This window comes from Pelophylax lessonae (assembly GCF_965119305.1).
Source record: "Pelophylax lessonae genome assembly, chromosome: 7".
Classification (NCBI taxonomy): domain Eukaryota; kingdom Metazoa; phylum Chordata; class Amphibia; order Anura; family Ranidae; genus Pelophylax; species Pelophylax lessonae.
The window spans coordinates 208,196,180-208,484,537 of NC_138774.1; the positions used below are offsets into that span (position 1 = coordinate 208,196,180).

The 288,358-nt window shown below is 43.3% G+C and overlaps 2 protein-coding genes and 1 long non-coding RNA gene across 6 annotated transcripts in view; 1 reads left to right on the forward strand and 2 right to left on the reverse strand.

Annotated features, from left to right (window-relative positions):
- Positions 1 to 793: 793 nt before the first annotated feature.
- On the forward strand, positions 794 to 148,139 carry LOC309559298 (caM kinase-like vesicle-associated protein). 3 transcript variants are annotated; one of them, XM_082262525.1, is made up of 11 exons: positions 794 to 1,022; positions 86,829 to 86,933; positions 87,036 to 87,167; positions 109,293 to 109,367; positions 113,401 to 113,539; positions 118,418 to 118,538; positions 120,943 to 121,018; positions 133,675 to 133,811; positions 135,340 to 135,418; positions 146,930 to 147,017; positions 147,242 to 148,139. In XM_082262525.1, the coding sequence occupies exons 2-11, from the start codon at positions 86,839 to 86,841 to the stop codon at positions 147,491 to 147,493; spliced, it is 1,194 nt and encodes a 397-aa protein (XP_082118651.1). In that variant the 5' UTR covers positions 794 to 1,022; positions 86,829 to 86,838; the 3' UTR covers positions 147,494 to 148,139. The 3 variants fall into 3 exon arrangements, with proteins under 3 accessions (XP_082118651.1, XP_082118652.1, XP_082118653.1); XM_082262526.1 differs by having other exon boundaries at positions 86,834 to 86,933; XM_082262527.1 differs by lacking the exon at positions 794 to 1,022 and having other exon boundaries at positions 86,829 to 86,929.
- Positions 148,140 to 194,220: 46,081 nt separating this feature from the next.
- Positions 194,221 to 194,517, reverse strand: LOC309560249. Its single transcript, XR_014225501.1, has 2 exons — positions 194,384 to 194,517; positions 194,221 to 194,353 (listed from the first exon to the last, which is right to left on the reverse strand). It is a non-coding gene; the product is annotated as an uncharacterized lncRNA (long non-coding RNA).
- Positions 194,518 to 207,172: 12,655 nt separating this feature from the next.
- Positions 207,173 to 288,358, reverse strand: part of LOC309559939 (metabotropic glutamate receptor 6-like) — a 104,012-nt gene continuing 22,826 nt past the window's right edge. For both annotated transcript variants that reach the window (XM_082263414.1, XM_082263415.1), the window contains exons 3-10: positions 214,468 to 214,684; positions 214,192 to 214,327; positions 212,293 to 212,447; positions 212,074 to 212,211; positions 209,959 to 210,159; positions 209,016 to 209,155; positions 207,725 to 208,660; positions 207,173 to 207,428 (exon numbers count right to left, since the gene is read on the reverse strand). In XM_082263414.1, the coding sequence (XP_082119540.1) occupies positions 207,180 to 207,428; positions 207,725 to 208,660; positions 209,016 to 209,155; positions 209,959 to 210,159; positions 212,074 to 212,211; positions 212,293 to 212,447; positions 214,192 to 214,327; positions 214,468 to 214,684 (2,172 nt within the window). In that variant the 3' untranslated portion in view covers positions 207,173 to 207,179. The remainder of the gene's footprint in view (positions 207,429 to 207,724; positions 208,661 to 209,015; positions 209,156 to 209,958; positions 210,160 to 212,073; positions 212,212 to 212,292; positions 212,448 to 214,191; positions 214,328 to 214,467; positions 214,685 to 288,358) is intronic.

The window sequence follows — 288,358 nt, forward strand, 5'->3', positions numbered from 1 at the left end:
CCCCTCACTAGCCAGGATCCACTACAACATGATTTAACCCCTCACCTGCAGGATCCACTACAGTATGATTAAACCCCTTACCTGCCAGAATCCAGTATAGCCTGATTTAACTCCTCACCTGCTAGAATCCACTATAGCTTAATTTATCTCCTCACCTGCCATGATTCTGTACAGTATGAATAACCCCTCACCTGCCAGAATGGAGTACATCATGATTTAACCCTGCCAGATCCAACACAGCACCGCTAAACTCCTCATCTGCCAGAATCCAGCAGTACTTTAACCCCTCAGCACAGCCCAGTACCAACCAATACCAGCCAGTCTTCAGACATCAACACCTAACCCTCTTCTACAAGAATCCAAAACAGTGATACTTAACCCATCACCTTCCAAAATCCAGCATCAGCACGTTTCCCTGCACCATCCTACCCTTTTCTCCCCAGTGCCCAGCACACCTTAACTCTTTCCAGTCCAGCAATATATATTAGAAACTCCTCTCCTGGCAGAGCAGTGCAGAACATTTTTTATCCCCTATCCTATATAACAGCCCAGGGTGGGATCCCTATAATTCTGGTCTTCCAACAGCCACTGAACAGCTGATTAACCCCCCAACTTCTAAAGCCCATCACATAACTATTATCACCCCATTCAGACAGCAGGCATACTCTGCACATTCACAGCCCAGCTTAGACATGTGGCAGCGCTCTGCTGGCATCTGAGCTCAGTGCTGCCGCTCTGTGGGGAGAGAAGGGTGTGTCGGGTGGGGGGGCAGCCGAGTATACGCATTCTCTCACTCTCCTCCCTCCTGCCTGCTCTCACCTCTCCCTCTCTCCTCCATTCAGTAGCACTCTGTGTCTCTTGCACTTTTCAGCACCTCCTGGATTCTCCTCTTCCTTCCTAAGATGTACCTGTGCCCTCATCCTCTGCTCTGACACCTGTGCCCTTCCCTGCCCACCCTGACATTTGCATCACCCTCTACCACCACCAGGCTGGCATCTACAGCTGCCAGGACCCGGGCTCAGGTAGGTCACACTGTCACTCCAAACTCTCTCCTACCTGGAGGGCTGGCTCTGGGCTCCTCCGACTTTTCTTCTCTGATCCACTCACAAGTGATGATGATGAGCTGAGGCTGGGTCCAAGTAGCAGCAGGGAGAGGTTCTGCATGCACATACTTTGTGCCCTGTACAGTCCAGAGCAGGTAGATACAAGCTATGTAGGTCAGTCTCAACGTGGTCACATCGTGCTCTACAGGTTGTGGACCCATCATTGGAGATAGAGGATGGAAATTAAGGGGTCCAGGTTCTGCAGCCTCTGGATCTGTATGAATGTTCTTCATGTTCTCTGCTCAGCCTGGAAGGAGGAAGGCTTTTCTAATGTTCTGGATCACCCACAGGAGAATTGTCTTCTCCAAGTTTTGCATACGAAGTAGGTGGATGGTGTTAGCTGCTAACATGCAGGAGATGATGTGCAGCTGCATATCCACAATGAACAGATCATTCTCTGCAAGGTCTGTATGCACATCCTGGGTGAAAACTGTTTTCAGGTTCTGGATCTTAAAGCTCTGGACCCTCTGAGTGAGTAGCAGGTTCTGATCTTTGTTAGAAGCTAGACAACTGTTCTGTCCTTACTAGGGGGGAATGATCTGCAAGTGCTAAACAGATGATGCTCTGCAGGTTCTATTCCAGTCCAGGTAGATGATGCTTTGCATGTTCTGTTCCAGTCCAGTTAGATGATATTCTTCAGGTTCTGTTTCAGTCCAGTTAGATTATATTCTTCAGGTTCTGTTCCAGTCCAGTTAGATTATATTCTTCAGGTTCTGTTCCAGTCTAGGTAGATAATATTCTGCAGGTTCTGTTCCAGTCCAGTTAGATTATATTCTTCAGGTTCTGTTCCAGTACAGTTAGATTATATTCTTCAGGTTCTGTTCCAGTACAGTTAGATTATATTCTTCAGGTTCTGTTCCAGTCCAGTTAGATTATATTCTTCAAGTTCTGTTCCAGTCCAGTTAGATTATATTCTTCAAGTTCTGTTCCAGTCCAGTTAGATTATATTCTTCAGGTTCTATTCCAGTCCAGTTAGATTATATTCTTCAGGTTCTATTCCAGTCCAGGTAGATGATGCTTTGCATGTTCTGTTCCAGTCCAGTTCGATTATATTCTTCAGGTTCTGTTCCAGTCCAGTTAGATTATATTCTTCTGGTTCTGTTCCAGTCCAGTTAAATGATATTCTTCAGGTTCTGTTCCAGTCCAGTTAGATTATATTCTTCAGGTTCTGTTCCAGTCTAGGTAGATAATATTCTGCAGGTTCTGTTCCAGTCCAGTTAGATTATTTTCTTCAGGTTCTGTTCCAGTCCAGTTAGATTATATTCTTCAAGTTCTGTTCCAGTCCAGTTAGATTATATTCTTCAAGTTCTGTTCCAGTCCAGTTAGATTATATTCTTCAGGTTCTGTTCCAGTCCAGTTAGATTATATTCTTCAGGTTCTGTTCCAGTCCAGTTAGATTATATTCTTCAAGTTCTGTTCCAGTCCAGTTAGATTATATTCTTCAGGTTCTGTTCCAGTCCAGTTAGATTATACTCTTCAGGTTCTGTTCCAGTCCAGTTAGATTATATTCTTCAGGTTCTGTTCCAGTCCAGTTAGATTATATTCTTCAGGTTCTGTTCCAGTCCAGTTAGATTATATTCTTCAGGTTCTGTTCCAGTCCAGTTAGATTATATTCTTCAGGTTCTGTTCCAATCCAGTTAGATGATATTATTCAGGTTCTGTTCCAGTCCAGTTAGATTATATCCTTCGGGTTCTGTTCCAGTTCAGGTAGATAATATTCTGCAGGTTCTGCTTCAGTGCAGAAGGATGCTGCTCTGCAGGTACTGGTTCCAAGCCAGGTAGATGATGCTCTGCCATTTCTGTTCCAGACTAAGTAAATAATGCTCTGCAGGTTCTGTTCTAGTCTAGGTAGATGATTCTTTTCCAGTTCTGTTCCACTCTAGGCAGCTCATTCTTGAAAGGTTTTGCTTCAGTCTGGATGCGGCTATACAGGTACTGGTTCCAAGCTAGGTAGATGATGCTCTGCCATTTCTGTTCCAGACTAAGTATATAATGCTCTGCGGGTTCTGTTCCAGTCTAGGTAGATGATTCAATTTAGAATCTGTTCCACTCAAGGCAGCTAATTCTTGAAAGGTTTTGCTTCAGTCTGGATGCTGCTTTGCAGGTACTGGTTCAAAGGTAGGTAGAAGATGCTCTGCCGGTTCTGTTCCAGACTAAGTAGATAATGCTCTGCAGGTTCTGATTCCAGCCTGGGTAAGATGGTCCTCTGCATGTTCTGTTCCAGTTTACATAGATGTTGCTCAGCAGGTTCTGCTCCAGTTTAGGTAGATAATTCTCTGCATGTTCTGTTTCAGTCTAGTTAGATGATGCTCTGCAGATTCTGTTTCAGTCTACTTAGATAATGCTCTGCAGGTTGTGTCCTTCTAGGTAGATTAATGCTCTACAGGTCCTGTTCCAGTCTAGGTAGATAATGTTCTGCTGTATTCTGGGTAGATGATGCTCTATGGTTCTATTTTTTGTGTGGATAGACGCTCCACAGGTTTTGGTTCCATTCTGGAAAGATGATACTCTACCGTTTCTGCTTCCAGTCTAGGTAGATAAAGCTCTGCTGGTTCTGCTCAGGACTACATAGATCATGCTGCACAGGTTCTGGTTCCAGTTCTAGACAGATAATTCTTTGCAGGTTTTATCTCCAGTCTAGGCAGATTCTTTAAATGTTCTGGTTCCAGACTATGTGGATAAAGCTCTGCAGGTTTTGTTCCAGACTACTAAAATGATGCTCTACAGGATCTGGTTATAGTCTAGATAGATGGAGCTCTGTAGGTTCTGGGTCCAGTCTAGAAAGATGATGCTCTGCAGATTCTAATCCCAGGTAGAGAATGCTTTAAATGTTCTGGTTCCAGACTAGGTAGAGGATGCTCTGCAGGCGAATGTTCCAGTTAGAACAGATGATATTCTGGTTCAAATCTAGGTATACAGTATAACACTTTGTATGCCAGGGATCTATTCACTGAATAATGCTTTTTAGACTTTCAGCCCCATCGGTTAGCTGCATGCACATTAGTGAGAAGATGCTAATGTTAAATCTAGACCAGCTGTGAAAGACTCTGGGGTCCCTGAGTCCAGGACTGAATCCAGACTCCATGGTTAATGCTCTGCAGCACCTGGGTGTGTATTAGACCGCAGTATGAATTCACAATAGTGGCAAAATATGTGACAGGTCTATGAGTCCCCAGATGTTGGATAATGTTCTGCATCTGTTAGGTAATGCTCTACAAACCCTGTACCTACTCATAAGATAATCGATTGTGCATTCCCAATAGATGAATAATGCTGTGCCGCCCTCCAGCACAGATTACATTGTTCTGTGGGTTCTGGTTCTGCAATAATTGCCTGTTCCGAAGCCAAACCATGATAGAAATGCAATGTTCTGCAGTTTGTAGATAATGCTCTGCAGCTTGTCTATCCAGCCTTGGTGGACACTGTACAGCCGATTCTGGATTAACGTATATTCTGGCCACACAAATCACAAGCAGATCGTACAATCTAAATTCAGAAATCTCCATTTGTGTGGAGCCACATCACATCCAATCCTAAGAACTGAATGACTTTACGGGATTAAGACAGGGAAATATGAGAATGTTTCTATCAGTTCTAAGCAGATTTTATAGTGTGTGGTGTTATTGCACACTTCAACAAAATTCATTTGGGTTGTGCAGTCAGAATCTTATTGCACTTGTGACAATCTTACATACGTTTATGTATAGTCTCCACTGAATTGTATAATTATTTTTAGGGCCATGCATGGAAATTGCGCATCAAAATACTTTACGATAAAAAATAATGGTGAGAAAAGATACCGTGTGATCAGTTTTCTGCTCGGGTTACAGAAAACCTCTTCTTGTTTGTGTTTCCATTCCTGTGATTCTGTAAAATGGGTCAAATTCTTGCTCACTTCTATATTTTTTCCCATAATCTTCCCTGGCAGAAAGAGCTCAGTGACACCATTCATATTTTTATTACAGGTATTCATATAGTGCCAACTTTTTTTTACAGCACTTTACATATTGTACATTGACATCAGTGTCCTTACCTCAAGAAGCTTACAATCTAAGGACCCTAAATCACATGCATTCATACATATACTAGGGTCACGTTAGACAGCAGCTAGATAACCTACCAGCATGTCGGTGGAGTGTTGGAGGAAACTGGAGAACCCAACCTGTGCAAGAACAGGAAGAACATGCAAACTCCATGCAGATCATGTCCTGGAAGGGATCTGAACCAGGTACCCGAGTGCTGCAAGGCAAAAGTGCTGTATAGACACTGATCTGCTGACTGTGGGTCACTGATGTATAAGCCCAGTTCATTCCAGATCCATGAGTATTAAATAATTCTGAACAGTATTCTTTCTGAATGAAATAAAAAATGGTATGGAAGACCCATACAAAAGGAGGTACCTCAATCATCCAAATAGTTTGATCAGGAATAATTTTATTTGATTAATGTTAGTATATAAAAAAGGAAAAATATCATCACATAGAAAAATCACTACCTCCACCAATCACCATAAAAGTGAGAACTGAACTGCAATCTGGCTAAATTTTGTATAAAAAAAAATTATATAAAAAAACAAAATTTTTTTGTATATAAAAAAAAAAAAAAAAAAACATTTTTTTTAAACCCTATAGTTTAAAAATAAAAAAAAAGCAGCTCAGGCTACAGTATTCACCTTCCCGCCTGCTGCTATGTCCTGCAGTGATTCTATTTTGCCACAAGATGTCCTCAGTCTTCTGGGGTTGAATAAAGTCCAGTGTCACTCTCAACAGAAGACTGAGGAAATCCGGTGAGTGCAGGGTGTCATGGTTCCGAAGACTGAGGAAATACGGTGAGTGCAGGGTGTCATGGCTCCTACCCTGGAAGGCATGTCACCATGGCATCCTGCACTCACAGTGTAAAGATCCAAAGAGTGGCTCTGACGTCATCACAATGACTGCTCACCCACTGTAGAAGATCTGAAGAAACAGACTACCCCACTCATCACATGACTAACTTGAACATATATGGAGTAGGTAATTTTTGAAAAAATCATTACTTACATGGGTGGGGCATCCATGGTCAAGTGGGGGGGGGGGGTCAAAGCCCAAAATTTAGTTTTAAGTATTCCACTGCAGTAGCAAAGCAGATCATACCAGATTAAGTTTAGCCCATAAGCAAAAGGGCACATGATAGGGTGGGTCACCAAAAATGGAGAGAGGGGAGGACTGTAGGGCCTGGTAACGAATGGAAGTGGTGTCACTGAAGGGGAGGATCATAATAAGATAAAAAGGGACCAAAGGATAATGATCATTGTAGGAAGTTTGCTCCAACACTATATTTCATGGGTTAGAATTTGTTGGGTTTGCTGTCATGGTGGTCAGTGAGTAGGAACTAGATGTTCATCACTGCAACCACAGATCCTCAATGGTTTCAACAAGGAATGAAACCCATTTGTAACATAATATTTGGGTGACAGGTTGTTTTATACAACCATTACATAAACTATGCTTGAGTTTCATTGAAGGTAAGACTTCCGTAGTATGGAAGGTTTCTTTTCAGCGTGCTGTGTACCCACTGAGCTGGTGTACAATGGCTGGTGGCTGTTATGGGGGTATGGGTGACCAATGGATCGTAGTTTTGGGGGTGCTGTCAAGGACCAGCTTTATGATGTGTGGAATTCAATAAAACTGCTGTGCTGCTTTTCTGGTGTTGAAAGAGAAGTATGGAGTTTTTTTCCCCCAATCATTCTTACCTAGGTGGTTGCAGCATCGGTCCGATACACTAAAGCCCCGTACACACGTACCGATTGTCGGCCGTAAATATTCGGCCGACGACCGATCGGCCGTTTGTAGGCTTGTTAGTATGATGCTTCCGACAGCGCATTTTCGGCCGAACAGAATCTGTCATGCAGGCATTAAAATTTTTGTTGGCCAACACCAGAACGGCTGATTGTTCGCCAGTCAGTACAGATTTCGGCCGACAGACATTTGCAAGACTGGGCATGCTCCGAAAAGAAAAAAGACAAGGAAAGTTAACCATCACATGACATCACTTTTGCAGTCGGCTGTTGTTGGCCGACAAAATTCGTGTGCAGTCTTTTGCAGTTTTCAACAGACATGACAGCCCTGGACAAAAGATGGCCGATCGTTCGGCCCAACGATCGGTACGTGTATACAAGGCTTAACACTTAGAACCGAGCAATCAAACACTGCCGATCACTTGGTTCTCAGGGCTCCCTGAGCAGAGGAGCTGGTGACTGTCAGTCAATGCTCTCTGCTCTGCCCCCCTCCACACCCTCCCCCCCCCTCATTCACTGGCATGCTGGGCTGTGGAGGGGTGGGGAGCGGGCGGCGTGCTGAGAGGTTGAGCTGGGTGCCAATCCAGGCTTGAAGGCAGATCCTGACTTCATTGTTGCAATCTTGCCTGAGCCTGGACCGGCTCTGTGACATCAGCTGAAAGCGGGCTTCAGGCCGCTGTCTGATGAAAACGGGGTCAAAGTAATGCAGAACAAACTTCACTCCTGTGATCCACAGGAGAAGTACAGCCAAACGAGCTTTGGCTGTACTTCTCCTTTAATCCCTCTTGTTAATGTATTGCGCCAAATTCATGAAGCTTTTACATCACTTTTGGTTCTGACAGCGATTCAGGTAGTTCTAAAACTTTTACATTGTGTTGCATTGAATGCACCAAAATCAAAATAAAATATTGACAGTTCACCTCTAACGGAAGTGGAGCCAATTAAGACCAACTCTCTTTTGGCGAACGGAGAAAGAAATAAGCACAGAAAGATTTTTGCAAAAGTGTCTTTCGTGTGTTCTAAAAGTAGCACAGCAAGTTTAGGTACAGGTACGTGAATTTGGGGCCAAAGCATGAGAGACACTTGTAAAATCTGTTTGTGCCTGTCTTTGTTAATTCCAGGGAATGTTTTTACTTTGATGTTCTTTGTTCCTTGTTCTTTGTTCCTTTTGTGATGTTTCCATTTTAATATTGGGACATGTGAACCTTATTTCTTGTATTAAAGCTGTGACCAAGAAATATTGCGAATAATAAAATCTGTGTTTGTGTTCATTTATAGAATATTGTGGGGGTGGTTCCAGCGGGGTGGAGTTGATATTTTTGATACCCAACTCTTCTTTTGGTATTCAGCCCTACCCAAGTCCTGTGAATATTGTGGCTTCTCACGGGCTAAGGCCGGGTTCACACTGATGCGGGCGCGGGTCCCAGCAGGCGGTTCGGTGCGTCCCTGTACACCGATTTAGGTGCAAATCAGGTCTGAGTTTTAGCCTGAATTTGCACCTGAAACTGAACCAAAGACGCACAGGACCCTGTTCCAATGTGGACCGCGGCTGCCCCGGAGCGGTGTGAAGCAGCTCCATTAAGAGCGGGTCACACTCTCCTGTCATGCGAACTGGATATGTGGAAACCCTCATCTATTCGCATAAGTATGAACCCCGCCTAAAGGATACAAATTCAATTAAAGCCCATCTCCAGGCAATTTTTTTTTCTCATGCAGTGGAGCTGTGCCAGCACTGCATGGGTCAACTGCTCCTTTTAGGGGTGAGCCCAAAGTTTATACTCACCTGATCTGCTGATCCTCCTGAAAACCCCCATGCTCCAGCGGTGGACTGTTCCTGTCTATGGAGCGTGCTGACATCAGGAACAGTCCATTTTCAAGACCGCTGAAAAGCGGGGGTGCTGGACCAGTCTTCGGAGGATTAGCGGGTCACGTAAGTATATCTCCCCTGGAATGAAACAAGCAGTTAACTCGTTCAGGAGGATTGGCGGATCACGTAAGTATATCTCCCCTGGAATGAAACGAGCAGTTAACTCGTTCAGGAGGATTGGCGGATCACGTAAGTATTTCTCCCCTGGAATGAAACGAGCAGTTAACTCGTTCAGGAGGATTGGCGGATCACGTAAGTATATCTCCCCTGGAATGAAACGAGCAGTTAACTCGTTCAGTGCAGGCACAGTCCCACTGCAAGGGAAAAAATACATTTTGCTTGGAGTATATATAGCTTTAAAGCTGAAAAGCTGGCTACACACATCACAGTCTGCAGCACAGTACAATCTCCAGAAGTCTTACTAAATTTGATGAGATATCATTTGAATGGATCGTGTAGGTAGGTCCAGGCACTATTGTACAGAGACTGCACAATCAGATTGTAAAGTGTGTGCCCAATTTTACACACACACACAGATGTTTGAAAAAATTGGAACACATTATGGTTAATGGAGAGATTGCACATATTGTATATTATGGAGACGTTCTCTCTGTTATTTGAGTTCAGTACGCCTGTCATAAGGGAAATATGGAGGCTGGTCTTCTTATAAAGATGTTAGTTGTCTAACTGTGTCTATTATGTGATAGCAAGTATTAAGACCAAAAGTATGACTTAAGTATGATATACCACTCAGGAACACTTTAAAGAGACCCTGTCACCAATTTAAAAAGATGCAGGTAAAAGTACAGAGAAATAAAGTATATTATATGCTCACTTGTAGTGATTTTTCTTTCTATAAACCATATTTTACATACTTTCAGTGTGCTTTTGACCTTGCTAGAGAATTTGACCAGTCTAGGAGGAGTCAATTTCCTAGCACAACCCACTCATTCCTCTGCACTTTCAGGAGTGTACTTATTACTGTCAGTGCTGGCCCAGCTAACTCTGCCCCTCCCTACTGCAACAAAGGGGAGGATTATAGAAAGCTCAGAGTCAGCTCACATGCTAGATGTCGATGTCCAGCAACAGTCTCAGGCATTTTCGATGTTTACACAAGGGTGGCTTTTCCAGGTGTAATTATATAAATAAAATATGGTAAATACACATATAATCTTATGGGAAGATTATTTGTCTGTGGATGGTCTGTCTCTTTAACCACTTAAGCCCCAGAGGATTTGGCTGCTCAAAGACCAGGGCCTATTTTGCGATTTGGCACTGCGTGATTTTAACGGACAATTGCGCGGTCGTGCGACGCTGAATGCAAATGAAATTGATGGCCTATTTTTCCCACAAACAGCTTTCTTTTGGTGGTATTTGATCACCTGTGCGATTTTTATTTTTTTGCGCTATAAACAAAAAAAGAGCGACAATTTTGAAAAATGCCCCCGGGACGAAGTCGGAAATTACGAAACGCGTTGGGGAGTGGCTATACGGCGTCCACTGTGATTGATTTTAAGACGGGAGAGGAGCTTCTGGAGTCGTGTGCCGCAGATCGTGTTCTCAGGCTGTCAGAACCCTCACCCAGTTCGTTTTTGAGCAATGTTTATACCAAGTTTGTGAACAAAGTGAGTGTGATATTTTTGTTTAATAAATGTGGTTTTAAAAAAACGGTATCACGCTATGGAGGTGCTTTTTGTTTTTGTCTTCCACACACTGTGATTGAGAGGAGGAGGTGTGCAACAGCAGCAGACACTTGGAGGAAGTTTTGATGTTCTCATGCTGTACTTGCCTATTCCATGAGAGTGCTTAGGCATGGTTTTCTGGTGAGTCTGCACTCCCAGCACTGGTGGTGGTGACAATATATGGTGGTTCCTGTAAACTTACACCAACGATTCTTCATCAAATGCACTTCATATTGCTCTGTCATTATATAACAAAAGACTTTTGAGTCCCCATTCACACTAGCGCGACTTGTCAGGCGACTTGGTCGCCTGACAAGTCGCGATGGGTCGCCTGCCATTGATTAGCACAGGACCCATTCTAATAGGAGCGACACAAGTCGTTCCGACTTAGAAAAAGGGTCCTGTACTACTTTGGAGCGACCTGGAGGCGACTTGCATTGACTTCAATGATATGAAGTCCGTGCATGTCGCGCCAAGGTCGCGGTGCACTTCACAGGTCGCCCCGGCAAGTCGTGTCGCCCCTGTGTGAATGGGCTCTGAAGGACTGTTTTTGTTTTTTGTTTTGTTTTTAGTTTTAAGTATTCATTGATGCAATTTATGCACTTTGGTTTATCTATAGTTTATTTTTACTATATATATGATAGGAGGTTATCACCATCCCTGCGCTACTAAAATTCTAAGAAGAAATACCTGTTTTCTCTGTGATGAATTTTAATTTATTAATTTTGAAAAAATAACAATATTTTTCACATTTTTTTATATGAAATTCTCAAAAAAAATTTAAAAATCTAAATTTTTTAACATTTTTAGGCCAATTTGTTTTCTGCTACATATTTTTGGTAAAAAAAAACCCCAATAAGCGTATTTTGATTGGTTTGCTCAAAAGTTATTGCGTTTAATAATTACGGGAAAGATTTATGTCATTTTTATTGTTTTTTTTTTTAACTAGTAATGGCTATCTGGGATTTTTTTTGCAGGACTGCGACATTGCGGCGGACAGTTCTGACCCCTGACTGACATTTTTGACACTTTTGGGAGTACCGGTGACATTACTACAGTAATTAGTGCTATAAATACGCACTGTTACTGTAAAAATGACACTGGCAGGGAAGGGGTTAACTTTATTGGTGATCAGTGGGTTAAATGTATCCCTAGGGGCGTGATTCTAACTGTGGAGGGGCATGGCTTGTGATGTAACCACAGAGACATACGATCCTATATAGCAGGATCCTATATAGCAGGATTGTAAAAGCCCCGGAAGAAGTCAACCTATGACGAAACTAGTCGGGTGGTTCCAGACGTGACGCAGCCACGCCCCCAACATTCGGTCCGAGCTTCCATTGTATCTGCGGCGGGACGCCGCAGCCTTGTCTCTGCTTATGCTATATGCGGTTACACGCTGACATGTCCTTTTATCTAGTAAGTGCAATTTTTAAATAAACAGTGTCATATTTTAAACGGTATCACGCTATGTGCCCCTTTCTTTTCTCCCTGGCCCATATATGGGCTATATTCTCATGATAACTCCCCATCTTACCATCATTGGAGCCTGGTCCCTACATATGAGAAGTGTGTTCCTGATTAATCCTTTACCTATGATATCTGCCTGTCTGACTGTGATTGTCCATATGCCTGAAGACCTTAAGGGTCTGGTAAGCAGCTCATTGTATTAATTACTCATGGGTGATACAAGGATCGTCCTATTGGATTCTATTGGGACTATTTTGCTATCTTCTTCAATTCTTTTTGAGCACATTTTTTTCCACTTTTTCTTTGGAATGGTTTAAAATAGAACTTTTTTCAAATGTTATCTATGGAAATTTTTCACTGCTTTTCATGAGTAGTATTTACAACATTTTTGAGTGTTATTATTTCATTTTTTTGGTTTCACATGCCAATTGTATATGCATTAGCGCTACACAATTTGTATATATACATTATAATATTATCTGTTGATCCTGCCATGAGAGTCCGTATTTAATAACTTCCTGTTATAGAGTAACAACACTCTGCTCTGGTCTCTCAACTATTTTCCTGCATTGTCATCTGTAACACATCGACTGGATGGAGAAAATAAGTGAATATGCCAATGCAAACTGCACAGGCATGTTCTGCCATTGTCGCCAACAGTCCTCCCTGAGCAGTGGCCTATCATGGTTTTGGGGGGGGGGGGGGGTGTATGCTTCTCTACCCTCCTTTCCTGGAAAATCCTGCAAATAACACATTTGATGTCTCTGGGTGACTACGCTCACTCCTCCATTGTATCCATGGAGGGAGCCATGGCTGTTAACGCAAGCACTCCATTTGCTTTAGTAATGGACCCCTGATGTCTGATTGAGGAGAACCTATGGCCAAAAACACTATCATGTCCCCTACAAAATAAAAAAATAAAGTTTAGTGATGAAAAAGTAATAAATAAATAAATAAATAAAGCTACATCCAAATCACTTTGTTTTCTTTCACAATTTTATCCCATCTTATTTCCGATACTACTGTATTTTTAATGTCACATTTTGCGCACCTAGCACTTTAATTATTTTTATTATAATAATTTTTATATATTTATCATAATATTACGATCACTATCACCTCACTGCACTTTATGCACTTATTATATTATTGATTGCTATTATTGTATTACCATCATTATTTAATGCCAACTGTGTTTACTATATTAATATTTATTATACATTTTCTCAGTGGTGCAACACACCCAATCATCACCACTACAAATATACCATAATACTATTAGGCAGCGCCACCCACCTCACCATTCCTACATACATTTGTATATAGACGTTCAGACTATATTTTGAGGTAGGCTGCAGCCATTAACTACAGTATATCCAACAGCGCGGAATTTCCAATTTCTAACCTATTTCCCCCCCCCCCCCCCCACCCCCAAAACTTTTTGAGCCCCACCCTCACACACACATACAAACATAAGTACGAGTGCCAGGGACGCCACATACGGAAACACCAATTGCGCTACACGTTACATATCGCCATGCACATCGGTGTGAGAGCAAAAATTCTAGGGCCACTATTTACAGTTAACTCTAAACTGATGACCTGTAGGGGGTTTTAAATCGCCTCCTATGAAAAAATGTAGAGTACTGAAGTTTGTCACCTTTTCATTGGCACACGCAATTTAAAGCTTGACATTTATTAAATCTACTGTACGTTCCTAGCACAACCTTATCATTTATATTTTACAAAAAAAATGGGTAATGTATTGTGTTTTTGTGCCCTAAGATTAACTTTTTACTGAAATGTTTGTGCTTGATAAACCTTTGCACTAATACTGCGTGAAATAAAAAATGGAAGCTATCACCATTTTTCTCACCCGGGTGTCTGCTTTTAGAAAATGTATAAGGTTTGGTTATAGGTCATCTAAATAATTTTTTAAAGCATGTGTCTAAAAAAATTTCAAAAACAGCTCTGGTGGCGAAGGGGTTACTGGCACAATTACACGTCTACATTGTGATAACGCATGGCAATGCACAGTATATGCCTTACTGCTTGTTGACATTCATTTTGAATGGCTTCTTCATGCACAAAGGTGATGCACCTGCATTATAGCATGGAGCAACACACAGTAAGTAGTGCCTTGTTGTGTGCTGTGCTAGAAAGAAATGGTCACGTTTGATCCTCAGAACATTAGATTGTGTTGGCAGCTCATTCATTTTAGGGGCCTGCCTTAACGCATTGCTCCTAAATAAGCTCTGATTTTAGTAGCACTGCCTTAACCCCTTCTCCACCGCCCCACGTAGATATACTGCGGCAGAATGGACCTCCTGCGCAAAATCACCTGTATGTGATTTCGTGCACTGGGTTTGGAGCACACGCCGCTGGCGACCCGCTTTCGATGCAATTAGACACAGCGAGAGCAAATCAACGGGTTCAGCGGACCCGATGTTCACCGGCACCATGCGATCACTCTCAAGAGACGCAGACCGGCGTTCTGTGAGAGGGAAAGATGGAGATCTTGGGATCTCTGTCTTCCCCCCCATCAAAGCACCCCACACACAGTTAGAAAGCACAAAAAGTGTCACTTAGTGTCATATATGTCTTCCGTAGTTAAAAATCGCTGATCGTCGCCATTACTAGTGAAAACGATGAAAAAATAAAAATTCCATAAATATATCCCATAATTTGTAGATGCTATAACTTTTGCATAAACCAATCAATAGACACTTATTGGGATTTTTTTTTTACCAATAACATGTAGCAGAATACATATTGGCCTAAACTGATGAATAAATTAGATTTTTTTACATTTTTTTATTGGCTGTGTTTTATAGCATAAAGTAAAGAATATTGTTTTTTTTTTTTTTTTTAAATTGTGGTTCTTTTTTTGTTTATAACGCAAAAAAAAAAAAAACTGCAGAGCTGATCAAATACCACCAAAAGAAAGCTCCAATTGTTGGAAAAAACGGACATCAATCCCCACGCAGATATACTGCGGCAGGACAGCCCTCCTGCGCAAAATCACCTGTACGTGATTTCGTGTACTGGGTTTGGGGCACACGCGCACGCCGCCGGCAACCCGCTCCCGATGTGATTAAACACAGTGGGAGCCAACCAGCTGGTTCGGCAGACCTGATGTTCACCAGCACCCCGCGATTGTTGTCAGGAGATGTAAACCACAGTTCTGTGAGAGGGAAAGATGGAGATCTTGTGTTTCTCCTAAGCAGGAACACAGATCTCTGTCTTCCCCCAGTCAAAGCACTCCACATACAGTTAGAAAGCTCAAAAAGTGTCACTTAGGGGGTTATTTACTAAAACTGGAGCGTGCACAATCTGGTGCAGCTCCGCATAGAAACCAATCCGCTTCCAGGTTTTATTGCCGAAGCTTAATTGGGCAAGCTGAAGTTAGAATCAGGTGCAGCTGTGCATAGTAGCCAATCAGCTTCTGAGTGCTCCAGTTTTAGTAAATTTACCCCTTAAGCCCCGTACACACGTACCGATTGTCGGCCGTAAATATTCGGCCGCCGAACGATCGGCCGATTGTCGGCTTGTTAGTATGATGCTTCCGACAACCGACAGCGACTTTTCGGCCGAACAGAATCTGGTGTGCAGACATTAACATTTTTGTTGGCCAACACCAGAAAGGCCGATTGTTTGCCAGTCAGTACAGAATTCGGCCGACAAACAGCAGATGAGCAAGACTGGGCATGCTCAGAGAAGAAAAAACACACGGAAAGTTAACCATCACATGACATCATTTCTGCAGTCGGCTGTTGTTGGCCGACAAAATTCGTGTGCAGTCTTTAGCACTTTTCAACCGACAGGAGAGCACCGGACAAAAGACAGCCGATCGTTCGGCCGACATTCGGTACGTGTGTACGGGGCTTTAGTGTCAGATTTGTCTGCCGTAATGTCGCAGTCCCATTAAAAATCGCTGATCGCCGCCATTACTAGTGAAAACAATTAACAAAAGAAAAAATTCCATAAATATATCCCATAGTTTGTAGACAATATAGCTTTTGCATAAACCAATCAATAGAAACTTATTGGTATTTTTTTTTTTTTTACCAAAAATATGTAGCAGAATACATATTGGCCTAAATTGATGAATAAATTTGATTTTGTACATTTTTTTATTGGGTATGTTTTATAGCAGAAAGTAAAAAATATTGTTTTTTTTTTCAAAATTGTTATTATTTTGTTTATTGCGCAAAAAAAAAAATAAAAACTGCGGAGTTGATCAAATACCACCAAAAGAAAGCTCTATTTATGGGAAAGAAAGGACATAAATTTTATTTGGGTACAGTGTTGCACAACCGTGCAACCGTGTAAATTAACGCAGTGCTATATTGCAAAAAATGGCCTGGTCAGGAAGGGGGGGGGGGTAAACCTTCCAGGGCTGAAGAGGTTAATTTTAACCAGTATCCTGCTTTAGATCTCATAAATAGTGTGTTGAAATTTTGAATTATTAATTTACTGAATGCTCTGTGGCTGCATTTTCTGCTGCAGCTTTGCCTCTTCAGCAGTTGCTGCAACTTGTAGTTCTCCAACAGCTAGAAAAGCAGAGATTGTCTGGGAGTGCTAATTTTGAATAGCATGTAATTCCTCTCCCTGCATGTAGGAGGCACTTTATCCCCCGGCAGAGACTGAACCATCTCCCTTGCAGAGTGGTCGGCTTGAGCTTTTCTTCTGATCGATACAATTTGCCTCTAAAAGGTTTCTTTAGCAACTTATGATTGATTGTGAGACTAATAAAAGAGACTGGATGAGTAAGATTATACTCAGCGCATAATTTATCTTAACCGATATCAAACAGAGCTTTAATAATCACTTTCCTGGAGGGCATCTCAGGCAAGAATTTATCAGTGTCATATGATGAGGATAGAATGTCTGCATTCCGCGAACAGCAGACAGGTCTTATTCCTGAAAACCATCTGATTGTATTGTTAAGGGGTCACTCTATCTAGAAGTGATATTTCTATTAGGTTGAGTACACCTGGACATTGAAATCAAAGCTTGTTAACACTAGTCTAAAGAGCTTCACTTATGGGGAGATACTTGCATAGGTGTGCATAACCATAGCCCATTGCATTAGGGTGAGCACCCGAAAGTAAAACACACACGTCTTTCTCTTCAGCCTCAGCTGCATTGGACAGGGAATGAATGGGAAGTGCTCTGTGCTGAGCGGCTTCCTGTTCATTCACAAACTAAGGCATAGTAAACACAGTTTACTATGCTTCAGTTATGAATGGACACAGTAAGTGTGTGTTCATTGTGTTCATTCAGAAAATTAAGGGGCCAGTAAATTGCATATTTACTAGCCCTTTCCCCCACTCTCCATTCTGAAACATCCCCCGCAGCAACCAGGGGGGAGAGGAGGGAAGCCAGCAGCAACGTAGGGGAGGAGCCCAACACTGGGGGAAGCCTAGGCAATAGGGAGAATTGGCACCGCACACACCTGGCACACCCCCTGCGCACACCTATGAATACTGGTTGTAGGTAAGAGTCTACCCATGACTTATGTGTACTTCTCACCCATTCCATCACTAACTCAATAAGTTAAAGCTCAACCGAACATTCAGCAGAAAAGTATGGCAGGATTCAGGAGGTAACTTTACTGGCTGTAAGTCTGATTCTTTAGCTTAAGAGTCAAGGGTCAGAAGCCACCTTAAATTGAACCCATGTTCAGATTATACACACAAAATAATTTACATATTCTAAACAAGTAGTGAAAGCACTTAACATTAACCCTTATTCACCTCTGTAGCCATAGGCATTGTGGAGAAATTTGTTTTCAAATTTCACAACAAAGGCACTGAAATCTTAGCACTTTTTTATTGCAGCAAAATCTTGGTTGCCTGCCAAATGTAAACACGCGGCAGGTGTTTCTATGTTGAAACCAGTTTTAGAGTTAGGCTCGGTTCACACTAAGCCGACTCCGAAGTTGTGTGATTTTTCAAACTTTGCACTTCGACTTTGAAGTGACTTTTAGAAGGCTTTTACACTCTCTAGTGTTGGGGCCGTGTCAAAGTCGGATCAAAGTAGTGCAGGAACCTTTTCTGAAGTCGCAGTGACTTTATTAGTGTCAATTGGAACGGCTCTCAGAGATATATGGCATTTCACATATCCTGCGACTTTGGGTCTCACAAGTCGGAACCTAAGTCACAGGACTGTGACTCATTGATATGATCTTTAAAGCCCAATGCTAGTTAAAAATTAAATGTAAATAGTGTGTTGTGTATCCATTATCCTTACTCCTCAGTATTGATTTCAAACCCCTCTTCCTAAGCAATGCGGCACAGTAATGGATCATAGTCACAGTTTCCTCTATGAGCCAAGCTTAATATCCTGCCCTAAAAACTGGACATTTTTCTCTGCATGTTATCTTCTTGGGCACTGGTCCCCTCACCATCCCTGTGTGTTCTCCTGCCTTTGGAACCTAAGGAAGAAGACTTGGCCACTGGAAGTGTCTCCTCCACCAACAGGAGATGTCCACTTCATGCAGGCACCTGACGAAGGACCCCAGGAAGTAAATAGAAGAAGAGAGAACTGTCATGTGACTGTAAAACTAGCATTTTTTTCATGCCAGTGGTTAGAGGGTGCTCACTAAGAAGATGGAAATAGTTTAACCGGTTCCCGACCGCACGCCGCACATATACTGCGGCAGGCTGGCCCTCCTGCATGAATCAGCATAGCTCTACGTCGGTCGCGTGCTGGGGGGCAAGCGTGCGCTGCTGGCGGCACATTCCCGCACCCACTAGGCAGCGGGGTTGCTAAACCACGGGGCCGGTGCCCACGATTGCTGCCAGGCACCTGCGAACGCTCTCTGCTGAGAGAGGACGGTTAGCTGTTGTAAACACAGCTGACCATTCTTCTCTCTGAAATGATCACAGAGCGCCTGTGATCCTTCTATATAGGTCCATAGGTATCTGTGGTCATTTCGCAAGCCCATCCCCCATACAGTTGGAAAACACTACCCTAGGCTCACACTTAACCCTTTGATCACCACTGTTAACCCCTTCCCTGCCAGTGTCATTATTACAGTAACAGTTTTATTTTTTTAGCACTGATTACTGTAGTAATGTCACTGGCCCCTCCCCCCAAAAGTGTCAAAAATGTCAGTTAGGGGTCCAATCTGTCCGCCGCAATGTCACAGTCCTGCTAAAAATCGCTGATCGCAGCCATTACTAGTAAAAAAAAAAAAATTACATAAATCTTTCCCCTAGTTTGTAGACACGATAATTTTGATGCAAACCAATCAAAATGCGATTTTTTTTTTTAAATCAAAAATATGTAGCAGAATACAGATTGGCCCAAAAGGATGAAAAATTTTGATTTTTAATTTTTTTTTTTTGGGGGGGGGGGGGGGGAATGTAATATAGCCGAATGTGAAAAATATTGTTTATATTTTGTTTTTCAGAATTGTCGCTCTTTTTTTGTTTATAGTGCAAAAAATAAAAAATTAAAATCGAAAATCAAATACCACCAAAAAGAAAGCTTTATTTGTGGGAAAAAAGAGGACATTAATTTTATTTTGGTACAGCAACGCACAACCGCGCAATTTTCCGTTAAAGTAACACAGTGCCGGATCGCAAAAAATGGCCTGGTCATTAAGGGGGAAAATCCTTCCGGTCCAGAAGTGGTTAATGTTCATATTCTGGGTGCAGGTGCACTACAAGTCTACCAGGTTCTGCTCTATCAAGTATATGAAAAGGGTGCCGCTACCTCCCAGTGTTATAATGCGGCTTTATCCCCGGTGCTCTGGCAGAGGCAGATGACTCCTCATTGACACAATCCATATAAGCAAAGAAAAGCCAGCACTCTGTGTATACTCTGCAATCTTGTGTTTATTGGCGGATAACAAATGACAGCCACAGATGTCAATGCATTTCAGCCAAACTGGCTCTCATCCATGCCTCATGAATAAGGCCAGTTTGGCTGAAATGCGTTATTTGTGGCGGTCATTTGCTACCTGCCAATAAACACAAGATTTCCGAGTATACACCGGAGTGCCGGCTTTTCTTTGCTTATTCTGCTCTATCAAATGCCTGCCTTACACTCTGTCACCTGCTCCTGAATGTGCAATACACCGTCCAATGGTTGTTAACATTCTTCTTCTAGGCTGTCATTTATTATTGTTAAAGAGAAGATAGGTCACAGTCTGAGCATCTCTGACCCCCAAGCTGACAAGTCATACTTAGGATAAGTCAAGCTGCATAAAACGCCACCAGCTCTGAAAAAATACATAAGCAGGGGATACCTTTACTGAAAACATGTCCATATGATCCATAGATTCTGAGATCTAAGTGGTTAAAATCATATGCACACCCTTAACTTTTAATGCAAAAATGGAGTTTGGAGATACCCACTTACTGGTCTTGTATAAAAATGGCATCAGGCGTCTCCTTATTGGACATACAGTCTAACTATCGTATTAGGTGTTCCCCCTCCTTAGTGGTCATGTAGCCCAATCATCGTATTTTGTCACTCATTCTTATTGGTCATGTAGCCTAAGCATCATATTAGGTTTTCCCCCTCCTTACTGATCATGTAGTCTATCCTCACATTAGGCGTTAGCTCACTTTTTTGGTCATGTGGTCTATTCATGGTATTAGATGTTCCCCCTCCTCACTGATCATGTAGTCTAATCCTCACATTAGGTGTTAGCTCACTTTATTGGTCATGTAGTCTAACCATCGTATTCGGTGTTCCCACTCCTAATTAGTCTAATCCTCACATTAGGTGTTACCCCACTTTGTTCATGTAGTCTAATCCTCGTATTATGTGTTACTCCTTGTGAGTGATCATGTACAGTAGTCTAAACATCATATTATGTGTTACCCTTCCTTATTGATCATGTAGCCTAACCATTGTATTAGGTATTACCCTTTTTTATTGGTTATGTAGCCTAACCATCATATTAGGTATTACCCTTCCTTATTGGTCATGTAGCTTAATCATTGTATTAGGTATTACCCTTTTTTATTGGTTATTTAGCCTAACCATCTTTTTCGGTATTGTCCCCACTTATTGATCATGTAGCCTAATCAATGTATTAGGTATTACCCTTCTTTATTGGTTATGTAGCCTAACCATCATATTTAGGTATTACCCCTCTTTATTGGTTATGTAGCCTAACCATCATATTAGGTATTACCCTTCCTTATTGGTCATGTAGCTTAATCATTGTATTAGGTATTACCCTTTTTTATTGGTTATGTAGCCATGTAGCCTAACCATCTTTTGTTTTTAGGTATTATCCCTACTTATTGATCATGTAGCCTAATCATTGTATTAGGTATTACCCTTCTTTATTGGTTATGTAGTCTAACCATCATATTGGGTATTACCCCTCCTTATTGGTTATGTAGTCTAACCATCGTATTAGGTATTACCCCTCCTTGTTGATCATGTAGCTTAACCATTGTATTAGGTATTACCAGGGCAGCCATCAGAAATTTTGAGGCCCCTTACACAGCTTTAGGGCTGGGCCCATCCGTGCCTGACCACCAACATTTCGCAGGGCCTGCCCTCTAGCCATTCCACCGAATCCACCCACTGGCCATTCCACCGAGTCCTTCAGTGCACCCACTTCTATTTTGACACTCTTACAACTTAAGATATGAAAATGAATCCAAGCCAGCAAAGAGACATCCCCATATATTCAGCAAAGAGACATCCCAATCCAGCAAAGAGATGGTCTCATATATTCAGCAAAGAGACATCCCAATCCAGTAAAGAGAAAGCTTCATATATTCAGCAAAGAGACATCCCAATCCAGTAAAGAGACGGCCTCATTTTCAGCAAAGAGACATCCTAATCCAATAAAGAAATGGCCTCATATATTCAGCAAAGAGACATCTCAATCCAGTAAAGAGACGGCCTCATATATTCAGCAAAGAGACATCCTAATCCAATAAAGAAATGGCCTCATATATTCAACAAAGAGACATCTCAATCCAGTAAAGAGACAGCCTCATATACTCAGCAAAGAGATATCCCAATCCAGCAAAGAGACAGCCTCATATTTTCAGCAAAGAGACAGCACAATCCAGCAAAGAGACATCCCTTCAGCTGCATCGGCTTACCCTGCAGCAGCCCTGCTTTAGCAATTTCTAGTTACTGCCACAGCAACAACTCAATCTGGTTGGTTGGGGCCTGGGCGACCTTGCCCCTCAGAATGCCCGGGCCCCCTACATTTGTACGAGCTGTCCCCCCCTGATGGTTGCCCTGATTATTACCCTTCCTTATTGGTTTTGTAGTCTAACCATCGTATTAGGTATTACCCCTCCTTATTGGTCATGTAGCCTAATAATCATATTAGGTTTTCCCCCTGCTTACTGATCATGTAGTCTAATCACCGTATTTGGTGTTCCACCTCCTTATAGACCTAGTAGAGTGATCCTCACGTTAGGTGTTACCCCACTTTATTCGTCATGTAGTCTAATCATCGTATTAGGTGTTACCTTTCCTTATTGGTCATGTAGTCTAACCATTGTATTAGGTATTACCCCTCCTTATTGGTCATGTAGTCTAACCATCATACTGGGTATTACCCTTCCTTATTGGCCATGTATTCTAACAATCATACTTGGCATTACCCTTCCTTATTGGTCATGTAGTCTAACCATCATACTGGGTATTACCCTTCCTTATTGGTCATGTAGAATAACTATCATCTTAGGTGTCCCCCTCCCTATTAATCATGTAGTCTAACAATCACATTAGGTGTTACCACTCTTTATTGGTCATGTAGTCTAACAATCACATTGAAGGGCCAAAAGGTTGACTCAGAGAAGAGGAGTCAGGGCCAGGTTCAACTTTTCCAGGAATATTCAGGATAAGCATCTGACTTTAGCTGTTTATATCTCTGAATCTGCTAATCGTTCTGAAAAGCGGTTTTCACTGAAGGTCACCTCTGCTTATGTATTTTTTTCATCATATGCTCACTTTGAATTGCCCATGTTTAAGACAGATTTACCTTCAAGCTAGACATTCAAAATCCTACAAAGATCATTTGTGACTGGCTCTCTTTAAGGGCCATGCATTTTCTTCTTGTTCTCAAGCAGCAAACTCAAACGATGCCAGTCAGTATCATCAGGGAGCTGAAATGCAAAGGTATTCCTCCATAACATTAAGATACAAAATAGCTTAGGGAACTGTCACATGTTACATACAAAAGTGGAGTTTTCCTTTAACAGTTCACCAAATGACTAATTGTCACCTGGAGTTACTCCTTAATTAGCATCAGTCCGTCTACGTTAGCGATCTGAAATCACCGCATGCTCAGGTGTCATTGTGCCTCTTTACGAGTCTTGCACAGCAGTCAGGTCTCGCTCGGTGACATCTCTTGCTCTATTCACTCAATTAACCTGACTCAAGCAACCCGCGTTATAGACGACACTATCAGCTAATTAGTGACACTACAGCTACCTGATATTTGTAGCGCACTGGAAAGTGACAGGCCATTAAGACACTGGGAGACGAGCTTCGTGGTAACTGCTTTAGCTGAAAGACTAAAACAGCAATAATTGACTCGCTATGTGCCTTCGTTATAGTGGCATTTAGAAAAAAAAATTTAATAAAACACGATTCTGACAATAACAGTCCTTTTGAATTTTTAACTATCTGTGCCTTAGTTATCAGAGAAATTTCAGCAATATGGTTACAGTGTAACATCTACCACAGATTGTCTTCATGAAGATAGTTTTCCAAATTAGGAAAAGATGTCAAATGTAATACATATACAGTGGGGAAAATAATTATTTGATCCCCTGCAGATTTTGTAAGTTTACTCACTTACAAAGAAATGGAGGGTCTATCATTTTTATCATAGGTGTATTTTAAATACTAGAGACAGAATATCAACCAAAAATCACATAAGGGCCCTTTCACAAGGGCTTTCCGATCAGGTACGCCTGTCAGTTTTTCAGGCGGACTTGATCAGATGCTCCATGCAGCCCTATGGAGCAGCGGATGTCAGCGGTGACATGTCCGCTGACACCCGCTGCTCTCCGATCCGATCCTGTTTGTGAAATCCAGCCGGATGGAAACCCTATTTTCCCTCCGTCTGGAGGATCGGATAGGATAGGATAGGATCGGATGAAAATGGACAGGCGGTCCATTATCATCCGATTCCCCATAGAGGAGAGCGGGGAACTGACAGGTCTGTCTCTGCACAAAGAGCGGAGACAGACCTGTCATCTGCCTGCTCGGCGGGGATCAGCGGATCGATCCTTGCTGAGCAAAAGTGAGTCAGCTGGGCGCAAAGCCCACGTGAAAGGACCCTAAAACAAATGTTATAAATTAAGTTGCAGTTCATTGAGTAAAATAAGTATTTGATCCCCAAGCAAAACATGACTTGGTACTTGGTGGAGAAACCCTTGTTGGCAAGCACAGAGGTAAAACATTTCTTGTAATTGGTGACCAGATTTTTACGCATCTCAGGAGGAATTTTGGTCCACTCTTCTTTACAGGTTTTTTCCCTTAATGACCAGGCTATATTTTGCGATACGGCACTGCATTACTTTAACTGACAATGGCGCATTTGTGCGATGATAAACCCAAATAAAATTGATGCTTTTTTCCCACAAATAGAGCTTTCTTTTGGTGGTATTTATCACCCCTGCAATTTTTTTTTTTTTTGCGCTACAAACAAAAAAAGAGCAACAATTCTGAAAAAACCCTCAATATTTTTTACTTTCTCCTATATAACATTCCCAATAAAAAAAAATGAAAAATAAAATGTTTTCATCATTTCAGGCCAATTTGTATTCTGCTACATATGCTAGTAAAACTACGCTCTGCTAGTAAAACTACAGCGGCTGGTCGGCAAGTGGTAAATCCTTAAAGCGATTGCTGGAAAATAAGAAGGGCCGATAGTTGGAATCTGCTGTTGGGATCAGGGTGGCCAGTACAGTCAATGGCGACTCAGAGACCACGCTCCTGAAGACTCAGATGTCCAAGTTAAGAGAGATGATGACCGGGTCATCAAGCCAAGTCGTCAAAGTAGACACAGTGCTATCTCCAGGCTGTGCAAAGAAGCAGAGCACGTGTATATCAAGTCTGAGATAGCTGCAATGAATGTCTCAGATGATGGACATGGTAAATATGTTGGCAGTAATGTTCACCGAGTCGTCCAATGAGGGTGTTACGGCTCGAAATGTACCCCCGGACTTGCCTGTTGCGCCTATCAAGACCCCAAAGAATTCCAACATCTGTCTAAATTTAGGAGGTGTGGGTCATCACCAGAGAGTATGCCAAAGTCCGTTGAAAAGGATAGAAGGCTGGCGTGGACCACAAAGAAGTGACCCAAGGATGGAGAAAAGGACTGGGGCCTTCAAGAAGAACCCTTAATGAGATTGCAAGGGAACAACGAAGACCACCTGTAGTTGTATCCACTTATACTGTCTCAATGAAGAATGCCTACCGACCTCCAAAAAGTCCCTGAAAACAGCATCTGCACCATAAGAGAAAAGAATCCAGTCAGATAGGCCTGACATTTCAAATGCTTCCACCAAACCTTCTGCCAAGCTAGTAGTCCCTTTGTCTGTAGTGCCTGTCTTGGTGGAAGGAATTCAGATGCTCAGGTGACTTTGCTGACTAGAGACTTTTACGAGAGGTATTTGTTGTATATACCCCGGAGGAAGTTGGAAGATATCGAGATCCAGGGTATTCAAACGGAAGATTACCCTTGTGATGGCTACCTGCGGATCAAGTTATCCTGTAAACCATTGAAGGTTAGTTAGCCTCAGGACTTCGACACACTGGCCATTGTGTGTCCTCGGTTGCCAGGGTCCACAGAAAGTTTGTCAATCGTAGGGACCAACACAGACCTGGTGAAGGAAGGGGGACCCGTAGAAGTAAAGAGAGAAGCTGATCTGCAGCAGGCAGAAACAGTCAAGCGCGAAGATGGGGTTAGTAAGCCCACTATGTCTAGTTTAAGAGCATGGAGAGAGTGAAGAGTTATTCCCAATTTCAAGAGACCGATCTGTGATGTGTTGGGTGAGAGCTCCGAAGAAGTTATCCTCACCCCTCAAGGGACTCTTGAAATGCCTGACTCATTCATTGCAGATTTGGTGAAGGGCGACTCTAACTCTCCCCCTGGCACATCTAGCTGGGCCATCTCAATCCAGGTGGCCTGTAGGCCGAGCAACCTTCCTTTCTATGCAAATTGGCGGGAGGTGCCTCTGCCAGATTCTTATGCAAATGTGAACTGTTTGCTGTCTTGTGTATGTTAACCTGTTTTTCTCTTCATGTATGACAAAAGCATCTAACAGGTTTAAGACTTTACTGCCTTTGGAGGACCAAATGTTCTTTGGTGGGGGGAGTGTGTAGCAGGTGCTTCGCATCTCCCGCGGCTATGCCAAGCTGACCAAGGCTCTCACTGAAGGGTGAGAGTGCCTGTCAGCAGCTGCGGGGAATCCCCCCCCCCCCTCCTTCTCCTCCTCTCACTGTGCAGTGAGTGAGAGGAATTCACAGACACTCAGTACCCTCCCCTGATTCTCATTTGCAGAAGGAGCTAGCCAATCCAGGGAGGACTGAAGAACTGCAAAGAACTCTGGGACATGTAGTTTCCAACACAGGAGGCTCCATTTTAACCACTGGGGACATGACTACACACCCCAGCATTGTCTGGCAAGGAAGGAATGAAGGACACCATCTTGTCTGCTGAGGAGAATTCAGTCACCATGAGGCAAGAGAAGAGACTGGACCCAGGGGAGAGGTGTTGCCTCCCGGGTCAGTCCACCGCGTTGTTTCAGGCAGCCACAGCCAGTTGGGGACATCCAGCCTGAGAGAGGGGGAACCCAGGTGCATATCCAGGCGCACCTGTACTGATGGCCGTGAAGCGCTCCACTGTGAGTTGACCAGTCGGGTTATGAGAAAAGCCTGTCTGTTCTTGAAAATTCATATGGGCCTTGACCGCTGGATTGGTGAGAGGGTACTTGCCCATCTACAGGAAACAAGGACACTGCACACAGACAGAGTTACTTCACTTCGCCCTCACTTGCCAGAGCCTGGGTCTTATTGAAGACCTATTAGGCAGTCACAGTATCCGGATACTGTCAGCATACCACAGTTACACTTTGCCAAGCAGGAGTTCTAAGTGCAACAACTAAAGTGGCTAGCTGAAAATACAAGGCCTCATCCTTCTTCCAAGGGACTGAAGTTACTAGTGCCATAAGGGCACGCACACACATACTCAGGGCTCTGTATATGTAGTGTATGTGCAGTGTAGTCCGAGTTGGGAGTTAAGCCACTAAGCACTGAGTTAGGTAAAGTTGTTATATTGCGATCCATTATTGCTTAAGTGCTTGCCTCTGCTTATTGGGTAATTTACAGTTGTGGAATCCCCTAGAAACAGCCTGATATCATATTTCGAATTATATTGCTCTTAATCCCAGTTATTGTTCTTCAGCTATTAATTCAAGAATACACTATTACTGTCTGTTACTTTTACAAAGACACCTTATAGTAAAGACATTTTTGTGTTTCTTTAAAACATGTTTGTTTTCATTGGTCTTTGCACTTACACTGTTGCCTGGTGTGCCAGATGGGTGGAGATTGTTCTTGGGGTTGAGAGGCAGAGTGTGGAACACATTTTACTTTAAGGGCTCCTGCCGGGGGGGGCGCTACACCTATAAAAATAACAAGCATGCCCGGATTCTTCTCTTCTCGGGTCCCTCTTCTGTGATTCTGGCCCCTTCCTTCTGTTGAGTAACCCCCAAACAGCTTGTTATGGGGGCACCCGAGCTGAGTCACAGTTACCTGTGTCCATTCAAACACGAAGCCCTGCCTCGTCTCTCTCCTGATTGGCTAGCTGACTTTGATTGAGAGCAGTCAATGGCGCTGCTGCTGTGTCTCAGCCAATCAGGAGGGAGCATCTCGGATGGCTGAGACACTCGTGGACATTGCTGGACAGAGAGGGACCTCAGATATTTATTTGGGGGGCCAAAGGGGGGCTGCTGCACATAGAAGGTTTTTTATCTTAATGCAAATGATTCATTGAGATAAAAAAAAACCTGACTTTACAACTCCTTTAAGGTTTCTTGGCTGTGTGCTTAAGGTCTGGAGATTGACTAGGCCACTCCATGACCTTAATGTGCATCTTCTTGAGCCACTCCTTTGATTCCTTGGGGGTATGTTTTGGATCATTGTCATGCTGGAAGACCCATCCACAAAACCAAAATGAAACAAATCACCGCTCTGAAAACAATCAGCTGAGCCAGATGGATCCCGAGCAGCTGTGGCAGTCCTGTAGGAATGGGTGCTCACCAAGGTCCGTGACCTGAGGAATCCATGTAAATGAAGAAGCAATGAATAAGCACAAGGTGTGAAACGCATCTGCTGTCCAGTCTGTCTTGTGGTCTTGTCTGATGTTGTACCTATGATTTGAAGAAATAAACTCAAGTTTCCAAGTTCCTGGGTCTGGAAGTGCCACTTTCTTCTTCATTTACATAGACCCATCCACAACCCATCTTCAGTGTTCTGGCTGAGGTAAGAAGGTTCTCATCAAAGATCTTACAATACACGGCCCCATCCATTGGGCCCTCAATGCGGCAAAGTTGGCCTGAACCTTTAGCAGAGAAACAGCCCCAAAGCATCATGTTTCCACCTCCAAGCTTGACTGTAGGAATGGTGTTCTTAGGGTCATAGTCAGCATTTTTTTTTCCTCCAAACACGGCGAGTCGAGTTTACCCTCCTCTTGTGTTAGGGTCAAAACTGACCGTTTTCAGGTTTTAAATGTCTATAAGTATCACATAAATTTGTTTATTGCATCAAGATTTTTTTACGTTGTCAGGAACCTCTATTTAAACAATGTAATAGAAAAATAATCCTTTTCACTAAATTATAAAATACTGTGGTGAAAATTAAGACGTTCATGGTGTTAGGGTCAATTCTGACCCAGTTATAATATAGGATTTTAGGACACTAATAAGTGCCAAAACTGAAATCATAAACACTCTCTCTGCTTAGTAACACTGACAGCCAATCATCTCTCAACCCTGTGAGCTGTAGTTAGGGAGGGGCCTATCTCTTTTCCTGCTTGTCTGCTTCTCTAAATAAAGTGAAGAAACATAGGACAAATTCATTTCAGAGTTGCTGACTTTATTTTACCATTTTTTAAATTTGAAAATGAGAGGTATGCTATCAAAAGAAAGGTCTAGGGGTCACACCAAAAATATTAAAACCAATCTTTTCAAGGATAAAGAAGCCTAACAAGGTAACCAAGAGGTAAGAAACAAATTTGATGATAAATAATTATTCAGAGGGTATTTTATGGCTGATTTAAAACACGGGTCAAAACTGACCCTAACATCATGGATAGTAACGGAATTCTAACATAAGAGGAGGGTTAAAGCCAAAGAGCTCAATTTTGGTCTCATTGGACAACAGCACTTTTTCCCCATCCTTCTCTGAATCATTTAGATGTTCTTTTACCATATTTTTATTAAAGATTTAAAAGAAAAAAAAACAAACAAACATCAAGATAGGACACCATCCATTTTCTGTCAATATAGAAACAAGGACATTGGTGTATAATCCAACATATTCAGTACAAACAGTACAGGAAAAGGAAAACAGAATGCTAAGAAACAATGAGTATGAGGAACTCTGTAATTTACTAGTAGTGGCAGTCGCGCCCTTCGGACATCCGGACACCCCTTATTGGGAACTAACTGTGTCCGGATGGGGGCAAGACCACGCATTTGCGTAATCGAGAAGACTGTATACAAAATGAACAAATGCAGAAAAAATTTCTCTTCGTCATAATGCATCATTAAACGATGGTTTAGAGATGAAGGACCACTGGCCCCAAATAATCATGTCATTGGTTGAGCAGTTATCAAGGCCCTGCTTGAGAAAGGACTTTTCGGCTAGGGCTTTTGAACTAGCAAGAGAAGTGCAACCTTCTCCAAAACAAAAGAACAGGATGCTGCTTCCGCCTAAGGGCACACAAAGCAACAACAATCAAACAAAAGCAAAACAAAAAACAAAAACAAAAAAAGGAGGGAGGGAGGAGGAATTAAAGAGAAAAAGAGAGAAGAAAAAAGGGAAGAGAAAGAAGAGAAGAAAAGGAAGACATCTCTGTCTCGGGGGGGTTCACTATGGTAATGGTTTACAGAAATAGAAATCGCGTGTGTGGTTGCGCTTATGGGAAGTAGTCTAGCCAGGGCTGCCAGGTGCATAAAAATGTATCATGTGTATCCATTAATATTGCCGTCAGTTTCTCATTTACCAGACTTTTTACCTCGTCGAAATTGAGAGTCGGCATCTTCGACGCTTTTGCGATTGTCTGCTTTGTGCCTGAAAATATATGGGTCACTAGTGTGCACTCACGTTCAGTGGAACCATTTGTTGGTTTGTGTAAGAGCGCCTCCCAGGGATCTTTTTGAAGATTTATATGTAGCACCGAATTGACCATGTTATAGATCCTTATCCAAAGGCGCTTAACCCTAGGGCATGTCCACCATATATGCTTTATATCACCTAGGTCTGGACAACCCCTGAAGCATGTAGAGCAGTGGTTCTTAACCTGGGTTCGATCGAACCCCAGGGGTTCGGTGAGTCAGTCTCGAGGGTTCGGCACACCCTCCGCTACTACCACTTCGCTGTCAGGGACTATTTCTCCAGTTTCGGGCGTGTCCTTCCACTCCCGCTCCGTGCCATCATCATGGAAATACATAACATCCCCACAGTACAGAGCCCGGTCCTGGCAGAGTGATTCACATGCAGGGCCGGATTAAGATAGGGGCTATTGGAGCTGCAGCTCCAGGCCCCTACCACTATTTAGGCCCAATGTAAAGTCAGCAGGGAGGCTACATTTTACATCAGCGGCCGCCGGGCGGCTACCTAAGTCCAGACACAACAGACAATCATAATCCCTGTCAGCATCATCCCATCCCCCCCCCCCCCGAGGCCTACCCACTAGGCACCTAGCAGTGCCCACCATGCAGCTCATCAATGCCACTCTTCAGTCCTGCCTATCAGTGCCCCTCATCAGTGCCACCTATCAGTGCAGCTCATCAGTGCCGCCTATCAGTGCCCCCATTCGGTGCCGCCTATCAGTGTAGCTCACCAAGATAAAGCCGCACATTTCTGAACTGGTCTCTGAAAGACAACAGCAGAAGTCACACTGATTTGCATTAAATATTCAGTATTATGTTTTTGTGTGAAAATCATGTTTTAATGATTTTGTTCTTAATGGTTTTGTTTATGTTGTGCACCTATGTATAAATATATACCTAAAATAATATATACCTATGTTTTGAATTTGAAAAAATCATATTTTATTTTTTCAATTAAGAAGGGTTCGGTGCGCATATGAAACTGGTGGGGTTCAGTACCTCCAACAAGGTTAAGAACCACTGATGTAGAGGGATAGAAAGGGAGGCATTTCGCATTTCTGGCTGGGATGAAATACCACCGAGAAAGAACTTTAGAGGAATTTTCCAAAGCTATGATATTGCGAAGGGAACAGAATAGTGCCTCCTAAACTTTTTTCCATGTCTCTGGCGTTTGCGTAGCGCCAAGGTCCCTTTCCCAATTGGAGCAATACGATGGGGCAAACAAATTAGCATTACTTAGTATGGTAGAATATAATAAGGAGATAAGGCCTTGAGTGGTGGGTGACATCTGGCATCTGGTTTTAAATGCCGTCGTGGTCATAGACCAATCATGTTTTTTTTGTCAAAGTTTCTAGCAAGTGATGGATTTTGAGATAATGAAATTTCTAAAAGAGTCTTGAATGTCAAATGTATGTTTGAGATATTTAGAGGAGACTATAACTCTGGAGGATAAGAGACAAAACTGTTGTTAGGCCTTTGCTACACCACCACTGATAACTCTGGGGACTCTCTAGACCGGGGGGAAATAAGTGACAGTTAAATATCTCTAGAAGAGGGAGGTGCGGTGATATCATTTGAGCTGAATATCTTTTAGAGTCCCATACCGCAAGGATGTGGGATAAGACGGGGTTTAAAGGTTTAGGGTGAAGTTGCGGCGGAAGCCAGGATGTAGAGGGGAGCAGATGTGCCGTGTGGATGAGGAAGAGCGTGCAACGAACATTGTCCGCAGCTTGTCTAAGGGGCACAAAGCCTACCTGATCTTTATGGCTCAAACGGTGTAATACACGATTTGGCTAAGATTTTTATATTGACGTTGAGGAGTGAGATTGGGCGGAAGTTGGCCCAGGTTTGAGTGTCTTTGGCTTGGAGAGTATTACAATAGTCTCCTGTAACATGGTTTTGGGTAAAGTTTCACCTTGCTTAATGCTATTGAAGAGAGAAGTTAGATACAGAACTTCTACATTGAATAGTTTTTTTAAAGAAAAGGGCCATAAATCCGTCCAGCCCTGGACGTTTGTGGGGTTTAAAATCTTTAATAACCTGTCGCACTTCTCTTTCCGTAATGTCAGCGCCTAGAGCATCCCGTTTAGCAGACTTTAAGGATGGCAAGGCCGTATCATTAAGAAAAGATATGAGGTCTATGTGCGATGTAGCTTTTGGAGGAGAGTAAAGTTTCGACAGGTGGTGCTGAAATTTGTCCAATATTTTGACCGGATTAGACGTTCAGGCATGGAATTTGGTTCTGAGAGAAAGGGCGGGTTGTCTAGGAGCAAAAGATTTAAGTTTTTTTTGCCAACATGGTCCCGGATTATTACCGTTAGCATAAAATATTTGTTTGGTCCACCTCAAGTGACATTCCCCTCTCTCAGTCAGACATAGATCAAGGTCCCTCCTAAGCCTATCCACCTCAACTCTTTGTTGCTTACTGGGATTTTGTTTCAGTAGGTTTGTGGCAGTAATTAATTCAGATTCTAATCTAGAGATCTGTGCCTGCCTCTCTTTCTTCTGGCGGGAAACATATTGGAATTTATGGCCCCCGGATCACTGCCTTGAAGGCAGTGACTAGGGACTGAACTGAGCCAACATTAAGTTGAAAATATTCTGCTGAGCGAAGTCACAGGCCTTCTATCAAAGAAGATTGGGACACTTATGCCTCGTTTCCACTGAGTGGTACGGTACGGCTTGGTTCAGTACGGTACGGTTCGTAACGGTACACCTTGCGTTTCCACTGCCAATAGTACCCTTTCATGATAGGCGTGGTGTAGCCGGAAAGCTGTGATGGACGATTCTCTGTCAACCAAAGTTCTACAGAGTGTAGCTCCACCCTGTTGGAACGGTACTAATGTGCTTGGTACGCCAACGAAAGGGTCCCAAAAAAGTGGTATGTAACGGTTCGGAATTAGGGTACCATCCACAATGGAAACCACAATAATTGCGTACCGTACCGAACCAAACCGTACCATAACGCTCAGTGGAAACGAGCCATAAGGAATCATTTAGACACAATGTAGATGAGGGAGGTTTGAGCACCAATGAGCTGCAAGTAACAAGGATAGGATCATGATCAGACTAAGGAACAGTCAATATAGAGGCGGATAATACCCGAGGGACAAGCTGCCTAGAGAAGAACACATGGTCAATTTGAGAGAAACTGGCGTGCAAATGGGAGTTGTGCAGGGGAGGACTGGGCCAGGGTGCAGGGGGGAAATTGCCCCCTGGGCTGCTCTGATGCTCTGTAAAAGGGCTGCACCGCTTCTGCTACAGACATGCCTAAAGAATTCCTGGTGAAGAGAAAGCCCCTGCTGCTGACCTACCGAGTGCAGGTTGAAGACAAGGACAGAGCGCAGGCCTCCCCCCACACCTCCAGCTTGGATGGTGTAAATTGTGTCTGAGTAGAGGCTGGTTTAATGCCCCACTGGACACTCTCCTCCCCCGGCCAGCCCCAATCAAGCTGTCCCAGCTCCCCCCAACCTATGGGCCAGGTTGGGAACCAGGATTCAGCCGGTGAGTAGAGACTTTTGGGAGAGGAGCTTCAGCCTGGAATGAGGGTCAGGAGGACGACAGGAAGAGGGGGAGTGGGATGGGGCCCGAGACGCTGCACCATGGGCCTCTAGTTTGTACTTGCCCCCTGGGCTGAAAGTTGCCAGTCTGCCCCTGGAGTAGTGTGTATAATCTCTGGCAATGGGGTGGAGTTCTCTCCAAATATCTACCAGGCCCGAGCTATCCAAACGGTCTCTGTAAGATCTAGAGGAAAACTCAGTGCCCCTCTGATCGGGTTTAGAGCGATCCAGTTTTTGGTTCAAAACCAGGTTTGAGTCTCGGCATAGCAGGAGAGTTTCTTTGGCATGAGTACGCAGTAGCTCAAAGAGGTGAGATAAGAAGGGTACTTTCGCTCATTTGCGGCATAATACGAACAAAGAGTTAACTATAGATCCATCAGAGTTTTTATTTTATTATGGTACGCAATAAGGATTCAATGTGTTTTGGAAGGGGTGGTAGCATGAGTTTTTGTATTGAGCATCAAAATAGCGAGGGGTAGAAGAGGAGGCAAAGTGCGTTTCCTGTAGGCAGGCTATATCCACTTTTTGGGAGCAAAGATACCTGAAAAGTTTGGTACATCTGAGGCGAATTAGGGCCTTAGACGTTTAGGGACACCCAATATATACGAAGTTGTGATAATGAGTGGCCTCCGAGGTAGAGAGGGAAAGAAATAGTAAAGAAAATACAGAAAGGTTAAGTCAACTATAAGAAGGGGACAACACAAAAGGATAAAAATAAAAATACAGATAAAGCACTGGTATGAAACCTACTTGGTTTCATGTTTGCATAACGCTGGGTAGCGTTAGTGCTAGACATTGGTATCCAGGAACACCGTCTACTGCTACAGTGTATCCTAGTCCAATGAGAAGAGGGGAAGACATGGATCACCCCGGGTGGGAAGAGTCGCTGACAAAAATGTTGAATAACTGTAATGGATAAACATTAGGAAAGTAATTAACAATACTGATGAAAAGGTAACATCCTAGTCTCCAGCAGGGCGTTAGAGGAAAAATAGAGCATACATTGGTTGGAAAAAGAGAGGGAAGAGCAGTCAGATGAGGCTAGGATGCATAGGCATAGTAGGAATAAAAGAGAAAACAGCTATGTTGCTGTGCATGGCATAATGATGACATAAACACAAAATATTTTTGAGCAGAATGAGTACAGTTCTAAAGAGCACAAGGCTCTAGGACAGTGGTTCTTAACCTTGTTGGAGGTACTGAGCCCCACCAGTTTCATATGCGCATTCACCGAACCCTTCTTAATTGGAAAAATAAAATATGATTTTTCAAATTCAAAACATAGGTATATATTATTTTAGGTATATATTTATACATAGGTGCACAAAATAAACAAAACCATTAAGAACAAAGAACAAAACCATTAAAACATGATTTTCACACAAAAACATAATACTGAATATTTACTGCAAATCAGTGTGACTTCTGCTGTTGTCTTTCAGAGACCAGTTCAGAAATGTGCGGCTTTATCTTGGTGAGCTACACTGATGGGCACCGATAGGCGGCACTGATGAGCTGCACTGATAGGTGGCACTGATGAGGGGCACTGATAGGCAGGACTGAGTGGCATTGATGAGCTGTATGGTGGGCACTGCTAGGTGCCTAGTGGGTAGGCCTCATCACTAGACCACCACCACTCCCCCCCACTAGACCACCATCTTCCACCACCCCTCCCAAACTATTTACATTTCAGATTAGCCAATTCTGCAGTTCACATATTAATTTCATATAGCTTACCTTGAAGCTTTACAATTAAGCGCCAGAGCCCAGACAGTGCCAGTATCTGCTTCCAGTCTCAGGACCCAGACCTTCCTTCCTTCCCCCTGCCGCGGCGATGGCCACTGCACTTTACCAACGCCCGGGCTGGTCTCTGGATGACTCTGCCCAAGTGTAGGGGAGGAGCGCGCAGCCTCGGCACACCGCGCTGCATAGTAGCCTAGTGCAGTGCACGTAAGCATCTGAGTCACGGAGGCAGTGTCCTTTCGGGGGGGGGGATGGGATGATGCTGACAGGGATTATGATTGTCTGTTGTGTCTGGACTTAGGTAGCCGGCCAGCGGCCGCTGATGTAAAATGTAGCCTCCCTGCTGACTTTACATTGGGCCTAAATAGTGGTAGGGGCCTGGAGCTGCAGCTCCAATAGCCCCTATCTTAATCCGGCCCTGCATGTGAATCACTCTGCCAGGACCGGGCTCTGTACTGTGGGGATGTTATGTATTTCCATGATGATGGCGCGGAGTGGGAGCGGAAGGACACGCCCGAAACTGGAGAAATAGTCCCTGACAGCGAAGTGGTAGTAGCGGAGGGTGTGCCAAACCCTCGAGACTGACCCACCGAACCCCTGGGGTTCGATCGAACCCAGGTTAAGAACCACTGCTCTAGGAGTATATTATAATTTATATATTGGAGAATCTAGCTTCCAGAAACCTGCAGAGCCAACCTCGAATACGGTAGGGGATTCTGAGACAGCCTGGAGGTCAGGAAGAGTGGGTCCCAGGCTGGGAGCCGGCCTTTAGAAAGAGTGTAGAGCTATACCATTTTGGTCAATTGACAGAAAAATAACATTTAGGCCTAAGAAAAAGGCAATTTTCCCCTTTTTCATTTTTCCCTTATAGAGGGAAAAAAAAAAAAAAAACATATGGATCCTAAAAGTTCAACATGGTATCCATTAAAAACTTTGTAGAGGGTCCGTGGCCGGGATGTGAGACTGAGCGGACGTGCGGCGCTGGAGCTCCGATCCTGATCTCATCCTTTTGCCTCATTGAGCTACCTGTTTATCCTCTGCACCCCCTTTCACCACCCTGGGTCCCCCCAAGAAAACGAGCGGTAAGCAGCGGGCACCTCCGCTATCGCCTGGGCGGCTTAGATCCTCGGTTACGCCCGCTTCTTCTCCCTGTCCCCCGGGACGCTCGGCGGCCATCTTGGTCACGAGGCCTTCTCCCTCCAACATGTCGGCCAGTACTCAGACGGAGGCAGGCCCTAGCCAGCAGCGGGATCCCTCTCCATCGGATATCCTGGAGGCGATACAGGCCTGCAAGGACACCCTTACAGTCAAAATAGACTACCTGGCCACGGATATTAGCCTGATCAGGCACGATCTGGACAAATTCCGCTCGCGGGTGTCTGAAGCGGAGGACCGCATCTCCCGCCTGGAGGACAACACCAGGGAGGACTCCAGGGACCTCCATGCCCTACAAATACAGGTTAAGGCTCTCCAGAACAGGGCGATTGACACCGAAAACCGCCTGCGAAGAAACAACATCCGCATCTTGGGGCTGCCGGAGCGTGCGGAGGGCCCCAGGCCTGCGGAATTTGCTGAGACCTTTCTGCCGCAGCTGCTGGACCTCCCCGCTATGCCACCGACCTTTGTGGTGGAAAGGGCCCACAGGGTCCCCGCGGTTCCTCAGATGCCCGGAGCACCCCCCAGGCCTTTCCTGCTGCGCCTTCTCAACTACCGGGACCGAGACCGTCTCTTGGCAGCAGCACGAACCAAGAAGGAACTCCGCTATGAGGACGCCCGCATTATGCTGTTCCCGGATTATTCCCCTGAGGTGCAACAGAAACGCCGCCAGTTCACTGACATCCGCAAGCGTCTCCGCGATCTGGGTATCAAGTACAGTCTCCTCTACCCCAGCAGACTCCGAGTGATCGACGGGGATCGCACAAGATTTTTTGATACTCCTGACCTGGCGGCCTCCTGGCTGGACGTTCGCTGATCTGGATCCCCCCCGCACCTGAGCTGCGCAAGTATACCCCCTTTCTATTATTGACCCCCCCCCCCCCTACTTCATATGACTTTTCTGATTTGGATTGCCCTCTTTTGGTCCTGCTCCCTACCATCCTGCCATTATTCTCCCCCCCCCTTCTTATTTTTCTCTCCTGGACCCCCCTCCTCCCTGTATGTGCCATATGAACTGCCGCTGCTCATCTCTGACTGTTCACTGTAGCTCACTGTATGGAGCTAAACCAGCTGCCGAGATGCACACTGCAATATAAAATCCCCGCTGGTCTATTTGTTTTACTGTGGTGGGATTTTCCTTTTTCGCCTTTGCTGGACTTTTTTTCTATGCTGCCCACCCCGGCTCCCCCCTGTTTGGTGGAGCCGGTGTGACCCCCCTACTGCTGAGGCTGATGCTTTGAGCCTAACAGCGGTTCTGGATTCTGTGTTGGTTTTTTTTTGGGTACAAGCTTTCCCTGGCTCCCCCCGGGGGGACTTGTTGGTCCGCCCTGTTTTTTGGGGGGGAATGCTGGGGCTTAGCAGGATAGGCACTCCATGCCTGGGTGTTTTTGTTCTGTTTACATGTGTAACTGTGTTCCCTGTTCTGCAGTTGTGTTTACGGTGCTTGGGTTCGCCTGCTCTTGCTGCTCCTCAGATGCTGATAATGGTTCCCACGGGGTCCTCTCCCATTTCCTTCCAGTACAGTTGTCATGACCACACGTGACCTGCAAACCTTCTCCGTCCTCTCCTGGAATGTTCGGGGCCTAAATTCAAAATTTAAACGTGCTCTCATGTTTCAATACTTAAATTCCCACAAACCGTCGATTGTAATTTTACAGGAAATGCATCTGATGGGCAGCAAACTGTTGTCCCTCAAGAAACCTTGGGTGCACAAGTCGTTCCGTGCTTCCTACTCCAGTTACGCAAGGGGGGTCTCGATTTTAATTCGAAAGTCCCTTCCCTGTGAGGTGGAGGCGGTCCATACGGACCCTCTGGGCCGTTATGTTGTGCTAGTTCTCACTATGTGGCACCGTAGGTATGTGATAGTGGGCCTGTATGTACCCCCGCCCTTTAAGCCTGATGTGTTGTATTCTATCTTGGACAGGGTTTCCCCGTACTGCCCTGCCAGGTTGCTTTGGATGGGGGATTTCGACGCCATTCTCTCCCCGTCCCTGGACAGGCCGTCCGCCCCTCAATCCTTTTCGGAGGATCTATTACGCTGGTCGGAGGCCGCAGGGTTGACGGAGGTCTGGCGTTGGAAACACCCTCTTCAGAGGGGTTACTCCTGTTTTTCGGCTTCTTACAAGACTTCCTCCAGAATTGACCTAGCTTTCGCCAATACGGCGGTGCTATCTGATGTGGTGTCGGCACGGTATTTGCCGGCAGGGCTGTCTGATCACTGCCCCTTGGAGCTTACCTTGCGTTCTACTGCGGCCCGGTGTGGCTCTATGTGGCGCTTGGGCTCTCAATGGGTGGACCACCCGGACGTCTCCTCTCAGATCCCACCACTTCTGCAGGAGTATTGGAAGAATAACGCAGAGACGTCCACGCCCGGAGTGGTTTGGGACGCCTTCAAGGCTTACACCAGGGGCCACTATATGTCTACCATTAAGGCGGTCAAGGTCCAGCATTCAGCTACGCTGACCCATCTGGAGGAGGAGGTGGAGGGCGCCAATGCCACGTATAGCCTGGACCCTTCGACCGCCAACTTCGAGACGTTGCAGGCGAAGAAAAGGGACTTGCATCTACATATGTCGGAGATTACGAGGTTGGCGATGTACCACTCCCGACAGTCCTTTTTCGAACAGGGGGACAGGAATGGTAGGTTTCTGCCGTTGATTTCTCAACATGACTCACCCCAGACGGTGGTTCCGGAGCTCACCTCTCCCACAGGGGAGGCCCTTACCTCTCCCGAGGACATACTGGAAGCCTTTAGATCTTACTATAGCACACTCTACACTACCACCCTTCCCCCAGACTTTAGCCCGACTGACTTACACTCCCTCCTGGACCCAGTGGCCCTAGGCTGGCTCTCGGACCGGGAGAGAGATTGGCTGGTGCGCCCAGTTACGGCTGACGAGGTTTTGGCCATAATTTCGTCCATACCAGGTGGCAAGGGCCCGGACGGTCTGCCCATAGAATTTTATAAGACACACTCGGGACTTCTGGCCCTGCTGCTGGCCGCGACCTTTACCAGGTGCCTCGAGGAGGGGTCCTTGCCCCCCTCGATGGCCGAAGCACATATCATCCTCATTTACAAGCCCCCTAAGGACCCCAAGCTCTGCGCCTCTTACAGGCCTATCGCGCTACTCAACAATGACCTGAAAATTCTGACCAAGTTGCTAGCTACTAGACTCCAGCCCTTACTTCCCTCGATAGTGGATCAAGACCAAACAGGCTTTATGGCTCATAGGTCCACGGATGTTAACCTTCGCAGACTGTATACCAACCTACAAGCACAACATCTTAACGCAGGGACTAGAGTAGTGGCCTCACTTGACATAGAAAAGGCATTTGACTCGGTGGAGTGGCCTTTCCTGTGGGAGACTCTCCGGAGAATGGGGTTCCCCCTAATCTTCATCCGTTGGTTGCAAACCATTTACAGTGCACTGGTGGCGGCTATTCGCTTGGGTGGACAGTTGTCCTCTAGGTTCAACCTATCTAGGGGCACGCGACAGGGCTGCCCCCTCTCTCCGGTCTTGTTTGCCATTGCCATGGAGCCGGTGGCGGAGGCCCTCCGCATCTCCCCGCAAGTCAGGGGCCTGCGGATTGCCGGGTTGGAGGAGAGGGTAGCCCTGTATGCAGACGACCTCCTACTGTTCTTGAATGATGCTGACTCTTCCCTCCGAGGGGCGCTGCACGTTCTGGACACCTTCTCCAGAGTGACCGGGTTGAGGGTCAACTGGTCTAAGTCGCAACTGTTGGCAGTTGACCAGGGGGCCAGGCACTAGGCACCGCCGGATTTTCAGTTGCAATGGGTGGAGGACATGGTGTACCTGGGAGTACGGGTGTCTCGGGATGTTGACGCCTTTATTTCACTTAATCTGGACCCGGTGGTCAACGCAGTTAGGGCAAGATTGAAGGCATGGGAGAACCTACCCCTTTCCCTTTTAGGTCGCATTAATCTAGTGAAGATGAAGGTATTGCCTAAATTTACGTACCTCTTTCGCCACTCCCCGCAGTGGATACCCAAATCCTTTTTCACGGCACTAAATAGACTATTTTCCTCTTTCTTGTGGGGATCGCGCCCGCCTAGGTACAAATTTTCCACACTTATGCGCCCCCTTTCCCAGGGGGGACTGGCATTTCCGGATTGCCACAAATACTTCCTAGCATCTCAAATGGTCACGGCCGTTTGGTGGCTAAATCCTGATCTATACAACTCGGCGGTTGCGGTGGAGGCAGCGGTGCTCGGATCTGTGGAGGCACTCACTCACTTGCTGTTTAGGGGCCCCAAGGCCCCGCACGGGCTCACTACCTCCATGTCCACGGTGCTGTGAGCCTGGAAACTCGGGCTGCAGCTCGAGGGTTATCCGGGCACGGCGGTCTCCCCCAACGCGCCTTTGTGGCATAATCCTGATTTGCCGCATCTCTATTCCCTTCCTGACCCGGTGGTGTGGACTAAATTCAACATCAAGAAACTCTCGGATGTGTCGCATGATCTCACCTTCCCTCTATTGTCCCATTTTGTCGATACGTTTAATGTCCCGCCATCCCTAGTGTTCAGATACCTGCAGTTCTCTCATGCCTTCAAAGCCCAGTTTCCGCCCGGTGGTGCTCAGCTGGTGCAATCGGACCTGGTACGGGTTCTGCGACATGACTGCTCGGAGCAAGCGGTGTCGGCTCTGTATGCCCACCTTCTCCGAGTCCGCTCTCCGGAGCTCTCTGGCCTCCATGATCGCTGGGCCCGGGATGTTCCGGACTTGGACTCGGAGGATTGGATTAATGTATGGGAGGTCCCCTTTAAGATGCTGGTCTCTCTCAGGGACAGACTCATCCAATTTAAGATAGTCCATAGAGCCTATCTCACCCCATATCGTCTCCACAAGATGCATGCATCTCACTCCCCGGAGTGCTGGCGGTGTGGCCAGTCTCCGGGAGATTTCTTCCACATATTCTGGACCTGCCCCCATCTCTCTGACTTTTGGTCCGGGGTGCTTCAATTGATTGAAAAAGTTTCTCAGGTTAAACTTGATCCCAGCCCCAGAATCTGCATCCTGGGTTTGCTTGATGACCTAGTGCCCCGGGTGGCTGATCGGACGTTGCTGGGTCTTTTGCTTTATTATGCCAGGAAATCTATTGTTTTGCATTGGCGACAACGGTCGCCACCCACGGTACTGCAATGGAAGATACTGGTGAACTCGATACTTCCTCTTTACAAGGACACGTATACACATAGAGGCTGCCCGAAGAAGCATGACAGGGTGTGGAAGAAGTGGCTCGCCGATCCCTCTACAGCTGCGAGCGGCTGATGCGGGCCTCGTCCCGGCGCCCTAGGGCGGCCGGGATGCCCGCGTGGGTCTTATTTGAGGTATTGCCCTCTTGTGCCTATGCCACATGTCTTGTCACGAGATAGCCCCCTGAGCAGAAGTCGGGTTTCATGGGAGGGAAGTGTTTGCCTTTTATGATGTCTTTGCTGCTAATGTTTTCCATTTGGACCCCTGCATGGGTACCGTGCCTTAATGCCTGTACTGCCTAGTAGTTCGGGTCAGTGTGGACCCTATCACCATAGTTTGTTTTTTTTGTTTTGTTTTATTTTCTTTTTATTTGTTGAAAACGCAATAAAAAAGATTTTTTAAAAAAAAAAAAACTTTGTAGAGGGATCCCATATTCCAGGCAGGGCACCTACAGATCCGAAAGGAAAAAAAACATTTAGGAAAATGGTTTCCAGGTAGTGGTATAGTGTGGTGGGTGAAGCCAGCAGGCACGGAGATAAACCAGTCTAGTACTCACGGTCCACAGTTCATCAGGACAGGAACCCAGATCCAACATGGACTGGATCTGCTCCAAACCCAGGGGGCAGGTGGTAAACAGCCCAATTATGGAGCTAGACCCTTCCATGACGTAGTGAAACGAGTGCCGTGAGCTTGTCCGCAGGAAAAAGAATGGTTTAGCTGGTAAGATGGCATTGGTCAGCCCTCCGCAGGGAAAGGAAACACCTAGGAATGGAGAAGTTGCAGGGCTTGGTACCCCTGGGAGCTGGCACTTTTGGAGTGGTGGGCAGCGCCAATCTGTGACGGCTGCACAGTGCACTGAGCTGATGGGTTAGGAGCTGTTTGTTTGAGAGTGTGGGTCAGCAGGAACTTCAATGCCAATGCTTTGGAGATGGTGTCGGAGCTCTGAGAAGGAAGTAGCTTCATAGTGATCTTCGTGGTAGTCAAACTGAAATTTAAAGGGGAACTTCCACCTGTACTTAATATTCTGGGCTTGCAGGATTTTCAGAAGGAGTTTCAGTGCTCTGTGTTTCACGATGGTGGACTGTGCCAGGTCCGAGTAGATCTGGTATGGGTGTCCCTGGAATGATAGAGTGGGAATCCCTTAAAGGCTCGCATCACTGCTTCCTTCGTATGATAGAAGTGAAATTTCATAATGATGTCCCCGGGGGACCATCCAGAAGTTTGCATGTTAGGGCTCTGTGGATGCGGTCCATCTCTAGCCGTTCTGGAGAAATAGCATCGACAAGCTCCTGCAACAGGGAAAGAACTCACATTTGAAGATCTGTAATTGACTCCGGGAGCCCCTGGATCCTAATATTGCTGCGTCTAGCCCAATTTTCTGCATCCTCTAGCTGGGAGCGGAGCATGGTTATTTCATTCTGCAGGCCCTCCAAGCCTGTTTCATGGGCGTCCAGCACAGTGGTAACAGCATTCTTCAGAAAGTGCAGCATACTGGCCCAGATGTTTGATGTCCTTCCTGAAATCTGCCGACAGCTTCTTTCCCACAGTAGTGAGTTCTTCTCTCACAATACCCCTAATCTTATCTAGCCTTGAAGTGTCAGCTTCCTCAGAAGGGTGCAGAGCTGAGGCAAACTGCTGGAGGCTGTCACGAGAGCCCTCAGAGCCAGACAGGGAGAGTCTCGTGGTAGGGACAGCCAAGAAACCCTAAGAATTTAGAGAAGATCTGAAAAGAAGAGTGGACCAAAATTCCTCCTGAGATGTGTGCAAACCTAGTCACTAACAAGAAAAGTCTTTCCTCTATGCTTGCAAACAAGGGATTCTACACCAAGTACTAAGTCATGTTTTGCTTGGGGATCAAATACTTATTTTACTCACTGAACTGCAACTCAATTTATAACATTTGTATCATGTGTTTTTTTCTGGATGTTTGGTCGATATTCTGTCTTTTTCATTTAAAATACACCTATGATAAAAATTATAGACCCTTTATATATGGGCAAACATACAAAATCTGCAGGGGATCAAATCATTATTTTCCCCCCTGTAGCACAACTGTCACTTTTCTGTATGTATGTTTAGGTATTCTTAGATCATGGGCAGGGGTCCTAGCACCCCAAAAAGTCTGAAAGGGCTGAAGTCCACTCTTCATTGACCTCACAGATGTCAGTCCAGGCACCACGTCATAACGACAATGAAAGTCAGGATCCGCCAGGTGCCTGCACCGACACCCAGCTCAGCCTTTCAGCGAGCCGCTGAGAGCCTGATCCAGCCGCTCCCCGCCCCTCCACAGCTCAGCTCTCCAATGAGCAAGGAGGGGGCAGAACAGAGAGCAGTGACTGACAGTCAGCAGCTCTCTGCTGGGGAAGCTGTTCTTAAGAAAGGCCATGATCTACTGGTAGGTCGCAATCTACTGGTTGCTGACCCCCACTCTATGCTTTTCTCCCAACTGTCCCTCATTTGGAGGGACTGTCCATCTATTTGAACCAAATCACTCTGTCCCTATTTCCTCAATAATTGTGCTTCCTTTTGGTCTGATGTATAGTCTAGAAAACATTTACTATTTGACTACCAAAACACCTTTACTGCATTGAATCTTCAAAGATTAACTTCAGGCAAACAGCTAAATACAATGTACACTGATGAAATATGTATACCTGCCAATAGGATTTGTATGCCTGTCCAACTATTCCTGAGAGTTACCCAGCTCTGGCCCATAGCACAGTCCTGTCTGGCAAGGGAGGGGACCTGATCGTTCTCTGTGGCAGTTTCACTTTCACTTGCAGGTTTTCCCCGCACTCCCACCCATTGACTAAACAGGTAAAAGCGATGCAGCACACTGATGACCTCATCTCCCTGTCACTCTGCTCTCTCCTCCTATCAACATGTTCCTTATACTGCAACAGACCCGATTGGGTCATGCTGCTCTCCCTTCCCCTCACTGACCTCTACTGCAAAGGGACTGCAGGAGGCTTATACCAGCTCAAATTCAGGTTCTTACACTGCTTTCTCTTTAAATACCACTTGCAGACCACCAGCAATACATATGCTGCAGCAAGTTGGCTTTATTGTGCAAAACAACCTACCTGTATGTTGTTTTGTGGAATAGACAGTGGGGGCATACACACGCGCAGATTGGCCAGAGGGGGAGCCAATCAGTGGGTCCGCCAGCCACCCATGATCGCTCCCCAGAGAGAAAGAACGGTGGCCTGCTGATGTAAACAAGGCAGACCCCCGTTCTGTCAGAGATGAACAAATGGACCTTGTGTTCTTGCTATTTAGGAACACGGATCTCTGTGTTCATCTAGTGACCCCCCCACCACACAGTTAGAAAGCACTCCCTAGGAGCACACTTAACCCTTTGATTGCCCCTGGTGTTAACCCCTTCCCTGCCAGTCTCATTAGTACAGTAATAGTGCATATTTTTAGCACTGATTACTGTAGTAATGTCACTGGTCCCCTCAAACGTGTCAGTTAGGTGTCCGATCTGTCCGTCGCAATGTCACAGTCCTGCTAAAAATCGCTAGTAAAAAAAATAAATAAAAATGCCATAAAATCTATCCCTTAGTTTGTAGATGTGATAACTTTTGCGCAAACTAATCAACATACACTCATTGGGATTTTTTTTTTACCAAAAATATGTAGCAGAATATATATTAGCCTAAAATGATGAAAAAATTAGATTTTTTTATATTTTTTATTGACTGTTTCATATCAGAAAGTAAAAAAAATAGTTTTTCTTTTTTCAGAATTGTCGCTCTTTTTTTGTTTATAGTGCAAAAAATAAAAAAACTGCAGAGGTGATCAAATACCACCAAAATAAATCTCTATTTGTGGGGAAAAAAGGACATCAATTTTATTTGGGTACAGCGTCGCAATTGTGCAATTGTCAGTTAAACTAATGCAGTGCCGTATCCCAAAAAACGGCCTGGTCATTAAGTGGGTAAAACATTCTGGTTCAGAAGTGGTTAAAAGCGAATTTTGGCAATCAAAAATAACAAACAGTCATACATACCTAGATGGCTGCAGCACCAATCACAGCTGCAGCTGTCCCCTGCCGCCTCTATGCCGAGAACTGAGTGATCAAAGACCTCTGATTGCTCAGTGCTTGGTGTTCAGTCTACAGAAAGTGCTCTGCTCTGCCCCTCCAGCGCTCATTGGAGCGCCGGGGCGGGAGCAGCTGGCTCAGTCTCCAAGCAATTTCCTGAAAGGCTGAGCCAGCTGCCAGAATCGATCCAGAACCTGGACCGGTTGAGTGACGTCAACCAACAATGGACCTCATCTCTCTGTCTTCTGAAAACGGGTCACAGGAGTGCACAACAAAGTGCAGTCCTGTGACCCATGGCACAAGTATAGCCAAAAGAGCTTTGGTCCTACTTCCCCTTTAAGGATGTATTAATGATCACGGTATGGAAGAGCCTTGGGGCCATCCTAACATTTTTTAAACACAATTTTGAGTTTCAAAGTCAGATTTCTGAGATTGAAACTCAGCATTGTGTTTAAAATTTTTAAGCTGGCCCCAGGGCTCTTCCAAAAGTTTTCACCTACTCAGCTAATCATAATTTGTATTGCTATCTTTGTTGCTATTGCAGATTTTCCCTAATTGGTGTCCCCAGGACAGACAATGAGGGGAAATCTCTCTGCTATCCTGAGCCCCAGATAGCAGAAAAAAACCTTCACTCTATCCAAAACTAAAAAAAGAAAATTGCTAGGTATACAATTTACCATGAAGAAACATAATAAAAACAAGGCCGGGTTTACATATGTTCAATAAAGAACCTGTCTGTTCACAATTTAGATTTTTTTGCCTTCAGTTCCTCTTTAAATTCACCTTCCCATGGTTCCCCCATAGCTCAGTTTGCTGCCGGGTGTGAAGGGGAAAACCTGGTAATTTCGGGTATGTAGTGGCATGTTACTCTCTACCCTTCCTCCCACATCACTGTGCTGATGCTTGGCAGTTGTCTGCTCAAGTACCAGCATTGTGACAGGTTGGGAGTCCTTAACCACTTGCCGATTGCCGCACGACTATTTACTGCGGAAGTCTGTCTCTCCTGGGCAAACCGACGTAGGGCTATGTCGCTCGCCCAGGAGCCTCTAGGGGGCGAGTGCGCGCTGCCAGAGGCGCGCTCCCGCCCCCGCTCATTCCCGTGCGAGTGACCGGCGGCTCCGATGTCCGCCGGTCATTCGCGATCTCCCGCTGGAGAGGGAGAAAGGCAGGCGGCTAATGTAAACAAAGCCGCCTGTCATTCTCCCTGATGTAACAGAGATCATACGATCCTGCTATGTAGGATCGTACAGTTAGAAGCACGCCCCTAGGGACACACTTAACCCCTTGATCACTAATAAAGTTAACCCCTTCCCTGCCAGTGTCATTTTTACAGTAACAGTGCATATGTATAGCACTGATTACTGTAGTAATGTCACTGGTACCCCCAAAAGTGTCAAAAATGTTAGTCAGGGGTCCGATCAGTCCGCCGCAATGTCGCAGTCCCACAAAAAAAAAAAAAACGCAGATCGCCGCCATTACTATTTAAAAAAAACAATAAAAATTACATAAATCTTTCCCTTAGTTAGTAAACGCAATAACTTTTGCGCAAACCAATCAAAATACGCTTATTGCAATTTTTTTTACCAAAAATATGTAGCAGAAAACAAATTGGCCTAAATTGTTAAAAAATTTTGATTTTTACATTTTGTTTGGGGGAATTTCATATAAAGAAAAATGTGAAAAATATTATTTTTTCAAAATTACGCTCTTTTTTTTTTGTTTATAGCGCAAAAAAATAAAAATTGCACAGGTGATCAAATACCACCAAAAGAAAGCTCTGTTTGTGGGAAAAAAAGGACGTTAATTTCATTTGGGTACAGTGTCGCACGACCGCGCAATTGTCCGTTAAAATTATGCAGTGCCGAATCGCAAAATAGGCCCTGGTCTTTGAGCAGGAAAATCCTCCGGGGCTTAAGTTTGTGTAAACTCTGACAAGGCTTGAGTTGTAGATTATACAGGGCCTGTTATGATGGAGCTGGTAGGTATAAAATTGCCATTTTTAAAGTGAACGAGTTGCTTTAAAAAAAAGCTCCAAGGCATGCAGAGGAAAGTCTTGCTACTATTTATTCCCCTTTACAGAAATAGGAAGTTGTACAACAATGTGTAGATTATACAGCTGGCCTGACGTGTTCTGATCTCCCGCTCTGTGTTGGTTCCCGTCCCTTGGCATTTGGGCTCTGATTTCCAGATTATTGTTTCAGATTGTGCTAGATTATTTTCCACCTGTTGCCGTCCCCCAAAGGTCTTGGTGTCTCTTATCTGCAATGATCTAATTATAGAATGTGATATGTTAGAAAAGAGACAAGGAATTTTTGTTCATTTTGTGGCGGGAGAAGAGACAGTCCTGCACATACTAATTGCTCCCCGGTGGCCGTAGGTAAATCATGAGAGTGAGATCGAAGCTTCTTTCAACTGGAGCTGAAAACATTTCTCTAATTAGAGCAAGTGGGAATTGGAAGTCACTGTAGTTTATATGTTACTATATGCGGCAGAAGGACACAGCGTTCTGCCCATCCAGTCTAATGACATTTGCCTTTTTTACATTCTGCGATGTGCTTTTCATTTCAAATTATGATCCCACATCTAACCATCTTCTCTGTTCCAGGGGGTAATTATAGCTGTAGAGGAGGGAACTGGAACTCATGTTTTAAATCCCTATCTGGGTCTTAAAGGTATTTGATACCCAGATCACAGTATTTTCTGTAAAGCCCAACTTTGGGCAGAAAACATACACCCTCTCACCTGTCCCTCCTACACTCTAGCTCAGGTTTTCTCAACCAGGGTTCCAAGGAACCTTAGGGTTTCTCTTGAGGTTGTTAGGGTTTCCTTGAGCAATGAGCAATTTCTGCCTCTCAGATACGTTCCCAATGACCCAATTGATCTTTTTAAATATCTATTAGGGGGTAATTCTTCCCAATGGCCACAAGTGTAAGAAGCATTCTTCCCACTGGCCATCACACTAATGCAGTGGTTCTTAACCTGGGTTCGATCGAACCCCAGGGGTTCGGTGAGTCAGTCTCGTGGGTTCGGCGGAGGTCAAGACACACACCCGACTCATATGATTCGTGATGACACGCCCCGCTCATTGGCTGCAGGTGATCACGCAACATTGCTTGGCCTATCTGTGCTGCAGGGAATTTGGCGCGCCCAGTAGTCGAATTGTAACTGTCGTGATGGTACGTCGTGTGATTCTTTCTTACTATTAATCCCTTCATACTAACTATGTCGAGCAAAAAAAGAAAGTGGTCGGACGAATATGTAAAATATGGATTCAAATGAATAACGGAATGTGATGGGAGTCAGCGTCCTAACTGCATGATTTGCAATGCCAAGTTGAGCAATTCTAGTCTAGCACTGGCAAAACTAAGAGAACACTTCCTAAAGCTGCATGGAGATGGAAAATACAAGAACACAAAGCTTGCTGAATTCAAGGTGAGGAGAGCCAGATTCGATGAAAAGGCTAGTCTGCCTGTTCTCGGCTTTGTACCCATCGCCAAACTGATCCTCATAGCATCATACGAAGCAACAGCAGAAGTCACACCGATTTGCAGTAAATATTCATTATTATGTTTTTGTTTTTGTATGAAAATCATGTTTTAATGGTTTTGTTCATTGTTCTTAATGGTTTTGTTCTTTAATGGTTTTGTTCATTTTGTGCACCTATGTATAAATGTATACCTAAATATATACCTATGTTTTGAATTTGAAAAAATAATATTTTAATTTTTCCAATTAAAAAGAGTTCGGTGAATGCACATATGAAACTGGTGGGGTTCAGTACCTCCAACAAGGTTAAGAACCACTGCACTAATGTATCATGAGTTGTAGATAAAAAGTACCCAGTAATTTTTAGCAGGGGTTCCCTAAGACTGGAAAGTTACTTCAGGGGTTCTTCTGTGTGGAAAAGATTAAGAAAGGCTGCACTAGCTCAAGCCCTTCCTATCTACCGAAACCTTTCATCAAGTGACTTTTGGGTCTTAACCACTTTAGGACCGCTCACATTGCTGCTACTGCGGCAATGTGGCACGATCCCGTCCAGCGACGTAGACCTACGTCGCTGGACTCCTCCCCCTGTAGGCGGCGCTCGTGCGCCGCCGGAGGCGCGCTCCCGCTGTTTTCAGTCACAGCGGGAGTCGGGCCAGGGGAGGAGATCCGTCCGCTTGTGTAAACAGAGCGGGCCGATCTCCTAAGTGACAGGGAGTGACAGATCGGAGTGTTCAGCATAGCTGAACATCCGATCTGTCCTTGTGTCACACAGTCACCTCCCCCCACACACGTCAGTAAGCACTAGGCATACATTAACCCCTCCCTCTCCAATAAAATTAACCCCTTCCCTGCCAGTGTCATTTTTACAGTAACAGTGCATATATATATAGCACTGATTACTGTAGTAATGTCACTGGTACCCCCAAAAGTGTCAAAAATGTCAGTCAGGGGTCCGATCTGTCCGCCGCAATGTCGCAGTCCCGCAAAAAAAAAAAACGCAGATCGCCACCATTACGCGTTAAAAAAAAAAAACACCAAAAATGACAGAAATCTTTCCCTTAGTTAGTAAACGCAATAACTTTTGCGCAAACCAATCAAAATACGCTTATAGGTAGCAGAAAACAAATTGGCCAAAAATTTAAAAAAAAAAATTTCGGGGGGGGGGGGGGGGGGGATTTCATATAAAAAAATTTTAAAAATATTGTTGTTTCTTCAAAATAAACGCTCTTTTTTTGTTTATAGCGGAAAAAGTAAAAATCGCACAGGTGATCAATTACCACCAAAGAAAGCTCTGTTTGTGGGAAAAAAAGGACGTAAATTTCATTTGGGTACGGTGTCGCACGACCGCCCAATTGTCAGTTAAATTCGCACAGCGCCGAATGGCAAAAAGTGGCCTGGACGTAAGACAGCAAAATCCTCCGGTGGTAAAGTGGTTAAAGGAAGGACAGTACACAAGCAGGGAGCCCCTCCCGCCACCCCCTCCCAACATAAATTAAATCAATAGCATATCCAGGATCAAGAAACAAAAACATTGGAGGACTCAGATGAAAATGCAATAAAATGTAATTTCCCCCCCCCCCCCCTCCAAGATACCTCAGCCACCGTCGGGGAGCAAGAGCTAGATGTCACCCACGCCCAGAGTGGGCCACCAGTCTCAATTCGGCCAGGGCTGACTCCAGCGACCGAGATCGCCCGGGTGGGCGACAGCCGCCGAGACCACCAACAACATGCAGCCACAACAATAATAGAGCAGAATCTCTGAAGCGGCTACGGAGCAAATTGCACAGGAGTCCTGTGTGTCTTCTGGTCCGTTTCAGGTCCGAATTCAGCAAGAAATTAGGACCTGAAATCAGACCTAAATGGTGAACACCGGACCCTGCTGTGAGATGTGTGTTGTGTACCCTGGATCAGTGGGAGATTTACGGTACTCTGGATTGGTGGGAGATGTCCCTCAACCAGGGTTCCATGGAACCTTAGGGTTCCTCCAGAAGTTGTTAGGGTTTCCTTGAGCAATGAGCAATTTCTGCCTCTCAGATAAGTTCCCACTGACCCCATTGATCTTTTTAAATATCTATTAGGGGGTAATTCTTCCTAATGACCACAAGTGTAAGAAGCATTCTTCCCACTGACCATCACACTAATGTATCATGAGTTGTAGATAAAAAGTAATTTTTAGCAGGGGTTCCCTGAGACTGGAAAGTTACTTCAGGGGTTCCTTTGTGTGGAAAAGATTAAGAAAGGCTGCTCTAGCTCAAGCCCTTCCTATCTAACCTTCCACCAAGTGACTTTTGGGGCTTAAAGGTATCTGATACCATGATCGCAGTATTTTCAAAGATGGTTTATGTCATTTATTTATTTTTTGTAAAGCCCAACTTTGGGCAGAAAACGAAAAACCTCCAACCTGTCCCTCCTACTACATTTTAGCTCAGTGTTTCTCAACCAGAGTTCCATAAAACCTTAGGGTTCCTTCAGAGGTTGCTAGGGGTTCCTTGAGCAAAAGCTATTTCTGCCTCTCAGATAAGTTCCCACTGACACTATTGATCTTTTTAACTATCTATAAGGGGAAATTCTTCCCACCGACCATAATACTAATGTATCATGAGTTGTAGATAAAGTAATTTTTAGTAGGGTCCCCTGAGACTGGAAAGTTATTTCAAGGGTTCTTCTGTGTTGAAAGGTTTGAGAAAGGCTTCCCTAGCTGAACACTGGAATGCGAAAAAAAAGCCCTTCCTACCTACCCAAACCTTTCATCAAGAGACTTTTTGGGTCTTAAAGGTATCTCATACCCTGATCACAGCATTTTCAAAGATGGTTTATGTAATTTTTTTTTTTTTTTAAAGCCCAACTTTGGGCAGAAAGCAAACCCCCCTACCACCTGTCCCTCCTACTACACTCTAGTTGAATAGAGGAATTCAAATAAAAAAGGCCCTTCCTATCTACCCAAACCTGTGGTCAAGTGACTTTTGGGTCTTAATGGTATCTAATACACTGGCCACAGTATTTTCAAAAATGGTTTCTGAATTTTATTTTTATTTTAAAGCCCAACGTTTGGCAAAAAACAAACCCCCCTCTCACTTGTCCCTCCTACTACACTCTAGCTGATCACTGGAATGCAAAATACCCTTTCTATCCACCCAAACCTGTGGTCAAGTGACTTTTGGGTCTTTATCCTACACTCTTTTTCTATTTTCTTCCAGTGGGGTAATTCTTTGGGTGTACACATCACTTCCTACATGATGTGGACACTTCCTATTGGTTGTCGATTGGTGAGGAGAAGTCATGTCATTGCTAGGGGATGGTAGGGGATCGGACGTCGAGGGATAACCTGCACATCTTGAAGGGCGGTCTCAGCAGCAGGAAATAGAGGTACTTTACATGATGGATTAGAGGGCAGGTGGGAGGGATGGGAAATTTCCGTTATTGGGCCTGCTGATAATTACTATGACTGCTTTAGAACTTCTGAGAAGTAGAAAAGATGCATTACAATTTAGGTGAGAATGCATCACCTAAAGTGGTGTGGGGGCCTTCTCACCCCACGCTACCGACCACAGGGCAGTGGCCGCATGGCATCAGGTCCTCCGAGATGCAACCATCCACAGTGGGAGCTACGCCTCCAATAAGCTCCCACCTTCCCCCGAGGTGATAAAGAGATCCCAGATCCTCACTTGTCTGCATGTTTGTTACCTTTGTGCAGGGATGCCGCAATAAGACTCTCCAATTTATTGATTTCCTCAATTTTCCAAAGCCAATGAGCAATTGTCGGTGGGGAAGTTTGCTTCCACTGAAGGGGTATGCATGCCCTAGCTGCATTTAGCATGGGGCATAAAAGCGATTTCCTAAAAGTACCAATTGGCATGGTGGGCACCTGTAGCAAAAAGAAAGCTGTATCATCCGGGATCACTCGCTCCGTAAACATCGCCATAATTCTCCTGACCTCCCCCCAGAAGTGCGACAGCAAGGGGCAGGTCCAGAAGATATGCAGCAATGTACCCCTGGCGTTCTGGCACCTCCAACAGTTGTCTGAGGCTTCAGGAAAGATACTACGCAATAACGCAGGAGTATAGTACCAATGTGTAAGGATTTTAAAGTTCGTCTCTTGCGTCCTCGTACAAACCTAGGAGCTCAATGCCAAACGGATCATATTTTGTTGAAGGACCGTATGCATAAACCCGCCAGTTGACCCGGTCGAATGCTTTCTCAGCTTCGGTACCGAGGAAAACATTGGGGGTGCCGCCGGAACTGGCCAAATGGATCAGGTTAAGAACTTTAACCGTATTGTCTCTGGCCTCTCTATGTGGGATAAAACCCACTTGGTCTAAGTGTACAAGGGTCGGTAAGTGGCTGACCAATCTCGTTGCCAAGATCTTAGAAAAGAACTTGAGGTCCAAATTTAGTAAAGATATTGGCCTGTAGCTGCTGCAGACGGTGGGGTCCTTGCCATCCTTAGGCAGGACGGTGATATGAGCCCTAAGGGTGTCCTTCCGAAACGAGGAACCTGTGCTCATGGAGTTGTATTGACGGGTCAAGTGGGGTCCCAGGGTGGGAAATAACGACTTGTAATAAAGGAGGGTAAAGCCATCTGGGCCTAGTGCCTTCCCCGGTTTGGCAGAGGAAATTGCGCTCTCCACCTCCAGTTGGGTAATGGGAGCTTCTAAGGCTTCCACCGCTTCTACAGAAAGCCTGGGAAGACGAGAGGACACAATATACTCTGCCATCCTGGACACAGGAGGGGATTGGGATTCTATGTTGTAAAGGGAGGAATAAAAGTCTCCAAAAGCTTGTACAATCTGCTTGGGCAGGGAGAGCTTGTGCCCCCTCGGGGACATGACATGCGGAATATACATTGCCGAGCGCAGGTCCCGCACTGCCTTCACCAACATCCTCCCGCACTTATCGCCTGATTCAAAAAAGACCCGCTTGCATCAATGAAGGGATGCTTTCGCTTTATACATCAACAGGTCTGAGATGTTTTTACGTGTAATACCCAATTCCTCGGATAAGGCTGGAGTTGGGGCATGTTTGTGTCTGGCCTCCAACCTGTGTAGAGTAGAGAGCAACGATGTTAATTGCGCAGTGTGCTCCCTTTTCAATCTAGCCCCGTGTTTGATCAGAACAGGCTTGTGCACCTCCCACAAAGTCCCGGGGTCGCAGTCCGGTAAATCATTCGTCGAGAAGTATAATTGTAATTCATTATTAACATGGTCCACAACTTCTGGATTCTGTAGTAAGCTTTTGTTCAGTCTCCAGAATCAAGTCTTAGAAGAGAGGACCTCGGTGAGCGCATATGACAGCAGGACTGGATCGTGGTCTGACCATGTGATGGAGCCAATGGAGGCAGATCGGACCGTATGCAGTTGGGCATGAGGGACCAGGAAAAAGTCTATCCTGGAATAAGTCCCGTGAGGGGGAGAGTAAAATGTATAGTCCCTGTCGCCCAAGTGCTGTAACCGCCAGATGTCAATCAGTTAGGCCTGGTGCAGGGTCTGGGCAATTCTTTTACTAGACCTAGGGGGAAAAGACGAGGAACCCGTTGAGGAGTCAACCGAGGGGCCAGGGGGACATTAAAGTCACCTCCCAATAACAGCTGGCCCTCCGTAAATCCCGTCAAGGTGTCCAGAGCGCGGGTAAGGAAAGTGTCTTGGCAAGTATTAGGTGCATAAAGTGAGGCAAAGGTAACCACCCCGTCCCCGACCAGGCCTTTAACGAAGGCATAGCGCCCCTCCGGGTCCAAGAGGACCTCTTTCAGCGTCCATGGTACCCTACTGGAAATCAAAATTGAGACCCCCCTCTCGACTTAGAGCCCACAAAGGTGAAGTGGTAGACAAATGGAAAAGATCTATTTTGCAGGACCGGCAATTTATTAGTTCGAAAGTGGGTTTCTTGGATAAAGGCCACATGGGAGTCTAAACGTTTCAGATCGTGTAGTAAGACGCAGCGTTTTTCTGGGGTGTGTGGGGGGGGGGGTGAGGGGGAAGGGGGGGAGTGGGAATAAAGAGGAGGGAAAGAGTGATGTGGGAGATGGAGAAAAGAGAGAAAGTAGATGCAAGAAAAGAAATGAAGGAGGAAAGAGCAAGAGAGAGAAGCACACCAGGCCTATAGCCTAGAATGCGCTACTAGGTTGTGTGAAACAAACAAACGTTCTAAGAACACACAGTGAAAACGTCACTATCGGCATGTGCTGCCCTGAGTGGGGATGTGGAAGGACAGTACACAAGCAGGGAGCCCCTCCCGCCACCCCCTCCCAGCATAAATGAAATCAATATCAGCATATCCAGGATCAAGAAACAAAAACATTGGAGGACTCAGATGACAATGCAATAAAACGTAACCCCCCCCCCAAAGATACCTCAGCCACTGTCGGGGAGCAAGAGCTAGATGTCACCCACGCCCAGAGTGGGTCACTGGTCTCAATTCGGCCAGGGCTGACCCCAGCGACCGAGATCGCCCGGGTGGGCCACAGCCGCCGAGACCACCAACAACATGCAGCCGCAACAATAATAGTGCAGAATCTCTGAAGCGGCTCCGGAGCAAATTGCACAGGAGTCCTGTGTGTCTTCTGGTCCGTTTCAGGTCCGAATGCAGCAAAAAAATTCGGACCTGAAATCAGACCTAAATGGTGAACACCGGACCCTGCTGTGAGATGTGTGTTGTGTACCCTGGATCAGTGGGAGATTTAGGGTACTCTGGATTGGTGGGAGATGTAAGGTACTCTGGATCAGTAGGACGTGTTATGTACTCTGCTACAGTGGGAGATAGAATGTACTCTGGATCAGTGGGACATGTTATGTACACTGGATCAGTGGGATGTGTTGTGTACGTATGATCAGCCGGACATGTTGAGTACTCTGGGTCAGTAGGACGTATTGTGCACTCTGGATCGGTGGGAGATGGAATGTACTCTGGATCAGTGGGGCATGTTATAGACTCTGGATCAGTGGGACATGTTGTGTTCTCTGGGTCAGTGGGACATGTTGTGTTCTCTGGGTCAGTGGGACATGTTATGTACTCTGAGACTAGTTATGTTCTTTGGATCAGTGGCACATGCTATATACTCTTGAACTGTGGGACACGTGTATAATGGACTAGTGGGACACTCTGTGTATTCTGGATCTGCGGGACATGTTGTGCACTCTGGATAAATGAAACGTGTTCTGCACCCTGGATCAGTGGGACATGGTGTGCACTCTGAATCGGTGGGACATGTTGCGTACGTGTTGCATACTCTGGATCAGTGAGAGATGTACAGTACTGTCTGGATCAGTGGGAGATGTAAGGAACTCTGGATCAGTGGGACTTGATGTGCACTCTGGATCAGTTGGAGATGTATGGTACTTAGGGTGGCCACCTCATCCCTTTAAAGCTGAACACATATGAATTACACAGGTTCTGAGGCTAATTTAATGCAGATAAGGCACCAAGTGAATTTAATTACCACCTTAATCAGCCACAGAACCTGTGTAATTAATATGTGTTCAGTTTTAAAGGGCTGAGGCGGCAACCCTAATTGTACTCTAGATCAGTGGGACGTGTTATGTACTCTTGATCAGTGGGGACAAGCTGTAAAACCCAGGAACAGAAAACTTTTATCTATGACTCCTTTATTTTACACCCCCTCCTCTGCTGCCCTTGATTTTATTTATTCTTCAGTAAGAATTTATTTTCTCCGATCTTTTCCCGTATCCTTTATTGTTCCTGTGTGCCTCCCCTCTCTCCTGTCTGACATTGCACAGTCCTCCCGGGAGAGTGGAAATTGCCTGGAGCAAAACACTTCTTCCACTCGGAGAGGCTGCAGCTGCTCCACCCTAACACCGTACAGTGCCTGACACACAGCCAGGGAAGAGGGGGGCTGCCATACTCCATTCACTGGTTGCTTCCTTATAATAGGAATAATGTATCAACACAGCAAACTGCTATATTATATAGTATATATTGTATATATTAGATATACACTGGCTATTAACAGGCCAATGTTGCATGCTGTTATTGAATGTTTAGATTTTTTTATTATTTAGATTTAGATAGAGTGGTGAGGGGGTTAGAACCCCTGACAACATTTTGATGCTGTATGTGTCCTCGTAAGGGGAGATCCACACTCCCTAATTGTCCTGATTAACAATGTTACCAGGAATGAAAGTGAAGGTAAATCCAAAATTTTAGGTTGATACCACAACAGGAATAGGGGGTGATAATCTTCCAATGGGGGACTTGTTGCCATGACAACTGTCTAAGAAAGGACTTCCATCACATTGGAAAGTTATCTTCTCTTTTCCTGTAGCATCTTCATGACAGAAACCGATTTGAAATCTCCCCAGTGAGACACAAATTTAAAAAAAAGAAAATATTGACAGTAGTTTAAACCCTTCCAGACGCCATCCAAAATCAAAAATATTTGAAGGGTAACCCCACTTTCGTTGGGGAAAAAAAAAGCAAATAAAGAAAAAATAATATAACTACTTCTGGACTGGAAGGTTTTCCCCCTTAATGACCAGGGCATTTTTTGTGATACGGCACTGCATTACTTTAACTGACAATTGCACGTCGTGCGACGCTGTACCCAAATAAAATTTGTCCTTTTTTCCCACAAATAGATTTTTCTTTTGGTGGTATTTTATCACCTCTGCGGTTTTTATTTTTTTGCGCTATAAACAAAAAAAGTGAAAATTTTGAAAAAAAAAAAAAAAAAAAACAATACTTTTTTCTTTCTGCTATAAAACATACCCAATAAAAAAAATGAAAAAAATCTAGTTTTTTTTCATCAATCTAGGCCAATATGTATTCTGCTACATATTTTTGCTAAAAAAAATACCAATAAGTGTATATTAATTGGTTTGCGCAAAAGTTATAGCGTCTACAAACTATGGAATAGATTTATGTAATTTTTTTTTTTTTACATCGATTAGCAATTTTTAACAGGACTGCGACATTGCGGTTTACAAATCTGGCACTAAGTGGCACTTTTTTTGAGGACCAGTGACACTAATGCATTGATCAGTGCTAAAAAAAATGCACTGTCACTGTAGTAATGACACTGGCAGGGAAGGGGTTAACATCAGGGGCGATCAAAGGGTTAAATGTGCTCCTAGGGAGTGCTTTCTAACTGTGTAACTGTGTTGGGGGGGGGGGTGGCCTAACTGGAAGACGACAGAGATCCGTGTTCCTGCTTAGCAGAAACACAAGATCTCCATCTTCCTCCCTGACAGACCACTGTTCTGCATCTCGAACGATCGGCAGGTCCCGGTGAACATCACGTCCACCAGACTTAGTGATTGGCTCCTGCTATGGCTTATCACAGCATAAGTGGGTCGCCGGCGGCGCAAATGTGTGCTCCTGACCCAGAGCACAAGCCGACGTACAGGTATGTCAGTTCGCGCAGGAGGGCTGCCCTGTCGCAGTATATCTACGTGATGTGGTCCTCAAGTGGTTAAACCAATCCAAACACCTTCCAAAATAAAAAAAATAAAAAATCTTTAAGGGGTAACTCCACTTTCATGGGGAAAAAAATAGCAAATAGAGAAAAAATAATATAGCGTATACAATTGCGACACAAGTCATATTGTAACTGAATGTTATTAAACACATAATGACCGCCCACCACAGATATACTGAGGCAGGCAGCCGCTGCTAGGCAAAGTGACGTAGGGGTACATCACTCGCTCAGCCGCCTGTAGGGGGCAAGCGCGTGCCGCCGGAGGTGCGCTCCCGCCCCCGCTTGTTCACAGGCATCCCGCGCGAGTGACCGGCGGCTCCGATATCCACCGGTCACTCGCGATCTCCCACTGGAGAGGGAGAAAGGCAGACGGCTGATGTAAACAAAGCCGCCTGTCATTCTCCCTGATGTAAGTGCAGAAACTATACGATCCTGCTATGTAGGATCGTACGTCTCTGTGGTTACATCACAAGCCAAGCCCCCCCACCATCCGTTAGAATCACGCCCCTAGGGACACACTTAACCCCTTGATCACCAATAAAGTTAACCCCTTCCCTGCAAGTGTCATTTTGACAGTAACAGTGCATATTTATAGCACTGATTACTGTAGTAATGCTACTGGTACTCCCAAAAGTGTCAAAAATGTCAGTTAGGGGTCCGATCTGTCTGCCGCAATGTTGCAGTCCCGCAAAAAAAAAAAAAAAAAATCGCAGATCGCTGCCATTACTAGTAAAAAAAAGAAAAACAATAAAATTTACATAAATCTTTCCCGTAGTTAGTAAACGCAATAACTTTTAACCAATCAAAATACGCTTATTGCGATTTTTTTTACCAAACATATGTAACAGAAAACAAATTGGCCTAAAATGTTAAAAAATTTAGATTTTTACATTTTTTTTGAGAATTTCATATAAAAAAAGTTTGAAAAATATTGTTATTTTTTCAAAATTGTCGCTTTTTTTTGTTTATAGCGCAAAAAAAATAAATAAATAAATTGCACAGGTGATCAAATACCACCAAAAGAAAGCTCTATTTGTGGGAAAAAAAGGACGTCAATTTTGTTTGGTTACAGCGTTGCACGACCACGCAATTGTCCGTTACAGTCACGCAGTGCCGAATCGCAAAATAGGGCCTGGTCTTTGAGCAGCCAAATCTTCCGGGGCCTAAGTGGTTAAAAATTACCTTTCCTTTTTTAATCTGCAGACGTTGCAATTTTCTGAAAACGCAATGCAATATGGCTGTCTGGAGATGTTCTGTACACAGAATGTTTACTGACCGCACCCCAGAAACATCATTTCCTACTTGTGTGATTGGGTCAACAATTTTCCCAGAAGTCTGCACTAAGATACAAGTCAGATTTCAGGCATCCTCTGCAACAAAAATGTCATTTTTGGTGAGATACTCGAAATAGGAACACGTTGAAAGGTATGCAAGTTCAGCAGCTTTCCTTATTAGAGCCCTGCAGCTGCACAGCTGATTGCTAATTATGAAACCACTCCCATTAGACCCCCTCGGCACAGAGGAACAAACAGGGATTTCTTCAGAAAAACAAAAGGTAGGAATCTGCAACAAAGGTTAGTTACACTTTACTTAAACAATAGTAGACCTCCCTTTAATAATGTAAATGTATATTTCGAAAATTGTCCATTGCTCAAGGAACCCCTAGCAACTTCAGGAGAACCCCTAGGGTTCCACGGAAACCCTGGTATAGACAATTGAAAGGGTTTTGTTATAGCTGTTTCATAAGCGCAGAAAGATACCAGTTAATCATGTCATAAATTCAGAGTGGCCCTGTGTTATCTCAAGAAGAGTAATAAGGCCTTCCAGGTATTATCTTGAATTACAGAACAATTAGACCTTATGATAAGGAGATGAGGACAGTGGGAAGTATTAGGTAGTTTACCAAAAGACAACCAGGCAGGTCTAACACCACTCAGTCCACAGAAATGCTGTGCGTTGTCAGTCCACAACATGACCTAGGAGCGGATTGAATTTCTTGCAGATCAACAGATATTTTTCTGTACAAACAACAATTGAAATTGTGGCGCTAACAAATGCTAATGCACCATCCACATGAGTTAGCCTTTACTCACCTAGATAAATGGGAAGATACGCTTCTATAGCATAGGCAGTTCAAAAAAAGGTTCCTAGGGATTTCATAAAAATCCCATAGGAAGGGTGTTGTGCTGCAGCAGGCAGCTCCATCTGAAACAGGAGCAAATCTCTGAAATTACAAAAAAGGAACACAAGGGGGCGCCAGCTAAGTGCAGCATCGATTGCTTTTATTTAATTACAAAAGCCAAATGGAAACTCACAGAAATATAAAATCAAAGGGCTCTTCTGCTGTAATGCCACATTGGATGGAAGCTGTCCACTGGAAGAACCGCTTGTAAAAGCAAACAGCGTGTTGTCAGTGGGGAAACAAAGTCCAATGTTCCAGAAAGTGAGGAGAGCCACTGTGGGACACAAGGCAGGATGTGATGTCAAACCATTTATGGTTTGAGAAGGACCAGTAGAAGTTTCGAAATGTGTTACCATAGCAACCAGCCTATCCCAGGTGTGACATCACATCCTTCCTTGTGTCCCACAGTGGCGCTCCTCACTTCCTGGAGCATTGGACTTTGTTTCCCCATTGACAACACGCTGTTTGCTTTTACAAGCAGTTCTTCCAGTGGAAAGCTCCCATCCAATGTGGCATTACAGCAGATGAGCCCTTTGATTTTCTATTTATGTGAGTTAGCGTTTGGCTCTTTAAGTATAATTAAAATTGATGCTGCACTTACCTGTGCCCATTCGTGTTCTTTTTTTAAGATATTTTTTCTGTACTTGCAGACTCTTTAACCACTTGCCGACCGCTAGCAGTACATATACTGTGGCAGGTCGGCTCTGTCCAGTGAAATGACGTAACTGTACGTCGCTTCGCGGGACCGTGAGTGGGGGAGCGTGCGCGCCACCAGAGGCACGCGCTCGCCCATTCGCCACAGGGGAAGCTGATCTGCGGGTCCGGCGGCCGCAATTGCCGCCGGGCACCCGCGATCACTCTCCCGTGGAGACAGAACGGCGGTTTGCCATTGTAAACACGGCAGACCGCTGTTCTGTCGGAAATGAACACAGAGATCCTGTGTTCCTCCTATTTAGGAACACAGGTCTCGGTGTTCATTCCATAAGTCCATCCCTCTCACATTTAGAAAGCACCCCCTAGGGACACATTTAAGTAGTGTTGAAGGTCAGGAAGCTGAGATGGCGGAAACTATCCCCTGACTTGCAAAATCTTCTCATTTGACAGGAGTCTAGAAAAAAAAAAAAAGAAAGGAAAAAACAAATATTACAAAGAATAATAAAAAAACAATTCAGAAACAAATACCTTCTTTCCAAGTCTGTGCTAAATAAAAATCTTGTTAAGCAACAAAAAATCTATTTTGCACACCAGCGGCGTCACTAAACATTTACAAGTCTCACTATCAGTCGTCAGCTTAGCGGCCTTGTAGGTAGATATTTATAGGGATGGTGGGAAGAGACAATTTATTGTGGGCGTCACGGCTAAGCTGTCATATCCTGGGCGCAGAGAGACTTTCATTGCTAATTGGAAACGTTGCACAGCTGGACAGAGTTTTAATAGCGGATTTTAGAAATTGATTGAAATAATCAGGTATCGTGTACAAACAGTTTTCAACTTGCTGGCTGAGCCTGCTGCTAGCACTGCGCCTAACGAGCCAGGATCGCAAATCTGAGTCTGAATAATGACGGAGCTGTGTGAGAGAATGGAGCGGGAACCATCGTGCTGCATAAGATGTGGCTCTGATAAATGAAAGCTGAAATAGATATTGTACCCGTTAGCATGTCTTTAAAAGAGCCGTTATCTCCCTGAGAGTGACAGACAGGAATATATCTGGCCGTCTTCCAAAGAGATGCATGAGCAACGGAACCAAGCAGTGGTGACAATGGCACGTGTCCTACTGCGATTCTTTCCTCTGCTCGCAATCACAAGCACTCGTTATTCTTCAGAGTGCACAGACAGCGCAGTAGTCACAAGGGATGTTCGTAATCAGAGAAATTTTCTATAATCATCAGACCACCTATTTCCACCATTCCTTCAGGAAGACAACTTAAAGTGTAATTACAGGCAAAACTATTTTTTAGGTTTAGTTAGAGTGAAGAGGAATTAAGACCCATCAGGTTTTTAATGCTATTTGTTAGTCTGCGGTGGTGCAAAAACCTAGAACGAAAAAAACCTGTCAGTGGACAAAAAAATGTGCATGTAAACATACACTAAAAAGTGCACTTAAGCGTGTGCTTTTAAGCCAACCCCCCCCCCCCCCCCCCACGAAGGGGTAGGACCTCTACCCTGATCCCTTGGGGCGCAAGGCTCCTGACAGGGACAAAGGGTTTACAATGGTCTGCCTAGCCAGAAGGCCTGGTAGACCCCGTTCTTCTAGGTCAGCCCTGTTCCTGCTGCCTCTCAGGGAAGTCTACTTCCAAGCTTTTCCTGTTGTCCTCCCAGGTCCAGCACCTAAGCCCTGGTGCGAGGAAGTGCACCCCCACCCCATATTAGGGGGTTCGCCTCCATCTCCCACCTGACTCCCCTGCTGGCATGACTCATTCATATTTAACCACTTTACTACCAGTCACGTAACCTCTACGTCAGCAGACTTTGCGGGGTTATACCGGGATGATGCCTCTAGCTAGAGGCATCATCCCGGTACCGTTGTTTGAAGCCGACGGTCGGCTTTCCGTCGGTAACGATCGATGCGGCTCGGGAGCCGCTCGATCGTTACCCGGGGGGGCGGGAGGGGACGTCCCCCCCCTCCCGCCGCCTTCCGCGGCTTTGCTCGGGGCTACCGTCCCACCGGGAGCCCCGAGCACCCAGCCGGCACGTCCGCCGGCTGGATGGAGTCCCGATGAATGCCGGAAACGGCATCGATCGGGTCTCCGATGACATAACCGGAGGCGGCGTCCATGACGTCACTTCCGGGTTACTGTGCTGCAAAAGGCGGCAGATTTGAAAAACGGCTGTATGCAAAAATGCCGTTTTCGGCGTTTTGCATACAGGGAAGTGTAGTGGAGGGGTCTAGGGTCTTTTAGACCCTCGATCCCTCCATAAAGTGTACCTGTCACGACATATTGCTGTCACCAGGGATGTTTACATTGCTTGTGACAGCAATAAAAGTGATCAGATTTTTTTTTTTTTTTTAAAAACCTGTAATAAAGTTTAAAAAAAAAGAAAAAATAAATAGGAAAAAAAAAAAAAAAAATGTAGCCGTCCCCGTCACCGTTAGCTCGCGCACAAAAAAAAACGTATACGCAAGTCGAGCCGCAAATGAAATCGCTGTTCAAACCACACATGTGAGGTATCGCCGCGATCGCCAGAGCGTGGGCAATAATTAAAAAAAAGAGTTACACACTAACTCTAAACTGGTAACCGTTAAATAAATTTAAAGCGTCGCAGATTGAGATCTCTATTGACCGTAGTTTGTCGCCATCCCACGGGGGGGCGCAATTTTAAACCGTAACATGTTTGGTATCTATTTACTCGGCGTGACATCATCTTTCACAATATACAAAAAAAATGGGCTAACTTTACTGTTTAGTATTTTTTAAATGCAGTGAAATGTGATTTTTCAAATTTTTTCCAAAAAAATGGCGTTTTAAAGACCGCTGCGCAAATACCGCGTGACAAAAAATTTTGCAATGACCGACATTTTATTCTCCAGAGTCTTTGCTAAAAAAATATATATAATGTTTGGGGGTTCTAAGTAGTTTTCTAGGAAAAAATACTGGTTTTAACTTGTGAACAAAAAGTGTCCGAAATAGGGCTGGGGCTAAAGTGGTTAAGGGCTCACTTAGTCCCCTTCTAGGCCCACTGCCTTGGTATTGGCTAAGCCCCCCTAAATTTGCAGAACAACCCTCCTAGCCACCGCCCTCCAGCTTCCACAATATTCTCCAGCTTTCAGAACCAGGGGAAGGCTCCAGAGAGCTGCCTGCACGAGTCATCCAGCACTGAACTCTAGTAAACCCTGACCTAGATTTCCTGAATCAGACTTAGCCCAGACTATGGGCTGAGTTAGACTATGGTTTACCGACTCTGACACTAGTAGCACACTAGATGGTGCTACATATACATACTGCCCACTCTCATACCTTTACCACTCCTCTCCTGTACATACTGCCCTCCTACATACCTTCCACATGCCTGTCCTATACATACTGCCCACCCCTATACCTTTCTTACGCTTCTCCTGTACATACTGCCCGCCCACATACCTTCCACATGCCTGTCCTATACATACTGCCCACCCCTATACCTTTCTTACGCCTCTCCTGTACATACTGCCCGCCCACATACCTTCCACACACCTGTCCTATACATACTGCCCACCCCTATACCTTTCTTACGCCTCTCCTGTACATACTGCCGACCCTCATACCTTCCCCACTCCTCTACTATACTGCTCCACACCTATCATCCAGAAACTTCTCAAGTTCTCTAGATGCAGAGGGAGCTATTGGACCAGACTGGCAGCAGCTGAGCACACCTAACTAATTAATCACAACTTCCCTGAGTACAGTGAGCAAACTATGCTTTTACCTAACAAACATTATAGCCACACTGACTACAGTGTGGCACAAATTCTATCTAATTCCTAGAACTTATCTAGGAGGGTGCTACATCTATTTCAGGGGTCTTCAAACTTTCTAAACAAAGGGCCAGTTTACTGTCCTTCAGGCTTTGGGGGGGGGGGGGGGGGGCAGACTATGGCCAGCGGAAGTAGAAAATGACCCGATGTCAGTGGAAGTAAACAATGACTCATCTTGGTTTTAGTGGAAGGAATAGTGCCCCATTGTTGGTATCACTGGGAGGAATAGTACCCCAAGGGCATAGGTGTCAGTGAATGGATTGGTGTCCCAAGGGCATAGGTGTCAGTGGATGGAATTGTGCCCCAAGGGCCAGATAAAGGAAAGCAAAGTGCCACATGTAGCCGAGGGGCCTTCGTTTGGAGGCCACTGTTCTATTTGTATAGAACCCCTGGGCCGCGGACCGGTACCGGTCCGTGGATCAAACGGTACCGGGCCGCCCGAGGAACTTTAAATGATTTCACTGTGGCGGCCCGAGGTGCAGAGCATTGCGCCCCCCGAGCCCGCCCATTGTGTGACCATAGCGAATGAAAATTCGCTTATGTCACACTGATCCTCCTCCTGGCCAATCAGTGAGCGGGTCCTCCCGCTTCCTGATTGGCCGAAAGGCCAACCCCAAGCCATTGGCCGAGGAGGAGGCGCCGCGGGAGGACTGAGGAGACGCGGGAAGCCGGGGACTGAACTGAAGAGAAGTGAGGTAAGTGCACGGACGGGTCTTGCGGGGAGGACGCTGGCACTCTGCATTGAAAGGTAGCACGCTGGCATCTCTACATTGAAAGGGGGCAATGCTGTGGCACTCTGCATTTATTGGGGACAATGCTGTGACACTCTGCATTTATTAGGGACAATGCTTTGACACTCTGCATTGATTGGGGGCATTGATGTGGCACTCTGCATTGATTGGGGGCAATGCTGTGGCACACTGCATTTATTGGGGGCAATCCTGTGGCACTCTGCATTTATTGGGGGCATTGCTGTGGCACTCTGCATTTATTGGGGGCATTGCTGTGGCACTCTGCATTTATTGGGGGCAATGCTGTGACACTTTGCATTTATTGGGGGCATTGCTGTGACACTCTGCATTTATTGGGGGCAAACGTTAAGCTACAGAGGATGACACCATCTCTCTCGGCTGCCTGTTGGAGAGGCTGTGGGCTTAGAGCTACGCACGCACATATATGGTGGTTCTGCCCAGCAATTCGACCCTTTTGGACTAGCGTACTATCTTTAATTGAAGAGATTCAGGGTTTACCTATTGCTAGGGATCCGTTGTCGGTCTTATTCCATGACACTAAACTTCCTCCGGCCCAGTATCGAAAGTCTATTACCCCTCACCTTTTAAATGCAGCCAAAGCATTAATCCCAAAATATTGGAAACAGTCTACAGTCCCCTCGATACCTCAATGGCTGCGGGCAGTCGACCGTACTTACTACCTGGAAGACATGACATTAGATCTTCATGGTCAGGCATCTCTGGCACGTAAGATTTGGTCATGTTGGTTAACATTTACCCACACTAACATATACGCTTCATATATGGCTGAGGCCTCTCTAGGTTAGAACGTCAAGACTGGTGAAACACCAAGGGACCTCCTTTTTTTTTTTTTTTTTTCTCTCTTTTTTCTTTTCTTCCTCTCCTCTCTTTAGTGGAGCGCTCCCGCTTAAACAACTGGTCTAAAATGCTTAATAATCCCAGAAATATTGATTTTTGTAGGTATATTAAACCGTATGTTTTCTGCATTGGTTCTAGTTATGACGAGCAGGGATTGCCTAACTGTATAAAATTTGGGGAGATCCCCCTTTTTCCTTTCTTTCTTTCATGCTTGTATAATCTGTATAAAATTCAATAAAAAACATATTAAATAAAAAAAAAAGTGCACGGACGGGTCTTGCGGGGAGGACGCTGGCACTCTGCATTGAAAGGTAGCACGCTGGCATCTCTACATTGAAAGGGGGCAATGCTGTGGCACTCTGCATTTATTGGGGACAATGCTGTGACACTCTGCATTTATTGGGGACAATGCTTTGACACTCTGCATTGATTGGGGGCATTGATGTGGCACTCTGCATTGATTGGGGGCAATGCTGTGGCACACTGCATTTATTGGGGGCAATGCTGTGACACTCTGCATTTATTGGGGGCAATGCTGTGGCACTCTGCATTTATTGGGGGCATTGCTGTGGCACTCTGCATTTATTGGGGGCAATGCTGTGACACTTTGCATTTATTGGGGGCATTGCTGTGACACTCTGCATTTATTGGGGGCAATGCTGTGGGCACTGTGCATTGATTGGGGGCATGCTGGGCACTCTGCATTGATTCCCGCCCCCCCCCCAGGCGGGCCACAGAAAAATTATCAAACGTTAATCGGTCCGCGGCGATAAGAAGGTTGGGGAGCACTGGTATAGAACACTGAGATCTCCTCTATCTGTTTACAGCACTGAGATCTCCTCCACCTGTATATAACACTGAGCTGTCTTCTACCTGTATATAACACTGAAATGTCCTCTATCTTTATATACCACTGAGCTCTTCTCTACCTGTATACACCACTGGGCTCTCATCTACGTATATTTAACACTTATATTTCTTCTATCTGTATAGAACACTGAGATCTTGTAACATAACAGTGAGCTAAGCATTTATATAACAGAGGAGGAAGGCCCCTGCACTGGCCTGTAGCATGCAGCTGTCCTGCTGATCTGGGCTCACCTGTGGCAGTCATCTACCCCCTCAGGGTCACTTCCAGCATCCTTCATGCAGAGTGAACACATCACATGAGTGCTCAGCACCCTCTTCCCCCCTCTCAGTCAGCTTTCCTATAGCAGTCAGGGCAGATGGCAAGGAAGCGATACCAGCATATGCGAAGCTGAGTGTTTGTAAATGTTTCAATGTGTTTATGTATGCACATGTCTGTCTGTTTATCTACATTAATTGTGCAGTAACTAGCTGCTACTCACTATACTCCAGGGTACGTGAAGTGGAAATGCAATGTACTTCTTGCAGAGCCATGAGCTTTCTGCTGTCTCTCACATACAGAAAGCCTAATGTATCAAAATGTCAGTACAAAAGCCAATGTCTATCAATTTCATCGCTTAATTTAAAACTCATCTGATTCTGGCTGAAACGTTGGTAAATCCTGCTTGCCAGCAAGGTAGGATCTTCAGAGAAACGGGAGAGATGATGTAAAAACAAGTGAGTTGTTCCTTTGTGACTTTCAGAAGACCCATGTAGCAGGGTGTTAGGACCACAATGTAATTGCTTCTAGGCACTTCTAGATTTTCCAAAATGTCCACAATTCATCTGTGTAGGAATGTTTTTATGGGAAGCCCAGCATAAAACTAATGTGTCCTCTGCTGTGAGCTCCAGGTGCCATGTTCAAGAGGTCTGTGTCGCCATAGGACACTGTGCCCCAATGGGATTTCAGTGCCCATTTTGGTACGGATATGGTATATAAATACCTTATACTGTGTAGTGTTACCCCCATAAGGGCCGCTGGATTTTTGGGTCCTCATGCATGCGGCCAGGCAACAGGAATTGTTACATACTTCAAGAACCAGTCCAGGGTGTTTTGTTTTTGTTTTTTTAGGGGATGAACTTGGATAGGTAGGGGAAGGCATGGGATGCCCAGAACTAACCTAAATGCAAACTAAGGACTTGCTATCTTGTTATGGCTGTTAAAAGTCACTATGCTGTCCTCCAGTGGGATAAACAGATCCGCTCAATTAATAGCAAAAACCTTCCAAACACTGAATGCAGGTGCTTTTTCTCTGTAAAAATTGCTGATGCACCTGGCTATTCCTTAGAAAATATGTTTAGGGTAGCTTAACTGGCTTTAAGAGGCTCTAAGCTGTCCCTTGGTAGTAAGCAAGCTGGGTATTGCACCTTGCTGCTTCTCCTCGATCAGGCTCTGGGTTGTAGTGGTTGAAGTTACCCGCTCAGTCCCCTTGGAGATTCCTGAAGCTCAAGCGACTATTAGACCTCCTGCTTATCTGGATTTTCAAGATGGCTTCAGCTAAGCCTAGCTGAGGCTGGAAAGGGAGGTGAGTCTTTAGCTGCTTCTGGCTTCTCTTTTTCTCATTCTCTTGCGCCGGTTCCTGCACAGGGGCAGAGCCTCCAAGCACAGGGATCCCATCCAGGCAACTGGACTCTGCTCCCACAGGGCCAGGCTCCAGAATTTTTACGGTCCATCTCCCCACCTTCTGGGTCGTCCTCACACAGGTAGCGGAGGAGACTCCATAAATATTCAAGCCTATATTTTGTTCCTCCTCCCTCTAAGTTCTAGAACCCTCCAGCAGTTCCAGAAGCCAGGGGGTGGCAACAGAGACTCAACCCTTGAAGCTCTGCCAGGTAACTTAAAACCAATTTGTACCTGGCTCCTCTGCCTAAAGAGGAGCCCAACTAAATGTTCCTACACTGTACACAGAGGGCGCTACAACTGCATCACAAAAGGAGAACCCTGGATGGGAAAGCAGTGGGATTAGCCACCATTATAAAAAGTTAGGTTCATTTGGTGGACCCTTTCAAGGAGCGGGTTTGCTTCCCAACAAAATGAGAGTTTTTTGAAAGAGTGAGACTAGAAGCCACGTGTGAGGTTCCAGTGTATCATACATATGGGCTTCCCATTTAAGGGGATTCAAGTGAACCCCTAAGCACACCAGAAAAGAGCCTGCAAAGTGATGCGAGTACCCATGCTGGGAAAGGCTTTACCCTTCGCTTTGAATATATTTTGGGGACGGACAGGACAGGACAGAAGTTCCATCTTTTAGGAGACTAACTGAGCACTCATGACACTGTAAGCACCTGAGTACTAGCAATCCTAAAAGATATTATAATATATTATACTGGAAATGCTACTTTGTGAACAAAAAATTGTTTATTAACAAGTTATGTTAAAGCAAAGCTGTTGAAAAATGTAATCTGCACCCGACTGGATATTTTGTGTGTATGAAGGACTGGGATGAAGAGTAAGATAGAACAGAAAGTAGAAAAAAGGTACTTGACACCATCATGGGTTCTGGTTTTGAATGGGGTAGTTGGCTCACCAATGTGTCACCAGAGATCCCTCCAATAGGAACTGGCTTAACCCCTTCCCATCACCTCCTGGGTACCCTTTACCATGACAATAACATTGGGAGGCAGAGGCAGCATCCTGATTACATGGTTGGCTCTGAGGAGGTTACTAGATCAGGAGCCTGAAGAACTGGCCCCCAATCACAAATGGAGACAGAGAGCTGAAAGCTTGGTCATTATGCTGGGAGTGTGCACAGCACAAAACCTCAGACCCCCATGAAAGCATTTGTGTGGCAGCTGGATGTTGAGGCCCACCCACCCTGCCGTTTGCCTTATGGCATCAAGGACAGGTTAACAACCTGGTGGAAAGGGAGATAACATGTTGGTATAGTCATAACTTAGCCACTGGGGGAGCTTAACCACTCTCATGACACCCCTCCATCTCACATGTGAACAGCTCTCTGGAAGCTGGCTGCATTGAAGTACCTACAGTGCATTGCGAAAGTATTCGGCCCCCTTGAACTTTTCAACCTTTTGCCACATTTCAGGCTTCAAACATAAAGATATAAAACTGTATTTTTTTTTGAAGAATCAACAACAAGTGGGACACAATCATGAAGTGGAACGAAATTTATTGGATATTTCAAACTTTTTTAACAAATAAAAAACTGAAAAATTGGGCGTGCAAAATGATTCAGCCCCCTTAAGTTAATACTTTGTAGCGCCACCTTTTGCTGCGATTACAGCTGTAAGTGGCTTGGGGTATGTCTCTATCAGTTTTGCACATCAAGAGACTGACATTTTTGCCCATTCCTCCTTGCAAAACAGCTCGAGCTCAGTGAGGTTGGATGGAGAGCGTTTGTGAACAGCAGTTTTCAGTTCTTTCCACAGATTCTCAATTGGATTCAGGTCTGGACTTTGACTTGGCCATTCTAACACCTGGATATGTTTATTTGTGAACCATTCCATTGTAGATTTTGCTTTATGTTTTGGATCATTGTCTTGTTGGAAGACAAATCTCCGTCCCAGTCTCAGGATTTTTGCAGACTCCATCAGGTTTTCTTCCAGAATGGTCCTGTATTTGGCTCCATCCATCTTCCCATCAATTTTAACCATCTTCCCTGTCCCTGCTGAAGAAAAGCAGGCCCAAACCATGATGCTGCCACCACCATGTTTGACAGTGGGGATGGTGTGTTCAGGGTGATGAGCTGTGTTGCTTTTACGTCAAACATAACGTTTTGCATTGTTGCCAAAAAGTTTGATTTTGGTTTCATCTGACCATAGCACCTTCTTCCACATGTTTGGTGTGTCTCCCAGGTGGCTTGTGGCAAACAACACTTTTTATGGATATCTTTAAGAAATAAACAAGCAAAAAATTGGGGGAGCAAACCCTGAACATGTATATCTAAAGCCGGTGCAGCTATGGACCAAGCAACATGTATATTAAAAAAGAATAGCGCAACCATGCAAAAGAAATGACTATCAAATATGGAGACAATCCATAAATAAAAATGGGGATTTAGTCCCACCATATGGCCATATCGTGCTCAAGCCCACCACTGCGTCAAACTACCCCATTGCGCTATTCTTTTTTAATATACATGTATATATCCATAGCTGCACCGGCTTTAGATATACATGTTCTGGGTTTGCTCCCCCAATTTTTTGCTTGTTTATTATGTATTCGGTCTGACCAGACTTCTGAGGTTGAGCATCCCACCCCCCACACACACCTGTACTCTATCAGAGTCCATCATCAAGTAGATATAGGAGGAGTTCTTTGTAGTGCATTAGCACATCTATCCCAGCAAGGAGTGTTGTCTCCAAGGGTTAGAGAGGCTGGATTCACCCCTTTTTTATGGATAGTGTAGGACCCACTGATAATGGGGTACTTTGACGCAGTGGTGGGCTTGAGCACGATATGGCCATATGGTGGGACTAAATCCCCACTTTTATTTATGGATTGTCTCCATATTTGATAGTCATTTCTTTTGCATGGTTGCGCTATTCTTTTTTAATATCTTTAAGAAATGTCTTTCTTCTTGCCACTCTTCCATAAAGGCCAGATTTGTGCCGTATACGACTGATTGTTGTCCTATGGACAGAGTCTCCCACCTCAGCTGTAGATCTCTGCAGTTTATCCAGAGTGATCATGGGCCTCTTGGCTGCATCTCTGATCAGTCTTCTCCTTGTATGAGCTGAAAGTTTAGAGGGACGGTCAGGTCTTCGTAGATTTGCAGTGGTCTGATACTCCTTCCATTTCAATATTATCGCTTGCACAGTGCTCCTTGGGATGTTTAAAGCTTGGGAAATCTTTTTGTATCCAAATACAGCTTTAAACTTCTCCACAACAGTATCTCGGACCTGCCTGGTGTGTTCCTTGTTCTTCATGATGCTCTCTGCGCTTTAAACGGACCTCTGAGACTATCACAGTGCAGGTGCATTTATACGGAGACTTGATTACACACAGGTGGATTCTATTTATCATCATTAGTCATTTAGGTCAACATTGGATCATTCAGAGATCCTCACTGAACTTCTGGAGAGAGCTTGCTGCACTGAAAGTAAAGGGGCTGAATAATTTTGCACGCCCAATTTTTCAGCTTTTTATTTGTTAACAAAGTTTGAAATATCCAATAAATTTTGTTCCACTTCATGGTTGTGTCCCACTTGTTATTGATTCTTCGCAAAAAATTACAGTTTTATATCTTTATGTTTGAAGCCTGAAATGTGGCAAAAGGTCGCAAAGTTCAAGGGGGCGAATACTTTCGCAAGGCACTGTAAAACTCATACTATGATGAACTAAGTGGACTTTATGAATTTTAGCCCAGCTGCAGTATTTCCTGGGTGGCATTAACATCTCGTTGAATTTCAGCAATGTTCCTTAAGATAGCTTTTTAAGTACTGCCTCAGGAGGCCAAAATGCTAATAATGCTTCGGCTAGCAGCATACGCCAAAATCATACGCAAGTAGAATCCATGCAAGGAACAATAAATCTAAGCAAAAAGTACAAGATCTAATAATGCCGAGACCCGATAATGTTGCCTGGGAGGGTCTGGCACAATGTAAAGTCATCAAGGAGATTTGCAGAACCTGGAAATTGACAAAGGAAGGTGTGCAATAAAGAGCAAAAAGATGATCTACAAGGCACAGTAATCCAGAAACCAGACTTCACTTTTTGAGGGTCTACAGAAGCCCATTTCTGATTGGTAATTATTTGTTTTCTTTATATAAATAAATGTGTAGCACCAAAAAATTAATCAGTGCAATCAAACCACATGAAATAAAAAAACAAAGCAGAGTTGGTGTATGAAGTCTTTCATGCCAAAGGTACAAAGACTAGTGTTAACCAATCCAGTGAAAGGAAAGAAGACTAGTGAAAAAGTCCAGTGCAACAATACAGCGGAACCATAAATAACATCTCTTGATATAAAAGTAAATGATCCAATAAAGTGCTCCAAAGTCAGCCACCACATCCCAGTGAAATGCACACTCATCAGAAATGATGGCTACCATTACAGCGCTTGCATGCTCTGTAATCTGTCACCCAGTGAAGAAACCCAATAGGTCCATCCAGCGAAACTTCTCCTCTGGGTATAGATTGAAAGCCTCCATCAACCCAGAATCGAACATCGGTGTGACGTCAGCACCAGTGTCTCTTTCCCAACGCATTTCATCCAATGGGACATTATCAAGGGGTCTAACTAGTCTTCTTTCCTTTCACTGGACTGTTTATCACTAGCCTTTGTACCTTTGGCATGAAAGACTTCATACACCAACTCTGCTTTGGTTTTTTATTTCATGTGGTTTGATTGCACTTATTATTTTTTTTTGGTGCTACACATTTATTTAGATATTGTTTACCCAAGTTGTGTATATTACTTGTTTGTGCCAGTGACCAGTTTACTACAGCACATAGACACACATCTATTTTTCTTATTTGTTTACTTTATTCACCTATATCTGCTGCAGAGGGAGGGAAGCTTGCAGTCTAAAGTTAGAACTGCATCCACATAGATACATATACACGTAGTATAGGGTCGTTTCTCTTAACCTCCCAGTATGTTCTTGGCTTGTAAGTTGCTGCACTCTGGCTATCTGCATTGATCCCTGCCCTTTTATTGAATAAACCGCGAGAGGTAGATTGCTGGTTTGCGGTAAATATCATTATATAACTTGTTTTCCTTCAGCTGAGCATTTCCTGATGTAATTAGCAGTACAGTGGTCACTAAGGCATATTTCATGTTTCCCCGACTGTTACAAGAGCTGTAAGCATTCATATAGAAGACAGGAGCTGCTGTGTTCAGCATGGAATAAAGGAGACTTCATTTATTCTGCTGTACAGTTATTCCACGCCTTCCCTTAATAAGATGTTTTCTATGTGTCTGCCAGGGCCAGATGTGTTTGTAGTGGAGGGGAGCCTGGAATCATATCTGTTAGTCAGAACATTGTCACACTGTAAGCATTTTCTGTTGTATTTCTGCTATGCAGGGAGGATAATAGCATATTAAAGCTCAAATTCAGTCTAAACAATTTTTAGAAAAAATCAGCACAAGGGACTGCACTTACTGTCAATGAGAAGTGTCCCTTGTGCTGATGGCTGCAGATTTGGTTGAAATTTTCTGTCCTCCAATCACCCAGCCCTGCTGTCGTAATCTTCTGCTGCACCAGGAGTTAATACAGCTGAGAGAACTGTCATATGCATTCCTCAAGAGTGCCAACTATGCCCGTTCTTTCAGATCCCTGATTCATAGAAGCTGTGCTATGGCTTCCGTCATTGAAAAGTGATCTATGAATAGAGAAGGTGGGCGGGTGGTCGACCGCCTCCATTCATAGACTGTTTTTCATTCATAGAAGTTTTAGCATGGCTTCTTTGAATGGAGGAGTGAGGTGGAAAGGACAGGCATAGTCGACACTCTTGATGATTGCATATTACAGGTCCCTTGGCTCTATTAACCCCTGGGGCACCACAAGATAGTGGATGCAGATGCAGGTGGGGATCGGAGGATGGAAGATTTCAACAAAATCTGCTGCCATCAGCACAAGAGACACTTTGCAATAATTATAAGTACCATCCCCTGTGCTGATTAAAAAAAAAAAAATGTTTTGACTAAACTTATGGAACGTACACACAATCCGAAAATCGAGACGAGAACAAGACAAAAAATACTGATTTCAAAGCGATCGTGCGATAATCAGATTGTTAGTACAGAGCTTTCAAGAGACGATCACGACAAGCACAAAAATCTTTCTCTTACAATGCCAGATCGTATGATTTTAATTTAATCAGTATAGTTGTTGTCCAAAAATACAATACAAATACACTACAACACATTACTTTACTTACGATTTTTTATTGAGAATGTTTGTAACTTTAGTAACCTCTCCATTTTCCATATGCAAAAAAAAAAAATGGACGATCTGCCATCCGATTTTCGGATCGTGTGTACGAGCCATTAGGGTTTAAAGCTTTAAAGAGAATGTACAGTCAGGATTGTTTTCTTCTTTTGGATAGAAGAGAGAAGAGTTAGAACCTCAATTTTTTAATTGCTGGCTGCATCCAAGCTAGGTAGAATAAAAGAGAAGTGCAGGAATCGAAAACAGCAAACATTTATACTTACTTAGATGGCTCCATCATCTATCTGATGCTGCAGCTTTCCCTTGCTGGCTCAACACTGAGAATTGAGTGATTACAAACTGCTTATCACTCAGTTCTCAGGTCTACTGTGAGCACAGAGCGGTGACTGTCAGTGACCGCTCTGTGCTCTGCCCTCCAGTACTCACTGGAATGTTGGGCTGTCAGAACATTACAAATACTTCCCAAATTACCCCTTTTTGGAAAGTAGTCTGGGGTATTTAATAGGAGGCATGACAAGTTTTTTGAAGTTGTAATTTTTTTGTCACAATTTTTTGTAAAAAGACTGGAAAAGATTAAATAATTTTTTTTTTGTTTCCCACAATTTTCATGATAGAACTGGTGTGGCGGCGATCAGAGACACTAACTGATGATAGCAGGGTAATTTTTTTTTTTTTTTTTTATGTTCTAAATAATTTTTTATTCAATATTTACATTTTTTTTATTTTGGTAACATTGTTATTGTTATACAGGACTTATATAGCGCCAGCGATTTACAACATGAGGGCAGACAGTACAGTTACCATACAATTCAATACAGGAGGAATCAGAGGGTCCTAGCTTACAATCTAGGTATGTTTTCACCCATGCGATCCGTTTCTGCAAATCGCACTGCGTTTTGCAAACCGATTTCTGGGTGCCGTTAACTTCACACACACAACTGCAGCGTTTCCCGTAAACTGGGTGCGATTTAGATGCGGTGCGGAATACACACAGAATTTGCTGCGAATTTGCAGCGCACAAGTGTGAACCGGCACTAATAGCTTTCGCATAGCTCCCAACTGTCCCTGATTTCAAGGGACTGTCCCTGATTTGGAACAAAGTCCCTCTGTCCCTCCTTCCTCCTCATTTGTCCCTCATTTTGGAATGATCTATATAGTTGCATATAAAATGCATTATTTATCCAGTGTTTTAAAGTGCTAATCTTTTCACCTCATTTTTAAAATTGCTGCATTTATAAATTTGAAAAGTCAATATATCACCCTAATGATAAATACAGGCTATGTTCCAACTATAGTTTACCATTCAATTTGAATAGGCTCTGATCTTAACCACTTCTGGACCAGAAGGATTTGCCCCTTAACCGGTTGCCGACCGCCGCACGACTATATACTGCGGCGGTCAGCCCCGGCCAGGCAGAGTGACGTATCGGTACGTCACTCGCCTGTCACTGACTTGCGAGCCTATAGCGAGCGGGCGCGCGCCCGCCGAGGCGCGCGCCCGCCGCGGCTCGTTCACAGGCAAGTCAGTGCGTGTGACCGGCGGACTCGATGTCCGCCGGCCACACTACGATCGCTCCTGTGAAGGGAGAAAGACAGAGCAGCTTGTGTAAACAAGCTGCCTGTCAGTTCTCCCTGTGTAAAAGTAAAGATCTGACCGTTCTACTATGTAGAACGGTTGATCTTTGCTTTTACACCAATAGCAATGTCCCTACACAGTAGAAAGCACGCCCCTAGGACACACTTAACCCCTCCCTTCCCAATAAAGTTAACCCCTTCCCTGCCAGTGTCATTTTTGCAGTAACAGTGCATATGTATAGCACTGATTACTGCAGTAATGTCACTGGTAACCCCAAAAGTGTCAAAAATGTCAGTCAAGGGTCCGATCTGTCCGCCGCAATGTCGCAGTACCGAAAAAAAAATCGCAGATCGCCGCCATTACGCGTTAAAAAAAAAAACACCAAAAATGACAAAAATCTTTCTCTTTGTTAGTAAACGCGATAACTTTTGCGCAAACCAATCAAAATACGCTTTTTGCGATTTTTTTTACCAAACATAGGTAGCATAAAACAAATTGGCCGAAAAATGTTAAAAAATTTTGATTTTTACTTTTTTTTTTGGGGAATTTCATATAAAAAAATGTGAAAAATATTGTTATTTTTGCAAAATTTACGATCTTTTTTTGTTTATAGCGCGTGATCAAAAAATCGCACAGGTGATCAAATACCACCAAAAGAAAGCTCTGTTTGTGGGAAAAAAAGGACGTCAAATTCGTTTAGGTACAGCGTCGCACGACCGCGCAATTGTCCGTTAAAGTCACGCAGTAAAAAATCGCAAAAAAACCCCTGGTCCTTTAGCAGCCAAATCCTCCGGGGCTTAAGTGGTTAATGACCAGGCCATTTTTTGCGATTCGGCACTGCGTTACTTTAACGGACAATTGCGCAGTCGTGCAAGGCTGTACCTAAATAAAATTGATCCCACAAACAGAGCTTTCTTTTGGTGGTATTTGATCACCTCTGCGATTTTCATTTTTTGTGCTATAAACAAAAAAGAGAGACAATTCTGAAAAAAAAAAACATTTTTCACATTCTGCTATAGAACATTCCCAAAAAAAAAAAATTAAAAAAACAAATATTTTTTACATTTTAAGCCAATTTGTTGTCTGCTACAAATTTTTGGTAAAAAAAATCACAATAAGCGTATTTTAATTGGTTTGCACAAAAGTTATTGCGTCTGCTAACTACGGGAAAGATTCATGTCATTTTTATTGGGTTTTTTTTTTTTTTTACTATTAATGGCGGCAATCTTTGATTTTTAGCAGAACTGCAACATTGCAGTGGACAGATCAGTCCCCTGTCATTTTTGACACTTTTGGGGGTACCAGTGACATTACTATAGTAATCAGTGCTAAAAATATGCACTGTTACTGTAATAATGACACTGGCAGGGAAGGGGTTAACACAGTGGTGATCAAAGGGTTAAATGTAAGCCTAGGGGAGTGTTTTTAACTGTATGGGGGTTGGGCTTTTGAAATGATCATAGAGACCTGTGATCCTATATAGAAGGATCACAGGCGCTCTATGATCATTCCAGAGAGAAGAACGGTCAGCTGTGTTTACAATAGCTGACCGTCTTTCTCTCTCTGCAGGGAACGATCGCGGGTGGCAGGCAGCAATCGGAGCCGCCTACCCCGTGTATCGGAGTCCCCGCTGCCGAGTAGGGGTGGGAGTGCGCCGCCAGTAGGGAGAGTACGGCTGTCTATCCTCCTGTCAGCAGGATCAAGTGTCCCAAGCGGCTTGCCTGAAGTGACAGAGGGCTGAGCTGAGCTGCAGAGAGGATCCAGTGTGCCAAAGACCAGTGGAGCTGAGAGGGGTCAAGTTTCAGGAAAGCATTCCCAGTTTGTGAGTACTGCAAACTGTCCCTGGGGGTCTGCCTAGAGAGAGGGGACCACTCCAGTGAAGGTCAGAGGGATCCAGGAGCTAGCTAGCCAGTGCTGGAGCAAGTGTAAAGGGGGTGCCAGTGTGTGGACCCTGAAGCGTAGAGGGGGTGCCTAGTGAGAAGACCCTGAAGTGTAGAGGGGGTGCCTAGTGAGAGGACCCTGAAGCGTAGAGGGGGTGCCTAGTGAGAGGACCCTGAAGTGTAGAGGGGGTGCCTAGTGAGAGGACCCTGAAGTGTAGAGGGGGTACCTAGTGAGAGGACCCTGAAGTGTAGAGGGGGTACCTAGTGAGAGGACCCTGAAGTGTAGAGGGGGTACCTAGTGAGAGGACCCTAAAGTACAGAGGGGGAGCCAGCGGCTGGGCCCTGAAGTGTTAAAGTGTACAACATGCAGTGTGCAGTGTTGAGAGTTGCAGCAGAAGAAGCAGTATACAGAGACTACAGCAAGGACTGGAGGGAGCAGTGTTTGGGACTTTTGAGCTAACTATAGTATCAGAAGTCAAGTTCAAGTACAGTTCAGCAAGTCAGTGTTTTTCAAGAGCCAGCAATCGTTGGTCGGCATCCAGCTGGCGTCAAGACAGCGCTGAAAGGCATTTTTCTGCAAAGTGTCCCAGTTGTACCTAGTTGAGCCAGAGGAGTATCCCACTCATTCCCTTCTCCTATCCCCATTATCAAATACACAAAACAAACCAAAGATGCTGGACTGGTCTTTGACTCCAATCTCAGACTTGGGTATTCAGCTTAAAGGGGCTGCTGGCGTTTCCGGTAACAATGGCAGATCATCATCAGGCCCAATGCCTGGAAATCCTGCTACAATAAAAACATTACAGATGGGTATACAACCACCTTAAGCACTGCATTGGGGTAATGCATGCAAATATGCACCCGCTCGGCGCCAAGGTCCGGCCGCCAAGAGGCCACATATTTGCGTGCGCTCGCTGCCAAGAGGTATAAACACTTAATCTTTTCAAAGCGTATCTGTGGTCAAAATGTAAAATCATTCTAGTCAATTCTCACATTGAATCTCAATTATAACTATCCTACTTCTATTAATCTGAAAAATCTCGACGTTTGTAAACTTATTTTGCAAACACGTTTTACAGAGCCTGTCTTCTGATCTACAAGAGGTGCTGAGAGGAGCAGCTTCAGGAGGCAGAGTCAGTACAGGAATCACTACTTGCAGGCAGCAAGGTACCATGGGACATGTAGTCCTTCCTAGAAATAGAAAGTAAACAGCAGAGGAGAAGCTGCAAAGCATGCTGGGAATCCAGGAAGTTGGAAGTGGAAAGATGGCCAGCAGACAGGCAGATTTTTCAAGTAATCTTTTATTGTATTGTCAATATTAACTACTGTTTGTAATATGATTACAATGCTGATGTTCTTGAACGAGTATGCTGTCATCATGAATATCATCATTTAGACTGGAAATTGTATATTTGTTACTTTCTATAGTCTGGGGTATCTCCATGTGATCATTCAGATACATTTAATTTGTGTCATTCACTATACTCCGGGTCATATGAAGTGGAAACACAATGTGCTGTACTTCTTGCAGAGACAGGAACTGCCTCCTTGCTGTCTCTCACATACCGAAATCCTAACATATCAAAGTATCAGCATCAAAACCAGTGTCACACTAGCAATCTTGTTGGTAATGGCAACTTGACAATCACAGAGATACATTGGGTGTCATCTCTAAGCCACATTTCAGTCCAGGAATTTGATGGTGACTCTGAATGTTGCCTGAACAAAGGTGGCGCTGTACATCCGGAGGGAAAAGCAAATGAAGGCATTGTCAGGGGAAGTGAGATGAGAGAAGTACTAAATACTTGAAGTATTACACTTACACGCGCTACTTAGCATGCGTGTCCTTAAAGTATATGTAAACCATACCAATGAACTTCTCTGATTTGTTCTTTTTTGATCTGTTAAATATGCTATTGAAAGAATTCTGTTTTTCTGTGTTATCCAATTATTACCACTTGCCGACTGCACTATAGCTGCCCCCCACCCCCCGGGCCCTCAGGGCGAGCTCTATGATCTGAAGGATACAGCTGATCACAGATCGAGTTAAAGGGCCAATCACAGGGGCACTTTACCAAGTGATCAGCTGTCAGCCAATCACAGCTCATCACAAGTACCCAAATGCTGGTTATCAGCATTTCCTTTCCCCAGCGCTGTCACTGTGGGAGGAAAGGAAAGCCATAAACTAGTAATTCATCTATGACTTTCTAAATACGGACCCAGAACAAGTATGCAGTTAGTCTGAAGTCCAGATCTACATACCTGTTCCAGCTCAATAATACAGAACATTCGGAAGGTAGTGAGTCAACACAACAGCCAGGCAACTAGCATTTTTAGACAAAAGTCAGGAATCATCTGACAAATTTCTTTTGTTGTTTATTTTTTTTTCAAGGGAAACTCTTAACATGGACGATACGACTGCTGACATTTCCTTCAGAAAATGCCTGAAAATTGCCTGGTTGTCATGCTGATCCACTTTATGAGATATAGACCCAGATGAAGAGTACCGATCAGGAGCTTTTCTTCAAGCCATTCTACTGCATACTTGTTCTGGCCAGTGAGTCAAAGTATGAAAGGGGTCCTGTCACAAAAAATATTAGGTTGACCCCTTCTACTTGTAAAAGAAGACTCCAATGGGTTGATTTACTAAAGGCAAATAGACTGTGCATTTTGCAAAGTGCAGTTGCTCCAAAGCTTAGTAAATTAGGTAAGGCTTCACTTTGCAAAGAATACCCAATCACGTGCAAGGGAAATAAAAAAAAAAAAAAAAAACATTTTTGCTTGCGCATGATTGGATGATGGAAGTCAGCAGAGCTTCTGCTTATTTACTAAGCTCTGGAGCAACTGCAACTTGCAGAGTGCACTTTGCAAAGTTCATAGTCTATTGGCCTTTAGTAAACGAACCCCGATATATACTCAGCTACTCACGTTGCCAAACTTTTTACCTTTCACAAGCTCTTGTCCTGCAAAGTCTGCACAGAAATAGACACTTCCAGGAGACTCTATCTCCTTAGTTCCTCCTCAGCTGGTTCCCCCGGACCTTCTCGTCACTACCGTCCTACTGTGCCCTCTGGAGGTCAGCCGGAGAAACCAGTGAGAGCTGTTGGGGACCCAAGACTTTGACACACCTTGAAGTGTCAGTTTCCACAAAGAATTTTGGGGATGGGAAACTCTGGTAATGCCAAAACTAGGAAAGGTGAGTATTTACAGTCTTCTTTTACAAGTAGAAAGGAGTTGCCTTAATATTTTTTTGGGGGGAGGGTCACTTAAAAGCCAGAGACTGCCAGGAGACTAGCATTTTCAGGAGGACATGACGCTTTAGTGAATGTGTGTATCAGCTGTATAGAAGAGTCTGTGTGTTTGTGCACTGACTGTATAGTACAAGCTGTGTGTGTGTTTGTGCAGTGGCTAGATGAAACAGGCTGTGTGCACTGAGCTGTACATAGTACCATCTGTTCCACACTTGCTCATACTGTGCCACATCAAGCTTTTGGTTTCAGCTCCAGATCTAAAGCTGCAGTAAATATCATGACAACTGCTGCTCACTCTTCCTGCTCAGCAGATACGTATACTCCCAGCACAACATCCATCGCAAACCCCAGGGCAAGAGCAGCATGAGCAATTTGTCATGCCATAATATCTGAGATGACATAACAATATTGCATCAGACATCTGAAAATCTGCTTTGTGTATCCTGGTTGGTATTTACTACTGATGTCAAAAGACAGCACAGGCATGTCCAAAGGGTCATTGAGGAGCATAAAGAAAAGCATCACTTTTTTTTTTTTAAAGCCTACGTACAGTTTTAAAACCATATTCTAGTAAGATTCAGTCAAGTGTTAGAGCAGAACTCCAGGCATAACACTTTCATTTAAATACTCTATATTGTTGAAAGTATTGGGACACCTGCCTTTACACGCACATGAACTTTAATGGCATCCCAGTCTTAGTCCGTAGGGTTCAATATTGAGTTGGCCCACCCTTTGCAGCTATAACAGCTTCAACTCTTCTGGGAAGGCTGTCCACAAGGTTTAGGAATGTGTCTATGGAAATGTTTGACTATTCTTCCAGAAGCGCATTTGTTAGGTCAGGTATTGATGTTGGGACGAGAAGGCCTGGCTTGCAGTCTCTGTGCCAAATCATCCCAAAGGTGTTCTTTTTGGTTAAGGTCAGGACTCTGTGCAGGCCAGTCAAGTTCCTCCACCCCAAACTCGCTCATTCATGTCTTTATGGACCTTGCTTTGTGCACTGGTGCGCAGTCATGTTGGAACAGGCAGGAACCATCCCCAAACTGTTCCCACTAAGTTAGGAGCATGAAATTGTCCAAAATGTCTTGATATGCTGACGCCTTAAGAGTTCCCTTCACTGGAACTAAGAGGCCAAGCCCAAACCCTGAAAAACACCACACCATTATCTCCCCTCCACCAAATAATTTGGACCAGTGCACAAAGCAAGGTCCATAAAGACATGAATGAGCGAGTTTGGGGTGGAGGAACTTGACTGGTCAGCACAGAGTCCTGACCTCAACCTGATAGAATACCTTTGGGAACCAGACCTTCTCATCCAACATCAGTGCCTAACCTCACAAATGCGCTTCTGGAAGAATGGTCAAACATTCCCATAGATACACTCCTAAACCTTGTGGACGGCCTTCCCAGAAGAGTTAAAGCTGTCATAGCTGCAAAGGGTGGGCCAACTTAACATTGAACCCTACGGACTAAGACTGGGATGCCATTAAAGTTCATGTGCGTGTAAAGGCAAGCGTCCCAATACTTTCAACAATATAGAGTATTTAAATGAAAGTTTTTATGCCTGACGTTCTGCTTTAACACTTGACCGAATCTTACTAGAATATGGTTTTAATATTGAACCCTATGGGCTAAGACTGGGATGCCATTAAAGTTCATGTGCGTTGTGACAGGAAGTCAGGTAAATCTGTGGGTGTTGTCACAGACGGGAGATACATTTCTGCCTTGTTTACACAATTCACCAATTACTATCAGGTGTCGGCTGCAGAGATAGCCAGAAAGGTTTAAGGACGTTGGAAAGCTTCAGTTATTCAGAATGAGGCAATTAAGGCCTCTATAAGTTATCCAGAGGATGACTACTGATTGCTGCATCCTGAGGCTTTGTGCGTTAAGGAGAGCAGTGAGCTGAGAGACTTCTGAAGGTGAGGTGGTGTGGACTTTTTCTGTGTGAAAAGAAAACAAATACACTATTGGTTTTCTGCTGTATGACCAGCAGTGTGGGCCCAGCAGTAGGTTGGGACAGACACCATAGGTAGGTTCCTGTGTTGTGAAGGTAGACGCCCAAAGTGGCCAGAGTTTATTTTATGTTTGTTTGATTTATGCTGTTTTGATGCTTGCACTTGTTTCCAGCAAATTGGAAGAATAAACCGTAGACCGTTGTTTTCAACCACTCCTCGGCTGTCTCTCTGTGTAACGAACCCACCCAAGGGGTCACCCACACCCGCTACCGAGCCAACCCCTTACAGCGTGTAAAGGCAGGTGTCCCAATACTTTTGACAATATAGTGTATATTGAATACTGAATAACCACAAAGAATATAAATACAGACTGTGTGCACCACATTTCTTTGGCAAACCTAGTGATTTCCATGTAAAAGTAGCAGTGACATCATTACTGTACTGTACATTGCAGTGTTGTGGGAGGAACCAAGCAGGCCCCACCTACTGCAGCCTTCCTTTAGAAAACTATAGGAGGGGGTGGTGACAAGACCAGTCTCCCTGCACAAGGGGAGAGAGCAACAATCACTGGTCATAATTACAGGAAGCTCCTGCACAGAGCAAAAGTTTCACACTGTATTACTGCACAGAATTGGGGAAAAAAACAAACACATTGCGGTTCATGGAAGAATACACATGACTCTTGCATTTAGACAATATTTGCTTATACTGGAGTTCAGCTTTAGGCCCCTTTGAACGGTCCTTCTACACAGATCACAGCCTTTAATGTTTCTGTCTTTGTATTATGGCATACTCCACAAAGTAGTGGGACAGTAATTGTCAGGTGTGCATACAGTGAGTGTCAGTTCAGAGACAAGCTGTAGAAGGAGGGAAGGGTGGAGGGAGAAGACATGTGGTCTACACACCACAGAGAAAAACAAAAAAATGCCACACCAGACCTCAATATGTTATGGAAAATTCATCAGAAAACGCAGACCACTCATGTGCTTCATAAAAGAGAAAAACCTTCTTGTGGTCAAATGTCCTAGTGCCCCCCCCCCCCCCAACCAATCAAATGCCAACCTGAACTTTGCTTGGAAACAATTCCCCAAGCACTAGTAAGCCTCTTTTTTTATTGAGCATTGCTTCAGAACACGAGGCGGCTTTCTGTCTTTCTGTTGTGCCTAGAGGCGAGATGCTACTGAAATACGTTCTACCTGTTTCACACGTTGCCAAAGTAACAATGTCTTAACAAAAAAACACAGATACAAAATTTATACTGCCCCATTTATATCATACGGCTTACACTGTCCTGTTCAGCCCTTCAGGTACTATATTCTTTTTAATAAAAATCCTGTAAAATGTGACCTTTTTCTAATCTAATAAACTTAGTGGAAGATTAAATGATAGACAACAGAAGAGAAAATGAAAGGAAAATGCTGTTTATTGTGTACAGGGGATGCATAAATAGTTGTAACATCATTGGGCACCTTGAATCATGGGCGCAGTAGCAGTTGCCCCTGTACAAATCATTAGTAAGATCTCATCTGGAATATACAGTTCAGTTTTGGGCACCAGTTCTCAAAAAGGATATCGGGGAACTGGAGAAAGTGCAGAGAAGGGCAACTAAACTAATAAGAGGCATGGAGGACCTCAGAAAAGATTAGAGGAACTGAATTTATTCTCTCTTTAGAAGAGGAGATTAAGGGGGGAAATTATGAACATGTATAAATATATAAGGGGGCCATATAGTGAACTTGTTGTTGAGTTGTTCACTTTAAGGTCATCACAGAGGACAAGGGGGCACTCTTTACGTCTAGAGGAAAACAGATTTCGTCTCCAAATACGGAAAGGCTTCGTCACCGTAAGAGCTGTGAAAATGTGGAATAAACTCCCTCCAGAGATGGTTCTGGCCAGCTCGGTAGCTTGCTTTAAAGGCCTGGATTCTTTCCTGGGTGTACATATTATAACTGAGTACTCACATTTATAGGTAAAGTTGATCCAGGGAATATTCGATTACCTCTGGGGGGGGATCAGGAAGGAATTTTTTTCCCTGCTGTAACAAGTTGGATCATGCTTTGCTGGGATTTTTCGCCTTACTATGGATCAGCTGTGGGTATAGGATTGTGTATATGGGATTGTACAGTAGTGTTTTTTTATTATTTTTTTATTGGTTGAGCTAGATGGACTTGTGTCTTTTTTCAACCTGACTAACTGTCTAACGATATCGCTGTCACCCAGTAGACCTTCTCTCCCCCAGGTTCCCTCTCCTCCTCTCTCAGATTTCTTCATTTCTTTCCAGTGCAGCTGCCATGCCTTTTGGATGCATCAGTGTCCGCAATGAGAAAACCTACAACTGTTTTTCCGACATCACAGACAAATATGAGATTGGTCAGCTTCTCTGTGCGTGAGTATTGTGTTTCCTTCGGTTGTCATTAAGTGTGGTTTGCTGTCTTTACTTTGTAAGGGCCTGTGAAGTGTAGCACGATAATGTTTTTACACTGTGCAGGAAAGAATTCTGTGAAATCTGCCTGGCCCGAGAGATGCAGACAGATCGTCTCTACGTCTGCAAAAAGTTTCTGAAGAAAGATGGCCGAAAAGTGAGGAGGGCGGCGAAGAATGAGATCATGATTCTGAAAATGTAAGTACATAGCAAAATAGCAATCCTATGTAGCAGCCTAGCAGCTGACCCTGAGTCCTGATGAGGTTCAGGGAAGAAACTCACCGCAGAACAGCAAGGAGGATGGCAGCGCTGCAGCCACTAGAGGCCGCTCCTACAGGTATTTTAGTTATAATTGGGAAATGGTGGCAGGGTGTAAAAAAGAAGAAATCCAATTTTTTTTTGCATTTGGATTCATATAAACAAAATTGAAGATTTGTAACCATCACGTTTCAAGAAAGTCACAAAGTGGTAGTTACAAATCTGCACAAACCACATACTGTAACACACAACTGAGATGTCAATTGTGATGTATGGGTCATCATTGATGATTGATGAGGGCTTTGGAGCATTAATATTTATTACTAAACAGACATTTTCATCTAATTGCAGATTGTTTCCCCTTTTGTGGGAAGAAAAGTATAACATTTTAACCAAACACTTCACATATGATAACCCAAGTCTGGAAAATCCTTGTTGCCATGTGGATTTAAAAATGTCCTTCACCTACTAGCCAATCATCCCCTAAGCTACCCTGTCCTATAGTTGTAATAGTGAAACTATAAATATTGAACACTGGAGCCAAGGATTCTATGCAAGACAGCTTTGGGGATGGGGCATTAAGAGCACCATATACATTGTTGTTGGCTCCCAACCAACTTTTTGGAACTGACTCCTAGTTTTCCAGAGGATCTTTCAAGGTCTGTTTTCTCACAGCAGGTGAAGAACAATATCCCAGCAGGTAGCATCGGAGCAAAAAATTGAGGACAGATCATTTACTATACTCAGTGACAGTTCTGTCCAATGATGAGGCAGTGAAACTAAATGCTGATTGGCCACTGTGCTTTTTACATAGGGATGGTAGCATTGCACATACCTGGAAAATCGCATCTGTCACCTTCCAGGGTGTGAAAACCCATATGTCTGCCTTGCTGGTTCAGTATTCTGAAGGATTCGCATTCCAAATTCCTAGAGGTCTAGGGACCTTGGAACAGCTATTTCCTCCTCTCTCTGCCTCTGGCCAGCTATAGAGGTCAGGAGTTCCGAGTGATTTTTCCCCCTGGCTTAGTACAAGCACTACTGACGCACAGATGGTCATTTATAAGAGTTGCCTTTGCCAATCTTGAGTACGTATTACTCCCGTTTCCCTTAGGTCCTTCCCCTTTGGCATTCCCTCGCCTTCCTCCTTTCACTTCTTTTTTCCCACTCTTCCTTTTCTTTTTACATTTTTAGTTTATATATATCTCTGGAGGTATTGTTGCCCCTTTGGAGGACAGCCTCGCAATAATTGGGGTATATAATCTGACTTCTTTGCTGGTCCTCCTTACTTTTGGACTAAGTTCTTGATATTTTGATTATTTCTGATGCCTACGAGTGCCTGTTTTCCCATGTGAATGTTTATCTTAGCCCCTGCATAGGCCTAAATGTGGGCTTGGTATATTTTCTCAGAAACCTTCAATAAACATGTTGAAACAGAAATAGGGATGGTAACTGTTAGTAAAAACCTCTTGATGAGTTTGATGGAAGTATCTGTCTCCAGTTATCCCGAAAGCCATCTCCAGAAAATGATTTTCTTTTGTTTTACAGATTAACCTTTTAAAGTACCCAAGGGAGACCCCTTCTGCTTGGAAAGTTGATAATATTGACTAACACATCATTTTTTATCTGTTTTAGCAGCAATATAAGCTCTAAGCTGAAGCTGAGAAAATAACAGGCTCAGTGTTTCTAAGTCAACCCTTGAGTAGATTGGATTATGGTCAGTTGAAAACCAGACGGCGTTATAATGTGTTGTGCTCTGAAGTCCCGTGAGTTTAGCTGTTATAGATCTAATAAGCCTGGTAGCTTTAATAAAATGCTACCATCTTAGTTTTTTTTTATAAAAAGTAAAAAAATATTACTGCTCAGGTGATAATAACCTAAGTGAAATAAAGCTGCTTGCAATATCACATCAGAACTAATTGTGCAAAAACATACTTGCTAAAAATTGCAGCGCTAAATAAATGAAGTTCAAAGTAAATAATTAAAAAAGAATCCGTATAGTGCTTGAACATTAAAGTGCATAGTGACAGATGAAAAGAAAAGAAAGTTTATTGAAGTAATATCCAAAGAAATGTGATTGTTTAGATGATAATCCACCTGGTGCACCTCCACCGTGATAATAAACAAGATGTGAGCTTGCCAGATCTCTATATTTCACGTTATAGGAGTCTAGCCAAGCATTTAAATCATGATCCAGCACTCAAATCGAATCCCTCAGTGGTTAGACTGGAAAGGAAGGTAACATGTCTGGCCAAACAAACCCCTGGTGTTCCTCAGACGTGACAAATAAGGAAGAAAAAGGGGGTCCACATAGTTTAAAACCGTAAAACAATTTTATTTTGAAAAAAGGTTACTAAACACTTTCAGCAATATAGTGAATAGGCAATGGATAAAATGGTAGTTTCCAGGATAAAAACGACTGGTATAATAGCTCTATTGGCGTGGTTAGTTCAGACATAGACTATGTCCTACATGTTTCGTCATACAATACGTGACATCATCGGGGACATCATTTAGCTTTTATCATGTAGGTTTTTGCCCAATTTTTTTTTATAAACAATGGATGCAAATATTTCTGTATGGTCACTATCGCTCAGTCCAGAGATGGATTAATATGACAGTGCCTATTTATGGGCAGAGAAATGTATGCATCTACATCCTGATTACAGTTCTACTGGAACTTTTTTTAACCTTTTCTTTACTCACAGTGTTCACTTGGAGAACCCTCAGCATCCAATGCCCATTAGACAGGGTATGCATGCAGCAGAGGACGTCAAAGTAAAATAAGCACACTATCTTGTTTTTTTTTTAGGGTGTCCCAAGAGACCTAATATGATAATTCTGACCAGAGCCTGGACTAATAAGGTCTGTCCCATATCTAGCCCTACCTTTGGGCTATTAAGTTGATGACCTCTGGAGTCATTATGGAGGTGAAAGGGGCTAGGACTTAACTTAAAAATGTTAAGCTCTGATAAGAATTTGTATAACCTAAACAACATTATAAAAAGCAGACATCGCCCTACTGACAAAGTGCCGTATAGTCAAAGCTATGGTATTTCCAGTAGTAACCTATGGCTGTAAAAGTTGGACCATAAGTAAGGCTGAACTCAACAAAGAATTGATGCTTTTGAACTATGGTGCTGGAGAAGACCTTTGAAAGTCCCTGGATGGCAAGAAGATCAAACCAGTTAATCCTAAAGGAAATCAACCCTAAATATTCACTGGAAGGACAGATCCTGAAGCTGAAACCCGAATACTTTGGCCACCTAATGCGAAGAGAGGACTCATTGGAAAAGACTCTGATGCTGGGAAACATGGAAGGAAAAAAAAGAAGAGGATGACTGAAAACAAGATAGATAGATAGCATCATCGAAACAATGAACATGAAATTAAGCAAGCTCCGGGAGGCAGTGGAGGACAGAAAACTATGGTGTGCTATGGTTCATGAGGTCACGAAGAGTCGGACACTACAAAACCACTAAACAACAACAAAGAGTTTGTATAATAGAGCACTCTGGAAATAAACTGAGCCAATGTACCTAGCGTGCTGCTATGTAGTATAACATCCTAAAACGAACTACAGGATCTCTACCTCAAGTTGGCTTTGATGCTACAGAAGTGAAATAACAGTTGCCATGTACATCACTTTTTGGCATTGCCAAACATTCAGATGTAAGAACACACTGCAGAAACTGATGTGAGGGAAGCAGATTGTAACTGCATGAATGGCCAATGTTCTCAAGGCTGTGGAAGCTATAAAGCAGATATCACAGCCCTATAGCCTATGTCCTATCAGCTTATTATGCTGATCTCACTATAAACTAAAACCTGTTTGCTGTTGAGTACAGCATGCATTATCTATCATCTCCACTCCATGCCAGGGGTTACTATCCTCAGGAGGTTACTTACATCCTAACCAGAACATTTTAGTGCAGTAATAGAGGATGAAAGAGAATCTGACTGAGCCACAAGAATGCTTCTTTCTCATGTTTCTGATCCTATAGTTGTAATTCCAAAACATCCAAATATAAATGAAATATAACAAAAGACAAAATGTATTGACCACAAAGATGGTGTTTGCACAGCGATGTGTGCATTCTTGTAAGTATATTTTTAGTACATTTCTCAATGTGGTCCAGGTATCCATACCTAATGGTCTTAAAGTGCTAATCAGTCAAAGAGACAGTGGGTAGAAGTGCATGAATATTTCATAATATTCAGTAGTCTGTAGTCTGCTTCCTTTTCGGTAAAAGCGCTTGTGGCCATTTTTTAGCCCACAATGACTGCCTCCTAAAAGCAAATTTCAATCTTCAGTCTTCTCTTAAAAGGCTAATAAGCCGACTAGCTTTCCTGAAAGAACTTTTAACATATTTCTCCAGTATGAAGGATTTCAAGGAGGTAAGCATATCATTTTGGACATTTGCCCAATAGGGTTGCCCAATCATCCTTTTCTAACTAAATGTGTATGAATAGCACAGTAACTGGCTGATTAACCACTTGCCGATCAGCCGCCATAGTTTTCCTGCGGCAGGTCGGCTCTATTGTGTGAAATGACGTACCTGTACGTCACTTCGAGCAATAGACAGAGAGGGAGCCAATCAGCAAGTCCAGCGGATGCGATGTCCACCGGCCACCCACGATCGCTCCCCATAGAGACAGAACGGTTGTCTGCCTATGTAAACATGGCAGGCCACTGTTCTGTCACAGATGAACACAGGGATCCTGTGTTCCTGCTATTCAGAAGCACAGGTTTCTGTGTTCTTCTAGTGCAAGGGTCTTCAAACTACGGCCCTCCAGCTGTTGCGGAACTACACATCCCATGAGGCATTGCAAAACTCTGACATTCACAGACATGACCAGGCATGATGGGAATCATAGTTCCTGAACAACAGGAGGGCCATAGTTTGAAGACTCCTGTTCTAGTGGGTCCATCCCCACACAGTTAGAAAGCACCCCCCAGGGACACAATTAACCCTTTGATCACCCCTGGTGTGAAGCCCTTCCCTGCCAGTGTCATTAGTACAGTATCAGTGTATATTTTTAGCACTGATTACTGTAGTAATGTCACTGGTCCCCTCAAAAGTTTCAGTTAGTTGCCCGATATGTCCGCCACAATGTCGCAGTCCTGCTAAAAAAAAAAATCGCTGATTGTCGCCATTTCTAGTAAAAAAAAAAAGGAAAATAAATAAAAATGCCATAAATTTATCCCCTAGTTTGTAGACGCGAGAACTTTTGCACAAACCAATCAATATACACTTTTTTTTTCTAAAAATATGTGGCAGAATACATATTGACCTAAAATGATGAAAAAATTTGATTTTTTACATTTTTTTCGTAGCCTAAAGTAAAAAATATTGTTTTTTTTTTCCAGAATTGTCAGTCTTTTTTTGTTTATAGCGCAAAAAAAAACCAAAAAACTGCGGAGTTGATCAAATAGTACCAAAAGAAAGAGCTATTTGTGGGAAAAAAAGCACATCAATTTTATTTGGGTACAGCTTCACACGACGTGCTGTATTGCAATAAATGGCCTGGTCATTAAGGGGGTAAAACCTTCAGGTGCAGAAGTGGTTAAATGCAGGTAAGGTGCTGAATAAATCTTATTACCACATTAAAGGGAATGTAATCCCTATCAATGAGCTTCTCTTATTTACTCCCTTTTGGTCTGTTAGATATACAGATAAAAGGGTTTTGTTTTATCTGCCTAATAAGTCTAAAACATTTCTTCTTAGCCTGCCTGAGATCTTGTGAGCTAATAACTTCCTGTCCTTTTTTTGCAGTGTTTTCTTAAGCAGTGTTATCAGCCCTGCCATTTCACATCTCTGAACTACAGAACATCTTCACCTTATGTTTTGGGATGGAAGAGAGGGGGAAGGTGCTATATATATATATATATATATATATATATATATATATATATATATATATATATATATATATATACATACAGTGGGTATGGAAAGTATTCAGACCCCCTTAAATTTTTCACTCTTTGTTATATTGCAGCCATTTGCTAAAATCATTTAAGTTCATTCTTCTTCCTCATGAATGTACACATAGCACCCCATACTGACAGAAAAACACAGAATTGTTCACATTGTTGCAGATTTATTAAAAAAGAAAAACTGAAATATCACATGGTCCTAAGTATTCAGACCCTTTGCTGTGACACTCATATATTTAACTCAGGTGCTTTCCATTTCTTCTGATCATCCTTGAGATGGTTCTACACCTTCATTTGAGTCCAGCTGTGTTTGATTATACTGATTGGACTTGATTAGGAAAGCCACACACCTGTCTATATAAGACCTTCCAGATCACAATGCATGTCAGAGCAAATGAGAATCATGAGGTCAAAGGAACTGCCTGAAGAGCTCAGAGACAGAATTGTGGCAAGGCACAGATCTGGCCAAGGTTACAAAAAGATTTCTGCTGCACTTAAGGTTCCTAAGAGCACAGTGGCCTCCATAATCCTCAAATGGAAGACGTTTGGGACGACCAGAAGCCTTCCTAGAGCTGGCCGTCCGGCCAAACTGAGCTATCGGGGGAGAAGAGCCTTGGTGAGAGAGGTAAAGAAGAACCCAAAGATCACTGTGGCTGAGCTCCAGAGATGCAGTCAGGAGATGAGAGAAGGTTGTAGAAAGTCAACCATCACTGCAGCCCTCCACCAGTCGGGGCTTTATGGCAGAGTGGCCCGAAGGAAGCCTCTCCTCAGTGTAAGACACATGAAAGCCTGCAGTTTTCTAAGTTTGCTAAAAAAACACCTGAAGGACTCCAAGATGGTGAGAAATAAGATTCTCTGGTCTGATGAGACCAAAATAGAACTTTTTGGCCTTAATTCTAAGCGGTATGTGTGGAGAAAACCAGGCACTGCTCATCACCTGTCCAATACAGTCCCGACAGTGAAGCATGGTGGTGGCAGCATCATGCTGTGGGGCTGTTTTTCAGCTGCAGGGACAGGACGACTGGTTGCAATCGAGGGAAAGATGAATGCGGCCAAGTACAGGGATATCCTGGACAAAAACCTTCTCCAGAGTGCTCTGGACCTCAGACTGGGCCGAAGGTTTACCTTCCAACAAGACAATGACCCTAAGCACACACCTAAAATAACGAAGGAATGGCTTTACAACAACTCCGTGACTGTTCTTGAATGGCCCAGCCAGAGCCCTGACTTAAACCCAATTGAGCATCTCTGGAGAGACCTAAAAATGGCTGTCCACCAACGTTTACCATCCAACCTGACAGAACTGGAGAGGATCTGCAAGGAGGAATGGCAGAGGATCCCCAAATCCAGGTGTGAAAGACTTGTTGCATCTTTCCCAAAAAGACTCCTGGCTGTATTCGATCAAAAGGGGGCTTCTACTAAATACTGAGCAAAGGGTCTGAATACTTAGGACCATGTGATATTTCAGTTTTAATTTTTTAATAAATCTGCAACAATGTCAACAATTCTGTGTTTTTCTGTTAGTATGGGGTGCTATGTGTACATTCATGAGGAAGAAGAATGAACTTAAATGATTTTAGCAAATGGCTGCAATATAACAAAGAGTGAAAAATTTAAGGGGGTCTGAATACTTTCCGTATATAGCAGGTGCTAGGTAAATGTATAGTGGGCCTTGTCTGCCTAACAGCAGGGCTGTGATTTATTTGGCTAAGGCGTCAGGGCTTCCAGATGTGCCTACTGAGGGGAGAAGTATCCCCACTGGCTCCTGGGAGAGGCTTCTCATAGGGCAGTGTGGGAAGCCCAATCAGGGGACACGTCACAGCTTGTAACTACCCCAGAAGGCAGATTATGCTGCAAAGGATTCTGGGAGTGGGCATAAGTTTGGGGGAAGTGCGTGACAGGATGTCTTTGGCAAGAGCAGAGTCCCAGGAGGGAGAGTACGGCTGTTTTTCCTCCTGTCTGAGGAAGAGGATATCTCGGGGTGTTGCCTGAGAATCCAGAGAGTGTTGAGCTGAGCTGAGGGGAATCCAGTGTGCCGAGAGCCTGCGGAGAGTCAGAGGGGTCCAGTCCCAGGAAAGCCTACACAGGTCCTGAGTACTGAGGATTGCCCCTGGGGGTCTGCCTAGAGTCAGAGGGGTCCACTCTGGAAGAGGTTCTGGGATCCAGTGCCAGCTAGCTGAAAGGGGGTACCTAGGTTAAGGACCCTGAAGTTACAGAGGGGGTACATAGTCAGTGAACCCCGAAGAGTTCAAGGTTAAAGGGGGCACCTGCATATGGGCCCTGAATTGGACAGAGTGTGACAGTTGAGAGTTGCAGCTTTACAGAAATCTACAGTGTACTACATCAAGCCAGTGCAAGGCAAGAGGGGAGTATTCAGTGTCTTTGCAGTGCAGCAGTGTCAGTAATTCTACAATTCACAGTCTTGGGTCTTCTGGACTTTTTGATCCAGCACTTCTATCAAGCTACAGTGTGTTCTCAGTGTTAGTGAGCGTTGGCTGGCGTCAAGGAAGCACCAACGGGCATTTTTCTAGGATTAAGTCCCAAGTGTAATTTGTTAAGCCTAAAGGAGTATCCCACTCATTCCCTTCTCCCATCCCCTTTTCTACAATAAAAACCACAAAACCAAGATGTTGGAATCGTCACTGTCTCAGTTCTCACACCCAGGGTCGCAGCTCACATGGGCTGGAGAGGTAAACGGTACCAATGGCAGACCCACATCAGGCCACAGGCCTGGAAAACCTGCTACATATATGTGATTGACCGATATCCTTTTTTTTTTAACGCCGATACCAATATTTTGGTCATATATATATTATTGGCCGATATTTTCGGACATTAACATTTATTTTTATTTTTTAATGTCTACAGGTACTGTGGTGGAGGGATCTGGGACCCCAAACCCCTCCTCTGTATTTAAAAGCATTCAAAACGCCAAGTTTGGCAGTTTTGAAAGTTGTAAGTTATTTGAATTCGGCGCCTCCGGTACCCGGAAGTGATGTCATGACATCACTTCCGGGTACTCGGCACCGAATTAAAAAAAATGGAGACATGGTCAGACGGCGGTGCAAGTAGGATGCCCGGGTCTCCCGGTGGGACGGGAGACCCGGGGCGAGCCGTGGAAGGCGGTGGAAGGGGGGGGGGGGAACGTCCCCTCCCGCCCCTTGTAATTAGAGCCGAGCGGCTTCTTAGCCACATCGGTTGTCATTACAAGTCAGCCGACCATCGGCTATGGACGCCCGTACCGGGGTGATGCCTCTAGCTGCAGGCATCACCCCGGTACATGCACTTTCCCTAAATATCGGCAATATCGGTAAATCCAAAGGCCGATTCCGATATATATCGGGGAAAGTGCATATCTGTCCCCGATATATCGGTGTTGTCGATAATCGGTTGATCCCTTATATAAATATATATATATATAAAACACACCTTCTGTCCCAGGATGACAACATTGCTCTTCCATAGGTACAGTACAGTGAGTGTTGTCACCCTAGGACAGGAAGTGTGTTCCTGGCAGAATCAGGTGAAAATGAAGGACTTCAAGATGGTAGATATAGCTTTTTGGATATTTGCCCATTAGAGATGCCAACTCATCTCTTTAAAACTGAATGTGTATGAATAGCACAGTACCTGGCTAATTAAATTCAGGTAAGGCACTGAATAAATCGTATTACCACATTAAAGGATATGTAATCCCTATCAATGAGCTTCTATTATCCCCCCCCCCCCCCTTTTGGTCTGTTTGGTTTCATCTGTCTGATAAGTGTGAAAAAAACCCTGTCCAAAAAAATGTGATCAAACGTGCTCTATACTGCTACAAAGCATAGCCAATAAAAAAAAATGTAAAAACTCAAATTTCTTCATAAATTTAGGCCAATATGTATTCTGCTCCATATTTTTGGTAAAAAAAAATCAGAATAAGTGTATATTGTATTGGACACCTAACTTATACTTTTGACACTTTTTTGGGGACCAGTGACACCAATACAGTGATAAGTGCTAAAAATATACATTGTTACTGTACTAATGACACTGGCAGGGAAAGGCTTAACATCTGGGGCAATCAAAGGGTTAAGTGTGTCCCTAGGGGGGGTGTTTGCTAACTCTGGGGGGGGATGCTCTGACCGGATGAAGACAGAGATCGGTGTTCCTGCCTAGCAGGAACACAAAATCTCCATCTTCCTCCCTGTCAGAACGGCGATCTATATTGTTTATATAGGCAGATCGCCGTTCTGCCACTCTAGGGAATGATTGCGGGTGCCCGGCGGACATCGGGTCTGCTGGACCCGCTAATTGGCATCCCCTGTGTCCAATCAGCGTGCAATCGCACCTCCGGCGGCGCACGCGACACCCAGTATCTAGTGCACAAAATTACGTGGTACGTGATTTCACGCAATAAATATGCGGTAGGCAGTCAGCAAGTGGTTAAAGCGGAGTTCCAGCCTAAAAATAAACTTTGCAGCATCAGTTAGAGTACAAAAACCTGAAAAAGTATTTGATAATTAAAATTTTTTTGTTGTTTCACTTACCTTGTTTTTAATGAAAATAAACGTACCTTCCATACTCTTCCTCCTTGTGTGGACACGGCCGCCGATGTCACTTCCTCCTTTGCATTGCGTCCTGGGAAATGAGCTTTATCAATCCCAGGATGCAATGGGCACGGCCGGTCGCTATCCTGAGTGCCGATCGCAATCTACAGCGCATGCGCGAGATTGCGATCGGCATTCTGGGTAGCCCAGAACCAGGAAGAGGAACACAGAGGAGGACACCACAGCTTCAGATGCCCACACCGGTGATGACCGCGCTCTGCAATTAATTTTAAAGGTATTTATCTTTATTCAGTAAATGTAATGTACTGTAATGTGGGGTTAGTGTTAGGGTAATTGGGGGTAGCTTAATATTAGCTTAATATGAGGGGGGGTATTTTTAGCTCATAAAAGTGTATGTGGCTGGAACTCCACTTTAAAGAGAAGTTTGGGTACAAAGAAAACAAAAACAAACCTTCCTACTCACCTCTATGTTGCAGCATTGGTGTGATGCTTCAGCTGTCCCATATATGCGAATAGAAATGCGTTTTTACCCACATCCGATTCCCATAACATGTGAATGTGACCGGCTTTCAATTGAGCCAGTTTACACATGTCCGGGACGGCCGCAGTGCAGTTTGGAAAAGGGTCCTGTGCGTTTTTGTGTCCATTTCAGGTGCGAATTCAAGGGAAAATGTGGCCCTGAATCAGTCCTGAACTGGTGAACAGAAATGCACTGGACTCCGGACTGCAAGACGCATCCTGACATGTGTAAACCCAGCCTAAGATCGAAAACTGAGACGCCATCCCCATGACCACTTATCGCTCAGTTCTCTGTCAGCTCAGAGTGAAGAGCGGTGACTGTCATTCACCGCTCTCCACTCTGCCCCTCCAGCGCTCATTGGAGCATCAGGCAGGGGAGGGGATGGGCCACACGCTAAGAGTTGGAGCCAGCTGTCAATCAGGTAAATGGGTGAATCTGGACAAGACAGTCGGGATCCTTCCAGAGACTGGAGCTGCTCTGTAATCTGCGCAGTAACCCGCTATCAGATGACTTTGGGTCACAGGGGAGCACAAGTAAGTGCACTCCTGAGACACACAAGAGAAGTATGGCCAAAAAAGGTTTGGCCATACTTCTCTTGATTTAGCTATAGAGCCAAAGAAATTCATTTGTATTTGATATTAAAGGTATTCGGTGGAAGCCCTACTTCTCCTTAAATGCCCCGCTGTCTTAAATGAAGCTTCTGAGCATGAAGGAGTTCCTGCAAGCGATGTTTAAAATTGGGGAAAGCACTTGCCTTTCTTGGGTCATTCATGGGATGTCCAAAATGGGCAGATCTATGTTGGAAATAGAGAGTTTTGTCTAAAAGGAAGCCAAAAGTGTTTAGTTTTGTTCAGTGGAAGATGACTCAATTTGACTGACCCCTGGAAACAGAACTAGAGTACATCTATTGGAAAAAGAATAAATGAAAGGTGTTGCCGCTTCACCGTGTATACTCATAGATGAACATATAAGTCTCTTGAGGGCCATCTGAGACCACATGTACCGTAAAAGTGAAAAAGAGTATTATATAGTATCCTTTTTTGGAGGAGTTCAACCAATCAAATCCTTTCACTCATTACAAATGTAAACCGGAAATGGCGCGTCGTCACTTCCTAAAGACGCTAAGTATGGTGAAACGTACGTCGAAGCAGGGATTCGTCACTTCCGGATTCCCATGTGACTTTCTCCTGAGAACGAGACATGGAGCGCACGCTGGCTATAAACTGACAGGCCACATTCGCACATACTGTAGATCCCCAGTGCCAGGCTCAGGCACTGTTATATGTGAGTGCAATATATACTGTATATTTTATGCCTTTTTAAACACCAATAAACATACTACACTATAAAGTCCTTCTTTGTGTCCCTGGTGGAGTATATCCTTACATTTTAGCTACAACCCAAGGGATCATTGGAGTGGAATGGTGTGAGCTTAGAAACCAATCTGGGTTTTCTAAAAAGCGCATTTTGACCTTTTGTAAAAAAGGGGTCAAACATCTCTGATAAGTTACCATCTACCGCCCGAGCACCCGTGGTGAAACAATTAGAAGATATATACATCAAGAAGCACTTTATTATTGATGTTGGGCACAGTCACATTGGATTGATTTATTTTTTGTTTTCAATTTCTGATACTAATACCTTTGCATTATTTATATATACTCTTTTTCACTTTTACGGTACATGCGGTCTCAGATGGCCCTCTAGAGACTTGCATGGGCATCCACAAGGGGGGGGGGGGGATTTGCTGGCCTGCTCTAAGAGGGGAATCTTTGGGGACCCTGCGCTAAAGGGGATCTATGGGGGACCCTGGCCTGGCCTGCTCTAAAGGGGATCTTTGGGGACCTGATCTACTCTAAAGGGGATCTTGGCCTGCTCTAAAGGGGGTCATATTGGCTAAAAAAAAAAAATATATATATATATATATATATATATATATATATATTTATATTCTTTTTAGGGAGAGCCTGGGGTACCTGGTGGTGCAGGAAAACCTGGTAGCATGGGGAATATAGGTGAAAAGGTAAGACTATAGAGGGATCTATAGGGATCCTGGCCTGCTCTAAAGGGGGATCTATGGGGGGACCCTGGCCTGCTCTAAAGGGGGATCTAAGGGGAGGAGCGAAAAGGGGCAAAGCATGGGTGACCTTAAAATGATGCCCCCTCCCTGAAAAAAGTTCTGTGGACACCCATGGAGACTTGTATGTTCATTTAGGAGTATACATGGTGAAGCGCCAACAGCTTTCATTTATTTTTTTTCCAATTTAATAGCGATCTATCACTTTAAAGGGGCAGCTATTCACCTTGTTCATTTAAGGAGCCACCACGTGCCACATTGTTATTTATAGAGTACATCTATAGAGCATCACACACAGTGACAATTCTGCTCCAAAACTAGCACCACTTGTGGGGAATGGGCCAAGGCAGCTTTCATTGCTGAATGGAAGCACCGGCGATGACAATCATCTAGACAAGTTCCCTTTAAAATTACAGAAAGGCAAATGAAGCCATGAAGGCTTATCATAGCGTTGTGACTAATCATTGTCAGGTCTGACCTGAAAAACGCCGCTTTTATGGCTTGGAAGGAGATTGATTAGACTATATGCCACAAGAGAGTTTTGTATGTTTCATGATTACGTCTTCAACAGTGGAGCTGTGTTTGTCAGTGAGCGATCTGAGGCTATTCTCGGCACTGTGACCATTTTCTGCGTATCGCTGTGACACACCACCGTGATCAGTGGGGAGTTTTCCTGTCATACATATTTATCAGCTACATTGCCCCAGTTTACTTTATGACATGGTGCCCAATTGTCTCTCTACGCGCTGGAAAATCTGCTGACAGAAGCAGTTAAGGAAGGTGGAACAATGGTGTATATGGAGCAGATTAAATAAAGTTTAACTGGAGGAAACTTTTGAAGCAGGTGCTGGATATATTAATGACTGACACTGGTTATAATAATAGGTACCTACATGCATACATGCTTGCCAGCTGAATTTGTATTCCACCAACACTCCATACAAACAGCCTAATACAAAATCTTATATTAGGAGGAGTATTTTGCCTTTAAAATATTTGTAATTCTGTTCAGTCACTTATGTGGTTTACAAACCCTTGCAATGCTATATAGCCAGAGGGTGAAACTAGTTTTCAGAGACCGCGGCTCCTGCAGGTTTGTTGGACTATAAAACCCATTGCCGCATTAGTGAAGTGCTTCCTGTGCTTTTTCTGTCTTATACTCTGCCTAAATACCATCCCATTCCAGAACCTAAAACATGTATGAATGAGAATGCAATATAGAGCTTAACCACTTCAGCCCGGGAAGGTTCACTCCCCTTCCTAACCAAGCCATTTTTTGCAATACGGCACTGCTTTGCTTTAACCGACAATTGCGCAGTTGTGCGACACTGTACCCAAATAAAATTGATGCCTTTTTTTCCCCCACAATTAGAGCTTTCTTTTGGTGGTATTTAATCACCTCTGCCGTTTTTATTTTTTACGCTATAAACAAAAAAATATACAATATTTTTTACTTTTTTTTAATTTTTTAAAAAATCAGATTTCTTCATCAAGTTAAAGCGGAGTTCCACCCAAAAGTGAAACTTCTGCTTTAAGTGCTCCTGACCCCCTGACATGCCACATTTGGCAAGTCACCTTTTTTGGGGGGGAGCAGGTACCTGTCAAATCTAGGGGGCTCGAGTGGAAGTTCTCCTCTCCCTCCCTCCCTGCAATCTTCTGGGACACGTCACTGGTCCCAGAAGATTGCCCAGCCATTCACGACGTGCAGCGCGACTCGCGCATGCACAATGCGCACCCGGCTGTGACGGACGGCCGCATTGCTGGATCGTAGGACAGGTGAGTGTGTGTGTTTATTAAAAGTCAGAAGCTACACCTTTTGTAGCTGCTGACTTTTAATAAAAACAAAAATATCTGGAACTCTGCTTTAAGCCAATATGTATTCTGCTACGTTTTTGGTAAAAATAAAAAAAAATCACAATAAGTGTATATTGATTGGTTTGTGCAAAAGTTATAGCGTCTACAAACTATGGGATAGATTTATTTTTACTTTTTTTTTTTTTTTTACTAGTAATGGCGGCAATCAGCCATTTTTAGCAGGACTGCAACATTGCGGCAGACAAATCTGACTCTAAAGCCCCGTACACACGTACCGATTGTCGGCCGTAAATATTCGGCCGACGACCGATTGGCCGATTGTAGGCTTGTTAGTATGATGCTTCCGACAGCCGACAGCTCATTTTCGGCCGAACAGAATCTGTCGTGCAAGCATTAAAATTTTTGTTGGCCAACACCAGAACGGCCGATTGTTCGCCAGTCAGTACAGAATTCGGCCGACAATCAGCAGATTGCAAGACTGGGCATGCTCAGAAAAGAAAAAACACAGGGAAAGTTAACCATCACTTCTGCAGTCGGCGGACAAAATTCGTGTGCAGTCTTTTGCACTTTTCAGCGGACACGACAGCCCTGGACAAAAGACGGCCAATCGGTCGGCCGACGATCGGCACGTGTGTACGAGGCATAAGTGACACTTTTTGGGGACCAGTGACACCAATACAGTGATTAGTGCTAAAAAAAGGGGGTAACATCAGGATCGAGCAAAGGGTTAAATGTGTTCCCTGGGAGTGCTTTCAAACTGTGGGGGAGGTGCTTTTGAAGTGGTTAAAATAGTGAAGAGGAAAACCCTGCAAATTAAAGGTATTCCTTGGGGGCCCTCAGGTCACCAGAACTGATGTGCCCATTGGAAGATTTCCCCTCTGTTACTTTTCTGGGGACAACCCAAAATTTGGGGATTTTCTTGTACTTTCACTTTCAATGATAATGGTAAACAGGACAAATAGAGAGGGTGAGTCTCCCTAATGGGGACACAGACAGCACAAAAATCTGATGGGTGTTTTAATCTCTCTCCATTCTATCCAAAACTAAAAAGAGGAGGATAGGAGGAAAATGAAAAGCTATATATCCCTGGGAAGCCACAACCCATATCACATGTAAAATCCCAATTCCAAAAAAGTTGAGAAGCTGTGTAAAATCTACATAAAAACAGAATGCAACAATCTTAAAATCTCATAAACCCAAATTCACAATAGAAAACATATCAAATGTTTAAACTGATACAATGTACAATTGAAATGAATTTTGAAATTGATGAAAGCAACACTTCTCCTCTTCTCGGGTCTCCCATCGGCGCTGTTGGCTTCTCTCCCTTGGCCAGTGACCCTAATAGCAAGCCGCTTGCAATGAGGGCACTGGCGCATGCTCGCTCCCGAGCCCTGCTCTATATGTCTATGAGACACAGAGCCGTAGCTCTGTTTCAATCCCACTCCCTTCTCATGGGCTCACTGGCTCTGATTGACATCAGTGGGAGCCAATGGCTCTTGCTGCTGTCTCAGCCAATGAGGAGAGGGAGTTACAGGACAGCCGAGGCTCACGTGCACATCGCTGGATTGAGAGGGGGCTCAGGTAAGTATTGGGGGGCTGTGGGGGGGAGCAGCACACACAACTTTTTTACTGTCATGCAAAGAATACATGAAGGTAAAAAACCTTCAGTTTTTACAACCACTTTAAATGGCAACACCTCACTAACAGGATTGTATATAAAAAGAGCATCTTAGAGAGCCAGAGTAAAGTAAAGAGTGGCAGAAGTTAATCAATTTGTGAAAAGTTGCATCTAAAAATTGTCAAACAATTTCTGAATAATGTTCCTAAACGAAAAACTGCAAAGACATTAAATATATCATCTATTGTATATTATATCATCAAACGATTCTGATAATCTGGAGAAATCTCTGTATGCAAGGGACAAGGCTGAAATTCAATATTGGATGCTCATGATCTTCGGGCCCTCAGACGGCACTGCATTAAAAACAGGTATTATTATGTGTTGGACATCACTGCATGGGCTCAAGAATACTTAAAAAAATCACTGTCTGTGGAAACATATCCCATGCCATCCAAAATTGCAAGTTAAAGCTCTATCAAGCAAAGAAGAACATGAGCCAGAAATGCTGCCACCTTCTGTGGGGCAAAGCTCACCCATTTAAATTAGTCCGTTGCAAAGTTTAGAACTCTTCCATGGTTGGTAGAATCAAAATTTGACATGCTTTTTTGCAACTATGGGCGCCAAGTCCTTCAGACCAAAAAGAAAAGGGACCTTCTGGTTTGTTATCAGCACTTCAAAAGCCTGCAGCCCTGCATCTCTGATGGTATGGGGGTGCATTCGTGCGTATGGAATGTGCAGCTTGCACATCTGGAAAGACACCATCAAAGCAAAAAGCTATATGCAGGTTTTAGAACAGCATATGCTCTCATCCAATAAACATTTGATATGTTTTCCATTGTGAATAAAATGTGGGTTTATGAAATTTGCAAATCATTGCATTCTGTTTTTTTGTAGATTCTACACAATGGCCCAACTTTTTTAGAATTGGGGCTGTACTACATTTTGTCCTTAAAGCGGTGTTCCACCCAAAAGGGGACATTCTGCTTTAAGGCTTCCTTCCCTGCCTCTGTTTGTAAAATTGAGCTTTTGGGGAGGAAGGGGGGAACCCCATTACCTTATTTTGACAGATACCTGTGCCCTCGATTGCCTAGGCAATCCAAAGCAGTTCTCCTCCACCCCTTCCTCCCGAAGTCTTCTGGGACACATGACAGATCCCAGAAGACTGCAGAACCATTCACAGTGCTGCTCGGGCATGCGCAGTGGGCACCTGGCTTTGAAGCCACAAGCTGTCATAGCTGGGTGCCCATAGTAAAGATGCTGGCGAGAGAGGACACAGGGAGAAATTGGCTGGGGTGAGCACACCACTGGATCATGGGACAGGAGAGTGGCTGTTTATCAGTTTTTATAGCTGCAGACTTTTCATTTCTACTTCAGAGCCTGGAGCTCCTCTTTAAATACAGAACTCCAAGCAAACAGCTAATACACAAATGTTAACTGCCATTGTCTGCCAAAGGATTTATATTTCTGTAATGGCACTTTTCTGTTTTCGAGGGACTGTCCCGGATTTGGCACAAATGCCATCTGTCCCTCTTTCCTTCTCATCTGTCCCTCATTTTGGTCTGATCTGTATCGTTGTATATAAGATTCACTATTTAGCTTTCAAAAAGTGTTTTACAGTGCTAAACCTTTCATCCAAATTGCTGCATCTGTAAATGTGAAAAGCCAATATAAAGAAATAATAGTGGTAAAAAAAAAGCCTACTGGTGGATTTAACTAATATTTTTTTGGTAGAATTCTCCATTAAAGGGGCATGGAAAAGGCTGTGTTCTATGCCTACATACTTTTGTTAATAGGTGCCCCTCTTTCCCATCTCAAAAAGTTGGAAGATATGTGGTGAGACACCACTTTGTCTAGAATTAAAGAATACAGTAGTATCGCCTCTAGCCCTCAGCCTGCTGACTGGACCCCGGAAGAAGACCCGAACACTCATAAGTCACTAATGGCGCTTTTCCACTGCATGGAACCGTACCGGTTCGGCAAGCTTTTGTGCTTTTCCACTGCTGGTACCGCATGGTATAGGGTCGGAACGGTTCGGTACGGTATAGGTTTGCTTTTCCACTGCATGGAACCGAACGGTACGGTACGGCTCTGAAAAAACAGTACCTACTCGATTGTGGTTCCAACAGGTACCAAACTGGTACCATATCCCACAATCCTTTGCATGCAGTCACTACTAGCCACTGATTGGTCAGAGAATCCCACCCACCCCATTGTTATCCCACCCACTTAACTTTAGTACTACTTTAGTGGAAAAGCAAACCTATACCGTACTGTACCGAACCGTTCCGACACTATACCATGCGGTACCAGCAGTGGAAAAGCAAACCGGGCCAAGCAGGGCCGAGTAGAGCCGAGCCGGTACTTGCAGTGGAAAAGTGCCATAAGTCTGCCCCTTCCACTCTTATCTGTCAGCACAGTTCAGTCATCAGGTGTACATACAACAGAAAACCCATTGGTTCCTCATGCATGCTACCCTCTCGTCTTCTGGCCTGTAGTGCAAAGGAAGGCATGGGCCTGATATATAGACAGAATAAGTTACTTATGCAATTTGTATGTAAAAATCAAATTATTTCTCATGAATACACATCATGAAATGGTGTCTTTTTCATCTGCCTGGAGCTCAGTGTGAATGAATGTGTCACATGTGAAGCAAAACCACATTGGTGTAGAACACAAAGCAGAAAAAAATGTAATCTTTTCTTCTTTATTCCTTCTGCCTATAAGGTGGTGAAGATATAGCTTGATGCCTGATCACCATCAAGCAGTGCAGTGGGGTAGAGAGTAGCTACAGAATGAAGACATCCTCAGAATCACTTTAGCTATGATTTCCCCAGATCATCCTTGACTGACAATCCTGAACTAGCCAGAGAAGCAGAGATGTCTATTTTGGTAAAACACCGGAGGCACAGAGCTGGGCCTTCAGCAAATGTCTGCAGTCAATTTAGAAGGAATGTACGAGGATAGAAACGGTAACCGTATGTCCCGCCTTTGCCAAATATGCTGTTAGCAACTTCCTGCGTCTGCTTTATCTCCAAAGCTGCACCTCATTTCACATGCAAATTTTGACCTTCCATGCAGGTCAGCAGGTTACCACACCCCTATAACCATAAAAGCCGGCAACACGAATGCCTATTCACCACACCCCTATAGGCTCAGCCCCTTCAGCTGCCTATAGCACAGCACTCCTGTAGGTTCCACAAGCTGTCAAGTACTTTGATCCTTGCAGCAGGATGGTCCATGCAGCACATATGTTGGAAGGGACTAGCTCTGACTGATGGCCCAACTGTAGCACAATAACATAGCAAGAACAAAGATGGCCCACAGCAAAATCTTCTACTTAGGGCAGTAGATCTGCCCGTTTTTATGTTAGGTAAAATTGCTAAATTTCAATATGGTGAAGCCAGGCATAGGTTTGATTTAAAAGAGTTAAAGTGTTTTAATAGAGCTGGTTCTTTAAAGTTTATGTAAACACTTACATACACCCACTGAAGTGACTGGCCTCAGGTGTTACACAGAGCTGAAACAAATCCTCCTACATAAATTGTACCTGTTTATCTGCAGCTCTCTCTTCTCTGTAGCCCTTCAAAGAACACACTTTAGACAGCATTTCTCAGCTTCCAGAGGCAGGAGGGTTCTGATGTCAGACACTGCACAGCAGAGAGCTGAGTGTAATCTGAGACCTGATTGGAGAGAAAGGACACACCTCTCTCTACACAGTCTCATATAGAAACATGCACAGCTGAGGCTGTCAATCAGCTGTTGTGTGCTGAAGAGGGGGCAGGACCATCTCCGGGATTGTCTGGTGTCCTCATAGGGCTCTTTCACACGGCTGCTCCGATTTCTTATTCCGCTGCGGCACTTTTTTTTTTTCTTTTTCACGGACACGGATGACACTTGTGTCATCCGCTCCGTATGTCCGCATATCATTCCATCTGTTTGCGGATGATATACGGACATAATGTATGTCTATGGGGATTGCAGATGTCAGCGGATGACACCGCTGACATCCGATTTTGCATCCGTTCCGTTTTTTTTAACGGAAGAAAAATAGGGTTCTGTTCCGTTCCAAAAAACGGAACAGAACTGAAAGGACACAAATTGGATGTCAGCGGATGGTTATCCACTGACATCCGCAATCCCATTGACATGCATTATGTCCGTATATATCCCGCAAACGGATGGGGTGATATACGAACATACAGAACGCCCGTGTGAAAGAGCCCATAGACTGTCAAAAGTGACTCATGCAGATAGAAGAGGAATAAGAGACCAGACAGAAATCACGCAGGGTGCTTTGGACAGAGGCATATACACACTGTAGAAGGATATGCTTTGTTGATTTTCATTTCAAAAGGTTTACAACGACTTTAAAAGGAAAGTATAGATTTTTTTTGCATATGTGTTAAAGGGTTTAGATTCATGTTAATAATTCTATTAGTGTGCGTAAATGTATTAAAACCTTGTTTCTACTTGTAATTTGTAATTATAAACTATCACAAGGACAAACTTGCTGCTTTTTTACATATCCATGTTTTGTTTCTTGCTAAATAGCACTGCACAAAGATGTTGCCGTTAAAAAAAACCTCCTGTCTTGGTTTAAATCTATCAGATATCTCCCCCCCCCAAAAAAAAACAAAAAAAAAAAAAACGATGTACTCTTTGCAGTTTCTAACAACTGGAATCACCCCCAGTGCTTCTGATAGCCAGAGACCATATGTGATCATTGCCTAGGTATCAGGTCACATGAGGAAGCTCAGGAGCTTAAAGTGATTCTAAAAAAAAGTGTTCTGTACAATAGTTTAGCACAATGCAGCCCCAATCCTCCTCTTCTTTTTGGGTTCCCCATTGGCGGTCCTGGCTCCTCCCTCTGCCTCTTGCTATGGTGGCACTCAAGTAGGCTTACTCTTGAGCCGCGCTCCTGTGAATGGACATTGTTCACTCACACACAGTGTGGCTTGACCCCACCCTCCTCTCCTCATTGGTTCACTGGCTGCTGTTGACAGCAGCGGGAGCCAATGGCTCTTGCTGCTGTGTGAACTAATGAGGAGAGAGAGAGCCGCTGCTCTCATGCACATCGCTGGATCGAGATGGGGCTCAAGTAACTGTAAGGGGCAGCTGCACACAGAAGGTTTTTAGGAAAAAAAAAAAAAACAACTTTCTGCCTATAGAACCATGGTACTTTAAATTACATTTGTCCTGAAGGAAATAGAAAGGTTGCCATTTCTGACTTTCTCAAAATGCAAATTCCCAACCTGTTTTTCTGGTCCCGAGGCTTCACTGCAGATGAGTTTTGACTTTACTCTGAATTTCTGGATCTGCATGCTTATTCTGGGACAGTACTTCAAAATATTAATACCAAAGACAGCCAGGCAACTAGTTTTTTCTAAATAAGGTCAGCCATGGTGCAGTCTGTATTTCTATAAGTACAGGTTTCCTTTAATGTCACTATAAAATGCATTCTCTGTTCTGCTTCCCTGTAACCCTTTGTTTACACAGCCTTTCACACTGTATTTGTTTTTTTGTCTCTCTTTTCTTGTCCAGGGTGAATCATCCCAACATTTTGCAGCTAATCGATACATTTGAAACCAAGAAGGAATTCTATATTATTCAAGAACTGTAAGTTCATGTTGCTAAGAATATACCGGACCTGTGCTGCTGTGCGTAGACAAAGAACAGGAGAATAGAGATTAGGGTCAAACTCCACGGGAGATTTGCAGTTATGCAACTAAAAATATTCTGTGATTGAGTGCAGATTTCCACAGTCATTATCTAAAAACTGAGCACGGTGCTTTCTTCTGCATAATTAATCATAGACAATTGGCTAAACCCTGCAATCACTGCAGAAATCTGAGCAGATCTTAGTTATTGATTATAGGAAACTGCAATCAAAAATGTATTTTGTTCACCTGCTTGTGTGTAAAGAAGACTCGTTAAACTAGCCCTAAAGCTGTCAACTTTCTCACAATTTCAACCACTTTCAATTGAGTTGGAATTGAAATCCTCAGCTAATTAGTGGTTTCGATCAACTGGAAAGGGATGGAGTTGAAATTGCCATGATCCAACCCTATGGCAATATTAGATTATCTTTGACAAAATGACAGCTCTCAATTTAAAGCCCAGTTCAAGGTGATTGATTTAATATATTAGTGGTCGATTGCTTGTTTTCTTGAAAGCTATTTTAAAGAGGAAGTAAACACTTCCTTTTGTTCCTGCAAAGTAAATGCATATGCATAGTATGCATCGTATACTAGCACATTATGTGACACTTACCTGCAACGAAGCCCACGTTGATCCCGCAGCCAGCTGCATCCATCTTCCACGTGACGTCACTCTCGCGTATGCGTGCGGGAGCCGCCAGTTACGGCACAGGGCTCTGAAGAAACGGCATGGGCGGTCCTTTCTTCAGAGCGCATGCGCCGATGATGTCATTGGCTGCATTGCAATGTAAATATCTCCTAAACGGTGCACGTTTAGGAGATATTTACAGCACCTATTAGGTAAGCCTTATCATAGGCTTACCTATAGGTAAAAGTCATCAAAGTGGGTTTACAACCACTTTAAATGTATGTTCGAATCCTGGTCAATCCAAATGTCCTTAAAGTTGCCACATATATGGCTAGCTTAAAAGGAGAAGTATGGCCAAAGCTGTTTTGGCCATACTTCTCCAGGGGCTTACATGAGTACACTTAAATTGATTGTAAACTATCAAATTGTAAAACAACCCATTCATTCTAAAATAGAAACGAAATGCAAAACATTTTTGTATAGATATATATATATATATATATATATATATATATATATATATATATATATATATATATATAACAAAAAAGACATTATCTAAACCTTTTTTCCCTTTTTATAAATGATCACATTCCCTCTGTTCTCAGCTGCATAAGAGCTGGGGGGAGGAGAAGCGGCAGCACATTGAGCTTGCCAGTGATTGGCTGTGCAGCGGGGGCATGTCAGGACAAGTCCGATTATTGGATGAGAGAACACCGAGTTCCCAACATAGCTAGAGAACTAATTTCAAAACAAGCCTATAGTTAATAGAACCGTAGCGGTATCAGCTTCCAGATGCTAGACTATATCAAAAAATGGGAAAGGGGATAAGAGAGACCTCAAACTCCCCTATTAGAGAGGTACTCAATGGGACAAGGGAAAATGGAAAGGGAAATTTTTTCTGGATTTTTGGATACCAGTATCTAATGGTTATAAATCAACATCAAATGTAGATAAAATAGTTTTTATTTCATAAAAATGTTAATCACATAGACATAACAAAATACACAAGACATACAAGCAAAGTCAATATACAAACAGGTTGACTGAAGTGCATTTGACATAATTAGAGCTGTGGAGTGTAGTTGGCATGTTTCCACAGTGGATTCTCTACATGTTTCGCGGACTACGCCGCTTCTTCAGGAGAAGCAATAATGGATTAAAAAACGATTCTATGAAAATAGAACAAACATTGAACGAGTCATAATAAAGTCAAAAGACATAATTATTGAGACAATGGGTGTGTGGGTGCCCATAGTACAGTGGGGAGTATCAACTTTACCTGCAGTCACCATGAGGCGGGTTTGACCAATGGGGGCGGCAGGATCACCACATAGTCTCACCGGCGGATATGGGAGACCTTAACATATTTATGAAAGAATATACAAAAAATTCATGAATGCAATAAAGCTCTGAGTGCGGTCAATGTAAAAGGAGGGAAGAAAAGGGGGGGGGAGGAAGGAGGAAGAGAGGAAAGACCTGGGAAGGAGGGGGAAAAAAAAAGAGAAGAGAAGGAAAGGGGAGGGCAAGACAAAGGCCCCTCCCTTTCTTACTTTGTCTTGCCCTCCCCTTTCCTTCTGTTCTCTTCATATTTTGTTATGTCTATGTGATTAACATTTTTATGAAATAAAAACTATTTTATCTACATTTGATGTTGATTTATAACCATTAGATACTGGTATCCAAAAATCCAGAAAAAATTTCCCTTTCCATTTCCCTTGTCCCATTGAGTACCTCTCTAATTGGGGAGTTTGAGGTCTCTCTTATCCCCTTTCCCATTTTTTGATATAGCTAGAGAACTGACCACGGTGTGCTCTCATGCCTACCGTGTTCAGTTTTTAATAGTAAAGCAGAAGGACTTGCAGGAATACCAGGGATTTCACATAAAGGAAGCAATGCAAGGTGAACAGGATACTTTCTCATAGAAGTACATGGTAGAGCAGGCACATAATAAGAATTAAGAAGTATTGGGGCAAGGAACAGTTTAATTCTGCACTCTTGTGCTAAAGCCTGCTGTTGACTTACGTCACAGAGCCGATGCAGGCTCTGCAGGGATCCCCACAATAATGTGGGGATCCACCCAGATACCTGACCAGCTGGTAGCTCAGCCTCGATGCTGCAGCCATATAGGCGAGTATAAATGTTTATTTTTTTTAATTCCGCACTTCTGCTTTAAGGTGCCCACGCTTCAGTCTAACATATTTAAATGTTAGGATCAAATCTAAGAAAATCAAGACATGAATAGTCATTTTCAGTCATATACAATACATTTTTAAGATCAATTTGAAGAAGCAAATGGGCAGCCAAGACAATTCCAATTTATTTTAATAGGAGTTTTAACAGGTATGTGTAGGTTGCAACTGTGCCTTATTTGGAGAAACTCACCCTGTTTTGGACCCAAATTGAAAAAAATGACACCAGCACACCAAGGATTTTTCGAAAGGGTCAAAAGCTTTATTCCAAGGTCACATGATAAATATACAGCAACGTTTCGGAGCCACGCAGGGTGGTCACTTGCCTGATGAAGGGGCCCTGCGTAGCTACGAAACGTTTCTGTATATTTATCATGTGACCACGGAATAAAGCTTTGGACCCTTTTGAGGAATCCTTGGTGTGCTGATGACATTTATTCACTTTGATTATAAACATTTTCCAGCCTATGGTCATTACAGCACCCAGCCTCACTGAACAGCCGGTTTTCTTGAATGTGTGCGTGCTGCATGGGGAACATTGCGTTCTGTTTTGGAACCAAGTCCCTCCAACTCTCTTTCCACCTAAGTTGTCTGATGTATAGGAACCTATAACAATGTTTACCAGCTAAGAGTATTGTACTGCACTGAAACATTTAAATGTGTGCATTTATTATTTTGAAAAGCTAATATAAAAAGACAAGTAGTGGTTAAAAAGAAGTTCTTGTCAGTGGAACCAGTCATTGTTTTTGCATTAATTCTTCACTTCAGTCATGTAACTGCGAGTGTGTCCATTACCTACATGCTTTGTGCAAAAATATATCCCTTTTTTCACAAAGTTCGGAATATTGGGTATGGTGTGATCAAAAATTTTAACTTTAAGACCATGCACAGGCAAACTAATAAAAATTGTAGTATGTTTTACAGCAGCTATTGCTGTTGTCTTGCAACAGAGAGGTCTTGGGTTAATTTCCTACTGTGGATTGTATCTGCCAAAGGCTTGTATCTGTGCGGGTTTCCTCTAGGTATTTAGGGAGACTTTTTCCATATGCCATTCTGTCTAAATGTCAACCCCTCTGCGAGTGTTGTGACTGGAAGCGTTGCTCAGTGAGTTATGATCTAAACAGACAGACTTGGTGCCTTGGTGACTTCGGGTATCACATTTTATCTTGTAGAGCCACAGGAGGTGATGTCTTTGACTGGATCCTGGAGCAAGGATATTACTCTGAGAAAGATGCCAGTAATGTGATCCGCCAGGTTCTTGAGGCTGTGGCTTATCTGCACAATCTTCACATTATTCATAGGAACTTAAAGGTAAGATGACAGGACATGAAAGGGACATGGGTGACATTAACATGGAGCAGCTCATACATGGGCTAAAGGTACCTGTAGTCATCGCATGGCAACCAAAAGTGATTGACTGAGTGTGCATGGTTATACCTGTAGAAGAGGCAGGGTAAAGGAGGGTATCCCTCTTTGTGGAAGAGGGATGTGGGAAAAAGGATGGCATCCAGGCACCCCATGGAAGATGGGGAGAGAAAGATTAATGAAATCCCAGGCACAATCTGAAAGGAGTAGGGGAGAGGGTATTCCAGGCACATTGTGAAAGAGGGAGTTGGGGGAAGGGGGATGTTATTCCAGGCACCCAGTGGAAGAAGAAAGGAGAAAGAAAGAATGTATCCCAGGTTCCCTTTGGAAACGTATGGGTATTCCACGAAAACTGTAGGAGTAAAAGGGTAAAGTGGGTATCCCCACCACCCTGTGAAAGACAGTGGGTGAAAAAAATGAGGTTTTGCGATGTACTATGTGGAAGAGGCAATGGGGAAGGAGGATATCCCAGGCATCCTATTGAAGAAGGAGGGTAAAAGAAGGAGGTAATGCCAGGTACTCTGTGAAAGAGTCAGGGGGAAAAAGGGTATGCCAGGTACACTGTGAAAGAGGCAGGATGAAAGAAGGATGCAATCCAGGCACACTGTGGAATAAGTCAGAGGGGGAAGAAGTGCTCTACCAAATCCTGTATATCAGTTTTGGGTGGAGTAGGCCTTTAAATGGCTAGTCCACTCATAACTAATATATATTAAATTCAGATGTAGCGTTAAACCTCCCATTACTAATGTGTGACAGCTGATAACCCTAGCCATGGCATATAATGCACGACTATCAACATTTTCACAGGTAACCATATTATGCAAAGGTTCATTATATAACTGGCATCACAGCATGATTAGAATATTACTTGCAACCCAGTGCAAAAATGCAAAGCCTACTGCAAAGGGAGAAGCATTGTAGCTAAAATAAGATAAAATCTTAAAGTCCTTTGAGGGGCACAGGATTTTTAAAACATTTGGATTATACTGCCGCCTACAGGAGGTTGGGACACTGGCAAACAGGAAAGCTGTTAACCAGTCCCAGTATAACTTTTCCTCTACTCAGCATTCCTTGGTTTTGTAAACAAACAGTACAAAGGGCCAAACAACACAGAGAGGTGTCCCTTAATGGACTCAAAGAAAAAGATTTTACAGTAAGTACAAAAATGTAATTTTTTTCCATTATCTATTGAGCAACACAGGAATGCAGCAACAGTTGGGACATCCAAAAGCAGTCCAGCAGCAGCCACAGACAGGCCCCAACAATTTTGAGAACCATCACCTTTTCAGAGGTATCTGAAGGATTAGTGTCCAAATCAAGGCTAGATGAATCTCGTGCATGGCAGGTGAACTGTCACGAATAAAGGGAAGACACAGAGGATTATCCTGGTGCTCCAGGTCAAGACAGTCACCAGCCAGGGGAAACTTCTCCATGAAGAAATAATGAGCCTTCACCAGTAAGAGACTGGAAGACCAAGCAACAATTAGCAAAAAACAGGTGGAGCAAAACACACTACCTGATTTTGAGAAAACTAAATAAACAATGACATGGCAAACCAAAAAATGCACTGGGCCCAATTCCAGAAAAAACTGACCTGCAGAGGGAAGCCTGGGCAACCAAAAACAAGTCCAAAACAAAAAACAAAAAAAGGAGACCATCAGAACTTTGAGGCTCAAGTTTAGCATGCCAAATCCTTTGAATTTTAGGAAAGAAGGATCCATGATGAGGCAGGGAGTTGATAGATCAGGCACCCAATCTTGCAATACAATATCAATGGTTGTGAGAACCCCCAAAGCATAGTATCCCAAAGGATAGGAAAAAAATGACCCCAAAACTGGTAGGAAAAAACCCTGAGTCCATCTGAAGAAAGGGTTACTGGAGGGTTACTGGAATACCTGTAGATTTTTCCTTCTTCCACAGTGTATACTGAAACATACAGTATATACTGAAAGGATAAACAAGACACCTTCCAAATAAACACCTGGGACTTTTCCTGGGTTTGATAGACAACACTTCATGCTGAGGAGCAAGGAGCTGCCTTCCTGGGGACAGGAAAGAGAAAGAAATCTAGGAGGGCTTCCTCAGAAAGCTGCAGTTTAGCCACAGTAGTTCACCTAGGTCCAGGTGCAGCTCACCTAACTCCCCGTGACCAATGCCCACAAAGGCCTCCAGACTTACATCACCATCTGTTGGTGCTCCAGAAGGTAATGTCTGTCTTCCTTGAGACAGTGCGATCAAGAATGACACATTCAGCTTAGGAACCAGGTCACTCAGCCTGTCATAGGGAGAGTTCCCAAACCTTCCCAGAGTTGAAAGCTTCAGGTAATATCCAAAACAGATCAGATCAAACTACCAACTCACAGAAGAAACCCCCAATAAATGGGGAACTGCCTGTTCTGGGGAACCAGACAGAAGACCTTAGTGGGAGGATAAATCCATCAGGGTTTCTTTTAGTGTGGTGAGGGAGAGAATCACCCTATCCCCTGCCAGAGACCTCAAGATTGTACCCAGAAGTCGAGGCTCCCAGACATACAGGAAGAGGCTGAAAAGGATGGAGAGTCCACATAAGCAGGAAAAATCATATCAGAGAGACATCTTCCAACCACCCTACCCAAGGAAGAAGACAGGAATTTTTTGTGACAAATACTTAAAGTAGAACTATAAGCAAAACCTTTTTTATTTTCATTTTGGACAGAGTAAGGGAGGATTATAAACCCTGTCAGTTTTATTTTTGTCATCAGTGTTCCATTGGGGAGGTTTACCTTCACTTCCTGTCTCATAGACAAAACAGGAAGTGAGATGAAATCCCTGGAAAGTAAGGGAATCCATTGGGGCCTCCAAGGTCACCAGAACATTGCCCCCATTGGAAGATTTCCCCTTTATTACTTTTCTGGGGACAACCCAAAATTTTAGATTCTCTTTTACTTTCAATTTCAATGATAACGGTAAACAAGACAAAAGGAGAGGGTGCATCTCCCTAACGGGGGCACTGACTGGTGTTTTAATGCCTCCGTACTCTATCCAAAGTTTAAAAAAAAAAAAATGTTTGCCTTTAGTGACACTTTAAGGGTCAGAAGTCTCACAGGAAGTTGACTTCTTGATTGAGGGCCCGAGCTGATGAGCCCGCTTGTTTTTATCGCAAAGTTATACCTAGACACCTGGGAAGTCATGTGCAGATGAGGCCTGCTGATATTGGGCCCCACAGAAAGGCTTTGAAGGGCCAATGGGCACAGGTTGTCTTAGGGACCCAGAAGGGTCAGAGATAAACATTGCCTGAGTTGGCACCAGAGCATGCCTAGAGCCTTTGTGAGGAGATTAATCTAGTAATTGGGCACAAACATAAAAGGGCCAAAGTGGACATGGAAGGCCTTAACCACAGCTGATGGAGTGAACCAAGCGATCTCCGATGCAAAGGTGAAGAAGCACCCACTGCTTCTGTGTGACCGGCCTTACTCTCTAAGTGAGCCTTACCATACTGGTTTACACCTGAGGCTGTGCCTTAAATCTGGATTCGGAAAGTGCTCTCTGGCTAACCAACCCAGCACACCCAGGTCTGAAAGACCATAATGCATGGCCATGTGCCCAAAGGTCACATTACAGGCAATCCCCGCAATTATCTAGTGCAGTGAAGTCTGGGCAGGACCTCCAAAGCTATTGCTGAGGATGTGCTGATTTGGATAGTTGTTATGTTATGTAGACACTAGCTTCAAGCAGAAACATGGAAATCTTGATTTATGTCACCAAGGAAAAAATATCAGCTGTGTCACAAGAATTTTGATTTAAGTCACCAAGGAAAACATATCACAAAGACAGAAGGTTTGCAAAAAAATATTTACTGTTTTCAGCAGAGATGAAGAAAAAGTCTCTAACCTCCTAAGACAGTAGCAAAAAACATCATGCGTAGCGAAGGGGTTATATAGGGGATGGCTTGAAACTTTTCTGAATGCCAATGTCCCAACCTGTAGGTAGCAGTATAAACCGACTGTTTCTGAATTCCTTTGTCCCTCAATGAATGAAGAAAAAAAAGTAGGAATCTCTTTTCAAGATTTGTCAACTTTATGTTCATATATTCTGACAGTTACCTTTTCACCTAGCCCAGTCAAGTCTCAGTGCTCACTCTGATGGTTATGATTATTCTAGCGATGCTGCTCTCTTTAAGTGGGGAAACTCCAAATCACTACAACGAAAAAAGGAGGGCGCAAACGCCTAGTGCATTACCTTCAACACCAATGAAAATGTATTAAAAATGCCAAAGTCATCCAACTAACTGAGGTCACCATTTAAATACTGTCACAAAGCCTGGACCGTTGTATGAAACACATTTTATCTTCTCATGTTTGTGAGTATGATTTTGGCATTTTTACTACATTTTCATTGGTGTTGAAGGTAATGGGCTAGGCGTTTGCGCCCTTAATTTTTCTTTGTAGACCTTTTCACCTAGGCTTATAATATCCTTAAAAACAATGGGAAAGCAAATGTTTACCCAAGAATGTATTAAAAAAATAGAACCTCAAGGGCTACACAAGAAAACAGAGCTTTGAATGATATATTAACAGGCTATTTGCTATGTTGTTAGAACAGGACAGGGACTATGCAACACAAGGGAACACAAGTATAACTCCCAGACAAACAACCTTCTTTGGTAAAAAATAGGTTGCTAGTCCAGGCCTCAGATTTTTCATATCCACACAGCAGGAGTTAGACTTCACTGGCTGTAGAGATGTAGAATATCGGTCATACAGATATTCTTAGAGAACAGAGAGATCTATGCGGAACCTGCAGATGATCTAATGTACTGCGTTTGTGTGCTTCTCACTCCCCCAGCTGGAAAACCTCATGTATTACAATCAGAATAATCACTCCAAAGTGGTCCTGCGGGATTTCTACTTGTCCTGTTTTGAGAGTGGAGAAATTACAGAGCCATGTGGGACTCCAGAATATCTGGGTAAGTATCTGGAAAAGCACTCTTAAATGCAAGATAAAAATGGACTCAGAAGACAGTCTCTAGTGGCTATAGAATTCATATTGTATGTCTTGCTAGCTTAAAGAGAATCTGCCATGTCTACCAAAGTGTATTAACTACCATTGATGGTAGAGTAGAAATGACTTCTAATGGGCCATACACACTATAAGATTTTCTGAAGACTTTTTCCTTTAAATTTACCAAAACCATATAATATGAGGTCAAACCTAAACACTTTCTATTTGTATGCAATCTGGCAGGCCCTACAACTACATAGAAAAGGTAAATCTGAAGGAAAAAGTCTTCAGAAAATCGTATAGTGTGTATGGCCCTTAAAGCATTCAGGTACCTGCATTTGTCTTAAGGTCTGTGCATTTCTTTTGCCTGGGAAGGTCCCTGAATCTTTGCCCTTGGCAGTATACATGACTATTACCAAGATTAAGTCCTGCCAGTTCCTGGCACTAAGTGCTGCCCCCTCCCTTGTCATTAACTGTCAAATATCAGAGCCTCTGTAGCTTAAAGAGACTGGCATGTGATAAGGGATGGGCATATTCCAGGCTTAGTGAATAGAGGAAGTTAGCCCTCCTTCCCTGGTAAATGAATATATTTTGATGCAATTATGACACTGAAGTTTGGTTTAGTCAGTGCAGGGAGAGGTGCTGAGTATTATCCTTCTAAAATTTTCAAAAGGGTATATCTATTTAAAAAAACAGTTGGATCTTGGTATATTTCCATAGAATGTGCAGGGAATAGGGGGAGAGATGTTAGAGTGGAATCATTCCTGTTGGAGGATCATTTTTTTTTAACCACTTGCCTACTAAGCCTATTTTTGACATTTGGTGTTTATAAGTTAAAATCAGTTGTTTTTGCTAGAAAACTACTTAGAACCCCCAAACATTATATATTTTTTTTAGCAGAGACCCTAGAGAATAAAATGGAGATTATTGTAATATTTTTTATCTCATCGTATTTGCGCAGCGGTCTTCCAAACGCAATTTTTTTGGAAAAAAATCACTTTTTTTAATTAAAAAATAAGAATCCAGTAAAGTTAGCCCAATTTTTTTCCATAATGTGAAAGATAATGTTACGCCGAGTAAATAGATACCCAACATGTCATGCTTCAAAATTGCGCTCACTCACGGAATGGCGACGAACTTTGGTACTTCAAAATCCCCATAGGCGACACTTTAAAAATTTCTACAGGTTGCCATCTTAGAGTTACAGAGGAGGTCTAGGGCTCAAATTATTGCTCTCGCTCTAACGATCGCCGCGATACCTCACATGTGTGGTTTGAATACCGTTTACATATGTGGGCGGGGTTTCCGTGTGCCTTCGCTTCTGCGCGCGAGCTAACGGGGACAGGATGCTTTAATTTTTTTTTTTACTATTTATTTTATTTATTATTTTTTATTTTTACACCGTTTTTAAAAAAAATAAAAAAATTGATCATTTTTATTTCTAATACAAGGAATGTAAACATTCCTTGTAATAGAAATAGGCATGACAGGACCTCTTTTTTGTGAGATCTGGGGTCAAAAAGTCCTCAGATCTCACAAGTACACTAATAAAGATGGAAAGGGAAAAAAAAAAAAAGGACCTTTAAGCCGGTTGCTCGGCAACGATGTTTGCCGTCGCTCCGGTCCCCCAAGACAATAGAGTCGAGTGAGGGCAAGCTTGCCCTCACTCGACATCCTGTCTGTGAGGATCCGGGACCCGATCGTTTTCCCCGCTGCCGGCGGGTCCGGTAAGCGGGGAAAAGGACCGGGACGCGGCGGGAGGGGGGGGGGCGCCTCTTCCGCCATCCTGGAGGGTGATCTCGCGGCGAATCCGCCGCTGGGACCACCCTTATCGGAAAGCCCATCGCCTGCAGTTTAAAAAAATACCAGGGTTATGGCAGCTATCTGCTGCCATAACACCGGTATTTAGCTTTAAACTCAGGACGTCAATTTACTATGGGCCGGTATTGAAGTGGTTAAATAGATCATTTAGTATTAGAAAACAGTGATATATATGACTGGTACTAACGATTGTAACAATCCTTATCATAAATAAGAACCACAATATTAAAGCTTGAATTTCCTATTGAAGAATGGAAGCGCAGACACATGGTGAACATCAGCAAATATCACTTGCTTGTGGCAGGGAATGATTATCAAAACAACCATGTGCAGTTTTATAAAAATTCCACTTAAAAAATGATTTGGAACATCTGCTCCCTTCTTTCTACATTGTTTTTATCAGCGCTTCTTAATAGAGCAGATATATTGGTAAAGTGCAATAACCCTCAGCAATGCCTCTTAAAAAGAAAAATCTAGTTGCTTGCTAGCTTTGTACATCAACATTTTTTCCATTAATGCCAGAATTATCTACATCTTTATGTCACCAGCTCCAGAGGTGGTATCACGACACAGATATGGTCGGCCTGTGGATTGCTGGGCAGTCGGCGTTGTTATGTTCATTCTGTAAGTAGAAGAGTTACTAACAAGAGTTCTGTTTTTTTACTGATACCCACTTTCTCCTTTAAAAGGGAAATATCCCTTCTATTTTAAACCTTCATTATCTGTTAAAATACTACCAATACATGATATGGTAAAATGTATTGAGTCTAGTTGTTTTCAGTGAAGGGAACAATTGATGCTACAACCTACAAAGACATTTTAGACAACTGCACTTCCAACCTTGTGGCAAGTTTGGGCAAAGGCCTTTTTCTGTTGCAACATGGCTGTACCCCTGTTCAAAACGAGGTCCATAAAGACTTGGTTTTATGAGTTTGGTGTGATGGAACTGAAATGGCCTGCACAGAGCCCTGACCTCAAGCCGTACTGAACACCATTTTTAAGAACTTGAATGTCAATTAAAAGCCAGGTTTTTTCATTTAACATCAGTACCTAACCTCACAAATGCAGTTTTGGTTGAAAAGATAAAAATTCCCACAAACACTCTACAAAATCATGCGGAAAGCCTTCTTAGAATAGTGGGAACTATAAAAGCTGCAAGGGATGGGGGGACCCATATTATTGCCCATGATTTTGAATTGGGACATCATATACTGTAGGTGTGATGGTCAGGTATCCACAAACTTTTGGCTACATATTGGATTTAGAGTGCCAGTAAGTCAAATACAAGTGAGGTTGAGAATTCTCTAGAATCCCTTCTGCAAGCTGAGTACCTTTGTCATGTTTGCATAGAAGATACATTGGAAGGGTAGGTGTTTTTTAATAACCCCCTGGTGCACTTAATGAGGACAGATGCAGTGTCTTTATCCCTTTGGCCCCTTTCACACAGGCGGACCGTTCAGATCCGCCTGTCTGTTTTTTTGGCGGATCTGAACGGTCCCCCCATGCATCCCTATGGGGCATCGGATGTCAGCGGAGACACGTCCGCTGACATCCGATCCGTCAAATCTGGACGGATGGAAACCCTATTTTCCATCCGTCCAGCGGATCGGATGGGATTGGATGAGAACGGACCGACTGATACATTAGTGTGATGGTCAGTGGGATGAATGCTCTCTACACTTGTGGACATTGAGAAGAATTACCTTCTTCCAGATAGCTAAAAAGATCAGTGGTGTCAGTGGGAACAGAGAGGCAGAAATTGCTCATTGCTCAAGGAATCCCTATCAACCTCTGGAGAAACCCTAGGGTTCCACGGAACCCTGGTTGAGAACCACTGCTCTAGATTGCCACATTGCACTTAAGTTTTTAAACATTTTTAGAATATTACAGCGACTTCAGAATTAAATGGAAAGGTAATCTTGAAGAGCAATAAAAATGGCCTGCACAGCAATTTTATATGCTACTACAGTTCCTTGAAAAAGTATTTATACCCCTTGAAATTTTCCACATTTTGTCATGTTACAACCAAAAACGTAAATGTATTTTATTGGAATTTTATGTGATAGACCAAAACAAATTGGCAAAATTGGCACATAATTGTGAAATGGAAGGAAAATGATAAATAAATGGTTTTCAAAATGTTTTACAAATAAATATCTGAAAAGTGTGGCATGCATTTGTATTCAGCCCCCCTGAGTCAATACTTTGTAGAACCACCTTTCGCTGCAATTACAGCTGCAATTTTTTTTGGGTATGTCTCTTCCAGCTTTGCACATTTAGAGTAGGGATCCTCAAACTACGGCCCTCCAGCTGTTGCAGAACTACACATCCCATGAGGCATTGTAAAACTCTGACATTCACAGACATGACTAGGCATGATGGGAATTGTAGTTCCTGAACAACTGGAGGGCCATAGTTTGAAGACCCCTGATTTAGAGGGTGAAATTTTTGTTCATACTTCTTTGCAAGATAGCTCGAGCTCTGTCACATTGGATGGAGAACATCTGTGAACAGCAATTTCCAAGTCCTGCCACAGATTCTCAATTGGATTTAGGTCTGGACTTTGACTGGGCCATTCCAACACATGAAAATGCTTTGATCTAAACCATTCCATTGTAGCTCAGGCTGTATGTTTAGGGTCGTTGTCCTGCTAGAAGATGAACCTCCGCCCCAGGTTTACTTCTAATATTATATAACAAAAAATATTAAAAGTGCTGCGCCAGATGAATTAAATAAACAGTAAAATAAAAATATAAGTGCTCCCAGTGTCCAATTCAAAATCAGTGTATGAATAATCCTATATAAAATAGATGTGCTCCCAGTGTCCAATCTTAAATTGGATGAAAAGAGAAAGGTGTCTCGTGATTTCAGAAGTAATCTTCACATCTGTGATACCGTGATGTGCTTCACTCCACCACCACCAAGAACTTCAAGCCTCTCACCTTAATCTCTGACCCAAGAATCAACCCGGGTCAAAAGCAGCTTTCCCCACTCAGGGTTAACAGATCTTCACTGAGAAATTGACACAGAATCCAACAGCAGGTGCAATTCTCACCACAGACAGGTATCAGGCATGAAACGAGAGGTAAAACAACATCTAATGCTCTCCGTATGTGTGAATACAGGTGCTAGGTTAGATGTTGTTTTACCTCTCGTTTCATGCCTGATACCTGTCTGTGGTGAGAGTTGCACCTGCTGTTGGATTCTGTGTCAATTTCTCAGTGAAGATCTGTTAACCCCTGAGTGGGGAAAGCTGCTATTTATACTGATATTTAATTACACACATGTGGACTCAATTTCTAATTTGGTGACTTCTGAAGACTATTGGTTCCACTAGATTTTAGTTAGGGGGTATCAGAGTAAAGGGGGCTGAAAACATATGCACACCACACTTTTGAGATAGTTATTTGTTAAAAATTTGGAAAACCATTTATCATTTTCCTTACGCTTCACAGTTATGGGCCACTTTGTGTTGATCAATCACATAAAATCCCAATAAAAAACATTTTTGTTTTTGATTGTAGCATGATAAAATGTGGAAAATTCAAGGTGTATAAATACTTTTCGAAGCACTGTATATGTTTGTTTGTTTTTTCTCACTAAAGTGAAGTTCTCCTTTAAATGTCTAATTCCTTTATATTTCATGGGAGGCTTTCATGTTATATATATATATATATATATATATATATATATATATATATATATATACACATATATATACAGTGGGTACGGAAAGTATTCAGACCCCCTTAAATTTTTCACTCTTTGTTATATTGCAGCCATTTGCTAAAATCATTTAAGTTCATTCTTCTTCCTCATGAATGTACACATAGCACCCCATACTGACAGAAAAACACAGAATTGTTGACATTGTTGCAGATTTATTAAAAAAGAAAAACTGAAATATCCCATGGTCCTAAGTATTCAGACCCTTTGCTGTGACACTCATATATTTAATAAAATTCCAAAAAACTATCAGCGCAAACCTAATATATGTGATGAAATAAATTCAGCACCAATTCACTGTGCATAAATCAAGTGCATATGAGTGAAGCATAAATAATAATAATAGTGTCCGGCAGCATGCACCAATCGTGTTCACAAATCACAATAAGCTCTAAATCATACCAAAATGTGATGCGCCAGAGATACACAAATTATAAAGTGATGACTAATAAATAATACAATAAAATAACATCCAGTTCATAAGGCACACAGCAATGTATGTGCTTCCATTAAGGTGATGTTTAAAGTGTCCCCGTGTTCAAATGAAGAAAAATAATCCGGTGATGAAACAACTTGTGAACACCAGTATAGTGAATCCCTCCACCAGGTGGATTAGCCTCTCACCTTCCTATAGGACCCAAGCGGGCCAGCAATCACATGTAACATGGATCAGACTTCCAGGAAAGAGCCTCATTGTATTGCACCTCAAGGGATTCCGGGACATATAGGAAAAAGATGGAAAAATCTAGTGCTCTCCGCTTAATGATAAGGGTATGCTTTATTAAAGAAAGACAGATCCACTCACATTTGTAGGGCCTGCTGTGTTAGCGATGTCAGCGGTCTGTTACCAGAGAGAGGATCTGCGTCGGCCACGCACGCTCCGCCCCCCTATACGCGTTACGTCGAGCGTGATGCTCCTCTGACTTCCTCGGGGAGTCAGAGGAGCATCACGTGCCCTACAAATGTGCCTTCATGGCAGAGTGGCCCGACGGAAGCCTCTCCTCAGTGTAAGACACATGAAAGCCCGCATGGAGTTTGCTAAAAAACACCTGAAGGACTCCAAGATGGTGAGAAATAAGATTCTCTGGTCTGATGAGACCAAAATAGAACTTTTTGGCCTTAATTCTAAGCGGTATGTGTGGAGAAAACCAGGCACTGCTCATCACCTGTCCAATACAGTCCCAACAGTGAAGCATGGTGGTGGCAGCATCATGCTGTGGGGGTGTTTTTCAGCTGCAGGGACAGGACGACTGGTTGCAATCGAGGGAAAGATGAATGCGGCCAAGTACAGGGGTATCCTGGACAAAAACCTTCTCCAGAGTGCTCTGGACCTCAGACTGGGCCGAAGGTTTACCTTCCAACAACACAATGACCCTAAGCACACAGCTAAAATAACGAAGGAGTGGCTTCACAACAACTCCGTCACTTTTCTTGAATGGCCCAGCCAGAGCCCTGACTTAAACCCAATTGAACATCTCTGGAGAGACCTAAAAATGGCTGTCCACCAACGTTTACCATCCAACCTGACAGAACTGGAGAGGATCTGCAAGGAGGAATGGCAAAGGATCCCCAAATCCAGGTGTGAAAGACTTGTTGCATCTTTCCCAAAAAGACTCCTGTCTGTATTAGATCAAAAGGGGGCTTCTACTAAATACTGAGCAAAGGGTCTGAATACTTAGGACCATGTGATATTTCAGTTTTTCTTTTTTAATAAATCTGCAACAATGTCAACAATTCTGTGTTTTTCTGTCAGTATGGGGTGCTATGTGTACATTCATGAGGAAGAAGAATGAACTTAAATGATTTTAGCAAATGGCTGCAATATAACAAAGAGTGAAAAATTTAAGGGGGTCTGAATACTTTCCGTACCCACTGTATATATGTATGTGACCTTTTATTACAAATTACTGTATCAAAGTCTCACTTTCTGGCACTCCCCCTCAAAGATATGAATGAGCTACTTGGGGTGTTGAAGCTTTGGTCACTTCACCTGTTAAATTTGTAACCTACAGCCCTGGCCAAAAGTTTTGAGAATTACACAAATAATAATTTTCACAAAGTTTGCAGCTTCAGTGTTTTTAGATCTTTTTGTTAGATGTTACTATGGTATACTGAAGTATAATTACAAGCATTTCTTAGTGTCAAAAGTCTTGGCCTCACTGTGCGTGCTGATGCACTCACACCTGCCTGCTGCCATTCCTGAGCAAGGTCTGCACTGGTGGTGCCCCGAACCCACAGCTGAATCAACTATAGGAGACGGCCCTGGCACTTACTGGACTTTCTTGGGCACCCTGAAGTATTCTTCACAACAATTGAACCTCTCTCCTTGAAGTTCTTGATGATCCGATAAATGCTTGATTTAGGTCCAATCTTAGTAGCAGCAATATCCTTGCCTGAGAATCCCTTTTTGTGCAAAGCAATGATGACTGCTCGACGTGTTTCCTTGCAGGTAACCGTGGTTAACAGAGGAAGAACAATGAGTTCAAGCATCACCTTCCTTTTAAAGCTTCCATTCTGTTGTTCTAACTCAATCAGCATTACAGAGTGATTTCCAACCTTGTCCTCGTCAACACTGACATTTCATTTTCATGGCAAAGAGGGACTTTGCAATTAATTGCAATTCATCAGATCACTCTTCATAACATTCTTAAGTATATGCAAATTGCCATCATAAAAACTGAGGCAGCAGACTTTGTGAAAATTATTATTTGTGTCATTCTCAGTCTTTTGGCCAGGCTGTAAGTGACAGTTCTAATATAATCTAGGTAATGGAGAGCTGTCATTGGAAAAAAGGACAATTATACTGTATATGAGTTGTAGGCAATGTGTGAAATGAGGCATTCTATAGAATTCCTAGACAATGTATGAAATGGCGAATTTTACACTATCTAAATAAATTATATATATATATATATATATACACATATATACAGTGCTTTGCAAAAGTATTAGGCCCCCTTGAACTTTTCAACCTTTTGCCACATTTCAGGCTTCAAAACATAAAGATATAAAACTGTAATTTTTTGTGAAGAATCAACAACAAGTGAGACACAATCATGAAATGGAACGAAATTTATTGGATATTTCAAACTTTAACAAAAAAAAAAAACTGTAAAATTGGGCGTGCAAAATTATTCAGCCCCCTTATGTTAATACTTTGTAGCGCCACCTTTTGCTGCGATTACAGCTGTAAGTCGCTTGGGGTATGTCTCATCAGTTTTGCACATTGAGAGACTGAAGTTTTTGCCCATTCCGCCTTGCAAAACAGCTCGAGCTCAGTGAGGTTGGATGGAGAGCGTCTGTGAACAGCAGTTTTCAGTTCTTTCCACAGATTCTCGATTGTATTCAGGTGTGGACTTTGACTTGGCCATTCTAACACCTGGATATGTTTATTTGTGAACCATTACATTGTAGATTTTGCTTTATGTTTTGGATAATTGTCTTGTTGGAAGACAAATCTCCGTCCCAGTCTCAGGTCTTTTGCAGACTCCATCAGGTTTTCTTCCAGAATGGTCCTGTATTTGGCTCCATCCATCTTCCCATCAATTTTAACCATCTTCCCTGTCCCTGCTGAAGAAAAGCAGGCCCAAACCATGATGCTGCCACCACCATGTTTGACAGTGGGGATGGTGTGTTCAGGGTGATGAGCTGTGTTTCTTTTACGCCAAACATAGTGTTTTGCATTGTTGCCAAAAAGTTCAATTTTGGTTTCATCTGGCCAGAGCACCTTCTTCCACATGTTTGGTGTGTCTCCCAGGTGGCTTGTGGCAAACTTAAACAACACTTTTTATGGATATCTTTAAGAAATGGCTTTCTTCTTGCCACTCTTCCATAAAGGCCAGATTTGTGCAGTATACGACTGATTGTTGTCCTATGGACAGAGTCTCCCACCTCAGCTGTAGATCTCTGCAGTTCATTCAGAGTGATCATGGGCCTCTTAGCTGCATCTCTGATCAGTCTTCTCCTTGTATGAGCTGAAAGTTTAGAGGGACGGCCAGGTCTTCGTAGATTTGCACTGGTCTGATACTCCTTCCATTTCAATATTATCGCTTGCACAGTGCTCCTTGGGATGTTTAAAGCTTGGGAAGTCTTTTTGTATCCCAATCTGGCTTTAAACTTCTCCACAACAGTATCTCGGACCTGCCTGGTGTGTTCCTTGTTCTTCATGATGCTCTCTGCACTTTAAACGGACCTCTGAGACTATCACAGTGCAGGTGCATTTATACGGAGACTTGATTACACACAGGTGGATTCTATTTATCATCATTAGTCATTTAGGTCAACATTGGATCATTCAGAGATCCTCACTGAACTTCTGGAGAGAGTTTGCTGCACTGAAAGTAAAGGGGCTGAATAATTTTGCACGCCCAATTTTTCAGTTTTTTATTTGTTAACAAAGTTTGAAATATCCAATAAATTTCGTTCCACTTCATGATTGTGTCCCACTTGTTGTTGATTCTTCCCAAAAAATTACAGTTTTATATCTTTATGTTTGAAGCCTGAAATGTGGCAAAAGGTCGCAAAGTTCAAGGGGCCCGAATACTTTCGCAAGGCACTGTATGTATATATATATATATATATATATATATAAATAATATACAGTATCTCACAAAAATGAGTACACCCCTCACATTTTTATAAATATTTTATTATATCTTTTCATGTAACAACATTGAAGAAATTACACTTTGCTACAATGTAAAGTAGTGAGTGAACAGCTTGTATAACAGTGTAAATTTGCTGTCCCCTCAAAATAACTCAACACACAGCCTTTCATGTCTAAACCGCTGGCAACAAAAGTGAGTACACCCATAAGAAATGTTAAATTTGGTGTTATCGCTCTCACTCTCTCATACTGGTCACTGGAAGTTCAACATGGCACCTCATGGCAAAGAACTCTCTGAAAATCTGAAAAAAAAAATTGTTGCTCTAAATAAAGATGGGCTAGGCCAGTGATGGTGAACCTTGGCACCCCGGATGTTTTGGAACTATACTTCCCATGATGCTCATGCACTCTACAGTGTAGTTGAGCGTCATGGGAAATGTAGTTCAAAAACATCTGGGGTGCCAAGGTTCGCCATCACTGGCCTAGGCTATAAGAAGATTGCCACAACCCTGAAACCGAGCTTCAGCACGCTGGCCCAGACCATACAGTGGTTTAACAGCACAGGTTCCACTCAGAACAGGCCTCAGCATGGTCAAACAAAGAAGTTGAGTGCACGTGCTCAGCGTCATACCTAGAGGATATCTTTGGGAAATAGACGTATGAGTGCTGCCAGCATTGCTACAGAGGTTGAAGGGGTGGGGGTCCAGCCTGACAGTGCTCAGACCATACGCCGCACACTGCATCAAATTGATCTGCATGACTGTCATCCCAGAAGGAAGCCTCTTCTAAAGATGATGCACAAGAAAGCCCGCAAACAGTTTGCTGGAGACAAGCAGACTAAGGACATGGATTACTGGAACCATGTCCTGTGGTCTGAAGAGACCAAGATAAACTTATTTGGTTCAGATATTTGGTTCAGATGTTGTCAAGTGTGTGTGGCGGCAACCAGGTGAGGAGTACAAAGACAAGTGTGTCTTGCCTATGGTCAAGCATGGTGGTGGGAGTGTCATGGTCTGGGGCTGCATGAGTGCTGCTGGCACTGGGGAGCTAAAGTTCATTGAGGGAACCATGAATGCCAACATGTACTGTGACATACTGAAGCAGAGCATGATCCCCTTCCTTCAGAGACTGGGCTGCAGGGTAGTATTCCAACATGATAATGACTCAAAACACACCTCCAAGATGACCACTGTCTTGCTAAAGAAGCTGAGGGTAAATGTGATGCACTGGCTAAGCAAGTCTCAAGACTTAAACCCTATTGAGCATCTGTGGGGTATCCTCAAACAGAAGGTGGAGGAGCGCAAGGTCTCTAACATCCACCAGCTCCGTAATGTCGTCATGGAGGAGTAGAAGAGGACTCCAGTGGCAACCTGTGAAGCTCTGGTGAACTCCAAGTCCAAGAGGGTTAAGGCAGTGCTGGAAAATAATGGTAGTCACACAAAATATTGACACTTTGGGCCCAATTTGCACATTTCCACTTAAGGGTGTACTCACTTTTGTTGCCAGCAGTTTAGATAATGGCTGTATGTTGAGTTATTTTGAGGGGATAAAACATTTACACTATTATACAAGCTATACACTCACTACTTTACATTGCAGCAAAGTGTAATTTCTTCAGTGTTGTCATATGAAAAGATAGAATAAATGGTCTCGCCAAATGTGGTACGCCAAAGCTAACAAACCGAACGCGATGTTGGCTAATAGGTTGCGGACTTTTGCCCCTAAATTTACCCCCGTCACTTTGCGCACTCGCCATAATGTGCTCACCAGTAACCCTCTTCGGGTCCTGGAAGAATTCCGTAGTCGCCTTGCTGGGCTATATTCGGCCCCGGCACAGGCTGACTCTCACGCTGCGGATACCTTTTTACAACGTGTTTCCTTACCCACACTTTCAGCCTCTCACGCGACTCTTATGGATCGCGATATTCAGGAGTCCGAAGTTTTGCAATGCATTAAGGAACTGAAGATAGGGAAGAAACCTGGCCCAGATGGTTTTACTGCATTGTTTTATCGGAAGTTTGCCACTGTCTTGGCCCCTCCCCTGACTGCAATGTTTAACGCTGTTAAAAATGGACAATCCCTTACTCCGGACCTATTGACAGCTAACATTGTCATGCTGCCTAAACCGGATCGGGATCACTCTTCGTGGGCTAATTTTGGCCCAATTTCGCTTATCAATATTGATATGAAATTGCTAACCAAAATATTGGCTACGCGCCTGAATTCTTTCCTTCCTCGCCTGATCAAGAAGGATCAGGTCGGTTTCGTGCCCCGCCGGCAGGCAGGGGATGCTATTCGGCGGATCATCCAACTGCAGCATTTTGCTCTTCAATGCCGCATACCCGCTATGCTACTGTCCTTGGACGTGACCAAGGCTTTCGACACCCTGTCTTGGCCTTATCTTATGACTGTTCTCCGCCGCTTCGGCTTTGGCCCCTCATTTCTGTCCTGGCTTTCTGCCCTCTATGACTCCCCTCAAGCCCGTATCAAATATTATGGATTTGAGTCACTCCCTTTTTCCATTGGCCGGGGTACACGGCAAGGGTGCCCGTTGTCCCCCCTTCTATTTGATCTGGCTTTGGAGCCCTTAGCAGAAGCAATACGTACCCACCATGACATCTCGGGCATTGAAGTGGCAGGCTCCCCGCATAAAATATCGTTATTTGCGGACGATATCTTGCTGACCCTTACTTCACCTAGGATTTCATTGCCCAACCTTTTGGCCTTGCTGGATTCGTTTGCCGTTTTCTCAGGCCTGCATATCAGCCCTGCCAAATCTAATGCGATGTCAGTTACTTTGCCTCCTGAGGACGTGGTGGCCCTTCAAGCAGCCTTTCCTTTCAAATGGCACCCTGCTTTACCCTACCTGGGTGTTAAACTGTCTCCCACGTATGAAGGTCTTTATGCTGTTAATTATCCGCCTCTCTTTCGCCACTTGACAACCCTGCTTTCTTCTTGGTCTCACCTTTCTTTGTCTTGGTTTGGTAGGATCACAGCCGTTCGTATGACCTATCTTCCTAAATTATTGTACTACTTTCGTGTGTTACCGGTTCAGATCCCCTCTCATATCTTACGTATTCATCAGCGCAAAATTATGAAATTTATTTGGGGTTCTTCTAGACCCCGTATTAACAAACGCGTCCTGTACGCTTGGAGGATTTCTGGGGGATTCTCCGTCCTGAACTTAAGGGCATACTACACTGCGGCGTCGATAGCCCCTCTCTCTCATTTACACGACACGTTTCAATTGCCACTATGGGCCATGATTGACCTGATGGATGCCTGCCCAGTCCCCCTTTCTTCTATTCCTTGGCTCCCTCCTAAATTTCGACCGCCGGACCTGCGTCCTTGACTCTCTTTGCCTCTGGGACTCCGTTAAGTACTCGGCCAATTTGATTTCCCCCCACTTACCTTTACTGCGACTCTTCCCTTGCCCTATGTTTCCACCTGGTCTTGATAATCCACGCGTGTTTTCGTGGTGGACAGACCATGGCTTCGTGTACGTCCATTCGTTATTTACCCCCACAAGGATACTTCCTTTTGGGGCCCTCCGCTCCTCGCATTATATACCCTTGCGGGAACACTTTCGATATATGCAACTCCGTAATTTTCTTCAGCAACTCATTAAGCATAGACCTTTACCCTATACGCTTACGCCATTTGAAAGCTTCTGTAGGGCACGGCCCCACTCACCGGGACTCATATCTCTCCTGTATGCCTCCATTATTGCCTGCGATACACCCCCTTTCACGGTCTATCACTCTTACTGGGAACTAGAATTGGGGGGCGGGTTGGACAGGGAAGACTAGCGGCACATGACGGCGGCTCTCTCTAAGTGTTCCCGAAATGTCTTGATTCTGGAAAATGCTTATAAAGGTATTTTATAGGTGGTACTATACTCCGGTTAGACTGGCTAAATTTATACCCGCATATTCCCCCCTGTGCTTCCGGGGATGCGCTCAGGAGGGGACCATGGCGCATATTTGGTGGACGTGCCCCAAGGTGCGCAGACTGTGGATTAGGATCTATGCCTTGCTCCGTAATATTTTTCAAGTCACCCTGAAGAGGGACCCGTATGAGGCACTCTTGTGTAAACCTATACCTGACTTGACCCGTACACGTCAGTTGGCTCAGCATTTGTTTACAGCTACGAAATTGACCATTGCCCGATCTTGGAAAACCCTGTTGCTTAGTTTTGAGGCGGTCAAGAACCGTATGAATGATATTCTCATTAATGAAAAGTTGACTGCAATAGTATCTGATTCTCACGCTAAGTTTCTTAAGGTGTGGGACCCCTGGATCTCGAATGTTGCCCCTTCCAGATTCCAGACCACCCTTCTCTCTCTTTAATGCCTCCTGGACGCTCGCCCCGCAGGACTCGCTCCCCCCTGTTCCTTCTCCCCACCCTTTCTTTAGTCTTCTTCTATTGTCGTTTCTTTCTTTGTTTGTCCTACTTTCTTACTCCTTCTTTCTCTCTTCTTTTGTCTTTTGGTGTTGTTTTCCTTCCTGGCTCGGTACTCTCAGGCCCAGCCCCTGTTTGCTCATTGGAACGTAATAGAACTTCCTCCTTTGATAGTCTTACTGCATTATAAACCACTAGGGGGGACTTTAGGTCCCTATTTATGCATTTTTGCCTGTTGATACCCATTATTGGGTCCGTGATGTTTTCAGGTTGGCTTACGCCCTATGTCTGTATCATGTTTTGTTGCTACCTGTTTCTCTGCGTTCCATTTTCTTTTATCAAATTGTACACATATACTATGTTTTGATGTATGTTTATGCCTCTTCTTAAAATAAAAACTTTTGTACAAGAAAAGATAGAATAAAACATTTACAAAAATGTGAGGGGGGTACCCACTTTTGTGAGAAACTGTACATGTATATATTTATTTATTTATTGTTTCTATTGGTTTTGAATAACAGCATACCTTTAATCTTGTCCTCCTAGTCTTTCTGGGAACCCTCCGTTCTATGATGAGAATGAGGAAGAGGACAGCGAAAGCCACAACAGGAAAATTTTCCGTAAAATTCTAGCTGCAGAATACGAGTTTGATTCTCCCTACTGGGATGTGATTTCAGCATCAGGTATGTTATCTCTACAAATTGAATTGCAAGATCATTAACCCTATATTACTCCCTGCCATTTCCCTGTCGCCCAGCGATCTGGCTGTATTAATCAGTGGATAATGCTGGAGCTAATCAGTATGGCTTCTGCTGCAAGGAAAGTGGTAGTTTTGGGGGTTTCTTTTTTCCTTTTTTTACTCTTTGAATTGAGCTAGGTAAAGGTTAGTGATGGATATGGTATAAAGGTTTTGAATATGGTTAGGTTCAGAGTAAGCCTGTCACTATATGGAAAAACTGCCTATTATTGGACACATTGAGCTTCCCACACAGGATCCTCTAGATATCAGTTTCTTTACTGCCTAAAGAACACTTCATCTCATCTCATCCCTTAGTTAAGGCGTTTGTTACCCCAACACTTTCTATTCCTGATATGTGCCAGCTATTCCATGTACTTGTATGAGAAGGTATTCTGTTTTTTTTTTTTTATTGCTTCCTTTTTGTGAAATCCCTGGTGTTCCTGCTAGTCCCTCTGCTTTCCTATTCTAAACTGACCACACTAAGCAGGAGAGAACATCATGGTCAGTTCTCTAGCTGTGCTGGGAACTCTGTGTGCTCTCCTCCAATGACCAGACTTGTCCTGACATGCCCCCACTGCACAGCCATTCACTGGGAAGCTCAGTGTGCTGCTGCTTCTCCTCCGCCAGCTCTTATGCATGAGAACAGAGGGAATGTGGTCATTTATAAAAAAGGGGAAAAAAAAAAAAAAGGTATTTATAATGTATTTTTATATCTATACAAAAATGTTTTGCATTTCATTTCAATTTTAAACTGATTGGGTTGTTTTACAAGGTAATCCTTTACAATCACTTTAATGACAAGCTTAATTCCAGGCTAATGTTACTGATTCTAGGGAAGTGATTTAGAGAAAAATTAAAAAAAAAAAAAAAAAAAAGCCTTATTTCTATTTTTTTTTTTTTTTTGTTTACTGACATTTAATAATGAATATACTAACATTTATTTGGATATGACTCGCAGATACAGTTCTGGGCATAAAGCTGTGAATGATGTCCTGTTAACCAGACTATATCTGGAATTAACAGAAAGTCCTGGCATATCAGTGCCAGTGTTAACTTGGCCAACATTTGCAAAGCTAAGAGAATCAGTCCCTGTATAATAAATTAGGTTGCAAATTGCAGAATTGTCAGTCTGGGCCTGCAACATTATTTGCTCTTTGTACTATCGTAATGTCGCGCAGTAATTGTGCAGCAAGAATGCAGATTTCAGTCTGTCCAATAGTGAGCCTCCAGAGGGCAAACATTCAGTCAAGCTGAGCTATAATCAGATTTTAATCTATAATATGAACCTAATCTGTATGAACTATAATCATGAATTCATGGCCCTATTAGTAAATATGTGAAAAAACATCAAACATCACTTTGAAGTTTCATTTCCAAAAAGTGAGAAAAAAAAAACCAGAACATGTTTACCTATAATAGATTACACATTTAATGTTCACATGACAGTTTGCTAATGTGTTTTTTTCTTCTAGCAAAAGATCTTGTGTCCCGTTTGATGGAGATGGACCAGGAACAGAGAATCACAGCTCAGGAAGCATTGGGACATACATGGTAAGTTCTCAGAATTCAGTTCTGCCTCGTATTTTTTAAAGGGAATCTCTCACAACTCGTCTCTCAGCTGCCTCTGATGGAAGCAGACATTCCCTAGCTCATGGGACACATATTAGTTCTGGAGCTGTGAAACAGAATCTTTTTATCTTCACTGCAAGTGAAATCAATGTCTTGGACCAGCACATGCGATGACCAAATCAAGAAATAGCAGCTTCCATCAGAGGCTTTTCCAAAAGGTATTGATTTATGACTGATACATTTTAAGGGGTACTTGAACCTGTCATGACTGGGCTTATGCAAACATTTGAATATTCAGTCTTAGGCTCCATGTACACGGGACGTTGTTAAAAGTCCCTTTGAATGCTGGAATTTTTAGGACGTTTGAAACGTCCGTTTGGTCGCGTTTGTACCCGCGTTTAGCGGGCGTTTAGCAGCGTTTGCGGGCGTTTGCGTTTAGAAGCGTTCCTAGAGGTTAAAAAAAATTATTCCCCTTTAAAATGGAAAAACGCGAACGCTAAACGCGGGTCATCGGACGCGTTTGTGCGTTTGAAACGCCGGGAAACACACGTTCGAACGCAAATAATTGCGTTCTAAAAACAGTCCCTGAACGCAACTGCCTGCAAATGACTGTAAACGACCTGGTATACATGGACAGATAAGATAAAATGTAGATGGGTTCAGGGGCTTCTGAAAAAAACGCCCAACTGCTCCTAAACGGCCATTTCCAGCGTCCCGTGTACATGGAGCCTTAAATGTTAACAGTAAAGGCTAAAGCCCGCCATAGACAGTTTAATTCTCAGGCCAGTTCAGCAGGAACTGGCTGAGATTCGAACCATGTATGGACATGACTAAGGCACTTCAGATGTGCTCTTGGACCCAAACCTCCAGCCCTGATCCAACCCCCCTTATTGCTACCCCCATTATCTATAAAAATTGGCAAACACAATTCTTGCAGTAAAATATTGGCCGTAATGGCCGTTTATTAAAAACCAAAACAAATTATACCAAACATTCCTTAAATCCGGAAACAAATAATACAGTGACAAGAAAAACTGAGGTTGCCGATCTTTGGAGGCACCAATTATCAATCATCTGCGTAACTATTTTCTTGGTCCCCAGCCGCACCCTCCGGCTCGGTGACGACCTCGATATTCAGCAGATACCACCATTTTTACCTTCCAGTTAAAACCACCATTAACTGGCATTCCAGAGGTGACTCCATACCTTAGATGGGTCCCTAAACTGATAAAATAGCATGTTATTTTACCCACCTCAAAAGACCCCACCCGCCACCGGCACAAAGTGGGACCACCTCACACCTTTGTGCCCTGCCAAACCCGTAAGGCCCTCTGTACCCCGTCCTGTAAACCCAGTGCCCATAGGTCGATGCCCACCGCATTCAGATGTACCCCATCGTGGCGAAGGTAGCGCCAGGTATCCACTTCCAGCTCTCTGTGCCTGACCACCACACCCCCGTTGCGCACAATGAACCTGCCCACTTCTTTGTTGACCTTCACTCTGGCTTTGTTGAGTTTTTCCACTGACCGGGCGAGTCGCCATGATGATCGGCCAACAATGTCCGACCAAACCACCACCATGTCCGGAAAATCCGTCCTCAACCGTAGGACATCAAACTTGACATCCCGGATGAGATGGCGACAGGACCGGACCCCCAGATCGTTGCCACCCGCATGGATGACCAGCACGTCAGGGGCCCTGTCCCAGCGAGCGACCCTATGTACCTCGGGTACCACCCTGTGCCATAACATGCCTGAAATGCCTATCCACCGGACCTTGGCCTCGCACCGGGGGAAACCTAACTGACGTCCTTCATGTCTAACGTCCGCCCTCCTGGCCCCCCAGTATACGTAGGAGTGGCCCAAGATCCATACGAGGCACGCAGCATCTGTAAAGAAATGAAGCAAATGGAAGAGCACGAACGTAAGTAACGGTACGCTCTAACACCCATAACTGAAAGCAACATAAAAAGCTCTTTTCCCACCCCCGCCACGTGTACCAAGCATATTTTTTAAACCAAGTGAGGGCGGACGTAAAGCCGATACCGGTCAGATTCCCACCTGCCAATACGCTGCAAAATGGAATCCTCCAACCCCCACCTGGCGGCTTCCGTGGCTGCCCCGATGCGAAAGGAGTGCGAGGCGTAGCTGCGAGCCTCCAATCCTGCTGCCGTCAGACAGCGGCGGAGAACCGTAATGAATTGAAAACGGGACAGAGCCCCACCGTCAGCGTGCTTAAGAAAAGAACCAGGCCCAGGAGGGCGAAAACGCAAGTACTCTAGTACAGCCGAAACAGGGCAAATGGGTGATCCCTGCACCCGAAGCAGCTGCAAGCGAACTCCCTTACCCGTCTGATCCGTTTTTGAGCGGCGGATGAAAAGAGACACAGTGGCATGATTGCAGCGAACGTCTGCTGCCAGCAGGCCCCCCTGGGCCGACTTAGACGGGCTCACCAATTCGCCCACCCTGAGAGCCCCGTAGAAAGCTAGAGCAAAAGCCACACGGAATAAGAGGCCCTCGTAAGCCGAAGAACAAATGGAACCTGTTTGCTTGAATAAAGCCCCCAGAATTTCAAAAGTGATAGGTCGGCGCCCGTCAGGCCGGCGTGAACCCTTTCTATAACCCCGTAGGGCCTGCTTCAACAAAAAATCTTTTGTGAAATCCGGTAAGCCCCACAATTTGAATAGGAAAGCTAAAGCACTCAACTTGCGATTAATGGCCGAAGCCGATACTCCCCCCGAAAAATTCAAGCAGATGAAGTAAATCACTACAGTTCTAATCTCAGAGCTGACCATGTCCAAGCCCGCCCGCTGAAGAAGCTCCCACCACTCTTGCCAGACCCTGCGGTATGCATGCCAAGTCGATTCAGTCAAAGAATCGCGAATCAGTCCTGAGGCAATCCCAACGCAATCTTCCATAGCCGCTGTGGACAAGGGGCTCCGAGCTGCTCCGCCTCCGGCGCCAACTCCCTGAACCTGTCCAACTGAAAGCGGGATAAAGCGTCAGCCATTGAGTTTTTTGCCCCCGGAATATGCACCGCATACAAAAATACATTCAATTGAAGGCAACGCAAGACAAGGTGACGTAAAAGCCTAACCACTGGCGGCGAAGAACCAGAGAGTGAGTTGATGACCTGGACCACCCCCATGTTATCACAGTGGAGTCTAACTTTCTTATTCTTGAACCACTCGCCCCATAATTCCAGGGCAACCAGCACCGGAAAGAGCTCAAGAAGGACCAAGTTCCTTAAGAAGCCCGCCTCACGCCATGCTGTTGGCCAGCGCTCTGCACTCCACTGGCCGCGACAAAAGGCCCCATAACCGGTGGAGCCCACTGCGTCGGTGTAGAGATTCAGGTCGCAGTTGCTAACCGGCCCATTCATCCAGAGCGAGCGACCGTTAAACGCCCCCAAAAAGGCGTGCCACACCTGTAAGTCGTCCGACAGTTCCCTGGTTATGCGAATGAAATGATTAGGCGAGCGTGCCCCTGCAGTGGCAGCCGAGAGCCGACGGCTGAAAACCCTGCCCATTGGCATAATACGACAAGCAAAGTTCAACTTGCCTATCAAAGACTGCAGCTCGCGCAATCGGAGCTTACGCTTACCCGATGCAAGCCGAACTTCTTCCTTTAGAGAAAACAGCTTATCGTCCGGCAAACGACACTCCATTGCCTGAGAATCTATGACAATTCCCAAGAACTTAATCATAGGCGTGGGAGCCTCCGTCTTGTCTGCCGCAAGAGGGATGCCGAAACGCTCTGCAATGTGCTGTACAGTGGCCAGCAGCACCCCACATAATTTGGATGATGGAGGACCAATACATAAGAAATCGTCCAAATAATGGACGACCGAATTGGCTCCCGCCACGTCTCGGACCACCCATTCCACAAAAGAGCTAAAAGCTTCAAATAGGGCGCAGGAAACCGAACACCCCATGGGAAGGCAACGGTCGACATAATAAGAACCCGCCCATTGGCAACCTAACAGGTGAAAGCTGGAGGGGTGGACCGGTAACAGCCGAAAGGCTGATTCGATGTCCGTCTTAGCCATGAGGGAGCCCCGCCCGTAATGCCGTACCCAAGAAACAGCCGCATCGAAAGAGGTGTACGATACTGAGCTGGCCTCTGGATCAATGAAATCATTAACAGACCCGCCCTTGGGGAAGGAGAGATGGTGAATCAAGCGGAACTTGTTAGGTTCCTTCTTAGGAACGACACCCAATGGGGACACCACGAAATCCCGTAAGGGTGGGTGCGAAAATGGATCGGCCATGCGACCCAAGGAAACTTCCTTGGTGATTTTTTCCGCAACCACAGCAGAGTGAATATGAGCAGAACGTAAATTATCGGCCACGGGCGGGGTCTGAGTCAGAGAGCATGGGATCACAAAACCGTCCGTGAAACCTGCCTCCAACAGCCGGGCTGCTTGCCGATCTGGATATCTACTTAGAAAGGGGGCCATCCTGGCCACCCTCACTGGAGTCATGCCTTTTTCCCGCAAGATCGCCGAAACGGGACTTACCGGCCTTAAAACATTTGGACAGGGGGTGAGTTCCCCCGCAGTGCGAGCACTCATGCTTGTATCGGCAACCTGTGCCGAACCGACATGCGCCCTCATTGAATTGCCAGCAAAACCCACGCCGTTTTGTGGCCGACTGTCCGGGGGCGGCCGAACCGCCGGCCCCCCCTGGAAAAAACGAAGAGGGAGCCCGGGCCGAGGTCATCAGGTTCATCCACAGGCTGATGTCCTTGTGGTCCCAACGCAGAGAGGGCCTGATCGATTTACGCTGACGAAACTGCTCGTCATACCTCAGCCACGCCACCCCCCCATATACACGCTGTGCTTCACTGATGGAATTAAGATAACAAAATAAGGGGGAACAATTCTCAGGGGCTTTTTCCCCCACTACGCTTGCAAAAATGGCAAAAGCCTGCAACCAGTTGGTAAAAGTCCTTGGAATCAAGCGGTGCCTTCGCTTTTCCTCCTCTTCCCTCTTATATTCCTCTGGTTTAATCCTGTCCAGATTAAATTTTTCAAGAGGTAACAACGTGAAAATTTCTACATAATCCCCCCGCCAGATTTTTTCCCTAACCTCTGCCTTAAGATGGGCCCCTAAGGGACCTTCAAAGCAAACGTAGACTTCGCACTTCGCCGAGTCCGCCAGGTGCAACGGGTACGTGTTCGCTTCATTAGGCGTAACAGGGGCTGTCTTCTCAGCTGCCCCTTGGGGGCTTCCTACAACCGTAGCAACCTCCGCCGCTGAAACCGGAGGAGGTCCTACCGTAGGAAATGCTGATGGTTGAGCTTTTGTGCCCCCCAAAACCCCCGGAGCTTGCAACCAAGCCGCCACTGGCGAAACATCGGGAGGTGAACCCGTGTCTAAACGCTGCACTAATGAGCGCAGACCATTAAGTAGCTCCTGCAATGTGGCGGGAGACCCGGACGCAGCATGCGCCGTGCCTGCCGCTCTTACAGTGGAAGACCCGCCCCCCGGGCATGTAATGAGGCCTGGCCCAACTCCCAGTACTGGACCTACCCCTTGCTCCACCCCCACATCTAACACATGTTGTATGGAAAAATTAGGATTAGAGGTGCACTTACCAGGCTGACCAGGACGAGGTCCCTCAGCCGCCGATCCGTAAACCACCGTTGTCGCCTGTCTTGTAGTTTCGCCGTCCTCTGAGCTCGACAACTCCCCTTCTGACCTGGAAAAATCTTGCTGTTCGTCGTGGTAAAGGTCTGGCGCTGACGAGCCGACCGCCGCCAACAAAGGTCTCCGTCTGTCCTTCACCTGCCTCTGTGATGCTGCTGTTCTCCTTCTTTTCTTACTGGTACAGATGGTAGTTTGCCTGCAGTTTGTATTCTCCGCCACTAGGGGCGCTGAAGTGCTTACAGACGCTCTAGTTTTCCTGTAGTTTCTTCTTTCCTCCACTGGGGGCGATGAAGTGCATACAGCCGCTCTGTCTACAGTTGCCTTTGTTCTCTCTCTCCCACGCCGAGCCCTCTCCTCTACAGCGATGCACCCAGAGGCGGCCGAAAGTTCCGTATTCCTGAAGACTGCAGGCGGGACGGTCACAGAAGACGATCGGTCCCTGCCTGCGGAGCTCCGCCTGCGACGAGGATTCCTCTCAGGGCGAGGGGCGGAAGCAGCCTGGAGATGCTGCTCCGCCGCGCCTGGAGGGTCCCTAGGGGGGCTCCTGGAGTGGCGCTGAGCTCCATGTTCCGATGAGGGGCTAAAGCGAACCGGGGGTCGTGCCCGCCGAGCGCGTCTTGCCAGGGGATTCCCCGAGGTAGAAGCTGCAGCTCCCATAAGGTAAGAGACCTGCTGCTGTAGCCAGTCGGCGCCCATAGATGCAGCCATCTCGTTCAGCTGTAGTCTCAGCGCTTCAGCATCGGCCATTACAGATCAGGCTATTGTTGTTGTGAAGAAGTAAAGGTGATGTTCTTGCTTCCTTGGCCACGCTTGAAATGGCGGCCAGGTAAAGGTGGTCCTTACCTGACCTCCCAGTAGCCCCACCCCCTGTAATGAGACCCCCCTATCTGCTGGGGGATGGGTCTGTTATGAAAAAACCGGACATTGCCCTGCCTAAACCAGCTCCCCCTGACTGCCCAGTCATGCAGCCCTGCGCTTTATGTTATTTTGCTACGGGCTGTTCTGGACAATTGTACCCAAGTTCATAGATCAATAAACTTTGGATACAACCAGCCTGTCAGATTGTACATTCAATTATTGCTAGAGGTTGTTTTAGGACAGGATGGCTCTGTGGGAGGGATTCCCACACCAACATTGACTGTGTTGCAGGAAAGAAAATTGCTCAGTTTATTACTGGCTTTACTCATGCAAGATATTTGTTGCCCCCTATTTAGTTTTACTTGCTTTGAGTCTCATTCTCAGAGGTCAGCTGAAGTCTTCAGCTGGCCATAGCTGAAGCAGTTTGTGTTGATAAGGGGAATTCTTCCCCCAGAGCCATTGTGTTCTCCCAGTTGGGGGGGAGCATTTTCGCCTGGAGAACACAGTGATTATTGCTAGCAGCCATTTGTATCCAAGTTAATTGATCAATCAATCAACTTGCAAAGAATCAGCCTGCCCATACATGGTTTGAATCTTGGTTCCTGATGAGCCAGCCTGAGATTCGAAGCTTCTATGGCTGGCTTTATAGTTGCTGCCCTATTTACCACCTGGCCATAAGGTTTGGTGTACACCCATGCAGTTTGCTTTTGAACAGTGCATTTGGCGTTTTTGCACACATGTTTTTCCCACGTTTTTTTATGTGTTTTGCATTTTTTGTTCTTTTGAGGGATTTTTTTTGGCCAATTTGTTGTTGGGCAGATTAAAAACGCAAATTGCAGTAAAATACATTGAAGTCTATTGAACCAAAAATGCACTGTTTTGCATTTAAAAAAGTCGCTGACCCTTTCCAAAAATGCAGCAGCTGAAAAAAAGCATAGATGTGAACATGTCCCATAGGATGAGGAGAAATTAAAGGATGGCGCTCAGGTGTGTTAATAGCTGATAATTACCCCAAAGGAGACATAGATAAATGATCCAATAAAAGTTTATTCCATGAATCCAAAGATAAAAAGCAATGTGTTAAATGAGTGATTCCTCCTACCAGTCCATGAAGTCTCTGTATATCACTGCTGCCTCAGCACGACTCCCTGATGTGAATCCCAGGGAAAGGAGAAAGCTGGCAGATGGAGATGGCATAGAGAAGCGGGTCCCAGCGGAGATAGGGGCTCACACGGTCCGGTGTGCGGCCGCTTCCTGGACCGGAGCCCACGCTGTGCTACGCTGATGCCCGCTGTGAGCGCCGAGGGATCGCACACTGATGACGTCACCGCTATCAGCGCTGTCAGCCGAGTGTGTGTCCGCGGCCGGCGGGGGAATCACCTGAAGGACGGGGAGCTTGGAGGAAGATGCTCGCTCGCTTCTACAGAGCCTCCCGAATCGGGAGGCTCTGTAGAAGCGAGCGAGCATCTTCCTCCAAGCTCCCCGTCCTTCAGGTGATTCCCCCGCCGGCCGCGGACACACACTCGGCTGACAGCGCTGATAGCGGTGACGTCATCAGTGTGCGATCCCTCGGCGCTCACAGCGGGCATCAGCGTAGCACAGCGTGGGCTCCGGTCCAGGAAGCGGCCGCACACCGGACCGTGTGAGCCCCTATCTCCGCTGGGACCCGCTTCTCTATGCCATCTCCATCTGCCAGCTTTCTCCTTTCCCTGGGATTCACATCAGGGAGTCGTGCTGAGGCAGCAGTGATATACAGAGACTTCATGGACTGGTAGGAGGAATCACTCATTTAACACATTGCTTTTTATCTTTGGATTCATGGAATAAACTTTTATTGGATCATTTATCTATGTCTCCTTTGGGGTAATTATCAGCTATTAACACACCTGAGCGCCATCCTTTAATTTCTCCTCATCACATCTACAAGCTATCCAATACTTAGGATTGGGCGAACAGTGTTTTTATGGATATTTGTGTTTTACATGTTTGCATGATATTTTCAGGAAACTACCTGTTGGAGTAGCGCCAGAACTCTTTCTTTGAGCTAAATGTCCCATAGGAAACCATTTTAAATGGACTGTAGTGCATTTCTGCAAAAAGCACAAACAACGAATAGGTGTGAACCAAGCCTTACACAATTTTTCAGCTTCTGAGGTTTCATCAAGTTGTGTACCTTCCTTATAGCTATAACTCTCTGTAATTTGACACAGTTATGCATAGGAGTTGCCAAAACAAGTGTTGGGCCATTCGCTGTGCAGCAACGTTCAGATTTCAGGTGACCTCTGACCCCTACATCTCAAACTGTAGAGTCAGACTAAAATAAAGTACATTATCAAAAATAGTGGGTGTATAGCAGTGTTTTTTTTATATCTTGGCCTGCACAATTTTAAGACCCAATATAATGCTGCAATGGAGCAGGGTTGGACACCCCATTTGTTTCCTCCAGGTATGGGGATTATGGTGCATTTTTAAAATATTGCATTTAACACTACTTCTTCTTCAAGTAAACCTACTTATTGCTTGACTGCTATTATAAAAACGCAGCAAGGATATGTTTTAGGAGGGTTAGGTGCTGTAAAGCTCAAAGCTATATGGCCCTGTTTTTAGAAATGACAGATGAAAATAACAATCATTATGGCGGATAACATGCATAGTACATCTTAGTGAATTGAGCTCATACAGTCTACTGTCATGCAGCTTCTTCTTTGCAGCTGTCGCATGCAAAAATGTTGGAGCTCAGTGATATAAAGGTGAATTGAGAAAAGATAAATGGCTGAGGCTTGCAGGAGGGAGTTTTATTTCCTTAAAAAAAAAACACCAAAACCTTAAAGTGCCTTGCAAGAGTACCATATTCACCCCCTTGACTTTTTACCTATTTTGTTACATTACAGCTTTAAGTTCAATGTTTTGTTAATCTGAATTTTACGTGATGGATCAGAACACAATAGTCTAAGTTGGTGAAGTGAAATGAGAAAAATATATACATAAAACTATTTTTAACAGAACAGAAAATTGGCATGTGCGAATGTATTCACCCCCTTTGTTATGAAGCCCATAAAAAGCTCGAACCAATTACCTTCAGAAGTCACATAATTAGTGAAATGATGTCCGCCTGTGTGCAATCGAAGTGTCACATGATCTGTCATTACATATACACTCCTTTTATAAAGGCCCCAGATGCTGCAACACCTAAGCAAGAGGAACCACTAACCAAACACTGCCATGGAGACCAAGGAACTCTCCAAACAAGTAAGGGGCAGTGTTGTTGAGAAGTACAAGTCAGGGTTAGGGTATAAAAAGCTATCCAAATCTTTGATGATCTCCAGGAACACCATCAAATCTATCATAACCAAATGGAACATGGCTCAACAGCAAACCTGCCAAGAGACGGCCGCCCACCAAAACTCACAGACCGGACAAGGAGGGCATTAATCAGAGAGACAGCACAGAGACCTAAGGTAACCCTGGAGGAGCTGCAGAGTTCCACAGCAGAGATTGGAGTATCTGTACATAGGAGGACAATAAGCCATACGCTCCATAGAGTTGGGCTTTATGGCAGAGTGGCCAGAAGAAAGCCATTACTTTCACCAAAAAACAAAATGGCACGTTTTGAGTTTGCGAAAAGGCACGTGGGAGACTCCCAAAATGTATGGAGGAAGGTGCACTGGTCTGATGAGACTAAAATTGAACTTTTCGGCCTCAAAGAAAATGCTATGTCTGTCGCAACCCCAACACATTACATCACCAAAAGAATGTTTTTCAGCAGCCAGGACTGGGAAACTGGTCATAGTTGAGGGAAAGATGGATGGTGCTAAATACAGGGATATTTTTGAGCAAAATCTGTACCACTCTGCGTGATTTGAGGCTAGGACGGAGGTTCACCTTCCAGCATGACAATGACCCCAAACACATTGCTAAAGCAACACTTGTGTGGTTTAAGGGGAAACATGTAAATGTGTTGGAATGGCCTAGTTAAAGCCCAAACCTCAATCCATGAGAAAATCTGTGGTCAGGCTTAAAGATTTCTGTTCACAAACGCAAACGATTCCAACTTGAATGAGCTGGAGCAGTTTTGCAAGGAGGAATGGGCAAAAATCCCAGTGGTAAGATGTGGCAAGCTCATAGAGACTTATCCAAAGCGACTTGAAGCTGTGATTGCCGCAAAAGGTGGCTCAACAAAGTATTGACTTTAGGGGGTGAATAGTTATGCACATTGACTTTTTCTGGCGCAGCGTGGAGAGCGGCGTCCCCATGCCCTGGAATTGAGATTTCTGCATACAACGCGTTTTTTCTTATGGATTGTAGTAAGTGTGATTTTATTCAATAAATGTTTTATATCACGAATTACTGCACCATGAGAGCCCTTTTGTTTTTCTCTACTTATGACTTGGTCCTGTATTAACCCTTGGTCTGGCTATACACTCTCGATGGAGGGAGAGTACATGGTTAACATCACGATTCATCACTGGGTGAACGTGTGGAGGTGGAGGCTTTGAGAAATACACTCCTATCAAGTCTGTGATTTTTCCATCAATTGCTGTTACTTGGTTTAACACCTTGATGATTGGAACACTAGAGACTTTTTTTGAATTTCTAATTTGTATTTACCAATTTATTAATTTATTTTGTTGCACAATTCACCACTGTGATTTATTATTATTGTGATTTATCTGTTGAGCACCATAATTTTTCCAATTTGTTTATGTTCTGTAAATTAAATGATGCAAATCGTTCAAACAATCCATGTTAATTCCAGGCTGTGAGGCAACAAAAACACAAAAAATGCCAAGGGGGTGAATACTTTTGCAAGGCACTGTAAAAAAAAAAGGCTAGTGGCTCCAGAACTACATTTGGTTTTTGAACACCTAAGCAAAATGACTTGTAAAAGATATTTTCTTTGTAAAATAATAATTCTATAATCCCTTGGTTGTTGGAAATTTTCAGAGCTTCTTTTCCTACAATTGCCTATATCTTTTCCCCTGAAGGGTTTCAGGAAATGCTGCTTCCGAAAGGAATCTTAAAGAAGGTGTTTGTGCTCAGATTGAGAAGAACTTTGCTAAAGCCAAATGGAGGGTAAGTAACATACACTGAGAGGTGGAATTATGGAAATATAAATAAAAAAGTGATGCAAATATACCACTCAAGGTCAGGTTTCATCATTTAATTGAGCAAGAAATTCCACTGGTTTACCCTAGATAGCCTCTGGTTTTCCTTGCTCCTGTCTTGGGTACATGTTATTTCAAATGAAAATGGTAGGCTGTTGTGTTAATGTGATTTTACTTCTTATCCCACCACAGAAAGCCATACGGGTCACCACATTCATGCAACGACTGAGAGCTCCAGAGGGCACTGCTGGGCGTCTTCCTGTCACGCCGAGATCTTCCATGAGTGTGTCACATGAGGTCACTGTGGAAGCCTGCCCTTCTTCTCCAAAACAATCTCCTTCCCAACACAGTATTCCTACGGCTGACTTGAATCCGACCAGGACCCAGCAAACCTCGGAATGTGAGGACCACTCGTCTGAGAAACCAGAACACAGTGGGCCATAGTGCCTGCTCTGTCTTGCTTCTTCCTTCAACCAAAAGGACGACCACACAGAAGGACAAACGATCTGCTTGCAGAACAGAAACAGACACATCTGGTCACAAAACACTGACCTGGACAGTGATCCCATTGTGGGGGAGACCTAACCTACCAGATAAATGTGTTGAAAGGGGGGGAAAGAAAGGCTTAAGGTCACCATCAATATTTAAGGCCTAGATAAAGGAAGAGGGATGATGGGTTGATGGGATAAACCCTATTCTTGGAGCATGAAAACTGACCCTGGACAAATTATTTATAGTGTACATTTTCCTAAAAAGGTTTTTTTTTTTTTTTAAATAGATCAAAATACCAACCCTCTGACATAAAAAAAAGAAAAAAACAGTGACATTCCTTAATGAAAGAGGGTGATATACATATAATTTAACATTTCTCAGAAGCTAGCAAGCAGGTATAATGGTCTCTGGTAGACCTGTTCTTCAAGCTAGGTTGCATCAATATCTTCCAAACTGTTTCCAGGTGTGTAGCTTTTTGCATGTCATCTGCATGTTTACACGTTTTAGTTTGGAGTGTATGCCCTTACTGTGCCACAGAGGCCGGTACCCCTGGCAGTAAGGAGATTTAAAACTAATAAAGGAGAACTAACAATCTACAGCCATTTGTCCCTTCTTGTTAGCGCTTACACCCCTGTATAATTAAGAAAAGTGAGCAGCAGTTACTCAGCAACTTCATAATATGGTTAAAACTTTCCTCCAAGCAAACTGCTGAGTACATTGATGAAATACATATAACCAAGCTGTTTGACCTGCCAAATGATTTGTATATATCTGTACAGCCAGTTCTGATATTTTTCTCTGCAGCAGTTAGGGCATGCCAACATGTCTCCTCCTCACCCCAACCCTGTGACTGGACAGTGAAATGAGAAGCAGCAGACTGATGAGCTTATCTTTTTATCTTTCTGTCACTCTGCAACACAATTTAGTGGCTCCTTAACCACTTCAAAACAAGGCACTTTCACCCCCTTCCTGCTCAGGCCAATTTTCAGCTTTTAGCGCTGTTGCATTTTGAATGACAATTGTGCGGTCGTGCAACACTGTACCTAAACCAAATTTATGTAATTTTTTCCCACAAATAGGTTTTTTCTTTTTTGCTACACAAATAAAAAAAGACCGAAAAGTTGGAAAAAAAAAAAAAAAGAAAAGTTTATTTTGTTTAGGTTATAACATTTTGTAAATAGATACATTTTTTCCTGCACTGATGAGCACTGGTGAAGCCGCACTGACAGGCACTGATGGGGGTGGCACTGATGGGGTGGCAATAATATGCAGCACTGATGGGCACTGATATGTGTCAATGATAGGTAGCATTGGTGGGCACTGATAGGCGGCACTGATGGGCACTGATAGGTGGCACTGATGGACACTGATAGGCGGCACTGATGGGCAGCACTGATGGGCAGCACTGATGGGCAGCACTGATGGGCAATAATGGGCACTGATAGGTGGCACTGATGGGCACTGATAGGTGGCACTGATGGACACTGATAGGCGGCACTGATGGGCAGCACTGGTGGGCAATAATGGGCACTGATGGGTGGCACTGATAGGTGGCAATGATGGGCACTGGTGGGCAGCACTTATAGATGGAAATGGTGGGCAGAACTGATGGGGAGGGCACTGGAAGGCTCCCTGAGCCCTGGTTGCCATCCCTGGTGGCTATGGTGGGCATCCCTGGTGGTCATGGGTGGGCATCCCTGGTGGCTCTAGTGGCACCCCCCCAAGGGTCTGCGCTGGTAATCAATGCTCTGATTACCAGCACGGACCTCCCCCTGTCAGGAGAGCCGCAGATCGGCTCTTCTCTACTCCTGCCTGTCAGGCACGAACTGAGGAAAGCCGATCAACGGTTCTTCCTATTTACTATGTGACCAGCTGTGATTGTCAAATTCTAGCAATTACATTTCTTGCATTTAAAAAAAAATAAATTTAGGAATGTGTTAATGATTACCAATTTACAATAAATTGTTCTTTATCTGCCTGGAATTTAGGCAAACCAAGACATGAAATATTAACAAGGCATATCCCTCTATACTGTAGTGTGTACTTGTCTCAATCCAGAGCACTAACTTTAATTTCCCTCTGCTACATTATTTTTCTGCAACCTGCATGAGTCACTTCTGATGAGTATTCTTGAAAACAAGAGAAAAAAGGTAACAGGAGGGAGCTCCAGTACACAGCATATGATTGACAGCCTCAGCTCTGTTCCTGTGTAAAAGTGCGTGTGTCCCTCCCCCCAATTAGCTTTTAAGCTGTTCTCACTGAGCTCTGCAGAGTGTAGCTTCAGCTCCCCACCCCCTGCTTCATGACAGTTCAGACAAGCTATATATATATACTAGACTTAGATGTAGAGAAGAGAAGACTGCAGATGGACAGGTACAACTTATGTAGGAGGATTTTCTTCATCTTTATGTACCACCTGCGCCCAGTTACTTCACAGGGTATATATATGTAGGGTTTACAACCACTTTAAATAAAGCGTCTAACACATGAATTCCCACAATATGAGCTGGCCGAACAGCAGTGACAAATGCTTTTCAGAAGAACACTACTTACAAGACTGTGTACAGTACCTAAAAGTAACTAAACAGGCAACCCAGGCTAAATAGCTAAATATACAATACATGAGTTAAACCCATATACAGAAACTGTATTGCCTGACACACAACGTATACAGTAAAGCAAATATTACAGTTTTTATAGTTGCATATAGAAGGCCATAATTTTCTCCAAAACATTCTCTTTCCCAACACAGTGTTTGCGTAAGGATTGGTAATACTCTTAAATAATCTTAACCACTTAAGCCCCGGAGGATTTGGCTGCTAAACGACCAGAGGGCATTTTGCGATTCGGCACTGCGTGACTTTAACGGACAATTGCGCGGTCGTGCGACGCTGTACCGAAACGAATTTGGCGTCCTTTTTTTCCCACAAACAGAGCTTTCTTTTGGTGGTATTTGATCACCTGTGCGATTTTTTGATCACGCGCTATAAACAAAAAAAGAGCGTAAATTTTGCAAAAATAGCAATATTTTTCCCTTTTTTTATATGAAATTCCCCCAAAAAAAAATGTAAAAATCAAAATTTTTTAATATTTTCGGCCAATTTGTTTTATGCTACCTATGTTTGGTAAAAAAAATCGCAAAAAGCGTATTTTGATTGGTTTGCGCAAAAGTTATTGCGTTTACTAACAAAGGGAAAGATTTTTGTCATTTTTGTTGTTTTTTTTTTTAACGCGTAATGGCGGCGATCTGCGATTTTTTTTGCGGTACTGCGACATTGCGGCGGACAGATCGGACCCTTGACTGACATTTTTGACACTTTTGGGGTTACCAGTGACATTTCTACAGTAATCAGTGCTATACATATGCACTGTTACTGTAAAAATGCACTGGTAGTGAAGGGGTTAACTTTATTTGAGAGGGAGGGGCTGTGTGTGTCCCTAGGGGCGTGATTCTAACTGTGATTGGCTGTGGCTTCAACTGTATGCAGAGTGATCAATGGATCTACATAGTAGATCCATGTGATCAGCTCTCATACAGAGAGGAGAATGACAGGCAGCTTGTTTACACAAGCTGCCTGACTATCTCCCTCTCCCCCGCCGATCGCAGAGTGGCCGGCGGCGATCGGGTCCGCCGGTCACGCGCGCGGGGGGGTCCGTGACCACGCGGGAGCGGGAGCGCGCCTCCGGCGGCGCGCGCTCGCTCCCTAAACCCTCACAGGCGAGCGACGTAGACCTACGTCACTTTGCCTGTGAGGGGCTGACCGCCGCCGTAGATAGTCGTGCGGCGGTCGGCAAGTGGTTAAAAATAATGGGGTTTATTTACTAAAGCTGGAGAGTGCAAAATCAAGCTTACATCTGCATTGAAACCAATCAGCTTCCAGTTTTTTTTTTTTTGCCAAAGCTTAATTGAGCAAGCTGGGGTTAGAAGCTGATTGGCTTCCATTCACAGCTGCAGCAGATTTTGAGTAAACCATATATAGTAAATCTATCCCATTGCATATTCCATGTCAGTGTTCCACCACCTGCTTGCTCTTTGGGCTACTCATAAAAATTACCACACTAATTTGGGATTCTTTTTCTTCTGTAATCCCAACCTCTCCTACCTAGTGGCTTCTGCATTCCGAGCATTCAGCTAGTGTCTGCCAGACAGCAACAAGCAAATTAATCACATTACATGAGACCAGCAGACATTTGTGAATGTTACGCCTGTTCACAGATAGTGTGGTGATCAGCGTTTTTATGCATTGGAGGAATGCCAGTCACCACTAGGACACCCAGAAAACAATTGTTTACTATGTGCCCTGTAATGCTGTCCGGAGCTGTGGTGCAGCGATAAAATGCACAGGAAGGCCCCGCATGTCACTGTACACAAGTGCAATGCCCTGTGCTGCTGTATGAACCTACATTAAGTGGTAGTAAAAGTCGCTTTTACAAAACTGGCTGACAGGCAAGGTTTATATAAGAAACCCTACATGTCTCTTTTGTCATAAATCAACCACCTGCCTGTAAGCGAATTATGTGATCGGAGTCCCACATGCACAGCTCAGACCACATTTATGTGCCGCTGTGATGTGACTCCCGTACGCATGTGCAGGAGTGACCTTGCCCCGGCACAGCCAATCAAGCGGCTGAAAATTGCAAACCCGGAAGAAAGACCGAGCAAGATGGAAGTGGTCGGTGACAAGGGAGATCAGAGAAAGCGCTGAGCTAGAGGGCTGCGTTTGTAGGTAAGTCTGTTATAATGTACTAGTATGCAGTGCATACTAGTACATTATGACCTAAAGCTGCCGGGGACCCATTAAAAAAACATTAAAGACTTTACTACTGCTTTAAAGAGGTTGTAAACTTCAGAATTTTTTAAAAAACAAACAAACACCTGAAAGAAAATCACATAATGAGCTAGTATGCATCGCATATTAGCTCATTATGAAATATTTACCTAAGAACGAAGCCCCGAAGTGCCGACCACTCACCTCTCTCATGGATGACATGTTGTGTCGCCCTTCTTCCGGGTTTGCGGCATCCGGCCATCTGATTGTCTGGAGCCGCGATGACGTCACTTCTGCGCATGCACACAGGAGCCGACGGTAACGGCACGGGGCTCTGAAGGAGCGACAGGAGTGGCCATTCCTTCAGAGCGCATGCACCAGTGACGTCACTGGCTGCATGCAAAGTAAATTTCTCCTAAACGGTACATGATTAGGAGATATTTACAGTACCTATAGGTAAGCCTTAATATAGGCTTACCTATAGGTACAAGTTGCAGAGGAGGGTTTACTTCCTCTTTAAATCATAACTTTACTTTTGTTGAGGAAAAAAAACATTCCCCTCTGGGTGATCTCTGTACATTACAATGATTGTAACAATGCAGATTCCTACCTTTTGTTATTCTGAAGAAATCATTGTTTGTTCCTCTGTGCTGAGTGGGTCTAATGGGAGTGGTTTTAAAATTATCTGTCAGCTGTGGAAGCTGAGGGCACTAATGAGGAAATCTGCTGGGCCTGCATCCCTTTAGACCTGGTTCTGTTGGGAGTATAGCCCCGTACACACTAACTGATCGTCGGCCGAACGATCGGCCGTCTTTTGTCCAGGGCTGTCGTGTCTGTTGAAAACTGCAAAAGGCTGCACACGAATTTTGTCGGCCAACAACAGCCCACTGCAGAAGTGATGTCATGTGATGGTTAACTTTCCTTGTCTTTTTTCTTTTCTGAGCATGCCCAGTCTTGCTAATCTGCTGTCTGTCGGCCGAAATCTGTACTGACTGGCGAACAATCGGCCGTTCTGGTGTTGGCCAACAAAAATTTTAATGCCTGCAGGACAGATTCTGTTCGGCCAAAAATGCGCTGTCGGAAGCATCATACTAACAAGCCTACAATCGGCCGATCGTAAACAATACTTTCACTTGTTTCCAATTAGGCAGGCCTTTGTACTATATTGTTGAAGGTAAATTTCAAGAAAATTGTACAGAAAATTCTAAGAAAATTGTATATTGTATGGCCAGCCTTAGGCAGACTTCTGGGAAAATTGGTGAGCCAATCACACAAGCAGGAAATGATGTTTCTGGGGTGTGGTCAGTATACATTCTGTGTACAGAACAGCTCCAGGTAGCCATGTTGCATTGCATTTTCAGAAAATTACAACAGCTGCAGATTGAAAAGGAAAGGCAATTTTTAATAACATTCAATTACAATATTATTTGTGTTGCAATTGTATACGCTATAATGTTTTTTTCTTTTTATTTGCTATTTCCTTTCCCCCACGAAAGTGGAGTTACCTTACATACAAAAAAAGGGAGCTGTGAGAAGCGGTAAATTGTGTATCACACTGACCCTACCACCAGAACGGAGAGCTGCCTGCACACTAAACTGCTGCCATTTAGTGTGTGGGCAGTGTGAACTGGCCCTAACTGACCTTCCTGTAGATTGCCACCAGAACAAATGTTTAAGTTCAGACATAAGACCTACTAGACACAAGGAAATATGATTTTGTAATTTTTCCAAAAACATATACTTTAAGTTTGGTTATTTTTTATACAGTTGGCTGGCATCTTTCTGTATCACTCCAAATTTTTGACAAATTTAAAGCTGAAACTTAAGGCAATGAAGGCATCAACTTCATGTTCAGCAAGAATGTTTTCAAATTCTTAATTTGCTTGTTTAGGCCCCTTGCACACTGCAGCTTAAAAATGCTCAGTACAGCTTTGCTTTTTTTTTTTTCTGAGCTAAAATACAGCCCATTCATTCTAATGTGCCAATGCACACAGGCGTGTAAATGAGCGCCGCGTATTCTTCAGTAAGAACAAAATAGAAAAATCTGCATTTTTGGACAGTAATTTACGCCTAATGCACGCATTTGCGCACAAATGCGATCAAATGAACACAGATGATCATACTGTTGATCTGAAAAAAAATTTCAGATCAACAGTATGATCATCTGTATTCAGAGGCGCAAATGTACGTGAATTTGCGCAAACGCATATGCGCGAAAATGCGCGCTTTTCAATAAGACAGAAATTACGGCTGAAAAAGGAGATGCTCAAACAGGAGTATCGTGTGCAAGAGGCCTAAGGGCTCTTTCACACGGGCGTTCCGTATGTCTGTTTTTCATCCCATCCGTTTGCGGATGAAAAACGGACATAATGTATCTTTATGTAAATACGGATGTCATCGGATGATCATCCTCTGACATCCGTTTTTTGTCAGTTCAGTTCAGTTCAGTTTTTTTGAACGGAGGAGAACCCTATTTTTTCTTCCTTTCAAAAAACGGAACGGAAGCAAAAACGGATGTCAGTGGTGTCATCCGCAGACATCCGTATTTACATAGACATGCATTATGTCAGTTTTTTATCCGCAAACGGATGGGATGAAAAACGGACATACGGACCGGATGACATCCGTGTCCGTTACAAAAAAAAAAAAAAAGGACCTGATCGGGCAAAAAAAAAAAAGGAACGCCCGTGTGAAAGAGCCCTTACAGTGAGCAAAAACATTTTCTTCTAGGAATCAAGGTCAGGGACTGCTGATATACACCAATTTATGAGACACAAGCCTTTTTGGCAAGGCAAAGAAGCATTTTGATAATTCCACCAGAAAGGCCCAAAGTTAGGCAAGTGTTCGGAAACACTAGTGTGCGTTTCTCTATAGGAGTGACTAGGTCTGCCTGCTGTTCAAGAATCATCAGCTGAACCAATCCTGCTAAACCGATCTGGCTGAAAAGCAGCCACTGTGCCATCAACCTAATAAATGTCCGTAAGAAGAAATATGCATTAATATTTTTTTCCATTTCCTTTATCCTAGGCAAGAAATTCACTCAGGAACGCAGATAAATTGACTCATTCATCTAAATCATAGCTAATAAGACTGAACATTAATAAACCATTACCGCTCAAGTGCTTGCACCTGATTTTACCTCTGAGACATTATGAAGGCGTACAAATGAGCTACAAACGTCATTTAAACATACTGGTTTGATGGCTTGCTCTGTGAATATTAAAGCGGTGGGTTCCTGTGACAGAATATTCCCGAGAAGAGCTTTTTGTCAGCCTGCTGCACGGAAATATATCTAGGTTAATTTAATCACTATATTCATCCATACATCCTCATATCAATTACTGTAGAGAGAATCAAACCATACGCTAAAGGGGAAACTCCACTTACAATAAAAAATTGAAAGAACACATATAATTGCAATATAGGCTATTTTATATTTTATAGAGCAATCCCAGGCAATAAGTGAAATAAATCAGTAAATTGCTTTTACTAGACAGGAAATATTTTAGACGTGCTATAACCCACTTTATGAAGCCTAAAGCCCCGTACACACGCAACGATTATCGGCCGAACGATCGGCCTTCTTTCGTCCAGTGTTGTTGTGTTGGTTAAAATGTGCTCTAGACTGCACACAAATTTTGTCGGCCAACAAAAACCAACTGCAGAAGTGATGTCATGTTCTGGTCTACTTTTCGTGTGTTTTTTTCTTCTCTGAGCATGCCCAGTCTTGCTCATCTGATGTTTGTCAGCCGAAATCTGTACTGACTGACGAACAATCGGCCGTTCTGTTGTTGGCCAACAAAAATTTTATAGCCTGCACACCAGATTTTGTTCGGCCGAAAAGTCGCAGTCGGTTGTCGGAAGCATCATACTAACAAGCCGACAATCGGCCAATCGGACGTTGGCCGAACATTTACGGCCGACAATCGGTACGTGTGTACGGGCCTTTAAGCTCTAAATTACACCTATGCAGGTAGTGCGCGCATGGTTTTGTGCGATTTTGCATGTCGCGTTTAGGGCAGCTCATTCATTTTAAAGAGTGTGAAATTCACACAAAAGAAGTGCATTACCGTTTATTTTTTTTTTAATTGTGCCACACCAAAACGAATGGTACTTTGTCACCATGCATTTTGGCGTGTGCAAAAGCAAGACGCATTGGGGTACCATTAAGTATTATTGGCACTGCTGGGTGCCTGCACAAGGAATGAGCATTTTTTTTTGTGCATTGCAGAACCTGTAATGCACAAATGTGAACCCAGCCTAATCTAAGTTCCCCACAATCCAAAGAGCTCTCACTTGTGGAATGGGTGGGTATACAGGTCCCTCTCAAAAAATTAGCATATTGTGATAAAGTTCATTATTTTCTGTAATGTACTGATAAACATTGGGCTTTCATATAGGCTGGGAGTTTTTAAAAGCCTCAGGAATCTTTTGCAGGTGTTTAGAGTTAATTAGTTGATTCAGATGATTAGGTTAATAGCTCGTTTAGAGAACCTTTTCATGATATGCTAATTTTTTGAGATAGGAACTTTGGTTTTTCATGAGCTGTATGCCAAAATCATCAAAATTAAAACAATAAAAGGCTTGCACTACTTCAGTTGTGTGTAATGAATCTAAAATATATGAAAGTCTAATGTTTATTAGTACATTACAGAAAATAATGAACTTTATCACAATATGCTAATTTTTTGAGAGGGACCTGTATTTTCTGAAGTCAGTGCAACACTCCGCCTAATGTATCTCCAAATAGATTAAGACCCCAAAGGCACATTTATTTCTAATTAGAGCTGGTAGAAATGTCTAAGCACTGACACTTTAATACATCAGGATTTTTGTATGTGAGACAGGAAGAATCCTGTACATGAAGAATCCGGAATCATCTCCCCTATTTTGCCAATACATATGCAAGAGGATCGCAAACCAACAAAAGGGAGTGGGATGAACTGCTGCCCCACAGCAACACCTGGATAAAATCCAATACAGTATATTTCATTGGATATTTTCCAGTTTCAACTGAAGTGTAATATTAAAGGGGAGTTCCACCTGCTTTTTACAATTGCAATATGTCTTATGTCCATTGCTTACCAATGGCAATTGTTTTTTTTTTTAAGTAAATACCTTTTTGCATGTATTCTAAGCAGCACTTATGGCTGCGGCTGCCTAGGCAATGTTGTCACTAGATGATTTGCAAGGACTCCTGGTATAGTGGCATCATCTATTCTATCCCAGCAGGCCATGTGAATCGCCTAGTGACGAAATCTTGCGTTTTTTTCCAGAGAGAGCGCCGCGCAGTGGCATTACTGCACAGGCATGAGATGGGAAGGTGCATGCTGGGTAGCCAGCTGCACCAAAATCCTGGAAATGAAGAGAAGAGTGCTTCAGCTGCCCACAGCTAACATGGAACCTGCCTGCCCATCCCGAGATCTGGTTAGCAATCAAATATTTTAACATAAACTACAACGACCACAGATATGACATGTTCTAAATGTTAATGTATATTTTTAGACAAGTACAGAGGAGTCTTTTTTAAAAAAAATGTGTTTGGGGGATTGGAACTCTACTTTAACAATTGAAATCAAAGTATGTTGCACTATTCTTTAAACCAGGGGTGTCCATCCTTTTGAGCTTCCTGGGCCACATTGGAAGAAGAGGAATTGTCTTGGGCCACACATAAAATACAATAACAATAAGAATTGCTTTGTAATAATTTTTATTATAAAAGTAAAAGATGGCAGCATTAAATTAGTGGGTTATTTTACACTGTTTTTGATAAACGAATGGACATGTGTCAAACACAAAGTCCGCGGGTTGAAAACCGGTAAACCAGGTCATTTCATATGGCTCTCGCACACAGTGGGAGAGGTAGAAGTGAGATATGGACAGCCTGTGAAAGAGAACTGAACCATGCACACCCCTAAACCCTGCACTCTGTATGTAGTGCACTCCTCAACCCTGCACTCTGTACACGGTGCACCCCTGAACCCTGTACTCCGTATGTAGTAAACCTTTGAACTCTAAACTTAGCGCAACCCTGAATTCCGCACTCTGTATGTAGCGTATCCCCAAACTCTGCATATTGTACATAGCGCATCTCTGAACTCCACACTTAATGCACTCCTGGTATTTATTGCCCCGTTAAGATTTGGCCACACCCACTGTTTGATGCTGTTCAATGAGGAGGTTGTGGTTGAGTTTCTGCACCTGTGCTGAGAAAAAAAAGCCCTGCATACATTTATATAATGTCTTAAAGATACAACCGGCCCTTTGAGGACAACCATAATGCTGAGGTGACTCCCAATGAAATTGAGTTTGACACCCCTGAACTAATGCATCATAATCTGGTTCGATGGATGTAGTAGCAATTCTCAATTAATTCTCAAGGTGCACATTGCTTTGTGTACTTCATCTTGAAAATAGTTGCTCACAAATATAGGTGCTGCCAAAAATGAATGTCGTAAATAAGGCGTGATTGTGAAGAGTGGGATTTTTTTTCTTTGGGAAGATTGTCTTTGGCCACATGAGTTTGCCAAGTGTAAACACGTTACAAAAATTAAAAAAAAAAAATGAAAATTTTTTTTTTATGTAAGTTTATGATTTTATGTCAGGCTGCATTCATAGCCATCTTGGGCCGCAGGTTGGACACACCTGCTTTAAACCTAGTTCTTCAGTGGGGTCATGAAACAGGATTTACATTTTATCGGTCACAGTTATGCATTTTGAATGGAAATTTATTTATGGACATTTGTACAATTTGTTCTTCGATTTCACATATTTGTTTTTTTGGTTGGATTTCACATTATTAAGACACTGGTGGAATCTCTTTTATACTTACCCTTTCACTGATTTTATACTATAATATTTGATTGTGTTTAAAGGATAGTGCAACAATTATTAATTTCATTTTATTAATACTCCTTATTTGGGTAGTTTTGAGTGCTGTTGTCTGCTTTGTTACATATTATATTGCACCAAGCGCAGATTTCTATTTTTACGTTAATATTACAAATTGCCTTTCCATTCCAATCTGCTGTCAACTACAGTTTTCTAGAGGCTAAAAAAGTTTGTCATTTTATAATAATGTCAACACTGCTCTGTGAAGATTTCCAAGAATTCTCTACCATCTGCTTTTTTCTCACCTCTTTTCCCAGAACTCTGCACAGAGCTTGAGGTCAAATTTCAGGTATCCCCAGACATATCATTAGTTTTACTAAAGTGAGTCTATAACATTTGGCAGGAGTCTGACATACAGTATCTGGCAGTGACAAGAAGACAGCAGGGTTTTCTGTGACAACTCAAGGACTGATCATGTGATATTACTAAAGGCAGAATTCCCACTTTTACTACTTTGTACTCACCTTCATCAAGTACACTGGCACTGAAGAGTAGAAGCATGGAAGAAACTGAAATCAGGTTTGTTAAAACCCTCGAGCTTGGGCATGTAGCAGTTCGCTAATTAGATAAAGTATCATGCCTCTGTGTGTGACATCAATGTTATAATGGTCAACATTATGCCATATTCAGTAACCATCGGAGCTGCCAAGTCTTTTCTGCAATAGAGGAGGAGTAAAACGGGTATTTTTACATTGCTTACTCAGCAATGATAGCATGAATTTTAAAATGATAAATCATATGAGAGCAAAGAGAATGACTTTTTGCTTAGTTAAATAATAAATACATGTTTATGTAATTATCATGCGCACAAGTGTGTAAATAAGTTGCAAGCATAAAGTAAAAAAATCACTCTAAATATATCTAGAAATAAATGCTGTACTGCCCTAAAAAACAGTGAACTGTAAATAATGAAGTCCATATATAGAGTGCACCATATGATATACATCACTCCAAGTAAGTGCCGCAGATATCTGCAATCAGAAAACCTCCACCGCAATGAAACCCTTTTGGGCAAACTCTCACTCTCACCAAAGCAAGCTGATATCATTATGACGAAATGCGTAGAGGCATGGCCAAGGTCTGGCTCCATGGCACTGAGTGAGAGAGTATTTCTATCCATTGCCATCCGTCATGAAGCTCACAGATGGGAGGTTTTTAAAGTGATATATGCCTTTGTATATATCACCTTATTACATGTGAGTGGCTTTCAGTTTCTTGCTTTTTATAATAAAGCAACAGTGAGCACGGTATGGGCTCTCATTGGGTTTTAACATGCAAAATATACTCACTCATCAATTACCTACCTGAGCAGCTGAGATTTTTTCCAGAGATTCTGAACTTGTTCTTTAAACTGGAACTACATCGTATCTGATCACCACAAATCGAAAACGCATTTTAATTAATTTGTATTATTTAACCTCCCTGGCGGTATGATTGTTTCCGATTTTAGGTGCTGAAAGCGGTACCATTATTTTGCTAGTAATTCTTAAGGACGAGCAGCCCTAACCAACTATTTACATATGATTTTTTTTTTTACTGTGCGTTCTTCTTTATAACATCTCGGGTATGATAAAGTTTAAAACATAAAATCATAAATTATAATATAATAAATAACTATAAATAAGTTAAAGTATATATATATATACGTATACATATATTATATATATATATATATATATATATACGTATACATATATTATATATATATATATATATATATATATATATATATACGTATACATATTATATATATGTGTGTGTGTATATATATATATATATAAATATAGATATACGTGTATATCTATATCTATATATATATAGATATATATATACACATACATACATACATATATATATATATATATATATATATATATATAAGTACAGTAAAACTGCAGGAAAGGGCACTGGGGGCAAACTAATGTCAATTTATTTTATTTTGTAATGTAATCCAATAGGATTACAATATATCAGTGTGTTTGTGTGTTTTACTTTTCAAATTTGCCGCCGGTTCCACCCCCCCTGCGAGCGTCACGTCGCAGGAGACGGAAGCCAGGGCTCACAGCATCGGGCGGAAGATCCGGCCGCCGTATGCTGCAGGGACACATCACGGGATCCCGGGGACAAGGTAAGTAACCTCTACCAGGATCCAGCGATGCTCCCTGGCGGTACCCCGAGTGTGGCTCGGGGTTACCGCTAATGGCACTAAAATTCCACCCCGAGCCACACTCGGGAATACTGCTAAGGAGGTTAAAGTGATTGTAAAGTCATATTTTTTTTGTTCTATCAAAATAACAAACATATTTTACTTACCTCCTCTGTGCAGTTGGTTTTGCACAGAGCAGCCCAGATCCTCCTCTTCTCAAGTCCCTGGCTGGAGCTTTTGGCCCCTCCCTCCTGTTGAATGCTCCCACAGCAAGCAGCTTGCTATAGGGGCACCCGAGCCAAGCTGCAGCTCCATGTATCCATTCAGATACAAAGCCGTGGCCGTTCGGCCATACTCCTTCTTCATTTTTCCGAGAATATGAATGATAACACAAGAACTTTTCTTTCACTCATGGTTAGTGTTTGGCTGAAGCCATTTATTATCAATCAACTGTGTTTACTCTTTTTAAATCATAATGACAACAGAAACTACCCAAATGACCCTGATCAAACGTTTACATACCCTGGTGATTTTGGCCTGATAACATGCACACAAGTTGACACAAAGGGGTTTGAATGGCTATTAAAGGTAACCATCCTCACCTGTGATCTGTTTGCTTGTAATTAGTGTGTGTGTATAAAAGGTCAATGAGTTTCTGGACTCCAGGCAGACCCTTGCATCTTTCATCCAGTGCTGCACTGACGTTTCTGGATTCTGAGTCATGAGGAAAGCAAAATAATTGTCAAAGGATCTGCGGGAAAAGGTAGTTGAACTGTATAAAACAGGAAGGGGATATAAAAAAATATCAAAGGAACTGAGAATGTAAAATCAGCAGTGTTCAAACTCTAATCAAGAAATGGAAAAAGAGGGGTTCTGTTGAAACCAAACAATGGTAAGGTAGACCAACTAAAATTTTAGCCACAACTGCCAGGAAAATTGTTCGGGATGCAAAGAAAAACCCACAAATAACTTCAGGTGAAATACAGGACTCTCTGAAATCATGTGTTGTGGCTGTTTCAAGATGCACAATAAGGAGGCACTTGAAGAAAGATGGGCTGCATGGTCAAGTCACCAGAAGAAAGCCATTACTATGCAAATGCCACAAAGTATCCAGCTTACAATACGCCAAACAGCACAGAGACAAGCCTCAAACGGCACAAAGTCATTTGGGGTGATGAGACCAAAATTTAGCTTTTTGGCCACAACCATAAACGCTACATTTGGAGAGGAGTCAACAAGGCCTATGATGAAAGTTACACCATTCCTACTGTGAAACACGGAGGTGGATTGCTGATGTTTTGGGGATGTGTGAGCTACAAAGGCACAGGAAATTTGGTCAGAAATGATGGCAAGATGAATGAAGTATGTTATCAAAAAATACTGGAGGAAAATTTGTATTCATTAGCCTGGAAGCTGCGCATGGGACGTACTTGGACATTCCAACATGACAATGATCCTAAACACAAGGCCAAGTCGACTTGTCATTGGCTACAGCAGAATAAAGTGAAGGTTCTGGGGTGGCCATCTGAGTCTCCTGACCTCAAAATCATTGAGCTACTCTGGGGAGATCTCAAACACGCAGTTCATGCAAGACAGCCCAAGAATTTACAGGAACTGAAAGCTTTTTGCCAGGAAGAATGGGCAGCTTTACCATCTGAGACGATAAAGAGCCTCATTCACAAATACCACAAAAGACCTCAAGCTTTCATTGATGTTAAAGGGGGCAATACACGGTATTAAGAACTGGGGTATGTAAAGTTTTGATCAGGGTCATTTGGGTAGTTTCTGTTGTCATTATTATTTAAAAAGAGTAAACACAGTTTAATGATAATAAATGGCTTCAGCCAAACACTAACCATGAGTGAAAGAAAGGTTTTTTTTTTGTGTTATCATTCATATTCTATGAAAAACGCCAAGAATTCATAAATTCTGCCAGGGTATGTAAACTTATGAGAACAACTGTATATCACATGGTACATGGTATTTTTAGTTCACATCATATATGGACTTTATTATTTACAGTTTTTCTTGAGATTTATGTTTTTGTATTTCTGATTATTTATTTATTGTAAAAGTATTGAATGCCAGTTTGCGGATCGTTACATACACGCACGACCGTTCACTGTTTTTAGGGCAACACAGCATTTATTGTTATATACATGATAAATATATGATGATCTAATCAGACCCTTTCTTTTTGCAGCAGAAAACTGCATACTTTAATGCTTCTATTCCAGATTGAGCAATCCTTTTACAAACACGGATCTTATACATGTCATAAACACACAATAATACACATAGCAATGCCCAGATAGCCTCCTTCTGCCACTAAGGGCTCCAGAACTTCACAGCAAGAAATATCTACTCCTAATTGTTCACAAGAGAACCATAGTATGTAAGAGACAAGATAACACATAAGAGTAAGATATTTTTATTGTCATTCCTCTTTAGAAGACATTTTCCAGTAACTATAAGTAAACGTCCATCTAAAATGTTTTTTTTTTCTTGTGACATAAATATCAAACTCATTCTCATGGATGATCTCTGTCTTCACTGGAACACAGATCAGTCTGATACGGGAAGGTAGGTGTTAAAGGAGTTGTGACATGCGGAATATAGAATTTTATCTTGTGATTTCATCTGGCGGTGGTTGCCTTATTAATTCCATGAGTGAATAGTGAGTATCCAGGGTTCCCAGCCTGAAACAAAAGTTATTTTACTAGATTTTTAGTGAAGTATAATGAAGGTTAGGTAAACTCAGAATGAACAGTTTGTATGCTAGAGAGCAAGCAGTTCCCAGTCTATGTGCAGCCCCCCTGTGGGACTACGGAATTTCTCTAAAACTTCCATCTTCTTTATTTTGTGACTGTGTTACAATGTGTTGTAGCCAGCGGAAAGACTAGAATGGTGCTTACAGTTGAATGTGAATGTGTGGTGTGAAGAGATTAAAATGGGAACTGGTGAAAGAGTACAAACACATTCCTATAGGCAAACCTGATCAAGACTGTTTATAAAGTTTGTCTACAAAATTATTTTAAGAGCTTAGTTGAACAGTGATAAAGAAGTGACAAAGGGTAATAAAGAACATGGAATATTGGCATATTAACATAGAAAGCAGCCAATGGAAGGTGAAAAGAAATGTATTTTATTTATTTTTTTACTGCTGGACTGCAGTACCCTTGGCATCCTGTGGGAGTGCTGTATGCTGTTTTATTATTTAACAGGACAAATTGCATTGCTGGCGCAGAGTGTTCATAAAGTCCTGTCTGCCGGAGGCCATGTGCAATTCAACTAAACAACATTCAGCGTTATCAATAACGTTTGATTTACAGCGGTTATAATATCCATGGAGAAAGCTGTAAAATTAAAGGCAATTTTTTTTTCCTTTATGTGACAGGGCCAATATGTTCATGGCATAGATGAGAGGCTAATAAAAAAGGGGAGTTATTTCTGAGCAAATGTAGAAACCTTAACTAATGCTATGCTGGTTTCTAGCAAGCTGGTTTAAAGGATGCTGTATGTTTGTAGGGCCTTTTTTTTTTAATAAAGGGGCAAAGTACTGGAGGTTTGGTTCTAAGTGGTGCAACCACAATCATATCCCAGCCTCCGGCTCCATAGAAGAAAATAGGGGAGATTTACTAAAACTGGTGCACACAGAACCTGGTGCAGCTGTGCATGGTAGCCAATCAGCTTCTGGATTTTAACCACTAGAATGAAAGGTTTACCCTCCTTCATGACCAGGCCACTTTTTGCAATACTTTAACTGACAAAAGCGCAGGCATGCAACCCTGTACTCAATAACATTTATCATTAAAATTTCCCGCAAATAGAGCTTTTTTTTTTTTTTGGTGCTATTTGATCACCACTATATTTTTTTATTTTTGGGCTACAAACAAAAAAAGACTGACAATTGAAAAAAACAAAAAAATATTTTTTACTTTCTGCTATATAACATATCCAATAAAAAAACATTTAAAAATCGAATTTCTTCATAAATTTAGGCCAATATGTATTCTGCTACATGTTTTTGGAATAAAAAAATATCCCAATAAGCCTATATTAATTCGTTTACGTGAACTTTATAGCGTCTACAAACTATGGGATATATTTTGGGATTTTTTATTGATTTAATTTCTATTCTAGTATTGGCAGCAATCAGCGATTTTTAGTGGGACTGGGATTTTGCAGCAGAAAATCAGACACTAACTGACACTTTGCAGGAACTAGTAACATTAATACAGTTATCAGCTCTAAAAATATGCACTGTCACTGTACTAATGACAATGACTGGGAAGGAGTTGAAGTTTTTTATCTTAATGCATGCTCAGCCAATGAGGAGAGAGAGGGCAGGGGGCTGAACATCAGCTCCAGATCTGAATGGACAAACAGAGCTGCGGCTTGGCTCGGGTGCCCTCATAGCAAGTTGCTTGCTGTGGGGGCACTCAAAAGGAGGGAGGGGCCAGGAGCGCCAGCGAGGGACCCAAGAATTAGAGGATTTGGGCTGCTCTGTGCAAAACCACTGCACAGAGCAGGTAAGTATAACATGTTTGTTATTTTTAAAGAAAAAAAAACAAGACTTTAGTATCACTTTAAACATCTAGGGCGATCAAAGAGTTAGCCAGTGTTTGCGTTTACTATGTGTGCTATGTGTGCTGCTTTTACTAGGGGAAAGAGATGGATTTTAGTTCCTGCTCTGCTTAGTTCTTGCTCAGAAGGGAGCCCTGTTCTGAGTCGGCAGGTGCCGATGGACATCGAGTGCCCGGCAGCCGCAGATCGGCTTCTGCTGTAAATAATCACAGCAGAAGTGGCCCATGTGTGCCCCCTGCAGGAGGTAGTGCAGGATCACGTATATATATGTGATCCGGCGCACAGCTGGTGCCCTATAACAGTAAAACGGCTATAGAGCGGTCAGCGAGTGGTTAAAGCGTAATTGAACAAGCTGAAGTTAGAAGCCGATTGGTACAGCTGAACCTGATTTTGTGTGCACCAGTAAATTTCCCCCTTGTCTGTTTTCAGTTCATTGAAATGACTTGATAGATAATCTATCAAGCCTGAAATATAGAAATATAGGAGCGGCCACTGCTGACTTGTTTTTTTTAAAGTGGACCTAATTAGCCTCAGATATGTTTTTCACATTTTTCGTATGCAGGCACTTACACTTACAGGAAATAAATACCTTTTATAGAGATCACAGTACTACCCCTGACAATGCATTCATCTGCTTTTCTCTTCAGAAGGATAGAACCATCTTTGTTGCTGCATCATCCAAAATCAGAATCTATTTTCTGGATTAAGATGGTGACCTTTCTTTGTTCACAAATGTCTGACAAAATCAGCCCCTTTTGTAGCCTTTCACCTTGTGACTTGCTACAAACTTACAATACTGTACAGTAAGCCCCCGTTCACACTGGGGCGATCCGACTTCCGCTGCTCGCACCGCGACCCCGGAGCGGCCGGCATAGACTTCATAACATTGAAGTCTATGCAGGTCGCTCCGGGTCGCCCCAAAGAAGCTCCGGACTTGTGTCGCTCCTATTAGAGCGGGTCCATAGCTTCTGTATGGGAGGCGACCTGTCGCCCCAGTGTGAACGGGGGCTAAAGTTTGGGTGGGGAAGAGGCAGAGGAAATACTGCCTTCTGCGTGCTGCATATTGATGTAATCACAACCTAGGCAAAAATCACTTGGATTAAAAATAATAAAGTTAATAACACTGTTGCTGTATATTGTCAAATGTCAATAGTTTATAAATGTAGACCAAGGGTCTCCAAACTATGGCCCTCCAGTTGTTCAGGAACTACAATTCCCAGCATGCATACTCATGTCTGTGAATGTCCGAGTTTTACAATGCCTCATGGGACCTGTAGTCCTGCAACAGCTGGAGGGCCGTAGTTTGGAGATCCCTGATGTAGACATAAAACTGGACTTCCTGTCACCTTACAGTGCTTGTTTATTACCTCTCATCCTCTAACACACATAGTGGAAGTCCCTGCAACAGCGCAGAATCCATCTCCACATATAAATTGCAAACTTTTTTGGAAAAGGGATTTCCAGCCCTATCATAAAATATATCTACAGAGATAATAACAACACCTAAAGTAGCTTTGTTGTCCATGCTGTCAAATACACTTTTAGGAAAGAGGGGATAAGCAGGCCAAGGGTATCTTACAACCCAACTTGTCTACCAAAACGCCCTACCTGAAGGATGAGCATAAATCCTTCCACTCAGCATCTAAAATATACCTGAAGATTGACCAATAACACTGCATACTTGCCTAACTGGTTCTGCCATACATGATTCTAGAAATAAACAACCCTGCACAAAATCCATTCCACATCCCTACCCAAATGCAATGTACAGGCATCTCAGACCCCATACAAGAGGCAATCACATGACTAGAAGTAGGAATGAGGAACGAGGAAGGAATTCAAAGCCACGGATGAAAGACCCAAACCCTGGTGATCAGTTCGCACTGAGACCTCTGGACTTAAACCATCCCAAACAGGGTGCACTTACAGCAGGATCCGCCTGCTGACAATCAAGAGGAGTACAAGAAGGAAAAGTGGGGCACACAGGTGCTGAACACTCACAACTTGATGGGTAGGTCACCAGCTGAGTAGATACAGAAGGTAAAACCTTGTCACTAGTAGAACCAGTGTGGTCAAAAGGGATGCGCTCAATGCCATCCATGGGAGAGTTCCCAGGCCTTCCAGGGGAGAGGTTCTGTAGACCTCAGGAGATGTCCAATGGAGGTCCAGCCAACACACTCACAGAATGATCTTTCAACAAAGTGGGAACAATCTATCCTGGAGAACCAGACAAGAGCTTAGGGTGTGGAGACACACCAGGCAGACAAACATTCCCAGGATGACAGGAAGGCACAACTTACAAAGTAGCACCTGGGACTGTCACAACAGGAGTTTGTATCCACTAGAAGCAGGTTGGCCAGAAATTGGTGCTAGTAACTGAAGATGCACGGACGCACAGGCAACTAAGTAGACACTTAAATGTACTGGTCCCCCAAAGGTCACAGAGGAACACTGGTAGCTTTGGCTTCAGAGTGACAAAAGACAGTTGTGACACTGGATACAGCACACTCCCAGGACTCGGCAGGAACAGGACTCAGAGTGCCACCACGTTCAGCAGTGGTGAGAGCCCTCAGAAAGGCTGAGGTGCAGAGTCTAAGGAGCACATTGGTATGCACAAAACCGCATTGTAAGGAGTAAGGGACTTTGTGCTCCTCACCCGAACAGACAGCTACTTGGAAGGAAGCAAGGAACACAGATGTAAGAGTCACTGGGAGCACTGAGGTGCTGGGATCACAAGTGAGAGTCTCTGGGAATCTGGGATCACAGGTTTGAGAGTCTCTGGGAGCACTGAGGTGCTAGGGTCACAAAAACACAGGTGAGATTCTCTGGTAGCACTGAGGGGCTGGGATCATGTGAACACAAAATTGTGATTCTCTGGGAACACTTTGTGCAGGGATCACAGGAACACAGGTGTAACTCTTTGGAAGCACCGGGGTAGCACTGGGGTTTTGGGAACACAGAAACAGAGAGTACAAAGGTCACTGGGTGCTTTAAAATGTGACAGAGGTGCACAGGGGTCACAGAAGATGCTGGAAGCAGAAACACTGGCGGCACAAGAGATCACCAAGGTGCTCAGGGATAACAGGGGATAATTGGAAGCAGGAACACTGGAGACCAAAGAAGCACTAGGAGTTTCAGGAAACACCAAGTATTAAAGCAAGGAAACAGTCAGGGCAGGTGCTTGTTGGCACAAGGGGCCTGTCAGCCTGTGTGTTGATGCATTGCTTGCAATATGCCAGCTAGCCCTTTAAGATATGGGCCCTGTTCTGGGATTAGCAGATTGTCTGAGAAGGCAGGCTGTTCCAGTAACTGGACACAATAAGCCATGACGTCAAGAGGACATGGAGATCCTTGTGAACATGGGGAAGCTTTAGCCTTAACTGACAGAGCTAAAAAGAGACATCAACATGGGCAACCTTACAGCAATAGGGGTCTCAGGTTTGAGATTGCAGGTGCTGGTTCTTTTTGGGGATACCGAGTGAATGCTCTCAAAATCATTTGGGGAGTATGGGATCCGTGGTTGTGAGACTGTTGTCTGTGCATCTTTGTAAAGATATGTTGCACTGCGTAATGATAAGCAACTAGATCCAACATGAGGCAAAGCCTTAATACACACAAAGTTGGGCAGATCATGCTAATGAGGGTTTCAGGTGGCAGGAAGTGACTAATACTATCTATACGTACATAGACTCACATTCAGCCCATGAGCTAAACAAAATAAATCTAAAAGATTCCTCCCTCCATTCTATTTAAGCTGTCAGCTATTGCATTCAGACAGCCATAGCACTAATAGCTTCCTGAATACCCTAACAGTGACTGTATTTTTATAGGATGCAGCTACTGCTCTGCCAACAATTTTCAGAGACAGGATCACACCTGGGGCTGTGCGACATCTCTAAACTTGGGAAGCACATCCCATTTAACCTAGTATACTCAGGTATAAAAAGTGCCACAATGCAGAGTCCACTGCCTGAAGGTCACATTCCAGGCTAGCTTTGCACGTTCAGTTCTGCGGGGTTTGGGTGTTGCTTCCAAAGCTAGTGCTAAGGGGCTGCCAATCTAGACTGTTGCTATGTTGAGACAAGCTCAAGCAGCGATAAAGCATGTAGAGTTTTCCTTTATTGTATGAACAGTTATCCCTTAGGAATATTCTCTTGAGTAGCCGGGCCCTGTTTTGTTGTAAGGTGGGAGGAGGAGCTACTCTGGGTCTGGGGCAGAGAAAACAGCGGAATGCAAGTCTGAAGTGGGAGTAATTTCACCAGTGGAAGAAAGAGGATGCCGATGCAGATGATCACGGATTTTACTAAAGTAGAACTACACTGCATTTTAAGACAACAAACCAAAAATGCTATTTTATTAATTTATAATATTCCAATCAAATTCCCCCATCCATCCATATCTCTATGCTTTATTATGTTAAGAAATTACTTTGAAAACCACCCCCCTAGCAATACTGGATGTAGCCATCTTGAGTAAGGGCAGATGATTCATGTAGCATTTACTTCCTGGAATCCATCTGCCCTTCGGCCAGGCATACAGGTAGGAGAGGGTACTTAGCTGGGAAAACCCTTCCACCCCTCCTGAAGACTCCTGGGATGGATGACATCATTTGTGCAGGCTTGGAAACCAGGAAGTACCTGAAGAAATGTGAAAAAAAAAGTTTAAATATGGTATAATTTCCTACCTGCTAGCAACATATAGATTAAAATAGTGTATTTCGATTGAGACAGTGAAGTTTTGCTATATGTAAGAGAGCACAACAGCAACCCCTCCTAATTAGCATTAGTGGGACATTTGCAATGGATTCTAGCCATAGCTTTTTAAGAGACACCACTCTGGGCTAGAAGAATTTAGAATGTTTACAGCCACATGCGTTGACTGTAATGCCAATCACACGGTTCTCTTGAGTACACTATGCATTGATTATGAACTGTTTCATTATATTCAGTAATGATTATAAAAAGCCACTACTACTGCCTCATTATTGATCATATACAGTGGGTACGGAAAGTATTCAGACCCCCTTAAATTTTTCACTCTTTGTTATATTGCAGCCATTTGCTAAAATCATTTAAGTTCATTCTTCTTCCTCATGAATGTACACATAGCACCCCATACTGACAGAAAAACACAGAATTGTTGACATTGTTGCAGATTTATTAAAAAAGAAAAACTGAAATATCACATGGTCCTAAGTATTCAGACCCTTTGCTGTGACACTCATATATTTAACTCAGGTGCTTTCCATTTCTTCTGATCATCCTTGAGATGGTTCTACACCTTCATTTGAGTCCAGCTGTGTTTGATTATACTGATTGGACTTGATTAGGAAAGCCACACACCTGTCTATATAAGACCTTCCAGATCACAATGCATGTCAGAGCAAATGAGAATCATGAGGTCAAAGGAACTGCCTGAAGAGCTCAGAGACAGAATTGTGGCAAGGCACAGATCTGGCCAAGGTTACAAAAAGATTTCTGCTGCACTTAAGGTTCCTAAGAGCACAGTGGCCTCCATAATCCTCAAATGGAAGATGTTTAGGACGACCACAACCCTTCCTAGAGCTGGCCGTCCGGCCAAACTGAGCTATCGGGGGAGAAGAGCCTTGGTGAAAGAGGTAAAAAGAACCCAAAGATCACTGTGGCTGAGCTCCAGAGATGCAGTCAGGAGATGGGAGAAAGTTGTAGAAAGTCAACCATCACTGCAGCCCTCCACCAGTCGGGGCTTTATGGCAGAGTGGCCCGATGGAAGCCTCTCCTCAGTGTAAGACACATGAAAGCCCGCATGGAGTTTGCTAAAAAACACCTGAAGGACTCCAAGATGGTGAGAAATAAGATTCTCTGGTCTGATGAGACCAAAATAGAACTTTTTGGCCTTAATTCTAAGCGGTATGTGTGGAGAAAACCAGGCACTGCTCATCACCTGTCCAATACAGTCCCAACAGTGAAGCATGGTGGTGGCAGCATCATGCTGTGGGGGTGTTTTTCAGCTGCAGGGACAGGACGACTGGTTGCAATCGAGGGAAAGAATAATGCGGCCAAGTACAGGGATATCCTGGACAAAAACCTTCTCCAGAGTGCTCTGGACCTCAGACTGGGCCGAAGGTTTACCTTCCAACAAGACAATGACCCTAAGCACACAGATAAAATAACGAAGGAGTGGCTTCACAACAACTCCGTGACTGTTCTTGAATGGCCCAGCCAGAGCCCTGACTTAAACCCAATTGAGCATCTCTGGAGAGACCTAAAAATGGCTGTCCACCAACGTTTACCATCCAACCTGACAGAACTGGAGAGGATCTGCAAGAAGGAATGGCAGAGGATCCCCAAATCCAGGTGTGAAAGACTTGTTGCATCTTTCCCAAAAAGACTCCTGGCTGTATTAGATCAAAAGGGGGCTTCTACTAAATACTGAGCAAAGGGTCTGAATACTTAGGACCATGTGATATTTCAGTTTTTCTTTTTTAATAAATCTGCAACAATGTCAACAATTCTGTGTTTTTCTGTCAGTATGGGGTGCTATGTGTACATTCGTGAGGAAGAAGAATGAACCTAAATGATTTTAGCAAATGGCTGCAATATAACAAAGAGTGAAAAATTTAAGGGGGTCTGAATACTTTCCGTACCCACTGTATGCAAGAGAAGCCATGTATAGTGTTTAAAAGGCATTCCATCACACAGCCAAAGGCGAGTAGAGTGCAGAGCTGAAGAAATACTTTAATGTGTAAAGCCTACAAGTTGGTGGTGACTATGGAAAGTGGTCGCCCTAAATATTTCAAGTGACAGGTGGCTTGGGTCCTCATGTCTCATACGCCTCAGGTGTTCGACTAGATCTACAGATCCCTAATGCCCCGTACACACGTGCAGATTATCTGCAGACTTTTGTCTGCAGACTTACCTTTTCTATGTAGTGCAAGGGCCTGCCGGATTGCATACAAATTGTGTTTAGGTTTGACCTCATATTATATGGTTTTGGTAAGTCTGCAGACAAAAGTCTGCAGATAATCTGCACGTGTGTATGGGGCATTATGCGTGCACTATTGTCCTAAAGCAGCCCACGGTAGTGGAAGAGGGGATAAGAGATGGTATGAAAGTTTTTGACAGACTGGCGATTATGCGATACCACATAAAGCTTTGGCATTAAAAAAATAAAAGCATGTGGTGGCGCAAGTATTGATGAATATGGTTCTCCGCAAGAATATAGCACCATAGGAGTTAAGTTCTACTGTGCATAATTCACTCAGTAAAACAGAAAGTGATGTTGGATATGATTTGGGGAAAGTGCAAAATCTTTAGGCTAATGAGGAAAATGAGAATATAGTATCTAAACTTCTAGTGGGCACAATTCACTTCTAATGATGCTACCCCTGACCTTGCTGAAAGGACGCCTCAGGGGCCCCCCACAGTTCTGTAAAGGGAAGGGTTAAGTGGTGTTGTAAGAGCAAGAAGGAAACGGGTAATAAATTCTTTAAAAAATAGTTCTGGATTATATTTTTTTCAGTTGCTGTGCTAAACATTCTGTGTAAGGAGAATGGATGATTCTCTGAATTCTGGAAGTTGAGTTGTTAAAGGATACATTTCTATCAAGGTAAAAGATAATGGCCAGAATTTTTGGATGCACTGCATTCATGCAACTGTCAGAGTAAAAAAAGCCGGGGATTCTGTCAGAAAAGAGGATAGGAAGATGGTTTTCACCTAATAAAATTAGCAGGATTGTACAATAATAGTTTAAGTGAAATGTATTATGGGGTAAGTTATGGAATGAGAGAGGACAAATTATGAATTATGTTGAACAATGGCAGAATAAATGGTGTGTCAATTTCTGACAAGAGCAGGGTTGACTAATCTGCCATGCAGGATTCTGACAGGAGACTTCTTTTGGAGATCAGTTACAATGTTCTTTGAACAATTCTGTTAAGCAATGCGTCAGGTAAGTTACTCTCAGATGAGTTTTTAAGGGTTTTGTGCAGTGTCATGTTGACGATTCCCCCTCTGGACGCCTCCAATATGCTTTGGTGAAGAACAAACATGCCGACGTTGACTTCCAGTGGTGCAGCCCAGGGACATCCTGAAGTATAAAAGTGTTTCCAAAACAACCAGGAGGTGCATGACCCATCGAACCTGTTGGTGGAGATACAGTAGCAATGTCATCACATCTCTACTTATTGCCTTTTTACAGTTTATTTAAATCTGTTTTCATCATTAAATATATGCTCAAATCAGTGGGTTCTGATCCCAAGAACAAAGCAATGATTATTTTTGACACAAGACTGGGTAGTTCCAGTGCTGATACCAGGAAAGGATAGCCCAGTACATTCAATGACAACAAGGTGTGTATGGATTTTGGGATTAAAATAGTATAAAAGCCTGGAAACTGAAAAATCATTTTAGAGTTATAATATGGTAAGATAATACAACAGCAAGCATGTAATGATGTGACAGTTACATCAAAAATAACTTTCCTGTAAACTTTATAATAAGAATCATAATATACTGAATACTCACACTGATAATACCTAGAATTGATCACATTTGAGTCTAGAGGAACATCTTCAATGACAGAGGTCACACAAGCCTTCCCTGTTCTCACAGGTAATCGCTCCTTTTCCCTTGATCTCAGACATGGCTTGCACTTCTACTTCAAATATTTATCAGAGTGTAAATAGGGCTGTGAGTGCTTTCATACTATTTCCCCAGTCACAGGTAGTGAGCGGGAGTGGGACCATCTTGTCGAGGTTTTTTCAGCAAAGAAGCCGTGGTTGCTAGGCAACTGGTTAAAAAGCGCTTATGAAGTTGGAATTTTTCCATACTCTTGAAGACCAGCAAAAGCCTGAATGTGGTCTTTGTAAAAATTTGTATGCCACGTGGGACTAGCTCTAGAATTTCGAATTGGGATTTTGTATTTAATTAGTGAAATTACACAGATTTATGACAAATATCTGCATTAACTTATCACAGTTCAATTTCCATGCACAGGCTGAGAGAACCCAGGCATGTTTGCGTACCTGGATTTGCAGTATTTACTGCACATCTGCTGGAGGGAGAATGCAAATGGAGTAATGTGCAATGGAATTGTTGGTAAATTTGGACTTGGTAGAAGCTGGATGTATCTATAGTATATCACCAAATTTGCCTATTAAGGAAGCAAAGTGTACATTTTGTGAAACCTTTCGCACAACAAACCAAGCACAACGACATTGTGCACAATTTAAGGATAATTTAAATTATAATTATATTAAACGTAAATGTGCACTCTAAAAAGATGATACTCCACAGCAGGTTTTCGACTATCAGAGAACTCAAAAGAGGGATGTTATGCCCTGAAACGTGTGGGCTTGACATCAATAACTAGGTGGAAACTAGCACAGAGAGATCACTAGATGGGAATTTGCAGTGTTTCCACAAGATTGTGGGATCTAAGCCATTCCGTTCATACATGCTTGTCATGAGTTTGGGTTTTCCCTCATATTTAGTGATCACATCTTTATGGTTTACATTCTTAAGTGTATATGTAGCCAATTTTTTTTTTCAGGTATGGATACAGTAAAGAAGGATTATAACACTGGTCAAGTTTTTATTATTGCTACCTGTATCCCTGCAATTTCATTCAGATTCAGAATACTTTAATAATCCCGGTGACAACTGTCAGTGTGACAAAAAGATTGTGACAGAAAGTGATGGGAGATCAATCACGTTACAGTTATCACCAGAACTAGAGACGAGGGGAATCCTCAATATGTACTTTGTAAAGACTTCTTAATTGTTGCTGCGTCCCTGGGACATGAAGTAAAGGGAAACTTTAAATAATGGAACACAGATAAAAAAATAAAATTAACTGGCAGAAGTTAAAAATTCTTTTCTACTCTCATCAAAACTAGAAAAAAAATTTTGGCTATACAAATGCTTTAAAGCAGACTGAAAGACCCACAATATAAAACTACTAGTTAGATATTTTTTTTTTTAGCAGAAGAGACATGTAAGATCTTTAATCTTTCTATAAAAAAACTTGTCTCCTGGATCATAGCAGTTTTTTTATCCTCTATGGCAGTGGTTCTCAACTCCTGTCCTCAGCCCCCACTTACAGGCCAGGTTTGCAAGATAACTGAAATACATCACAGGTGATATAATTTTCTGCTCAGCGATTGCAGTAGTCTGCATCTCCCCAAGGTAATACTTAAAATTAGGGATGCACCGAAATTTCGGCCACCGAAATTATCGGCCGAAAATGAGCCTATCCCATTTCGGCCGATAATGGGTTATCAGTGCCGAAATTAATATGGCCGCCGTGAGGAAGGAGGAGGGCGCAGCGCAGGGCAGGTTTTAACCACTTTACGACCGGCGCACGACGATCTACGTCGGCACTCAGCCCCGGCCAGGCAAACTGACGTAGGCCTACGTCAGCACAATTTGCCGGCCCTGTGCGCGCTCCCGCGCGTCCCTGCCGCCGATGATGACTCGATTGGGTTCAGAACCGATCAGTCATCAGGTCCAGGCCAATCATTTTTGGTCTGGACCTGTTGATCGGTCCTGCCCAATCAGATCATCCTCTAAGCCTGTGAAATGTAAACACAGGCTTAGAGGAGATGTGCCCTCCCCCCACAACGGTCTTTTTGGATCCAGCGTGAGAGGAGAGCACATCTTACTGTGAGTACTGCACCAAGCACACCCACACACAGTTAGATAGGCACATTTCACCCCCGATCGCCCCCCCAATTAACCCCTACAGCACCTGACACAACACACACTATATACAGCATATAGCATATACCTATATACCTGTATAAGTGTGATTTGTGAACAGGTGTAGCCCTTGCGACCCCCCCTTTTCCACTCAAATTACCCCCCACCCCCCCCTAATAAAGATTTAACCCACTGATCCCCCCTGAACCCCCCCTGATCACCGCCGTTAACCCCTACACCCTCTGTCACATCAGCACTAATACAAACGCAATATACGGTGTTATTGTATTTTTGTATTAGTGTCATTGTGATCAGAATTAGCGCAGGCGACTAAGTTTCTGTCCCAAGAAGGTTTAGGGTCCCCGCCACCCGCCCAATAAAGATTTAAGCCCCTGACCCCCCCCTGATCACCCCTACACCCCCTGCCATAACACACACCGTATACAGTATATAGCATTTTGCTATATACCCGTATAAGTGTGATTTGTGGTCAGGTCTAGCGCTTGCGACCCCCCTTTTTCCACTTGAATTACCCGCCACCCCCCCCTAATAAAGATTTAAGCCCCTGATCCCACCTGATCCCCCCCTGATCACCGCTAGTTAACCCCTACACCCTCTGTCACATCAGCACTAATACAAACGTAATATACTGTGTTTTTGTATTTTTGTATTAGTGTCATTGTGATCAGAATTAGCGCAGGCGACTAAGTTTGTGTCCCAAGCAGGTTTAGGGTCCCCCCCACCCGCCCAATAAAGATTTAATCCCCTGATCCCCTCCTGATCACCCCTACACCCCCTGCCACAACGCACACTGTATACAGTATATAGCATTTTCTATATACCCGTATAAGTGTGACTTGTGACCAGGTTTAGCGCTTGCCACCGTTCCTTTTATCCTTAGGATACCCGCCAGTCCCTTCCAATAAAGATTTAAACCCCTGATCTCCCCCTGATCACATCCCGTTAACCCCTACACCCTCTGTCACATTAGCACTAATACACACATAATATACTGTTTTTACTGTATTTTGTATTGGTGTCATTGTGACTTGAGGTTGCGCTAGCTAGCTAGTTTCTTTCCCAAAGGAGGTTTAGGGTCCCCGCCACCCCCCCCCAGATCCCCAGCGCATAGTTTAGAAGTAACCCCTTGATTGCCACACACGCACGCACGCACGCACGCACGCACCTACACTTCCATTTCTAGTATAGTGTTTGAACAGATCAATATCTGATCTGATCAGAACTATACTAGCGCCCCCATAGTTTAGGGTTCCCAAAACGCGGTGTTTGCACGATCAGTACTGATTCCGGCCAGCACCTGCGTTTAACCCTTTCACCCAGGCAAGTGTAGTAATCAATAGATTACTGTCACTTGCAAAAAAACACAAGACACAAAACCGCTGTGTTAGCAGAGTCAGGCCTGATCCCTGCTAGCATTAGCAGTTTTTTTTGTAGCGCTTGAAATAATCTTCGACAACCAGGTGCTTTTATTACCTGTGAGTCGCATCACTGTACGAGTAAATTTAGTTGCCAAAATGACCAAACGTTCGTACAGGGATGAAGAGCTTCTCAGTTATATGCTGACCGAGTCATCTGATAGCGAAGGGGAAGCTACAATGACCGAATTAGTGTCAGTATATGAACCTGATGACGGCAGCGGCTCCCTGACAGATAGCTCCGACGACAGATGGGTCCCTGTTAGACCCAGGCGTACCCGACCCCATTCTGAAGTTGTTGTGATGCAGGAATCGCAGGGTGCTCGTATGGAGCAGAGTGTGGGTACTAGTGCCGCTCATCCTTCTGGCGACCTGGCAAGCGCCAGCGGCCTAGTACAACCTGGACCTAGTACAACCAGCACTGCAGTAAGACCTGGTGACGTGGCGAGTCCCCTAAGTGCAGTTGAAGCTGGTGCGGTGGCTAGCACAAGTAGTGGCCCGCAGCCACCGCGTATTCGAAGACAGGCCCGTAGAGCCCATAGTGCCCTCCCTGATGCGCTGGCATTTCCTAATTGGCAACCCACTGATACTACAGCGCCAGTACTTCCCCCATTCACCGCCCAACCTGGAATCCACGTGGAGACAGCTGGTTTTACGCCCCTGAACTTTTTTGAGCTGTTCTTCACGGAAGATCTTTACAGATCTATTGTGGATCAATCAAATTTATATGCACAACAGTTCATCGCCGCCAACCCAAATTCACACCTTGCCAGACAATTCGGCTGGAAACCTATAACGGTTTCCGAATTTAAGATCTTTCTGGGCCTTTCCCTCCACATGGGCATAACTAAACAGAGTGAATTGCGGCTATATTGGTCCACTAGCCCAGTTCACCATATGCGCATGTACTCTGCCTCTATGTCCAGGACGAGATACGAGCAAATTCTGCGATTTATGCATTTCAGCGACAATGAACTCTGTCGTCCTCGGGGAGACCCTGCATACGATCGGCTCCACAAAATTCGGCCCCTCATAGACCACTTCAATCAGCGGTTTGCAGCCTTGTTTACCCCCGAACAAGTTGTCTGCGTTGACGAGTCCCTGATTAAATTTACTGGCCGCCTTGCTATGAAACAGTACCTCCCCAGCAAGCGTGCCAAGTACGGGGTCAAACTGTATAAATTGTGTGACAGGGCCACAGGCTATACAGTTAGTTTCCGGGTCTATGAGGGAAAAGATAGCTGTGTGGAGCCCCCCAACTGCCCAGACTACATAGGGAGCAGCGGTAAGATCGTTTGGGACTTGGTGTCACCCTTATCCGGAAAGGGGTACCATTTGTACGTGGACAACTTTTATACAAGCGTGCCACTATTTAGTCACCTTCTTGATTTACAAATTGGCGCATGTGGCACCGTGCGACCTAATCGCCGGGGCTTCCCCCAACGGCTTGTAGATTCCCGTCTTAGTCGGGGGGCGAGAGCCTGCTTGAAAACGGACAAATTACTTGCGGTGAAGTGGAAGGATACACGGGATGTTTATGTTCTGTCCTCCCTTCACCCAGACACGACGATCCAAATTCCTACGGCAACTGGCGTTGTGGAGAAACCCCTCTGTGTCCACGAATATAACCTTAACATGGGAGGGGTGGACCTTAACGACCAGCTTTTGGCGCCGTATTTAGTTGCCCGTAAAGCCAGACGCTGGTACAAAAAAGTGTCTGTTTACCTATACCAATTGGCTATGCTGAACGCCTTTGTCCTATACAGGGCGTCAGGACGAACTGGATCTTTCCGGGAATTCCAGGAAGAGATCATCCTTGCCTACCTGTACCCAGGAGGCATGCCTGCCCAACTTCCCCTTCCAGATGCAGTGAGCCGGCTGCATGAGAGGCATTTTTCACATGTCCTCCCGAGTACCCCTACCCAAAGATGGCCCCAAAGAAGATGTCGTGTCTGTAGCAAGCGCGGATTTAGGCGTGACACCCGTTATTATTGTCCCAAATGTCCTGACCAACCTGGTCTCTGCATCGGGGAATGTTTCGAGCGCTACCATACACTAGTGGATTATTAGCGTAGGGTACAGCACGACACAGTGTAGGGCACATAAACACAGGGTCTCGAAGGATGTTGGATGTCCATCGACATTTTGAGAGACCCAAGCTGGAAGAGAAGATCGCAGATGATCGCAGTCCCTCCCAAATCAAGAAGTAAAGGAACAGTTAGAAAGAAAAATAAAAGGATCCAAAAACTGTTGTGGTGTCAGTAATTTTATATGTCCTTCTACTCCTTCCTACTATACTTTTTTTCAATGTCCTTTGTTTGTTTTTTCATTCTTTTGTGACCTGTTTCTCTTGCAGGTCCCTCGTCGGCTACCACGCATTGATTTTATATATTCTGACACAAACAGCGTTTGCGCTCAGCATATATGGATACCTTTGCTGATAGCAGCTGTGGTGATTTTCTGATTTCAGCACTGCAGTTAAAATCCTATTTTGGTATACGTGGATAGCGCCGTGTATACCCATCATTAAATTCAGTGGGTGGTTGTTTGGGCGGTTAATGATGAAGATCCAAAAACTGTTGTTGTCAGTCATTTTATATGTCCTTCTACTCCTTCCTACTATACTTTTTTTCAATGTCCTTTGTTTGTTTTTTCATTCTTTTGTGACCTGTTTCTCTTGCAGGTCCCTCGTCGGCTACCACGCATTGATTTTATATATTCTGACACAAACAGCGTTTGCGCTCAGCATATATGGATACCTTTGCTGATAGCAGCTGTGGTGATTTTCTGATTTCAGCACTGCAGTTAAAATCCTATTTTGGTATACGTGGATAGCGCCGTGTATACCCATCATTAAATTCAGTGGGTGGTTGTTTGGGCGGTTAATGATGAAGATCCAAAAACTGTTGTTGTCAGTCATTTTATATGTCCTTCTACTCCTTCCTACTATACTTTTTTTCAATGTCCTTTGTTTGTTTTTTCATTCTTTTGTGACCTGTTTCTCTTGCAGGTCCCTCGTCGGCTACCACGCATTGATTTTATATATTCTGACACAAACAGCGTTTGCGCTCAGCATATATGGATACCTTTGCTGATAGCAGCTGTGGTGATTTTCTGATTTCAGCACTGCAGTTAAAATCCTATTTTGGTATACGTGGATAGTGTCGTGTATACCCATCATTAAATTCAGTGGGTGGTTGTTTGGGCGGTTAATGATGAGTAATACTACGCATTATTCCTGTGCTGATTTCTGATAGGTTCTCTTTTTTTCCGTTCAGCCCACAGGCTGCATGAAAAAAAAAAAAACCTATATGCCAAACAAGGACCAGCAATGTACTGGTACGTTGCTGGACTTTGAGTGGTTATACCAGGATGATGCCTGCAGATTTAGGCATCATCTTGGTATCGTTTTTTACAGCCAGCGGTCGGCTTACATGTAAAAGCAATTCTAGCAGGTAATTGGCCGCTAGACTGCTTTTACATGCAGTGGGAGGGGCCTCCCCCCCCCCACCGCCGCCTTCCGCAGCCTTCCATGGTTTTTCTCTGGCTCTCCTGTCCCACCGGTTAACCCGAGAGTGCAGCCGGTGGTTCAATTATCTAACCATAGAGCTAATTGGAGATGAGAATGGCTCCAATCATCTCTATGGCCTAAGATGCCGGAGGCTACGAGCATTTTATGACTTCTGTTTCGCCAGAAATAAACAGGGCCATTGGGAAATTGGGAAAGTATTTTATCACACCAATTTTGGTGTGGTCAGATGCGTTAAGGTCAGAGGAGAGATCTAGAGTCTAAAAGACCCCAATTTTTTTTAAAAAGAGTACCTGTCACTACAGATTGCTATCATAGGGGATATTTAAATTCACTATGATAACAATAAAAATGATTTAAAAAAAAAAAATTAAAGGAAAGGTGTCAAAATAACATAAAAAAGCAAAAGAAAAAAGAAAAAAAAAAAAAAAAATTGAGCCCCCCCCCTTACCCCCGGTGCTTGCGCGCAATGGCGCACGCAAGCGGTGGTCTAGTGTCATATGTAAACCACAATTGCAGCATGCATGTGAGGTATCGCCGCGATCGCCAGATCGAGTGCAGTAATTCTTGCAGTAGACCTCCTCTGTAAGTCTAAAGTGGTAACCTGTAGAGACTTTTAAAGGTTTTCAAAAATGTACATACGTTTTTGTCGCTGCGCAGGCATGCGCAATTTTTAAAGCATGTCATGTTAGGTGTCTATGAACTCGGCATAAGATCATCTTTTAAATTTTACCAAAAAAATTGGAATTATATAGTGTATTTGTGCAATAAATTAAAAAAAAATGTATTTTTTTCGCAAAAATTGCGTTTGGAAAATCTGTGCGCAAATACCGTGTGACAAAAAAATTTGCAACATCCACCATTTTATTCTATAGGGCCTCTGCTTTAAAAAAATATATAATGTTTGGGGGTTCAAAGTAATTTTCTAGTAAAAAAAAAATATTTTTTCATGTAAACAAAAAGGCACAGAAAAGGCTTGGTTTTCAAGTGGTTAGAAGAGTGGGTGATGTGTGGATAAGATTGAGTATAAAATGCCGGAACTGTTCAAACACCCCCCTAATGACCCCTTTTTGAAAAGTAGACACCCAAAGCTTTTTTCTGAGAGGCATGGTGAGTCCATGGAGTATTTTATATTTTGCCACAAGTTTCGGGAAAATTATTATTTTTTTTTTTTTTGTTGTTTTTTTACAGAAAGTTGTCACTAAATGATATATTGCTCATGCATGCCATGGGAATATGTGAAATGACACCCCAAAATACATTCTTTTGCTTCTCCTGAGTACAGGGATACCACATGTGTGAGACTTTTTGGGAGCCTAGCTGTGTACGCGCCCCCGAAAACCAATCCACATCTTCAGGTTTTCTAATGGCGTAAATTGCTGATTTTACCCCTGACTACCTGTCACAGTTTCAGAGGCCCTGAAATTTCAAGATGGCACAAAACCCCCCCAAATGACCCCATTTTGCAAAGTAGACACTCCAAGCTACTGGCTGAGAAGTATGGTGAGTCCATGGAATAGTTTATATTTTGCCACAAGTTTCGAGGAAAAAAAATTTTTTTATTTTTTTTTATTTTTTTACACAAAGTTGTCAGTAAATGATATATTGCTCACACAGGCCATGGGTATATGTGAAATGACACCCCAAAATACATTCTGCTGCTTCTCCTGAGTACAATGATACCCCATGTGTGAGACTTTTTGCCAGTCTAGCCGCGTACAGGACCCGGAAAACCAATGCGCACCTTTAGGCTTTCTAAGGGCGTAAATTGTTGATCTCACTCCTTACTACCTATCACAGTTTTGAAGTCCATAAAAAGCCAAGATTGCACAAACCCCCCCCAAATGACCCCATTTTGCAAAGTAGACACTCCAATCTATTTGCTGAGAGGCATGGTGAGTATTTTGCAGCTCTAATTTTTTTTGGAAAATGAAGAAAAAACAGGAAAATGCATTTTTTTTCCTCTTTTTTCAATTTCCAAAACTTTGTGACAAAAAGTGAGATCTGCAAAACACTCAACATGCCTCTCTGCAAATAGCTCAGGGTGTCTACTTTCCGAAAAGGGGTCATTTGGGGGGGGGGTTGTGCTGTCTTGGCATTTCATGGCCTCCAAAACTGTGATAGGTAGTCAGGAGTGAAATCAACAATTTACGCCCTTGGAAAGCCTGAAGGCGATGATTGGTTTTCGGGGTCCTGTACTCGGCTAGACTGCAAAAAAGTCTCACACATGGGGTATCCCTATACTCAGGAGAAGCAGCAGAATGTATTTTGGGGTGTCAGTTCACATATACCCATGGCATGTGTGAGCAATATATCATTTACTGACAACTTTGTGTAAAAAAAAAAAAAAAATATATATATATATATATATTTTCCGGAACTTGTGGCAAAATATAAAATATTCCATGGACTCACCATGCCTCTCAGCAAATAGCTTGGGGTGTCTACTTTCCAAAATGGGGTCATTTGGGGGGGTTTTGTGCTATCTTGGAATTTTAGGGCCTCCGAAACTGTGATAGGTAGTCAGGAGTGAAATCAACAATTTACGCCCTTGGAAAGCCTGAAAGTGGGGACTGGTTTTCGGGGACCTGTACTCGGCTAGACTGCAAAAAAGTCTCACACATGGGGTATCCCTGTACTCAGGAGAAGCAGCAGAATGTATTTTGGGGTGTCATTTCACATATACCCATGGCATGTGTGAGCAATATTTCATTTACTGACAACTTTGTGAAAAAAAAAAAAAAAATATATATATATATATATTTCCCGGAACTTGTGGCAAAATATAAAATATTCCATGGACTCACCATGCCTCTCAGCAAATAGCTTGGGGTGTCTACTTTCCAAAATGGGGTCATTTGGGGGGGTTTTGTGCTATCTTGGAATTTTAGGGCCTCCGAAACTGTGATAGGTAGTCAGGAGTGAAATCAACAATTTACGCCCTTGGAAAGCCTGAAAGCGGGGACTGGTTTTCGGGGACCTGTACTCGGCTAGACTGCAAAAAAGTCTCACACATGGGGTATCCCTGTACTCAGGAGAAGCAGCAGAATGTATTTTGGGGTGTCATTTCACATATACCCATGGCATGTGTGAGCAATATTTCATTTACTGACAACTTTGTGAAAAAAAAAAAATATATATATATGTATTTCCCGGAACTTGTGGCAGAATATAAAATATTCCATGGACTCACCATGCCTCTCAGCAAATAGCTTGGGGTGTCTACTTTCCAAAATGGGGTCATTTGGGGGGGGTTTGTGCTATCTTGGAATTTTAGGGCCTCCGAAACTGTGACAGGTAGTGCAGAGGTGACATGCACAATTTACGCCATTAGAAAACCTGGGAGTGTTGATTGGTTTTCGCGGTCCTGTACACAGCTAGGCTCCCAAAAAGTCTCACACATGGGGCATCCCCATACTCAGGAGAAGTGGCAGAATGTATTTTGGGGTGTAATTCCACATATACCCATGTCATGTGTGAGAATTTTATCTTTTAGTGACAACGTTGTGTAAAAAAAAAAAATAGTAATATTCCCAAAACTTGTGGTAAAATATAAAATATTCCATGGACTCACCATGCCTCTTAGCAAACAGCTTGGGGTGTCTACTTTCCAAAATGGGGTCATTTGGGGGGGTTTTGTGGTATCTTGACATTTCAGGGCCTCCTAAACCGTTAGAGGTAGTGAGAAAATGCAATGAAAAATGTACGCCCTTTGAAATTCTGATGGTGGGGATTTGTTTTTGTGGTCCCGTACACAGCTAGGCTCCCAAAAAGTCCCACATATGTGGTATCCCTGTACTCAGGAGAAGCAGCAGAATATATTTTGGGGTGTAATTACACATATACCCATGGCATGTGTGAGCAATATATCATTTCAATGACAACTTTGTGTAAAAAAAAAAAAAAAAAAATTTTTAGTCATTTTTCAAACACCTGTGACAAAAAAATGAAATATTCAATGAGCTCAACATGCCTCTCAGAACATTCCTTAGGATGTCTACTTTCCAAAAAGTGGTAGTTTGGGGGGGTTTTGTACTGCCCTGCCATTTTAGCACTTCATGAAATGAGATAGGCAGTCAAAAATTAAAGCTGCGTAAATTTCTGTATTTACACCATAGTTTGTAGACGCTATAACTTTTGCGCAAACCAATAAAAATACGCTCATTGAATTTTTTTTTGTCAAAGACATGTAGCTAAATATATTTTGGCCAAAAAAAAATACATAAATTGAGTATATTGGATATTTTTTAAAAGACAAAGTTGAAAATGTCATTTTTTTGCAAAATTTTCGCTCTTTTTTTATTAATATCGCAAAAAATAAAAAGCGCAGAGGTGATCAAATACCACCAAAAGAAAGCTCTGTTTGTGGGAAAAAAAGGACGTAAATTTCGTTTGGGTACCACATTGCATGACCGCACAATTGTCAGTTAAAGTCACGCAGTGCCGAGTCGTAAAATACCCCCTGGTCGGAATGGGGGTAAAATCTTCCGGGGCTTAAGTGGTTAAAAGTCCCGCCTCTGGCCAGCCGCCCGCCTCTCAATGACGTCCCTACTACTCAGAGCCGGTACAAGGGGTGGGCGGAAGGGGCGGGTGCCCTTGGCGGTAACATTTATTGGAGATATGGGGGGCGCCAAAAGTGGCTGGACAACTTCTTTCACACACTGACTGTGTGTGTGTAATTCTGGCCGGCAAAAGCTCTGTGTGTTACTGCCTGGAATGTGTCGAGTGTGCTCCTGCACTCGACACAGCCTGAAGCATTACCTTCTGTTCTTCTGTCAGCGGAGCGGAGGAGAAAACACCCCCCCCCCCCTCCTGACAGGAGCTCCGTAGTCCCGGTGTAACGTTAAAAAACCATACCCCGTGAAGAAACCATACCCCTCGTCACTTCCGGTCTGAAACAGCAGAGCAGCGCAGCAGAGCGCATGCTCAGAGCCCCGGAGACGTAATTGAAGAAGAAAGAAGTTCACAAGTGCGCATGCTCGTAGGGTATGATGTGTTAACGGCACTAATACTTGCGGCGGTAAAATTAAAACAGTTCTGCTGCAACATCAATCATCTCCTCTCCTCTCCCTGTCACTTCCCTGATCTCCCCTAAAAAATATAAAAGCGGCGGCGGGTGTATAAAATGTGAGTGACGGCGATCTGTGCTCCGTGATCCGCTTTTATATTTATTAACCGAGATCAGGGAAGTGACAGGGGAAGGAGCGGACATAAGGCATGATGCAGAGGAGCTGTTATAATGTAACCGCCGCAAGTTAAACTACCGTGAGAAATCCATACCCTCCGGAAGTGACGAGGGTATGGTTTTCTCACGGGTATGGTTTTTTCACGGAACACCGGCCGTGATGTCATTCACTGTCTGAGAAGACAGCCTGGATGGGAGGAGCATACCAACCACGAGGAGCCAAGAAGAACTGAAGTCACAGCACAGCCTGGCTGGTACACACACTGACTCTCTGTCTGCAGCGTGTGAGGAGATAACTAATTACTAATTACTAATTATATTCAGAAGGGGGGGGGGTTTGTCTGGTGAGGAGATCTCTACAAGTTGTTAACTAAGTACAGTATATTCAGATGGGGGAGGGATACAAATTGGTATGACAGAAAAAACAGTTTGCCGGGTCAGACTTGTGCGATGCAGGAACGCTGCGAATATGCAGCGTGATCCCGCATCGCATCCGCACAAGAGGTAGTTCACACTGCAGTATGTGATACGCAGGGGGTGTCAATTAAATGTTAACGACACCCCCAGTTTGATCGCATATCGCAGTGCGATCTGACAGTTCGCACAGGATCGGATCGCACAAGTGTGAACCACTATGCGATCCGATCCTGATGTGGATGACAAAATGCCTCATGTGCGTGTTTGGTGCGGATACAGTGCGAATTTAGCCATACAAAGTGTATGGCTAAACTCGCATCCGTACATCCGATCGCATGTAATGAAGGAGCAGTGCGCTCCGAAATACATGCGATCTCACAAGCTGCACTAGTGTGAATCGGCACTGAGTGCCTAACATAAAAATACATATAATTAAAATGTGTGAGTGAACTATGTTCCTATCGCATTAAGTGCCGGTTCACATATGTGCGACTGCGGAGATCGCATGTAATTCGGAGCGCACTGCTCCTTCATTACATGCGATCTGATGTGCGGATGCGAATACAGCCATACACTTTGTATTGCTGAATTCGCACTGTATCCGCACCAAACACGCACATGACCCTTTTTTTCAGCCGCATCAGGATAGCTGTAACTATGTGAGCCTTTCACTTCCCTGTCAGCGGAGATACATGCCTGACAGGGAAGTGAAGGGCTCACATAGTTACAGCTATTAGCGGCCGCACCCCCCGCCCCCCCCGCCCGGTGTCAGGTCAGTTCTCATTCCCAGAATTTCACACACAGTCCCGCTCACAGGAAGGATCACATAGTTATATCTATTAGCGGCCGCTCGCCCCGCCCTCCCGCCCAGAGTGTCAGGGAATTGAAGAGAAGTGAAGGGCTCACATAATGACAGCTATTAGCGGCCGCTCGCCCGCCCGGTGTGTCAGTTCATTCATGTACTGATCGTAGTAGTAGTGACATCACCGGGAGGCGGGCGGCCGGCCAGAGGCGGGACTTTTGAATAATGGACACCGTGACCGGAGGAGCTGAGTGAGTAGGAGAGGGACGCTGAGGCTGATGCGGGGGGGAGGGGGGGTGATAGCTGAGGCAGCTTACCATTGGTATTTGTATTAATTATGCAGCATGAGGGGGTTAATGTATTGTCACTGCTGCATTAGTGACCGACCAGTGGCAGTTAATTAACCCCTTTGTGCTGCATTAGTGCAACCAGTATCAGTGCAACCAGTGTTAATTAACACTGATACTGGTTGCACTAATGCAGCACAAAGGGGTTAATTAACTGCCACTGGTCGGTCACTAATAGATGAGTGACCAGCAGTGACAATACATTAACCCCCCTCATGCTGCATAATACAAATACCATTGGTAATTAAATTAACCTATTGCCAACCCGTCACAGTACATATACTGTGACAGGGTGGCAGCGACAGGCGTACGTCGCTGCCTGTTTTTGGTGTATGCCCCTCTTCTATCTATTTTAAAATTATTTGGGGGAAAAAGTCATTTTCGGTTTTGGTTTTCGGCCAATGGCATCCTGCATTTTCGGTTTCGGCCCAAAATTTTCATTTCGGTGCATCCCTACTTAAAATCTGGCCTATTAGTGGGTCCTGAGGACAAGAGAACCACTGCTCTAGGTTTACTGCATGGCAAATGTGCAGGAGTAACATCATCAGTGGCTTCCCAATGGCTGAAAAAGTTTGCGAACCCAGAAAGCGACTACCTAGGAGATGGATCAGAGCCTGGACATGTCATTGCTAGAGAAAAGACTGCATGAGGGAAGTATGTAATAATTGCACATTATAACAACAGCCCATCCCCATACAGTGGACTTTCCTGCTGCTTTAATAAAATGCCCATTTTCAGTGCTTCACTGTATCTTCTATCTGATATTAAGACTAGTGAACTACATTTCCTATATAATCTAATGGGCAATTGTTGTTGTAACTGTTTCTTTTGAACTAGCTACACTAATGTGCAAAGGTTTTAGGCAGGTGTTTAAAAAAGCTGCAAATTAAGAATGCTTTCAGAATTAGAATGAATAGTTTAGAACAAAATAGAAAGTAAATGAACAGAAGAGAAATCCTAATCAATATTTGGTGTGACTACCCTTTGCTTTTAAAACAGCATAAATTCTTCAAGGTACATTTGCACATAGTTTTTGAAGAAATTCAGCTGGCAGGTTGTCCCAAACATTTTGGAGAACTAAGCACAGATCTTCTGTGGATGCAGGCTGATTCAAATCCTTCTGTATCTTCATGTAATCCCAGACAGACTCGATGGAGTTGAGATGAGGGCACTGTGGGGGCCAAACCATCACTTCCAGGACTCCTTGTTCTTCTTCGCGTTTAAAATAGTTCTTAATGACATTGGCTGTATGTTTGGGGTAGTTGTCCTGCTGCAGAATAAATTCCGGGCCAGTAACACACCTCCCTGATAGAATGGCATGATGGATAAATATCTGCCTGTATTTCACAGTATTGAAGACACCATTGATCCTGACCAAATCTCCAACTCCATTTGCAGAAATGCAGCTAAAAGCTTGCAAGGAACCTCCACTATGCTTCACTGTTGCCTGCAGACACTCATTATTGTACCGCTCTTTAGCCGTTCGGCAAACAAACCGCCTCCTGCTACAGCCAAATATCTCAAACTCTGACTCATCTGTCCAGAGCACCAGCTGCCATTTTTCTTACCCCAGTTCCTATGTTTTCATGCATAGCTGAGTTGCTTAGCATTGATTCCACGTCGGAGGTATGGCTTTTTGGCAATAATTCTTCCATGAAGACCCCTTCTGGCCAGACATCTCCGGACAGTAGATAGGTGTACCTGCTGGTTTCCACCAGTTCTGTGCTGATGGCGCTGATGGACATCTTCCGATGTCAAAGGGAAGTAAGCATGATGTGTTTTCCATCTGCTACATTAAGTTTCTTTGGCCAACCACTGCGTCTACCGTCTTCAATGCTGCCCCTTTTTTGTTTGCTTCTTCAAAAGAGATTGAACAGCACATCTTGAAATCCCAGTTTGCTTTGAAATATTTGCCTTGGAGAGACCTTGCTAATGCAGTATAAGTACCTTGTGTCTTGTTGCTGTGCTCAGTCTTGCCATGGTATAACACCTGTGACATGAAACTGTCTTCCACAACTTCACCTTAGGAGCAGAGTTTGGCTATTCCTTACCCAATTTTAGGCCTCCTAAGAAGCTGTTTCTATTTAAATTAAGGACTGTGTTTGAACCTACATATGAAATTGATGATTTAGAGCACCTCCCTGGTATAATTGGTTAATCATACACCTGACTCTAATGCCCAGTACACACAGGCCGAATGCCAAACGGCATTGGCTGACATTCGGCTCGTGTGTACTGAAATCGGTCTGACAGAAGCCAGTTTCTGTTGAAGGGGCATGACCGAAAAAGGTTCCAGATCAGCGCTCTCAGCCAATGGCTGGGAGAGCTTACCGGAGTATTCTGGCAGGGGGGGCGTCCCCCTGTCAGAACACAATAGAACAGCAGGGGTGAATGCTGTACTTACGTAAGATAGTTAGTACAGCGGTTCCTCCTCAGCTGTCAATTTTTTTCTGTTCAGTCCTGCTGGATTGAATGAAAAAAAAAAAACTACTAGTGTGTACTAGGCTTAAATCTACAACATCCCTGACATTGTGCAAGTGTACAAAGTATGCAAGTGAAAGAACTAATGCTGGTTTAAATCCAAAGGGTAGTCACACCAAATATTGATTTGATTTAGATATTTCTTCTGTATCACTTTGTATTTTGTAAATGGATAAAAATAAACAATTAAAATATACAGCGCCTTGAAAAAATATTCATACCCCTTGAAAGGTTCCACATTTTGTCATGTTACAACCAAAAACATAAATATATTTTATTGGGATTTTATGTGATAGACCAACACAAAGTGGCATATAATTGTGAAGTACAAAGAAAATGATAAATGGTTTTCAACATTTTTTACAAATTCATATCTGAAAAGTGTGGTGTACATTTGTATTCAGCCCCCTTTACTCTGATAGCCCCTAACTAAAATCTAGTGGAACCAATTGCCTTCAGAATTCACCTAATTAGTAAATAGAGTCCACCTGTGTGTAATTTAATCTCAGTATAAATACACCTGTTTTGTGAATCCTTCAGAGGTTTGTTAGAGAACCTTAGTGAACAAACAGCATCATGAAGCCAAGGAACACACCAGACAGGTCAGGGATAAAGTTGTAGAGAAGTTTAAAGCAGGGTTAGGTTATAAAGAAAATATTCCAAGCTTTGAACATCTCACAGAGCACTGTTCAATCCATCATCCAAAAATTTAAAGAGTATGGCACAACTGCAAACCTACCAAGACACGGCCATCTGCCTAAACTGACAGGCCGGGCAAGGAGAGCATTAATCAGAGAAGCAGAGGCCCAGGGTAAGTTTCGAGGAGCTGCAGAGATTCACAGCTCAGGTGGCAGAATCTCTTCACATGACAACTAATAGTTGTGCACTCCAAAAATCTGGTCTTTATGGAAGAGTGGCAAGAAGAAAGCCATTGTTGAAATAAAGCCATAAGAAGTCCAGTTTGCAGTTTGTGAGAAGCCATGTGGGGGACACGGCAAACATGTGGAAAAAGGTGCACTGGTCAGATGAGACCAAAATTAAACTTTTTGGCCTAAAGCAAAACTCTATGTCTTGCGGAAAACTAACACTGCACATCACCCTGAACACATCATCCCCACCTTGAAACATGGTTGTGGCAGGTTTGTTGTGGGGATGCTTCTCTTTAGCAGGGACAGGGAAGATGATCAGAGCTGATGGGAAGATGGATGGAGCCAAATACAGGGCAATCTTTGAAGAAAACTTGTTAGAGTCTACAAACGACCTGGGACTGGGGCAGAGGTTCACCTTGCAGCAGAACAATGACCCTAAACATACAGCCAGAGCTACAATGGAATGGTTTAGATCAAAGCATATTTATGTGTTAGAATGGCCCAGTCAAAGTCCAAACCTAAATCCAACTGAGAGTCTGTGGCAAGACTTGAAATGTGCTGTTCACAGATGCTCTCCATTCAATCTGACAGAGCATCTGACAGAGCTTGAGCTTTTTTGAAAAGAAGACTAGATGTGCAGAGTTGGTAGACATACCCAAAAAGACTTGCAGCTGTAATTGCAGTGAAAGGTGGTTCTACAAAGTATTGAATCAGGGGGGCTGAATACAAATGCACGCCACACTTTTAAGATATTTATTTGTAAAACATTTTGAAAACCACTGACTGCTGCGAAGCATAGGCTCATTTATGAGCAGCTAATAAACCAATACCTTGCCCCCTAAAAAGACACAGAAGCTGACTAGGTTGTAAATAGGGCAAGTCCACAGCTTTATTGAACTTTGCAAAAGTAACAACTTTCCAAATGTACCAAACAACAGTCACAGTTATACTGTGAGCACCCGACAATGCCAGTCACAGTTCTACCGTGAACACCCATAAAACATAAACTTACATAGTCTAAGAGGCCTGTCCTTACCATCAGTGCCAGACAGACATTAGACTGACCCCAGAATCTAACTTGAGGGCATAGCCCATAAAGCAACATCAATTGCTGGCAAGGTCAAAACCGCCACACGCAAGTCAGTGGCACACTGACGAGAGCCCCACCGCAGCCAGCACCTGCTCGACACCAGATTGTAGGCCGAGATTACCATATTTAGGATAATCGTTTAAATGAACCCCATAAGGTCTCAATAAATATTGGCAAACAACAATGCCACCAATCCTGTGGACAATTTCTAAAAACCTAGGCATTCACCTAGCGGTGAAAAAGCTCCAAACAAGAACTAGAAACAAGAACAAAGTATGTGACAGGCCAAAACCAGAAAAAGGGGACAATGTTGGACCAAAGGATAGATTGGTAAAAGTGTCACAACATTGAGCAAAAAACATGCTTAACTGGGGAGATTGAACCTACAGGCCCATAATGCCCACATTTTTTCCCTATACATGAATGATAAGAATGAAGGGACCTAAAACCAATTGTCTCAGGTAATACCAGCAACCCAGGGTAGGCCATGAAAACTGCAATAAGGAATTCTTCTAACTGCAAAGGAAAATTCTCCCAACAGTGTAAAAATTTGGCGTGGCAAGAGGCCCAATAAACAAAGGAGTCAGCGATGATCTAAAGTAATGCTGGAGAGAATCATTAAATCAGAATAAAAGGTGAGGACGAACATATAGCAAAAATTTTGTAATAATTCCCATCTACCTAGAAGCCATCTCTCTCATCCGAAAAACTCATACTGTGGGCAGCAATAGCTGCGCCAATGAGGAAAGAGTGTGTAGGAAACATCAGTAGGAGGCAAGACCAGCTGGGAAAGAAAAAGTCGGAAGACCCGAAAATATTGGAATTTTCTGAGGTTGGAGGAATCAGCGTGAGATAAAAACGAAGAATTCCATGATTAGCAAATTCTCTTAATTAGTTACTACCAACTGAGCGTTCGTCCTTGGCAATGCATTCACTTATCTTAAAGGTGCCAAAGAATGCTCAAGAAAAGGCACTTAGAAAAAAGAGCCCTAAATGCAAAAACCGACAGAGGACCAAATGGAGAAGATGTCACATAAGCTGTGCACAGAAGACAGGTGTCGCGAATCAGGGAAGCAAATCAGATGTTTCCAACCCTTTAAAACCCTCTGGATAAGAAAATTCTGGAGATGTCCTCCTGGCTGAATAGCCTGAAACAAACAATACAACAGAGAGAGCAGTACCCACCATCAAACCAGCCACAACTATATCCTGCAGGTAGAGAGGTAGGAGGAAAGAGCCAGATGACTGTCACGCAGGGGGAAAGGGAGAACTCCTCACCAGGTGACTGCACCAATTCGTCCCAAATTCACTGGCAGGTTACCCAAGAGCTCTGCGAGGAAAAAACGGGGTCCAATAGGAGTCAGAAACAAGGCTAGAGAGCGTGCAGAGGGGCAGTTAACCACTTGTACCACACTCATCTGTTTATAAAACCACTCGCCTATTCTGCAATATTTCCACCGATAATTCCACTGTCACCAAATCGGGAAAGAGCTCTAACAGCATCATGTTACACAACAAATAGAGTTGTGCCCATGAGGCCAGCCAAGGTTCAGCAGACCGGTCACCCTGGAAGAAATGCCAAAGCTAAAGGAGCTGAATGCAGCCCTGTAAAACTACAGACGTGAGTTCAGCAATTCCTCCATTTATCAAAGAATGACCATTAGAGTGCAAGAAGGACAACTGCGCTTCAAAGTCATCACACATAGGTCTGATCATTTTTATGTAAAGACGTGTATCTGATATACATCTCATAGACTACCCATCAGAAGTACGCAGAATGTGAAAACAAGATGGCCCAAAAGTATTGAAGCTGCTACAGCCAGAGCTTCCTAGAGTCCCTTGGAAATTTAACTAAGGACAGAAACTAATTACCCCAAAAAGTTGGCAGACCATCTCTACAATGTCAATCTCAATGCCCAAAAGGACAGAAGATGGGCAGGATCTTCAAGCCTCCCCACTGAGAGGGTCCTGGTCTAGCCAGTGCAACATTCGTGAAACATTCAGTGGCATCCTCTGTCTTAGAAGAGTAAGACTTGGACTTGGTTTGGCAGGTGGTATATTTTGAGACCAGAACTCCGCTTTAACTTGAACTTTTATGTTCACACCCACAGTGACGCCATGCTTCCAGCAGTCAAGGCTCCCTATCCCTAAAGGAGGTTCAAGTGCCTTCATTATCATTTTCCTTCCATTTCACAATTATGTGCCAATTTGTTTTGGTCTATCACATAAAATTCCAATAAAATACATTTATGTTTTTGGTTGTAACATGGCAAAATGTGGAAAATTTCAAGGGGTATGAATACTTCTCAAGGCACTGTATTTTTAAAAGCATTCTTACATTATTACAGCATTTCTTCACACTTACCTAAAACGTTTGCACACTACTGTATATCGTTTTTTTATTAGAATATTTTCAGCAAATGTAATGGGGAATACCAGCATTTACTGTGAAAAAAAATATGAATTCAGATGCTAGCATGTCCCAGCTCTCTTTTAAAACTAGGAAGATATAGAAAAACAATGATAATGAATGTACTGTATAAAACAGGTGAATGATTCCTTGACATATGTATTGTGAATTCAATGTTCAAGCTTTTAAAAATGGTCTGCTTAGGATTCTGTACACAAAGGAACAAAGAGAAGCAGTGTGCAAAACCTTACTCACTTTCCAGGTATAGAATCAAATGCAGAAAACTGCAAATTCACACAATTGAGACAGATCTAGGACAGCCTCTCCTCTGGCCATAGAAAATTAAGCTCTGCATATTGCCACTGGTACGCTTGTTTCTAGTCTGTCCACATTGATGCTCTTATATCAGTTTATAGGCATTAGGCGTGCAAACTAAAGTATATTAGTTGTATCATTGTACTGTTTAACAGCAATGTGCCATAAAAAGCTTTTTGCATGGAACAAACCTGGTGAATTGTTATTTTATTTTAGATCTTTGATGCCTTTACTCTTGCAGCAACAGAGTCATTTTTGAATACAGTATTGATGTGAAGCTGCAGGGGGTAGGGGCCGAGGGCTGTGTACTGTAAATGGGTCCAGAGGTGTGGGGGGCTGTGTAATGTAAAGGGGTCCAAAGGTGCGGGGGCTTTGTAGTGTAAAGGGGTCAAGAGCTGCGGGGGCTGTTTAATGTAAAGGGGTCAAGAGGTATGGGGGCTGTGTAATTTGAAGGGGTCCAGAGGTATGGGGGCTGTGTAATGTGAAGGGGTCCAGAGGTGTGGGGGCTGTGTAATGCAAAGGGGTCCAGAGGTATGGGTGCTGTGTAATGTGAAGGGGTCCAGAGGTATGGGGGCTGTGTAATGTGAAGGGGTCCAGAGGTGTGGGGGCTGTGTAATGCAAAGGGGTCCAGAGTAATGGGGGCTGTGTAATGTGAAGGGGTCCAAAGGTATGGGGGCTGTGTGATGTGAAGGGGTCCAGCAATATGGGAGCGGTGTAATGTTAATGGGTCCAGAGGTGCAGGGGCTGTGCAATGTGAAGGGGTCCAGAGGTGCAGGGGCTGTGCAATGTAAAGGGGTCCAAAGGTGCGGGGGCTGTGTAATGTAAAGGGGTCAAGAAGTATGGGGGCTGTGTATTTTGAAGGGGTCCAGAGATACCGGGGCTGTGTAATGTGAAGGAATCCAGAGGTGCAGGGGCTGTGTAATGTAAAGGGGTCCAGAGGTATGGGGGCTGTGTAATGTAAAGGGGTCCAGAGGTGCGGGGGCTGTGTAATGTAAGGGGTCCAGGGGTGTGGGGGCTGTGTAGTATAAAGGGGTCCAGAGGTGTGGGGGCTGTGTAGTATAAAGGGGTCCAGAGGTATGGGGGGCTGTGTAATGTGAAGGGGTCCAGAGGTACCGGAGCTGGATAATGTTAAGGGGTCCAGAGGTGCGGGTGCTGTGCAAAGTAAAGTGGTCCATAGGTATGTGGGCTGTGTAATGTGAAGGGGTCCAGGTATGGGGGCTGTCAGTGGTGGAACTATCAGGGTTGCATCAGTCACACTTGCGACTGAGCCCTGGAGTTCCGCTACTGTGGGGGGGCCTGCCGTTCTGGCACTGGGAGGGCTGTCACTGGCTCAGAGCATTTACTGACAGTCCCTCCTACCTCACACAGATAGTAGAAAGCCGGTCTGCTTGTTCTCCTCCAACCCTCTCCTGTGTGCACTGTGGGAAGTGTGAACCTCTGTAGCTAAATGATCAAATTCAACTGCTTAGCTTCACACCTCCTGCGGTACACACAGGAGAGGATCGGCTGTCTACTATCCGTGCGAGGTAGGAGGGACTGTCAGTGCAGGCTCTGAGTCTGAGCTGTATGAGTGAGACACTCTCAGCTCAGAGTACTGCTGATGGGCAATAATAGGCGGCATTGATGAGCACTGATAAGTGGCACTGATAGGCAGCACTGATAGGAACTGATCGGCGGCATTAATGAGCACTAAGAGGCAATAATAGGCAGCACTGATGAGCACTGATAAGTGGCACTGATAGGTACTAATAGGCAGCACTGATAGGCAGCGCCGATGGGCACTGATAGGCGGCATTTAAGAGCACTAAGTGGCACTAATAGGCGGCATTGATGAGCACTGATAAATGGCAATGATAGGCAGCACTGATGAGCACTTATACGTGGCACTGATAGGGAGCACTGATAGGCAATATTGATGAGCACAGATAGGTGGCACTGATAGGTGGCATTGATAAGCACTGATAGGCAGCATTGATGAGCACTGATGGGCAGAGATGTATAGTAACTAAGTAGAACTACTTTACTACTGTACTTAAGTACCGAAAGGCGGTATCTGTACTTTCCTAGAGTATAATTTTTTTCTCCTACTTCCACTTTTACTTCACTATATTTTTTCGATGATTTCAATACTTCTACTCCGATATTTTTTTTTTGTGCTGCATAGTTACTCGTTACAATTATAAAAATTACCACTGCCAGAACAGTAGATGGCAGGTTTCATGAAGCTCAAAATATGTGTATTATCAGCGCATACGAAAATAAATGCTACTCTATGTATAAATAAAAGCTGCATTTGAAATAATAAAAAACAATATGATGTTCAAACTTTTGACTTCTTTCTTTAATAACTACATAACACAGTACTTGTACTTTTACTTTCAGTACTTGAGTAGCAAAATTTTTTAAAAAACTACTTGCAATACTTAAGTACAAAAAATGTTGAATACTTTAGTACTTCTACTCAAGTCACTTTTTAATTGAGCACTTCCACTTTTACTCAAGTCACTTTTTGATCGAGCACTTGTACTTTTACTCAAGTATGGGTTTCGAGTACTTTATACAACTCTGCTGATGGGTGACATTAGTTATCACTGATAGGCAGCATTGATGAGCACTGATAGGCGGCATTGATTAGCACTGATAGGTGGCACTGATAGGCAGCATTTATGAGCACTGATAGGCAGCATTGATGAACACTGATAGGCAGCACTGATGGGCACTAAAAGGCGGCATTGAAAAGCACTGATAGTGGCACTGATAGGCGACATTGATGAGCACTGACAAATGGAACTGATAGGCAGCACTGATGGGCACTGACAAGTGGCACTGATAGGCAGCATTGATGAGCACTAATACATGGCACTGATAGGGAGCACTGATAGGCACTGATAAGCAATATTGATGAGCACAGATAGGTGGCACTGATAGGCGGCATGGATGAGCACTGATAGGCGGCATTGATGAGCACTGATAGGTGACATTGATGAGCACTGATAGGTAGTACTGATAGGCGGCATTGATGAGCACTGATAGGCGTCATCCATGCCATGAGCACTGATAAGTAGCACTGATAGGCAGCACTGATAATCAGGACACTGATGGTCAGAGCCCTGATTATCAGTGTAAACAATGTACTGACAGTCTTACTGGTTAACGGCTCTGGTTTCCTTACGCAGACACAGCGTGGGAAGAAAGGAGTGCCGATAACTGACAAGTCTGTTTACATATGATCAGCTGATCACATGGTAAAGGGCCACTGTGATTGTCCGATGGACACAGCAGTCACAGAGCATGCTGGATGCACGCTCCATGGGGGCACCTGGGAGTCAGGATTCTGGGTGGATGTCCATGGACACCCTCCCGGAACTGGAAGATTGGAGCTCGGATGGAGGGGGGGGGGGAAATCAGGGGGCCCTTCTTGGTTTCTTGCACCCAGGCCCTGAAGGTTCTAGTTATGCATCTGGGGGCTGTATAACATAAAGGGGTCCAGAGGTACGGGGGCTATGTAATGTAAAGGGGTGCAGAGGTATGGGGGCTGTGTAATGTAAAGGGAGTCTACCTACATTTTACCCACAGTTATAGCTGTAGTCCTATGGATTTCTATTAGGTTGCGCGTTTTTTCTGCATTTTCTAAAAGCACATCAAAAGTCCCATATGCTGCATCTTTGGCACACTTTTAGAAAACAGGAAAATAGTTTGTTTTTTTTTTGGGGGGGGGGGGGTGACACCATAACACCAACCCTAGTGTCGCCACTGGCAGTAGCACATAGTAAGTGTGCCACTGCCAGTTACTTGTATTTCTGTCTGGCACTAGCCCCCCAATGAAAATCTTTGGGTCAGCAGGCGCCGTTTTTGCAGAGGGGTAGGGGCCTAGCCGCCCGGTGGAGCAGAGGAAGGTGGATTCTTACGTGTTCCGGCCCGCAGTGCGCAGAGGCGACACACGTCAGCGACAGGTCAAATCGCATGACAAGTCACAGCCTATTGCAGGCAATGGTAACGCTCCGAACCATGCGAAGCCGACTTTGCGGCGCCACACCGATTTGCAAAAGTAGTTCCTGCACTACTTTTTGCGATTTCGGGTGCGACTATAATAGACATCTGTGCATAAAGCCGCACGGATGTCTTTCTAGTCGCACCAGAAGTCACACTGATATGCGGCTTTGATTTCAGATGAAGTCGCACAATTTCAAAGCCGTGTTTAATTTGAAGCTTTATTGTGAGAGCTCAATGTCCAGCCAAAGCTTTTTTTTTCTCTTTTGTTTCAAATAGTATTTGAACGAGTTAGAATCTTTGTCAGGTTTTTACTGCTTGTGCGGTATCTGGGACAGGAAAAGGGCAGAAATCAACTCAATGGGGACAAAGGTAACAATAATAACCACATAGATATTAAAAACCACACCCTTACCTACTTTATCCAAAGTTTAGTGTGTATACCAACACAGAAAGCAATTATCCTTATGGTATGTTGAAATACAGGCTCCAGCGGTTTCCACTGTCTGAATTTGGGTATGTAGAATGTGTACCACATCCTCCTACCTCAAAACTACAGGACCTTGATGATGAATTATGAAATGCTGGGTAACTATCTGTGGATAGTAAACTCCTCTAAACACTTAATTTTGCAGTCACCTTCAATGTATAGACAGATGACTAAATACAAAAACATATATTTATGAGTACTGTAGGCGACTGGTGAGTACCGTAGGCGACTGGTGAGTACCTAAGTGACCGGTGAATACCTAGGGTTAGTACCAGGGGAGATAGAGGTGGGGTAGGTAGCAAATAGCAGGTCGTATACTAGTTATCCCCATAGAGTAGAGGGTAATAATGTCCGACAGGATTGGGGATGCCACTCAGTGCACTTCTTGCTGCATGTATGCGTTCCTTGATGAACCAATCGAGGGCGAATACTGCTGTGCAAGATGTGTGCGACTTGTTTCTCTGGAAGCCCAGATCCTGGATCTAGAAAACAAAGTGGCATCATTGCATAGCATCATCAACCTGGAAAGGAGCTTGGACATTACCCAGCAGGTGCTGGCAGGGGCTGGCATAGAGGAGGGTGGAGAAGTGGAGACGCAGGCACCAGAGGTAGGCAGTTGGGTGACAGTTAGAAGGAGGGGAAGAGGGAAGAGCGCTAGGGAAGCCAGTCCTGAGTTGGTACACCCCAACAAATATGCCAAGTTGCATGACGATGGGGATATCAACTCAGGGGTGGCAATGCTGGAGCATGCGCCCTCCCCCAGCTGCCAGGGGAGCGGTGGCTCCAGGAAGGAGGAGAGCTGAGATTCAGGAAAGGTTAGACAGGTTGTGGTAGTGGGGGACTCAATTATCAAGAGGACAGAAAGGGCAATCTGTCAAAACTATTGTGGTAGCCGAAAAGTAATTTGTTTACCGGGCGCTTGAGTTCGGCACATCACGGATCGGGTAGACAGATTATTTGGCGGGGCTGGGGAGGACCCAGCGGTCATGGTGCATGTAGGCACCAATGACCAAGTGAGAGGAAGGTGGAGGATCCTAAAAAATTATTTCAGGGACTTAGGGAATAGATTGAGGAATAGGACCTCCAAGGTGGTTTTCTCTGAAATACTGCCTGTACCTCGAGACAAACCAGAGAGGCAGTAGGAGATAAGGGAACTGAACAGGTGGCTGAGGAACTGGTGAAGGAAGGAGGTGTTTGGGTTCCTGGAGAACTGGGCTGACTTTTCAGTCGGCTACCGGCTCTTTAGTAGGGACGGGCTGCACCTTAATGGGGACAGTAGAGCTCTATTGGGGAGAAAGATGGCCACAAAGTTGGAGGGGCTTTAAAACTAGGAGTTGGGGGGGGCTTAGAGGTAGACATCAGCCAGGAGGGAGTTAAGGACAGAAGGTATTATTGGGGTCAGCAGTGACATCATGTCCGTAACGTCTACAATTGGGGGGCTGTGCAGACAAACCTCAGACCAAACAGGAATAAACTAAGCACCATTCACTATCAACTTCCACAAAACTAAGAGGGGTACATGCAAATGCCAGGAGCCTAGCTAATAAAATGGATGAGTTGGAACTGTTAGTACATGAGGAGGACATAGACCTTGTGGGAATAACATAAACTTGGTTCGACCCCTCGCACGACTGGTTGGCCAATATCCAAGGGTATTCTGTGTATAGGTGTAAGATTCTGGTGCCTCTAGTACCCTTATTTACTACTTTCTTTTCAATGCGTCCCACCTTTCCCTTTAGGTGGTACGCATATACCTTTAAGAGCGATGAGGTCACTGCTGAGCGCCGCAGAGCGGCTATTTCAACCGCCGGCGGTCTCACTCACATCGTTCGTTCAACCTGCTTGGCTGTCCACATGCTTGCTAGTGTGTCTCGCTGTTGGAATCTCCAGTTGCTTTCCTTTGCCTTGAACAGACCGGAACCTCGCTCCTGATCCCTGTATCTCGCTACCGGATCACTCCTCATTACCGGACCCCGCTACTAACCTACTCTCTAGTGATAAGTACCCCGCAGGGGAACCTCCATAAAACCTACTTACACTATACCTATTGCTCACTAAAGACTGTCACTCTCTATGCAATACTAAACCTATCATCTGCTCTGTTATTTAGATTGCTAGCTCTTGAGCCTACTAACATCTATCCTTGCACTGGGTTAGTCTCTCCTGTATGTCATCTGCTATCCTACCACCTACTACCATACATGATTGCTAACCTATCTGCATCCTACCTGTTACCATCTATACTCTCCTGAACATTTCTCTTGAGTGCTTGCCATCTACTGTCACTGTTCATACCTGTCCCTTCAGCACATCACCACTATACTGCTATATACATCTATCACTCCAGGAACATCTTATTGAGTGTGTATATTTGTATGCTGAATCAGGCAGGCCACAGTGATGAGTCTTGGGAGTTGGAATTGGTATTTCAACACATCTCTACATGACTGCTGAGTGGAGATTTATGCAAATCCATCTTGTTACAAAAACGCAGGAGCGTTACAATAGGAAGGACAGGGAAGGAAAAAGAGGGGGAGGGGTATGTCTCTATGTCAAGAATAATGTAAGGGTGATAGAGAGGAGTGATATTATGGAAGGGATGACTACAGAGTTAGAATCCATGTGGGTAGAACTCCATAGGGAAGAAGTAAAGGGAAAAGTAATTGTGGGGGTTTTTATAGACCACCCAACCAAAGGGAGGCGGTAGAGCTGGAATTTATATCTTTGTTGGGTAAGGCGGCAAAGCTGGGATCAATCATCATATTAGGGGACTTTAATTATCCCAACATTGACTGGGAAGAGGGAACTGCACACTCACTTAAGGCCCGTCTCTTCATGGAAACCTTACAGGACAACTTCATGTCTCAGTTGGTGGATTCTCCTACTAGAAATAATGCAGTGCTGGATCACTTAATTACTAATGACCCAGACCTAATCTCAGATGTAGGAGTCCAGGACAACTTGGGTTCTAGCGATCACAGGATGATCTCATTTAGCGTAAATCCCAATATAGCAAGGCAAGAGGGGAACATAAGAATCCTAAACTTCAGAAGGGCAAACTTTCCCAAACTGTGCTTAATGATAGAGGAAATAAACTGGGGCCAAACCCTAGGAACACTGACAACGGAGGAAAAATGGGAATGCTTTAGGAACATATTAAACAAATGCATCTCACAGTGCATTCCTAAGGGGAATAAATTTAGAAGAGCCAAAGCCAAACCTGGCTGGCTAAACCATAATATAACTAAAGTTATTCAGGAAAAAAAATGGCCTTCAAGAAATACAAATCGGAGGGCACATTATCAGCCTTCCAGCAATACAAGGAATCAAATAAGAAATGTAAATACGAAATCAAAATGGCTAAAATCAACTTTGAGAGACAAATAGCGGAGGATAGTAAAAAGAACCCTAAGAAATTATTTAAATATATCAACAGCAAAAAAACAAGGTCAGAGCATGTTACACACATAATTAACGACGATGGGAGGATGGTTACAGAGGACACTGAAAAGGCAACCATGCTTAATGGTTTCTTCTCCTTTGTCTTTACACAGGAAGAGGAAGGGTACACTGACCATGACTGTATGGTTAGCAGTACCTTATTGGACTTGCAGCTATGGCTAACAGAGGGTGAAATTGGGGAAAGACTGGATAAAATTAACACATCTTTGCTGACAGTATTTTGACAGGAACTGTACCAGGTGATTGGAGAAAGCTAACGTGATACTGATATTCAAAAAAGGGCAGAGATATATCCCGGGAAATTATAGGCCGGTAAGCCTGACATCAGTAGTATGTAAACTTCTGGAAGGGATGATGAGGTCCTATATCCAAGAGTTTGCTAAAGACAACAACATCAAAAGGGCGTTCTTGTCAAACCAATCTGTTAACATTCTATGAGGAGGTGAGCTGTGAACTAGATGGGGGGAGACCAGTGGATGTGGTGTACTTGGATTTTACTAAAACGTTTGATACAGTTCCCCACAAACGCTTAATTTCTAAAATAAGGTCTGCAGGCATTGACCACAAGGTTTGCTCTTGAATACGGAACTGGTTAAAGGGGCGTGTCCAAATGGTGGTAATTAATAACATGTACTCAGACTGGTCTGGGGTGGTGAGTGGGGTCCCCCAAGGCTCAGTCCTGGGACCAATTTTGTTCAATTTATTCATAAATAGCATTGAGGATGGGATCATTAGCTCAATCTCATTTTTTGCAGATGACACAAAATTGGGCAGGGCAACTTCACATCATGAGGCAGAAATCTTACTGAATGACCTGAACAAAATAACAGAGTGGGAAAGTACATGTAAATTAGGTTTAATGTGGAGAAGCGTAAGGTATTGCACTTGGGGACTAAAAACATTAAAGCACAATACACTCTAGGGGGAGAACCTCTGGGGGAATCAAAAAAGGAGAATGATCTGGGAGTCCCAGTAGCAGATCGACTTAGCAGTAGCATGCAATGTCAAGCTGCAGCTGCCAAAGTCAGCAGAATATTAGCATGCATAAGGAAGGGGATGTATTCCAGAGATAAAACTATAATCCTACCACTTTATAAAACTCTGGTCCAACTGCATCTGGAATATTCTGTCCAATTCTGGTCGCCTGTCCTCAGAAGGGATGTGTTGGAGCTGGAGAGAGTCCAGAGAAGGGCAACAAAACGAATTAGGGGATTGGAGGACCTTAATTATGAAGAGTGCCTACAAGCGCTTGATTTATTCTCCCTAGAGAAGAGACGCCTGAGAGGGGACATGATAGCGATTTACAAATACCTAAACGGTGATCTTGACATAGAAAAAAAACTATTCAGTCGCAAGGAATGCATGAGGACACGAGGCCATACAGTGCGATTAGAGGAGAAGCGTTTTAACCTCAGGCTACATAGGGGGTTCTCTACAGTAAGGGCTACAAGACTGTGGAATTCTCTACCACAAATGGTAGTAACTGCGGGGAGTATGGCTAAGTTTAAAAGACTCTTGGACGTACATCTCAAGGATCAAAGCATTCAGGGGTATGGGAAACAATTACAGCCACACACACCTACACAGGTTGAACTGGATGGACTATTGTCTTTATTCAACCTTAACTACTATGTAACTATGAAACTATATAATGTGAATCTGGCATCAGATCATTTTCATGTTAGATTCTATTTACATCCAGCATCTAGATCAGCTTGGGATGATATACTTGGGTGAGCTGGTTCATTTCTTGATAGATACTGATCTCTCTCCTCTTTCCTGTTTGATCAACACTATATACGTATTTGATGGTAGAATAACCTTTAATATGTATAATTTCTTCTTGAATGATATCTAGGAGCTATTACCAGAAACTTAACTTCAGTATAGGCTGGTACAAACTTTGATGCATTTGAATTATTACATCAGGTATTTATGTTTTTTTTTTTGCCACAATTCTTTGCTATCTTTAGATCAGACCATTTATACCAGCTTTTTCTCCGGCTCTTCATTTGTTTTCTGTTTCCTTTTCCTTGCTTCCCCCTCTGACCATCTTTGTGGTCACCTTTCATGTTTAGAGTCTACGTGGCTTTAAAACATAGGTTTACCCACTGCTGCCCTCTCCTGGGTCTGACCCAGTGCACCCAGGGGCTAACATGCATTGTGTTATGCCCCTACACTAGTGACGCGAGTCCATGGTCCTGTGACGGATGTCCATCTCTGATGGCGGGGTCACATTTGTGCGCTGGTGCCTCTGGAATGCATGACGCACATCCACCTTGTTGGGTTGGTGCCGTGCGCTCCAGAGGCGGGGGGTCCTATTGGCCAATTCACGCGCATTCACGGTCGATTCCCGACACGGCGCATGCATCTCATGCCATACATATACAGCTACACCAGATACCAGTTCAGCTTTGTGCTGAAGACACGCACACTGGACAGGATGGACTCTGCTGGAGTTCCTACACAGCAAAGACGTGTAAGTCTCTCTTCTTTAATGGGACATGTAATCTCCTTCTTGCTTCTCATCCAGACAACCTCTCTGAGATTGATTGTGATATCCCTCTGCTCTTTCTAGGTGATCTATGGCATACTGTGGAGATGTATACAGATATATCCACATAGGAATCCATTAACCCCTAGGACCTTTCTGACTATATACTGGTAGTTGATCGCACTGTAGATGGCCCTCCTTACCTAAACATCTATACACTCTCAGATATAGGTATTTAGTCTTGTTATTTTACAATCTCCTAACTAATTGGCCTTGGAAACTGAATAGATACTTTGTTATGCATATGGGTGTTTATCACCTTACATACTTTATGCAATCTGTCAATTTCAATCTTATCCTCCTGCCCTCTGTATATATTTAATATACATCCTTGGTAAATTGGTACGCATAAATACCTCTCCCTATGAAAATGGATATATTGGAAATGTTATTTGATTAAAACATTGTATCTTCTTATCAATATGGTTTAGGAAATCATACCACTCCATCTACATACCCCTGAGGAAAGGTGTTTTCACCTGAAACGCGTTGGGTTTGGAGGATTTCCCCATTGTCATCCTTACACTCTTGATGAGCATCATTTGCAAGCCATTTTAACCATTTTTAATATTTCATGTGTTTCATATATGCATGCACTTTATTGTTGAACGAGTATGTTTTGTAACATGTATCTAGACACGTGACGTGTCAAGTTATATATAACTTTCTTTTAATGATTTGAATAAACATATATTTTTTATGCATCTGGATGTGTGGCGGCCAATATAGTCCCACCTAATTAGGGTTTTTCTTGCCTTTTGTTTATGTCTCGTTGGGACGATGGCAACCCGCATCCTGGATTCCAAATAATTGGGTAACATTCAAATACAAATACAAACTGTACCAGAAGGGTCTGTTCTACTGCATGAACCAATCACATATAAGCTTTCTTCTTCTAAGCAAAGCATTTGAAGTAGATGTGGGAAGCTAGCAAGTGACCGGTTACCTGGCTCTACCAGAAAATAATTTAGATTCCCTTATGATGATAGGTCTGCCTACTAATGTTTATTCTAAGATTTTTTATTCCAATCCTCATAGTGTCTTTCAAAACTATTCCATACAACCTTTATTTCTTGATTGGTCTGTGGGGAGCCATAACCTTTTGCACTGGCAAATGGACACTTGGAGAGTAGTCTCCCACAAATAAAATACTAAGGCTATCTTATTTATATAAATACCTTTGATTTTATCACTTGCTCTCAGGCAGACTCTTCTCAGGTGGTTTGCTTTCCCCGTTTTGCCGCTCACTGTTTTTCTGGGACAGACGGGTGGACATAGTGGCTGCCGTCGCCACAGCCTTAAAGCTTCGCTTCCGCTTCTGCACATTTTGCTCAGGGTGGAAAAGTATGATGTAAACCTTGGGCACGTAAAGCATTCCAAGGGAGACAGAAGCACTCAGACTCATCGATACTGTCAAGGTGGTGGTCTGGATATAGATCTAAGTAGGTGAGGTAAAAGAAGACAGTTTGATTTCTCTGCTGAATGAAGAACAATGAGAACTGTGAAATGACTCCAATCAATGCAAACACACTGGATAATGGCTCATGAAATTGACATGACCTGCAGAATGAAGATGGATTTCATACATAGGGTTTTCCACAGAACACAGGTTAATGAACACAGGCATTAACTGAAGTGGTCATATGACATGATGAAGTTCCAGCTGATAGCACAAAATGAGTTGTTGGCAGGAATGAGTTGAAAAACTGGTGAAGTCCACGTAATTTTCTTCACCTTCTCAGCAGACTGTGCGGTGCCAAAAAAAATGGGTACAAAGGCCAGCCAGACAATACAAGTTGTGTACATAGTGAAACCAATCGGTTTGGCCTCATTGAAGTTCTCAGGCACTCCACGGGCCTTCACGGCATATACAGTACAGGTGACCATGAGAAGGATGGAGTACATTAAGCAGCTGACTAAAGACAAATCAGACAAGTCACATTTCAGCACCCCCCTAGCTAGCTCAGGGTTGGGTGTTCGCTGTTCCTCATAATCAATCACACTGTGTGGAGGAAGCACTGCTAGCCAGATGGCTGTGCCCAACAGCTGTACAGAAATGAGGCTGAAGGTGATGACCAGCTGCGAAGCTGGACTAATGAACCGAGGAGGAGTCACTGAACGCTTTCCCTGCTCAAAGATGCGGTATATCCTGTTGGTTTTGGTTAGGAGGGCAGCATAGGAAATACACATGCCAAGACCAAGGAAAAGCCGCCGAAGAGCACAAACTGCCACTCCGGGTTCTGCCATCATCAGGAAGGTAATGGCATACATTAAAAAGATTCCAGTAAGCAAAACATAACTTAGTTCTCGTCCAGATGCCCGCACAATTGGAGTATCATTAAAACGTATCAAGGTGCCGACCACAAAGAGGGTACTGAGTATGCCCAAGATTGACAAAAAGAGAGGCAGTATGGCCCATGCTGAATGCCACTCCAGTTTTACAATTGGTGTTGGGCGACAAGCAGTTCGGTTGAGATTGGGCCGCATGTCAAAGGGACAAGCCTGACAGTTGAAGTCATCCAGCTGGAACTGGTACCCATCACACAGTTCACAGTGCCAGCAACATGGCACCCCCTTTACCATCTTCTTCCTCTCTCCAGGTTGGCAGGGAAGGCTGCATACAGATGATGGAATGTCATTCTGTCCACCATACCACTGCATCTCCTCAATCTGTAGCAGAAAAAATTTGAAAATACACATTAGTCTTAAGCGCACATGAGTAAAGAACAGCACATTGTGGCTGTATATACATAAATCTGTGGTGTTTGCATTTGAAAACATTAGCTTAGTTATGAGAAAAGGGTGCCTAATACAGGGTCCCAAAGTATAGGTCAAAGGTAAAGACAGAGGCTAAAAAAAAGGGAAGGGGGAAACCTAGAAATATAAAAACAAAAAACAAATTGTACATTTTACTCAACTTCTAGAATATGGACAATTCAGGTAACTGAGCTGAATATACATACATCAGCTATAATAGCTATGCATTTACATTAATTATGATTTCATTTAACAGGGTCATTCTTACATTAAGTCGTAGGTACTCTGTCCACTGTCCAATTGCTTTGTAGGCTGGAGCAGAAGCATTGGTTGTCTGATACTGGAAAATGTCATATCGTCCTGGGGCATCTCCATTTTCATTGAACATGACAGGAGTTCCAGCACTTCCTAAACAATAAGAAAAAGCCTAAGGGATTTACTAAATTTCAGCACAGCACTTCATAGTTTAAAACAAAGAAGGTAAAAGGTGTATAAATAAGCATTCCCGTAAATATTCTTAGGATTTCTGAAATAGACCTATTCCATAAACTGGACATTGAGACTTCTGAATACCTGAAAAAAAATGGATATCTTATATAATTCTGGTGGCTGGAATTGCCATAGCTAGATGTTGGAACCAGTCAGCGAATTCATTCTCTTATGTTGCACAAAAATTGAATTGGATAATGACTAATGAAAAACTCTTGTGTACCCCTAATGAAATTTGACAAAATCTGACAGCCATGGCTTAGATATCTCGAAAGGGTGTAGTGCAATCTGGGGACTCTCTCGCTCTCTTTCTCTGTACACTTACTTCTCTCTTTTTTCTTTTCCCTATTCTGTGAAAGATGTTACATCTCACATTTGCTTTATGGTTTGAGTTTCTGTAGACACTTGGTGTAGGAAAGAAAAAGCCTACAGGTGATAATATCGATTGTGAGATACGACTTTATTGGATTTTGTTTGTTTTCATATCATCCAAGCGCATGTCAAATCACACTTTTTTGTGCTCTCATTACTTAAGTGAACTGTTCCAATAGGACAATCTGTTGTAACACTATTGTTGACTATATCCAAGTGCCTGATTTGCTTTCTACTCCCCGCTAGGGGAGCCCTCTTTGGTATTTACACTCAATAAAAAAAAAAAAAAAAAAATTAATATAAAAAGCACTCCCTGCTTAAGCTGGAATCATTGAAAGAATTAGTCTTACCATTGAAGTTTACTCTACGTATATACTGTAATAGCAGTCGCCCGTCCATAGGATCCATCTTGTCACAGACCCCAAGGCTTCCCTGGCAGAGATCAATATGCATGCTGTGTAAGGCATGAGCCATTGCATACACTGCATCAATGACAAACTGCACTTTTCCCTCTTGTTCATACGGTGAGTCTCTGCTAATCCTTTCCTCCCCTGTAATGCAAAAATGTAAGTTAGCACAGCCTAATACAGACACTGCATAGTAATAAAAACCATTAACTAATACAGGCATTGCTTAGCCAAAAAAAAAACATTAGATCTAAACAAAACCTATTATTATTATTATTATTATTATTATGTAAAACAGTGGCATACAATGACATATTTTTATTCGATCCAGCGGCAAACATTGTCATCACCGTGGCCTAATTATGTTAGTTATACCTGCAAAGTCAGCATTCCAGGTTCCACACTTAAAAATTTTATTTTTAGGCAGAAGCGAACAGGAATGTGGTTTGGTAATAATGTGATCCAATGATGCACAGCAAACTCGGGTACAGTGGGTAATTTAGAAAGATGTGGCACAACAGCAAGGGTTTTCTGGAAAGTGCTTAATGTAAATCCCATACAAAGACTGTACCTTTAGGCAAGAAAGCAAACAATTGGACAAGCTGAAAGGTAAAAAAAAAAATAATAATCTACTACACAACAGCTTATTTCTAAAATGATGTAGCACTGTCCCCGCAGGAACTGCTGAGTATTGTCTTTGAGGCTCCCCTGGTTACCAGCACACATTTACTTGAACAAGTCTCTGAATCCCAATGGCTCGACACATGAATGAACAGTCTAGGGGTGTTGTTGGTTTTGTTGTTTATTGATAATTTGGGATGGGAGAAGGGAATAGTGAGATACTCCAATTGAACTATTCACATTGTTTGAGGACTTCTATCTTCTGTTAATCCACACTGCCAAACGTGTGGATGGGATTAAGTCTCTTGCTCTCTTTGCTCTCTAACAAGATGACTTTATGGATGATAATCTATCTTCAGGACACTTTCAGTAGCATCCTCTTCCCACTGACACCCGTCCACTGACTTTCCTATGAGCAGGGTCCCCCCCCCTCAAGTCAGGCCCCTTGATACGAGTTTCTGTACTCACTGTACTGCCTGTACTGCGGAGACAGATCCTCCAGTGTCTCCCCTCTCAGTCAGCTTCTCTGCACCTCTGGGTTCACCTCCTCACTGCTACACTTCAGGCACTTAGGACGACCCCCTGAGGCCGCATGGCACCTCTATAGGGGAGGAGGCAGCCGCCCTCTCCCTCCAGAACTCTGCTATCCAGCCGAAAGAGCTTGAGCACATGTGCTCCTGGCTTTTATACAGTATCCCAACATGCACTAAGGCGACTTTCCCTCTGCCAATCATCAGGACTGTATCAAAAGCCCATGCACCCATTCGTCAGGTTTCCTCCCACTGTCCAACCTGCATCCCTATTGGACCAGTGTGAAACACTCTCTTGACAGAATGAGTTGCACTCTGAGCACAATGAGCAGACCTCTCTAACAGATCCTGCTCTCTGGTAGGCAGAGAACAATATAGATTTAACTGCAGCCCCTCTGGTAAACAGACAAAGCTTAAAACTATACTTTCTCACTAGCACCTACCTAGGAGGGTGCTACAATTAATTTTTGCGAACAGCTTAACTATTAGGGTTCACTCTACAGTAGATAAGCTTGAAGTTTTACATGAAACATTTAGCACTACAATGCATGCAAGGAGCACTGTCTACCTGTCACAACTAATTTTTTACAATTCAATAACAAAAATACAACCTAAACTTGATCAGGAATGTTGATTACAGGAAGTATTTAAAAGTGGTGGGTTTAAAAATAAATTGTGCTTTCTGTATTTTCAGTTCGGTTTCCAGGAAATGCATCTTCCACATTTGCTACTAAAACACATGAACAATACTTTTAAAATGCATTAACAACCACAACAATTGAGAAAAAAAAAAACAACCAAGTAAATCTATCCTGTGCAGTGGCAGCTAATATATATACTGTACATATATCAGCAGCATTGGAAGCACTAGTCATTTCACTGTCTTCTGTATACATTGTAAGCTTACCGGTACACTTGCGCCTGGAATCTTCTGAGGATGCAGATCTGGTCAATTTGCACTTAAAATCGTCCTCCCAAAACTCTGCAAACCAAATATTTCGCCGGTTGTTTTCCAATGTTCGGCTCATAAAATACTGGTCAAACCCTAAAATGTGGATAGATACAGCTGTAAATTGTTGAGAACTAAAGCATTGTCTAACAAGATGTTTACAACAGACCTACTCACCATCAATTGAGGCTCTTTTTGGCAAGATAGTTACAGCACCTTCTGCAACTTCTTCCAATCCCAAAACAGGAGATGTCTTGGATCCCCAGCTGTCAGATCCCACCCACAAGAAATGTCCTGTTTGGTTGGCTCGGTGGGCTGCTTCTAAAATTCGCCTACGGCATGAAGAATATTTGCAGTCAGGAGACATTATACATATAACAAATAGCATTTAGATACCATAATTTTGATTAAATGATCACAAAGTATTTTGTGCTGAAAAATTATAGAACACATATGACTTCATCAGCCATTTTGAAAGTCATTGTTATTAACAATTACCAATGAACATCTTTATATGTGTAAGAGGTAGAGATATTTGGGGGAGGAATTGTCTAAAGGTATGGCAAATCATATGGTCCCAGTTGGTTAAAAGTCTGATTCACACCCTCTATAAGGAAAACCTATATAAAAAAATTTATTACTTTATCACTGGTGTCTAACACTGGTATCTAACCCCAGAACTCCTTCACTCAACTGACCCAACAGTCAGTGATTGTTGTTGGCGATTTAAAAAAGAGCAAGGCTCTATTTACCCCCTCTTTATTAGCAATGTCTTCATCAAATTTTTTATTCCAGAATTCCTTTTACTCCTAAAACTTTCTTTTGAGCTGCTAAGAAACTACTATTATACATTTTTACTGTAGCTAGATGCCTCGTGGCACTCAACTGGAAAAACAATGTAACCGCCATCCCTTTTAGCACTACATGCTAGAATTAGAGGTGCTGAATTCATGGCAACTTTCACCGCACAATATACTGTATATGAATTAGAGGTGCTGAATTCATGGCGACTTTCACCGCACAATATATATTTACATGACACCCTTGAACAACATAATAATATATGGTAGCTGTGCCATACTAAAGAGAATCCATCTTAGATCACATCCCTAGGTATAATCTTATTTTGCTGGGCTGCACAAGTGGAGCTCCTGGATCTTAGGGTGGAGAGACTGGTATTCTCCCTCATGCTCTTTTTCTTTTCTTTTCCATCTTTACTTTCCTACCTTAGTCTGTACACTTTGAAATGTATTTTGTATAAGGATCTCTGGCATACATACTCATGGTATCCAGAGGACTTGGTTACTTTGTTTTGACTTGAACTGGACTGACTCCCTCTGGTGTATGTTCTGTAATGTTGTACATGTAGATGCCCTATGCACTGGTGTTAGCTTAAGCAAAGTCACTCGTGCAGTCTACACAGTATTGCGTTTGTATACTTTGTAAGATGTCGGAGAATACTTACTAGCTTTGTTGGTACTGTTTCCTCTCACAAAATGACACCTGAACCTTTTCTTGTACTACAAAGGGCTGTACAAGTTATTGTATGTTGAGCAACTAATAAAATTGTTATTTATATAAATAACCTAATGCATCTATTCATGGAAAATTGTCTTAACATGTTAATATGAAGCCAGAATTTTAAAACTGCCACAAAAAAAAAATGAAAAAGACACTTTGTGGAGACTTTCTATGCAACTAGCCCCGTAGCTGGAAAGTTGTTTATCTTTGAGGTCTGCAGAGAGCATTCCTGTACTAGCATTGATGTCTAAATGAATCCTAGGAAATTAGGTGGCTCAATAGGATCATGTAAGTATTGCAAAGAAAGATTTATCTACTTTAGCTCAGCAAGTGTATTGGGATGCCCATAATTATGTTTTATAAAATCCTGGAGTTTCACTGTAACTAAATTAAAATATTTAAAAGGTGGGGTTTCAAGAAAAAAAAGGCAAGGCAATGTTAACCTTGAATGGCTAATAAAAAGTAACCTAGAATATGAAATGTCAGAAGAATAGGGCAAAAAGCTGTATGCAAAAATATGTGAACTGAAAAAAAAGGTTTGCAAAGTTTTCTCACTTGATGTCATCCTCATTGGCAAAGATAATGATGCCACGAGCATTGGGAGTCTCTAGTAATCTTCTTATCACCTTATCGAACTCTCCAGGACGTGGCTCCCGAGGGATCTTAATAGACTGGGCAATACACACTCCTCCTACAAAATGAGAGTAACATAATAGACACCACATATATATTTAAGATGACTGGTCACAACAAGAATGTCATGTGTACCACAGATTATAAATAAAAAAGAAAACACAATTTTTTTGATACGGTTGAAAATACAAAACCCACCAGCTTCCCGAGAAATCTGTACAAAAGCTTCAACTCCACTCTCTCCATAGTTGCCCTCAGATGCCAGTGTGGACACATAATTCCATCCAAGAGCTTTAACAATATCCACCATGGCCTGCGCCTGGTAGGAATCCGGTGGCACCACACGGGAAAAGAAGTCATACCGGTTGTTGTCACTGAGTTCAGGGGCTGTTGAGGCGTAACTTATCTGAGGAATCTGAAATGCATAAAACGTTGACAATTAGTTTCTATAATCAGATATTACCAGATATTGAAACACTTTCATGCTACAATAGACAGTCAACTGCTGACAGTAAATATACTGGCACACAGAAAATATTGGAGGAATGACTGCACATAACAATACTTTATACAGTTCTGTTTATCCCGGGACATGAAGGCAAGAACCAGCAGTGCCACATAAAAATGAAGGTTGCAAGTACCTAAATAGGTTACTTAATAGACATTCAGCTCCAAAACTGAAATTATTTTCAGGCATTAGTGAATCAGCCAACAGCATTTTATCTTTCTTAGAGACTCCAATGGCATAATTTTCCCGCAAATTGGAAAAAATGTCAAATCGCTAAGCAGTGCTCAGTGGAAGAGGTAATGACCTAAGTGCAAAATACAGTACAAATTTTCTTAGAAATCCCTATATTTTGGTAGACTTTTTGTTGTAGATCAAGCCCAGCCCTCTGCTGCCAGGGTACGAAATTCAATGGCAAACTTGGCAACGGTTTGAATACCCTGTTGAATGGACAGGAGCAGCTTAGCAGCAGAAGCAGAGCGAGCAGGCACATCGAATACCCTACGAAAGGAGGCAACAAAACTCAGGTAATTGAAAATCACTGAATTAATGTTCTCCCATAAGGGATTTGCCCAGGCCAAGGCCTTGTCTGAGAGCAATGAGATTAGGAAGCCCACCTTGGACCTGTCAGAAGGAAACGCTTGAGAAACCATCTCAATATAAATGCCCACTTGGTTTAGGAAGCCACGACACTGACTCGGTTCACCCCATAGCGCTGCGGGAGGGGGGCTGAACCAGTCATCCCTATGGGTAACAGCGACTGCAGGAGCAGGAGCGGCAACAGCAGCAGCAGCGGGTGCAACAACAGGAGGAACCACCGGCCTAGCAGCACCAGGAGCAAGGTGTGCTGTGTGTGCAAGCAAAGTCTGCAACGCCTGAGTGAACTGACCGAAAAGGTGATCTTGTTGATTGAGCCTGGTAACCAGCATTGGAAGCGTAGGAGCACCTGCTCATACATAAATAGTCAGGTGTGCAACATCATCACTGAGCGACGCCCAGGCAGCAGACAAGTGATGATGCAAACAGAGTTTATAAGAGACAGCAGTTTGCACATGTCTAAGATGGCTGCCAACAGGAAGGCAAGGTAAGACCTTGACAGCGCCGAGCAATTCAAATTAAAGCTGACAAAGCGGGCGAAGGCGGCCTGACTCCCCCCCCAATGTTTGGTAGCTGAAGCCTACCGCCTCCTGTTGGTATGCCACTGGCTTTGGCACCCCCCTCTGCCTCAGGACCCACCCACAATCGGCCCTGCACCTAGCGCAGTCCCTGCAATCGGGGGACAAATCCGGGGACAGACTGGCTCCGGGGACAGTGTCCTCAATCCGGGGACTGTCCCCGGAATCCAGGGACATCTGGTCACCCTATCCTAAGGAATTTCTGGTCTCATGTTTATTTTCATGTACAGAATCAACTGAAACAGCTTAATTTTAGTGAGGAAAAAAAGTCCTGTTTGATCAGCAAACAGAATAGATTTCAGCCTAAGTAATATACAGTCTGATAGGTATATTTCCCCAGTGCTCTCTCACAGCAAACAGTCTGTCAAAGATCTTGACAGAGAAATTTTACAATCAGCCTCTTAGGGCTCATGTACACTGCAACTGCTAAACTTAAGTTGAGGAGCAGTTGGGCTTTTTTTTTTTTCAGAAATCCCTGAACTCTTCTCTATGTTATCTTAGGTATACATGTACACTTCGTAGTCTAATTTAGTTTATAGGCAGTTGAGGTTACAGGCATTTTTTTGAAACCAGAAAAATCGCGTTCAGAACTGTAGTTTACCAGCATTTCAAACGCCAAATGCTTGTAATCACATGTAAACTCGGTAAACTGCTTTTATGCACGTTTGTGTTTATAAGCGTTTTAAAGGGGAAAACATTTCTGATACTTTTTGAACATATACAAATGTTGAAAAAAACACAAATTTCACCACATGCTGTTGCCTGTATCAATGTATGAGTCCAGGAGCGACAAACTCTGGTCCTCTAACGTAATTTTCTACATCTTCTGAACCTTAGCAACATCAGGAGCATTTCCTCACACATGTTCATGATGGGATACATGGTGAAAACACAAAAATAGGACAGCTATCTATAAGCACACTGCTCTCTCTTCTCTCACAGAGTAGTTAAAAATGTACTTGTTTTTCATGCATTGTTAGCATTTGGGAGGGTCTACTGAGGTTATTTTTAAAAAGCGCTTCTAACCCCAAATGCTCATAATCGCTGCTAAACTTCCATAAACATGGTATGTAAAAGCTGAAAAACTGACGTTTTTCACCGTCGGTTTCCAGCTGTCAAGTTTCCAGCGTTCAGAAAAGTTTTTTAGCTACCCTTGTACATGAGCCCCTATAGGGAAATTTGATCTATTTTCCTCGCAAGGTCTTCCTGAAGCCCAAAACCATCCGGTCTGTATTCTGGGTGACAAATATGTCCTATCCTTGTCTGCCATTTTAGCCTAACCTCTGTCACATACCCTGCTATCTGTCAGGATTATTGGGGAGATTAAATAAAAGAAAAAGGGTATTATATTTAAAGTATATTAAAAAAGAATAGCGCAACCATGCAAAAGAAATGACTATCAAATATGGAGACCATCCATAAATAAAAATGGGGATTTAGTTCCACCATATGGCCATATCGTGCTCATTATATTTAAAGGCCATGTATATTCAGTCCTATATAGAGATTTTGAACAGTACAGCAACCATCTTGTATAGAGGTGATGGAAAGTTCATATATGTTCTTTTAAACAAAATCTCTCTTACAATAGGGTCTTATAATTTCAGCAGATATTTCTGTTTTCCTTTTGGTAATAAATAAGAGGCCTTTTTACATCTTATCAGATAAGGGTCATTTTAGCCAGACACCATACTAGTCACTGATGGCCAGTCTCGCTTGTACTCTTATCTGTATTTTACAATGAACAATAGTTCAGTGTATTCATCAGACATTTAAACTATATAAGTTTTAAAGATACATTATATCGTGTGTAAGAAAATATTAGCAATAATTATGTCATTATATTATGTAAGGCATATACATATTTTGGAATGTTTTATATACCATATTTTGATTTTATATTCTTGCACATAATAATCTTACTTAGGTGAAGCTAATTACCTCATTTTAGAAACATTTGTGTAGGTCTAGTTAAAGTTTTTATGGCCACATAAATACTATATCCTAGACGCAATTTCTGACAGCATATGACATTGTCAAATGATTTGAGGATCTTCAGTGGCCAGCCAGGTCAAGAAGGTTATCAGTATAATAATAGTGTTATTATTCTATATACTGATTATAATAAGCAATACAATACTGCCCCCTTTGGAGATTACTACTAAATGCAGTCTTTGGGTAAAATCAGGTATTTCCAATAAATATATATATATATATATTGTATTAATAATATAATCTTATTAAAATGGCATTGCCAGATCCAATCCCTGCCAAGATACATGATGGAGATATTAGATGGACATGTATATTTTATGAGAGTATGAGCAGGTTTTTATGTTGTTTTTATGATTATTCTTAAATATAAAGAAATTATTATATAATTCTAATATCCAAAATACTGGATAATTAGAGGCGTTGCTAATGACCTCACCAGTTAATGGAAGTAATCCCAACCAATGGGGATAAAGTTTCTCCTTCTGGGTTCGGCTTATGGTAATTTTACTAGTCTTTTGTTCAGTACAATATAAAAAGGAGAACCCAGATGTGAGACACACACATTACTGACAACATTCATTACACCTACAACACACACACTACTCACATCCATCTATATACTCATTTATACATACTCCATCTTGCTCCATCATTTATCTGAAACTTTGAAGGATGCCAAACGAAACTCCTCCCTAACCAGTCACCATTTTGGGAAGGCAGCCATCTTAAGGACTCTGGTAACGACCATTTTAAGCTAGAAGCCATCTTAAGTGTGGTAAATATACCTTGCTGTTTATTTGATTATTATTTAACAATTGTTTATTTCTTTCCTTATATTTTTTATATTGCCTATTCAAGGGTAATAAGATTACAATCCCAGCTGTATGAACCATAGTAGATTTTTCTCTAAAAGCTGATATTTGTTTTTATACATTTTTATTAATATCAGATTTAGCGAATTATTAGCGTATTAGTCTCCCGTTTTGCATAGCCTATTCTCACTTCATCTGCAGCGAAGTGACTGTTAGCTGCGCAATTCGCAGAAAATTGTGGTCTGATTATATAGAATACTTATCTATGGTTTATGCTATTACCTAGGGAAAAGGTAATTTTGCTTTATTTTTAATTTCATCATTGAGCTACATATCACATTACATTTATTGTTTTAAGTTTGTATTTTATGTAGAGTTATCTTTTTGTGTCATTTCAAGTTTAACCATTTATTGTGAATACATGTCTTGTGAATAAATATTTTATATATTCCCTACTGTAGACTGTTTTCACTAAGATTGGTATATGCTGTTAAAAAGAAATTAATCGATTAAAAATAATTCGTTACATATTGATTTGTGGAAATAAGTTCTCCTACCTTACAGATCTTTGCTTATTGACATAAATAGACACTGTTATATTCAGAGCAGTATAAATATTCTGACATAATGGAGGCACTGCTGAGATATCATTCATTTCTTACATATGTCAATCATAATATTGATCATGGTGACATAATTAATAACTTTGCAAAAAAAAAAAAAGTTTTTTTTTTTATTTTTATTGTGAATGTTGATAGAAATGCCCTAAAAATGTCTACAGTAGGAAAGGTTCACGCTGCCAACTCTGGCAAGGTGTCAGTCCCTAGTGGTAATGCCACAACCCCAGTAGATTCGGCACAGATCAAAGATATGTAAAAATGCCTCTCTGAATCTGAAATGGTGGAATACGTAAAAACTGGTTAGAGTCATATATATCAAAATCTTCAGAAGTCGGGCCAATAATGGGCACCTGATATATGGGTAGAGGAAAACCCGATGTATGAATTCACCAATAGCTTATTTAACTCTAAAGACGTCAGGAAGCGTGATCACATACTTTTAGAGTCATGGCCAATTTTACTGTATCTCTGTGAGGAACTTTAGCACCAGAAGGCTCAGCAAAGAGGAGTTTAGTAAAGTTCCAATCTCAACTCCAAATAAAAGAGAGTGAGATAAGGAAACTCCTTGAGCAGGTGAAAGTGACCTCTATTGGGACACATCAGTTAAGAGAATGTAGCGTGAAACCTCAGAATGAAGTAGAACTGTGGCAGAAGTCCTGTCTAGAAAGCTGTAATGAAAGCAACCATTTGTAAGAGAAATGTAAACGATTAATGCAAGAATTAGGAAGTTTTGAGCAAGGAAAAATGTTTTCTAGCAAAAGTTGTCGAGTAACCGGCAGTGGAAAATTAAGTTGCCGAATAACCAGCAGTGGAAAATTAAGTTGCCGAGTAACCAGCAGTGGAAAAAAAAAGTGTAACAGCTCAAGTCAGGACAGGAACTCATCAGTAAACAAATAAGGCTATGGTGTCCATGCAAAAGGGTAATGCTTATTAGTCCTGCATATTAAATATGAAGTAATTATTCATAGACCCAGATATGACTCCCAGTCTGATGGTTATGACCCAGACAAAGGGGGGGAGTCAGGCAGAGAGTCCATGTCCTACCCCAGCCATCTTCCAAATATAGGAGGGCAGAAATTGGGCAGCCATGCATAAATAGGTATGAGTCATATCAAGGTCACTGCAAAAAGACGAGCACCCCTAAAAAGATACCATACGCCTCCAGAATTATAAATTTTTAAAAAGAGTACTGTCCCAATTTTTGTTAAGAAAGGGTCCTTAGACATTATTGATCATCTTGAGGCCTATGAAAACACCCTGTGTTGTGCCTGTAGGATGTAATTTAAAATTCAGCCCATACAAAAACCTTAACGCTGCTAGAGCTGCTATCTACAACTTAAAATGTACACAGCACCAAAGCCCCACTGAATTTTTGGCTGTACTCAAAAGTGCCTACCACTTAACAATAAAGGAGCCTGAGTACAACCACCTGGAATTTAAATCCCTGTTCTTTGAGGCATTGCCTACGTACATAATAATAAGTTTGGCAATGGACAACCAGTTGGGGGTGTTCATTGGAATGGTTGGTGAAAGAGAGCGACAATTTGTACTCCATCCAACAGACCAGTGAATACAAAGAAAAGCGTGAACCTGTCACCAAAATTGTGGCAGAAACACACCTCTCTCCTCAATCCTCACACTGGGAAAAAAGGATCAAGACCTTATACTGAGGTAGTAACAGGAGACATGCCACCTAGGTCCCAAGGGGAACACCGGATACCTCAAGGAGGACACCGGACATCCCAATATCCTCAACAAGGGGGACACCCACAAATAAATAGGGATTTGCCCCATCTTAGAGCTCCCCAAAATCCTCAGGAAAATCAAGAGCCATTAAGGCCCAGACCCCATGCCAGAACCGAGCAAGTGGTTCTGATGGGGATCTGTCCAATCTGTCTGAACCCGAGAGACATAGGCAGCGCAGGAGGCAGAGCCAACAATCCAATTTTGAAAAGGTTTTCAGCTGAGTAGATGCCAAGTTGGATCAGCTGATCACTTGGTTCACTCAGGGCACTGCAGCTCAGAACCAAAATAAGCCCTCTTTAGGAACAAATCCTGTGGCCAGCCAAAAGGTCCCAAAACCCTTAAATGCCCAAGTGGTCAGGAATCAGAGGGATACACTGAATGGAGGCATAGGAGACAGAGGTTCTAACATCATTTTATACCCAGGTCACAGTATTGAGGATCCTGAAATCCCTGCCAGGGGATCTTGGTTGTTAGATACTAACTACCCTCCTATTTTTCAGTGGTAACTTCATCCCTCTGACTCAAACAGGTCGCTCAAAGCGGACACATTTTGAAAAATCGCCAATGACGGTGATACCAAGGAGGATCAAACCCTAATGATGTAATGAAGTCAAGAGATTAAAGGTTGTATACGGTAATCAAGAAGGAATCCTCAATGTCAGGTAGTTTTGTTGCCTACAATAAATTGCATTGATGCCCCAAAGGGGGAGATATTATATTTTACCTCCCAAGTAGTAGGTAAATTCTAACAAAATGTTGTATTACTGTACAATTGTTCAATGCGTGGCATCCATGGTGATAAATACATCCCCGTGTTAATAAGCCCCAGAAGTCAGTCGCCCCTGAGGAAAGGTTGCATATATAGTCTCACCTTCCATGGTGGTCAGATAATAGACTGATCACACAGTGGACTAAAGGAGAACTCTGAGAAAGCTTAGGTTACCAACCTCACATTGAAATGTCAATTGATAAGAATATATATTTATACTGTATGTTTCATCTAATAGGAGGAGATTAACCTTCCATGCCAGGTCGTTGATTGGTACAGACGATGATGTTTACCAAAAACACAGCGATCGGATGGGTCATATTACTCCTTAGAGCCCAGTTCAAGATGGAACCCCTCATTGAATCGGGTCCTTCTTCAGGAATCATGTTGCAAGACGCCCCTGAATTCTTGTTGACGGAGAGGAAGATTTTGTTTCAAAAGATCTTTGTGCATTTGATCCGAGGATATCCATTAAGAGGAATCACACTACCTCCTGTTTTCAGTGGAAGGAGATGTGAGAATGGTGCATTGCATATGTGAGCCAAACTCAGTCTAGGTGTATGACACTCTAGACCATGCTGAGACCATTCATTGTTCAACCAACGTCCAAAGAGATTTCTCGGATTCCTGATTGCCAGCATTGTTTTACTGCGCTTTGAATGGTAGTTGCAATACCATCGCAGTAGATAATTTCTGTCAAGACTTTGCAAACAGGAGATGGAAATTTCAAGGAAAGTTTGAGTTTCTTTATCAGGAGATTGAAATTCAAAAGACTAATAAGGAACAGTTTGTGACATAGCTAACACTAGCAAAGTCGCTACTAACTGACATTTGGAACTGATTTTTTTCTTCATTTCACGGCTTTACTTAAAAGTTATGAACAATTCCCAATATGAACTATTCTCTTATAAAAATAGGACAAGCCATTTTTTTTCTTTTCTTTTTCTCTTGACCTTATTCCCAGATATGTCTAGGTTGTTCACCTGAATACTGGGAAGAAGGGGGGGGGGGATATGTCAGGATTATTTGGGAGATTAAATAAAAGAAAAAAGGTATTATATTTAAAGGTGATGGAAAGTTCATATATGTTCTTTTAAACAAAATCTCTCTTACAATAGGGTTTTTTAATTTCAGCAGATATTTCTGTTTTCCTTTTGGTAATAAATAAGAGGCTTTTTTACTTCTTATCAGATAAGGGTCATTTTAGCAAGACACCATACTAGTCACTGATGGCCAGTCTCGCTTGTACTCTTATCTGTATTTTACAATGAATAATAGTTCAGTGTATTCATCAGACATTTAAACTATATAAATTTTAAAGATACATTATATCGTGTGTAAGAACATATTAGCAATAATTATGTCATTATATTATGTAAGGCATATACATATTTTGGAATTTTTTATATACCATATTTTGATTTTATATTCTTGCACATAATAATCTTACTTAGGTGAAGCTAATTACCTCATTTTAGAAACATTTGTGTAGGTCTAGTTAAAGTTTTTATGGCCACATAAATACTATACCCTAGACGCAATGTCTGACAGCATATGACATGGTCAAATGATTTGAGGATCTTCACTGGCCAGCCAGGTCAAGAAGGTTATCAGTATAATAATAGTGTTATTATTCTATATACTGAATATAATAAGCAATACAATACTGCCCCCTTTGGAGATTACTACTAAATGCAGTCTTTGGGTAAAATCAGGTATTTCCAATAAATATATATATATTGTATTAATAATATAATCTTATTAAAATGGCATTGCCAGATCCAATCCCTGCCAAGATACATGATGGAGATATTAGATGGACATGTATATTTTATGAGAGTATGGGCAGGTTTTTATGTTGTTTTTATGATTATTCTTAAATATAAAGAAATTATTATATAATTCTAATATCCAAAATACTGGATAATTAGAGGCGTTGCTAATGACCTCACCAGTTAATGGATAAGTAATCCCAACCAATGGGGATAACGTTTCTCCTTCTGGGTTCGGCTTATGGTAATTTTACTAGTCTTTTGTTCAATACAATATAAAAAGGAGAACCCAGATGTGAGACACAAACATTACTGACAACATTCATTACTCCTACAACACACACGCTACTCACATCCATCTATATACTCATCTATACATACTCCATCTTGCTCCATCATTTATCTGAAACTTTGAAGGACGCCAAACGAAACTCCTCCCTAACCAGCCACCATTTTGGGAAGGCAGCCATCTTAAGGACTCTGGTAACGACCATTTTAAGCTAGCAGCCATCTTAAGTGTGGTAAATATACCTTGCTGTTTATTTGATTATTATTTAACAATTGTTTATTTCTTTTCTTATATGTTTTATATTGCATATTCAAGGGTAATAATAGTACAATCCCAGCCGTATGAACCATAGTAGATTTTTCTCTAAAAGCTGATATTTGTTTTTATACATTCTTATTAATATCAGATTTAGCGTATTATTAGCGTATTAATCTCCCGTTTTGCATAGCCTATTCTTACTTCATCTGCAGCGAAGTGACTGTTAGCTGCGCAATTCGCAGACAATTGTGGTCTGATTATATAGAATACTTATCTATGGTTTATGCTATTACCTGGGGAAAAGGTAATTTTGCTTTATTTATACTTTCATCATTGAGCTACATATCACATTACATTTATTGTTTGTATTTTATGTAGAGTTATCTTTTTGTGTCACTTCAAGTTTAATCATTTATTGTGAATACATGTCTTGTGAATAAAAATTTTATATATTCCCTACTGTAGACTGTTTTCACTAAGATTGGTATATGCTGTTAAAAAGAAATTAATCGATTAAAAATAATTCGTTACATATTGATTTGTGGAAATAAGTTGAGATTCTCCTACCTTACAGATCTTTGCTTATTGACATAAATAGACACTGTTATATTCAGAGCAGTATAAATATTCTGACACATCTATATAATTCCATCAGGTTGAACACTTTTCCCTAAGAGACATGTGCATTACTGTGAAACTTCTCCACTGTGTCCTTCACAGTAAAACATTGGTATTTGAAAAACCATTGTGTTAACAGAGAATTTTTTTCTTTCACCTGGCACATCCATTTGAGCAGTGAGTGATTCAGAACCAGGCAGAAAGAGGCAGTTAAGTGTAGCCGGGATCGGACTACTACAATATATATACACTTATATGCTTATCATTATTGTTGGAATTGTCTGTGTGCCTCTTTAAGACTGCTTGCAGGTGGAGATCGGCCTCTCACAGGAAGTGGAAGAATTGGGTTGTAGGAGATGTAGTTCTGTATTGAAAGCAGACTTATCTGGATTGCTGAAGGAACTGTACTCCCAGGGAGCAATGGGGGAAGTGAAGGACCATAGGAGAGACTATAAACCTATCTGCTCCACAGTGTGAACGCTCTCTTGCTTCCAGGATCCAGTGAGTGCAGATCAGCCTGTTGTGTGCTTACAGAACTGTCGATGGCTGAGACCTAGTACATGAGGCCTAATCCGAGTGCGGAGCTCGTCCTCAGCGGAGAGGATGCTGATAGCTAAACTGTGGATGCTGACACAGTATAGCTGAAGAGGAAGTGAGTGGAGGCCAGACGGACAGCCTGTGGCAGCAGAGCATCGCTCACTCCCAGACGCTGGAGTGTGGGAGAGCGCATTGCCTGTCTTACAGGATCCTCACAAATGGACATCAGAGAAAGAAAGGGTGCCTGTGTGGAATTCTGACCGCAAGCATAACCTTTTTCATCAATACACTGACCGCAGACATTATTGCACACATCACTTCTTTTGGGATTACAAATATCACATTGGACAGTGATAAAAGCTCCAACTGCCGGTGAAGATTTAGTAAGGCCTTGCTAGGGGTGGGGTGTTGACACCTGTTACATCTTAAAGGAGACACACTTGATTTGTTTTGTAGAAGTGCTAGTTAGAACATTCATAGCACTGGGATAGATCTAAGTTCTTTCCATTAAGCTAACAGTCATAGCAGTGCTATAAAGGTCCACAGTCATTGTTTCAAACCTTAGAATATTGTGTTACCATTGTTCATTGATATTCTTATTCTTTATTTGCTATTTCTTTATATCAGTCCTGCTGATTCTCACTAGTTTGGGTGGCATTTGGCTGACTGATAGAGTTATACCTGTTTATCCATTAAGTAAACAGCAAAACGTCATCTATTTTGTGTCAGTGTGTTCTTAAAGGTATACTACCAATGTCGGAACCTAGAGTGTCAGGTGGGTTGGACGGTTCACAGGGTCACAGGAGTGCTGAGGAACACCCATCAACCAACATCCCTGAAGAGGGCAGTGCTACATTAGTATGGACTTAGAGGCACAATTATTCATCAGGTACTCATGCTGCTATAATTATTTTCAGCGGGGTTCAGTTTTCAGCTTTGGTAAACCACGGGGTGTTCTTCCCCATTCACCATCTGGGTGAGGACTGTGATCAAGCCCACACTCGAGGAAACTGTTTGAGCCACAAGTCCTCCTTTAGCCCCGGTTCACACTGGGTCGTTTTGAAATCGAGTTCAGCAAGCCAGCATTTCAGTCCGACTTCGGGGGCGATTTCACAGACATCTGTGCGGGTTCCTGCACAGGTGTCAATTGAAATCACCCCCCTCAAATCACCAAAAGTAGTACAGAAACTACTTTTGGGAATCGTGAGGCGCCACAAAGTCAGCGTCGCACGGATTTGGACAGTGCCATTGCTGGCAATTGCCTCAGATTTGACATGCAATTTGACATGTCCAACTGGACCAATGTAAACATGGGATTAAAGTCAGAAGCAACTAAGACCAGTTCTTTATATAGTGCAACTTTCAGTTGCTAAAATGAATGTTTGGCTTTGGGGTTTCACCTAACTATTGTGCATGTTCTCGTCTTGTTATGTCTGTCCTGGGGCCGCAATGGTGGCAAAATTAGGGATGAACCTCAGCTGACCATATCCAGGAATGCTACACAATAATGTGGGTTACAACAACATGACATATGCTATATTCAAAATATTAATGCATTTAGAAAACTATCTGAGGGAGTGGGAGCTGCACAATCATAAAAATCTTTGAGATCCCATTGGCGACTCCTGACCTTTTGATTTGTCAGGTAATTTCTGTCAAGACCATCCTCAAGCACAAGAAGAAGGATGCTGCGTTTTAACCCCTTGGAGCCTAAGCCTATTTCTTACATATGTTGCTTACAATTTAAAATCAGTATTTTTTGGTAGAAAATGACTTAGAACCCCCAAAAATTATATATATTTTTTTAGCAGAGACACTAGAGAATAAAATAGCGAACATTGCAATATTTCATCTCACATGGTATTTGCGCAGCGGTCTTTCAAATGCAATTTTTTGGGCAGAAATACCCTTTCATGAATTAAAAAAACAAAACAACAAAGTTAGCCCAATTTTTTCATATAAAATGAAAGATGATGTTACGCAGAGTAAATAGATATCTAACATGTCATGCTTTAAAATTGCGTACACTGGTGGAATGGAGACAAACTACGTTACTTAAAAATCTCTTTAGGTGACGCTTTAAAAATTTTTAACGGTAACCAGTTTAGAGTTACAGAGGAGATTTTGTGCTAGAATTTTTGCTCTCGCTCTATGATCACGGCAGTTTCTCACATGTGTGGTTTGAACACCATTTACATATGCGGGCGCGACTTGCCATTTTGTGGGAATTTCGGAGACTTGATTTGACAGCTCTCATGATTGGCTTTCAACCATTCAGGGTTATTCCCTTTATCGCAGAGATAGAGAGGGTAAAAAAGGGGGAGGGGTATGCCTGTATATCAAGAACAATGTGCAAGTGAATATGAGGGACGGTATCACGAATGGAGCTAAGGAGGAGGTGGAATCCCTATGGGTAGAGCTTCAAGGGGAAGGTACTATGGGGAAAGTAATATTAGGCGTATGCTATAGGCCCCCCAACCAGAGGGAGGAGGAGAAAGGGGAGGCGGGCCTCCTATCACAGCTTGGATTGGCAGCAAGGATGGGAAATGTCATTATAATGGGGGATTTTAATTATCCAGATATAGATTGGGCAGAAGGTATCCACGCATTCATCTAAGGCTTACCATTTCCAAAATTTTTTGCAGGACAATTTCATGGGTCAGATGGTGAACGCATCAACAAGAAATAATGTGTTACTAGACCTACTGATTACTAACAATACAGATCTGATCATGGATGTAGAATTATGGGGCAACTTAGGAAACAGTGACCATAGGTCAATTAGTTTCAGTATAAACCACAGAAATAGGAAACACAAGGGTAATACAAGGACACTGAATTTCAAGAGAGCCAACTTCCCTAAACTGTGCTCTTTGTTTGACGATATAAAACGGGATAGTGCAAACAGAAAACAGAGGTCGTGGGACTTTAAATGAGGCAGGTCACAAACTAAGATATACAAAATTAGAATATAAACGTAATAATTTATTATACATACAGTAATTGTTACAAATGTTGACATTAGTTACAAATATGATGCAGACATGTATACAAAAGAGGCTGACACAATAAAATGCATATAGTAAAAAGATTGTTATAATAGTAAGATATATATTCAGTAAAAAAGTACATGGTCGTCGCTAAATGCTGCATTTATGTGTCTAAGTAGCTCTACGAGTTTCGTGCAACCCCGTCCACTCATCAGGAACTTAAGGCCAAAGAGTTACCTGTAAATGTATAATATGTAGGTTTGTATAGAAGTACACTAAATCTCAAAAAAAAAAAAAAAAAAAAATTCAAACAAAAAAAATATATATTGCCTCATCCCTTACAAATTTCAGCATCAAAAATATATCCATCATCTGGTGGGGGAAGAAATGAAAGCGCCAGAGCAAACGTCTGATCCTTGATTTTCTTGAGATTTAGTGTATTTTATATACAAACCTACATATTATACATTTACAGGTAACTCTTTGGCTTTAAGCTCCTGATGAGTGGACAGGGTTCCATGAAACACGTAGAGCTACTTAGATGCATAGATGCGACATTTAGCGACGACCATGTACTTTTTTTACTGAATATATATATTACTATTATAACAATGTGTTTACTATATGCATTTTTTGGGGCTTCCCGGTGGGGAGACGGGCGAGCCACGGAAGGCGAGGGACGCCCCCTCCCGCTCCTGGTAATGACAATCGAGCAGCAGCTGAACCCCATTGGTTGACATTACAAGAAAGCCGACCATCGGCTCTAAACAATGGTACTGGGGTGATGCCTCTAGCTGCAGGAATCACCTCAGTACAACCCCCTGAAGCCGAGGCCGCATATTTGCATTACATCTGCATGAAGGGGTTAAACAGTCTAGAGCTCTCTATTACCAACAAATGAAAAACATCAGCTAATCTTTTTTATGAGAACCAACCCCGGAATCCAAAAAAGTATTTTCATTCTTGATCCTTTTTTTTTTTTTTTCTGTTATATTTTTTGTCTCTTTTGGGTTGTAAAACATTTATTTTCTGTAAACATTTTGTTTGCACAATTTTCCCTTTTCTCCTATTAAATGATATTTTGGAATCATTCAAATTATCTCTAATATGCTAATCCGGAACATAAACCAGAACTCCACCCTAAAGGGGAAGTTCTGCTTTAAGGTCTCCACTCCCTCTTCTCTTTAACATTTGGCCCTTTTTTTTGGGGGGGGGGGAGCGGGTACCTGGTTTTGACAGGTGCCCTGTCCCACTTCCGCTCAGATCGCCTAGGCGATCAGAGCTGATGTTTTCCTCCCCCCACAGTCTTTAGGGAGACGTCACACGTCCCAGAAGAGTGCGGGACCATTCACAATTCACAGCACAGCTCACACGTGCACAGCTGTCACAGCTGGGTGCCCTCAGGTAAGATACCGGTGCTGGGGACTGATGATGATCCCTGGCACCCCTAAGATGAGCAAAGCACTGGATCCTGGAACAGGTGACTGTCTGTTTATTATAAGACAGCAGCTACAGTTTTTGTAGCTGCTGACTTTAAATTTTCAGTAATATGACTGGAGCCCCTCTTTAAAGAATCCCTATCTCTTTGAAGAATGCTACTACATTGTAAATCCCTGAAATATTTCTGCCGGTAGTGGCAGTGTATATTACAGACATTTCCTAAAAGTCATAACTGCTATTGCAGATATTGTGAGTGATTTGTGTTTCTGATAAAATACATGGTGGCAGCTGCTTTATGTGTAACAGGTTAACTGCGTACGTAACTAAACCCAGTGTCAATTGCTGTCAGTCTGCTGGCACTAAGATTGTGGTTACCTTTGTTAAAACAGCGCTTAGAGATAAGTGAATATCTTTTTCTTCTGTTCAATCTTTTTTATTGTTGTAAAAAAGAACACAGTGTGTACTCCAATATAAAAGAAGAAATAAAGTAAACATACAAGTGAAGAGTTCCAAAAGTTGTCAGTTCAGAGCCACAAGGGATATGCAGCATACATAATGTCGGAGGCGGCGCAAGGCCTTCAAAACTTAGAAAGGTGAAGATTTGTAAGGAAAAGTAGAAAAGAAGAAGAGGAAAAAGAGAAAGTAAAAAAGAGAAAAAGGGCGAGAGGTCGACTGCTCCGAACGGGTTCGGGAATCAAACCATAGTAGGCATGAGTAAGGACTCAGGGTTCCAGGAGGGATTTATCAAAACCAGGTGGGAGAAAATTATCTATCCAAGGTTGCCAGATTTTAAGATGTTTATGGATTTTATCCTGAATAGTTGCTTCAATTTTACTATGAATCATAGCCTGGGTGACCCTATGTTTGGTTTCAATAGTACAATGTCAAGGGGACCAAGCACGTGCTATGGTTTGCTTGCCGCTGTCATTAATTGTAGTATAAGGCAGAACTGGGCTCTGGTAGAGTCCAGGGTATTATGGTTCAGCAACGCGAGGGATGGGTTAGGATCCAACATGGTGGTGACCAAGGTGGAGACCATTCGAGACAAATCTCAGCCCAGAATTGCTGCACAACAGGACAAGTCCTCCAGATATGCATGTTCGTGCCCTCTTGACCACGGGCATGGAAACACAGAAGGATAACCATGTAAAAACTTTGAGATTATAACTGGGACCAAATGCTATTGCATGAGGACTTTATAATTTGTTTTAAGCACTATAATGTTTTGAGAGTAAGATTTAGTAGAACCCAAATATCATCCAAATCCTCAGCCTCCAGATCAACCTCAAGGTCGATAGACTATTGTGCAGTATAAGATGGCATACTGGCCTAAAGGGACGTAAGATGACTGCATAGACGCAATATAATGTCTACAGCATGCGGGTCAGAGTTGCATATACCTTCAAAGAGGGATAGGCTGATAGGGGAAGAGCATGTGCATATGATAGTCTTAAAAAAGGGAGTGATCTGGAGATAACTGAAGTATTCCCCAGGTGGAATTTGAACCTGTTCCTGTAAGGCAGCAAACAGTTTCAAGCTAGTATCAGTCTCGATGGTCAAGTTCGCATATACGGGTCAAACCTAGGGAATGCCAAAGTCGAAAGGAAGCAGGATTACAATAGGCCGGATAGAAAGCTTAGATGGCTTAGGAAGGAAAGTAGTGGAACATGCGGAGACACTAGTTTGAATGGACCGCATCGTTTTTTCCATAATTACGAGAAAATTGTGTTATCAAACTGGCTATAAGCCTACGGTCGAAACGAATCATCCACAACAAGTTATTAACTGACAGGGGATATAGATCAATCGCCTTGGGACCTAACCATAAGGGTGTCTCAGTAGTTGCATGGTAGAGTGTTATCTGGGCTAGTTGAGTGGCATGACAGTATCTGAATGTTTTTTTTTTTTTAAATAAAGCAACAGTTCCCTCCCTATCTCATTTTTCTATCCCATCTTTTATTTTTACAAACATGCCTGCTCTAGCAGAATACACGAAAATGTACATGAAATGGAACATTGCAAAGCGTGAAAGGACACGATTCCTTCCTTACACAAGGCAGATACCCTGGCAGAGCAGCATCTGGGGGATTCTGTCTGCCTCAAGTACCAGTGGTTAAGGTACAGCCCTGCAGAATGGGAGTACAGAGACTGAATCGATGAATGCAACTTCCACTCTACTGAGTATGCCAACACCAGACAACATGTACTCTGCACTAATTCTCCTCAGATGAAGAAAACACTGTAACACAAAATGACAATCCTATGGCGTAGCTGCAGTTTCACAAACGTCAAGGTGAGAGGGAGGCTGCATAACCCCAGGTTGAGCAAGAGGATGTGCAGATGGGAAGCAGACTGCCGTCATGAATAGGATATGGCAAAGCTCCAGTAGAAGCATCAGGATCACAACCTCAGCTTCCTGGAGCACAGGGAAGAACCTTTGGCAGTTAGCCAGGCAGCCACATTCTGGTAATGGTAAGAGGCAGTGGCATTTTTACTTACAAGGTACTTGCTATTCCTTGAAAAAAAATAACACCTGCCACAAATGCAGTGGGCCAGCTATTTGACGACATGGCTAGGAGAAAAAGCCCTGGACGCCTATGTGGAACTACCAACCGAGCAGGACGAGGCCATAAAGGACACAATAATCTGAAGTGTACCATAAGGGATTAAGATTCCTGCAGAAAGGACCTGCAGACTTTTACACAGATGTGGTAAATCACCTACATACCACATTCCAGAAGTAGACCAGAGGCTTAAGAGCAGATTATTTAGCATCCCTGGGGGATCTCGCATAGGATCAGCTGCTACACATCTGTCTGCCAGACAGTTTGTGTTTGAGCATAAACCAGAATCTGCCAAAGTGCTCGCAGAATTGGCAGATACCTACAACAACACTTTGGTATCTGACCACCACAAGGCTTTCCCTATGGCTGAAAAGGAGAGAAATCACCCACAGCAACACTTGCAACACCTGTGAACCAAATTTCTCAGAGGCCAGTAACTGGAGGTCCTGGTGTCAAACCAGCCTTAGCTAACACCTGCAAGTTGCTACACGTGGTAAGACCAGACATCCCAGGAGTAATTTTCCTGAGCAGAAAAAGTAACATAATCGCACCAGCACCCATTCCGCTGTGCTGTTTGTCAGCAGAAAAGTGAGGGGAACTAATGCTAACCTAAAGTCAGTTGTCATGGGTAACAGGATCAGAGCCACTAGCATGGAAGTCACACTAGTTTACACCAAGTCGATAGAAAAAAAGACATCATCCCTAAGAAGTTTCTTACTAGTGTCAGAGGGACCTGTTCAAATCGTGTACCCTGCGCATTGGTTTTTATTGATTGGGGTGCAGGAAGTGAGGTGAGAGAAGATGGAGTCTGTAATGAGATTCCTTCAATGTTGATAAACTCGGTGGACTAAAATGTTGAAAATCTTTATTGTCTACACAAGTACATCCAGTAAAACAATTCGAACGTGTTTTGGCCGCTGTGGCCTTACTCATATTGTTTTACTGGATGTACTTGTGTAGCCAAAATAGGTTTTAAAATGTTTGAGTCCACCAAAGTGCCGACATATCTATCAATGTTAAAAGTATTGAGGGATTGCACATCCCAGCCACAAGCACCAGTTTTCAGCCTTGGCTAGCTTCACCAGCGGTAGAGCTTGGGTAATGTATTCGGTGATTCTGTAATGAGATTCCCACTGTAGTTTTGTTAAGTGAAGATCTGGGGACCTGAATTTCCTGCTCAGGAAACCCTGGATATACCAACTGGACCCCTAGAGGCTACTGTGTGCAGATTATGCATTGATATTTGGGCAACCTGGGAATGGACAGAAGGAGGAGAGTGAAATAGAAATACAGGGTTCTTCTCCTATGGGAGGAGAACCCTGCGTGTACTGGTATCAATAACATGTTTAACCTGTAATTGCTAAATGTGATAATGATCTATTGCCAATATTGATGGTCACTCGCAGTGCTGCAAAGGCAGCTGAGGCGCAGGCTCTAGTTGCAGAACAGCAGGAGCCTGCAGTCCCCCTCCTTGCTCTGACCCAGTGGGCTCTGCCTCAACAGCTGTCTTTGTTTGCCATAGACAGTTGGCTGGGACTTGTAGTGCAGCCTTTAAGACAACACTGCAGACTGACTAAATACTGGAGTAACTCATTAGTCTGGCTAATCATACCCCGTAGAGCACGGGTGGCAAACACAAGGCCCGCGGGCCAAATCCGGCTCGCCAGTTCTTTTCATGTGGCCCGCGTAGCGGGCGTTGCCTGCCACCTCTTTGTCACTGTCTCGCAAGCAAATACATACTCCGGCGCCGCCTTTGTTTGAGCGCATGCGCGGCCGGCCGGTCTCCAAGGAGACATCTCACGCTCCCTCTGTCCTTCTAGCGGCGCCGGCTGATTGAGCTGAGTGCATGCCTGGCCAGCCAGTCTCCTGCTCTCTCTCCTCAGTCCCTCTAGCGGCGCTGGCTATTAGTGTCAGTGCCTTTTTTTTTTTCTGTCAGCGAGCTGCACCCTGAGAGTTTTTTCGGGGGGGGCTGGGGTGGGGAGGGCTGTGGAGGCATATGGAGCATGGGAGCAGAGCGCACTCCTGAGCCCCACACTCCGTACCCAGCGCACGCCAAAATTCCGCACGCAACTCCGCACGCAACCCCGCACTCTGCACACAACCCCGCACTCCATACGCACTTCTGTACCCAGCGCACTCCTGAACTCCGCACTCTGTACCCAGCGCACTCCTGAACTCCGCATTCTGTACCTAGCGAACTCCTGAACTCCGCACTCCGTACCCAGCGCACTCCTGAACTCCGCACTCCGTACCCAGCTCACTCCTGAACTCTGTGCGCAGCGCATTCATGAACCCCATACTCCATACCCATCTTACTGCTGAACTCTGCACTCCGTACCCATCTCACTCATAAACCCTGCACTCTGTACGCAGCGCACTCATGTACCCTGCACTCCGCACAACCGGCCCTTTGAGGGCAACAATATTGCTGATGCGGCCCCCACTGAATTCGAGTTTGACACCCCTGCTGTAGAGGATGACAAACAAAAGATTTACTGGAACAATACAAGGCTGTACAGAGTGGTGCTGCCAACAGAAATTAAAGAGTCAGAAAAGGATAGGAGGCTGAATAATATTGGACCTGTGTTACCTTACAGCAGGTTGGCAAGGCTGGAGATTTACAGAGAGCTCCACTATAACCATTTCCTGCAGTTGATAAACCTTTTAAGAGGGTGGAGGTGGATATTATTAGGCCTCTAGCCATCTTTAATAGTTTACCGGTAGGCAAATCTTATATCCTGAAATAATGCCACATAATACCCAGAGGCTGGAGCTCTCTCATCCCTCCATGCAGACAAGGTCTCTGATGCTTTGCTAGGAATCTTTACATGAGTAGTATTTCTAGCTGAGCTCATTAGCCATCATGGACCACAGTTTGTCTGACTTGATGAAAAAGCTTGTGAAAAAAGATACATATGATGAATATCACAGCCAATCTCTACTATTCACAAACCAAAGATCTGTGCGAGTGTTTTTAATGGAACCTTAAAACAGAAGCTGCGCAAGTTTGTGGAATCCCAGGGAAGGAGATGGGAACAATAACTGGCCCATCTCATGTTAGCTTACAGAGAGGTGCCCCAGGAGTCCACAGGTTTTTCATCATTTGAACTTCTATAAAGGGTGAGGGTAAGGGGGCCCTTGGACTTAATCTGCGAGACTTGGGAAGGCAAAGTTGCTGACCCTAAGGTCCCAGTGATGGATTACATCCTAGGGCTTCAAGACAAAATGTTTATATTGATGGGAATAGTACAAAAGAACATAGCACAAAGTCTAGACCAAACAGAAATATTGGTATGACTGTAACACCACAGAACAGATGTGCAATGTTGGTCAGCATTCAGCAACTGTATGTTCTATTTCCTATGCAACAGAGCCAACTACAAGGATGGGTTAGATAGTACTCAATCACCAAATATCTGAATGGTGTGTCAGGATTATTGGGGAGATTAAATAAAAGAAAAATTGAATTATAAAGGCCATGTATATTCAGTCTTATACATAGAAATTTTGAACAGTACAGCGTCCTTCTTGCATGAGGTCACTGACAGTTCATGTTCTTTTGCAAGATGCCTTTATAGAGTCTTATGTTCTAGAGAAGATTTTCTTTGTATTTCTTTAAATCTTAAATATGGGACTTTCTGACATTTCACCTGATAAAAGCCTAGCCAGGATGGCACCAGGTTTTTAAGGTGGGTGATATCTTTTTGATTGTCTGTATTTTACAATGAACAATAAGTTCAGTATATTTCTTTTAAAGGTTCATTTAAATATACGTTTTAGAAAGCATCATAATATATAAGATGTATATTAACAATAATATATTGTTTTATTATTGATATAGAAGTGTGAACTTGGAATGCATAATGTTAGATATATATACAGGCCCTTCTCAAAAAATTAGCATATTGTGATAAAGTTCATTATTTTCTGTAATGTACTGATAAACATTAGACTTTCATATATTTTAGATGCATTACACATAACTGAAGTAGTGCAAGCCTTTTATTGTTTTAATATTGATGATTTTGGCATACAGCTTATGAAAAACCCAAAATTCCTATCTCAAAAAATTAGCATATCATGAAAAGGTTCTCTAAACGAGCTATTAACCTAATCATCTGAATCAACTAATTAACTCTAAACACCTGCAAAAGATTCCTGAGGCTTTTAAAAACTCCCAGCCTGGTTCATTACTCAAAACCGCAATCACGGGTAAGACTGCCGACCTGACTGCTGTCCAGAAGGCCATCATTGACACCCTCAAGCAAGAGGGTAAGACACAGAAAGAAATTTCTGAACGAATAGGCTGTTCCCAGAGTGCTGTATCAAGGCACCTCAGTGGGAAGTCTGTGGGAAGGAAAAAGTGTGGCAGAAAACGCTGCACAACGAGAAGAGGTGACCGGACCCTGAGGAAGATTGTGGAGAAGGACCGATTCTAGACCTTGGGGGACCTGCGGAAGCAGTGGACTGAGTCTGGAGTAGAAACATCTAGAGCCAACGTGTACAGGCGTGTGCAGGAAATGGGCTACAGGTGCCGCATGCCCCAGGTCAAGCCACTTTTGAACCAGAAACAGTGGCAGAAGCGCCTGACCTGGGCTACAGAGAAGCAGCACTGAACTGTTGCTCAGTGGTCCAAAGTACTTTTTTCGGATGAAAGCAAATTTTGCATGTCATTCGGAAATCAAGGTGCCAGAGTCTGGAGGAAGACTGGGGAGAGGGAAATGCCGAAATGCCTGAAGTCCAGTGTCAAGTACCCACAGTCAGTGATGGTGTGGGGTACCATGTCAGCTGCTGGTGTTGGTCCACTGTGTTTTATCAAGGGCAGGGTCAATTCCGTTAGCTATCAGGAGATTTTGGAGCACTTCATTCTTCCATTTGCTGAAAAGCTTTATGGAGATGAAGATTTCATTTTTCAGCACGACCTGGCACCTGCTCACAGTGCCAAAACCACTGGTAAATGGTTTACTGACCATGGTATTACTGTGCTCAATTGGCCTGCCAACTCTCCTGACCTGAACCCCATAGAGAATCTGTGGGATGTTGTGAAGAGAAAGTTGAGAGACGCAAGACCCAACACTCTGGATGAGCTCAAGGCCGCTATCGAAGCATCCTGGGCCTCCATAACACCTCAGCAGTGCCACAGGCTGATTGCCTCCATGCCACGCCGCATTGAAGCAGTCATTTCTGCAAAAGGATTCCCGACCAAGTATTGAGTGCATAACTGAACATAATTTTTTGAAGGTTGACTTTTTTTGTATTAAAAACACTTTTCTTTTATTGGTCGGATGAAATATGCTAATTTTTTGAGATAGGAATTTTGGGTTTTCATGAGCTGTATGCCAAAATCATCAATATTAAAACAATAAAAGGCTTGCACTACTTCAGTTGTGTGTAATGAATCTAAAATATATGAAAGTCTAATGTTTATCAGTACATTACAGAAAATAATGAACTTTATCACAATATGCAAATTTTTTTGAGAAGGACCTGTATATACTAGAATACTTTTCTATTATGTGTAAGGACTTATGTGTCTTGAAGCTAATTACTTTTTTTAGAAACATTTTAAGGTTCCTTAAGTTTTTATGGCCACCATAAATACTATATCCTAGCCAAAGAGTCTGAAGGGTTTTGACAGAATTCAAATGATTTAATTATTTTTGCCCAGCCAGGTCGTAAGGTTATCGGTATAATAATACTGCTATTATATACAATTGTATACTATATATTGAATCTATTGAGCAATACAATACTGCCCCCTTTGGTGACTGCTACTAAATGCAGTCTCGGGGTAAATCAGTAATTTCCAATAAAGATATATATATTGTATTAATAATATATTCTTATTAAATGGTGTTACCAGATTCAATCCCTGCCAAGATACATGATGTAGATATTAGCTGGACATATATGTACAATGAGAGTATGGACAGGTTTTTATGTTGTTTTTATGATTATTCTTAATTGAAGAAATTATTACATAATTTTAATATCCAAAATACTGGGTGATTAGTACAGGCGTTGCCAATGACCTCACCAGTTAATGGATAAGTAATCCCAACCAATAGGGATACATTTCTCCTTCTGGGTTCAGATAATGGTAATTTTACTGTCCTTTTGTTCAATACAATATAAAAAGGGAACCCCAGATGAAATAGGACACACACATTACAACAACAACATACATTACACTTACAACACACGCTACTCACATCCATACATATACTCATCTATACATACTCCATCTTGCTCCATTATTTATCTGAAACTTTGAAGGACGCCAAACGAAACTCCTCCCTAACTGGCCACCATTTTGGGAAGGCAGCCATCTTAAGGACTCTGGTAACGACCATTTTAAGCTAGCAGCCATCTTAAGTGTGGTAAATATACCTTGCTGTTTATTTGATTTTATTCAATATTGTTTATTTCCTTCCTTATATGTTTTATATATCATATTTAAGGTAAAGAGATTACAGTCCCAGCCGTATGAACCATATTAGATTTTTCTCTAAAAATGATTTTTGTTTTTATACATTTTTATTAATATCAGATTTAGCGCAATATGAGCGTATTTGTCTCCCATTTTGCATAGCCTATTCTCACTTCAACTGCAGCGGAGTGACTGTTGGCTGCGCAATTCGCAGACAATTGTGGTCTGATTATATAGAACACTTATCTATGGTTTATACTATACCTGAGGAAAACGTAATCTTGCTTTCATTTTTAATTGCATCATTGAGCTACATATCACATTGCATTTATCGTTTTAAGTTTGTATTTTATGTAAAGTTATCTCTTTGCGTTACCTCAAGTCTAATCTTTTATTGTGAATACATGTCTTGTGAATAAATATTCTTATATATTCCCTACTGTAGACTGTTTTCACTAAGATTGGTATATGCTGTTAAAAAGAAATTAATCGATTAAAAAGAATTCGTTACATATTGATTTGTGGAAATAAGTTGAGATTCTCCTACCTTACAGATCTTTGCTTATTGACATAAATAGACACTGTTATATCAGAGCACTATAAATATTCTGACAGGTGGCACCTATCTGGACAGTTAAGGAGAAGGGGTAGATGGCAGAAAGCCATTTACTTTTTTTTTTATATTTATGAAGTTTATTGAATACAGCCAGGTAGAGGTAATACAAAAGACATTAATAAGGGTTTGGCATCATCACATACGCGAATCAACCCCCCCCCCCTTAAGTACCATAAAAGAACCCTCACTGGCATGCAACTTTTTCTTTTTTTTCCCCTTTATTAGGTAGACAAAAGGTCTACCACTAGGACCAAAATAAGAAAAGAGAGGGAGAAGAGAGAAAGAAGGAAAAAAAAAAAGCAAGAAAAGGGATAAGGAAGGGAACCTGTATCCCTAAGCCATGTTTGACCCTGCCAACAGACCTTAGGTATGACTATCTGTTCATTTAATTTAATCATTCCACCATCAGACGTACCCCCTCTCCGGAAGTGATAAAAAGATCCCACATCCTCCATTTTTCCGCATGTCCATCTCCCCTATGTTGGGAAGTCACGATCAAATTCTCCATCCTATTAACCTCTTCAACCCTCTGGAGCCAATGGGCAATCCGTGGGGGGGGGGGTTGTCTGTTTCCACAGAGATGGTATACATGCCCGGGCAGCGTTCAAAAGAGGACAGAGCAAGGATTTCTTAAAGGCTCCTAGTGGAACATCTACCACTTGAAGCAGAAAAAAAGCCGAGTCATCCGGGATCTTCCATTCCGTGAATCTTACTAGTATTCTACGAACCTCCCCCCAGAAAGATAACAACATTGGGCATGACCAAAAAATATGTAACAATGTACCTTTCTTGCCTCTGCATCTCCAGCACCGATCTGATGCCTCAGGAAAAAAACGATGGAGACGATCCGGGGTATAAAACCAACGTGTCAAGAGCTTGAAATTCGTCTCCTGTATCTTAGTGCAGATCGAGGAGTTCAGGGCTAGATGGATCATATTCTGTTTCTGCTGCACAGTAAGCTGACATCCAATATCTGTCTCCCACTTCCCAACCCAAGGTAGAACAACCTGATCAGGCTGAGGCTGAAGCAGACTATATGACTGAGAAAGGGTACGAGGAAGCACCTCTTTTTCCATACATAAAGCTTCAAATGGGGTCAGGGGCCTAGAATAGGCAGCCGGCATCAGGAGAGAAGCAAGAAAATGGTGAACACTAATGGCAGACCAAAACTGGAGTGCAACGGGTCCCCCTTCTGACATCAATTCGGGGACAGTTGGCCAGCGGGTCCCTATCAAAAAATGGGAAGCTTGATAAATCCTTCTATCCCGCAAAGCCACCAGAGCGCGATCCGAAGTTCCCGGAGGGAACAACGGATGGCCCAACACCGGCAGAAGGGGTGAGGGCAAGGAAACAAGGTGATAACGTTCACCCCAATGTTCATTGTAAGAGTGGCCCCAATCAGAGAATGCCGGCGAACCAATGGTGAAACATAACGGATGCACCATGGTGCTCCCCGTATTGGGAAGCCACATTATGCCTGTTCCATCTGGACCCATAGCTTGGATGTAGCATGTCTGCACCAATCCAGGGCCCTGCAGAGATGAGATGCCTGTTGATATTTGTAAACATCGGGGAGGGCTAAACCCCCCATACATTTCGGCAACGTAAGGAGGTTTCTACGTAGCCTAGGTTTTTTACAAGCCCACACAAAATGGATAAAAAGATAATTGATTTGACGCAAAAACTTCCTAGGAATCCTCACAGGCAGAGCCTGAAACAAATACAAAAATTGGGGGAGAATGCACATTTTTAGGAGGTTGCATCTGCCGAACCAGGAATGTGTTCCCTTCACCCGTTTATCCAGTAACAGCCGAGCCTGGGTCGCAAGGGGAAGGAAAGTAAGAGAGTATACCTTCGAAGGATCCGGGGGTATCAGAGTACCCAAGTATTGAAGCGCGCTATCCGTCCACCGAAATCCAAAGCTAGCCTGCAGAGTGTTTGCCATAACAGTGGGCAGCCGGATCCCCATCGCCTCAGATTTCCCAAAATTAATTTTTAAATTGGACAATGTGCCATACAGATCAAATTCTCTCATCAAATTTGGTAGGTAAACTACCGGATTAGAAATCGAAAAAACCATATAATCGGCGTAAGCCAAGACTTTATGATGACCCATTCCTACCCAAATGCCTCCTATATCTGTATTTTGGCGGACCCTGCCAAGGAAAGGTTCCAAAGTGAGGGCAAACAGAAGGGGCAATAGAGGACACCCCTGCCTTGTGCCATTCCGAATTGTAAAATTATTAGATAATATACCATTTGCCTTCACTTGCGCGCACGGGTCAGTATATACAGACCTAATCCGGTTAAGCATAATATCTCCTAGGCCAATGTGGTGAAGTACTGAAAACATGAATCGCCAGTTCACAAGGTCGAATGCTTTCTCAGCATCTGTACTGAGAAAGACACTCAGGGTATTTTTAGAACTTGCCACATGTATCAGGTTAAGAACCTTGACCGTGTTGTCCCTGGCCGGCCTCCCTCTTAGAGACAAAGCCCACGTGGTCAAGGTGCACCAAAGATGGCAGGTGTCCACTCAACCGAGACGTCAAACTTTTAGTAAAAAACTTAAGGTCTAGGTTAAGGAGGGAATTTGGTCTATAACTGCCGCAGGCAGTAGGATCCTTCCCTTCCTTGGGGAGAATGGTAATATGTGCTTGAAGTAGAGCTGCATGATTAATCGTATGAAAATCGCGATCCCGATTCACCCCCCCTGACGATCTAAACCTGACATATGCTCGATTCTTTGCATAGCTGCATCGCTGTGAGGAAGCAGAGAGAACAGCTGTGGAAAAAAAAAAAAAAGCCTCCCGGCAAACGCCTATCAGCATTAAGTCTCCCAGTAACTATAAACAAAATGATTACATTGTATCTTTTCCTTCCCTCTGCCAGGGAGAAAGGAAGTTTAACCTCTTAAAGACTAGACCTTTTTCTGACACTTGTTGCTTGCAAGTTAAAATCATTTTTTTTTGCTAGAAAAGTACTTAGAACCCCCAAACATTTTATATATTTTTTTAGCAGAGACCCTACAGAATAAAATGGTGATTGTTGTAATATTTTATGTCACACTGTATTTGCGCAGCAGTCTTTCAAACGCAATTAATAGACTTTAATGAATAAAAAAAAAAAAACGTAACAGTAAAGTTATCCCAATTTTTTTTTGTTACACAGAGAATTGTGATCTTTATTCCAAGCTAAAAAATCGTGATTCTCATTTTGGCCAGAATCGTGCAGCTCTAGCTTGAAGCGTATCGGTCCTGAACGAAGAGCCCTCTCCCACGGCATTAAAGAGTCACGTTAAATGAGGGCTTAAGATGGGGAGCAGTGTCTTATAATAAGCTAGCGTAAAGCCATCTGGTCCCGGAGCTTTCCCTGGCTTGGTAGAAGCGATGGCCTGCTCCACTTCCATGGGGGTGATCGGTTCCTCCAACATCCCCGCAACCTCTCCTGTGAGACTAGGCATGTGGGAAGAGATGATATACTCCGCCATCCTGGATTCTGGCACAACAGGTATCTCAAGATTATATAGTGATGAGTAAAAGTCCCCAAAGGTTTGGACAATCTGTTTGGGTAAGGTAAATTTACGCCCCATAGAGGACATAACATGTGGTATATGAGTAGACCCCTGAAGGTCCCGCACTGCCCTAGCAAGCGTTTTCCCACACTTATCTCCCGACTCAAAAAAAACTTGCCGGCAGCGCTGGAGAGAAGCTTTAGCTTTAAATAATTGCAGGTCTAAAATAGACTTGCGAGTAATGTACATGTTTGTGCCTAGCTTCCAATCTGTGCAAAGTGCCCAACAGGGACGATAATTGAGCTGACGAATTCACGTTTTAATCTAGCGCCATGTTTAATAAGAACGCCCCGGATCACCGGCTTATGAGCTTCCCTAAGAACCCCTGGATTACAGTCCAGGAGGTTGTTCAACTCAAAGTAAGTACATAGTTCCCGCTGGACCTCTGCCAGGACAATAGAGTTCTGGAGCAGGCTTTCATTAAGCTTCCAGAACATAGATTTAGAGGCTTGGACCTCCGAAAGTGCATAGGTCAACAGAGCTGCTGCATGGTCCGACCAAGTAATAGAACCAATAGATGATGTGTGGTCTGCATGCAACTGGGCGTGAGGGACCAGAAAAAGGTTGATCCTAGAATAGGACCCATGAGGGGGGGGGACGTATAGTCCCTCTCGCCCGAGTGCAGGCCATTTACTTGAAGATGCTCAAAGCCCACCATGATTGCACATCTTATGTCATGCAGGTTTGCATCAAAGAGATATTTCCCCTATACCTACTAGCTGACATCAAGGAGATGGACTCACCCTTTAAGATTAACTCACATCTCTCTTCCACCCAGGTACATCAGGTACATCACCTGCTGGGAATGCTGGTGGTATGTTGTGTCAGGTTCACAGCGAAACCTGGGAAGATGCACCTTGTTGTCCATAAGCTGGACACTGGGGTGCATTCTCCCATCAAACAATCTACCTACTACGTCTCACTAGAGGTGAAGGCAGACATTTAAAGGGAACTCGTGGAAAATTACAACTAGGGGTCATTCAAAAGTCCCACAGTGCCTAGGAGTCCCCAGTAGTCCTGGTCCCCAAAAAGGATTATACAACCATGTTCTACATGGACTACAGAAAACTAAATACCATCACTAATGCCGATGCCTACCCCAATGCAGCAGATTTATTTAATAGTTGGATAAGCTGGTGGCTGCCTGTTATATTACAATCATGGACTTGAGCAGGGGGTATTGGTAAATTCCTCTAGGAATTGAAAGTGTAACTAAAAGCTTTCCTTTTGGGTAGAGAAAGGTAGGGTTATAAGCCCTGTCAGTTTATTTTTTTTATACCATCTCTGTCCCATAGGGGAGATTTCGCTTCACTTTCTGTCCAAAAGTGAGAGAAAATCCCTCCAAAGTGAGGAAACACGGGGGGGGGGGGGGGTCACCAGGGTCACCTGAACTAGTATCAATGTTGGAAGATTTCCCCTCTATTACTGTTCTTAAGTCAACCAAAAATGTGGGATTTCTTTTCTTTTTACTTTCACTTTCAATAATAATGGTAAACAGGACAAATAGAGAGGGTTAATCAATGGGGGCACAGACAGTGAAAAAAAACCTCACAGGTTGTTATAATCCCTCTCCACTCTCTCCAAAGGTAAAGAAAAAAAAAGTTTTCCCTTTAGTCACAATTTAACAGAAAATTTTAACATGCAGAAATGGGATTATAAAGTGTAATAAATAAAATCCAGAATTAGTTAAACATACTTTATTCCAACATGAATCATTGATATACTGTATCATAGTAAGACATCTAAGTGGGGGTTACTACCAACACATCTTATACACCATGCTATACCATTAAATTCAGCTTGATATGCAACATTACAATATCAAGTTGGATATCTCTGATGAATAGCAGTGATTCAAAAAGCAGAAATAAACATTTCTGCGTTCTCCTTAACACTTCAACCCAAGCTGCTGTATAAAGATCTAATTGATATTAAAAATGTTATATACCAGTGATGGCGAACCTTGGCACCCCAGATGTTTTGGAACTACATTTCTCATGATGCTTAACTACACTGCACAGTGCATAAGCATCATTGGAAATATAGTTCCAAAACATCTGGGGTGCCAAAGTTCGCCATCACTGTTATATACAAAGCTACTCAAAACTAACTATATAAAAAAATAATAATTCAGACAAGCCTTTTTCAACCAGGATGCCTTTAGGTTTCTTTAGGGGTGCCCTAGCAAAATGCCCAAAAATTGAATACAAGCCAGTGGGTGGATCAAGCCTGCCTTTTAGTAACACAAAGTCACAGATTTTCATTGTGCATCATTACAACCTTCTAGCCGCCAGGGTCATAACAACCAATGATGTCATCGGTCGTTAAGAAGCATATCAGGCACCTGCCCCTCTCCGACAGCACTGGAGTCACATTAGCAGAGTGAGAGAGAGAAACTGAGGGAGAAGAGAAACACTGGAATGCTAGTCAGTACCAGCGTGTTAAGGTGTGTTTGCTTTGGTAGAATAAATTCTCTCTAACGTTGAGTGTCCTATGGGTATAAATGTTACTGTGTTTCCTATGGGTATAAATGTTGCTGTGTTATGTAAAATATTACATGTAAATGTTACATTTTAGAATAACATAGTTGCCAACATTTAAACTAATTTCCAGGGAGACCTTTTTACGCTATGCCGTCAACAAGCCATTGTAGGGGAGATTTACTTTAATTAGGGGTGGGGCATTCATTTAAAATGGGTGTGGTTTTACAAAAGGCATATCGATAACCTAATGCCATACTTTAATTAAAGGCTAAGTTCACCTTTTGAAACATGTTCTACCCATATTTAGGGTGGAACATGTAACTTGTTCCAGTTTTTTCATTACATAGTTTGTTGGAAAGGGTGTATAGGGTTTATCCAGAATTTGTAGTTTTGACATGTGATCACACCCCTTCAGCACCTGATGGTTTAAATACATGTACAAGCTATTGCGATTTGAGCACAAGTATATCTTGTCTCTGTTGCAACACAGGTCAGTGACCAGACTTGAACCTAGTAGGTCTCCCCCACCTTGTGTTTGTTTGCCCCATGTTGGCATTGTCCACCGTAGCATTTGCAGTGGCAGAGCAGTGTAGGACTGGCCACAGGAGGGATTACTTTGATGCAGTTGGCCAGCTTAACAATGTATTGCAATATGCGTGAACTAAAAAATCCCCGTTTTTCATTGCATAGTTTGCAGGAAAAGGTGTATAGCAGTGTGCAGAGGATTCATCCAGAATTTGTAGTGTTAACATGTGATCACACCCCTTTAGCACCTGACGGTTTAAATACATGTACAAGCTATTGGGATTTGAGCACAGGATATCTTGTCTTCAAGTTCCTGCTGCCAGTTCCTCCTCACTCCTCTCAGTGCAGCAGCGGACAGAGAATTTTCTCCCTGTGCCAGCGGTCACAATTTAAAAACAGCGCGGCTGTGTGGGGTTCTGTCCATACAGTCGTGTCATTCATTCACAGTTTCCTGTGAATAAATGAACTACAGCTACCGCCAGCCACCGTGGCTGACACGGGTGCAATGCATACAAGGCTCCTGCAAGAAAAAAATATAAATGCAAATTTTTTTCCCTCTGCAAAAATGTGTGCATTTATTATTTTTTCTTGAAAGGTGAACATATACTATAGATTGTAAGCTCCTAGAGGGTAGGGACTGATGTGAATGTACAATATATATGTGAAGTGCTGCATATATTGATGGCACTATACAAGTACCTGTAATTATAATAATACTGTATAAGAGAGCTGTAGGTATGGAGCTAAAGAAAATGGGATTTTTGACTTACCGTAAAATCCATTTCTCTGATGTTCATTGATGGACACAGCACCTAATCTTCATGACCATTGGGTTATACTGCCCCTAAAGGAGTAGGCAGAAAAAGAATCTGGCTATGCCTATGGGTTACAAGCAGTGTCAGAAGAATAACAACTCCACAGAGGGTTGGGCGCTGTGTCCGTCAATGAACATCAGAGAATGGATTTTACGGTAAGTCAAAAATCCCATTTTCTTTTGTTCATTGACGTACACAGCTCCTGATCTTCATGACAATTAGGACGTTCCAAAGCAGTGTTAAACATGAGGGATGGGAACAGCAAAAAAAGTCCCAAGGCTAAACAGTAGCCAACCAGGCAACAGGCGCTCAAACAAAAACAACTGGAGCCCATCTGAAAAAAACGATAAACCCTCAAAGAAGATCAGGTCCCCTAAACAGCAGCCTGCAAAACCTTGCGGCCAAAAAGAAGCATCTGCAGATGCCAACACATCCACTTTATAGAACTTTGTGAAAGTGTGCACGGACAACCAGGTGGCCACTTTGCAAACCTGAGTCACTGACGCCTGATGACGGAAGGCCCAGGAGGCACCTAGTAGAGTGCGCCTTGACAGGGAAAGGAGGAACCTGACCCATGATGACATAGGCCTGAATAACCATCTGTCTGATCCATCTAGAAATGGTCGCAGAGGAAGCGGACAACCCTTTCTGAGGCCCATCTGTGAGCACTAATAGCGAGTCTGATTTCCTAAAAGACTCCGTAGCTGCCAGGTACACCCTAATTGCCCAGACCAGATCCAAGGCATGCAAGGCAACTTCCTTCGGACGTTTTGGCCTGGGACACACTGAAGGCAACACAATGTCTTCATTCAAATGAAAATCAGAGACAACCTTTGGGAGGAATGACAGACGGGGGCGAAGAACCACCTTATCTCTGTGAATCACCAAGTAAAGTAAACAACAGGATAACGCCGCCAGTTCCGACACCCTGCGCGCAGAGCTGAAAGCCACCAAAAAAGCCACCTTCTGAGAAAGCGTAAGCAAGGGAATCTCCTGAAGTTTCTCAAAGGGAGGCTTCTGGAGGACCGAAAGCCCCAAACTGAGGTCCCAAGGTGGCAACGGAGACTGCACTGGAGGAAACAAATGTTGGACCCCCTGAAGAACCAGGGAGTGTGTGGCCAAGGGTCGTTGGAAGAAGACCTGCCAAAGCCGACACCTGGCCCCCGATGGTACTCTAGGCCAATTTCTGTTCAACCGCCCGTTGAAGGAAGGTCAAGATCTGAGCCACCGAGAAGGAGCGAGGATGAACCTCATGAGACTCATACCACGCAATGCACGTCTTCCATGTACGATGATAGATCTTCCTAGAAGTAGATTTCCTAGCTTTTAACAGCGTTGGAAACACCAACTCAGATAAACCTCTATCCATCAGCACCTGGCGTTCAACAGCCAAGCCGTCAAAGCCAGCGACTGTAAAGCAGGATGGAAGATTGGTCCTGGGGACAGCAGATCCTCCCAGCTTCCAAGGAACGTCGGGGACCTGCCGTACCAGTGCCCGGCGAGGCCAGTCCGAAGCCACTAAGATGGCCGGAATCCCTTCTGCCGCAATCCTGCATAGAAGTCTTGGCAGAAGCTTGAGAGGAGGGAAGGCGTAAATCAGACGATACTGATCCCACGGGGCCGATAGCGCATCTGCGGCGTCCGCCAGAGGATTCTGTGACCGAGCCTAATACCTCTGCACATTTCTGTTGAGCAGAGATGCCAACAGATCTAACTCAGGGATGCCCCACCGGAGACACAACTGATGAAACACCTCCGGATGAAGGGACCACTCCCCTTGGTCCAACGCCTGCTGATTGAGATAATCTACCTGCCAACTTTCCACCTCGGGAATGTGTACAGCATAGAGGGCTGGAACGAACTGTTCTGCCCACCATAGAATGCCAGCTACCTCCAGAGTCACCAGGACAATTTTTGTGCCCCCCTGGTGATTGACATAAGCCACGGCCATGGCATTGTCCGATTGAATGCGCACTGGTGATTCCTGTAAACGATCAGTCCAATGGTCCAGGCACAGGTCCAATAGCTCGGAGACATTGATCAGTGGTCTGGACTCTTCCAGTGTCCAGATCCCCTGAGCAGAATTTTTGCAGAGGACGCCTCACCAGCCGGACAGGCTGGACTCCGTGGTGACGACTGTCCAATACAAGGGGAGGTAGGATTTGCCCAGCCCAGGTGCTGGTGAGCGAATCCACCATATGAGGGACTCCTTCGTTCCCCCCGACTCAGCTGGATCTGATTGTCCAGAGACTGCTGAGTCTTCTCCCATTTGGCCATAATCTCCCTTTGCAGGGGTATGGAACTGTGCAAACGGAACCACCTCGAAGGTAGACACCATCAGGCCCAGCACCCGAATGCAATTCGGAGGGATGATAATCTGCTGGACAGCAGGCGACGAATTGCAGCCTGCAATTTCTGGAGTTTGTCCAGAGGAAGGAGCTAAGGCCAGACCCAGAAAGTCTGGCTTTGTAGACAGAACCAGAGCAGACTTCTGAAAAATCTGAATCCAGTCAAACTCCCTCAGAGTTCGTATGGTGATTTCCAGGTTTTCCCCCAGAGCAGTAGGAGACCCTGCTTCCAGATGGAGGTCATCCAAGTAGCCCAGTATCGCTATCCCCCCTTTGACGTAACAATGCTAACATTGGGGCTAACACTTTTGTGAAGACCCGAGGAGCAGAGGCGAGACCAAAGGGTAACTCCACAAACTGATAATGCTCCTATTCCATGGCAAAGCTAAGGAAGCGCTGGTGACCAGCACATATTGGAATGTAAAGGTAAGCATCCTTGATGTCGATAGAGGCAAGAAAAGCCCCCTGATGCAGGGATGCCACCACTGTGCAAATGGACTCCATCCTGAACTTCAGCGCCTTGAGGTCCAGGATTGGACGCACCTTGCCTTGCTTCCTGGGAACTGTAACAGGTTTGAGTAAAAACCCAGAATGACTTTGTGGACCCACTTGTCTTTTACCAGGGATGTCCACGGGTCCGGAAACCAGCGAAGATGTCCCCCCACCCCCGATTTGAGTGAGGGCGCACCTTAATGCTGAAGGAGCCTTGTCCACAGGTCTGGAAAAGCCCGCTCTCGGCTTGCCAGACCAGGTTTGTTTGGATCCTCCAGAGAAGGCTCTGAAAGGCTTCGAGCCCTTGTCAGTCGATCCTGAGGGATGAAAAAAATTCTTATGAGCCAAGAAGGAGGGACCACTTATATGACAAGGTTCCTTGCCCTTAGTAGCCTGAGGAAGAAAAGTACTCTTTCCCCCTATGAGACCATTAACCTCCCTGGGGGTATTCCCGAGTGTGGCTCGGGGTTAATATACAGTGCCGAAAGTGGTAACCCCAAGCCACACGTAAGAATACCCCACAATCACACGTACCTTCCACTACGATCCCCCGCCATCCTCCAGCCATCCTCCCGCTGTCCTTGCTCTGTGATCTGGCACCTGTCTTCCAGTTCCCTTCCCTGCAAGCGCCGCGATGCAGGGGGGTGGAACCGGCAGGAAGTTAAAAAAATAAATAAAACAAATTACATGATACAGTGTAATCTGTTAGGTGCCTGGAAAATTGAGAATGTCCATGGCATCCAAAAAGCATTCTTTTAGCTCAAATGCGCTTTTAGACAAACTGGAAAACAGCGACAATGAATCGGAATTATTTGAAGAACTGAGCGATTTGTGGGAAAATTCGTCATCAGGTACTGAAAGTGAAGACAGTGATGATTCTTCTACTGAGCTCAGCGATTTGAGGACTTGGTGCTCTATTGACTGTGGTATGGATCAGGCAGCGCCCCCAAGATTCCCATTTACTGGAGTACCTGGTATGAAAGTTGACGTTGACCATGACAACCCCTGGGCATACCTACAATTATTTCTGGCCGATGAGGTTATTGAAAAAATAGTTACCGAGACCAACCGGTACAAAGAACAACAATTGGCTACGTATCAGAAGTTTTCAAGATGCAGAAAGTGGGAACCAGTGACCAAAGATGACATTTGGAAATTTATGGGCCTAATAATTCTTCAGGGAGTGGTGGGGAAACCCCTGCAGAAGTGGTATTGGACAACCAATACATTACTTGCCATGGTCATGTCAGAGTACAGATTCTCCCTCATAATGAAATATCTCCACTTTGAAAACAATGAAGAATTTGATGAAACTTCTCATCCTGCACCAAAACTAAAGAAAATGTGGGAAGTTTATCAAATGATTCTACAAACTTTGCAACAGAGCTATGTGCCAGAAAGAGACATCAGCATAGATGAAAGTTTAATGGCCTAAAAGGGAAGGCTCAGCAGGGTGCAATACATTGCATCAAAGAGGGCACAATTTGGTGTAAAATCAGACATGCTATGCGAATCGTCAACTGGCTACATTTGGAATTCAGGGATATACACTGGAAAAAGAACATAATTCGACCAAAAATACAGCAATTATGGAATGGCAACATCTTCTGTTTTTTCACTAATTGAGCCATTGCTAAATCAGAGCTATTGTGTAACAACTGACAACTTTTATACATCTCCTGAACTTTATGAGGTTCTACTGCAAAAGAAAACCGATGCCTATGGAACCGTAAGGGCTAACCGGCGCAACATGCTGCCAATGCTTGGCAAAAAGAAGCTCAAGACAGGCAAATTGGTTGCCTGGCACAAAGGCAAAATGATGGCACTGCGATGGCGGGACAAGAAAGATGTGTGTCTAAGTCTAATGAGTACAGTGCATAATACCTCCACTGTTATGGTACTCATGAAAGGTGGGAAAGAAGTCATGAAGCCACAAGTAGTGATAGACTACAACAACACCGACAGAGCCGACCAAGTAATGACATTCTGCCCTCAATGAAGAAACAGAAAAAGAATTACTATAAGAAGATCTTCAGACATCTTCCTGAGCAATGCTTGTGGAATGCCTACATTCTGCTCAAAAAAAAAAGAGTGACAAGCCTGTGATTCATTTGGACTTCATTTGGAAAGTTGCCGAACATATCTTTCTGAATCACCAAACACCATCAATGGCTGGGAATAGATCTGGACGTTCTGCTGTTGGCATTGTCAACCCAGAACGCCTGACTAATCGTCACATAGTGGACTACATCCCACCAACTGAGAAAAAGTCATCACCTACAAGGATGTGCGTGATTTGTTGCTCGAAGAGAGACAGTGGAAGGAAAATAAGAAAGGAAACCAGATTCTATTGTCCCGATTGTGACGTCGGACTTTGTGCAGTCCCATATTTCAAAATCTTTCATACCCGAGAAGTTTACTAAAATGCACCCCTTGTTTGTACACATTTCAGTGTTTTTGGTTTGATTATATTATTGAATAAAATGTATTATTATTATTATTATTATATTATAATTTTGATAAGGTGTTTCAAACTTTATCATACCCGGGATGTCTACTAGACTCTTGTTTGGACAGATTTAAGTGAGTTATTCCTACAAATTACAGGCCTAAAATATAAAACAGATTCATATGCAAAACAACGTACCACTTTGAGATCAAAAAATCTGACATAATCAGACCGCTAGGGAGGTTAATGATGTCATCCAGGGTAGCCCCAAACAGGCGATCCCCTTGAAAGGGGAAATAAGTCAAGGCCTTTTTAGAAGTCTGGTCTGCAGACCAGCATTTAAGCCAAAAGACACACTGAAGGACCACTGCCGAAACAGAGAGCCGAGCCACTAGGGGAGCCGCATCCAACAAACTGCAGCCCCTGGACCAGCTGGTCCCCCAGCTCAGCAAAGGCAGGGGGGAGCTGTTCTCCCTCCAGGTCACAGCGTAAAAGCTTAGTCCACTCGGTCAGAGTTTGCGACACCAGGGCAATGGTGAATACCGACCTCAGTGCCGAACCAGCCAGAGTGTACATATTGCGGGCCACAGTCTCCGCCTTTGCCACTCTAGATGGCTTGTGAGTGCCAAAGAGAACCTGCGCCTCCGTCGCAGCTGCAGTTTTGTCCTCCATCTTCAAGGTCTCACGCAAAGATACAATCAGTGCTTCCACCGACTCCTTTTTGTGCATGGTTGCAGATTTGGAGGAATCATTCTCACTATTTGAATACTCCGGGTGCGTGGTCGCAGACCCAGCAGGGTGACCCACACCCACAGCGGCGGAATCAGATTCAGGATCTGATGAGACAAATGAGGCAGGGAAAGGTGGGGGGGCGCTTTTTGCTAGCCCGTCGCCCGAAAGCCAACTTCACCCGGGACACACAGAGGACTCCAGGACCGCCGTCAGTGCATCAATGGATGCTTGGGACCCGGAGGGCCCCGCAGCCTCAGAGAAGGTATCAGGTGGGAAGCTGTGCTCCAAAGACTCCATGAGTCACCTGGGGACCCCACATAATGTGTAAAACACTGCAAAGGTACAACCCCCAATGGGCTGGCAGCACCACCCAGTGGCAAAGCGCAAAGCACCAAGCGATCCTGAGCAGAAAGGGAGAGAACGCCACCAGACTCACCACCCAGCAGAAACAGGCACCTGCAGCCACCAGGATAATCTGCACTCCACGTGCGGTGAGAAGGAAGTGAAAAGATCCAGGAGTCAGCACCAGGGAATGAGGAGGGGCTCCACTGTCATGGCCACCACTATTTTCAATGGGAAACTACCGCAAAATGGCCACGGACTACACAAACATGGCCCTTGTGCAAAGAAACACACAGGCTACAGCAAAATGGCAGCCCCACACAGCACCACGAGGCTCCCAGGGACCCAGGAGGGATCCCTAGGCCTCAAAGATAGGCCCAGGCAGTACAGGGGACCCTGGCAGAGGCCCCTACCAGGTCCTAATCCCCCCCTGCGAGCACAGCGGATCACCCGGACGCCAGCGGCGCACCCCCCCAGCCCCCATCGACAGCACAGCGCTCTGCCCCTACCCCAGGAGGTGGACCAGACCACCCACACAGCCCCAGCTTAGGTGGAGGAGGGGGGTAGGATGGGGCAGATGAAGGGGGGTACCTGACGTTAAGGAGGGGAACCTGGTGGGCCCATGTCCATCCCAAAACCATCCAGGGGGAGAGAGGGGACAGCTACTCTCCATACCAGGAACTAGGCGGCCCCGCTCTAGACAGAACCTCCTCTCCATCAAAACAGGGGGGCTTTCAGCCAGGAGGAAAGCTGCGACTTGGGCTGAGACCCGGTCGTATGCGACCTTGTGAGGCATTTAACTCGCAGACCAGCCCCCATTCGGTGGGCTATGTTGCGCTCTTACTGGCCAGACTGGGATGACCACTGGATCTAGCTTATCCAGCCCGTCACCCAGTCTAGCAGTTGATTGCAGATCTCACAGGAAAAAAAACAAGAGAAAAATTTCTATCTAAAAATAAATAATTGCCAGGACCAAAGATCCCAGCAAGGAATTAGGTCCTTACTTCTGACTAGTCAGAAAAAAACTGAGTAACTATAGCAGAGAGAGGGAGTATACCCCCTGGGACTGCCCATAGGCATAGCCAGATTATTTTTCTGTCTAGTGTCCTACTCCTGTAGGGGGTAGTATAACCTAATGGTCATGAAGATCAGGAGCTTTGTCCGTCAATGAATAAAAGAGAAATACAAATGACAAAATACAAAAAAGTCTAGGGCAGGGCAGTAAGAAATGGCACTGTAGTGCTATGGAATGTATTGTATGTAGCAGTATATAGTGGTAGGGCAGTGAACAGAAGTGCCAGGGCAGTTAGTGAGCAATATGTTGTCATTGTGGTCACTGAGCAGTATGTAGCAGCAAGGTGGTCAGCGAACAGTATATAGTAACAGGGAAGTCAGTTAGCAATATGCAGGGGTAGTGCAGTGAACAGTATGTAGTGGCAGGGCTGTCAGTAAACAGTATGTAGTGATAAGGCAGTTAGTGAGTAGTATGTAGTGGCAGAGCAGTCAAAAAGATATATGTAGTGGCAGGGAGATTAGAGAGCAGTATGTAGTGGTAGAGCAGTGAACATCATGTAGTGGCAGGCTAGGGCAGTATGTAGTGACAGGGCAGTGAAAACTATGAAGTGGGAGGGCAGTAAGTAATCAGTATATAGTGGCAGGGTAGTATGCAATATTCAAAATTGCTTCAAAATTGCGTGCACTCGTGGAATGGCGACAAACATTGGTACTTAAAAATCCCCATAGGTGAAATTTTTAAAATTTCTACAGGTTACCAGCTTAGAGTTACAGAGAAGGTCTAGGGCTCAAATTATTGCTCCCACTCTAACGATCGTGGCGATACCTCACATGTGTGGTTTGAACACCGTTTACATATGTGGGCGGGACTTGCGTATGTGTTCGGTTCTACGCGCGAGCTAACGGGGACAGGGCGCTTACATTTTTTTTTCTATTTATTTTATCTATTATTTTTTATTTTTACACAGTTTTTAAAAAAAAATGTTTTTGATAATTTTTTTTGCTATTACAAGGAATGTAAACATCCCTTGTCATAGAAATAAGCACGACAGGACCTTTTTATAGTGAGATCTGGGGTCAAAAAGACCTCAGATCTCACATCTACACTAAAAAAAAAAAAAACATTTTTTTTCATTATGAAAAAAAAATGGACTCTTTAAATGCGTTGCTAGGAGATGACGTTTGACGTTGCTCCGGTCCTCCAAGGCCAAAGAGTCGAGTGGGGGCCATCTTGCCCCCACTCCTTGTGAGGATCATTTTCCCCGCTGCCGCTGGGTCCGGTAAGCGGGGAAAGCGACTGGGAAGCGGCGGAAGGGGGTGGTGACACCTCTCCCGCCGCACCGTAAGGCAAATCCGCCACTGGGACCACCCTTACAAGAAAGAGGACGAGCGGTCCAGAAGTGGTTTATAGTGCAGTAAGTTTGCAGTGCACAGTGTGTAGTGATAAGGCAGACAGTGTGCAGTATGTAGTGATAAGGCAGTCATTCAGTCACTTACCACATGGCTGGAGATAAAAAGCTTCCAGGGCTGCTATGTCTGCTTCTCCTTTTCCATCATCTTCAGCTGCTAGATAAACCCAAATAAAGCAGCCAACTGTGCTAGGAGGTGAAAATTCACTGCCTGATTTTGTTGTTTTGTTTTTTTCGACATGAGAGGGGAGCAAGTAGCCACACCCCCTGCTCTACCCACCAACTCCAGCAAACCTGCCTGTGTGCCCTGACTTCTGTTCTGGGTACTTTGACAGCAAGATCTACCTGCATAAGCTACTACTCTGGGCTCCTCCACCCTGAGTGGCTCCCAAGACCCCTTCATGGCCAAAAGAAAATCTCAAAAGGCTGTGCAGGAGGTGGAGCCAAGGACAACATGTGGGAGGTAGTCTGTCAACGTCGCTCTAATTCTGGGACAAATTCCAGGTCAGAGTCATCACAGTCGGCAAGTATGAAATGGGGTGCCTTGAGAGTGTGCAGAATTCTAAAGGGTGCCTTTACTGAAAAAAGGCTGCGAAACACTGGTTCAGACCATAATGCATTCAACCAAAAGGAGTGCATTAAATCAATATATCAATGAATCAAAAAATCAAAACAATTTATAACAAAAAAAGCTGGGCAAATCAATAAAGGTGCATCGAAGCAATACATCAATACAACAAACAATACAGTAAAAAAAAAAAAATGAATTGTGTGAAATCAATCCAGTATATAATAAAATACTTATAAATCCATGAAACCATGTAGTGTGTAAACAAACATCTTCCACAAAATGAGAATGTGATAGGTCTTCAGTGTGAAAAAGTGCCTGTGCTTCACATCCTTCAGGATGAACACCAGTGGTATAACTCACCAGATTTGATTGACCTCTTGTAACAAAATGGTCAAACAGCACAGGATAACCTTGCTCAAAAGCCTGAGAATCTCTTGATTCCTAAGATTTTCATACTACTTATATGAAGAAGGTCCCATTCACAAAAATAAATCGAAAGAAGAAAACGCTAATAGCGTAAAACAGCTTCTTCATTCAACAGTCACATTAAAAACAATCCATAGAGTATACTCAACATAGCCTGTATTCATCATTGCGTTTTGTGATGAACTTCATCAGGATGAAATACTACATAACATAGATGTGTTGCACCTCACTCAGAAGATCCCATGGGTCATTACCAGTCACAAACCAAGGGCAGCCACCACCAGAACCCAGTAGAGGCCATTAGTGGTCTGCAGGAAGAGGAAACAGGGTAACACATCAGCTTTCAAAAAAAGGAAGACATTACAGAATAAATTGTGTCTGAAAAGGTATGGGGTCTGTGGATTAGATACTTGACTAATGATCCCTGGACCATACCTGACTAGTGGCCCTTTAAGGTCGATGCAGGCCAAACACCCCCCCCCCCCATTCCCTTTTTACTTTTCTTTTCTTTTTCTTGCCTCTGTGATTGAGGGATTCAGACTGTGTAATTCCACAGTTATGGAAGATAGAGTGTCCTTCTCTAAATGGTTGAGGGGATTTGCACTTACTGATGCGGAGGAAGTACTCTGAACTCCATCAAATCGCTTTGTTACTATAAAAAAGAAAGACATCTATGTTTTACTGCCTCTTTGCAAACTATAACACTAGACTGCAGTTGATTGAAGACCAATTTTGCAGTTTGTGAGGTTATATGTCTCCGATGTGTGCTAAGGAAAGTTGTTTTAGAGGGAGAAAGCCCTTTCCCAATGCAAGGATTGCTGTTCTATGTCTTTTGCTCCTTCTTTGAGTAGTTACCATGCATAACTTTTTGTCTTTATTTTATATGTAATCCACTTTGTGGATATTGCGTATTGTTTGAAAATACTTGAATCTCTTGATTTTTTTTTTTTTTTTGAGAAAACTTTTAATAAAAATATTGAAACAGAAAAGAAGGAAGATATATGTAAAGAGGGGAATCAGGAGAAACTACAAAACAGGTATACCAGATACAGGTCATATACAAAACAGGGGCTGGCTAGAAGTTCTAATGAGTGAAATGAAGTAGTGGTCCAAGGAAGATATTCCAGCGCTAATATAATATCATTCACAAATAGTGTGGTGCATGTTTGGGTGCCATTATATTAGTGCTTGAATATCTTATTAGGCCCATTACATTATACTGCTCATTAAAACTTTGAGCTGATTGTCCAAGCCATCCCGTTTTGCGTATTAACCGTGTCTAGTGGACAGGTGCCCTTTTGTTAGTTTCTCCTGCTTACAGAATCTTACTTTATTTGAAAGCTGGTGTGTTACCTTTTTTCCTCTCCCTGCGGACCACTAATGGCCCCTACTGGGTTCTGGTGTTAGCCACCCTTGTTTTGTGACCAGTAAAATCCCATGTGATCTTCTGAGTGAGGTGCAACACATCATGTAGTATTTCTTTCTGATGAAGCTTATTGGAAAACTCGTTGAAGAAGTACAGACTATCTAAACTGAGTATTCACCGCTGTTTATTAGAGACTTACAACTTCATATTGTAATGTGACACACTTACATAACAAGCTGTATTGCTTGGTATAGACAGTATATAAATTGTGTTGGTGGTAGCCATCACTTAAATTTCTTACTCTGATGTATTTTAATTAATGATTAAAGTTGGAATAAAGCATTTTGTTAAACTAATTCTGGATTTTATTGATGGCACCATAAAAATCCTATTTCTGTAGGTTATAATTTTCTGTGATTTTCAATTTTAGGGGATATGGTGACCATTTGATTTCCATCAACCTCAACTAATGAAAAGGACCTGAAGCTCAGGAAAAATCGCCTTCATTATCTCATTTAGGTTTTCTGAATTTACAGTAATGCATTTTGAGATGAAGAACACCACAACCACTTTTCATAGAGTCATGAATGACCTCCTGTACGGGCAGAAAACATATGCAGTAGCCTACCTGGATGACAATTGCAGGGTTCAGTCCAACGTATGAAGAACAGCTGGTTCACCTTTCGCAGGTCCTGAAGAAACTGACAGCCGCTCATCTGGCAGTCAAGCCTAGTAAATGTCAGATAGGCTTGACAGAGGTCCAGTACTTGGGAAACCAGGTATGGGGAAGCACCCTGAGACAGGGAAGGCCAGGGACATCATGGCCTAGCCTACCCCTCAAACGAAAAAATAGGTAATGTTATTTTTGATGACAACCGTGTACTATACTTGTGCGAAACTACAGTAGCCTGGCTAAACCTTTCACTGACATAACGATAAAGAAACTGCCTTGTGAATGGAAAAAAAAAAAAAAAAAAAACATTCAAGAGGTGCTGGGGCTTTAATGCAAGTTCTTACAAAGTAGGTAGAGGACAAAAACATTTGGAAAGCTGACTGGCTTATACTAGGCTGCTCATAACCAACAAGGTTACATTCCAGTGGGTACCCCAGCAGGTTACCAGAAGAAAACATGAACCAATGGAAAGAGTGCTAGATCAAAGGATAAGAGTCCAAATTAACTAGTTTATACCAGGGCTCTCCAAACATTATAAAACAAAGGGCCAGTTTACTGTCCTTCAAACTTTAGGGGGCCGGACTGTGTCTAGTGGGAAAATAAAATGTCCTGGTGTCAGCGGAAGTAAACATTGCCCCATCATTGGTATTAGGTGAGGAATAGTGCCCAATCATTGGTATCAATGGGAGGAATAGTGCCCTATCATTGGTATCAATGGGAGGAATAGTGCCCGATCATTGGTATCAATGGGAGAAATAGTGCCCTATCATTGGAGTCAGTGGGAGGAATAGTGTCCCATCACTAGTGTCAATGGGAGGAGTTGTGCCCCATCATTGGTGTCAGTGGGAGGAACAGTGTCCTGTTATTGGTGTAAATGGGAGGAATACTGCCTCATCATTGGTATAAATGGGAGGAATGGTGCCCTATCATTGGTGTTAGTGGGAGGAATAGTGCCCCACTGTTGGTGTCAGTGGCAGGAACTATGCCCTACTGTTGCTGACAGTAGGAGAAAAAATGCCTCAATGGCCGGATAAAATCAAGCAAATGGCTGCATCGGGCCCCTGAGCCACAGTTTGGAGACTGGTTTATACTAAGAAGTAGCCAACATGTTTTCATGGTCAGAAAGAACTTCCTATTCATCAGAGATTCACTAAAAAAAGAACCTTGAATGGACTCAAAATAGAGCTTTCCAATGTGAATCTACACTCACCAGCCACTTTACTAAGTACAGTACACCTTGATAGTACCGGGTTGTACCCCCTTTCGCCTTCAGAACTGCCTTAATTCTTCATTGCATAGATTCAGCAAGGCGTTGGAAACATTCCCTTTAGAGATTTTGGTGTATATTGAAAAGATAGCATCACACAGTTGCTGCAGATTTGTCGGCTGCACATCCATGATGCGAATCTCCCATTCCACCACATCCCAAAGGTGCTCTATCAGATTGAGATCTGATGACTGTGGAGGCCATAGGAGTACAGTGATCTCATTGTCATGTTCAAGAATACCGTTGGAGATGATTTGAGCTTTGTGACATGGTGCATTATCCTGCTGGAAGTAGCCATCAGAAGATGGGTACACTGTAGTCATAAAGGGATGGACATGGTCAGCAACAATTATCAGGTAGGCCGTGGTTTTTAAACAATGCTCAATTGGTACCGTACTAAGGAGCCCAAAGTGTGCCAAGAAAATACCCCCTACACCATTACACCACCAGCCTGAACTGTTGATACAAGGCAGGATGGATCTGTGTTTTCATCTTGTTTATGCGAAATTCTGACCCTACCATCTGAATGTCGCAGCTAAAATCGTGACTCATCAGACCAGGCAACGTTTTTCCAATCTTCCATTGTCCAATTTTGGTGAGCCTGTGTGAATTGTAGCCTCAGTTTCCTGTTCTTAGCTTTGAGCAGTAGCACCCAAAGTGGTCTTCTGTTGCTGTAGCCCATCTGCTTCAAGGTTTGATATGTTGTACATTCAGAGATGGTAATCTGCATACCTTGGTTGTAGCGAGTGGTTATTTGAGTTACTGTTGCCTTTCCATCATCTCCAACCTGCTCATTCTCCTCTGGCCCCTGACATCAACAAGGCATTTTCATCCACACAACTGCAGCTCACTGGACATTTTCTCTTTTTTAGACCATCCCCTGTAAACCCTAGAGATGGTTGTATGTGAAAATCCTGGTAGATCAGCAGTTTTTGAAATACTCCCGTATGGCACCAACAACCATGCCATGTGACAAAGTCACTTAAATCCCCTTTCTTCCCTATTCTGATGCCCAGTTTGGACTTCAGCAAGTTGTCTTCATCACATGCCTAAATGCATTGAGTTGCTGCCATGTGATTGGCTGGTTAGCAATTTGTGTTACCAAGCAATTAAACAGGGTAGAGAAAAGGTGTAACCAATCCTAAGACGTAAAAGAATTGATAACACTAGCAGCGCTTATACAGTCGCTAATATACAAAAGACATGTATATAAAATAATGATAGTAAATGAAGCTGCATGCACTAAACTTCAAATAGTGACTAAAGTCCAACAGTGGCCACTAAGTGGACCTCAACACACGGTGAAAAATGTCCTTAGAGCAGTGATAAAGATGGAAATAATGTCCTCTTATACACCCATGTGCTCAGACTTCCACACGTGCCACCACCCGTCAGAATGGACACTCACCGCAAGGACGATAGATCAGCGCCTAACAAACCCAGTAAGCACTTCTCCTCAGTAGATATGCACTGCAGATCTAATCACCCAGGTTAGTGTCTTCAGTCAAGATTCTCTCATATGGTCACATGTGAATAAACACAATTGCAGGGGCTCATAGCGTAATTCCGTTTATTAGGTAAAATATCCAGCAAAAGAGACACCCTCCCCCCAATGTAAACTACTCCCACATATGAAGCTACAATGTCAGCGTTGTATCGTATCAAGCCATGCATCCACCGCTGTTCCGAATCTACACCCAACAACTCGGTACCAGAGCTATTGGAAGACTGTAGCGTGGCGTCCGGCGTTGCCTAGGTGACCGCGTACTCACGCTCTGACGCGTTTCGTCATCACTGACTTCAACTTGAGGGCCCTCAGGGTAACAGGCTATACATATAGTTTCCAGATTTACGAGGGAAAAGATAGCATGTAGAGCCCCCCAACTGCCCAGACTACATGGGGAGCAGCGGCAAGGTTGTTTGGGACTTGGTGTCACCCTTATTCGGAAAGGGGTACCATTTATACGTGGACAATTATTACACAAGGGTGCCACTTTTTAGTCACCTTTTTGATTTTGGAATTGGCGCATGTGGCACCGTGCTATCTAATCGCCAGTGCTTTCCCCAACGGCTTGTAGATTCCTGACTTAGACGGGGGAGAGAGCCTGCTTGAAGTGTAATAAATTGCTTCCAGTGAAGTGGAGGGACACACAGAATGTTTTCGTTCTGTCCTCCATTCACGCAGATACGACATTCCAAATTGCAACGGCGACTGGTGTTGTTGAGAAGCCCCTCTGTGTCCACAAATACAAACTTAATATGGGAGAGGTGTAGTTCAACGAGCAGATAATCACGCCGTACTTAATTGCCTGTAAGGCCAGACGCTGGTACAAAAAAAGTGTCTGTATACTTATTCCAATTGGCTCTGCTGAACGCTTATGTGCTATAGGAAGAAGTGTATTCTTCCTAAAACTCCAGGAAGAGATCATCACAGCCCTTCTGTATCCAGGAGGTGCTGCAGCCCAAATTCACAATCCAGATGCAGTGAGCCGGCTGCATGAGAGGCATTTTCTGGATGTCCTCCCGAGTACCCCTACCCAAAGACACCCCCAAAGAAGATGTCGTGTCTGTAGGAAACGTGGATATAGGCGTGACACCAGCTATTTTTGTCCCTCCTGTCCTGACCAACCTAGTCTCTGCATTGGGGACTGTTTCCGTCGCTACCACACACTAGTAGAGTATTAGTATAGGGTACAGCATGGCACAGTTTAGGGCACACTTTTTACACAGGGTCTTGAAAGATGTTGGCTGTCGCATTTTGAGAGACCCTAGCCTGGAACAATTTTTTACTGTTACAAAAAATGTAAAAAAAAGTTACAAATAGAAAAAAACAAAAATATAGTTGTCGTTTTTATTGAGTTCATTTTCCGTTCTTACTCTACTTTTCTACTCTTTCTACTTTTACTGTACTTTATAATATACTGTTATATTTTATTGTTATTGTGTTTTATTGTTAACCATTGTTTGCTTTGCAGGTATCAGCTGCAGCACTGATTTGTTTATTCTGACAGCAACAGAGTTTGCTCTCACCATAAACGTAATCAATAATTGTAGCGCTGTAGGATGTGATTTCACCACTGCAGTTAAAAAAAGAGCATATATGGCGAAGCATAGGGGATGGGGTGGACACAGAGGGTGTTTATTCTGACAGCAGATTTATCTATTCTGATAGCAACAGGGTTTGCTCTCACCATAAACGTAATCAATAATTGTAGTGCTGTAGGAGGTGATTTCACCATCGCAGTTAACCACTTGCCGACCGCCGCACGACTATCTACGTCGGCGGTCAGCCCCTCACAGGCAAACTGACGTAGGTCTACGTCGCTTGCTTGTGAGGGTCTAGGGAGCGAGCGCGCGCCCCCGGAGGAGCGCTCCCGCTCCCGCATGTCCGCCGGCCACTCTGCGATCGGCGGGGGAGAGGGAGAAAGTCAGGCAGCTTGTGTAAACAAGCTGCCTGTCATTCTCCTCCGTGTAAAGACACTGATCACACGGATCTACTATGTAGATCTGTTGATCAGTGTCCTTACAGCTCAAGCCACAGCCAATCACAGTAGAAAGCACGCCCCTAGGGACACACACAGCCCCTCCCTCCCACATAAAGTTAACCCCTTCACTACCAGTGTATTTTTACAGTAACAGTGCATATGTATAGCACTGATTACTGTAGAAATGTCACTGGTAACCCCAAAAGTGTCAAAAATGTCAGTCAATGGTCCGATCTGTCCGCCCCAATGTCGCAGTACCGCAAAAAAAATCGCAGATCGCCGCCATTACGCGTTAAAAAAAAAAACAACAAAAATGACAAAAATGTTATCAGTTAAAATACCAGGAGCAATCGCAAAAAAGTATAGTTTCCCCCTTCTGACGGATTGCCGAGTTTAGGCAACCAAACAAGGAGGTCGGAACACCAATACCCGATTGCGACTTAATAACCCACCTCACACACAAGTAGGAGTGGTGGGCAATATTAATGAACCTGGAAGAAATGGAGGACAAAAGCGGAGAACTAATCGGAAAAGAATGGGAAAACCTAATGACAGGCATACATAAGACCTTCCAGGGACAAGAACAACAGGATTCAGACGTTACGGCCCTATTTAACACTCTCAGAAGACACTTGGAACGGAAATCCGCGCTATACTGGCATATCAAATCCTTTGAACGCTACATACGAAAAAACATTAACCCCATAGGTCTGAGAGTACAAATATTTCCGACCATGGAGAACATCAGTATTAAACTAAAGAAAGAGTGGGAAGAAATACTGAACACCTGCTCAAAGAATCTCATGCTCCTTTTAAAGAATGAATATGAAGAACAACTAAAGATCATTGAAGATGAAATTAAGGGAGTATACGATCAACTAACACCCTTGAAATCGGTAACCCTGTACTCCGAACAGGAAAGAAAACTTAAGGAGCATTTAGAACAGCATAGTAAAGAAATCTTAAGGAAAAAAGAAAAGAAATATTGGAGGGATAAAAATGCGTTCAGCCAGAATAGGGCATATAGATGGACCAACAACAAGACATCAAGAAATAGAACCCAATACGGACAGAGAAATCCGAGAAATTACTCATCCGACTCCTCCACATACACCTCAGGAGGGGAGAACGATGAAAGGAAAAGGACACAAGCTCGCCAACCCCATTGGGGAGCACAGAGAGAATTAGAAAGAACAAATGCTGAAACTACCGACAGGAGCGAGGAGGACACTGAGGCACCAGAAGAACCAAGTAGCGCAATGGGGAATGCACCCCCAGTTAAGCACCACCAGATCTTTACCAGATCCCAACAGGACCCAAAGAAACAAAGACCTTTTTTAGGGCCACGAGGGAGATCAACAAAGGGGAACAAATAGCAGGAACACTGAGCACCAACAAGGAGACGACCAAGCAAGGACTCACCGTCATCAACCTTTCCTCACACATATTAACGATGGAACAGACAGAGATACTGACATTGGGTTTATCATTCTGCCCTAACAAACTGGCGGATAGGTTCGAAGCCATCAAAGACATTCACCTATTTGCTAGGAAACTCCTCCAGCAAGTAATGTACAGCAAGCAAGCAAACACTAGTGAACCCCAACCTCAGTTATCGGCCGCCGAATTCCGTGCCTTAAGAGACCTCAATATCTTACTACAAGAGGGAGGCCTCGATGAATGGACAGATGAAATTCCAGATTCCCTGGACAATGAGGATGAAGAAGACGCGGACAAACCACAAGACAAGGACGAAATACTTAAAAAATTTAAGAAAAAATCACAAAAATTTCCACCTCTGAACTTAAACCCCGCGATAGCACTATTTGTGCGAGAAGCTACCAAGGACATTGAAAAGATGCCCAGAGAAAGATGTGAGCAAAACCTAACCAAATCTCAGCAGAAAGCATTGAGAGAATTAAGGGAGATAGAAGACATCACGATAAAGCCGTCTGACAAAGGCGGAAACGTCGTAATTATGGACAACAGACAATATAAGGAGATGTGCTTGAAAATTTTAAATAACGAAAAATGTTATAAAAAAATCTCCCCAGTAATGATTCAAAGGTTTAAGGAAGAATTCTACCAGAAAGTCGACAGGGCAGGCAATGATGGGATAATCTCATCCACCCTTTGGAACTTTATAAGGACCAAATACCCACGAACTCCGACTTTCTACTCACTACCTAAAGTCCACAAGAATGAAAAGAATCCTCCTGGGCGACCGATCGTGTCAGGGAATGGGAGCATTTCAGAAGGTATAAGTGAAGTAATTGACGCTTATTTGCGCCCATATGTGACAAGCCTTACATCCTATGTAAGAGATACCATGCACTTGTTACAAATTTTGGAGGACATAACAATTCCCGACAACTCAATACTCATCACAGTGGACGTAGAAGCCCTGTATAACAATATCCCACATGATAGAGGTATAGCAATCATCAGCAAAATACTGAGAGAACAAAGCCTAGAAGACATTAACTTTAACAACTTCATCATCAATATGCTTGAATACATCCTGACAAGAAACTACTTCACATTCGATGGCACACACTACCTGCAAGTGTGTGGAGTAGCGATGGGTACGAGCTGCGCACCCAGCTATGCGAATCTCTACTTAGGACCCTGGGAACAGGAATTCCTGATGGAAGACCGAAACAGACCATACACAGACCACATATTAATGTGGCTAAGATTTATAGATGACATATTGATCGTATGGACAGGACCGGAAGAATCCATCCCAGATCTGAGACGAACACTTAACGACAACGACTTTAACATGTTTTTTACATTGAATTACAGCAAAGAAAGGATCCTGTTCCTCGACACGTGGATCTATAAAGAGAAAGATGGAACACTAAAAATTACACTATACCGGAAAGATACTGCGGGAAATTCTATCCTGCATGCGACCAGCTTTCATCCGACTCCTTTAAAACAAGCGATTCCCTACAGTCAATTTCTAAGGATCAGACGAAATTGCTCCAAGCAGGAGGACTTCAAAAAGGAAGCGGATGCGCTAACCAATAGATTGATGGAGAGAGGATACACCAAGACCTCTCTTAGGAAGGCGTACAACAAAGTGGTGAAACAAGACAGAAGAGAAATCCTATTTAAGAAAAAGAACAAGGGTCCAGAACCAAAAGAACAGAAGACCAGACTCATCATGAGGTACACTAATGAACATAAAAAAATAAGAAATATCCTAAAGAAACACTGGGCCATCCTCAATGAGGATCCAACGGTAAAAAGATTCATCACCGATAATCCACCAATCACATACAGGAAAGCAGGAGCAATCCGAAATGACTTAATTAGAAGCGAATTTCGCGAAGGGAATCGGAAGGACCCGTGCAAAGCAAAGGGGACCTACCCATGCGGAACATGCGACAACTGCAGAGTAATAAAGAAGTGTATCAAAACCACCCTACCGAATGGTGAGATCTTTGAGCCCAAGCATTATGCGAATTGCCATAACAGGGGCATCGTCTATTTAATGAGATGCGACTGCAACGCCTTCTACGTAGGCAAAACAAAGCAGGAGTTTGGGAAAAGAGTAAGCCAACACATGAATAGCATGGAGCTGTGCAACTTCTACCTACCCCTAGGACGTCATGTGGCATACAAACATGCCCACAGAATGCCAAACGTATCTTTTATGGCACTAGAAAGGGTACATATCCCTAGTAGGGGGGGCAACTGGAACAAGACTCTACTACAACTTGAAATGAGGTGGATCCAACGCCTCAAGGCCACCACACCACCAGGCCTAAATGAATCAGAGAGCTACAGACCGTTCCTAGAAGGTTTTTCCTCTGGAAAAACGGACTGAGATAACCATGTCACCGATTCATTAGAAACCCCTGCCACGTCTTTGTCGTTGTACATGACCTCTCTTTTTTATCTTTTTCTTTGTCTTTTTCCATTTTTTGATTTTTTTAAATCTCTCAATCGTTGATTTTCTGATCGATGTTCTGATTCTTCGATCTTGGATTGCGATTTCTCCTTGACCTCCCCCTCGGCCACATTCCCTCCACACAAAGCCCCACACCTTTGGGCGGCACGCCAACAAAGTTTGGGCAAACCAGGTATGAAATCGCAACGGAGGAGTGGCCGGTTGTGCAATTACCATGCATCAACCATGCCTCCACTATCAAGACCAGATCCGGTCACCCAATAGTAGATGACCTAATTGCCTAAATTAGGACTTCTCCTCCCCTCCTCCCGTTCTCCTTTCTTTCCTCCCCCCCCCCCCCAAAGGTCCAATATAGCCAGGAATAGGCATTCCCGATGTCTAATCCGTTTAGAACCCGGGTCACCATCCCGGGCTACATGCTTCTCCCAGGACACCTTTTCACTCCATTTTTAACCAGGTGTCAAATTGTATACTGTTGTTAATACTAGTTGTTTACTTTACTATATTATTTACATATATTACATGAGTTAACTCCAGCATTGATTTTACACATGCCAGCATTATGCACTGTTTACCCTTATGCAATGTGAGCCATAATGCGGATATATGTTTCACCCCCAACGAACACCCGGCACGGTAAGCCCCTGCTGCAGCCGATCAGGCCGGCAGGGGCACACAGAAGCGATGAGGCTCGTGTCATCAAGCCCCCTCCCACATCCACGGGAGCACGCCCAACCGTGTCGGCGGCCGCCAGCTGATATCCCGGATGACGTAGGCGAGGGTGCGCGCGCAATGCGCGCACGCGCACCACAGCCAAACGTCAGCTGAAGGGAATCAGCGGGAGGAACGAGCGGCGCGATCTGCGCACGCGCGTCCCTCTTTAAAAGGCCGGGGAGCATCGGGTCCTCTCACTCTCACCTAGCCAGAGAGGAGAGAGGTCCTGAATGGAGCCAATGCTGACCTGCACACCGGAATAACCATCCCTGCCACCAATAACGTGAGTCACTGGCCTGAATATGCCAGCATTTCAATTGTCAACACTGTTAAAGGAGCCTGAACCCTTTCATGATTATAACGTGCTACCAATAACGTGAGTCACTGGCCTGAATATGCCAGCATTTCAATTGTAAACACTGTTAAAGGAGCCTGAACCCCTTCATGATTATCATTCTACCGCTGACTGAAACACACCTTGGTATATACCTCCAAGCTATCTATATATTCCTGCCTGAAAATGGTCAGCTTTACAGTATATATATATATAGTTCCCAGTTAAGCAACCACACATACCCCCGTTAGAAAATGCATCATTTTAGTGATCCAAGTCGCCCCACTGAGGATAAAATCGTCACAAAGATGTACCATCATCGTGCTAAAACATGCGAATTGAAGATGTGGTCGTTATACAGCCACACATAGGGCCACATATGGCCACATAAAATAAGCACAAAAATGCATAACCAGACATACGGATCCACCGTTGTTTTTATACTGTTTTCTTTACGTATATTGCTTATATATATCCTCTACATATACCACACATATGTATTTATACAACTAGGAACCGACCGGGGCATACAACCCTAAGGCCCAACCAGGCGTTGGAACAGATGCTCGAACCTAATGCAACAAAGGAACCCACAAGGTACCAACCTAGAAAGGGGCAGATACGTTGGTTATATTACACACGTACTCCCAAACCACTTTAAATATCTATACCCCAAACCAAACTATCCAAACCAAACCAATTCAATCTACACTCAGATCTCTCCTGAACGGACAGACAACTCCGAACCTAGCACGACACCATAGCATCACTCGGATGGGACCTTCAGACGTTCCATTCGGCAATTTAGGGCCCTCCAAGGACCCACGACACAGCCAGTAAGTTCATATCCTTAAATATACACAGTATCCCTATAGACAAATACGGTCTATCTGAATTTACTCAATACCTTGCAGGTCACAAGGCCCACGCTCTCGCTGTCTCTTGAGGGAACTTCATCTCCGCTTACGGCAAAACAAATGTATGTACTAATATATATTTTTTGGTGATACCACTGTTTTGACATATCAATCAATGGTATTTACCAACCAGTAACTAAGATTATTCATATGATTATTTCAGAAACAAGTGTGACTTATACCCTTGAAAAAGGCTCCGGGATCGAGCCGAAACGCGTTGGAACGCAAAAAGAGGAAAACTCTCTAAACACAATAGAGAAACTTCCTATTTTATCAAGTCACAATCTTCACATCTGTCACCATTTCATTATCTTTATCACCCTCTTCACTTAGGGGTCTACAACCCCTCACCTTACCACTGTGTACTGTATATACTATGTTTTTCATACAGTAAACTATCCTATTTTTATTATTATTACCATTTGCATTATTCATTACCCTTTGCACCTTGCCCATAAAGTCCCCCCAACCTTTAGGCCTGAGGTACCTAACCCCACAAACCATCTTTCCCTTTGTTAGTAAACGCGATAACTTTTGCGCAAACCAATCAAAATACGCTTTTTGCGATTTTTTTTACCAAACATAGGTAGCATAAAACAAATTGGCCGAAAATGTTAAAAAATTTTGATTTTTACATTTTTTTGGGGAATTTCATATAAAATAATGTGAAAAATATTGTTATTTTTGCAAAATTGACGCTCTTTTTTTGTTTATAGCGCATGATCAAAATATCGCACAGGTGATCAAATACCACCAAAAGAAAGCTCTGTTTGTGGGAAAAAAAGGACGCCAAATTCGTTTAGGTACAGCGTCGCACGCAGTGCCGAATCGCAAAATACCCCCTGGTCGTTTAGCAGCCAAATCCTCCGGGGCTTAAGTGGTTAAAAAAAGAGCATATATGGCGAAGCATAGGGGATTGGGTGGACACAGAGGGGGGATCTCGCCTATGCTTTGCCATATATTTTTTAACACTTTTCTTGGTAGAGATTTCTTCATCCACATCGATCGATGCGAATGGAGGAATCTGCTATGTTCTTTTTTTTCCTTCAGCCCCGAAAAAAAAGAACATTGCATGTATGCCCATCATTAGAAGTGGGTGGATGCTGGGAGGTCTAATGGTGGGCATACCACACACTTTCTGGTATCGTTTTTTACAGCCAGAGGTCGGCTTTCATGTAAAAGCAATCCTAGCAGATAATTAGCTGCTAGACTGGTTTTACAAGCAGTGGGAGGGGATTCCCCCCATCCCACCTTTCATAGTTTTCTCAGGCTCTCCAGTCCCACCGGGTAACCCAAGACTGCAGCTGGTGGTTCCGTCAGCTGACTATAGAGCTGATTGGAGACCAGAATGGCTCCAATCATCTCTATGGCCTAAGATACCGGAAGCTACATGTCATGGATATGCAATAATGTCTGGTAGCTTACCTGTTCCTCATGTCTGCATTAAGGGCCAGACTCTTCCTTCTGGCTGCTTTTATCACCTATACTTCCTGTTCCTGGCCCGCCCAGGTCATTACAGGAAACCTATATTAACCAGCGCACTGCAGGCCTGCCTTGCTGTTCAACAGTATTAGTTTCCTGTTTGCCGTGTGCTTGAACATACTCCTCTGTGTACCGAATTTGGCTTGTCTCTGACTATTCCTGTTTGCCTGTTACCCTGACCTTTGGCCTGTCCCTTGACTACCCTTGTCTGCCTGTTACCCCGACCTCGTCTTACCCTTCACCATTCTGTGTGTCCTGAGTGGCTGCTTCCCTTCACTCCCTATGGAGTGTGACCTGGGGGACCCCAGGGGTCGCGACCTGGGCCCAGCTGCAGCAAAGTCCATCCTCACCACTAGAGGCTCTGGTGAACACCTGCTGGGTCTTAGACTCCGCACCCTGGGGAATCTTGGGTTCACGTTCCGGGCCATCCGCAGCAGTCTGCTATAGGGTTCACTACCTTGCGCTGTGCCCCTGCCTCCAACAGGGTGCAGTTGTCCCCTGGCCACAGGTGACCTGACACTACAAGCATTTCATGACTTCAGTTTTGCCAGATATAAACAGTGCCATTGGGAAATTGGGAAAGCATCTGATCACACCAATCTTGGTGTGGTCAGATACTTTAAGGGCAGAGGAGAGACCAAGAGTCTAATAGACCCCAGTTTTTTTTTAAAAGAGTACCTGTCACTACTTATTGCTATTATAGAGGATACTTAAATCCACTGTGATAACAATAAAAGTGATAAAAAAAAATGAAAGGGAAGGTGTCAAAATAAAATAAAAAGCAGACTAAATTAAAAAAAAAATCAAGCACCCCTGTTCCCCCGCAAAGGCGTAAGGAAGCATTGGTCTGGTGTCATATGTAAACAGCAATTTCACCATGCATGTGAGGTATCCCCGCGAACGTCAGATCGAGGGCAGTAATTCTTGCAGAACTCCTCTGTAAATCTAAAGTGGTAACTTGTAAAGGCTTTTAAAAATGTAAGTAGTTTGTTGCCGCTGCACAGGCGTGCGCAATTTTAAAGGATGTCATGTTTGGTATCTATGTACTCGGCATAAGATCATCTTTTACATTTTACCAATATATATTTACCAAACAATTGGACAATATATAGTGTATTTGTGGAATAAATGTAAAAAAATGTTTTTTCCCCCCAAACAATTGCATTTTGAAAATTTCTGCGCAAATACTGTGTGACAAAAAAAATTGCAACACCCACCATTTTGTTCTGCAGGGCCTTTGATTTAAAAATATATATATTTTTTGGGGGTTCAAATAATTTTCTAGTAAAAAAAGTTGTCTTTTAAATGGTATATTGCTCAAACATGCCATGAGTACAAGGATAACACATGTGTAAGACTTTTTGGCATTCGAGCCGCATACAGGACCCCGAAAACCAATCACTGCCTTCAGGCTTTCCAAGGACGTAAATTGTTGATTTCACTCCTTACTACCTATCAACTGTCATTTTTCAAACATCTGTGACAAAAAAATTAAATATTTAATGGGCTCAACATGCCTCTCAAGAAATTCCTTGGGGTGTCTACTTTCCAAAAAGGGGTAATTTGAGGGGGGGGGGGGGGTTGTACTGCCCTGCCATTTTAGCCCTTCAAGAAATGAGATAGGCAGTCAGAAAGTAAAAGCTAGGACAGGAGGTCCACAATGTCAATTGGCAGGTCTGTGCGGGAAAATCTCAGACCAAACAGGAATAGACATAACCGCCAATTGCGCTTAACTTCCGTAAAACTAAGAGGGGTATATGCTAATGCCAGGAGCCTAGCTAATAAAATGGATGAGTTGGAAATATTGGTACATGAGGAGGACATAGACCTTGTGGGAATAACAGAGACTTGGTTCGACCCCTCACATGACTGGCTGGCCAATATCCAAGGGTATTCGGTGTACCGGAAGGACAGGGTAGGAAAAAGAGGGGGAGGGGTATGTCTCTATGTCAAGAACAATATAAAGGTGATAGAAAGGAGTGACATTACGGATGGGATGAGCATGGATTTAGAATCTGTGTGGGTTGAACTCCATAGGGAAGGAGAAAAGGGGAAAGTAATTGTGGGGGTTTGCTATAGGCCACCTAACCAAGGGGAGGAGGTAGAGCTGGAATTCTTAGCACTAATGAGTAAAGTGGCAAAACTGGGACCAGTCGTCATATTGGGGGACTTCAATTATCCCGACATTGACTGGGACGAGGGGACTGCACACTCACAGAAGGCCCGCCTATTCACGGAAACCTTACTGGATAATTACATGTCACAGTTGGTGGATTCTCCGACTAGAGAAAATGCAGTCCTGGATCTATTGATCACTAATGACCCAGACCTAATCTCGCAGGTAGGAGTCCAGGACAATCTGGGCTCTAGCGATCACAGGATGATCACATTTAGTATAAATAACAATATAACAAGGCAAGTGGGGAACATAAGAACCCTAAACTTCAGAAGGGCAAACTTTCCAAAATTGTACTCATTGATGGAAAGGGTAAACTGGGACCAAACCCTGGGATCCCTGACCACAGAGGAAAAATGGGAATGCTTTAGGAACATATTAGGCAAAGGCATCTTGCAGTGCATTCCTATGGGAAATAAATTTAGAAGAGACAAAGCCAAACCTGGCTGGCTAAACCGTAGCGTCAAAAAACTTATTAGGGGAAAAAAATTGGCCTTCAAGAAGTATAAATCAGAGGGCACAGTATCGACTTTCGAGCAATACAAGGAGGCAAATAAGAAAAGTAAACAAGAAATCAAGATGGCTAAAATCAACTTTGAGAGACAAATAGCGGAGGATAGTAAAAAAAATTTAAAGAAATTCTTTAAATATATCAACAGCAAAAAAACTAGGGCAGAGCATATTGCACACATAATTGACAATGATGGGAGGATGGTTACAGAGGACACTGAAAAAGCAACCGTGCTGAATGCTTTTATCTCGTCAGTCTTTACACAGGAAACGGAGGGGTACACTGACCATGACTGTTTGGTTAGTAGTAATACACAGGACTTGCCACTATGGCTAACAGAGGGTGAAATCAGGGAAAGGCTGGATAAACTCAACACAAACAAATCACCAGGCCCGGATGGCGTACATCCGAGAGTACTCAAGGAACTCAGTAAGGTTATATCCAGACCACTGTTCCTGATCTTTGCTGACAGTATTAGGACAGGAGATGTACCAGGGGATTGGAAGAAAGCTAACGTGATTCCGATATTCAAAAAGGGCCAGAGGCATATCCCGGGAAATTATAGGCCTGTCAGTTTGACATCAATAGTATGTAAACTTCTGGAGGGGATGATAAGGGACTATATCGTAGAGTTTGCTAAAGACAACAACATCATCAGCAGTAATCAGCACGGGTTTACAAATGGGCGTTCTTGTCAAACCAATCTATTAACATTCTACGAGGAGGTGAGCTGTGAGCTAGATAGGGGGAGACCAGTGGATGTGGTGTACTTGGATTTCGCTAAGGCGTTTGATACAGTTCCCCACAAGCGCTTAATTTATAAAATAAGATCTGCAGGTATCGACAGCAGGGTTTGCTCTTGGATACGGAATTGGCTTAAAGGGCGTGTCCAAAGAGTGGTAATAAACAGCGCATACTCAGACTGGTCTGAGGTAGTAAGCGGGGTGCCCCAGGGCTCAGTCCTGGGACCAACCTTGTTCAATTTATTCATAAACAACATTGAGGTCGGGATCAGTAGTTCGATATCAGTTTTTGCAGATGACACAAAATTGGCCAGAGCAATAACTGCACAGCATGAAGCAGATATCCTACAGAATGACCTGGACAAAATTACAGAGTGGGCAACGACATGGCAAATGAGGTTTAACGTGGAGAAGTGTAAGGTTTTGCACTTGGGGACTAAAAACATAAAAGCACAATACACGTTAGGAGGGGAACCCTTGGGGGAATCAAAAATGGAGAAGGATCTGGGAGTCTTGGTTGATGATAGATTAGGCAACAGCATGCAATGTCAAGCGGCAGCTGCCAAAGCCAGCAGAATATTAGCATGCATAAAGAAAGGGATGTATTCCAGAGATAAGACTATAATCCTTCCACTTTATAAAACTCTGGTCCGACCGCATCTGGAGTATTCTGTCCAGTTCTGGTCGCCAGTCCTCAGGAGGGATGTGTTGGAGCTGGAGAGAGTCCAGAGAAGGGCAACTAAACTAATTAGGGGATTGGAGGACCTTGACTATGAAGAGCGTCTACAATCGCTCGATTTATTCTCCCTGGAGAAGAGACGTCTGAGGGGGGACATGATAGCAATTTATAAATATCTTAATGGGGATCCCAGCTTAGAAAAAAAGCTGTTCATTCGAAGGGATTGCATGAGGACTCGAGGGCATACAATGCGATTAGAGGAGAAGCGTTTTAACCTCAGGCAACGTGGGGGGTTCTTTACTGTTAGGGCTACAAGATTGTGGAATTCTCTACCACAAGAGGTGGTTTCTGCGGGTAGTATGGTGGCTTTCAAAAGACTCTTAGACTTACATCTCAAGGATCAGAACATTCAGGGGTATGTGAGATGATTACAGCCACACACACCTACACAGGTTGAACTGGATGGACTATTGTCTTTATTCAACCTCACCTACTATGTAACTATGTAACTATGTAACTATGAAAATTCTAGTATATACACTTGTAGATGCTATAACTTTTGCACAAACCAATAAATACCGTATACGCTTATTAAGATTTTTCTTATCAAAGACATGTAGATAAATACATTTTGGCCTAAATGTATGACACAAATTGAGTTTATTGGATATTTTTTATATACAATAGTAGAAAATGTCATTTTTTTCTCAAAGTATTCGATCTTTTTTCGTTTATATCGCAAAAAATAAAAAACGCAGAGGTGATCAAATACCACCAAAAAAAAGCTCTATTTGTGGGGAAAAAGGACATAAATTTTGTTTGGCCACAGCATATCATGACTGCGCAATTACCAGTTAAAGTTGGCCACAGCATTGCATGACTGCGCAATTACCAGTTAAAGTTATGTATTGCAAAATTGCAAAAAATGGCCTGGTCATTAAGGGGGTAAAACCTTCCGGTCCAGAAGTGGTAAAAAAGCACAAACCAGCAGTGACATTTTTTATAATAGGAGACACAGAGGTAACACATCCTTATAGCTAGCTGGTGACCCCCTCCCAATACATATTACCAGAATGCATCTCCAAGGCCTATAGTACCCAATTTTTCCAGCAGGATCATAAACCTTACTTAGCCTGGACCTGGTAACAGTTACATTTGTAAGTAACTTAGTGAGTTTACAGCTTAACAGTGTAAATTTGCTATCCCCTCAAAATAACTAAGCACACAGCCATTAATGTCTAAACCGCTGGCAATAAAAGTGAGTACACCTCTAAGTGAAAAAGTCCAAATTGGGACCAAAGTGTCAATATTTTGTGTAGCCACCATTATTTTCCAGCACTGCCTTAACCCTCTTGGGCATGGAGTTCACCAGAGCTTGACAGGTTGCCACTGGAGACCTCTTCCACTCCTCCATGACGACATCACGGAGCTGGTGGATGTTAGAGACCTTGCGCTCCTCCACCTTACGTTTGAGGATGCCCCACAGATGCTCAATACGGTTTAGGTCTGGAGACATGCTTGGCAAGTCCATCACCTTTACCCTCAGCTTCTTTAGCAAGGCAGTGGTCGTCTTGGAGGTGTGTTTGGGGTCGTTATCATGTTGGAATACTGCCCTTTAGCCCAGTCTCCGAAGGGAGGGGATCATGCTTTGCTTCAGTATTTCACAGTACATGTTGGCATTCATGGTTCCCTCAATGAACTGTAGCTCCCCAGTGTCAGCAGCACTCATGCAGTGCCAGAACATGACACTCCCACCACTATGCTTGACTGTAGGCAAGACACACATGTCTTCGTACTCCTCACCTGGTTGCTTCCACACACGCTTGACACCGTCTGAACCAAATAAGTTTATCTTGGTCTCAATGGACCACAGGACATGGTTCCAGTAATCCATGTTCTTAGTCTGCTTGTCTTTAGCAAACTGTTTGCAGGCTTTCTTGTGCATCATCTTTAGAAGGGGCTTTCTTCTGGGATGACAGCCATGAAGACCACTTTGATGCAGTTTGCGGCGTATGGTCTGAGCACTGACAGGCTGACCCCCCCACCCCTTCAACCTCTGTAGCAATGCTGGCAGCACTCATACGTCTGTTTCCCAAAGACAACCTCTGGATATGAAGCTGAGCACGTGCACTCAACTGCTTTGGTTGACCATGGCGAGGCCTGTTCTGAGTGGAACCTGTCTTGTTAAACCGCTGTATGGTCTTGGCCACCGTGCTGCAGCTCAGTTTCAGGGTCTTGGCAATCTTCTTATAGCCTAGGCCATCTTTATGTAAAGCAACAATTCTTTCTTTCAGATCCTCAGAGAGTTCTTTGCCATGAGGTGCCATGTTGAACTTCCAGTGACCAGGATGAGAGAGTGAGAGCGATACCACCAAATTTAACACACCTGCTCCCCATTCACACCTGAGACCTTGTAACACTAACGAGTCACATGACACCTGGGAGGGAAATTGGCTAATTGGGCCAAATTTTGACATTTTCACTTAGGGGTGTATTCACTTTTGTTGCCAGCGGTTGAGACATTAATGGCTGTGCATTGAGTTATTTTGAGGGGACAGCAAATTTACACTGTTATACAAGCTGTACACGCACTACTTTACATTGAAGCATAGTGTGATTTCTTCAGTGTTGTCACATGAAAAGATATAATAAAATATTTACAAAAATGTGAGGGGTGTATTATACTATATACAGTCAGGTCCATAAATATTGCGACATCAACACAATTCAATTTTTTTTGGCTCTATACACCACCACAATGGATTTGAGTTTAAACAAACAAGATATACTTTAACTGCAGACTTTCAGCTTTAATTTGAGGGTATTTACATCCAAATCAGGTTAACGGTGTAGGAATTACAACAGTTTGTATATGTGCCTCTCACTTTTTAAGGGACCAAAAGTAATGGAACAGATTAACAATCATAAATCAAACTTCACTTTTTAATACTAGGTTGCAAATCCTTTGCAGTCAATTACAGCCTGAAGTATGGAACGCATAGACATCACCAGACGCTGGGTTTCATCCCTGGTGATGCTCTGCCAGGCCTCTACTACAACTGTCTTCAGTTCCTGCTTGTTCTTGGGGCATTTTGCCTTCAGTTTTGTCTTCAGCAAGTGAAATGCATGCTCAATCGGATTCAGGTCAGGTGATTGACTTGGCTATTGCATAACATTCCACTTCTTTCCCTTAAAAAACTCTTTGGTTGCTTTCGCAGTATGCTTCGGGTCATTGTCCATCTGCACTGTGAAGGGCCATCCAATGAGTTCTGAATCATTTGGCTGAATATGAGCAGATAATATTGCCTGAAACACTTCAGAATTCATCCTGCTGGTTTTGTCAGCAGTCACATAATCAATAAATACAAGAGAACCAGTTCCATTGGCAGCCATACATGCCCACACCATGACACTACCAACACCATGCTTCACTGATGAGGTGGTATGCTTTGGATCATGAGCAGTTCCTTTCCTTCTCCATACTCTTCTCTTCTCATCACTCTGGTACAAATTGATCTTGGTCTTATCTGTCCATAGGATGTTGTTCCAGAACTGTGAAGGCTTTTTTAGATGTTGTTTGCAAACTCTAATCTGGCCTTCCTGTTTTTGAGGCTCACCAATGGTTTACATCTTGTGGTGAACCCTCTGTATTCACTCTGGTGAAGTCTTCTCTTGATTGTTGACTTTGACACACATACACCTACCTCCTGGAGAATGTTCTTGATATGGCCAACTGTTGTGAAGGGTGTTTTCTTCACCAGGGAAAGAATTATTCGGTCATCCACCACAGTTGTTTTCAGTGGTCTTCCAGGTATTTTGGTGTTGCTGAGCTTACCGGTGCGTTCTTTCTTTTTAAGGATGTTCCAAACAGTTGATTTGGCCACACCTAATGTTTCTTCTATCTCTCTGATGGGTTTGTTTTGTTTTTTCAGCCTAATGATGGCTTGCTTCACTGATAGTGACAGCTCTTTGGATCTCACATTGAGAGTTGACAGCAAAAGATTCCAAATGCAAATAGCACACTTGAAATTAACTCTGGACCTTTTATCTGCTCCTTGTAAATGGGATAATGAGGGAACAACACAAACCTGGCCATGGAACAGCTGAGCAGCCAATTGTCCCATTACTTTTGGTCCCTTAAAAAGTGGGAGGCACATATACAAACTGTTGCAATTCCTACACCTTTCCCCTGATTTGGATGTAAATACCCTCAAATTAAAGCTGAAAGTCTGCAGTTAAAGTATATCTTGTTTGTTTAAACTCAAATCCATTGTGGTGGTGTATAGAGCCAAAAAGATTAGAATTGTGTCGATGTCCCAATATTTATGGACTTGACTTTATATATATATATATATATATATATATATATATATATATATATATATATATATATATATATATATATATATAATATACTGAAACTCAGAGAAATATTCTGGACACTGCAGCTTCGTTACACCCTTTTCATATTAGCCAGCAAAATGGGTGTTTTTTTTTTTCATTTGCGGATTCATCTCCTGTTGATTTTAATTGGGTTCAGGTTTGGCATTTGAACTTTTTTGAGGTTTAGAAAACCCAGCTGAAATTAACCCAAGGCTGTTCGGCTCATCACTACTGCTCACTGTGCCAGGGGATACCACTTTTTTTAAACCATTAGGCTACATTAACACTTGAGCTGAAGGTTTTCAGGTGCATTTTAAAGTGTTTTTAACAGATTTGCAAATATTGTAGGTGTTATTTCAGGTTTTGTTTATTTAAGCATTTTTGCTGTGGCCAATAGAAACCTGTTTGGGGTGTGGAGTGATGCTAGAAAAGCGGAGGGGAACTGCTGTTTGAGCTAAAAATGCTCATTCCTCACTGTTCAGGCATTTTTCATTGAAGTCTATTGGGACAAAAATGCTCAAATTTGCCTGAAAGGAAGCTCATGTACTTTAAACGATAGATGTTTTGCTACAGGTGACAAATGTGAACAGTGGCCATTGAAATGAATTGAATTTTGCTTGTTGAGCGTTTCTGAGCGTCGAGCTTTGAGCTGAAAATTGCTCATGTATGAACAGGGTCTTATACTCCTGCCAATTTTGTGGGACCTCAGCATCCAACTACACATTGGTTATCTCGGGGAGGTACAACCTCAATTTCAGGGAGCAACAAAAGGAAGGTAGTGATACCCTCCCACAATCTTCAAAACAAGTTATTTTCAACGATCATTTTATGCAGTAAGCCAGAGATCACAGCCACTTCATGGGTCACATCCCCAAATGCAGTTTCCAGGGGAATCAGGGATGTGGGATACCTTTGACTGTTGCCAATGATACAGACAACCTTGCTATGTCCCTACAATCCTCTATGTTTTACTAAGTCCGCCTCAATCAAGGTTATTATACTTACTGGAGTCCAACAGTACCCCCCCAATCACATCAGAGGTCCTCCCCTAACATTAGAATTACCCTTCACATCGGAAAAACCCCATCACGTTAGATTTCCCCATGTTAAATCGAAAAAGACCTATTAAATCAGAATCCCCTCCCCCCCTTTCCCGCATAGTCCCTCCATCACAAAATAGTCCTTTCATTAAATCAGGGTCCCCAATCACATTAGAAGCCCCGTTTACCCGTTAGAGTCCCCATAACATCAAAGGTCCCCCCCCCCATCACACCAGAGTCCCCTTTTCACAGGGTCCCCTCATTACATCACAGACCCTCCAGTCACAGAATTTCTCATCCCATCAGAAGTCCCACCCATTCCATCAGAGTAATCCTCCTTCAAATCAGAGTGCCCCCTTCACATCGGAGTCACTTCATCACATCAAAGGCCACCATCATAACAGATTCCCCTCATCACATCAGAGTCCTTCTCTCCTTATCACATTAGAAGCCCTCCTTCAAACCAAAGTTCCCTATAACATCAGAAACCCCCTACCTTCCTAACAGAGTCCCCCTCCATCACAGTGTCCCCTCATCATAGAAACCTCTCACCACATCAGAAACCCCACTGTTCCAATCAGAGTCCCCCCTATACATGAAAGCCCATATCACATCAAAATCCCCCTTCATAGAGTTTCCTTATCACATCAGAAGCCCCTTTCCTATCAGTGTCTCCCATCACACTCATCATATAAAAGTGCCCTTTATCACATACTAAAAAGATAAAAATTGCTCAAAACTTATCACAATTGCATGTACAGCATCTCACAAAAGTGAGTACACCCCTTAAATTTTTGTTTATATTTTTTATTATATCTGTGCATGTGACAACACTGAAGAAATTACACTTTGCTACAATGTAAAGTAGTGAGTGTACAGCTTGTATAACAGTGTAAATTTGCTGTCCCCTCAACACAACTCAACACACAGCCATTAATGTCTAAACCACTGGCAACAAAAGTGAGCACACCTCTAAGTGGAAAAGTCCAAATTGGGCGCAATTAGCCATTTTTCCTCCCCAGTGTCATGTGACTCGTTAGTGTTACAAAGTCTCAGGTGTGAATGGGGAGCAGGCGTGTTAAATTTGGTGTTATCGCTCTCACTCTCTCATGCTGGTCACTGAAAGTTCAATATGGCACCTCATGTCAAAGAACTCTCTGAGGATCTGAAAAAAAGAATTGTTGCTCTACATAAAGATGGCCTAGGCTATAAGAAGATTACCAAGACCCTGAATCTGAGCTGCAGCATGTTTGCCAAGACCATACAGCTGTTTAACAGGACAGGCTCCACTCAGAAAAGGCCTCGCCATGGTCGACCAAAGAAGTTGAGTGCACATGCTCAGCGTTATAACCAGAGGTTGTCTTTGGGAAAGAGACATATGAGTGATGCCAGCATTGCTGCAAAGGTTGAAAGGGTGGGGGGTCAGCCTGTCAGTGCTCAGACCATGCTCCGCACACTGCATAAAATTGGTCTGCATGCATGGCTGTTGTCCAAGAAGGAAGCCTCTTCTAAAGATGATGCACAAGAAAGAACGCAAACAGTTTGCTGAAGACAAGCAGACTAAGGACATGGATTACTGGAACCATATCCTGTGGTCTGATAAGACCAAGATAAACGTATTTGGTTCAGATGGTGTCAAACGTGTGTGGCAGCAACCAGGTGAGGAGTACAAAGATAAGTGTGTCTTGCCTTCAGTCAAGCATGGTGGTGGGAGTGTCATGGTCTGGGGCTGCATGAGTGCTGCCGGCACTGGGGAGCTACAGTTCATTGAGGGAACCATGAATGCCAACATGTACTGTGACATACTGAAGCAGAGCACGATTCCCCTCCCTTCGGAGACTGGGCCGCAGTGCAGTATTCCAACATGATAACGACCCCAAGCACACCTCCAAGATGACCACTGCCTTGCTAAAGAAGCTGAGGATAAAGGTGATGGACTGGCCAAGCAAATCTCCAGACCTAAACCCTACTGAGTATCTGTGGGGCATCCTCAAATGGAAGGTGGAGGAGCGCAAGGTCTCTAACATCCACCAGCTCCATATTGTCGTCATGGAGGAGTGGCAAAGGACTCCAGTGGCAACCTGTGAAGCTCTGGTGAACTCTATGCCCAAGAGGGTTAAGGCAGCACTGGAAAATAATGGTGGCCACACAAAATATTGACACTTTGGCCCCAATTTGGACATATTCATAAAGGGGTGTACTCACTTTTGTTGCCAGCGGTTTAGACATCAATGGCTGTGTGTTGAGTTATTTTGAGGAGAGCAAATTTACACTGTTATACAAGCTGTACACTCACTACTTTACATTGTAGCAAAGTGTCATTTCTTCAGTGTTGTCACATGAAAAGATATAATAAAATATTTACAAAAATGTGAGGGGTGTACTCACTTTTGTGAGATACTGTATAGCTGATAAAAAAGGTTATTGCCCCTTTTAATAAACTGAAGTAAGTGTGACAAGCCTTTCCCAACAAACATTCAGAATGAGTGATCCTAATTCATAGATAAACATTGTTCATCGTCTGTACATGACCCACTGAGACTATCTTTGATCTGACACATGCACATAATCCAGAGTACAGCACGCTGCGGGTGGGTGTCATGAACCGCCTACATAATCCCTAACCTTACATACTGCCAGTGTGGCCCGACAGAAGCCTTACAAATTTAATTTGATTACTGTGAGCATCTCTGGCCTAAATCATTACAAGGTCTCTGTTCTGACACACAAAGATAATCTGTGATCTGGCATACAAGCTTTGCTCTCTAGCCAGAAATTAAATGGTGTCATTATCGCTAGTCTAAGTGCAACTATCTTTGGACTTGCACAAAATAAACATCAACAGGGTATAATCATCTCTAGCTTGGAACGGTAATTATTAGTAGTCTTAAAGTAGTGTAATCATGCCTGGCCTGACACTGGATAACTATTTCCTGTTTCATAGTCTTTACAGCACTCAGTCTTAAAGCAGTTGTGCCACCTTAGCCAAAACAGGCTTAAAAAGAACCTTTAATGCAATTCAATTTACTGTATCTATTTCTATTTCAATAGTTACAATGGATATAGCAACTTTACAAGAAGACTCATTTAACTACTTTAGGGGCTCTTTCACACGGCCGCTCCGCTTGTCCGCAAATCATCCTATTTTTTTGCGGATGATTTGCGGACATAATGCAAGTCTATGGCATTGCTGATGTCAGTGGAATACCATCCGCTGACATCCGATTTTCTTCCTTTCAGTTCTGTTCCATTTTTTTGGAACGGAACAGAACCCTATTTTTTCATCCGTGTAAAAAACGGAAAGGAAGGAAAATCGGATGTCAGCGGTGTCATCCGCTGACATCCGCAATGCCATAGACTTTCATTATGTCCGCATATCATCCGCAAACGGATGGGATGATATGCGGGCACACGGAGCGGATGACACAAATGTTATCCGCTCCGTGAAAAAAAAAAAAAGTCCCGCAGCGGAGAAGAAATGCGGAGCAGCCGTCTGAAAGAGCCCTAACACCAGTTCCATTCTGACATTTCTCACAGTTTCTAGGGTCACAAACAGGGAGAAACAACGCCAGTTCCTCTCTTTTTGTGTAAGGCAGAGCGGTGATGCAGAGCGGTGGCAGCAGGAGGGGAGGGACCCCCTTCTGCCACTTGCATAAGGGATCGAGTGGCTGTACAACCACTTAAATCACTTCTGCTTTACATGGTATTGGCTGCTGTAAATTTAGATACCGGGATAATGTATAACCACCTAATTCCAAGGACGTCATATGACATCCACGCAGGTGAAGTGGTAAAATAGAGGGGTGGGCAGTTATATGGCAGATGAGGTTTAATATTCAGAAATGTAAAGTAATGCACTTGGGGGTAAAAATATGCATGCAAGCTACTTGCTAGGGGGAGCAAAAGGACCGGGATGCATGGGCATCCGCAAGGAGGGGCAGGTGCCCCCCGGAATCTTAACTTACCCTTTAAAGTGGTGGTTAAGCCACTTTATACCATCCTGTCTGGTCTGTTTAATAATCCTGTGTGCCCGTGCACCTGTGTATGTGTTTTAAAAAAATAAACCATTCTTTATCAGTTTTCAGACCGCCGATCACCGCTCACATGACCCGCCAGCTCTCTCCTCTTCCCATCTGTCAGCTGCCTGCAGTGGGTGGGGCTGAGGATTCCCAACTGACGTCAGTTGGGAGGGGGAGGAGAGGCCGGGAGAAGGAGAGAGGCAGCGGGTCACGTGAGCGGCGATTAGCGCTCTGAAAAATGGTAAAGAACGGCTTATTTTTATAAAACACATACACAGGGGCACACAGGATTATTAAACAGACTGTAGACTTGATATGAAACTTTAAAGGAAGGGGAGGGGGGGACACTGACCACTGATACAGGAGCAGACAGCCAGGGAGGGGGGAGAGAGGACAGTGGAGGACAGGAGGGCTGCGGATGATAGAGGCACGCAGATTGAGCACAGTGTCAGGGCTCAGCAGCCATGGTATATCGTGGTCAGTTTACAGAGGGGAGGACTTAGCCAGGCAGGATCAGCCAGGTATTTTAGGTAATAGAAGGGGCCGAATTACACAGCACAAGCACTTTGCTGTATAACATGCTTTAAAGGAACAGGATCAATATTTTTTCTTTTTTTAGGTTAACAAACGCTTTTTTAAAAAAAAAATATCGCCTTCATGACATTGTCAAAAAGGGGTGGAGCATGGGTGACCTGAAAAAAGTTCTGCAGATGCCTATGCCTGGATGTAAAAAGGGGGTCCAGGTAAATCACAGACTAAGCAATAGCAATCAATGCCAAGCTGCAGTAAGAAAGGCTAGCAGACTATTAGCATGCACTAAAAAGGGTATTTACTCAAGAGAAAAACTAAAATTCTACTACTTTACAAAACTCTGGTTTGGCCACATCTTGAGTATGTGACCCAGTTTTGGCCACCGATCCACTGATTTTTATTTTCTTGAATTGGAGGGAGTCCAGAGAAGGACAACCAAGTTAACAAGGGGGCTGGAGGACCTCAGTTATGAGCAGCAACTTAAAAAAAAAAACCATAAAATCAGCGCTACAGCTCCAAAGAGAAAATATAATGTGTGCCCAGGTAGCTGCTAGCAACAAAAGATTATACAATCAACAAAACAGTATATACAATCCTCCACATAACATAACTCAAAAAAGTTGCTGTGCTCCCTAAAAATATATAAATAAATAAATGAAATTGAACTTAAAAAAGTCCATTGATCAATACAGTGTCCATAATTGTTTCCAAATTAGTTAGGTGATATAGCTCCCTCTTAATGTGAAAACCAGGAGAACTTCTTTATGCAGTTGAGTAATAGTACATGTAGTCATCAGCAACTGCTCTCAAGTGGTGTCACCTCCTTGGGGTCACATGATGTTACATCAAAATGGTACCTTGGAATAAAACAATCTTGAGCCCCTTTCACACTTGTGCGACCTAAAAGTCACGCAATTTTGCAATGCCTGTGTAATCTTGAGGTCCATGGACCTCAAAACGCCTCAAAGTCAGACCAAAGTATTGCAGGAACTACTTTGAAGTTGTTGCGACTTGAAGTCACAGAGATATGAATGGTACTCTTGGAAATCATGGAGTATGACTTGTCATGCGACTTTGCAGTCCCAAGTCACAGAATTGTGAAAGGGGCCTTATAGTGTAGTAATCAATTCTCACTAATGCGATACTGTGAGATAAAAGTAGACACCTGTGATATAAAAAGTACACATGTGATCTAGGCTGCCTTCCCTACATGCAGTGCAAACTCACCAAATGGTGTGTGCTGTCTTATAATATGCAGCTAACACACCTTGTAGGTATGAATGAATGGGTGGATGCTTGAACTGATCACCAATTCCTCTGTCAGGGATCTTTTCCTCAAATAGTTTTAGGGGACACCAAGCCGCTCATTCCACCAAATGATACCTCTAGATTATTCCAGCAGCGACTACAAACATGAAAACGTATTCTCCCCAGAGAAGAGAGACGCTTTGAGGGGATATGGGGGGACAGCAATATAAAATACTTTAATTGGTGACTGTGTAGCACTGCCTCCTAGAGGACTGCTGAGAATTACACTTTCTGGATTCCCCTGGGTTACCCTTAGCAACTGATAGCAGACAAACAGCATTGAAAGTCCTTGGCTCAATCAATAATCAATCCAGGGGATGTTGGTTTTTGTGGTTTTATTTAGAACTGGGATAGGAGTAGGGATGAGTGGGATACTCCAAATATGAACTATGCACAATCTTGAGGACAACTCACTGTAGAATGCGGCAAAGCCGCTGCTTCACCATGCCACTGAAGTGAAGATAGTTATAAAGATTCCTGCTTGATTATACCTCTTCAGAGTTCTAAACTTGGCACCCCCTTTACTTTCACTGCCTGTATGTGCTGACACCCGTCCACTGACTCTATCCACTGGAGTGGTCCCCTTCCTGGGCAGACCCCTGGCAAGCTTCTCAGTACTCACGAACCCAGTTTTTCCCAAGGTTGCTCTGCCTTCACCTCCAACAGTCAGCTTTCCTGGACCTCCGGATTCAGCACCACACTCCTGGTCCACAAGGGTCGACCGCCTATGACCACCATCCTCAGCAAACAGAAGGAGAGACAGCCGTCATCCTCCTTCTGGGACCTGGCTTCCTGCCCAAAGACCCCTTGCCACATGTGTACTTGGGTTTTATAGCCTATTCCAAGATACACCACTCTCTGTGCCAACCCACTGTGACAGTTACAAAAGCCTGTGTGTCACTGGCTGGGTTTCCTCCACTGTCCAACAGGCCTCCCTATTGGATTCAGTGGGGACACTCCCTCAGCCTAGATGAATCACACCCTGGACACATGCAACAGGCCTGACTAGAAATCCTGCTTCCTGGTAAATAGAAGAGCAACTATGTTTTACCTACTACTCCCCTGATAAGCAGGCAGAGCAATTTACACTCCCTACCTAGCACCTATCTAGGAGGGTGCTACATCTGTATCATTGGCGAAAAAAACAATTGAACCTAAAGTCTCTAAAGACACACAGCCACACAATGAAGTTGGATGAGAATAATTTCAATCTTAAACTGTGTAAGGGATTCTTTACTCATAGAAGAGTAAGGATGTAGAAGTCCCTTCCACAGTTGGTGGTGTCAGCAGGGAGTATAGATAAATTCAATAAAAGTTTGGATGAGTTTCTTAGTGAACACAATATACAGGGATATTGAATTGGTAGTGACCTATGTATACACACACTCAGATTAAACTAGATAGATTATTCAACCTTATGAAGTATGTAATATGTATGTAATATGTATGCAACAAGAAGTCAGATCATAGCAGCAAAAAAAAAAAAAAAGAAGTTTGGAGATTTGGAAGGGGCGTAGAGCAATATAGGAGACTTTTTGAGCTAAGAATACATACTTGAATATATATTTTTTTTAAAAAAAACAAGAGATTTGTGTCATTTTGATTATTTGCCATCTGGGAACAAATGTATATACCAGGATCCCGGTATCAAATTTTCCAGCCAGCAATAGGCTTTATGGTAAAAGTGACTGAGCGTCTCTAAAGCTGCCCAAACACTTTTACAGGGTCCCCTCACCCCTCTTCACCACTACCATTCCTAGGCTCTTCCTTTCCACTGGGGGGGCCTGGGACCGATACAGAGATGTTGGGCTTACTACCCACAGACAAGAGGGAGGTACATCCATCATCTGTGACAAATGAAGCTGAAAGTAACAGGGATTTCGTCACTTTCAGTTTAGTGTTTACCTGGTCAATTTCAGGCAGGGAAGCACACGTAGGTCCCCCGCACACATATGTAAATGGTGATTGCAACACATGTGATGTATTACAGAGAGTGAGAGCAATAATTCAAGTGCCCACATTTACCTCTAAACTGGTAACTTGTACAGGTTTTTAAAGAGTAGCCTGTGGAAATTTTTTAGGTACTGTTATATGTTGCCATTTGACAAATGTGCAATTTTAAATCTTGACATATTTGGTGTCTATTGACTCTTTTATATCTATTGAGTATCTTTTATATTTTACAAAAAAGTGCATATTGTATTGTGTTTGAGTGTACTAAAA

Excerpts from the sequence above, each read along its gene's own strand:
- LOC309559298 (XM_082262525.1), top strand. The coding sequence starts at position 86,839 with ATGCCTTTTGGATGCATCAGTGTCCGCAATGAGAAAACCTACAACTGT. Across the intron at positions 86,934-87,035 it reads ATTGGTCAGCTTCTCTGTGC|GAAAGAATTCTGTGAAATCT; the intron begins GTGAGTATTGTG and ends TACACTGTGCAG. Across the intron at positions 147,018-147,241 it reads TTGCTAAAGCCAAATGGAGG|AAAGCCATACGGGTCACCAC; the intron begins GTAAGTAACATA and ends ATCCCACCACAG.